Source organism: Amphiura filiformis, unplaced genomic scaffold (assembly GCF_039555335.1).
Source record: "Amphiura filiformis unplaced genomic scaffold, Afil_fr2py scaffold_70, whole genome shotgun sequence".
In the NCBI taxonomy this organism is placed as follows: Eukaryota; Metazoa; Echinodermata; class Ophiuroidea; order Amphilepidida; family Amphiuridae; genus Amphiura; species Amphiura filiformis.
The window spans coordinates 3,172-275,239 of record NW_027305534.1 but is presented as its reverse complement, the minus strand read 5'-3'; the positions used below and the strand labels follow the sequence as shown (position 1 = coordinate 275,239).

The 272,068-nt window shown below is 36.8% G+C and overlaps 10 protein-coding genes and 2 long non-coding RNA genes across 12 annotated transcripts in view; 4 read left to right on the top strand and 8 right to left on the bottom strand.

Moving 5' to 3' along the window:
- Positions 1-7,140: 7,140 nt before the first annotated feature.
- Positions 7,141-9,606, bottom strand: LOC140144657 (tyrosine-protein kinase receptor Tie-1-like). Its single transcript, XM_072166468.1, has 4 exons — positions 9,499-9,606; positions 9,143-9,239; positions 8,154-8,253; positions 7,141-7,248 (listed from the first exon to the last, which is right to left on the bottom strand). The coding sequence occupies exons 1-4, from the start codon at positions 9,587-9,589 to the stop codon at positions 7,171-7,173; spliced, it is 366 nt and encodes a 121-aa protein (XP_072022569.1). The 5' UTR covers positions 9,590-9,606; the 3' UTR covers positions 7,141-7,170.
- A 657-nt stretch (positions 9,607-10,263) lies between these two features.
- LOC140144658 (uncharacterized) lies at positions 10,264-14,147 on the bottom strand. Its single transcript, XR_011857919.1, has 3 exons — positions 14,032-14,147; positions 11,722-11,909; positions 10,264-10,334 (listed from the first exon to the last, which is right to left on the bottom strand). It is a non-coding gene; the product is annotated as an uncharacterized lncRNA (long non-coding RNA).
- Positions 14,148-53,794: 39,647 nt separating this feature from the next.
- LOC140144656 (uncharacterized) lies at positions 53,795-84,839 on the bottom strand. Its single transcript, XM_072166467.1, has 2 exons — positions 84,598-84,839; positions 53,795-57,014 (listed from the first exon to the last, which is right to left on the bottom strand). The coding sequence occupies exons 1-2, from the start codon at positions 84,822-84,824 to the stop codon at positions 56,450-56,452; spliced, it is 792 nt and encodes a 263-aa protein (XP_072022568.1). The 5' UTR covers positions 84,825-84,839; the 3' UTR covers positions 53,795-56,449.
- On the top strand, positions 62,606-64,975 carry LOC140144647 (uncharacterized). The gene has a single exon (XM_072166458.1). The coding sequence runs from the start codon at positions 62,646-62,648 to the stop codon at positions 63,693-63,695; it is 1,050 nt and encodes a 349-aa protein (XP_072022559.1). The 5' UTR covers positions 62,606-62,645; the 3' UTR covers positions 63,696-64,975.
- On the bottom strand, positions 68,811-78,536 carry LOC140144648 (uncharacterized). Its single transcript, XM_072166459.1, has 3 exons — positions 78,043-78,536; positions 70,662-70,723; positions 68,811-70,331 (listed from the first exon to the last, which is right to left on the bottom strand). The coding sequence occupies exons 1-3, from the start codon at positions 78,523-78,525 to the stop codon at positions 68,990-68,992; spliced, it is 1,887 nt and encodes a 628-aa protein (XP_072022560.1). The 5' UTR covers positions 78,526-78,536; the 3' UTR covers positions 68,811-68,989.
- LOC140144659 (uncharacterized) lies at positions 79,485-80,999 on the bottom strand. The gene is made up of 3 exons (XR_011857920.1): positions 80,788-80,999; positions 80,203-80,290; positions 79,485-79,623 (listed from the first exon to the last, which is right to left on the bottom strand). It is a non-coding gene; the product is annotated as an uncharacterized lncRNA (long non-coding RNA).
- Positions 84,840-85,195: 356 nt separating the features above from the next.
- LOC140144655 (uncharacterized) lies at positions 85,196-98,392 on the bottom strand. The gene is made up of 6 exons (XM_072166466.1): positions 98,130-98,392; positions 89,085-90,313; positions 88,454-88,573; positions 87,836-87,973; positions 86,408-86,530; positions 85,196-85,335 (listed from the first exon to the last, which is right to left on the bottom strand). The coding sequence occupies exons 2-6, from the start codon at positions 89,542-89,544 to the stop codon at positions 85,211-85,213; spliced, it is 966 nt and encodes a 321-aa protein (XP_072022567.1). The 5' UTR covers positions 89,545-90,313; positions 98,130-98,392; the 3' UTR covers positions 85,196-85,210.
- A 13,955-nt stretch (positions 98,393-112,347) lies between these two features.
- Positions 112,348-143,148, bottom strand: LOC140144662 (beta-secretase 1-like). The gene is made up of 12 exons (XM_072166471.1): positions 143,065-143,148; positions 138,141-138,526; positions 135,367-135,455; positions 134,060-134,276; positions 132,236-132,382; positions 129,758-129,892; positions 126,764-126,877; positions 125,555-125,704; positions 116,798-116,867; positions 115,296-115,388; positions 114,130-114,183; positions 112,348-113,795 (listed from the first exon to the last, which is right to left on the bottom strand). Exons 2-12 carry the CDS (start codon positions 138,414-138,416, stop codon positions 113,590-113,592), a joined length of 1,551 nt encoding a protein of 516 aa, XP_072022572.1. The 5' UTR covers positions 138,417-138,526; positions 143,065-143,148; the 3' UTR covers positions 112,348-113,589.
- Positions 143,149-151,119: 7,971 nt separating this feature from the next.
- Positions 151,120-225,527, top strand: LOC140144661 (fibroblast growth factor receptor 2-like). Its single transcript, XM_072166470.1, has 18 exons — positions 151,120-151,243; positions 185,878-186,061; positions 190,731-190,879; positions 195,517-195,783; positions 196,458-196,648; positions 206,067-206,160; positions 208,752-208,919; positions 210,968-211,093; positions 211,656-211,900; positions 212,958-213,050; positions 216,081-216,267; positions 216,776-216,889; positions 218,517-218,704; positions 221,806-221,928; positions 222,727-222,838; positions 224,153-224,249; positions 224,748-224,847; positions 225,313-225,527. The coding sequence occupies exons 1-18, from the start codon at positions 151,195-151,197 to the stop codon at positions 225,409-225,411; spliced, it is 2,586 nt and encodes an 861-aa protein (XP_072022571.1). The 5' UTR covers positions 151,120-151,194; the 3' UTR covers positions 225,412-225,527.
- Positions 169,011-170,813, top strand: LOC140144646 (uncharacterized). The gene is given in 2 exon segments (XM_072166457.1): positions 169,011-169,411; positions 169,414-170,813. Coding segments are annotated over 2 exon segments (1,659 nt in total). The 5' UTR covers positions 169,011-169,152.
- A 14,183-nt stretch (positions 225,528-239,710) lies between the features above and the next one.
- LOC140144660 (brain-specific homeobox protein homolog) lies at positions 239,711-250,829 on the top strand. The gene is made up of 3 exons (XM_072166469.1): positions 239,711-240,425; positions 247,118-247,317; positions 250,431-250,829. The coding sequence occupies exons 1-3, from the start codon at positions 240,089-240,091 to the stop codon at positions 250,590-250,592; spliced, it is 699 nt and encodes a 232-aa protein (XP_072022570.1). The 5' UTR covers positions 239,711-240,088; the 3' UTR covers positions 250,593-250,829.
- Positions 250,830-271,026: 20,197 nt separating this feature from the next.
- LOC140144650 (arylsulfatase-like) overlaps positions 271,027-272,068 on the bottom strand; it is a gene marked incomplete at its 5' end in the record, with an annotated part of 1,578 nt that continues 536 nt past the window's right edge. The window contains one exon of the mRNA XM_072166460.1: positions 271,027-271,670. Coding sequence (XP_072022561.1) covers positions 271,027-271,670 — 644 coding nt within the window. The remainder of the gene's footprint in view (positions 271,671-272,068) is intronic.

Sequence of the window (272,068 nt, the reverse complement as noted above, 5' to 3'; positions counted from 1 at the left end):
GTGTCTAAAAGTGGAGGACAAATCATTAAAATTGTCATTTTTTTTTTGTTGTTGAAATTTTGAAATGAAAGATTTGGCACAAAATGAGGAAAACATCGACGTTGATCAAGTTGAGGCCCCATTCAAATGTAGCTATTTTTCTTCTTCAGTAGAAAAATTACAGATTCATGTAAATGTCTCATTTTGTCTTCAATACACGGCGTTCGGCTTAACCACTAGCAGGCTATGTTAGCATATATAACACTTATAAAGGTCCCCAAATCCGAATTTTGATGATCGATCCTCCAAATAAGCAAATCTCTGAATATGCCTTTAAAGTTTCTATTATTAGTATAGATAACTGACTCATAGCATTGAACTTGTTGCTCTTTTGTTACCAAACTGTCATTGTTGTCATAAGCAATAGAGAACCAATCAACCGGAATTTAACCCTCCATTCAAATTGGCTCCAAATTTGGACAAAAAAGATATAAAAAATGTCACAATTCTTAAATTTGATCAAGATTTTTTAAATCAGCATTTAAATCAGGTTGCAATGAGTACTAACGGGCTTAGTATTGAAACAGGGGTTCTTGAGAGTTATATTACGGTTAATTAAAGGGGATTTTTGAAGAAGATTTAAAATACCTGATATTTGGTGCACGGTGACAAATGTAGTCTGCACGCAAGGGTATAAGGAAAAACGTCAGGCAGTTTAAGGTAGGGCTATAATAAAAGAGGTTCGGAGTTCAATTATAACCTGTGAATCGGTAGCCCAACCCAATTGGGCGGCTTTTAATAACCGTTCGACGTCCCACGACTTGCAAATGGCCATGTATCGTCAACCGGGATCGTCATTTGGTGACTTTTAACCTTTACCTACTTCTTGGACAACTTCCGAACTGAAAAACGCTGAATGCTGACCTTATTCGGTGAATTTTGGTACCAAAACAATTATAGGCCGAGGTTTTTGAAAACGATGTGTTTGCATATAATTCACATAATCTGAATCATCGGTTCTGAAATATTTTATATAAAGGAGGGGTGGTATGGGGTGGTGGCAATTTACACCTTTCCATAGTTATAGCAACACCGCACCCTTCCCACCCCCTCCTCCCGGCTCTCCGGCTCCGGAGCAACTGTCAAAAAATCAAAATATGGAATCGATATACATACACCCTTTGTAATCAATTTTGATATTAAGTTTGATTTTGGGCGGAATTTTAGCGATTTGTGCGAAATTTCAAGTGTCGCGCCGCAAAACACACTGAAAATATCTGGCAACCCCAAACACTGTCTGGTGTTAAATATCATGTCAAACATTAATAAAGAATATAATCATTGGACTCTGAACTTGATACTTTATGAACCGGGAAGTCATATGTAAAATAACACAACTATGTAAGCCTATTGTACATTTTATCATGATTATTGATAAGATATTCGAGGGTGGCTCATTCCATTTAGTTGTGTCAATATCATAATTGTGTATTTAAACTAAAAATACAAAAACAACATTTTATTTCCTTCTATTTTGCGTGGGAAATGGGCCTGTGATTATTAGGGGATTTACCGTTTAATGTTACAACATGATGTTTACGTGTAAAACTATATCATGCATATGGCAGGATCAAAGGATATATTGTTCATTTGACATCCGTTTAAACAGCGATAGAAACTTTTATTCAAACTAAATTTACTAAAAATTTCAAGTTTAGGCCAATATACAATGATCTTATACATGTATTTCCGAACGTAAACCATATACAGAGAAGCAAGACAAAAGGGAACACGATCTTAAATAATAACACAGCAACGTATAATAGAAAGATTGATACTGGTTTCAATGATAAATAAAGCCGTTTTATATCCTTTTATGTCGTATATGAAACTTGTGACAATAATATTGATAAAATTGGATCATATCTCATGAAAACCAGGACATTAAAAGTAATGGTTTAGGTTAGATTGTACGACACTATACCCTAGATTAATATATACGTGACAAAATGTGGAACACTGTTTCCTTATTGTATCCCGGGGGAGGGACACCCAGCATAATAGGCAAACACTGCACACAACAGAACAACACTTAATATACACTTGAACAGTTTAATGGCTAAAGGTTTGTACAATGAAGGTATAGGGGTGTTAATTTATCAAATTAAACCTAAAATACGTAAGGTGTTTACGTTTTTAACATAACACATATAGTGTTAAAAAGCACACTTTTTTAAACACTATCTTGTGTTCATCTTTAACATTTTTAACCCTTTTACGTGTTTAAGTGTTTATAAATTAACACCCCTATAATACCTTCACAGTTGTTGCAGTGGGAGTGTACTCGAATAGCAAAATAAAACCGGGTTTAAAACTAAGGGCTCGGCCGACGAGTGGTCATTCGGTGAAACATTTGGGACTATCATTCTTTGGTGAAACATTGGGACTATTCTATTAAAGGGCTATATGAAAATGAAGACAAGCACCCGGGATAGACAACAACAAAAGTATAGTAGGCCTAAGCAACCTATCAAGGTGTTCAACCATAAAGTGAAAATATAAAGATAATTATATTAGGGCAATTTATAATGATTTGGCGTATTTGGAAAAAATATTGTTAACCATTTGGTTCAAAATTGCTCTATTTAGTGATAGGCTGATAGCATGTCAAATAATAAGTGACTATGACTTTACATGCAAATGCTACGACGGGGTGTGGGTGTGTGTGTGTGTGTGGGTGTGGGGGGTGGCAATGTGGCGACACATCCATCGTCATTCACTTCAGCTCCCATTTGCAATACACATGCAACCCCCGGGTATTGTCGTTCCACTTGATTTGTATCATAATAATAACTCCTTTATGTCACAAGAGGGCGACATTGCCATATCAGAGCAGAAACGAGTTTGTACAACACTTTTTAAACACGTTAGAATTTTAGCCAAATTGTTATTATTTATCTATGTACCTCTTCGTATTTTGAAACCTATTCTCTTACACATCAGAAATCTAAAATAATATCAACACCGTCCTTTTGGTTTATCATGTTTGCATTTGTGCGCATCCTAAACACTTGGGCCTACACCCCATCCTAAACACAATGCATGTTTAGCGTGTGTTTACATTATTATGTTTAGATATCAAACACCAACCTGCTATAAGGATAAGACTACAGGTTGATGTTTATTATCTAAACATGGCGGTTAGCATTTAGAGTGTCACATAAGATATATAAAGCAGTGCTGCGAAGCAAATGAATGGTCTTACCCAGGGGCTGTGCAATAATTACGAGCCCATTGATTCCCCCCCTTTCGGAATGCCCAAAAAGATTTGTCGGCCTTTTGCACATCCGAATTTTTGGTTCCCAACTTGTAAAGCTTAAAACGATCTAGGTATTGCTGTGCCGGAATCACGGGATGCCGAAATCCCGGGCCATTTAGGCAGAGCTTGAGCGTGCCGAAATCCCGGGATTTAGGCACGCGAGTCTTGGTGAAAATAAACAGAAACAACGTGGTTTTCTTTTTGACCTTTTTTTTTTTTGGGGGGCTAACTGAATAAATGAATATATGAATACAAAAGCCACCTAAGTCCATACTTTGGCCAAATTGAGTTAAGCATGGGAAATTGTTGCTATACATAGGCCTGTCATATGTATGAAAGAACAACTCAAATTCATTCTCTGTGTCTATTAAGCATGTGAAAAATAGCATGTATGAAAGAATCACCCAATTCCATGATTTGAGTCTTGTAACACATTGATTGAAATCCATTATGTATAAAAGTCCACTTGTAACATTGCTAGAGAGTGACTTTTGAACAAAAAATGGGTTTAATAAAGGAAAGTGTGTGGTTTATATTACATGGCAGAATGCATATCAACATTATACATACCTGTGTGCTTTATTTTGTATTATCTTACTAGTGGTAATCTCATTCTAACATTGTTGTCTTTGTATATGATTCAAAAAACCACCTTAGTCCAAAATTTAAAATGAACCCCACGAAGTCCCTGAAATGCTAATCGTCATACCTAATACAGGTTAATCCACTCATTTGCACGTAAAAGTTACCATATTGACCAGGTAAATCTAACTGAAGGAATTAAAATGATACACAGGTTTTTCTCTCAAAATCACTTCCTATGGACTATATTCATGTATTCAAATATTCAGCAATTTTGTTTTATTGGTTTTTGAAAACTATCTATGACACAAAACATTATTGCCCCTCAATTTTATCCTCCCATGGGATCATTATCATAGTGCACAGCACGACACCCCTAATTCTGAAATTATACATGACACCAAAAATTTCATTTATTCATCTGATGATCCATTTTACACCATCATTGGTGTCAGATGACACCAACATATTTATTTTTTCAGGATAGGTAGGCCTATAGGCCCTACGGAGAAAGCCAGAATCCGGTTCACATCTCCGCACAAAGAAATTTTGAAGAACCCCTTGAGAATTCAACATATTATGTAATTTTTGTGTGGGGCGGGCAGGATTTGCAGAAGCACATCGGTCAACTATAGGAGAGCTAACGATTCGCCCATACCTGTTTTTGACCGAGAAAAGACACCAACGGTAATACTTTTTTAGAGGGCAGAATTTTACGACTGAATGAAAAATACTGTCATAGGGTGCTGGACAAGATGATTAAATTGTGACGATGTAGCATAATTATTGTGAAAGAAAATTGTACATATTCTTTGGCATGAAACGTTTGTTACGGTTCAATGGTGTAGTGTGGTTGTTTTGAAGTTGGGACTAGAAATTGTCCCTGATCCTACAGACCGGCATGGTTGTTTAATATCACAAATCGGACACATAAACAAGAAAAATACCACACTTCCTATTTTATTAGCAGTTTGTGCGCTTTAGATACATGCATGTCTTACTACTACTTTTTCCTACAAAAGTCTAATTTAACAAGTCTAGTCAAATCTTTTTCCAAGTGAGAATACTGAGGTAAATAATCGCAGTCAACAGATCTATTTACATGTGTGAGTGGACCTTCCTGAGATTATGGCGAGTGAAAGAGTGAAAAAGAGCCAGAAAAAGAAGAAGATGGACCGACAGAGCACAGCAAAGAGGTTTACAGAGAGGGTCGAGAGTTGTCGAGCATGCGATAGAGGGGGGGGGCGGAGGACATGAGAGCTAGAGAGAGAGGGGGAGGAGAGAAAGGGAAATACAAAAAAAACACAGAAGGAGAAATCGAGAATGATGTTTCTACAGACTGTAATAATAAAAATTAAGCAATTGCAATTTCACTTCTCAGAAAAAAAATGGAAGAGATCTTGGCAACAATGTTATATGCAAAGTAACATCTTGGCTAACAGAAAAACTTTACTTTGTTTCTTTACCAGTGCGGGCTAAAACGCTATGTTCAATTAACTAAATCGTCCAAAAAAGGAGTTGGGCCACTTTTGACATTTTCTTGCATATCAAGCTTGCATTGCGTAAAATCGACTTTCAAGATTAGCAATTGCAGTTTTGATTTTCAGAAAAAAATATAAAGAGTCATGACGTAAAATGTGATATGCAGTAAAATCAGTAATATCTTGGCTAGCAGAAAAACTTTACTTAGTGTCTTTAGTTCAGGTTCAAACGCTATGCCCTGCAATTTTACTTAATAGCCCGAGTTGGGCCACTTGTTGCCAATTTCGAATATCAAGTTTGTTCCGCATGAAATGAACTGTTATGCTTATCGTCAAAGATTTCGGCACAGACAGTGGCATAACTAGGGTTGATAGCGGCCGGGGCAAGAAACAAAATTGGTTCCCCTACCCCCCCCCCCCCTCCGCCACCCGCCACCCGAGAATATCTTAGACACGGGGGTGTGGGAATTGCATCGGCATATTTTTTAAGTGAGGCCGATTTGGCACCCCCTAGTGGTAGCGCCTGTGGCACGTTGCCCCCCCAGTTACGCCACTGGGTACAAAAGCAAAGGTTTTCCATGTTGTTGTTTTTTCACATTAATAAATAAATAGTATGATATTTATTTCAAAATCATAAATTAAAGTACCACTTCAAATGCCCCCCCCCCCCATTGTTTAAAATTACCAATTATCAGAGCACCGACTAGAAATAGTTCATGATTGAACTTAATAAAGTGGGCCAAGCTGTTTTGTGATTACTTTATTTATACATTTGGTCATTTCTTCGCTTATTGACCAACAATTATATTGAAAGTAAAATTCAATCTCTCTCTCTCTCTCTCTCTCTCTGTGTCAGGTGGCGCTGTGTAGCGCTGCTGTGGTCTTCACAAGAGTACGCCATCTCACTCGATCTGATGCCAAGTGCGTTGCACCTTGCATTCCTTGGTTAGAAACCAGCTTCACGTCATTAGTCCAAGATGTTGGTGGACGTCCTCTTCCTCGTTTGCCTTCCATAGCCCCTTGCAAAATCTGTTTTTGTACACCTCCATGTTTCCTGACAATATGGCCAAAGTACTTCAGCTTTACCAAAGTACTTCAGCAAAATTCAATACAATTGATAAATGACATGTTTGCCTAATACTATATTTTCTACAATTATATATATATATATATATATACAATAAGTTGATTTGCGTTGACAAGTGACAGAATTGCCGTGAATATATTTCAATTACACAACCGGTATCGGTCTAGCCCTTCTTCAGGTGAAAAAAGCAATCCTGCATTGCTTTTTTCACCTGAAGAAGGGCTAGGCCCGATACCGGTTGTGTAATTGAAATATATTCACGGCAATTCTGTCACTTGTCAACGCAAATCAACTTATTGTAATTTTAATTGCCGACGCAGTCTTAAACTTTATATATATATATATATATATTTGTTACAACCTGTATTACATATTACTTTAATGCAGTTAAGACTATAGAATGCTACGATTTAATTTTAATTTTGATTGATAGTTGCACTGAAAACCAAATCCGAGTCACAGTGACTCATAAACACGAGTCCAGCCCTATGTCTAAAATGACCCAGTTAAGTGAGTCAGTAAAATGTTTTATTGGCTCAATCAACTGGGTCATTTTAGACATGGAGTTAGTGGGTGCGTCAAGCTATGTCTAAATTGACCCAGTTAGATGAGTCAATAAAACCTCGAGTCAGTGTAACTAACAAAGATTATCATGATTATATCTATAATATATAATTAAGGTAAGACGTTTGTGGCCGTTTAGCCCGTTCCAGTCGACTCTTCTACACCTTTTCGTTCGGAGCTGGTAAAGATACGTCCTCGTACAACTTGGTCTCAAAGTTTGCAAATGACAGGTAGCCCTGGGAAAATAAGTCATTGTACAGAATAGGAATTATGGTTTATATATTATTTTGAAATTTGAAAGTACCTGTATACAACAAATCTTTACTCTTTGTACAGGGTGTCCTATAAAAAGCGATTTACATAAACGAATGTTGTGATATTATAAAAAGTGTTTGTACCAATCATTCAGTGCTAACATAATTATGTAAAAGCCACATCTTTGAGCTATTGAGCTCATTTGATAATGTAAATAAGGTTGTTGGGTACATTTTCTGGTAAAATTCACAGATATTCCCAAAATTCGCTACTGGTTGCTATGCAAATCATGCCATGAACGTGGTATGTTCATGCCATGAACATGGCAAGAAATGCTGATTCTTTTATTCTACTATCAAGGATTCATGGGTGGTTAATTTTGAACCCATTAAAATTGTAATTGACACCCTTGAATAAAGAATTAATGGGCATGGAAGTAGAGAAAATTTGACATTGACCATGATTCATGCCATGAGTTACCCAAGAATAAGGAATTTATGGGCATGGAAGTAGAGAGAATTTGACATTGACCGCGATTCATGCCCATGAGTTACCCATGAACATGCCCAGAACATGTCAAGGCTCTGACTAAACGCATGACAAAAAAAAACATGCAGTGGCATGAATATTCATGTATGAGCATGAACAACCCATCGAAAATTCCCAAATTCGCGAAAATTCATGCCCGTTGCTAACGAAAATAGGGCATGTTCTTGGCATGTTCATGGCAATATCCTGGCATGTTCAAGGGCATGACTCATGCCTAAATTATTGCGCCACGTATAATGCATAACTCAAAGGAGAGTTTTTGAAGCCTTTCTCAAAAATATGGCAACTAAGCATAAATATTGCATGCACATTCACTGTATATTTTGTTACTTCTTACATTTTCTCCTTTTAAAACTTCCTCGAGAAGTTTCATCAGCTGTTCAAATGATGGTCGTTTAGAGGGCTCCTTTTCCCAGCATACTAACATGATGTTGTATCTGGAGCACAAAGATAAGAGATTTCCATGAGAAGGGGGTTAGACTTTTCTTAAATAAAAACCTCAGCCACTAGGCCTATCTAAGTAAAAAACTCTTTTACACTTGCACAACATTACTATAATTAAATGGGTACAGGGCGCTAGTCCGACACGCCGCTAGTCCGAATCTGACATGCACTGCACCAGTCCGACACGTCGCTACTCCGGACTGAGCGGTGCACCCCAATTATATAGCGGCGATGTAGGTGTCCTGCAAAAATCGGGTTCCAACTAATCATTCATTTCGGTATACATTAAGCCACTGTTAGCCACATTTCGAACTTGAATAATTATGTGATCCCCTTGTAGACCCGATGTTATTATTATTGTTTAAAGTTTCTTTCGTCATGTCCTACTCTTTCTACATGTTCTAGGTCAATTTGTGGAATAAAAAATCTGTCACATTCAAACAAATAACCCAATTTTATCTACCTGTAAAGTGTGCTGAGGCTTGCGGATCAATGTCTTGTGCCTGTGCGTAGCGCACTATAAATCACTGCGTGTATTGTTTGACATTTTAAAAGTTAGGGCAATTATTTTATAAATTAGTTAGCATGGTTAGAGGTGACGTGATATTATATATGAATTGGTAATTGTGAACGCAATTATAGAACCAGCAAATGCGTTATCTATATCTATATACCCAACGGAAGAGGGTCGGGATACAAGTGGGCATTATGATACCCTATTTGCGGCACATCGCTTTGAGAGAACAAAATTACCGAGCTTGTAGCAGTAAGGCAAAAAAACAAAGAATATAATGCTATAGTAGATATTAATGTGTTATGCCTGTTCAATTTTTTTCTTTGTATAATATTGTTACTTTTACAGGCAAAAGGTAAAATACGTACAATTGTTCACTGCAGTGTTTAGGCTGCGGCATTCTCTGTCCATTCTTCAGAAGTTTGCGAATGGCATCGCCTTTCAACTTTGGATATGGTCTTGATCCTTGAGAAGTAAGGGATAAACGGTTTTGTGACATGCAGTTATGGGAATAACGTACACGATCATTCTCTGAAAGTTACACCATAAACCTGACCCTTTTTAAGTTTAAAAGACGTTACATGGAACCTGTAGAATTTGTGTCGAAAGAAAGCATTAATACTCTCCCTCCCTCTCTCTTTACCAGTATTTTGTTAGTGGTAAGTCAATTCGTCAAAAAGTTCATTTAAAACAATTACTTTTCAATAATACAAAAGTTCTTTACCAAGAGTAACAATCTCCCACAGCAATACACCAAAAGACCACACGTCACTTTCTGTAGTGTGCTCATCACCAAGGATGGACTCAATTGCCATCCAACGTAATGGAAGACGACACTAGAATAATTTAATGAGAGAAAGAAATTTAACCAAATTTAATCAAACTATTGACCATCATAGCCAGCACAAAATTTGCTGATAAGCGGTTGTCTTTCAGTTGATCATTTCTGTTCAATCACACACTCGTTCACCCGCTGTCATCAAAACTCGATTAAACCACAGATTCGACCATCTAATTGCTTTTAATTTTCATCATGTTACCATCCCCGACCTACCAATTACCACATATTTATTTCATACGTGTGATACAGTGCAAATTGGTCAGATGATTAGACTTCCCTAAAACGTTGACCTACCAACAAATTAAACTTTTTTCAACAGTCAACCCAAACAATACCTTATTTTCAACTGCATCATTAGAATTTCATTAGAATTTGAGTGTGTTTTTAGGAATTATTTTGAATGTTAAAACATTGAAAAAAAGGTTGTGCAATTTGCATCATTTCAGCTATTCGCTGTAGTTGTGATTATGCCTTTTGGCATATTTGACACGACTGTCTCTTTTGACATAGGGTTGTGTCTTGTTTCACTTTTAAGAAATTGGGTAGTTTAATTTAAAACCAAAGTTAGGAAGCTTTATGTACCAAATAAGATTCACCTCATTTTGCCGATGAAACACTTCACCATTCTTGATGTCTTCCGCCAAACCAAAGTCGGATACTTTGCATTCAAATGTCTCGTTCAAAAGAACATTACGAGCTGCCAGATCTCGGTGAATGCACTGATCAATAAAAACAAAATAATACACATATACAGCCTGTCTCAAAAACAATTGTGCAAGTGAAAAGCGCCCTCTATGGCAATTAGAGAATACCGTTGTGACATAATGCTTACATCAACGTCCCGGGCGCAGTCTTAGCTCTCAAATGCCGTTTGTTCTGTTCAATTTGCTTGTTCCAATTTTGAGATATGTTTAATTAACAACGAAAGGGTAAAATCACAATTGTGCCACTTTTACTAGGGAAGAGAGATGTACATGTAAATCAATGATAGCTGATGTTGATGCGTCTATTTCACTCCTCCTTTCGGGGCGCATGCATTAGAAGCATCAACATCAGCACGCGTTCATTATTTTGTCTAATATCTCTCCCAACAAGTAATACGCGTTCATTAACCTATAGCATGTATAAGTGCGCACTATTTGTTTGTCTTCTTAAGTCACTAAGAGAACAGCATTTACCATGCTAAAATCATGATAAAATCATTGACATGCACATGTATTTAATTTTTACAGCAGAATGTGAAATATTTATTTATCTTTTAATCTCTTTTAAGTGGAAAAAGAGAATCATCATTCCTGCATCATGATAAAACAGTCAAACAAATTTTGTATTGTGTTATTGATGCATTCTTTTGATTTCACGAAGGAACTCTTGATAAACTTGATGCTGTTACATGTAAAGCCCTGTTCCCTAGTAAAAGTGGCACAATTGTGATTTTATCCTTTCGTCTTTAACTAAACATATCTCGAGATTAAAACAAGCAAATTGAACAGAACAAACAGCATTTCAGAGCTACGACTACGCCCTTGACGTTGATGTAAGCATTATGTCACAACGGTATTTTCTAATTGCCAGAGAGGGCGCTTTTCACTTGCACAATTTTTTTTGAGACAGGCTGTATTATACGTTGTCAGTTTTAAAGTAATCAATCATGATCTTATTCCCATCCCGCCTTTTCTCTTTTTTGTTTAACAACATCATATCAATATGTCCAGTTGGCTAAATGGGCTCTTCCAGTTGAAATCCACAATACCAATGTAGAAACTTTTAGAAATATCTTCAACAGGGAGAGTACTTTGTTTTTCAGATGTATTTGGTCAAGGTTAATCATTTTGAAAACCATGCTTTCTGTGTAATATGGCTGTACTTACAACTGAAGTGAGTATTTCAAATAGAAGTTACCCAACTGTCTATTCTATTGGAAAATCATACTTCCTCTGTGGAAGACTTTACCTAAATCTTTCACAGGCGTAGTGTGGATTTTAAATGGAACAGCACAATGGTGCATGAAGGTACGAGTTCGAAAGCCCGCAGTGTCAAATTCTGTTCTGGTAAAAAAAATGAACCAACTTTAAAATTTTGAAATTCATTTTAAGCAGCATTCACCTTTTGCCGTGCTAGAAAAGCCATCCCATTGGCGACCTGGTGCGCAAATCCCATCAGTTGTGTTGGTGTAAAGCATTTACTACCAGCGAAGAGGTTGCCATAGGTGCCATCTCCAATAGTTCTACTTTCACGGAGCAGAGTCTTGAGGTTGTCATTTTTCATATATTCTAGTATCATGTATTGCGGATCTAAAATGCAACATATATCTTGGTAAATTGTAGCACCATTTTTTTTATAAAATGCTAGAGTGAACAATAGCCCATGATGAGTGACGCAGATCCAGAACTTATATAGGCACCTAAGGCACTATAAAATACAACCACATGGGCCAATCAGTAGTTCACAGCAGCTTAGGAACAACAAGAGTGAAGGGGAAGTAAAGCATGAGGCGTGTGAAATAAGATGCTTATGCAGTGTATAATATGTACTTTGCTCTGAAGGATGGTGCGCCGTTGTCAGATATATCTCAGACTACTCCATCTGGTAGGCTATTCCACACGTGAACTGCAGTGTGGATGAAGGTCCTGCCAGCAGACATGGTTCTAGAAACTAGTACTGTGAGAGCATGGCAAGGCAGGGACAAGATAGAACGGGTAGCTCTCCTGACTACAAATGGATTTGGATACAGTGCATTCAGCTCTGGTGGGCAAAAACTGTTGTGCATTTTGTAGAGGACTGTGGCTGCAGTCACTTGACGTCTTTGATGGAGAGATGTGATGTTCAGCTCTGTACTTGCTTCCTGTCCGCTCACGCCTATGATTCGAAGGGCCTTCCTCGGGATAGAGTCTAGTAATGCTAGAGTTTTGGCGCCAGTTTGGTGGTACCAAACAGAAGATCTAGCTTGGTTGGATTCCTCTTTATTGATAATGTCATTGCCTTACATTTCGATTGCTCGAATGTCACCCTCCGTCTGTTCTGCCCAGAAGTCTCCGTTCAGGCTAGCAGTAACAGCTTCAAGGTTGTCTCTAGATGTAATCTCACAAATCAAGGTGGAATCATCTGCGTAGAGGTAAAGTTGGTTTTCACATTCATCACCCAGGTCATCAATGAAGACAGAGAACAAGTGGGCTCAATATTGAGCCCTAGGGAACTGATGCATTGATGGAGGAAGTACTTGATGACTGGCCAGATTTGACCACTTTGATGGAACGATCTGTCAGGTAGCTCCTAATCCAGGTGATTAGCTTGGTTGATACTCATTTTGCCGTAAGTTTCGAGGGTAAAATATGTGTGTGGTGTTGAAAACACCACACACATTGTTGTTTGCTAGACCCATCATGGGCAGTTAGTGAATACTCAAAGAGTCTATCGAGCTCAAAGAGTCTATCGAGCAGTAATAGTAAAGAGACAAAAAAATGTAATATTGAAAATATTAGACATTGTGAGTGCTGTATAAGCGTATCTGTTACTGAATTGTTTCCGGCTCCCGAACTTCATTACACTAAGATCAAGATTTTTTCACACGAAATATGCTGATTTAAGGGGGTACTACATCCCTGGCCAATTTTGTGCCTATTTTTGCATTTTTTTCAAAAATTATAGCGCATTGGTAACAAGTAAGATATGTTTATTATAGGGCAAGGACTACAACTACTGCACTGAAAATTCAGCAACTCAAGGCAAGTAGTTATTGATTTATTGATCAAATATTGGTTTTCCTCATTTTTGACTGTAACTCCACAACTGTTGTCTGTGCTGAAATAAAATTTCCAGTGCAGTAGTTGTAGTCCTTGCCCTATAATATACATATATCTTACTTGTCACTAATGTGCTATGATTTTGAGAAAAATTCAAAAATAGGCATTAAATTGGACAGGGTGTAAAATTTCTGCTTAACTATTTCGAATGCTGATTAGTGTTTAGACAAGCGTCTGTCTACATTGTTAAACAACGAGACTTTTATCAAAATTGAGGGTGGCATTTTTTTGTAAAATTTCACAATGCCGCTTTAAAAGTACATATCGCCGGAATGTGTTCTTCAAGCTATATAATAACAATCACAAAGTCACGGTGAAACCCTGAAAACAAAATTGACAAATTAACGGTTAGAGGACACTCTATTAGATTTCCATGATGGGGGAGTAGAGGTTTTTAGAAAAAAACTTCGCCCACTTATTTTTGAGACCACAAAATCTCAATGGTGCGCCTCTTAAATAATAAACAGATAACCAAATGAACGCAGAAGTAACTAAACTGATATCTTAAAAAAATGGAGAAGAAATGGTGTAAGAAAAAAGTAGAAATATTGAATGAAAGAAAAGAACGAAAGAAAGCAAAAAGAAGAGGCAAAATAAGATACGATATCCATACCTTCATCCATGCAACCACCAAGCAGTTGGATAACATTTCGGTTCTTTTGATTCACAAGTGCTGGCATAAGTGATTTCATCAGATTGAATTCTTTCATTAACTGCTGCTTTGCTTCATCATTGGCAATGTCTTAAAAATGTAATAAAATGTAATGTTATTAATCAACAAGACTTCGTCACTGTGATAAACAAACATTTCAGTAATCAGGCCATCTTAAGACAGGTAACTGACTTTCTTAGCTTTCGTGGGAACCAGCCATAGACAACAGCATATATTATATAGAAAGGTAGCCAAATACAAATAATGTAAAATAATCAAATACTCACCTTTTAGCGTCTTAACAGCAACCTTTGTCTCCCTTTCTCCCGACACTATTCCCGTAGCCATACCTAATAGTACTATGCCGAATTCTCCATGGCCAAGTTCATTTTGAATGAGCAAATTTTCTCGCGGAAATATGAATTCATTTGATAAAAACATGGTATATCGCTCCTCTACCGGTTCATGCAAATATGTCTCTGAAAATAAAAGAAGAGAAATCGAATTTCACGGTTCTCGGGCTGTGCGGTTTTTGGCGTTGGTGTTTTCGATGTTTTCACAGAATATTGAATGTCTCCTACTCGGACATTATTATCACAAAAAAAGCAAGGCTGACATTTAAATCTGCCTTTTCAAAGGAAAACAGTTTCCCATTTACTGATCCTAAATCAGTAATGACCTCAATGTCCCTCTGCTCGAAGATTATTATTACCAGTTTTGGTTGGAATAAGTACGTTAGAAGCAGAGATATGACAATTTTAGGGTTACACATACTACTTACACGTGCCCCCCCCCACACACACACACATACCCCCTTCCAGCTATGGTGATGTTTTACAATGAAGTCATTGACCTTTCAGTGTTGGTAGGCCCTACTGTACTTCATTCAAACAAGAAAAAATATATATCACGTAAATGTGATGACCATCGACATTAGAGACGCGCAATGTATTGAAGTAGAAAAAAGAGCGCATAGGGCGACATACAGACAGGAGGGGCCATATTCCAAGTGAGGGGGGGACATAGTACAGATAGAGAAAAGATTGACCAGGAGAAGCAATTATCTATTTCTTAAATATTAAATTTAAAACCGATAATGACTATATAATAAGATCTGTCTAAATGTAGCGGAACATCGTGAGCGGATTTAATAAAACTGCTCGAGACTTTCCTGCTGGATGCTAAATCTCTCTACTTGACCTACCTTCATATCCAGCATTGTCTGTAGGCCTACCAATATGTTGTCTGGTGTCCTTCGATGACGCTCTGTCGGTACCTATAAGGTGAAGTCTTTCACAAAACAGGAAAGAAATTTACAAACAGTTATTGTTTATTGTTTTTGAAAAATATTATTCTATTTGTTATTGTATGATACAAGTTATTACAATATTAAATATACTTAACAAAAAACTCAAGTAACTCACTTTGTTGATCCAGTATCCGATTTATGACCTGTAAAATGATAGGAAATTATAATTAATATTGACCACAACAACAACAACAACAACAACAACAACAACAACAACAACAGCAACAACAACAACAACAACAACAACAACAAAGAGTTGTGATAATAGCCGTGGAGTATCAACAACATCATACTCTTCCTTAGTGAAATGTTGCGGAGATATGTGTGATCGATATGGCGGGACTGGCTGGACGTTTATGTTTTGTTAAAAAAAACATTTGAAGAAGCGATTTCACTTTCTTAACATAATCAAACTGTATCATAGATGTATTCAATCCTATTTTTCACATTTTATTCCTACCTATAACTCTGCCACTGTGTGGTTTGCGTAAGATCACGAGCGCCACAATTACACAAAGAAGTATAACAATAACTGCACCCATTGTACTACCAATTATAACTCCGAGGTTACTTGGTTTTGGAAAGTCCGTTGATGACAAATCGGCTAGAATGGAAGAAAATGTACATCTAAAAGTATAGTCCATAAACATAGTAACAAACTGATGATGAAGATAATGATGATGATGATGATGATGATGATGATGATCAATGATGATGATGATGATGATGATGATGATGATGATGATGATGATGATGATGGGTCACAATAATAGATTGTTTAAGTGTGTGAGTATAATATGAATCGTTTTTCTTGTTTGTCTTCTGTCTTTTTGTATGTTTGTATGTGAGTGAGAGTGATCGTTGTCTTCATCCATTGTCTCGTCTTTGTCTCGTCTGTCTCTCTTTGTACCTGTTGCTCAAAAAGAATTGTTTGATTATATGTAATTGTTCATGATTGTTGGGAACTGATGGCTCATGATGTATGTCTTTTTTCCTTCCATCAGTTCCAAGCACAGGGAATAAAAAACAATTGGGTCACAATTGACCCCAATGTGATATTAAGCAACAAAATTGTACAAACAATTATAATAATGTGCGTGATTGATCGTAATAAAGCATTTTAGGATAAAGAACACAATACCTCTTGTTGTTCCTTCTACAGGTGTGCCTTTCCCGATGGTATGTCCAATCCTGTTGCCACTGGAAACATAGACCAAATAAGTGGTTGCTGGAGCCAATCCTCCCAATTTCTTGCTGTATGTTTTTTGACCATCAATTTCCGTTATATTGAATGAGTCTATCAGATCATCAGTTCCCAGTTTTTGATATTGAATCAAGAACCATTGTTCGACACCGCCGTTATAACCTGCCTCCCATTGAACCCAAAGAGAAGACGTTGATACATTGTCGGCTGTAACTACTACATTGTCCGGGAATTCGGGTGCGGCTGTGTGGAGAACATATTACATGAATTTTACAACACTAGCTTTGAGTGTGCACCAACTGTTTAGTGGTCAACCCGCAGACATCGACAAACTCGGTTTATCATAAAGATTTTTGTTATTCCATTCATAGTACGCCGTTAATGCGTTAAATTTTGAAAACAAATGAATATCTCTAAAAAATGTGGGTAATCTACCGAATAGTGATAATGTTTTCCCAACTTAAGGAATCACTACTTTGAAATATTTCAAAAATATCTCATTTCTGCCCTATTGTTATGAATTGTAGTTTCAATACATACTATTTCCAGCAAGATGGATTGTGTGCTCACTCCATCCTATCAAGTTGCTTGCATTACATCTATATTCTCCGTAATCCGTCGTCAAAATGTTCGAGATGCTCAACACGCTTTTCTTCATGGTTCCATTCACCTCTCCGCTCCCAAGAATCATTTCGTCTATGGTCGTCCTGTTATTTTTGAACACCATTTTACCAGTGTTTGAGTACCACGTTATAGTTTGCCCTGGGTTGCCTGTTGTTATACATGTGAACACTGCAGTCTGGCCTTCATCAGCAGACACTCTATCATCTTCCGAATTGATAACTTCTGGGATAACTTTGGTAAGCAAAAAAAACACACATTTGTTTTCAAATATTATGTCAATATGATATCGTTGTAATCAACGCATACTGACGAATCCTATATGTGACCTGCCACCACGAAATGAGAGAAAAGTCGCAAGTTGTTGTTGTTCACTCTCTCGCTACTGCATTGGTGTTCACGCACCTGTTCAACAGATGCGCGGCAAACAAAGAACGTCAACTCAGTCAGATCTGATGTCTCGAAACTACCAACTCAATGAGTATAAAGTCGTGGCGACTTTACGCTCATTTCGAAGTGGCAGGTCATATATAACTGTAAATCTCGCCTGTTTCAACGACAGAGCTCACTGGTTGAAGTATATTATAGCACAGTCCCTAGAAAGAATATAGACCTAGCACGGAGCTAGTGCTAGTTTGAAGGTGAAAACCTACCAAAGGGTACACTGTTTTCCGCTGCGTTCAAAAATTTCAAACATCACAACAAATCGTATCCAAATTTGATCAACAAACGGCTTTTAACTATGAATTTTTGAAACTGTGTTTATTCAAATATTTAGATTATAATCTGTATTATATCGATAATGTTTTAATTAAATCTAAAAGAGAAAAAAAAGTGAATGCATTTCAGGCTCCAAGTCGTACTGAATTCATTATTACAATTCAATATAATTATGCCCTCTATCTTCTTATAATTATGTACACAACCATATTCTTAAGGCCAGTTATTGGGTGGCCCATAGCAGAGTTACTGCAGGGCTACTTCAAGCTGGGTGGCCCTGCAGTAACATCAGAGATACTCCACAGCTACTCCACCATTAGCTACTGCATAGTGGATTTGTACTTCAGGTTGGAGTAGCCCGTACTAAGTCTGCTATGGACCACCCAATAACTGGCCATACGAATATTGTTGTGTAGTTATAGCGCTTGATACTTACAGTAAACCACCAAGTCTAGCTTGCCTGACTTCATTGGTGGGAGAACCGTATTATCAGCCTCGCATTGGTAAGACCCCGCCTGGTATTTCTGGACATTTACCAGTAAAAGTGTCTTTTCTACCCCCGGTATTAAAAGGTCATCTTTGTACCATAAAAACCCTGATGGAATTGGATTGCCGTCTGCAGAACACGTAAGAGTCACATCGGCTCCCTCTGTTATGGCGCCTTCGATGGATTTGGTTATTACTACATTCTCTGGAGGATCTGTTGAGACAACACAAATGATCTCGTAGCGTAGCCTACGCTCATCTTCAAAACTAAATAAAGTTTCTACTACTTTTTATGGACACCTATCTTTTCGCTATGCTACTTTTGAACTCTTGAACAATTTTAATATTCTTTGAAAACATGTCTTTATTCTGGTGTTCTATAATTATTGATTTCTTATGTTTATCACACATTTGAAAGACAAAAGGGGGTGGATCACCCACTAATGCATGGCGGATAATCAAGTTCGTGTCACTGCATTTACCAAAGATAGACGCACTCTACTTCAGGTTTGTGCACTAACACCTCGACCTCCGAGACCTACTGCTCAAACCTATTATGATAGTCACATGCGATTATTTTGACAAATTAATTACAATGAACTGCTCTCTAATTTTCCTTGCCATAGTCATTGTGTTTTTGCAAACAATTTCCCAGCCGGCGCCAGTAGTAGGTTTATACTTGTGTGAGATGATACAGTACACGGTTGTTTGATGTAATGTATAACTGTCTCATTTTAAGTCAAGTTGAACAATAATGGCGCTGTTTATCTTAAATCTTGTATGCATCTTTACAAGGAGTAAACACTTGTATAATGGTATTAGAACATCAGAAAAATACTATACAAATGGCATCATGATATTTAAGGAATAGGTCATATTATTTGGCTAATTTAAATCTATATATATATAAATAGCGCCCTGAATCTGCACACAAATGTGCAGTTTACATAAAATCTATCTGAAAAATAGTTTTAAAATATTGTGTGTATAAGTGTGATAGCTGTTGGTATTGTCATTGAATCGAACTTTATAATAATGTTTTTTGTTAGAAAAATTAATAAATGAGCACATCAAACAACCGTGGATAGACATTAATAATAGCCACATTACCTTTTGTTACGAAGGATGCATTTTAGGAGAAAATATGACAAAAGAGGCAAGGATCTGGAGTTACAAAATTTAATATCGCATTATGCAAATTTCATTTTATTCTTTAGTCAGACAATATTGAAATACATTTTACTTACAATAAATTGTTAGCGTGACAGGATCAGATACTCCTTCAGGTGGAATAGCATTACTGGCCTTGCATTTGTACGGTCCAGTTTCATATCTTTTAACATTCGTTAATTCAAGTGTTGCGCCTGGATTCACAATGACTTCTTCTGGTTCACCTTTGACCCATGTGTATAAATGAGGCAAAGGATTACCGCCTCCTGAGCATGAGAGTATCACAGTTCCATTTTCTGTTATTGGTCCTGGAGGATTGGTTGCTACTAAGATATTCTCAGGTGAATCTGTTAATAAGAATAGTTGTGGTGGAGTTATTTGTAGTTTATTTGCCCAAAATAAATTTATCATTGGGAATTTAATTTTTTTTCTTCCTCTCTATATCTATCTGCGGCCCACCCTCTCCCTCCCTCTTTCACACTCTGTCTCTTTCTCCCTCTCACCCTCGTGTGTCTCTGTCCGTCTGTCTCCGTCTCTTTCATATTAAAAACGTGTTCAAAAATCCCACGCGAAAAAACAGACATAGAAAAAACACCACTTGGTCGCTAGGGTCTTCATGCTCGTTGATTCACAAAGAGAGGATTGTTTTTTACCTATGCAATTAGTAAGAAATGGTTGCCAACTTTTCTTTCAACTCTCATAAATAGGCCTACTTACATTTGACGTTGTCACTTCATTCTTGTATTGTATCGAGTCTTGTGACACATTGCATTTGATCGTGTTTCCATTGACTGACCAATTCCTTAGATACTTACATTTGACATTAATAACCGCTGACGTTGTAACTTCATTCTTGTATTGTATCGAGTCTTGTGACACATTGCATTTGATCGTGTTTCCATTGACTGACCAATTCCTTAGATACTTACATTTAACATTAATAACCGCTGACGTTGTAACTTCATTCTTGTATTGTATCGAGTCTTGTGACACATTACATTTGATCGTGTTTACATTGACTGACCAATTCCTTAGATACTTACATTTGACATTAATAACCGCTGACGTTGTCACTTCATTCTTGTATTGTATCGAGTCTTGTGACACATTGCATTTGATCGTGTTTCCATTGACTGACCAATTCCTTAGATACTTACATTTGACATTAATAACCGCTGACGTTGTAACTTCATTCTTGTATTGTATCGAGTCTTGTGACACATTGCATTTCATCGTGTTTTAATTGACTGACCAATTCCTTAGATACTTACATTTGACATTAATAGCCGCTGACGTTGTCACGTCATTCTTGTATTGTATCGAGTCTTGTGACACATTACATTTGATCGTGTTTCCATTGACTGACCAATTCCTTAGATACTTACATTTAACATTAATAGCCGCTGACGTTGTCACGTCATTCTTGTATTGTATCGAGTCTTGTGACACATTGCATTTGATCGTGTTTCCATTGACTGACCAATTCCTTAGATACTTACATTTAACATTAATAACTGCTGACGTAGTCACTTCATTCTTGTATTGTATCGAGTCTTGTGACACATTGCATTTGATCGTGTTTCCATTGTCTGACCAATTCCTTAGATACTTACATTTAACATTAATAACTGCTGACGTAGTCACTTCATTCTTGTATTGTATCGAGTCTTGTGACACATTGCAATTGATCGTGTTTCCATTGACTGACCAATTCCTTAGATACTTACATTTAACATTAATAGCCGCTGACGTTGTCACTTCATTCTTGTATTGTATCGAGTCTTGTGACACATTGCAATTGATCGTGTTTCCATTGACTGACCAATTCCTTGGATACTTACATTTGACATTAATAGCCGCTGACGTTGTCACGTCATTCTTGTATTGTATTGAGTCTTGTGACACATTACATTTGATCGTGTTTACATTGACTGACCAATTCCTTAGATACTTACATTTGACATTAATAACCGCTGACGTTGTCACTTCATTCTTGTATTGTATCGAGTCTTGTGACACATTGCATTTGATCGTGTTTTAATTGACTGACCAATTCCTTAGATACTTACATTTGACATTAATAGCCGCTGACGTTGTCACGTCATTCTTGTATTGTATCGAGTCTTGTGACACATTACATTTGATCGTGTTTCCATTGACTGACCAATTCCTTAGATACTTACATTTAACATTAATAGCCGCTGACGTTGTCACGTCATTCTTGTATTGTATCGAGTCTTGTGACACATTGCATTTGATCGTGTTTCCATTGACTGACCAATTCCTTAGATACTTACATTTAACATTAATAACTGCTGACGTAGTCACTTCATTCTTGTATTGTATCGAGTCTTGTGACACATTGCATTTGATCGTGTTTCCATTGACTGACCAATTCCTTAGATACTTACATTTAACATTAATAGCCGCTGACGTTGTCACTTCATTCTTGTATTGTATCGAGTCTTGTGACACATTGCAATTGATCGTGTTTCCATTGACTGACCAATTCCTTGGATACTTACATTTGACATTAATAGCCGCTGACGTTGTCACGTCATTCTTGTATTGTATCGAGTCTTGTGACACATTACATTTGATCGTGTTTCCATTGACTGACCAATTCCTCAGATACTTACATTTGACATTAATAACCGCTGACGTTGTAACTTCATTCTTGTATTGTATCGAGTCTTGTGACACATTACATTTGATCGTGTTTCCATTGACTGACTAATTCCTTAGATACTTACATTTGACATTAATAACCGCTGACGTTGTCACTTCATTCTTGTATTGTATCGAGTCTTGTGACACATTGCATTTGATCGTGTTTCCATTGACTGACCAATTCCTTAGATACTTACATTTGACATCAATAACCGCTGACGTTGTCACTTCATTCTTGTATTGTATCGAGTCTTGTGACACATTGCAATTGATCGTGTTTCCATTGACTGACCAATTCCTTAGATACTTACATTTAACATTAATAGCCGCTGACGTTGTCATGTCATTCTTGTATTGTATCGAGTCTTGTGACACATTGCATTTGATCGTGTTTCCATTGACTGACCAATTCCTTAGATACTTACATTTGACATTAATAACTGCTGACGTTGTCACTTCATTCTTGTATTGTATCGAGTCTTGTGACACATTGCAATTGATCGTGTTTCCATTGACTGACCAATTCCTTAGATACTTACATTTAACATTAATAACTGCTGACGTAGTCACTTCATTCTTGTATTGTATCGAGTCTTGTGACACATTACATTTGATCGTGTTTCCATTGACTGACCAATTCCTTAGATACTTACATTTAACATTAATAACTGCTGACGTAGTCACTTCATTCTTGTATTGTATCGAGTCTTGTGACACATTACATTTGATCGTGTTTCCATTGACTGACCAATTCCTTAGATACTTACATTTGACATTAATAGCCGCTGACGTTGTCACGTCATTCTTGTATTGTATTGAGTCTTGTGACACATTACATTTGATCATGTTTCCATTGACTGACCAATTCCTTAGATACTTACATTTAACATTAATAGCCGCTGACGTTGTCACTTCATTCTTGTATTGTATCAAGTCTTGTGACACATTACATTTGATCGTGTTTCCATTGACTGACCAATTCCTTAGATACTTACATTTGACATTAATAACCGCTGACGTTGTCACTTCATTCTTGTATTGTATCGAGTCTTGTGACACATTGCAATTGATCGTGTTTCCATTGACTGACCAATTCCTTAGATATTTACATTTAACATTAATAACTGCTGACGTTGTCACTTCATTCTTGTATTGTATCGAGTCTTGTGACACATTGCATTTGATCGTGTTTCCATTGACTGACCAATTCCTTAGATACTTACATTTAACATTAATAACTGCTGACGTACATGTAGTCACTTCATTCTTGTATTGTATCGAGTCTTGTGACACATTACATTTGATCGTGTTTCCATTGACTGACCAATTCCTTAGATACTTACATTTAACATTAATAGCCGCTGACGTTGTCACGTCATTCTTGTATTGTATCGAGTCTTGTGACACATTACATTTGATCGTGTTTCCATTGACTGACCAATTCCTTGGATACTTACATTTGACATTAATAACTGCTGACGTTGTCACTTCATTCTTGTATTGTATCGAGTCTTGTGACACATTGCAATTGATCGTGTTTCCATTGACTGACCAATTCCTTAGATACTTACATTTGACATTAATAACCGCTGACGTTGTCACTTCATTCTTGTATTGTACCGAGTCTTGTGACACATTACATTTGATCGTGTTTCCATTGACTGACCAATTCCTTAGATACTTACATTTAACATTAATAACCGCTGACGTTGTCACTTCATTCTTGTATTGTACCGAGTCTTGTGACACATTGCATTTGATCGTGTTTCCATTGACTGACCAATTCCTTAGATACTTACATTTTACATTAATAACCGCTGACGTTGTCACTTCATTCTTGTATTATATCGAGTCTTGTGACACATTACATTTGATCGTGTTTCCATTGACTGACCAATTCCTCAGATACTTACATTTGACATTAATAACCGCTGACGTTGTCACTTCATTCTTGTATTGTATCGAGTCTTGTGACACATTGCATATGATCGTGTTTCCATTGTCTGACCAATTCCTTAGATACTTACATTTGACATTAATAACCGCTGACGTAGTCACTTCATTCTTGTATTGTATCGAGTCTTGTGATACATTGCATTTGATCGTGTTTCCATTGACTGACCAATTCCTTAGATACTTACATTTGACATTAATAACCGCTTACGTAGTCACTTCATTCTTGTATTATATCGAGTCTTGTGACACATTGCATTTGATCGTGTTTCCATTGACTGACCAATTCCTTAGATACTTACATTTGACATTATAGGGGTATTACACCTCGATAATTTGTGTCTATTTTTGCATTTTCTCAAAACTAATAACACAGTGGTAACAAAAGTTATGTATATTATAGGGCAAGGAATCAATTATTACACTGGAATTTCAGTGACCCAAGGCAAGCGGTTTGTTATTTATGATAAGAAATAAGGTACCGCTATGACGTACCTCGTTTCCTATCATATATACTAAACCGCTTGTCTTGAGTCACTGAAATTTCAGTGTAGTAATTGGATTCCTTGCCCCAATAATATACATAACTTTTATTACCAGTGTGTTATTATTTTTTGAGAAAAATGCAAAAATAGTCACAAATTTACCACAGGGGTGTAGTACCCCCTTAATAACCGCTGACATTGTCACTTCATTCTTGTATTGTATCGAGTCTTGTGACACATTGCATTTCATCGTGTTTTAATTGACTGACCAATTCCTTAGATACTTACATTTGACATTAATAACTGCTGACGTTGTCACTTCATTCTTGTATTGTATCGAGTCTTGTGACACATTACATTTGATCGTGTTTCCATTGACTGACCAATTCCTTAGATACTTACATTTGACATTAATAACCGCTGACGTTCCCACTTCATTCTTGTATTGTATCGAGTCTTGTGACACATTACATTTGATCGTGTTTCCATTGACTGACCAATTCCTTAGATACTTACATTTGACATTAATAACCGCTGACGTTCCCACTTCATTCTTGTATTGTATCGAGTCTTGTGACACATTACATTTGATCGTGTTTCCATTGACTGACCAATTCCTTAGATACTTACATTTGACATTAATAACTGCTGACGTAGTCACTTCATTCTTGTATTGTACCGAGTCTTGTGACACATTACATTTGATCGTGTTTCCATTGACTGACCAATTCCTTAGATACTTACATTTGACATTAATAACCGCTGACGTTGTCACTTCATTCTTGTATTGTATCGAGTCTTGTGACACATTGCAATTGATCGTGTTTCCATTGACTGACCAATTCCTTAGATATTTACATTTAACATTAATAACTGCTGACGTTGTCACTTCATTCTTGTATTGTATCGAGTCTTGTGACACATTGCATTTGATCGTGTTTCCATTGACTGACCAATTCCTTAGATACTTACATTTAACATTAATAACTGCTGACGTACATGTAGTCACTTCATTCTTGTATTGTATCGAGTCTTGTGACACATTACATTTGATCGTGTTTCCATTGACTGACCAATTCCTTAGATACTTACATTTAACATTAATAGCCGCTGACGTTGTCACGTCATTCTTGTATTGTATCGAGTCTTGTGACACATTACATTTGATCGTGTTTCCATTGACTGACCAATTCCTTGGATACTTACATTTGACATTAATAACTGCTGACGTTGTCACTTCATTCTTGTATTGTATCGAGTCTTGTGACACATTGCAATTGATCGTGTTTCCATTGACTGACCAATTCCTTAGATACTTACATTTGACATTAATAACCGCTGACGTTGTCACTTCATTCTTGTATTGTACCGAGTCTTGTGACACATTACATTTGATCGTGTTTCCATTGACTGACCAATTCCTTAGATACTTACATTTAACATTAATAACCGCTGACGTTGTCACTTCATTCTTGTATTGTACCGAGTCTTGTGACACATTGCATTTGATCGTGTTTCCATTGACTGACCAATTCCTTAGATACTTACATTTTACATTAATAACCGCTGACGTTGTCACTTCATTCTTGTATTATATCGAGTCTTGTGACACATTACATTTGATCGTGTTTCCATTGACTGACCAATTCCTCAGATACTTACATTTGACATTAATAACCGCTGACGTTGTCACTTCATTCTTGTATTGTATCGAGTCTTGTGACACATTGCATATGATCGTGTTTCCATTGTCTGACCAATTCCTTAGATACTTACATTTGACATTAATAACCGCTGACGTAGTCACTTCATTCTTGTATTGTATCGAGTCTTGTGATACATTGCATTTGATCGTGTTTCCATTGACTGACCAATTCCTTAGATACTTACATTTGACATTAATAACCGCTGACGTAGTCACTTCATTCTTGTATTATATCGAGTCTTGTGACACATTGCATTTGATCGTGTTTCCATTGACTGACCAATTCCTTAGATACTTACATTTGACATTATAGGTACTACACCTCGATAATTTTGTGTCTATTTTGCATTTTCTCAAAACTAATAACACAGTGGTAACAAAGTTATGTATATTATAGAAAGGAATCAATTACTACACTGGAATTTCAGTGACCCAAGGCAAGCGGTTTGTTATTTATGATAAGAAATAAGGTACCGCTATGACGTACCTCGTTTCCTATCATATATACTAAACCGCTTGTCTTGAGTAACTGAAATAACAGTGTAGTAACAGGATTCCTTGCCCAATAATATACATAACTTTTTATTACCAGTGTGTTATTAGTCTTTTTGAGAAAATGCAAAATAGTCACAATTTACCACAGGGTGTAGTACCCCTTAATAACCGCTGACATTGTCACTTCATTCTTGTATTGTATCGAGTCTTGTGACACATTGCATTTCATCGTGTTTTAATTGACTGACCAATTCCTTAGATACTTACATTTGACATTAATAACTGCTGACGTTGTCACTTCATTCTTGTATTGTATCGAGTCTTGTGACACATTACATTTGATCGTGTTTCCATTGACTGACCAATTCCTTAGATACTTACATTTGACATTAATAACCGCTGACGTTCCCACTTCATTCTTGTATTGTATCGAGTCTTGTGACACATTACATTTGATCGTGTTTCCATTGACTGACCAATTCCTTAGATACTTACATTTGACATTAATAACCGCTGACGTTCCCACTTCATTCTTGTATTGTATCGAGTCTTGTGACACATTACATTTGATCGTGTTTCCATTGACTGACCAATTCCTTAGATACTTACATTTGACATTAATAACCGCTGACGTTGTCACTTCATTCTTGTATTGTACCGAGTCTTGTGACACATTACATTTGATCGTGTTTCCATTGACTGACCAATTCCTTAGATACTTACATTTGACATTAATAACTGCTGACGTTGTCACTTCATTCTTGTATTACATTTATCGAGTCTTGTGACTTAGATATTACATTTGATCGTGTTTCACCATTCTTGTATTGATCGAGTCCAATTACATTTGATCGTGTTTCCAATGATGACCAATTCCTTAGATACTTACATTTTACATTAATTACCGCTGACGTTGTCACTTCATTCTTGTATTGTATCGAGTCTTGTGACACATTGCATTTGATCGTGTTTCCATTGACTGACTAATTCCTTAGATACTTACATTTTACATTAATAACCGCTGACGATGTCACTTAATTCTTGTATTGTATCGAGTCTTGTGACACATTACATTTGATCGTGTTTCCATTGACTGACCAATTCCTTAGATACTTACATTTTACATTATTAACCGCTGACGTTGTCACTTCATTCTTGTATTGTATCGAGTCTTGTGACACATTACATTTGATCGTGTTTCCATTGACTGACCAATTCCTTAGATACTTACATTTTACATTAATAACCGCTGACGTTGTCACTTCATTCTTGTATTGTATCGAGTCTTGTGACACATTGCATTTGATCGTGTTTCCGTTGTCTCTTCGATTAGGAAGAAAGTTGATAGAGCTTGTCATGGTGAAACGGTTGTTGCCATTATCGTCGTTATCAGTTGAATCTTGTGTAATATTTGCATCCTCATTAAACCAATGGAGATGACCTTCTGGATAGGCATTAGTAGCGATGCATGTCAAGATGGATATTTGGTTCTCAGTCATGTCGTCTGTGTTGCCAGAAATCGTTACTTGATCAGGTGGACCTATATTATGAAAGTGAAAGTATTTGAAAATAAAATAATTGGGACACCATACATTCTTGTAGTATGTACGATGTGAAGTGCACAAGATTACCACGACATTGTTGTGACTTACCATAGACATTCAAGAAAAGATTTGTCGAAACAGAAGGTGGCGCACTAACGACATTTATAGAAGCAGTGCATTCTACTTTCATCCTATGATGAGTGACAGATGGAGCTTTCAGCGTTAATGTGTTTGTGGTGTCAATCAAACCATCCCCAGGCATCATTGTCGATGATATTCCTTCTTCAAAATCAGATCCTGGTGGCAAATTGTTAACGCTCCAAATGATCTGCGCAGCAGGTCTAGTACCTCGAGAAACACAGGTTAAAATGTGCCTAGTTCCTTCGTCAACTCGAATCAAACTTCCGGTTGTATATTCTCCATTTCTATCAGACAGTGCAAGGCTGCTGCTGAGCGGCGGAACTAATGTAAATGACACATTAAACGTTTTATTTTTATTCAAGCATCCATCCAAAACAATAGCTATTTATATTCAAATTATATGATTATTGAAATTTATTCAAATGTATGCAAATTTAGACTTAATATGCAAATTAGTTTTTTTTTTCTAAACACACTCAGTCCGACTTAATTTGAATAATTGTGCATATTTAATTACAATAACGTCAGCAGGCGAAACGAAATTTCCCAGTAACGTCAAACAATAATCATATAAAAGCCAAATATCCTCATAACGTTAAAGCCATGTACGACCCTATGATATGTAATTGGTAACTTTATTTCAATTCTGATTTTTTCCATATTTGTAATGCTAACACATGTCCCAACTTACACCGAAATGGAATAGCCACATTCATTGTGTCTATAGGATAACAACTAGAGCAATTTCCGACATAATGTCATAATTCGTCACCCATATAGGACTCCATGTTAAACGGCCAATATAGCCAGTGGGGTTTCTTTCACTTCACGTCGTCATTTCTTCTTAATAGAGAGAATCTCTTCCTAACAGTTAGCCTATCATAAATATTATATCAGCACTATATTACCAAACGTACCTTGCACAAATAACTGCACTGCTTTTGAGACAATAATCGGTTGAGCTGGAGGAGATGCAGTAGCAGTACAACGAAGCATTTGGTTGTGATCATTGGATTGCGATATGAGTGATAATGAGCTGCTACTGTTATATAAATCACCATCTGGAATATCAATCTGTGGCGCATCAGGAAGGCGACTAGATCCTCCAAGAGTCCAACTTATCGTAGCTGCTGGCTTCACACCATTTATGACACATGAGAAAGTTGTGGTGCTTCCTTGTGGAATGTGTACTATGGTATTATTGTCGTAGATATCAGATCCACTTGATATTTCCACTCCTGAAGGTGAAACTGTAAAGAAAATATATTTATCAAAAAGTTTGTCTAGTCCCCAGAGTGGCTTCCCATGTTAAAATAGATGATTTTAACATCTTTCCTTTCCAAAAATCGATCAGGCTAAAACAGAACGACCAATAACAACAGTGTGAATCAATATCTGTGCAAATATGGTCAATCCAAATACGGCAGCCAGCGCGCGCGCAGTTTGTTCGACGCACAATACGGCGCTCGCGGAGGTTATTAATATTTACTTTGGAACAATTACGCATTTTGCGGTGAATTGTGAGATATTAATGACCTCGATTTGCGTTCGCGTTTTCACAAATAACTAAATGTAATTGGATCGCACGCATCGCGTTTATGAATGAGGTTATGAATAATCATTAAAGTCCCTCAGTACACAAATGTTGTTGTTCCAAAACAAAATATTGTCTCATGGGTGGGGGAAAGGTCATTAACATTTACATAGGGTCAAATTTCAAACTTCATTAAATTGTGTCGAAAACATTACTAATGTATTTCTCCGGTCATATGGATTCAGAAAATGTACATAGTTTTACTACCAATCTAGGATGTACCGTTCGTGAGTTATTTCCAAAACGGTCAAAAGGGTCAAACTTCCTCCGATTTGGACGAAAATTGTGTCAAAATCTTTGTTTTGATAATTGATCTTAAATAATACTATTACAATAGCAATATTTAGGATGTTTCATTGCCTAGATTTTGCATCAAAATAGGTCAATGACCATAGAAACTCATTGACCTTGGCATGTCATTTTTGCAAAATTACAATAAAGGAACACTTCAGCAGGTATAATACAACATGAAACACTGATAAAATGTCATCATAGGTATGATACAAGTTTATGAATGTATTAATTTCTGCGCATCGGTTATTTGGAGGGCATAGTAAAAAATCTAAACATTTTGCCTTTTGGGATATTCCGAATATTCATTCTGAATATTCATTCATAACCGTCACTTTAATCTCTTCACCTTACAAAATAACAGAACACTTTACACAAAATTTTGCTCAAAAATTTATAAAAATAGATGATTATTACATCTTTCCAAAAATCGATCAGGCTAAAACATGGCGACCAATAACAAAAGTGCGTATCACTATCTGTGCAAATATGGTAGCGCGCAATCCAAATACGACAGCCAGCGCTCGCGCAGTTTGTTCGACGCACAACAACACGCAAATGCCGGTCAATTGTGTGCGACATTGGAACAATTACGCATTTTGCGGTCAATTGTGAGATATTAATGACCTCGATTTGCGTTCGCGTTTTCACAAATAACTAAATGTAATTAGATCGCACACCTCGCGTTTATTAATGAGGTTATGAATGTATACCAAAGGCCTCTACAGGCACTATTCCGTTACCCTTTCAGTTGCATATTATAGTATGACTGCTACACAGATTTACCTGTGACTTCAATACTGGTAGAATTGCCTAAGTCATCCTTATCTTGTATTCTAACTTCACACCAGTATCTTCCATCATGCCCGGTGACAACAGGATTAATTGTCAACACCGTCTCTCCTTGATTAGTCCTGTCGGAACTCATATGGTACGTCCCATCGTCATATCCAGGCGAATATCTCACCATACCATCTGAGGACCTCCAATCTGCAATTCTCTCATGAGCAAAAGGATCACCAGTATCCCATAACACTTGGCGTAAATTGTCTCCTGGATCTAGCGAGTAGGTGCATGTTAATGCTACAGTGGTGCCGGATGGAGGAGCTGGATTGTCTGCAATGACGGACACTGCAGTGACTGACCCAACAGTTCCTAAGTGAAAAAATTGTGAACTTAATTAAAGAGTTTAACTTCAACACACGGTTGCTTGATAGCATGTAAAACTACGTCGTTTTTAAGAAAAAGGGGTATAATGCATTAAAACATCAGAAAAAGAGTACCAAATTAATAGCAACGAAATTTTCAAAAAACTTTTAAAGGGCTTGAAATAAGTTATATTATTTGGCTAAATTAAGTTTAAAATATATGTAAATAGCGCCCTCAATTTGCACACATATATAAAGTTTTTAGAATAAAAAATACCACACAAAAGCAGAAAAGGATGAATAAGTTGGAAAAGAAACGGAAATCGATGTTTAAATGAGCTGGAAATATATGTACCAATTAGTGTGATAGTTGATGGTATTGTCAGGTCTAGAATTGAACATTACATAATGTTTTGGTGAATAAATGATCACATCAAACAACCGTGAACAGTACATTATTTGTTTTGGTCACCTGGAAATTTTCTCGCGCTAATTATGATAATAGCCCAAAGAAGGCATTAAGACAAACACATGCATAATAGATGGAGGCAAACGTATCAAAAATTACCAAAATGAATGAAGTTATATGGTATTACACCCCTGATAAATTTTGTGATTAATTTGGCATTTTTCTCAAAAATAATAACTACACACTGGTAACAAAGTTATGTATATTATAGGACAAGGAATCCAATTAATTCAAGACAAGCGGTTAATGAGGTACATTCTAGCGGTACATCTTTTCTTATCATAAATAACGTACCGCATGTCTTGAGTCACTGATATTCCAGTGTAGTAACTGGATTCCTTGCCCCTATAATATATATAACTTTTGTTGCCAGTGTGTTATTATTTTTTGAGAAAAATGCAAATATAGTCACAAATTTATCAAGGGGTGTAGTACCACCTTTATGACACATAAATCTTTCATCTGGTAAACTTTATGGAATGAAGTATCAAATGGATGCCGTGAGGATTGATGAAATGGATATGTCAAGATCATTAAAAAGAGAGTCACTTTGTTGAGTTACTGACTATGAATTATTCATTCTGAGCTTAAGAGGCACAGACTAATTCAAAACGGCAAAGGTAATTCTAATATAAAAAAACCAATGACGTCTAGGTTTTTACAAAGTATCGTCAACCTAAAGACCCTGTTCCAATTTGGCTTCTCTTAGATTCTACAAATATCAGTCTGAACATTACGCATTAATTTCATTGACGCTTATTATACCAACGAAAGACAAATGGAATCTTGGAAATTAATTTTGGAACAAGAAATGCTTTTCTGACAATACCTTACGAGCCACTGGTCCTATTCTTTGGAATGACTTTGGATCAAAACATAAAACAAGAAAAACACATTTTCTATTGCTCCTTCAGACCCATAATCATAATATTGTCGGTGTAAACAAATATTATAAGAACATAATTGCTTGCTTACTCACCACACAAGTAATACACTGATAAGAAAATGCATGCGGAAATTATCTGCGTAGTCAAGTGATGACCCATTTTCAGCCAATCTGCAAATTTCAAATTGAAAACAAGATTACTCCAAAATGACCCTTTTGAATTTCCTGGGAAGTTCAAAAGGCTTACGATTGTGTTTCGCGAATTGGGCTCAGGTGTGTAACTACCTCTGACTATGGGCTTTCAGTACAGTATAGTGAAAAACAATTATTGGTTATCTTTCGGGGTAAAAAGGAATTGATGTATTTTAACTGTAACATATTTTGTGCGCAGTAATTTGGTATAAATTACCGCTAATCCCATGGATAGTTTCGGTTATGATAATACAACCACATTAGCGTGTAGTACAAAGTTTAGTTGATAAACTCGGTCAGATTAGCTATTCCATTTAAAATCCACACTTCCCCTGCAGAAAATTTTGAAAATATAAGCGAGTGGGTCGTGAATTTCAAATGGAATAAACACATCACACAACACTCTCTGAGAAATATTCGAAATTAATCTTCCACAGAGGGAGGGTGAATTTCAACTAGGGTTGGTTAGGTGCTTATTCCATTTGTAATTCGTACTCCCACTGTGGAAGATATTTCTGAAATCTTCCACAGGGGGAGTGCGGATTTTATCTGGAATAGCACAAATGCATTTGTCAAGATAACTGCACTTGCCTATTACAAAATGGAAAAATGGATGTGTCACAACTCTAATGTTATCTTTACTACGAGGGTCATTCAAAACGTTCTACCTCCACCATCACATCTCTGTTATCTTACAAGCCAGGATATTGAAATTACCCATGATTATACTCTAAAATCTAGGCTACAAAATAAAAGTTATTTGATGAAAAGTATAAAAACAAAAAATAGCACTGCCAACATCAAAACTATAGACATAAACTTCAATATCAAAATGATCAATGTATGGAAATGGTCCAGATGCGGCGGAAACGGGGTAATTCCTTCCTAGATTTGCCATGGGGGAACTTTCCCTCCCTAAGAATCATAATAGAAAAGGAATAATCTTCCTTTGTTTAACGTCAACAAGACGGTAAAAGTGTACAATTGTACACGCTTTGCCCGCACTTGTCCCATCAAATTCATCATATTGGGGTGAAACAGTCTGAAATTAGATTTGTACCGCCAAAGATTTGATATATTCCTGGTTTATTAGAAAAGAATTATGTACGTACGTGTATCGCAGTAGTCAAGTGTATTCCACGGTTTGACAGACCTTGCTTCATGCAAAAAGAACACACCTGATAGAATGAGTATTTTGTCCAGAAATAAGCCTTTTATGCAATAGGTTCGAATAAATTATGTTACAGTCGTTTTTATACCAATACTTCCTGTTATGTATGTATCGACGCAAATTACGTTTACGAGAGCTATCTCGCTACATAAACAGCATACTCGCAGGTCAACCAAGAGTATAAATACGAGACTTAGTTTTGGTTTTGTCGAAGACGTATAATTGTTTGTTTAAATGATTGTTCCGTGCGGAGGGTTTTGGTGGGACCACGCCCCGGGACCAGACTTAGGGAAACTGCTTATGCAGGGCTAAAAAAAGCCTATAAACAGTAGCGTAGGGATACAGGGGGCCAGATGGGCATAAATATTTTGATAAATGAGACTGACTGGCCGGGTGTGGCCGCTACCTGTTTTGATCTGTACGACTTTTTTCAGGCCATGCACAAGCCCATAATTATTAAAATACATCCTGCTGTCAGTTCTCTGTCGTATACTTCTCTGCCCACCTGCCTCCGTGGCCTAATGGTAAAGACATCAATTCATAAAAAAAGTAACGGATATCTGGTTCGATTCCCATTGAAGCCGTGGAAACTATTTCATATTTATAATGCATGATTGCATTCCGAAATGACTCACTTGTCGGAAAAGGCCAATGTCCTGCGGTTTTGATGTTCTCAGCGGAGTACGTTGATAAAAAGGTGTATCTCCCTCTGAAGTTCTGTAACCCGCATTCCATTGGTTCTTTTTCCTTGGTTTGATCCCATATGGACATACACAAATTAACATTCAGAGTATACTGCATATTTGTTGATGTGGTATTTCACAACATATAAATACTTAAGGGATCTAGATTGAGCGTTTATTGCGTTTCGACAGTAGTTTTTTGTGGGACATGAGAGCACCTCAGACCTATCGAATTGCATTCTGAATACGAAGCATGTCTTTCTGATATCAAATAATTTTCATTTTTGAAAATCACAATATAATACAAATTTTATGACAAATTATAAAAATTTGATATTTTTCAAATTTTTGATATATAACAGTCCTCGAAGTAAATTATATAAATCTAATGATATATTCTTAAAGTGTATGTAGTTTGTAGGAAAAGCCGACAGTCAATTGAAAATTTTGACATTTCATATTGAAGATATGGATTTTTTTCCCAAAAAGACCTAATTTTTTTGGTGTTTTGGAAAAAAAAATCCATATCTTCAATACGAAAGGTCAAAATTTTCAATTGATCGTCGGCTTTTCATCCCACCTACATCTTTTAAGTATAAATCATCAGATTTATAAAGTTTACTTGAGTACTGTTAAATATCAAAAATATCAATTTTAATGATTTGCCATAAAATGTGTATTAAATTGCGAATTTCAAAAATCAAAATTATTTGATATCAGAAAGACATTCTCCGTATTCAGAATGCAATTCGATATGTCTGATGTGCTCTAATGTCCCAAAATAAATACTGTCCAAACGTTCATACCCCAGCCCTTAAGGTGAATAATGAGGGCATTCACTTGCAGTCCTTTGTTCTCTCTTTTTCTATACAGGATAAATGGCTTGAAAATCCTGCCCACATCGTCTGGCCATTTTCGTGGATATCGGAGCACTTTAATTTTCTATCCCCCGTGTGGCAAAACAAAACAAATCAGATTACCCAGGACCAGATCAATATATATTTCGCATTAATTCTGACTAATTAGTTGTTAGTTTATTAATAAAATCATTGAAGCAGCGTCGATGGTCAATCCAGAGATTGAACAAATTTGTTTTTGGTGCCTAACAAGTTGGTTTGGTTTAGACCTGGGGGATACAAAGGCGATGGTGCTAGCTACCAGGCTAGTAGCGTTGTCATCCATGAGATGGAAGTCGTATCTCCTGTACATAATGCATCCTCTGACAATAACAAGGTCCGTCATTTCCTCCTCACTTACGCATCCTCACACCATGACACTATAGTTCTATAGAGTCGTCTTCAAGGTCTCAAATGCTCCTGCACACAATTGTGACCAAAAAAATGGAACATCATTACGGAGGAGATTTGTCAGAGGTCTGCGTAATTTATTATAATCGCTCATGTACTACTTTAATAGCCTTCAAAACCTAGGAATGATCTTACTTCAGATAAAGACAAGGAACTGGATACTTTTGGACTACTCGGTGTTCTCAGAATCAGTCATTTAAAATGTGGCATAAGTAACGCACCTGTTCTTGAGTAAAGTACACTTTTTAGTCATGGAGCTACCTCAAACTTCTGAAACGATTTTTTCAAAATAATGATCTATTGTTTATGTTCTTTCAAAGAAATTGGAAAATACTATGACATCATCAAGATATCAATACAAATTTAAATAAAAACTTCCTCCATGAGTCCTTGAAAAGTTGCGGGAGCATTTGTTAATCCCATAGACATAACACTAAACTCATACAAACCCTTTTGTGGAATGAAAGCATTGTTGGTTTACCGCTCATGAAGTCCCACGGATGCGGTGATGAAATTTTAAAAAGTAAATCACTATTTTGTTGAGAGAACTGTTTAAAACATTCACTTGACAAATTCTTTAGTTTTGTGCTTTTTTTTAGCTTTAATCCAGGAATCCTTTTACCAAGGTGAGATTGCTGAAAGTGTTAGATTATCAAATATTTTTTGTGTGTCGATAATTGTTTGTAGATTCTGTAAATTTGGAGCTTTTTAAGACGAATATAATTTTATATAAATACTATACTATACTATTACCTGAGTTTCTGATTGTGATATCTTACATGTTATCATATCAGCTTTTGTGAAACGTTCCCTTTATTGTCCCTAAAATGTGTGTATGGGCTTGTATAACCTTTGTATTTGTTTATTATTTGTAGTGTAGCATTGTCAATAAATAAATAAATGAATGATTGATTAATCGGCAAAAGTCCACAATCCTAGTTTGTTGAGTGTAAAGCATAACGCTGATCATCAAGGTTTAACATTTGCAATGCGGTGCAGAATTCCATTTCACATGGTACGGGCTGCCATTTTTGAGATATAGCCATGGAGCAACACTTGCATACCATCGTGACGTTTTCACCAGTACTGGTAGTTGCATGTTTGTGGTTGTCGTGTTTACAAGGTGAGTTTCATGAGTTCGTCAATTTTAATGCACTTGGTGTTGTTACTTTTTAAAACAGCGTGAATTAACTACAAAAAATGTTTTCTTCTAGAAGCACAAAAACACTGAGGTTTTGTTGCCCAACGGCATGACAAATATTCCAAACGAAGCGGAATTATGTGAACTACGTGAAAATGAAGTCAAAAAAGTTCATGATTAGGTAAATCGGATGGGAGGTAGACGAATGTCGCCTAAGGTTTTCAATTTGGAAAAATTGAACAAAAAGTTAGTGTCATTTAAATGATCAAAAACAACAAAAATAAAGCAAACTTGGTCTCGTTTTTTGTCACAAAATTAAATGTACATGCCTCCTTAGCAATTTGGAAGCAATTTTGAAATGTTTTTCAGAAAACAGATGACAGTATATACCTATCCTTTCAGGTCAGTCAGTGCTGAGCGTGTTTTTGTCTAAATTATTGTACACGGATTGCGAGCGAGAAACCATGAGATTCTTCGAGATCCTCATTTCACAACTAGCCGATTCAGCTCATTAGCGACCGTGCTCACGACTGACTGATGAGACCTTAATTTTAATTCGTTTACGAGACCTTTAATTGGACGCCCAACATATCGATTTGAATAGCCCTTCATCCCGCGAGGATGCTAGCTTGTCGAAAATACTTCTTGCGTGTAGTGTGTAACAAATTAGGTGTGGAGCATATATGATACAAGAAAAATTAACATAGTCACGTGTGTGCAGATAGATGCCCGTAAGTGCTAGTATGAATAATCATTTAATATTTTAAATAACATTCTGAACCAAGCACATGCACCTCAAATCCACCCTTCTACCTCTTTTCAAGCGAACATAGTCTAGATGCCCCGTAAACGTTATTATAGATGCAAGCGTCACGATTTAAGGGGATAAACGCACTATTGGCATATATTAACTTACACCCCCCCCCCCAACCCAACCCAACCCTGGCAAAATATTCTGGCTACGCTTCCGTGTATAACATTTTGTTGTTTCCCACATAAATTATTTGTTAAAACAGTGGAAAGTGCGGTAACACGTTTTCATATACCTGAATGGATGCAACATGGAGCAAAAGCATTCATGAAATGTAGTTTTGATGACAATATAAATGATCTCCTAAACTTTTACTGGTGTGCAAGTGACGTTGATGCTGATGAATACAAAGATGAAGACAAACTACTTTCGTATAGACCTGGGTCTGATACATGGGATGACCATACATCAGGAAGAATGGTTGCAGCATTGGACAGACATAGTGGAGATAGTATTTTAACCATCCTGTCCGTAGACTACCAAAACGACGTGAAGAAATATTGGTGTGTCATTTTAACATACGATCAAGAATACATAAAACAGGATGTTGCAAATGTCAGTGGTAAGTATATCGGATCGATCAGACGCGTGCACGGTGACTGGTGCATTCATAATCGACATAAATATTTTGGTTTGTTTGTTTGTATGAGAGTATGAGACATAAGCGATGATGATGGAGATGATTTGATTATAAATAAGTTTCTTGTCCCCGTAAAGCAAAACACATACACCTCACCTAGCCCCTTTCTCCCCTCACCTATATTACCTCCTCTTTCTTCTCCTCCTCTCCCCAGTGTCACCTCTCCCACTGCACTGCCAGCAAACACAAAACTTTTTCGACATCATTCGCAAAAGGTTAAAAAGGTTGCCAGAAATCCTTTAAATGTCGTGTTATATAAAGGGTATATTAAGGGTATAAAACGTTTTCATAACAATAAAAAACATCTGACATCCATATTCTAAACATAACGTTTCTAAATACATTCTTGCCTTCACTTTTGTGATGTGCCCTGAATAATTTAATTTGATTATTTATCTTTGTTTACAAAGTTACATGAGTGATGACATTTTGGGGGAATTCCCCTCTCAAATTGAGCAAAACAAGTTGAATCATATCTAATTTGCAATATTTGGAAATCCCCCTGAGGATGAAAAGTAAAGATGATGTCACGGGATCCCCCCTCAGGAAGTGATGTCAGGGATTCCCCTCAGGAAGTGATGTAATGAGAAAGGCTATAATTAAGGCTTGGGAATTTCCACATTTGGCTATTAATATTTGGGATTTCCCCTTGCTTGATATATAAGAAAATGTAAACACAATTATTGTCACAGTTGATAGTGTTGATCTGGGCTAGCTAGCTAATATGCTTACAGTCCAATTCCTTCAAAGAAAGGAAATTGCAAACCAGAAGTATTTTATGTAGTCAAAGCACTACTATTTGCCAGTGTTGTCGGAGAAGATCTAGAATACGTCAATGAACGTAATTCTTCCAAGAAAGGAATATATATTCTTCTGTCGACTTGCTGAAGTCTGGTGTTTTGATTCAACGCAACTGTCAAAATAAGTGGGGACAACTGCATCGCAGTCCTGCTTCCTGCAGATATTGTGTGAAAGGTGGAAATAGCACCAAGTTTGGAGAAAGCAGTGCAAGGAGTTTAATATTGGAGAACGGCGCAAGGAGTAAAGTGATTTGGAGAACTGCGCAAAGAGTTACGAATGTGTTTGGAGAACGACGCAAGGAGTTTAGTACTTGGGAGAAAGTAACACCATTTTCGTATGAGGATTTTATACACAAGGATTTATCAATGCAAGTGTTCAAAGGACTTCGCTGATTTTCGCAGGACAAGTGAATAAGGATATATTACATCAGTCGTCCAGAACATTGCAAGAACTTTATGATCGCCAAGAAGAAGAATGCTGGCTAAGTACAAAATAGATAAATAGTGATTATATTTGATTATTGTGTATGTGCATTTGTTGTCATATATTGTACCAATAATAACGTGCTTTCAATTAAAGACTTAGATTTTGTTAGCATAATCAAACAGTGTATTTGTGTTGTGCATTCGTGTGAGTTCGGGTAAAAGGTGATTTTGGCCTTGAGTCAAGTACGACTCGTAACAAATCGGGGGCTCGTCCGGGATTACAAGCCAGATACCATGGCCCATGTGAGGTAGAGTCAAAAGTGGGTGAAGTAGATTATATTATCAAGACTCCTGGTAGACGCAAGAGCAGGCAGTTATGCCACATAAATATGCTCAAAGAGTATGTTGAAAGAAGTGACAGTGGCATTCCAAAACCTGTGTGTACAGTAAAACATACTGATAATGTAGACAAACATGCCGATGTAGACAAAATCGCCAATGTAGACAAGAGTAAAGATGACAATTCTGATGTCACACTTGACCAGGATAAAGAGCTGGAGCACAAAGAGTATAACGTAAAATTGAACAATTCTGATGTGCTCACTAATTTGGACTCAAAGTTAGGTCATCTTTCTCAAGATCAACAAAGTCAAATTGCAAATTTGATTCACAAATTTGACAATATATTTCCTGATACGCAAGTAGAACAAATGCTGCATTTCATGATGTAGATGTTGGTGATACAAAACCAATCAAGCAGCATCCTTACAGAGTCAATCCATTGAAAATGGAACATCTCAAAAATGAGATCAATTATATGCTAGACAATGATATCATAGAACCAAGTAGTAGTGAGTGGAGTTCACCATGCATTCTTGTTCCCAAGCCTGATGGTTCATACAGATTAGTCGCAGACATGAGAGCTGCAAATGTTCATTCAAAGACAGACTCGTACCCAATTCCAAGAATTGATGATTGCATTGACAAAATTGGGAATGCAAAATTTGTTAGCAAATTTGATCTATTGAAAGGGTACTGGCAGGTTCCACTCACAGACCGTGCCAAAGAGATTTCTGCTTTTTGTACACCATTTGGTCTTTACCAATACAAAGTTATGCCATTCGGGTTGAAAAACGCACCAGCGACATTTCAGAGAATGGTGAACCAAATTGTGGCAGACATAGAGGGATGTGAAGCGTATGTAGATGATTTGATTGTTTACAGTCAAACTTGGGAACAACACATGGAACAACTCCATCAATTGTTTAAGAAGCTGTCTGAAGTACAATTGACAGTCAATCTGGTAAAAAGTGAGTTTTGCCATGCCACAGTCACATACTTGGGATATGTTGTAGGTCAAGGTCAGGTGAAACCTATCAAAGCCAAAGTTGAAGCAATTGAGCAATACCCCACACCTGTAAACAAGAAGGCACTCATGAGATTTCTAGGAATGGTTGGCTATTATAGAAAGTTCTGTCCAAACTTTTCAGAAATAGCAAGTCCTTTGACTGATTTGTTGAAGAAAGATGCAAAATTCATTTGGTCAGAACAGTGTGAAAATGCTTTTCACAAAGTCAAATCAATACTCATGAGTTCACCAGTACTTACTGCACCTGATTTTCAGAAGCAGTTCAAGTTGACTGTTGATGCCAGTGACATAGGCTGTGGAGGTGTTGTGATGCAAGAGGGTGAAGATGAAATAGATCACCCCATATGTTACTTTTCAAGGAAATTCAACAAGCACCAGAGAAATTACTCCACAATTGAGAAGGAGTGTCTAGCATTGCTATTAGCATTGCTACATTTTGATGTGTATTTGGGTACCACAGTATACCCTGTGCTTGTTTTCACAGATCACAATCCCTCACCTTCATCAACAGGATGAAGAACAAAAACCAAAGACTGGTGAGGTGGAGTTTGACCTTGCAAGAGTACAATCTGGACATCAAACATATTAAGGGAAAAGACAATGTAATGGCTGATGCCTTGTCCAGAATTGCATAAAGACTGATGAACAAAAATTCCTTTAAAAAGGAACTTGTGTGACAAGTAGTCACTGTGTATGTTGAGTTAAGCACTCAAAGTTAATATTATTTTGAAGTTGATGTAAAAGAAGAAAACATTTAAGAAAGTTTTCATTACATTCGAACTTTCTTCTTTTAAGGGGAGGTGTGATGTGCCCTGAATAATTTAATTTGATTATTTATCTTTGTTTACAAAGTTACATGAGTGATGACATTTTGGGGGATTCCCTCTCAAATTGAGCAAAACAAGTTGAATCATATCTAATTTGGAATATTTGGAAATCCCCTGAGGATGAAAAGTAAAGATGATGTCACGGGATTCCCCTCAGGAAGTGATGTCAGGGATTCCCTCAGGAAGTGATGTAATGAGAAAGGCTATAATTAAGGCTTGGGAATTTCCACATTTGGCTATTAATATTTGGGATTTCCCTTGCTTGATATATAAGAAAATGTAAACACAATTATTGTCACAGTTGATAGTGTTGATCTGGGCTAGCTAGCTAATATGCTTACAGTCCAATTCCTTCAAAGAAAGGAAATTGCAAACCAGAAGTATTTTATGTAGTCAAAGCACTACTATTTGCCAGTGTTGTCGGAGAAGATCTAGAATACGTCAATGAACGTAATTCTTCCAAGAAAGGAATATATATTCTTCTGTCGACTTGCTGAAGTCTGGTGTTTTGATTCAACGCAACTGTCAAAATAAGTGGGGACAACTGCATCGCAGTCCTGCTTCCTGAAGATATTGTGTGAAAGGTGGAAATAGCACCAAGTTTGGAGAAAGCAGTGCAAGGAGTTTAATATTGGAGAACGGCGCAATGAGTAAAGTGATTTGGAGAACTGCGCAAAGAGTTACGAATGTGTTTGGAGAACGACGCAAGGAGTTTAGTACTTGGGAGAAAGTAACACCATTTTCGTATGAGGATTTTATACACAAGGATTTATCAATGCAAGTGTTCAAAGGACTTCGCTGATTTTCGCAGGACAAGTGAATAAGGATATATTACATCAGTCGTCCAGAACATTGCAAGAACTTTATGATCGCCAAGAAGAAGAATGCTGGCTAAGTACAAAATAGATAAATAGTGATTATATTTGATTATTGTGTATGTGCATTTGTTGTCATATATTGTACCAATAATAACGTGCTTTCAATTAAAGACTTAGATTTTGTTAGCATAATCAAACAGTGTATTTGTGTTGTGCATTCGTGTGAGTTCGGGTAAAAGGTGATTTTGGCCTTGAGTCAAGTACGACTCGTAACACTTTCTAAACACTGTTTTTGCAGTAAGTGTAGAGACTAAACACATAACAGCACTGGGCAGCCATTCGATGATGTCAATGCCATTATGCGTTACGTAATTTATACGTCCAGTCAGGTGTATTTCACACCTGCCACACACAAGTCACCCAATTTTGAAAACTGGACGTTGAATGTACACTCGCATGAATATTGATTGGAAACATTTTCCAATATGTCAGCGCTCAAATCGGACACAATAGAACAATAAACCATTCAGTGCCCTGATTTGAACATCTAAACCACGCTTTCAAATGTAGATCGACTTGATCGATTTCTCTGCTCGTGAATATTGCGCTGTGAAATTTAAGCACTTATTTTGTATACTTTAATCAAAGTAACTTCAAACCAACAGATTAAGTGGTGACACGATTAATTTAACAAACTGAAATGAAAACCAAAATTGCTTTCTACAAGTCTTTAGTTTCTAACAAAGGGTACAGATAAAGGTATCGGTAATAACGTCAGTCAAGAGCTTATAAGTAAGATAATAGGAAACCACGTGACCAAAACCAATCCTAAAAAGACGGAGGGAGGGTGTCAGCTATAAATTAAACTAGTTACGTTTATAGAACGTCATCGATATCTTGCTCCTTTATAATCCAATGGATAATCTAATTGTACATTTATTTGTTGTTTACTTTATTTACAGTATGCCCAGCAGTAAGTATGACATACAGGATGCAGGATGGGGACCGCACCCCAGTCAATAATAACAATTCTATTGCTGTTGATTTTGGAGTCGAATATACATATGAATGTAATGCTAATGGATCCAGACCAGAATCAGAATTTGAGTGGACAGTTGGAAATATTACACAAAGCGACAATGTGAACCATTCTTCAGAGGCGAATGCAGATCCACTGCTTTCCAATTTTAAAAGTGAATTTCAGTTTGCAGCAGAAAAAGATACCATATTATGTTGTGACACTTCAGTACAACTTTGTGATACATCTGGTTTAACAATTTGTATACAGTTGATCAAAAAAGGTATGTTTTTAGATTGCTTTTATTTATAATTTCTGAAGACTACCTTTCTTTTCTCATGTATAGAAGAATTGTGACAAGTGAATGTTTTTCAGGACTGCCACAATTTTTAGCCACAATCTCAATGGAGTATAGAGTACATTGATTCCGGCGGGGTGGGTGACGAAGTGTTGTGGCTTCATTGGCATTATTTTAACTCCTTCTCACACAATGATGCGACCCCCATTTTCTGTCAGATATTTGAACAAATTTCTAATAATCTCTCGCCGTTTTTTTCCCTCTAAGATTCACACAATTTCATTATTTTTCTTGATTCAAAGCTGCATGAAAATTTTGAATCGAAAATTGGTAAACTTTTACGGAAAGACCCCCTTGATCCCTTTTTAGTGAAATCTTTCCAGTCTCGCAGAAAGCCCATTGATCCCTTTGGTGTCAAATCTCTCTCTGAAAGACCCCTACTTTTGAACTGGTGTCGGCACATGCCGGTCACTTATCCTCACTTCCAAAGTCGGGTGCCTCCCATCCTGGGACATTAACACTTTGTGTGCGCAAATAGATTCATCAGGATTGTCCAAATACAATTATATAAAATGTTCTTAAACAAATCCAAGAAAAGGTGATGTTGACATACCTCAATGACGTTTAATTATTTGATATCAGAAGGACATTCTTCGTATTCAGAATGCAACTCAATATGTCTGATGTGCTCTAATGTCCCACAATAAATACTGTCCAAACGTTCATACCCCTTCTCTTAAGTTTTCAAAATTACTGAAAAGCTAAATTTTACCAAAAGTGCATATACGACTTTCTGGCATTCTCATGCCGATATGATTTTTATGTTTAATGAAATAACATGAAAAAGCACACACTAATATTATGTTGTATAGTTCATCTGGATTGTCAATGCAATAACTGTTTGATAGAATCCATACTGATCCGTTTTTGGTGACATACCTTATAACAGATTCATGCTGCTAAGCAGCACTTCATCAGATATCTACGAAAAAAGCTTATTCCTAAAATTTCAGTTGATTATGATTTTGCGTTTGCAAGTTATGCAATGATGATTGTACTGCTCCATAGACAATGTGTTGTAATTTCGTTTTGGTGTATCAGAACGCAATTCAAATCTCACGATATCTTTGCTAAATGAATTAAAGGGCATTTCGTGAACCACAGCCTCATCCCCCACTTTTTTTTATATTATTATTGATTTTTTTTTGGGCATCGATGGGACACCGTAGGATTGCGCGATGACGTTCAATAAATGCTCAATACACTCGCAGAGCGATATCAGAAAGATTGCGATTTCCAAACGTAGACATCGGACGTACGTTGATCTATTCAAAACCACTCTCCTGTATCGAAGCGAGGTCACGTATAATTCGCGCACATACTGCCGGGCAATGACGTCACATGTCAAGTGGTCTATACCCGATCAATGTTGGAGTGCCTATAGACCACTTGGCATCTGACGTCATTGCCCGGCAGTATGCGCGCGCATTATGGCAATTTCAATTGTTATTTGCCCTGCAGTATGCGTACGCATCATAGTCTGCTAAGGGCACGTGCATTTTAAATCGCCCGCCACTTTTTATATAGTACAGGAAAGCCATTGAACAGTGTAGCGGCTCGTTCGAGCATATCGATAGACGAGTCTCTCGCCTTTGTTGATAAACAGTGATGTCAAGTGGTCTATAACCTATAATGTTTAAAATTCAATATGGCTACCGAACTGTCATGTGGTCCAGTGGATTAGTGCGCTGGACTTCTGTATTCTGTATGTAGCAGCGGCGTGGGTTTGAGGCCCACCTGTGCCGAACTGAAATTCCATTTTTTTTTAAAATTTAATATTAGGGAAATGAGACTGGGCGAATTTATGTATGACGTAGAGAGGATTAAGATCCCTTTATTGATCCCTGACCCCACCGACTACCCCGGGCTGATTTCATGCAAAACAAATCACCAGATGGCTGATTATAGGATATAGCGCCACAACACGAGCGTTGGTAAAGTATGTGGCCTCACTGCAATACATAGCTACGTAAAAACGTACGTGTTAACGTACGTAAAAATGTACGTCCTACGTCTACGTTTGGAAAATCGCAATCTCTCCATCATGTGAGTAAATATGCTAGGCGTGCGGGTATTGGACAGACTGAGATAATAACAAACTGCAAAATAAATATATATATAAATAATATAATGATATTAAGAACTCGGCCTCGGACATTGAGGACTCGGACTCGGACTACCGGTGGCGTAGTGTCATAGAGGCGTGGGGGTGCCCCCAATCGATCTGAAATTTCAAAAAATTCCTTCGTAAAATTGCCGAAAAACGATTTGTGCCCCAATCAGACCCGGTGCCTCCCCAGTCATTTTCGGTGCCCCCCCTCCATGTGATGACCCACGCTACGCCACTGCGGACATCAAAGACTCGGATGCCAAAGACTCGGATGTCATAGACTCGGACTCTGACATCAAAGACTCGGACAGTAGGGTCTCAGATAAGGTGGGCTCGACTACAGCACTGCCTGATAGACAACACCAGAAATCACGCGATTGTCCAATCAGATTATGTGTCAATCCTAATGAATAAGATTTTTTATTTGCTTGAATCAATCTACCAACATCATGAAGATGACATGCTTCCTGTATGGGCAAGATTTACTTTCATCATAATAAAGAATCATTGTAATTATATTAGTATAATGTATAACAAATTTGTTGCCTTATTCCTGCAAAAGTAAAGTGATTTGTTTAGTTTTTTCTTCCAGCGGAATCAAGCGGTTCATTGAGTACTGGACAGATTGCGGGTATTATAGTAGGGTGTGTGCTGGGTTTAATAGTGGTTGTTGTTGTTGTTGGTGTTGGTGTTGGTGTCAACCATTACAAGAAGAGTCATAGAGAAAGAGGTAATTGCTAATATGCTACTGTGGCTATCAGAGTCAACATTTAATAAAATTACCTAAAGACAACAAGTGCCCCTCAATCAGACCCAGCGCCCCCGTAATCAGCCCCTTGTACGCCCATCGAACGACTCGCCATTTCCATGCTATGGGTCTAATTAGTAATTACCCATGGTTTCCAATGAGTGGATTACAACCCAATTCGGGGCCACAGGCCCTCAATCAGTCCTGATACCCACAGATGACCCAAGCTTAAAGCCCCTGACATGCTATGAGTGATGAGTCTTTAACCCAGGATTTTCTTTTCTTTTCTTTTCTTTTCTTTTCTTTTCTTTTCTTTTCTTTTCTTTTCTTTTTTTTTCTTTTCTTTTCTTTTCTTTTCTTTTCTTTTCTTTTCTTTTCTTTTCTTTTCTTTTCTTTTCTTTTCTTTTCTTTTCTTTTCTTTTCTTTTCTTTTCTTTTCTTTTCTTTTCTTTTCTTTTCTTTTCTTTTCTTTTCTTTTCTTTTCTTTTCTTTTTTCTTTTCTTTTCTTTTCTTTTCTTTCTTTTCTTTTCTTTTCTTTTCTTTTCTTTTCTTTTCTTTTCTTTTCTTTTCTTTTCTTTTCTTTTCTTTTCTTTTCTTTTCTTTTCTTTTCTTTTCTTTTCTTTTCTTTCGAACCCGCTAACAACTTACTACTTGTTTTAACGTGATCAAATATTTTGCCTTGCAGGTAAAAATGAGTATGAGAATAGGGTTTACTTCTCGAACGAAGACAAAGGTAATTCAGTATTTTATTATAGAATTCTAGTGAAGTCTGTGGGAACCCTGGTGAAATAATTTCAACCATCCATGATTAGTTGAATTTGCTCAGCAGCATTTGGTCTCCTTTTTTCAATGTCTGTGCATTTTTCCTCCCTTTCTTTGTGATTCAGGAAGACCAGGTGCACCTCAAGATGTAACACGGGAGCGTATAAGTGAAACTAAAGTCAGGCTACGTTGGAAACCTGCACCAATGGCATCTCAATACCTGATATTCAATCAAGAACCTGGAGACGATACAGCGCCGCTTTTTTCCACTTGTGAAGTTACATGTGAAACTGGAGGGCGTGATGGAGATGACTTCTATGTGTGCTCTCTTAATAATGAGAGAGGACGAAGTAGCGCTGTAAAAGCTTTCACGTACCGTAGGGGCCTACCTTTAGAAGCAGAGAAATAAACATTTTAACATAGACATCAATCTTCATTGCACCAATCTTCATTTTGACTCGCTCCTGAGCTGTTCGATTCCATGTAACACTACTATATCATTCTCTGATGTCATCCATCTACCTACTGATTTGATTGCCTATTCCTATAGTTGTGATTCCATCGATATGTATCATCAGAGATTTTATATATTTCCTTCTGTTTTGTCTTTTCCCACCCAAAGCAAGTTTCAAAGCCTTTTAGGTCGTTTATGTCCTCCGAAAGAAAATGCATGTCTTATGGCCCGAGCTCATAAGTCGTGTGTCAACCATTATGTAAGGTTTCGTATTAAATTTTGCCGGGTCTTATATGAAAATTTTAAATCCTATTACAACCAAACCTGGGTCATAGCTGCATTATGAATACCTTCATGACGTCAAAGTTCGTCGGTCGCAACACATAGTGGCGTACGTGAAGGACAAAATACGTTTCCGATCAAAATATTTTTGAAGGATATACTATACTACTAGTAACGGATTCGATACTCTGCCATTGTTATCTCTCAGTGGCCCGATTCCATTTGTAGTTGAAGTTTAAGGTTCAAGCTATTAAACTGTAATCATTAATAGTTAAAAAGGAATAACTATTATAGGATATTAGCTAGCTCTAAAACTATACGCCACTATGTGAAACGGAAAATTTTGAAAATCACTCTACGCCACTATGTGTTGCGACCGACGAGTTTATTTTATATCAACTTGTAAATAGGCTGAAAATGAAAAAAAATCTAAAATCTCTCAGACATTATTACTATGCGTGGTTTTTACCCATTTTCAGCATGCTCAGACGACCTATACCAAGGGAGTGACACTAAATTCACGGTTGTTCTATTAGCAACGCAAAATCTATGAAAAATTCAGCTGTTTTACTAACTAGAAAGTGAGGCCAGTTATCGATCCGTTATAGCTCGTTATGAATAATTCATGTTCGACCCCTTGAATCATGTTAATTGAGTTTGGCAAATAACAACGTTGTTAGTTTTGCGAACTTTGCCTGTTCAATGAGAGTATAGCGCGCCCCCAATACATCTGGGCACAAACCAGGCGAAAACGATCCAGTTTAATGAAATGGCGGACGGGTATTCCCATCAGGCACCAGTGATATGTTTTTTCAAAGAAAGTCTACTAATTTGATATGAAATGACATTTTGCAATAGCAAAATCAAAATTAGGACTTGCTGTCAATAATATGAAGGAAATATGTGACAGAGGCAAGGTGTGAAATACAAGTAGTATTTAAGTTATAATAACCTTTGATACCCGACCTGACCTTCCACCATGGCGCCTTATTCGTCTTATGTATTTCTATTATGCTCTCAAGTAAAATAAAATACCAATCTGCACTGAGCAGACAATGTTACTTGGCTCCCAGCATGAATTATTGATTTTATACGGAGGTAAAGAAAGGCACAGTGTATGTGCATGATGTGCAAGCATACTCCAAATATTTACGGTAAATCTGAATAGTGGTCACATGTTGTCATATCATGTGTTCGGGAAATCACGTGGCAGAAAGAAAAAAACAAGTCCGAAAACCGCCTTAACTACGGTAAGATTCAACTTTTCAGGGCTCCCCTAATTTCAATAACGCGAATACAAAAACACTCTCATTCATTTTGTCCTTATGCTTAGGCTTGGTGGGGGCGCCAATAACATTTTCGGGGGCAAAAGCGAACAAAATCCCCCTGTTGATTTAGCCCTTATTCCCGCTAATAGCGTAATTATACTACCAAAATAGCGCTGCCCATTGCTTTTGAGAACCGCCTTGTTACAAACCGAGACATTTTAAGGGTGAATGATACGTACGAGGATGTTTAGAAAGTAAAAACAAATCCGAAACCGCCCTTACTACGGTAACACTCAACTTTTCGGGGCAACCTTGCTTGCCTAGCCGGTACGATATGACCCTTTCCAATAATTGCACAAATAGCACAAATAGCGATCATTGGAGACAACTCAGATATGAAAAAAAACCTTAAGTTAATAATTGCATAAATTGCACAAATAGCTGACGGCTAGAAGGGACTTGGGGATGAATGTCATAATTGCTTATATAGCCGGTACGTTAAAGCCCCTACCACCAATTGCACAAATAGCGCTTACTGGAGGCAACTCAGATATGAAAAAAATATTCTAAGTTGATAATTGCATATATTGCACAAATTGCAAGTACTTCTAGCTATTTGTGCAATTTATAAGTCTGGCAAAATGTAAAATTTCCCTATACCTTAAGAATGGGAAATCTACCAAAACAACCTTTCTCGATGTGTTTTGACGATGCAATGGAAGCCTACATAACGTGTTTGCCTAATGATGAGATTTTAAGAATTATTTAAGTTTCGAAATCTATAGGAACAGAAAGTGTATGGTGTATACATTCCAGGAAAATGTTTATAATCTGTTTCTCCCAGCATTCTATATTTCCCTAAAATTATCACATTTTGTCTCCAAAATCCCATGTAAACGTTAAATATTGGAACAGGCTGTCTTGATGATTTTTCGGCATTTTAAGGGCAACATGAGTAAATATTAAAAAACCAAACACCGCGTCCTCGGTGCTACTCCCATGTAATCGAAAGTCGTAAAAGATAATCCGATAACAATAATCATCAATTGTCGTTTCTAGTCCCTGGCTGAACTATGGGTTCACCTATTAATTTTTAATAATTCTTTTACCCCATAGCATTAAGAAACTAGAATTTCGATAAGTAAAATAGCTGGATGAGGTATGCAGCTCGTTGGGGTGGTTACGATAAGGATAATGAACTGAGTGCAATGCATTCGTCAAGATAATCGCACGCGCCGTGGAGTTATTGCATTTAGCTCGAGAGCCGATAGCCTCAAGAGCTAAATGCAATAACTCCATGGCAAGTGCAATTATCTTGACGAATGCATTTGCACGAGTACATTATCCGTCATACACTTTGAGTGTAGGCCTATTAAAACAATAGGCAATATTAATTGCTGCATTCATTATATTAGTTTTAATATTAGGGAAAATATCTTACATTTTAAAAACACCGTCAGGACATTGACCAGCTACGTAGCATTTAACTGGTAAAGAAAATCAATCCCTGTATAAGTTAGCTATCAATGGTATCGATTGCGCCATACGTCATACTTTAGTAACTTATTCACGCATGGTTTGTAACCAATTGACTTTATGTTGTGATCATTTAATATCGTGGTTTCGAACACAGAGAGCACTGAACCAGTTCACCTGGAAACGATCGATTTAGATGTCCGACTAGTACTCAGTACGGTGAATATCAACTGGACTTTATAGCTCTATAATTTGAACTTTAAAATCTACTTATATTAAAACACACGACATTGGGATTTAACAATTTGTTCAGTATTATCATAGGCCTTCAAACACATGTGTTTGAAGGCCTATGGTATTTTAAAACATGATCATGATATTATGCGCTAGTGTGTGTTCCCGGGCCCGGCTATGTTATTTTAGATATAGGCCTACATGTATTTCATTTGTAAAATGCTGAATATTTTGCAATGGTGTCATCTTGTATAATTATGATCCACCTGTTTTTGGCCCTTTTTAATTAATAGAAGCTCGATTATTCTCATTTGATGTTTGATTTATTTGAGGTCATTAATCATAATTTATGACAATGATCTTTGCACGAGCGATTGCCGAATAGGGTGCAACTCTACTAGTCTTATTACAAGACTGCCCTACCCCAACCCTAAACCCTAACCCTAAACTCCGTAAACGAGGACTGGACTCAAGTCTAGCGAGTTGCACCCTATTCGGTAATTGTACCCACCGTTTGTAACTATACCATTTTAACACCACAGAATGTATATTCGTACTTTTTTGATGGTATATCGAACAGACAATTATATAGTTATGTGACCTCTGTGTCGAAAGCGTCACCTAACTCTACTATATGGTTATGTGAAAGTAGTATTTCTAGTATTTGAGCGTGCACGTATTATCTAGAATCTATTGTTTAGCGTGCAGGTTTTAGATAATGCATTGTTTAGCGTGCAGGTTTATATAATTTGGGCTGTGAAGGGTAGTTCGCGAAAATAATGCACGGGAGAAGAATACATAACGATGAATAGAAACGGGCACTAGAAGTGTATGGGGCGTTAAAACCACTAACCGCGAAAATGAGGATATCGAACTAGTTTCCCCCGCAGGGCTCCAAAGAACCACTAACCGCAAAATATGGATATCCAACTAGTTTGTCTCGCATGGCTACAAAGAATCACTAACCGCTAAATATAGTTTACCCCGCAGGGCTTGAAAGAACCACTAACCGCGAAATATGAATATCCAACTAGTTTGCCTCGCATGGCTACAAAGAATCACTAACCGCTCTCCCCGTGGTTCATCTGATAATGGCGTGGCAGATGATCCATGATAAAAGACCTCGTTTACAGGCGGTTCCGATCAATGTAACGCCCGATTGTCGGCTACACTTCCTGTCCTGTAAAAATACCCCGACCAGCTATCTACGGCGACCCCCTTCGTTTACCTGATCACTTGTGCCTGGCCGAAGTTTAATTAGCGTTATCGCATAGATTTCAGCTGTTAATACCTAGATATGCCCGAAAAAAATATATGGATATCCAACTAAAAAAAAAAAAGGCGTCAATATCTACCAAAAATGTTCCAAAACGTAAAAAACAGGACAAAGTTTAAAAAATCTTTCCTGTGTGGGTTTTCACCCTTTTTAAAACTTGGTCCCATTTATCTCACTAACTGCGAAATGAGGAAATCGAACTAGTTTGCCCCGCATGGCTTCAAAGAACCACTAACCGTGAAATATGGATATCCAACTAGTTTGCCCCGCAGATATGTTGTATTCGAAAATTTTACGGGCGTATTACCGTTGCAACAGTCATGGACGTAAGGCTAATTTTCTATAGTGTCTGCAGCATTAATTATACTGATTTACCGTAGCATCCATAAAATCGAACAAAGCCCAGAATAAAGCTGCTTTTAGAACTAATTAGGGCCACTGGGCAATTTGCTGTTGCATAAGACGTCGCGTAACGCAGTCGGGGTTGAACGCTGCACAGCGACCCTCGGGGTTTTCAAGGTCAGGTGATCAGCCCACACAAATGGGCTTTGTTCAACGTTCAACGTCTTCTGTGAAAATATTTATAGGCCTAATTATAGTTGGTCTCAAATAAATAAGCACGCGATAACAAACCTTGTATTTAAACAAATTTCGTGAATTTTATTGAATACAAGAACTCAAATAAAGTTTTTTTGTTACCAAGATAAATATAAAATATGACAAAATACCATATTTACAAAAAGTATGCAGACAAATCAATCTATACAATGCAAAATTATATTAGAAAAATACCTTATACGTATTTTATGAAAGACACAATAGAGGTTGCATAATTTGATCAAATTGTTAACAGTGGAAGTGTGCGTAAGTTTAACAGCGGTAACGTCATGAACGTGAGGGAGCATGGGGGATCCCCGTTTCCCCTAATCATTACCAAAAGAAATCGATAAATCAACATTTTAGGCACTAATTGTCAAATCTTTAGATGTTCGCATGCTCCTCCCGCGATTTCAGAGGCAAAGCGCGTTGAGTTCAATCAGGAGCATTGCTGCTCAAACGTATAATGCTGGTTATTGTCATACCTGATCGGCAGTAAAAACTGCCGATCAGCTTGCAGAAAATTTCAAGCAGCACAGGATTGGATTTTTGGTCAATGATCAAAGAGCGGCAATACTGGCTTTCAGAGTCATGCTGCTGCCGCTTGGTGACTGTCGTAGCTCAATCAAATCAAGCGCACAATGAAGTGTTGCATCGCTCAGCGGCAAGTAACCAGCATTAGACATGTTAGAATATAGAGTTTCTTTTTATAGTGACCTGTAGAATTGAAAGCAGATGAACTGTGGCTCATAATAAAGTGAGCTCAAAAAGAAAGTTATAATTTTTCACTTGGGTCATATCTTGAAAATCTGTCCATCAAAATAAACCAAAATTACACACAGGATTACTTCAATACTCTACTCTATTATTAGACATGTCAATATCCAATATTACCTTTCCATACTTACTGACACAACTGGAAATGCACTGACATGGAACCGCTTGCTGTATCACATGTCACAGCCTGGATATTTCGGCACCATAGAGTTTATGGCTCGTGAAGTAGTCAAAACAAATGAAGGTATTCGTGAGAGCGTGTTGGGGCGCACAGGTGCACATGTGTCCATGTTCGTCTTTGTCGGGTTGTGTTTATATTCGTGGGGTACGAGTGCTATTTTTGTGACCCAATCCTGAGACAAGAAATACTACGTTAAAAATACAATTGCTTTACATCAAATGAGATGTGACATGTGGTCCAGGAATATGTTCCGTTTCAGTGTATTTTGCTGTTGTGTCAGTCGGGCAACTGCTTGGTTACTGACATGTGTTTTGTCATTTTGACGGACAGGATTTTATTTTATGATACGACCTTGTGAAAATTTCTTTTTGAGCCCAGTTTATATATAGGTTATATAAAATAATTTCTACAACGTAATTTGCATCTTTACTCCAAAATGTTGTTGGAATTTAGAATACCCTACCATTTATACCGTTTACTGAATACTGTACATGAATGTATGCATCATTCTATGAAAGACCGGCGTTGAAAACCTAGCTACAGTGGCAGAAATATTGTATAACATAGTCTGTAAAATTATTGTTACTGTTATAATGTCGATTATATTTTTTGAAAGCAATCTTTGCATACCCGACAAAATGAAATATGTTATTGAGCAGCCTAAATTGCCACTAGCCAATCTCACATGTATACTGCGCACAAAAAGTAAGCATATCCGTATTTTCTAGCAATATCTTAAAGACACTAAACATAATATTACCAAATACATATATAGATGGGGAATTTTGTTCTGCATATTTTGATACCTCATTCGGCAAGACTTTATTTCCCGAACTTATACAAATTTGAAGGAAAAATAGAGCATTTCAAAAGTTTTACAAACATTAGACGTTTCTCTCGTAACTTGCCAATTATGAGCACAGCTAGTGACTGGTGATATGTCACGGTGTAATGAACCCGTTACAAAAGTAAGCGGTAATTGCCCAGAATGAAGAAATATCAAAATTTGCCGCTTTTGGAATGCTCTTTTTTATTTTGCCTGACGATGTATTACAATACGCAGAATAAATTTCTCCCTTCTATTGATTAGGCCTCAATTAAGTTGGGTTTAGTCCAGTGGTTTAGAGTCTTAAAGATTTTTGTGCGCAGTATTTTTTTTTTGTAATGTTTCCAGCCTGACAGCACTCGTTATCAGCCAGTGGATTAGCCACTGTGGCTGTTAGTTGCTGTCGGACTGATGATTAAGTACAACCCTGCAAACAAACTAAACACCACATAAAAAGAAAGTCCACACTAGGGCCTAGATATAGTCTTAGTGGTCGTAATTCTTAACGTGATTGACTCGATGACTGCGGACATTGAAAATGTGCAAAGAATTTTGACTGCTGCAAATGATACCAGATCTTAACGAGTTGTGAAAATGTGTGCGATTTGAAAGGTTGCATTTTTTAATGCTTCAACAAGTCCACGTTTTGAGATATTTTCTCAAAATATTAAGAGCTATATCTCAAGAACAGCTGAACCAGTACTTGGATTGTTTGTACTCATTTTGTTGCATTTTCATGCTGATTTCAAAGATGGTCATAATAAATATTCAATTCTGAATTTTTTGAATTTTACAAGAAAATTTGAAACTTGTCGCCTGCAGTCGACACCCGTGTGGGGAGGGTTAATCGTTATAAGAATTATGATCCCTAGGCCTAAAATTAGTGTGGACTTTCTCTTTACGAGGTGTTTTTATATAATAGCTAACTCCCTGCACGTCATGTCTTCTCATCATCGTTATTAAATGCCGCATTATCATTCCCACCCTGTTGTTGCGTTTCGTTTTGACGTTGACTGCGTCGTCTTTCACTCCGGTCTGGATTTTGTTGTTGGTTTTCGTTTTGTTGTCGATTTCTTTCTTTTTGTTGCTGCTGGTCTCCATTTGCACGTTCACTACGTCTTCTTTCACTTGTTTGCCTCTGTTGTGGCTGGTCATCACTCTGTCGTCGGCTACGTCTTCTTTCGTTTGTTTCTCCCTGTGCCTCTTCGCTTTGCCGTCGGCTGCGTCTTTCGTTCGTCTCTCCCTGTGCCTCTTCGCTTCGTCGTCGGCTACGTCTTCTTTCGGTCGTCTCTCCCTGTCCCTCTTCATTTTGCCGTCGACTGCGTCTTCTTTCGCTTGTTTCTTCTTGTCGCTGTTGATCTTCGAGTCTTCGATCATTGCCATCTCCCTGCTGTTCTTCCCCTTCATTTTGTTGTTGATTTCGACGTCTCATTGAATCATTATTCCTGAATTCCTCTATATGATGATTTCTTTGTCGATTACGTCGTCTTCTCATTGAACATCTGTTAGATTAGGAAATAAAATGAAAAAATATCGAATGTAATAAGAGGTCCCTAGATTGAGCCTTGGGGAATACCCTAACCATAATTCAGTAATTATTATCCAATGACGTCATCTTCTCATTGAACATTCGTTAGATTATATAATAAAATAGAAAATCAAATGTAATAAAGAGAAGAGGTAACACGCGGCGGTAAAACAGCGTGTCTTATGGTTAATTTTGCACCTTCCAAATTTTATTTATTTATTCATTATTTATTTACTAAAACTTCTCTTGCCTGGGTTACAAAACTCAGTGTAAACACTGTTTTTCAGTTTGGCCCAGGGTCAAACTTAAAACATCAAAAAGTAACCAATACATATTAAAATACATTACATTAAGTATATATCGCACAATTTAACAAAATTAGGAATTACAATAAAAACTAGACCAGCTAGGTATAAAATTTGCATACAAACAACAATATAAAAACAGTGATATTGCACTATTCAGCATCGAAGTGGTTACGTAATTCTCTTGGTTACCGGATCACGCTATTTTGATATGCCTTCAAGTGCCATATACTTTGTGTGGTGATTGTTTCGATCGTGGTTCATAACTCAAGCGCGTGATCCCGTTGACATAGTAACATTACGTAACTTCGATACTGAATAGGACATCATAAGGTGAAATTTACTAGCAAGCATTATTTAAAATAACCGACTGTAGCTGGCAACGGAATTTTGACTCTGGTAGGAAATGGTTAAAGGACAGTGCACCTCTGGAGGAAAATTTCCTTTTGGCAGAGGCACTTCGGTTATTTGGAGGGATAACCTTGGGCTGCGGATCTAGTGGAGTAGCCATGACTGTTACTGACTGTGGACAAGATGTTACACAAAGGCAGTGGGAGGATGTTGCTAAGGCTCTTATAGACCATGATGTTAAATGTACAAACCGTCTCAAAAGTTAGGTCTTAGTAATAGTCAACAATGCCTAGAAAAGTTGCTTTTTGCCGTGTAAAAGTACTATAATTTTTCCATTTTCTGCGATTCATTTTCTCCGATCGGCACCGGATGAATCTACCTCCCTTTTACGCGCTACTAACCTATGAATGTTCGTGGTGAGTTTGATTGACAGGTCACGTCAGACGCAAACTAGTCTTTTTAATTCTGTCTTTGATTATAACATATTCGAAGTACCTAAAATGTGTGGATCAAAGGGCAAGAGAGGTGATACAATTGACATTAAAATAGTCTTATTCTGTATAACTATATATGGTATTCCCCAGGTTCAAAGCAGGGATCTCTAATCTTATTTACATGTTTCAAAATTAATTTACCTATATATCTCTGGTAATAAATGTCACATTACTGATATTAGACAAAGACACCCAACGATGACCCCACTTACCACTATGACCCCTGCCGTATCATTCATTAATACATCTATTTATCTATCTTCTGAGCAGCTCCAGAAGCTTTGTTCTTTGTAACTATATTATGGGATTCCCCCAGGTTCAATTCAGGGACCTCTTAATCGTATTATGTTTCAAATGTGATTTACCTTTCTCTGGTAATAAAAGCCCATTTAGACCAGGTTAAAACTGAGCTAAGTACCACTTGGAGAACAAGAAACTCTCATATGGTTTATCTGGACCAGTTTTGCATGGGGAACAAGAATTTGTTGGGTAAAAAGCCTGTAACCTGAGAACTTTTCCGTGAGGGCGCTTTTTTCAAAATGGCCGCCAAAATCCAATATATTTGGTTAAATTAGTCACTTTAGGCCATATTTAACCAGATTTTGGATTTGTATTGATAGCTATAATGTACTACTAAATAAGTCAGGTTATTAATATGAAGGTAACAGGAGGTCACAGCCGAGGGCGCTTTTTTAAAATGGCCGCCAAAATCAATGAAAAGCATACATATTGTTAAATTAGTCACTTAAGTTGTATACTTCATCAGATTTTGGATGTTGTTATTGATAGCGGTAAGGCATTACTAGGTCAGGTTATTAAAACGAAGGTAATAGGATGTCACAGGCGAGGGTGCTTTATTCAAAATGGCTGACAAAATTGAAGGAAAGTATGATCTCAACAAAAAAGCGTCAGGAAATGTTACTTAAGTAGAAGTACTTTTTGAACTTATAATGAAGTACTTCAGGGTGGTAACGGTAGATTCTGATTTAAAATGGCGGCGATGATGACTACCAGAATTGCCTTTATGTATTAAAGAAGACCCTAAAAGCAACTTGTAAACTAGAATGATGCAAAAGTGTTGTTCCGTTTGTGCATGGTTTCACTGAATCTGATTCTCAGGATCACTCAAATCGTTATTTTCTGAAAAATCTTCATAGTCATTCTCTATATGAAGCGCCAGTGCCTGCTTACATGGTGGTAGTAAGGATATATCTGCAATACTTTTCTGTTCTTCTTCTTTTCTTCTTCCACGGTAAGTGTAACATCAAATGCATGATGACAGGTTGCGCATGTACAAAGGATCAGGAACGCAACTTCAAAAACAGCAGTGCAAAATATGTACAGTGCGACGTGCGATAAAAAGCAGCTCTCGGTGGAGGAATATTAGTGCTGCAGATCCCCCAATGCAGACTTGACAGCATTGAGGGACGGCGAGATGGCTGGATCTGTCTGAAGAAGGTTCCAGTCCTTGGCTGTTCTCTGGAAGAAAGAGTGCATGTAGACCTGAGTGTTGCAGTGCTGAAGCTGGAATTTGGAATCATGGCCTCTGGTGTTTGTCACAGATTTGGTAAGGTACTGAATAGCCACAAGGTTATATCTGACGCGATACATCATCATCAGTACCCGGCTCTGTTGCCGTCTGGCTTGTAGAGATTGCCACTGGAGGTATTGTAAAATAGCAGACACGTTGCTCCTCCTGTCATAGTCACTGGTGACATAGAGAGCACACCTGCGCTGGACTTGATCAAGTCTCTTTATGTTCTTTTTGGGTATGGGGATCCCAGACAGGTGCTGCATATTCAACTATATACCTGACATAAGTGGTGTATGACTCTTTGATCTTGCGTGTGCAGTGACTGAAATTACGAATGAGAAATGCACGTACGGATGGAGTTGGCTTTCTTAATGATGCATGTGGGTGTGGGTGTTGAAACCGAGGTTGGAGTCAATGTGGACACCCAGATACCTGGTAGAATCAACTTCCTCAAGTGTGTGGCCATGAATAGAGTATGAGCTCTGGAGGGCATTTCTCCTATTTGTGATATGGATGGCTTGACATTTTGATGGATGGAATTTCATCATCCACTGTTGCTCCCACTCCTGCAGATTATCCAAGTCTTTTACTTGCAGCTGCAGACTGTCCTCACGTGATGTAATTCTTTTATACAAGATGCAGTCATCTGCAAAGAGTCGAACCGAGGAGTTCTTGATGCAAGCTAGTAGGTCATTAATAAATATGACAAACAACAACGGCCCCGGCTGCCTTGGGGTACACCAGAAGTCACTTCCACTTCAGTGCTGAACTGGCCATCAACCACTACTTGTTGGGTTCTATTTGTGAGAAAGTCCAAAATCCACTCCAATGTTGTTATTCTGATACCATAATGCTCTGCTTTCATCAGCAAACGATGATGGGACACCTTATCAAATGCTTTTTCAAAATCAAGCAAGATGAGGTCTGTCTGCCCTCTTTCGCCCAAGCTTCTGGCAAGATCATCAATGGTGACAATTAGTTGCGTAAGATAAAAAGATTGCAGATATATCCCCCAATACTACCACCATGTAAGCAGGCGCTGGCGCTTCATATCCTTAGCGCAAATTCCATTGCAAGCGAGTGGAGAGCAGCAGATGTCACTGTATACGATGGTGGAAACATTGTTGACAATGGGTGGAACGAAAACATGGAACCTAAATAGGTAGCTCTTGGCCAGAGCCCTCGGTGTACCCTTTAAGAAGATCCAGTGATCCACGAGTAAAATAAGCAAGTGAAGAAAATGTATAGTAAAACATGATATCACTACCAGTACTAAGCATGCTAAGGCAAAACTACATTTAGTCACCAACACATCTGTGCTCAGAAGTAACAGACCACTGCACTATCCCTTGCCGAAGGCAAGGCACGCGAGCGAAGCGAGCCAGTGGCTCACCAACATCACAACAGGGCCACACTGCAGGAAAGACCACTGATGACCCCACCCCACTAACCGCGAAAGTCCACTAACCGACGCGCATGCCTTGTTTGGCTGAAATAATGAAACCCCATATACCCACCATCATTGAACATGAGCGCATGGAGGAGATGAAGAAGAAGAACAAAGTGGTAAGTAAACGTGATAATATAAACGATTACATAGGGCAGGTAATTATTGTGCTTAGTTTTGCTTCAAATTCTTGTCAACTGGTATTTTTTTGTTTTGTTTCATTTGACATGCATAGGTCGTCACATACTAACCCAGTATTCACATGCAAAGAGACAAAATATAAATAGGCCTAATCGGCGCGTCATGATAACGGGACAGATACAATGCATGCATGCAAAGAATCTGAATCATAAGCTGCCGATTGTTCTCGCCAACAATGTTTCAAATAGTAAATTATTCATTGATAATTCTGGACATTATATATATAGTATTTCTCAAGCCATTTGTTGTATGATTACCTTTCATATCTTGCTGCAGGTTAACCTTGGCGTGTTGATGAAGAACGAAAGCACCACAGAAGGAATGAAAGACATAACTGCCACCGAGCACACTTTTGTTCCAGGCCACAGCCTAGATGACCACAGCCTAGATGACCTCAGCCTAGCTGACCTCATTAGATTATTGGCGTTCGGGGATCAGAAGACTGTAGAGCGGATGGACAAGGCTCTTGAAGATGTCAGGAATTCGAAGACCCCCAGCAAACGGCAGGAAGGGCTCATGCCAGTGTTTGGAGACTTCCATCTCCTTGGAAATTATTATCAGGCAAGACGCAGACTTTACTTGAATCGACTTAAAATTATATAGTGATTTATCATGTTTTTAGCTAAGTACATAATTGCTTACGAAGTTCAAATTACAAAGAAATGATTATTACTTGGGTGCCAACTCTCATATTTTGTAAGCAAGTGAGTGACATGTTGAGTAAAAAAATGGCAGCACCAGGGTTTTTTTCGGGGGGGGGGGTTCTGAGGGGGCAAAAAGTGCATATTTGTGTTATTTTGGTTAAAAGTGGGAGGATCTGAGGCAAGAAACTATTTCAGGGGTGTCAATGTCCTCCCTGGGCACCCCTCCCCCTGTAGTGCCGCCACTGCAAATAAGTGTTTTATATTGGTGATAATAACTTCTGGGTAACCAACTAAATTGATCCTCTACAGGGGATCTTAGCAGGTGTCAAAGGTTAATTGGGGTAAAATTTCCAAATTGCGTGATTCTTTTTTTAATCCCCAATAAAGTACCGTAATCCTCTGGACATTCAGAAAAAGGATATAGTAGTTTGACCTACCTGTGACGTACGGTTCTTGAGTATTAGCAAAAAGGTCAAATGTCAAATTGACCTCCACATGGATCAACATCGTAACATGCTCCGATTCACTAAAGATTTTAGGACTAAAATATATTTTCTCTCTTTGTATGTTTGTTACAGGCAATTTGGAAGAAGTGCTATACCAAGAGCTCTGTAGGAGATGTCAGGACAATGTCCTCCGCTAAAACCCTTCTTCAAACTAAGAACGTGCCAGACATAAATCCTCTTCAAGACATGAATGCTAGTAAAGCATTCCTGGACAAATACACTGACGCATTGGTTTTAACAGCAGCATCGTCATTCTTTGGCATGGATAAGGTTACCGACCAACCAACGAAGAATTGTTACAATCCCTCTATCCATGCTAATCACCTTCAATACACACAAAGCGTTCTTGGTGAGTTTGTGGATAAATACGCTCTACCTTCAGAAGAGGATATGACATCAGCGGCTGTCATCAAATGTCCTATGTGCAAGAAGCAGATGAAGGAGATGGAACCTCTTCGGAAGCATATCAAAGAGAAACATCAACGCGATCCATCCATCAAAGATTCACATGATGCTGTGTACGCTTATAGTTGTGCAACACTTAGTATGTGCATGCTGGCCAAGGAATTTGATGATGGCAGACAACTCGGAGACGGGCCAAGACTGCTCCGAACTTTGAAGTACATGCTTCTGTATTTCCGGTCAACAGGGAAGACTAAATATTCACTGCAAGTTCTACGGCATTTGGCACAGATAAAGTGCTTCCTCACACCGCAAGAAGCAGAACATGCTACCTGGGATCGGTTTGTGAATTGCAAGGGAAGAATAGATTCAAACAAGGAGATGGACAGAACAATAGAGCATGAGAACAGAATCTTCAAGACTCAAGCAAGGCATTTGCATGGGCAAGTGCAGCAGCGGACTGTTGACCGAATAAGTAAATCTTGTCAGCACATTGACAAGGTACTGATCATGCAGGACAAAGCAACCAAACGTAGGTCATCATCGGGAAAGCGAAGACAGCCTGATCAGGATGAAGACGTTGTCCAGTTGGTTGACCACATGAAGCAGGAAAGAATTTTTGAAGTCAACAGTCAAGGTCGTTTCCACCAAGCTTTTCCTGGTTTCACTAGAGGTTATGTCATAAGCGTAGACCATCGCAACTTGCACAACTGGATGACTTCGTCGCTTGGAGAACTTTCCAGGAAGCACAAATTCTTACCACCGAGATAGGGTGACCGTAATTTCTCAAATATGAATAACTATATTGTATATAGTAGAGTATGAGCTATGATGCCAAATATCACGAACTGTTTCAGCACTTAAGGAGTGCTACCGATTCCACATTTCAACATCGCGCGATGAAATTTAGATGTACTATACAACGATGTATAGCGGTATCACGGCCGCGATGTGGAGTCTGCATCGGGCATAAAGGTCATTCTGACGATCTTGATTTTACAGCAGCCAATCACAAGCGTCCACGGGCCAGAGAGAGTGAAAAAGTTGAACGAAAATCAACTTTTATCGCCGATGAAAATTAAACCACGCGATTATAATTTTCAACGCCGTTCGTAAAAGCATATACGGTAGCTCAAATTTCATCACGACTGCGATTCTGAATCGGCCTTCATTCCTTACATATTCATAGTTATTCATGTTAATTCAAAGGTCTACATCTGACGTCTCTGAGAACAGCTTTTCAATTCATGAGAATATTTGAAAATAATGTTGATGAAGTAAATAAACGATTGACATGCCCAACTTCCGTTGAATTTCTTCTTTTTCTTTTTTTTTTTTTTTGTGTGTAAGAACATCGTAAAGGAGAAAACTATTTTGCAGATAATAAAGTTCAAATGAACATACGCCAACTCATATGTAAAGATGAACAATATTATGTTGAAATATACGTTCATGATATCCCACTGATATGACGGATATCAGATTTGTAAATTAACCAAGTTATTTGCACAGAAACCAGAACACGCATGTTGTAACCTTATGTGCATTGCAAATTCAAACGAACATTACACCAATGAACTGCGTATTTATATCGGATATGAAGATGACGTATGTATAATCTGACGTTTGGACATCACCTTCCTATTTTTAAGAACACACCTCAGCAAACACACAAGTTTGACAAGAAAGGTTTAAATGTCCGGTTATATACAGGGTATGTGACAACGTTTTATCGTGGTTTTATTAATATTCACAAACATTTTGATGCAAAACATTACAAGCGAATGTTACGTACGTATGTTGACAAAATATTTTGCACAGATCTTTGCCCGAATTATTTAACAATAATGTTTTTAAAATATATTCATGATCTTTATACATCTGCAGGGTGTATCAAATTGATTGGTACCCACCAGCTTTGTTGTCTACTGAAGTGCATGCTTATTTCAAATTCACAATCGGATCCTCTTGAAACGAGTTACAAATTATTGTTTAATGAGCTTTTATAACATAAATCTACAAAAAAAAGGCGGATGTTATACTGCATTCTGATTTCCATTCGTATCCATGCTCACTGGATATTGATGGGTACCAATCATTTTGATACACCCTGTATACCGGTACCTCGGCATTTAAATGTTATAAACATGTGTTGAATAAGCATTTTAAGCTCATTGTGTTGGCTAAGACTGTACTATACATGTATATAGGCATGATTATTTGTTAAGAAGTTCAAAAGAACATGCCTTAAACATATTTTTAAAAGTTTTTCACAGATAACGTACACGCGTATAAGTATATACTACTTACATTGTATCATGTGGTCTAACTAATCAAGAATACCTTGTATTTGGAGCAAATTTGACCAGGATCTAATCAAATCAATATACATTTAAATAACATGTAGGCCTATTATGATTAACAATTGGTTGGTTTTTTTAGCGGGTTCGCCGCCGACAAGTTTAGACCAGTCAAGCTTTCGTCAGGAGTAGCTGACTTCTTCGGGACAAATAAGTATACCTTTTCTGTTGACAAGGGGCACTCTTATTAGTGAACGGCTCTTTTCAGAGCCACCAAACCTTCAAATTTAGCAGATAGGCCAGATCTGCTTGTTCTCTATTGGCAAGGGGTAGTCTTCAGTGAACGGCTCAGCAGGCGAGTATAAAGTTAAGGCACGTTTATGTACATAACATGTATAAATTACGAACATGTAGGAATAGGAAACTTTAAAAACATGTATGACAGAGGATTATTGTTATATAAAGTAGCCTAGATATTTTATAAACAGTCAGTCTACATTATAATATAACATTTAACATTTAACACGGTGATCTGAAATTCAAGGAAGGAACGAAATCAAAAGTTGCACGGTGAATGGACTCATGCTTGTCAATGGCAATTATTTGCTTGATAAAACCAGTACCTTTTTACTTACTAATTTCGTCCAATTATTATCGGGTTTGACTTCATCAGATCTGAAGACTGGAAAAGAGACTACAAAATAAAGTCCTTTTGATCTGATCATATATATCCTATAAAGCAGTATACAGACTTTTCATTGTACGTACAATATTGTATGTACGTTATTTAATCTATTGCCATTCAATTTCCAGTAATGTTTAAGTTCTAACGAATATTTGATGACGTAAACTCGATAATATATTTCTGCTAGATATTGTATGTAACATATTATCGATTTTTCGTCATCAAACATTCGTTAGAACTGAAACATTACTGGAAATAGAATGGCAATAGATTAAATAACGTATACAATGTGTACATACAATATACTCGGAGTCTGTATACGACTTAACAATGCCAAACAATGGTTGACATGGTTTGACCCTACTAATAAGTGCTTTGTTGTACTTTTAAGATATCATACTAATAAAAATTTGTGTTGGTTAGTAACTTTGTTAAACATGTAAAAAGGTGAAGTCATCCTTTGACTTCACAAAAAGAATTACAATACTATACCACCTTATATACAAATAAAATATACTGCGCCAATAAAGTATCAAAAAGTATTACGCTCAACTATATATTTTCAGTGTTTATATTAAGGTTATTAATTATTTTAAACTGTTGTGATTTGGTAGTTCACAGCATCTTGCGAATGGTAGTGAGCTTTGGCAAAACTGCATTGCTCAATTCATAGCGAGCGTGTAGAAGAATTAAAATATCACAGATATACTTTTATAGGTGCTGCGGTTCTTGAGTTACATTGTAAAGAGGGCTGAAACAACAACACTTTTGTAAAACGTACATAACCCATTAACAACAATAAATTAAGCAAGTTTGCAAAGTATACGATTTGTAGAATGAACTTTTAAAAAACATCAAGGTGTTATTTTTTAATAATATATTGTTCTAGATAATGAAAATCGATTTTTAGGTTGCTTCGACCAACAATACCTCGTCTATACCCTTAAGGGATCTAAAATGAGCGTTTATTGCGTTTCGACAGTATTTTTTGTGGGACATTAGAGCACCTCAGACCTATCGAATTGCATTCTGAATACGAAGCATGTCTTTCTGATATCAAATAATTTTCATTTTTGAAAATCACAATATAATACAAATTTTATGACAAATTATAAAAATTTGATATTTTTCAAATTTTTGATATATAACAGTCCTCGAAGTAAATTATCTAAATCTAATGATATATTTTAAAGTGTATGTAGCAGGGAGGAAAAGCCGACGGTCAATTGAAAATTTTGACCTTTCATATTGAAGATATGGATTTTTTCCCAAAAGACCTTTTTATTTTGGTGTTTTGGGAAAAAAATCCATATCTTCAATATGAAAGGTCAAATTTTCAATTGATCGTCGGCTTTTCATCCCACCTACATACACTTCAAATATAAATCATCAGATTTATAAAGTTTACTTGAGTACTGTTAAATATCAAAAATATCAATTTTGATGATTTGCCATAAAATGTGTATTACTCTCTAAATTCCTAAGATTTAAAAATAAGTCTAAGAGACTTGTTAGAATGACAAAACCTTTCAGAGACTTAAAATTCAAATCTTTATTAGAGTAAAATTTAAATCCATTAGATTTGAATTTTAAGTCTTTTCAAGGTTTTGTCCTTCTAATAAGTCCCTGGAATTTAGAGAGTACATTGCGAATTTCAAAAAATCCAAATTATTTGATATCAGAAGGACATTCTTCGTATTCAGAATGCAATTCGATATTTCTGATGTGCTCTAATGTCCCACAAAAAATACTGTCCAAAGGTTCATACCCCAGCCCTTAAGTATAGGCTAATTGGAAATTCCATCATCCAGAAAACAAGCTGGGGACAGAGCTTTTTCCATTGCTGCTGCTCAATCTTGGAATAGGCTTCCTGCCACAATCAGAAATGCTCAAAACATAAAACAGTTTCAAAACAGCTCTGAAATCTCATCTTTATACGCAGTAACTTTTTGTTTGTTTTCCGTAAACTCTTTGTACTTCTCATGATACATGTATGTCACCATTGTTTTATTTAATTATTGCTTTGAAACTTTCTGTAAAAGGCGCAAACGTTGTAGTATTGTACTATATACATGTAGGCTATACCTCGCAAAAATTAACGCAGCCGCATACATGGCATATAATGATATAAAGCTTCAGTATCTACAAGATTTTGACATAAAAGGAAGGAAGGTGTATTTACCATGTTTACTCACATTCTCATCAGTACCCTATTTGACAAAATGTCGTTAAACATTAAACATTATAATAGCACAGTACATAGTCATAGTGCTTTTAAAGAAAAATACCCGATTTTAAAAGTTTGCAAGCATTAGCACGTATAAAAAGCATCTCATTATCTTCGCACTTCACTGATTTAAAAAAATACAAATAGCTGCAATTTTTAAATTCGGGTATGTTTCTTTCAAACCACTGATGTGCTGTTAATACTGAACGAAATTGAACGAATGGGGTATCAAATCCCGGTATCAAATGCGCATAAATTGTGCAGCACAGGATAAAATACAAAACTTGATGTGTTATGTGAATGTAGTTTGGAGATAAATTATGATATAGACTTCGTCAAGCAAACATTATTTTATACTTTGATCAGCTCGTAATCAACGACAGCGGGCTTTATAACATCGCGGATTAATATCAAAATATTTTATTTTGAGAATTTTCTTGTGACATCTCGCCAGAACCACCACGAATTAAAAATCCAAGTCCTATACTTTCTTTAACACAGAGACTTTAGATCACACAGGTCAATAGCACTCTTAACGTGGGTCTATACTTTTCGGCGAAGTGGTAAAAGCCTAACATTAATACGAGCTGATCAAACTAATATAGGCCTAACTAATCATGCCAATGATGATTTACATTAGGGCCAATAATATGCGGTTATTCGTTTTATGTTCAAACGAACATGGATACAATGTACAATATTTTATGAAAAACTGAATACCACATGTATGATTATGATACCACTGACTTTGTTTGAAAGTAAGATAACACATTTGAAATCAATTAAATATTGAGATCTTTAGAACGTACTTGTGATGGCCTGCATCAATTCTTTAAGTTTTTCATTAAGTCATTTATGTGTCGTCTAAATCCTCACTTGACGACGATATCAACCTTCGCTCATAATCCGAATCAGAATCATCATATTCACGTTCATAGTTTTCCTCTATCGCCTCTTCCTCTACACCACTATTATCGCTATCAGCATTGGATTCGGATATCTCCCCGTCTATATCTGCTTGCTGATCCTCTCTCAACTGATCTACAGCAGGGCAATGTTGAACAACATTTTGTACTAACGTCCATACCTTCAGTGCATGGTCTTCGTCATAAAATGGATATCTTTTATTAAACTGTTCCAAAGTAAGTTCGTAGTGGCAATCGCGTACAATATCATTCACAAAGGCTATGGGTATTCCTGATGCTATATCACTTCCAGCGAGGTACCGCGTTTGGTTGGAATCAAGAAAACGGTCCCGATATTCAAGAACAGACGCGCGTAGATCTTCTCGTTGGTCTTCACTTACCAGACGTTCAGGAGGAGCGTGATAAGCAGTCCCCTTTTCTCCTAAGTGCTTCACCAGATCTGTTTCCTCTTGACTAACTGCAGGACATGTTGGTATCGTGCATGTGCAACTTGTGGCACATATGTCGCAGCATTGATGTTTGTTCCCTTCATCTGGACATTTTGCTGCACCAAATGAGTCCAACAGTTTCTGACGTCTACATACTTCCTTGTTTGCAACATATTGCTTCATGGACTCTTCGGTCTTAGTTCCTCGAAACATCCCTGGAAATGACAACAAAATGGCCACAGACTGCGTTCCGTCTCTCCCGCATCTGCCACTTTCCTGCATGTAGTCATCAACTGCCGAAGAAGGCCCTACGTGTATTATCGAGTTTACTCCTCTCACGTTTACCCCCATGCCAAAAGCTATTGTGGCGAATAGTATACGTATTGTTCCTTCTGGCTTCTCGAAGTCTTCGACAATAAGTCTCTGAACATCCGGGTCAGTGCTGCCATGGTACATAGCAAAATGTTGACATTGCCTGCCCAACGATGCATAAAATATCGCGTACAAATTAGTGCATTGATCATGCGACCGGCAATACACGATTGTGCGTGGCGTTTCTTGTTTCTTAGATTTGAGGCTGTCAATTAACCAATCAAACGTGTCGGGACCAGGTCTATTCGGTATGTTGACCACACAGTATTTAATATTTGGTCTGTCTGGTGATTCTTTGATTTTATAGACGTTCGCCAATGCCAGGCTCTTCAGCACGATTCCCTTTACTTTATCAGTTGCGGTGGCTGTCAGTGCTATAACCGGAACATGACTTGGTATAAATGCGCGTAGTTCGGCAAGCGCAGAATACTGTTCCCGAAAGGCTCGCGTCTTGTCGTCAGTGTGTCCCCTGCAAAAAGGGAAATGAAGAAAATACAAAAAATTAAGGGTAAAACAAATCAAATATTTTGAAATGCATTTTCATCGTGTTTGGTATACCAATAGGGGTGGTTTTGAAGTTGTTTCAGGTATAAACCTGGTGTCCCAAAAAAGGTTACATGTATAGATTTGTGAAAATAATCTAAAATATAAATATCCTTTTCATGACATAACCTATGTACGTACCCATGTGAATGTCAAGTTCATAACCTACATACTTAGCCCGCATTCCAGGCATTCCTGACCAAGCTCTTTACGTGACATAATGCAACATGAGGTTCATTATGACCGTTGCAGTCACCATGCATTTGGCGGGGCACTTGAGTAGGCCCAGCCATAGCATGGTAGATGCAGCATATTATTCTGATAAACAAAGAATAACACTTGTTCAGTTTTATTTCAAGTTTTCAGTCAGAAATGTAAAAACAAACAGCAGCGATTTCAAGTCAACAAAATTTAAGCAATGTCTATGCAAAAGATTGTTATTCATTTCACTTCATTTCAGTTGATGACAGGAAATGAAGCGTGCAGAACTGCTTTCACCAAAAACGAGTTCTTTTCTAAAGACAATCTTCCTTCAATTTTTACCACCAAGAATCCAGAAGCTCTAAAACTGATTTATTTTCAGCGTACTTCAATAAGTTCAAAAATTAAAAACAAGAGAAACATAAAAATTAATAAAGAAAAAATCTTAAAATAAAGGTGTGATTGTGTTAAACTTTCGTTGTGCGATATTTTGATGGTTAGCCACTCTTGACACCCCTGTCATCTTGCGCTTATAAGTTAAGTTGCTTTTAAGGGATGGGGTATGAACGTTTGGACAGTATTAATTGTGCACATCAGACATATCGAACTGCATTCTTAAGGGATCTAAAATGAGCGTTTATTGCGTTTCGACAGTATTTTTGTGGGACATGAGAGCACCTCGGACCTATCGAATTGCATTCTGAATACGAAGCATGTCTTTCTGATATCAAATAATTTTCATTTTTGAAAATCACAATATAATACAAATTTTATGACAAATTATACAAATTTGATATTTTTCAAATTTTTGATATATAACAGTCCTCGAAGTAAATTATATAAATCTAATGATATATTCTTAAAGTGTATGTAGCAGGGAGGAAAAGCCGACGGTCAATTGAAAAATTTGACCTTTCATATTGAAGATATGGATTTTTTTCCCAAAAAGACCTAATTTTTTTTTTTTTTTTTTTTTTTTTTTTGGGAAAAAAATCCATATCTTCAATACGAAAGGTCAAAATTTTCATTGATCGTCGGCTTTTCATCCCACCTACATACACTTTAAGTATAAATCATCAGATATATAAAGTTTACTTCAAGTACTGTTAAATATCAAAAATATCAATTTTTAATGATTTGCCATAAAATGTGTATTAAATTGCGAATTTCAAAAAATCAAAATTATTTGATATCAGAATGACATTCTTCGTATTCAGAATGCAATTCGATATGTCTGATGTGCTCTGATGTCCCAAAATAAATACTGTCCAAACGTTCATACCCCAGCCCTTAAGAAGGACATTCTTCGTATTCAAAATGCAATTCGATATGTCTGATGTGCTCTAATGTCCCACAATAAATACTGTCCAAACGTTCATACCCCACCCCTTAAGATACGGAATTGAAACTTAGCAAACATTTACAAGGATGAATAATACCTGAAAAAATGACATTGTTTTGTTGTGCCATCACGAAATGCGATTCATTTTCTACGTGTAACATTTTTTATGGGACACCTTATTTTAATGACCCCTTATCACCGGCGTGTGCAGGGTCTTTTCCGGGGGGCTCCAGGGCGATTTCGAGAGTTATGCGGGGAGCTTGATGGCTAAAATCGCCAGAAAAACTTTGATTTTTAACAAAGTGCGGGGGCTTCAGCCCACAAAGCTCATGGACACGCCGAAATTGTCGAAGTAGGCCTATCATAAATAAAATAATGCTTTACGTCCAAGCTCACATCGGGCGCCCATTCCTTTTTTCAAGGAATTGTTATTCAACATCAGATGAAAAAGCAAATTGAACGTATTATAGTCCTGTAATGCACTTTAGGATAATATTATAATACTGACCCAGTGACCATGCAGTATGGTTTTAATATACTTGCCTTATAATTCGGCTACATATGTGATGCGATCAAGCCAAATCAGTCGGAACTCGGCAATAATAATTTTTCAGTTTCCTATAGTAAAAAGCATTTACAAAGCTAGAATTTGCAGAAAACCCCATTGAAATTGAACAACCAGTTCCAACGATATGCGCAATTAATTAAAGAGTTTCCAAAACAGGATGAAACAAAAGGAAAAGTTTTTTTTATATCTCTAAATCAATATTTCCGAGTTCCGACTGATTGCTTGATCGCATCACATATAATAATCAAGCAAAATCAGTCGGGACTCGGAAATATTGATTTAGAGATATTTTGGGATATAACCAAACAGGAAATAATTCATATTGATGAATTTATGAGTATTCTCACAACAAAAAAGTTCACTTACGTGAGCTTTCGGCTTGCGGTCGCTAAAGCCTTTTTCAAACTGACGTTATTGATCTTGATGAGTGTCACAATTCCTTTTGTTTCCTCTTGTTTTGTATTTGTAAACTCTTTAATTGCTCATATCTTTGGAACTGGTTGTTTAATTTCAATGGGGTTTGCTGCAAAATGCAGCTTTGTAAATGTTTTTACTATCCTGTGAGAAACTAAAAAATTTATATCTCCGAGTTCCGACTGATTTTGCTTGATCGCATCACATAATATATAATTATTATTTCAAGCCGTAAAACATTTTGGCGTACAATAGGCTTACCTGCATGCATTAGGCCTACATAATTTTCAGAAACCCTGTGATTGTATTCGGAGGTTTAAATAATAATGCAATAAATAAGTTACTAGTTTCGCGCCGCAAAAACTCAATCGGAGTTTTTGAGCACGTTACAGAAGCTCCCGATTTCTGATGTTTTTTTGCGCAAAATATTTAATTCTTTTATGAAAAATATTTATACGCTTGGGCTAATTGTATCATAAAACCCCCATTTTTTATGCCAAAAACGTGTTTTAAACCCAGGATTTTAAAAATACTAATACTAATACAAAACATTTATATAGCGCAATATATCACAAGAATGATCCCAAAGCGCTTATACAAAGACAAACAATATAAAGATTTAACTTCAATCATCCTCGAGTATGATTCCTGAAGGGTCACTGGTTAAACTTGTGTAACTTGTTAAATATTTACCATTTCAAATAGCCATTACATATGCTTTTTGGACAAAACGGGTTAAAACCGACGCTGGAGGGGGGTAGGCCTACTTAATTGACATTTCTTGCCTTTTTGAATATCCTGCAAGTACTGATAATTTTGAAGTTATAAAATTCACTTGTAAAAGACGTTCAAAGAACGTTTTTTTTAGGCCTACTCTGAACATCAATTTGCGTTCATTACCATCAAAATGACGAACAATGGCAATTGTCGGCTATCATGCTTGTGTTTGAACTCGACATCCTGTCTCAAGTATCAAAAGAAAAAAAAACACCCAAAATTATTTCAAAATTTAGTGAAAAAGATAACAAAACTTTTTAAGACCTAAAACAATGTTTTTGCTTCTTCAAGGGTTCATACCACTAAATCCGCCTGTAAAGCAGTTTCGGCAAAAGTTTATCACGCCTATTTTATAGTCGTAACTTTGCATCACAATGGTGCAAAATCGGTAGGCCTTCAATATTAACGATTTTAGTGCTGAAAATCGTAGTTTAGGGCCCACTAGAACTTGTGAATGTGATCTCTGCAAAATAGTGCAAATTTGAAAAGAAAACGTGACAATTTATGTTTACGATTGTTTGCTCATGAACACACGAGTTCAAAACGCAATTTGCAGTCGGATGTAGACTTAAAGTGTCATGCAGAATTTCAGGCCCGTACGCAGGATTTCATTTGGGGGGGGTGCTGATTTTGAAAAAGTGGACCTTTTTCCAAGGGGGGGCAATTTTGTTAAAAGTGGACAAAATTTGAACCTTTCTGGTCCAAAAAAGTGTAAAACACCTGATTTTTTGGCTCGCTACGCTCGCAAATTCTGAAATTTTGGGACCTTTTGTATACTTTTCCAAATTTGCGTCCTTTTGTATACTTTTCCAAATTTGCGTACGGGCCTGCATAATTTTGTTCTGATAGATGGGGGGGATAGATGATATCAAATAGGCCCTATATATTGGGCTATTCCAGAAAATAGGTGCACACCCCCTATAGAGGAGTACATTTTCAATCAAAGAAATGTCCGGATTTCCAAGTCTGCTTTCTGAAAACGACTGGAATTCCAGTTGCCAATGTTACTGGAAAAAGCTTGGAAATCCAATCAAATGAAGGAAAATCACGGAAATGTTGACAATTAGCTCTCAAAATGAGGATTTCTGATTTTGAACTATTTTTCTGCCGGATTTTTTTGCCTTTGGGCACTTTAAAAGTCTGGATTTCCAACAGTCACGACTGGACAAAAAGTCCGGATATCCGAACTCCTCTATAGGGGGTGTGCATCTATTTTCTGGAATAGCCCATTACATTATTATGTTTATGAATCCAATTGTGTGAAAATAATGGATCCAAAACAACGATACAATAATTGGATGCTTTACGCCAAATATTTATTGGTCTCGCCTAGAATTTTGAAATTGTACTCGACTACGTCTCGTCCAATATTTTAAAAACTCATAGCTCGAGCCACCCCACCAACCGGCACCCCATAATGGGCCTTAGTTTCAGGACGACAAACGTTTTAGCCGATTTAGCACCCCAAAAGAGACCATTTTTGACATAAAAACCTGTTTTAGACTTTTTTGAAAAAATGCTTCCTCCACCCTAAAAAAGTGGTTTTAAATGTTCAGTTTCCTATACTTTTGTACATGAGAGACATTCTTCAAAGTTTTTTTATTGCCTTATAACATGGCCTACATGACCGAAATTGACATACATAAGGCGAAATATAAAAACAATAAAACAATTTCCCCCCCCCTTTCGGGTATGTGGGAGGGGCCCACATGGGGCGGGGGGTAGGGGAGAGCGGGGAGTGTTCGCCCTATTTTTTTCTGACCAGCCTAGCGATGTCAATTTTAAGGTTAGGGATGACCTAATTAGCCCATGTGAAAGCCCTATGTCTTGGCTATATACGGCCACAATCCCAGAACCATAGGCCTTACAATAGCAACAGGATAGAGCAAACAAAAAAGTTTTGCAAAGTGGCGAACTTGCCCCATATTGGGGCAGGTTCGCCCATATGGTGGGGTAAGTTCACCCTAGTCACAAAAAAAGGTTTAAACATTGCATAACAATAACAAATTCAATGCAAACATTTAGTAAGAGTATACAGGGCATTCATTCTCTTCTGAGGAGTCACTAAATTTGTTGCAGGGGTTGTGTCAGGGTAAAATGTAGGGGTCCAAAGTGAGCTTAAACGTATTGTGTTTACAACTTCGGGGAGATATGGATTAGGATATAAACGGTGGTATGAGTAAAACTGATACCACATAACTTTAAAATACATGATTTTCAGTAGTTTTACCTTGTTTAATGGTATAATTTTCAAAATGATGCATAATACGCTGATGGGGCAGGTCCGCCCTCCAGTTTGGGGTAAGTCCGCCCGGGGAAGATACAGGGCGAACATGCCCCATCCTCAAAAGGGCGAACGTGCCCCTTGTGCACATTTTTGTATTTTCTTCAGGGTATGCAAAATACAAATCGAATAAAGAGTTTATAACTGCATTAAATCTTTGACAAATCCCATATGTTCCCAATATAGGTTTCCATTAAAACCATCTGTATTTATGTATCAATGAAAATACAACATTATTAATGCAAGAAAAAATTACGTTTTGGTGTAATTTTTTTGTTTTGGCTGCAATTCAATGAACACGTCCCTATATGTCGCGTAGCTAATATGAGAAGTTTATAATGACCTATGTCACCTAATTTTGCCATCACCAAATTCCCCGATAGCCGTAGAGCTGAGAAACAAGGGGTGGGCGAACCTGCCCCTAGGGCGAACACTCCCCGCTCTCCCCTACTAATGTGCATGAAGAATACATTGTATGATAAGAGTAATTTGTAAAATTCGGTATGTTAAATATACAGAGTGATGTCACTACAAATTGGGACTAAAATGGTAGGCCTATCCCAAGGGAAAAACAAAGGCCTACATACACTCACAAGTCCACCCCGACAGCCACATACAGCCAAAGGATACAGCTAAGGTTAATATCAAACCTTTTGCTTCCATTTAGTCTTAAACAACATGACTTGATATTAGAGTATACATACGACATCAGTACAGCATCATCTCAAACGTCATCGTTCATTAATATACATTACATACTTCTTTACTTGGAAAACATTCATTGAGGAAAAGGGATGCGTTATTGAACGCAAAACCCGACACAATCAGTAATACCAGTAGTAGCGTGCTCGTCCGATAATGGACTAAAATTCATCAATTTTGGGCATGAAAAGGTGTTCTCAATAATATAAAAATTTGACAACATGCATGTTAAATGAGTACCATTTATCTAGCCGAGTCGTATAGTCAGGGTTCTAAGGAATTTTCATTTTAAAATTGGAGATTTCCTCAGATCCGGATACTTTCCGAGATTAAACAAAAATTAGGTCTTTTTGAGAAAAAAATCCATATCTTCAATATGAAATTATAAGGTCAAAATTGTCAATTGATCGTCGGCTTTTCCTTCCAGCTACATACAATGTACACTTTAAGAATATCTCATTCGATTTATAAAATTTACTTCGAGGACCGTTATATATCAAAAATGTGATAATTTGTCATAAAATTAGTATTATATCGTGAATTTCAAACAAAATGAAAAATTATTTGATATCAGAAAGACATTCTTCGTATTCGGAATGCAATTCGATATGTCTGATGTGCTCTCATGTCCCACAAAAAATACTGTCGAAACGCTCATTTCAGATCCCTTGAGCAAAGATATCGTGAAATTTGAATTTGGTATTGGGTATACCAGGACGAAATTACAACACATTGTCTTATCTATTATATTGTCTATGGAACAATACACACATTCATCATGATCATGCATAACTCCAAAACGAAAAATTTTGGGAATAAGCTTTTTTTTCGTGGATATCTACTGAAATATGTCTTCAAAAGAGGATGCTATGATAACGAAATACTCCTTTAAAGCCTAAATGTACGATTTCCGTCAAATTTTGATTTTGTTATTCTTTATTCATCATGTTGAAATAATATTAGTAATAACTGACGAGATGGATTGCTGTCCATTTTAGGTTGAAATAAAAAGCTAAAGTGAAAGAAATCCGTGAGGATTATCATAATTTTTAAATAATGATATTTGTTGAAATTTGCCGACAATTGGCCGATTCCATTTATGTGCAAGCTGGGACATGTGTAAACATTGCAAATATGCAAAAAAAATCAGGTTTGAAAAAAATTATCCAATTTCATAATATAAGATCGTACATTTATGGCTCTTAAGCTGCAATAGTCGCCATTTTGTTACATAAAGTTTCGCATCGGTTATCATGTTTCGAAGAAATTACAAGAGGTATTATAATTATACATTTGTACAACATAAAATCTTATAAAATGTATTACATACCATTTAGCTATGCAGTGACACTCATCCACAAAAGACCACAAATAGAAGATCGAACTTCACGACTTGCTAGTAGTTCCTTTGCAGGCTTACTTGTCAATGTCTCTGGACTGGCAAAAACGAGTGAATAGTGTCCTTTCTTGATAAGAGACGAACATTTACTCCATTCCGATGGTTCGTTAACACTGTGAAGATGTGTTGAGGGTATTCCAATATTGTTCAGATATTTAACCTGGTCTTGAATTAATGCAACAATCGGGGATACTACAAAACCAACAGATCTCGACGTTGATGATTCACTTAAAAAATCTAGACACAGAGGTGCACCGTGAAAAATCGTAGATTTACCATAGCCTGTTGGTAAATTTATAAACAAATCCCGTCCTTTTAAGAATTGCGTAAGAGCTTCTACTTGCTGAGGTTTAGGCGTAAGTTTTAATTTTTCAGATGCATGGGATATACTCTTCGAAATATCAGCACTAGACAGCGAGGAATTATATGCCATGTTCACGTTGGTGTTCCATTCCGAAGTAAACAAAATATAGTATGAAACTAAATAAAAATACGAACTATTCATGACTATTGTCATAAACATTGACCGTCGCCATAACTACACTGAGAAAACAGTTTACACAACCTGTGTAAAATATTACACAATATCGATGTAAAAATAGAACACCATAACTATTAGGTAAAAGTTTACATAACACTTGTTATGTAAAATTATACCAATTATTTATGTAAAATTTTACATAATTAATAAGTATTTAATTTACATAGCTTTTGTGTAAATTATTTACACAATTCCGATGTAAAAATAGAACACCATAACTATTATGTAAAAGTTTACATAATCCTTGTTATGTAAAATTGTACCAATTATTTATGTAAATTTTACATAATGAATAAGTATTCAATTTACATAGCTTTTAAGTAAATTATTTACATAATTTGATGTAAAAATAGAACACCATAACTATTATGTAAAATTATTTACAAAGAAATTATGTAAAATAATTTTAATTAAATTCTTTGTAAATGAGGCTTAAAAAAGAAGAACATTGACACAACATATTAAACACACTTGCCAGAACCAATGTGTAAACAAAAACTCATTCAAGGTTTTATTTCACTTCTCACTACTCGTAGACAGCATTCTCCAGGAATTGCCAGGCACCAGAGCGTTCATTAAAAGAAATAATGTTCATGTGTGTTTTGATTTAGTATTAGATAATGACTGTCTTAGGCTAATTTTATCAGTTGTTCAATGTTGGTGCACAGTGAATCAAAGGTCAGATAGTGCTATGCATGGCATACGGAAGTCATGAAGCAAATTGCTTCTCACTACTCCTTTGAACTCACAGACAACATTCTCCAAGAATTGTCAGGCACCAGAGCATTTAGGCTGGTAATGTATGCCAAAGACATACTCTAGTTTCAAGCAGATGTCAACAGCCATTAAGAGTGAATTTTGAGGCAAAATTGTCTTTTCCACAATTGTGAAAACCTGCTGGGGGTTTGCTATGGAACCACCGAGAACAAGAACGTACGGTTGAGATCCACCTTGGGTGTTGGCAACACAATGCTCCAAATCCGTGATTTCCTGTAAAATGAAAAAGAAAAGAAAAACAAATTATTGTTTTTGTGGAAGCAATATTTATAACCATTGTCATAATTTATTAGCATAGTGATTCAATATTGGAGCAGTGGAAATTGGGTGTCTCACACTACAGATCATAGCTTCAAGGAACTGCCAGTTAGGATGGTGATTTTTGTCAAATGCATGCAGTATCAACCAGATAGGAAAACAATATTTTACGAGCCTCACATAAACCACGTTTTAAAGGAATTTTTACAAACAAGTTCGTAGCCTTTCTAATTAAAATAATTTAAACAGTCCATATAGTTCCTGTATATAAGTTAATATAATGTGTATTTTAATCGGCACTATAACGTAATGCCAATAACTCGATTTCAGCCATTGTGGTCCAGCTTTTGCATCTCAGCTTTAAGAGTACAATAAAAATAACTAGTCTGGGAAATAAAGGAATTTTTTGGATTGACAGATATCTCTGAATGTCCCTTTAAATAATTTAAACTGATTGTTTAACGAAACCAAATAATTATATTTTTCCCATAATTTCAAACATTGATCATGGAATTGCAAAACTTCCCAACTTACCTCTGACTGATGATGCTTCATGAATTTACATCGTGGCCCAAGTTTTGGAAACAACTGATTAATGGTAGCACCATGTCTATTTCCTCATCTGCAAAATAATGACATCAAAGTTAGTCTGATCAGTTCCAAATAACGGAAATACAAATTTGTTAAAATAAGAGAATTTTAGAGTTTTTATCAAAAAAATGGATTGGCAGCCCCCCCCGACTATGCATCTGCTCATCGTACCCATCCTCCTCCCCCTCCTTGCTCTCTCAGCCACTGATGATATGATGTGACGTCTTTGTTTACAAAAAATAAATGTCCTCCATATGAGGCCCCCAAGAGCACTGATCTTCCCATGGCGTCATGTGATTTATGTATAATTATGTGGAATCATATGAACTGTGGACTCGATCAACTTCGTATAGTTCGTGTGTCGTGTGTGATGCATCGATAAGCTTACATGTGTACATGGGGTGCGTGTGCAGACATACAACGGCAACGCATACACCCGGCACCAAAAATTGAAATATCGCTCTGCATTTAAAATGAACATGACAAAACGCAAGATACAAACAAAAATGCTGCTATAGGCCTACTCACCTTCAAACTTCTCAATATATTGGGACAGCCTCCATCGCTCGAGAATGTCTTCCACCGTGTCATCCGCCATCGTTTCGTTTTGCGCTGGGTTGCCACGAAAAACTACACAGTAACTATGCAAAGCACATGAACCGAGTTTACATAACTTTTCGGTATTTTTATTTTTACTTCAAAAATTGTAATTTTGAACATAACAATGTGTAAAAAACGCTGAACGTTTGCAAAATGTGAAGATTACATAACAAACGTGTAGTTTAAAATTTACACAGAAGTTATGTTCACTTTTTTTACCTAATATTATGTTATTTTTACCAAACAAGAGAATACATATTTTTTTTTTACATATTGTTTTTTCTGTGTACGCGTCCATGGTTACGGGTTGATAACCTGGTTTCTTTTCATTTTTTCCCCTTTTATCGATTGATTGGTCACTGGTCAAGATAACCCATTGACCAGTATCGATTGGTTCGTGCAGCTGAAGTTGAAAATGCTTTCATGCATTCATGGTTAATAATGAATGGAGATTTAACGAAGAACTGCTTCCAAGTTCATTGTTAATGTTCAATAGATTTTCTCTTTACTTCTTTTAAAACTTAACATAGATCTGCATTGTCATTGGTTTATGTCTTGGTGTTCCAAAACCTACTACTAGGCCCAATTATAAACAATTCATCATGATTTGGAAAATGAAAGTGAACATCATGCTTAGTGATATATCCTACCCATCATCACCGTGCCATGGATAATAATTAATAATATTAAAATAATGATACATGGATGGGTATCAACACAACACTTTTTAATTCTCTAAATAATAATAATAATAATACTGGAAAGAGTATTAAATAAAATAAGGCTTTTACAATTAAAAAAAGAAAGAAAGAAAGAAGAAAGATCATAACAATATTAAATCGGGACAATATGATAATAATAATGGAAAGAGTAATATTAAACCAAAGATACTCAATTGATTTAATAAACTAAGTTACTAATAACACTAAAAATACAAGATATTAAATAACAATAATATTTAATAAAATGTCGAAGAACGCGATTGGTATATTCTTTTTCAACTTTCCTGGTATAAACATATGCCTAGACCCTCCCTCGGGTCCGTGGAGAACGACTGGTAATGTAGATTACATAGCATTAAAAATCAACCCAATACACGGACCCTCCCAGTCTGTAGGCAATTTGACTTCCAGCTCCCACAAACTGCTGGAAGTTCACTTTACGGATTTGGAGTCACGCAATCTTTCTATATACCACGTCCATGTTTTCACTACATTAACGTTTGTGTAAGCGACTAAACAACGATATTGTATCCGACCAATCAACGCAGCTTGGCAGCGCGGGGATATTTGAAAAGGCTTCCCGAGCTAAATAATGTGCAAACATTTGCAAACCGCACGCGATAATGTACGCAATATGGACAATAGGCCTAAGTCCGAGTCGAGTGGCTGCCTTTTATTATTGCGCGTACCATGGGTCTATCAGACGCATGCCACTTGAGCTCAATACCTCTCAGTTGTTGACAAGTGTCCCATCCGATCTTGCGTCACATCCCGCGGCATAGCTTTGTGCTACCATATTTGAATTGAAACTGGGGCGGGGCTTTCGTAATTGACATCGGAATCACCGTGCTTCGTTGAACGAATATTTGGAAGTGAGATCTCTAACAGATTGGACCAGTCTCGGAATCAGCGCTCAATGGACTTTCGCGTTCACTTATAATACGAGTATATTTCTATATTGCTGCATGGTTGACTGTGGTGGGTGTAATTAGTGGCGTCGATTTGTGGATGAAGAGGAATGGGTTTTTGGCATTGAAGAAAATAAGGGGGGGAGTTGGCATTTTTTCATAGGGCATTACGTAATTATTTATTGTTACATTATCCAGAGATGGAACCGAACCGAGACTGGGGGCCAGTCTAACATATGCCTTGTATAAAACATCTCAGATCTTGCTCGACCTACATCAAAATCCTGAGACTGCTGAATCAAGATCCAAAACATTTCCTACCCGTACTACAAAGTAATTTTATGATTGTAAAAATTATTCACATATTATTACATTGACTTCAGCATGGTAGCGAGTGAACATGAAATTTATTAACCAACGTAATTACGCTACTTGAAACCAGATCTAGCCAGACACCTGCACAGTTTTATCCTGACCACTAATTAGATGTGTCACCACTATTCTGTGAGTGACATCGTGTAACTTTTTGTCCGTGACCCTGGCCAACTTCGCTTCTGATTGGCTAAGGGGCTCTATTGCAAGCATGTGATTGACAGTAATTTGACTCAGCCGTGGTGAAGAATCTGTCATCAGCAACAGGTGTCTGTGTGTTGGCGAACCAGACCAATTATTTTGATATCCTCATCTAACAGTGCAGATTTCTATTTCCATAGTGGATGCCCTGTTGACCTGTTGTATTTTCGGTATGAGACTAAAATTTACCCCGTGCATGGACGCGGGGTAAACTTGCAAAATATACAAAGCCGACCTGCCGGTCTTTACTAGTGTGTGGTCAGAGGGGATATGGCATGGTTTTTCAGTTTTTCTTCTATTGGGTGGAAAATAGGTCGGCTTTGGAGCAAAGCTACTAAATAGGTTGAAACGATAATACCTGAGGACGTCCAAGTATTATTGGTAGAGAATAACTGTGAATTTTTTTTTAGAAAATGGCGATTTGAGTGATCCTGAGGATTAAAACAAAGAGAAATATATCATTGAAACCATGCACAAATGGACAATCTATAACACTGTATTAAACAAGTTGCTTTTGGAGTCTTCTTTAATACATAACGGCAATTCTGGTAGTCGTCATTGCCGCCATTTTAAATCAGAATCTACTTTTACCACCCTGAAGTACTTCATTATAAGTTCAAAAAGTCAAAGACAACTATTACTTTTTTTTACTTAAGTAACATTTCCTGACGCTTTTTCGTTGATATCATACTTTCCTTCAATTTTGTCGGCCATTTTGAAAACAAAAGCACCCTCGCCTGTGACATCCTATTACCTTATTATTAATAATCTGACCTAGTAATGCCTTACCGCTATCAATAACAACATCCAAAATCTGATGAAGTATACCACTTAAGTGACTAATTTAACAATATATAATGCTTTTCATTGATTTTGGCGGCCATTTTGAAAAAAGCAGCCTCGGCTGTGACATCCTGTTACCTTCATATTAATAACCTGACTTAGTAGTACATTATTGCTATCAATAAAAATCCAAAATCTGGTTAAATATGCCCCTGAAGTGACTAATTTAACCATATATATGTTTTTCATCAATTTTGGCGGCCATTTTGAAAAAAGCGAACTCTGCTGTGACCTCCTGTTACTTTCATATTAATAACCTGACTTAGTAGTACATTATTGCTATTAATAAAAATCCAAAATCTGGTTAAATATGCTCCAAAGCGACTAATTTAACCATATATATATATTGGATTTTGGCGGCCATTTTGAAAAAAGCGCCCTCACGGAAAAATTCTCAGGTTACAGGCTTTTTACCCAACAAATTCTTGTTCCCCATGCAAAACTGGTCCAGATAAACCATATGAGAATTTCTTGTTCTCCAAGTGGTACTTAGCTCAGTTTTAACCTGGTCTAATTTGATGATGACGTCTATTAGACAAAGACACCCAACAATAACCCCAGATACTACGATGACTCCTGCCATATCATTCTGAGCAGCTCCAGCAGCTTTATTCTTTGTAACTTCATTATGGGATCCCCCAGGTTCAATTCAGGGGCCTCTAATCTGATTACATGTTTCAAATATAATTTACCTTTCTCTGGTAATAAAAGCCACATTGATGATGACGGCTATTAAACACAGACATCCAACAATAACCCCAGCTACCACGATGACTCCTGCCATATCATTCTGAGCAGCTCCAGCAGCTTTATTCTTTGTAACTACATTATGGGATTCTCCCAGGTTCAATTCAGGGACCTCTAATCTGATTACATGTTTCAAATATAATTTACCTTTCTCTGGTAATAAAAGCCACATTGATGATGACGGCTATTAAACACAGACATCCAACAATAACCCCAGCTACCACTATGACTCCTGCCGTATGATTCTGAGCAGCCCCAGAAGCTTTATTCTTTGTAACTATATTATGGAATTCCCCCAGGTTCAATTCAGGGACCTCTTAATCGTATTACATGTTTCAAATATAATTTACCTATCTCTGGTAATAAATGCCACATTACGGCTATTACACAAAGACGCCCAACAATAACCTCACCTACCACTATGACACCTGCCGTATCATTTATTAATTTATCTATCTTCTAAGCAGCTCCATAAGTTTTATTCTTTGTAACTTCATTATGGGATTCCCCAAGTTCAATTCAGGGACCTCTAATCTGATTACATGTTTCAAATATAATTTACCTTTCTCTGGTAATAAAAGCCACATTGATGATGACGGCTATTAAACACAGACATCCAACAATAACCCCAGCTACCACGATGACTCCTGCAGTGCCGTTCTGAGAAATTCCAGGTCGCACATCTAATAATGATTGAAAACAATTTGAAATTTATTTTTAAGAATATGAATTCCCCAGCAAACACAAAAAGGTTTTTAAAACGTTATACACGTGTATAATCACTATATAATTTGTACTAATTTGCATGTTTTTATATGTAGTTTCTCCTATCTACAACTTACTCTCTGAATGTGCATCGAGTGGAAAGAGTGGGGGAAAAGAGTGAGAGAGTGAAATAGAGGACAATCTTTTTTTAAGTGGAAATTTTTCACTCTAAAAGGATTGAAAAAAGTAATCTGTATACTCCCAAAATAGTGAATATTGCTTAAAGAAAATGTACTTTCTTTCATTTTAGAGTGTTTTCCACTAAAAAACAGGTTGTCATTCGTTCAACTCCTTGAAAGCGTGGAAATTCACTTTTACATTTTAGAGATACCATTGTGGTTCAGGGTTGTTGTGTTGTGAGCAACAGGTGAGACAACACATGGGTTGAAACAGAAACAAAATGCTCAACCTTTTGATGAAAAAACAACACTCTAAATAATGAATAGTTTGTACTACCTAGAAGAACTGATTGTTACCTTCTATATTAGAATTGACATAACAATTTGCAATTACTTGAAAAAGCACCCAAATCACACAAGTTGGGTATTGTTTGAAAAGAAAATGTATACAATACACCCAAAATCACACAACTTGGGATGTTTTTTAGAAAGTTCATGACTGTGCAATAGGGAAATTAATGCTATATATCTCAAGACCCACTGAACTAATACAAGGCTTGTTTGTACTCATTTTAATGTATTGTCCATCATCCAACATAGGCCAACATCTCGCCGTGATTTAATAGTGTATTTACTATGCAAATAACCACTTTCCTTGCTCTACAGTGTAAATGGAAACTAACCCTTTGTTATGCTAAATAGCTTTCCTAATTTTACGTGCTGAAGGCCACACTTGCCATACCTCAGTAAACATCAAAAGAGGAACTAGATGTTTTCCGTGTGTGGTTCCATATCCGGTCATGAAAATGTACAATTATACATTATTTTTTTGAATTTTAGAGAATATTTTGACCATCGTCTGCTCACTTACTCATTTCACACAATGTGCCGGTATATCCCGCGTCACATTGACAGGTGTACTTTCCCATAGCGTCCGTACATGTGCCGTAATCACCGCATGGTAACTCCAAATCATCACATTCGTTCACCACATCTATGGAGTTAGAAAATTAATTGAAAAAAAATCACTTTGTAGGAATGCTGACATTTGTATAGACCACTTGGCATGTGACGTAATTGCCCGGCAGTATGCGCGCGAATTATGGCAATTTCCATTGTTCTTTGCCCTGCAGTGTGCGTACGCATCGTAGTTTGCTAAGGGCACGTGCATTTTAAATCGCCCGCCACATTTCATATAGTACAAGAAAGCCATTGAACAGTGTAGCGGCTCATTCGGGCATATCGATAGACGAGTCCCTCGCTTTTGTTGATAAACAGTGATGTCAAGTGGTCTATACAGAAAGAAAGAAAGATAAAAAAAAGCGCAGTGATTTATAGTGCGCTACGCACAGGCACAACGCCTAGACGTTGATCCACAAGCCTCAGCACACTTTACAGGTTGTCGCTGACCACTACGGCCCCACATCATTCCATAAACCATTTAACAACTATTCAGGGACTTTGCGGCTTCAAGAGCGCACACCCTAGACATTCCACAAATAGCAATCGCAACCAGGATCAGCTCCCCGAGTTTCGTACGGGTTACAACGAGACAATTACCAGTAAGTTCCTTGTCCAAGGGAATTTCAAGCTAACTCAATTTTTCCACGAGAGCGTAATAGGCACCGCCAGGGTTCGAACCCGCAACCTCTCGCACCATAGTCGAACGCCTTATCGATTGAGCTAACTTGACTGCCTAAACACTTCATTTGAGCAGCAGCATCATGGGTAGCATATTAGGCAGGGTATATATCGAGTGCCCCCTCCCAGACGAAGGCTGTTGACCAACTCGTCTACTAGACAGAAACCGGGGGCAGAAATCGACCAGAATTGCCCTGTGAATAGTCTATTTAGACCTCTAAATACCTTGATCATGTTGATTATGGGCTAAAATAGTAAACTACAATTGAAAATTAACACTGTGAATACAAAATTTTAACTTGAATACGTGAATACAAAACCCACCCAAGTCCATGGAAAGTGATTTTGAGAAACTAAACATGATATTTTTTTGGTGTATATCTTATACATTTAGGTGGGTTTTTTGGGGTGTATTCCTCTTCCTATGAAATACCTAATACATTTATTGACACATTTGTTTGTGCATTCTATACATTTGGGTGTATGTCTGACACATTTGGTGCTTTTGTTAGACATTTCGGTATATTACATATTTGGGTGCATTCCTGGTATATTTGGGCGTGTTTCCGAGACATTTTGGTGTATTCCATATACATTTGTGTATATTCCTAATACATTAAGGTGTATTTCTGATACATTAGTGTGTATTCCTACTAACCTTCTGTGCAGTCTTTGCCTCCCCATCCATATTGACAGAGACACACGTGATCATCATCACTTTGTTCATCTTCATCTATTGCGTAACATCGCCCTTCATTTTGACACACAACATTGTGGCATACGTGAGGTGCTATAGCTGTGAAGTATATGAAATTAAATTGCAAATTTAGTATAATGAGATTATGTTATATCGAGGGCTTAAAGCCAGAACTGTCTATGTCCACTTTCAGCCAAAATTAGTGCATTTAGGTATGTGTAAAACCAACATATGTGATTTGCATAAAGAATAGATTCCTATTTAAAAGGGTATTTCGTGATCTACAGCATCATCCCCTCAATTTTCACAAAAAGAAAAAGTTGAGATTTTTATACCACTGGAAACCTCTGGCTACATAATGTTTATGTATATAGGGGCTACACAAAAAATCTTGCAGATTAATTCAATTAGCAAAAATATCGTGAAATTTGAATGACTGATGCCTGTTATATATTCCGTCACGAAAACCACTCGGCATGCACCCGTGCCTCGGCAGTAGGTCAACAGGTTGATGGTTCAATTGGGATGCCGAGGGTACTGCTTGCAGGACTAAAATAGCCTCACCCCTTTACATCTTACCTCGATGACAGTTCCTGCCTTCCCATCCCGGCCGACAAAGACAAAGAAAGTCATATCGAGACTGACGGTTGAAACACGTGGCGCCATTCAAACACGGATTGCTGGAGCATGCGTCTCCCTCTGTGGATATGTAACAGATTAAAGTGTAAGAAAATGTTATTCAACAACTATATAGATTTTAGCTATCCATTTTAGATTGTAGCGCTTTTAACAATCTATCCATTGGGTCTAAGGAATTGGAACTGTTGCGATTTGATAGGTAAATGAAAGAACACACTTATATTGTCCATATACTAGCTTCATTTCAATGAGCAATGACCAATTCTCTTTAAATTGCAAATCTTGTGCAAAAAGTTACCAATTTCACCTGTTTTGTCATACGGTTGTAAATTAACAATGAACAATGACTTTGCTTAAAGAGCGCTTACAAATTGACATGACAGCATTTCTATGATGCTTTGTGTCGAGTCACGCCATGTTTTTCTTATGGCATTTGGGTCACGGGAAAAAACTTTGGACAAAAAGTTTGAGAAGCCCTGGAATAAAACTTGTTAACATGAAATGCTGAGACAGAATAATCAGCCTGTCCCATACTTATCATCATACCATATATGGCCAATCCTTTGCTTACCTTTCTGATAGGCAACTGGTAACGCATACGACACATAACTCCTGCCGTTAACAAGAACAAAGAAGCGGGCGCTTATCGACTGATTCACGGACACTTGATACGTCCCTGGTTCGGATACCCACTTCTGATATACACACATCTGATCACGTGTATACTGCCTATCCCATACTACTAGAGTATCATTCCCAATTTCATCCTGAGTGTTAGTAAGCATCAAGTTTGATCCGTCGCTGCATCTGGAAGTGATGCTGACGTAATTTTGATTGTCGCTCTGAGGCACGAAGAAATCCACGTTACCATGGTACATTTGTATGGATGGTATCAGAGACATTGACGGCCCTGTCACTGAGTTGGGGCTTGTAGTATATTGCATGACTAGTACTGGTTCATTGGCGATTATTAGAGTTGTATTAAAGCCCAATTCTTCATATTCGTAATATTCCTTCGATTGTAAGACCATGGAATGGCTTGAAGACCCTAAAATGTCTACGGTAGTGTTGGGGGTTGTCGCAATGACACGAATAACATAGCTGGATCCTACACGAGACTCGTCAAGAGGCGGTGCCACAATATATTGTCGCCCAAGAGTTGTAACATCCGGGATTTGTTCTATTAAATATTGGCAATCCCCTTTACCAAAAGGCACTGTGGCGCACGCCACTCCTGTAAACACTGCTATAGGTTGATCGCTTGTAACAAAGGAACCTGTTAGATCGCCTCCTTCTTGAATTTGATACGCTTCATTTTTGGCAAGTTGTATATATTTGTTATGGTGCTTGTGGTGTGCACTCTTACTGTGGTAGAGTCTACAGTTGCGATTACTGCAAGCTGTGACAATTGTTTCTTACTATCTGCGTTACCACTGTCTGGTATATAACTCCCTATATAATAATTCTTCCCTAAATTATGTACAGGAATTGCTGTAAAACCATCTCCTAGACTATTCCCCGTCTTTGTAACACCATACACAGACACTGGGGATTCGGCTTCTACAGAGACTACTGTTAATTGCTTCCCATCTCCAATAAAGTTAACATTATTTGGGAGTCGCAGGGGTATAAGGGTGTTGGATTTGACCGTAAACCTCTCCATGAACGACAAACTAGATATATTGACATTCACCCAAACTGGGAATGTAGACTGAGTTGTGACATAGATGTGTGCTTCATCTCCGCCTTCCAGGAATCCCAGGACAAACCGTCTTCCAAGTGTTACGTAATCAGAAGTATCTGTTATTAAAAAAGTAAAAAGACGTACAATTAGCAGAATTACGCTATAAATCCCTTAAACACTTTGTATATAAGTATAATGTGTGCTTCATCTCCTCCTAAGAGCCCCAGGACAAAACGTCTTCCAAGTGTTACGTAATCAGAAGTATCTGTGATTAAAAAAGTAAAAAGGCGTATACAATAATTCACTAAGTAAAATTACGCTATAGATCCCTTACTAACACCGTTACATTTGACTGACACTGATCCAAACTGTAAATAATGACTGTGTTTTGATGTACGAGGGGCAGTCAGTATGTTTTAAGAGTTGACTCGTGACGTCATTTGTGGATCGTTTTCATGGCATTTCTCAATGATTACATAAACACTGTACCTTTGTCTTTCAAACAACACATGTAAAAATTATATCACACACATGATTACGTAACAGCATTAGCATAAAATCAATGGTCTAGAGTCACCTGGTGAAATTGAGTCGTTTTTGTTAAGGGAAATAAGAGGCCGAAATGAGGTATTGTTGTATTTTCTATATTTTCTCGGGAATTAAAGAATGCAGAATGCTGCCGTTTGGAACAGTAATAGAACACAAACTACCAGTTCATTAAACCATGTTTGTTGGGCTGGAAAGGTTTTAGTTTATTTAAAATGCGTGGTCAAATATGTCTTATTTTTGACAAAGACAAGGCTTTTCTTTCTTTAAAAATCTTGATATTGCCAAAAATAGCAAACGTGGAAATTTAATTTTTTTTACCAGTTCTGTTGACTAATCTCTAAACATTTAAACGGGAGTCTCCCTAGAAAATATTTGAATCCGTGATTAAAATATAACTGTTATTCTACCATTGTTACATTTATACAAAAAGTAGTGGTACAAAGAGAGAGACCATCGTTTTAATGAGAAATTAATTTTTTAAACTTTTCTATTCATTTCAGGTTGAGATCATCGATAAAAATTCATATGAATATTTAAATTACAATTTTCATAGCATTTTGTAATATTTTAGGCCCTATTTACATGGAATTTTGCAATTTTCGTGCATTTCCACCATGTTGTATCGGTCATCCCACCTACGCATGCGCAGATTGTTGTTTGATTTGCACCAGTTATCATCGCACTGAGTACCAGCTCTCACACGTGACCAGTCATTATATTTTAGTATGTTTAATTTTGGAGATAATTGATGTCATTTGTAATAACTGCTTTTTCATTTTCGCCATTTTTGCAGAATAATTTCGCTTCCATTCAAGCCCTAAAGTTGTTGAAGTTTCCAGACGTCCCATTTCCACCAAAGTTTAATGACAAGTCTCATATTTTACCAAATGCAAACTGAGGACCTACTGTTTATTCCTGCCCAAAACTAGCCATGTGCACCTTGTACTTTTGCTGTTCTCGGACATTGTAAACACGTGTATTTTCTGTAATTTAAAAGGCCCGCCTTTTTGCGTGATTTGGCAGTGTCCCTAGACTATTGATTTTATGCTAATGCTGTTACGTAATAATGTGTATGATATAATTTTTACATGTGTTGTATGAAAGACAAAGGTACAGTATTTATGTAATCATTGAGAAATGCCATGAAAACAATCCATAAATGACGTCACGAGACAACTCTTAAAACATACTGACTGCATATATAGATTTGTGCTTCACTTCTTCTTTCTAGAAATCTATAATAAAACGACTTCCAAGCGTTATCAAAGTATCTGTGATTAACAAAGTACAAAGACGAACAACTATAGTAAAATGACGCTAATGTGTCCATCTCTTATAAAGGCAATGCTAAAATCATACTTCATTAATACAGAAAATTTAAGTCCCTTCCATCAATGTACATGTACTCGGAAGAATAATCAGCACATCTGTACTAATAAAAGACCATGTTATTATAAGCAATTTTCTAACAGTGGTTTAAAATTAGTTTATAGTGATTTATTTTATACCGATGGAATTATCATCCCTTTTGGTATTTGGTGTCAGGGATTCCACGCAAGTTCTTGATGCAGTGGAGAAGTTTGGTTGCAACCAGTAGCGTAGCCAGCGGGGTGGCAAGGGGGCAGAGTGCCCCCCTGACAAAAAATGAAAGAAAAAAGTGCCCCTCTGACAAAAAATGAAAGAGAAAATCAAAAGCCCCTTTTCCACGAAAATTCACCCCGATCATGGGCCAAAATAGTGTAAAATACACTTTTTTTTTTCGTCTGTGCCCCAAAAAAATTATTTTGCCCCCTCTGAGCAAGAAAGCTGGCTACGCCCCTGGGTTGCGCAGTTCCATTTTTCTTGGAAACAAATTTTAAAGCAGGTTTGTGAACAATTCTAAATGTGTTATGTGGTGTCAACGTAAAATGATGTTAGAAAGTACTATGTTGTTTTTCAATTTGTAAGGTTGTCAGCCTTGTAGTTTCGTCAACCTCGTACGTCACGTGTCACGTGTCCTATACCACCTGCTTTGGGGGGAATAGCGTTAGTGCACGGTCACCCACTGCGGTTATAAATACGATATAAATAAATAATAAATAAAAAAAAAAAAAAAAAAGAAGGAATTGCATATTGCTCTAATAATACTCTTAAATTTAAACAGTTGCCAATGTATTTCCATGATACAGACGTTTGACCTGACCTTGACTGTACTATCGGACCTCAACGTCAATGTCATCAATTCCCAAAGAGAGTTTGCTGAACCAATCACATTAAGTTCATGTTCAACATTCTTGTTAACAATAGTTACAAATCTCTTTATCCGTTTTGTCGCTTTCTTTTAACAATTTCCTATACCCATAGACTATATCTCTAAATGTAAAAGGGTAAACTCCCGGGGGGGTTCTTCCTGGTTGAAGGTATACGGGGATGTGCCACGGTTTTGGGGTACCTTTTCAGCGATTTTGGTATATCGATGGGTGGGTTTTCAGTGGATACCAATGCGCCCAATTGGGCGCATTTGGGCAAAAATGCCATTAAAGCGCCCAATTATGGCAAATTTGGGTGCTTTTTGGGTGCTTTTTCTTGAATATTTGTATACTGATGGGTAACAAAAACAGCAAAAAGTAGGTATAGAGAAAGTCAGCATCCGAAAGTCTGCGTGAAAAACTCACTCCCCAAAAGAGTGATTCACTTATAAGGACCCCTTAAAAAGAATGAAATGTGTTTCTTAACTTTAAAACCACTCTAAAAAGAGTGAAAACCACTCTAAAAGAGTGAATTTAAACTCTTTCAAGGAGTTAAACGAAGAACAACTCTAAAAATGTGTTGTCCTCCATTTCACTCTTTTTTGAGTGGTTTTATAAGTGAATCACTCTTTTACATTTAGAGAGAGACTGTGCACAGCACAGTCTATGAACCGATTTCATAAATATTTTAAGGGATGGGGTATGAACGTTTCGACAGTATTTATTGTGGGACATTAGAGCACATCAGACATATCGAATTGAATACTGAATACGAAGAATGTCCTTCTGATATCAAATAATTTTGATTTTTTGAAATTCGCAATGTAATACACATTTTATGGCAAATGATTAAAAATTTATATTTTTGATATTTAACAGTACTCGAAGTAAACTTTATTGTCCCAAAACACCAACAAAAAGTTTTGTTGGGATGAAAAGCCGACTTCAATATGAAAGGTCAAACTTTTCAATTGATCATCGGCTTTTCCTCCCAGCAGCTACATACACTTTAAGAATATATCATTAGATTTATAAAATTTACTTCGAGGACTGTTATATCAAAATATCAAATTTGAATAATATGTCATAAAATTTGTATTATATTGTGAATTTAAAAAAATGAAAATTATTTGATATCAGAAAGACATTCTACGTATTCATAATGCAATTCGATATGTCTGATGTGCTCTCATGTCTCACAAAAATACTGTCGAAACGCTCAAAAAGATCAGTGGAGCGAGCTGCAACGCGACACTCGTCAAACTTGCATGGCGGTGAACGTTTGAGGGGGTGCCCCCTTATCAGTAGTTAAGAGGGTTTTTTTACGAAGCCATTTACCATTATTACACAATTTGGTTATAATAGAAATAATAGGATTACATGTATTGATATAAACTAGGTCCTATTTTCGCTACTTTTTTTACGCACCCCTGCAACCGTAGCCTACAACGGCACGGGGTCCCCCGGCGGGGTCCAGAAACAAAAGCCAGGACGGGCAGGGAAGAAAATCGCTTGAAGATACTGGATTTTAGCTTTCCTGAATTTCTAAGGAGCTGGGAGGGCCGAGGGCTCTCTTTGCACAAAAAAAAAATCCACTTTCTTCACTTTTTCTCTCCCTTCTCTTTCCCACCTCCATCCATTTTTTTTACCGCATTTGGGTGTTTTATTTGAGAATAAAAAAAACCCCATATTTTTGAGCAAAAAATGATGACCAAATTTCTTAAAAGATTTTTTCACGTATATGTTGTTCACAAGCAACAAGAAATCAACTAATATCCTAAGAAAATCAGTCTACCTAAACCTTCTAATTTTCACATCTAACCTACTATACTGTATACTCGACACTGATTAGAATTGCTGCTACCCCTGATTCTTAAAAATAAACACATTTCGCAATTACGTATAGGGCCTATTCAGACCACAAACTTGTTTTGGCTATATATAGATGGTAGGCCTGTGCAATTCATGCAGACACAACTTGTAAAAGTGTTATACTTTTGTATTTCGTATTTTCATAGTTCATCCATGCAAGTTTACTATCGGTCAATTGCATATCAATGACACTCACTTTGAATTAGCCTAAGTACCTTCCAAACTTTAATTTATCCACGCTGTATTGCAAAAAATAATTTCATATTTTTACCTTTTGACCTTGACAATGGGGTGGCATTCAGTAATTTCAAGCCTTCAGCGATTGTCCATTTCGGTATAGTATCCCAGAATTCTTTACAAAGTAACAAAATCTACGTCATCGTCAATGTGTCATCAATGCGCACGGTCTACTGGTACGGTCGAACGCACGCAATGATGATGTGATGGCGTACTTTGGGTGTGTTTGCAAAGGATTCTAGGACGTTACTGAAATTGCCCCCAAATTGCATATTCATATTTCTCCCTCCCTCTCGTGACTGGGGAAACAAGGTGCTTCTTTTCCTATCATATTTGGCTCACGGCTTTAATCTCATTCCTGCACTTCCTATACAAGTTCTAGTTACAAATATCTTATGATAACACTGGTTCTTGATAGGCCTCATCATACTAGTATGGCAAATAGTGTTGACAAAAACTAGACAAAAATCCTGCTATGGCTAAACACTTGTACATTGTACAAATATTTGTCCCCAGAACTAGAAAAAAATATTTATCCCAGAAAAAATATTTATCCCAGAAAAATATTTATCCCAGAAAAAATATTCCCCCCCCCCAAAAAAAAATTCTCCCAGAAAAGTATTTATCCCAGAAAAAATATTTATCCCAGAACAAACATTTATCCCAGAAATTTTTTTTTCCAAATACAAGTTTATCCATAAATAGTTTAAAGCCTATAGTCATATAAATTTGGCAATTGTTGTAGGCCTATATTGTTTGTATTTTGGTAATTCAAATAAATATTAATAATAATACACGGGGCCTACTGCAAACTGGAGTGGATGTGGCATGGGTGTTTTGTGTTAAATATGATTACAAATATCAAATTCCCATCAGAATATTATTACCTAATATTTTAACAATATGCCTATTGTGTAGTCCTTTGTTACCATGGTTACTCGATATAACAATTCAATTTACATATCTGAATTGTATAATAAAAGTAGGTACGTGATTAGGCGTTGAAACAAGTTATGTAAATCATAATCACGATTTCATGACATAATATGTTTGAGGAAAATTGCCAAATCACGTACCCAAACAATTTTTGCAGAGTTCATGTTCACCCAAATATCGACAAAATGACATTTCGGATGTTGATGTTACCTACCACTGAATTACAGACACAACAACAAAATATATGTCATTAAACGGAATTAAAATACATTTAAAATACTTGTCATTCAACCAGCTTAAAAACCGGGTTAAAATACCTGTCATTAAACCGGGTACCGGTACCTGGTTATTAAATTGCATGCACTATTATAGGCATACTCTTCTTGAAATTTCAAGATATGAGTATAAATTTCATTCAGAATTCATTCATTCACTCACTCACTCACTCCCTCACCCACTCACCCACCCACCCACCCACCCATCCCCCACTCACTCACTCCCTCACCCACTCACTCAATCCCCACTCACTCACTCACTCCCTCGCCCACTCACTCAATCCCATCCCCACTCACTCACTCACTCAGGCGCACCCCCACTCACTCCCTCACCTACTCACTCAATCCCCACTCACTCACTCACTCCCTCGCCCACTCACTCACTCACTCACTCACTCACTCACTCACTCACTCACTCACGCACTCACTCAATCCCCCACTCACTCACTCCCTCACCCACTCACTCAATCCCCCCACTCACTCACTCACTCCCTCACCACTCACTCACTCACTCACTCACTCACTCCACTCACTCACTCACTCACTCACTCACTCACTCACCACTCACCACACACTCACTCAATCCCCCACTCACTCCTCCCCCCCCCACTCACTCACTCACTCACTACCCCACTTACTCACTCACTCCCTCACCCACTCACTCAACTCAATCCCCCACTCACTCCCTCACCCACTCACTCAATCCCCCACTCACTCACTCACTCACTCACGCACTCACTCACTCCCACCACTCACTCACTCACTCCCTCACCCACTCACTCAACTCAATCCCCCACTCACTCACTCACTACCCCACTTACTCACTCACTCCCTCACCCACTCACTCAACTCAATCCCCCACTCACTCACTCACTCACTCACTCACTCACTCACTCACTCCTCACTACCCCACTTACTCACTCACTCCCTCACTCACTCACTCAACTCAATCCCCCACTCATTAACTCACTCACTCCCCCCCCCCCCCCCACTCACTCACCCACTCACCCCCTCACTCACTGTAGTAATTTTGTTTGTTGTTATTTATTTGTGCTTACTTGTTTATTGTAATGTGTGTGTTTGGTTTATTTGTTGGTTTTTTATAAGGCTTTTCATAAGTGAACACATTTGCAGAAGTTCAATTTGCAAAAAAGGAGCAGATATAAATAGACTTATGACGATTTATATTATAAGAAGATTGTTGCGCCTGTAATTATTAAAATTGCTGCCTACATGACCTAGTAGTAAAGTAGTATCCGGAAGTAGTATATGCCCTTTTTATCCGATGATCTATCAATCTCAATAATAATATATTTTTTTAAAGATATATGCATTTAAAAAAAGATAAACGCTCTTTCGGAACATAATTTAACACACTGGATTTATATATATAGCATAATAGGCCTCATATATTTCTCGTAAATTACCTTTTTGTTTTACGTGTTTTATTTCAATAACAACACGAATTACCACAACATTTGTATCGCAAACACACCTACCTGACGAATATATCATGTCTCATCTATATAATTATTGTGTCAAATTGAAATAAGCTTATGCATAATATTCAATTAGGCCTACATATCGGATATGTTGGCACCACATCGGATATGTTGGCACCACATTTGTAAAATAATAAAATACATGAACAAAACCAGAATTTAGTAGGCCTAGAATTTATAATTATTTTAACAAATACCATAGGGCCTACACCTTACGCGATTTTCCCTCATATTTTTACCACATCATCGTGATATATAGTGGATCACACGTATAGTGAAATATGAGGCGTTTTAATCATAGCATGCATTAATTTGAATCACACGATTGCTTACCTGTGGCTGCATATGCAGGAAGTAATAGTATTGTTATCACACAGATCGCCAACAAATTAAATAAAACCTGTAGCCCCATGTTACCGCTTACACCTGCTTTATTCAATTCATGATACAGATATATCCATTTTCAAAAAACGAAAATTCCATTTTATCTGACAGAACAAGCTGCAGAAGTAGCGTTTATTTTGGTAGCCATTTTTCCATGTTTTCTGAATCGTGCAACACATGTACATACGTATTAGCAAATGGCATGAATAGTATGGGAGGAATGAACAATGGCAGGTCCACGCCCGACTACACAATTACAGTATACGAATAATAAAATGTCGATTGTATTGTATACCAACAATTCTATTATTTGCCTGGAAAGCTGTGACCCGACGAATTACCACTGAACCAGTCGTTATCAAAACATTTCAATTTTATTTCAAAGTGGTTTTGAACTTTGTGTTTTTATTTAGTCTTTGAATTTAATATAGTAAGCCATTTTACAATAACCGGAATTGATTCCAAATTTGAACAACATTTTTACTTGTATGCAGTTTCTCCCCGGGAGTTTCTCTTCTGTCTTAAATTCTTTCATTGTCAATAATTGCGAAAACCAAATTAGTAATAATATTTTTTTTTTAAATAAGAAAGAGAAATTAAATTACTAAGTAGTAATCAAGTAACTGAAGTAGTTCTAAAACAATAAAAATATAATAGCATTAATAATAATTAAAAAACAAATAAACAACAAATAGGTGTAAATAAATATAAACAATAAAGTTAAACAAATAAATAAACAAATATTTAATAAATAAATAAATAAATAAATAAATAAATAAATAAATAAATAAATAAATAAATAAATAAATAAATAAATAAATAAATAAATAAAATACATAAATAAATACATAAATAAAATAAAGAATGTTGTAAGCGGGCGAATGATTTCTGACGGCGATTTCATTTCTGTAGTTTTTTTTTAAATTTCATTTCTTCTTTTTAAAATTTTTTTTCCTGTAAAATGAGAAATATCGGATTTTTATTATTATTTGTTGGCATCAGCAACTGCATAATGGCCCTATCACAACATGACATTCATTCGATTCAGCGTATCTTTTTTACAGGTTGAGAAGCTTTGTGTCTCGGAGGTCGAGTGTTTCAGAATCAAGTTGAGCGGGAAAAAATCCAAATCGCATTGGATCCTTCATAACCTTTGAGATTTTGTTTTTAGCCTAATACATACATTTATATAGACTATTGTCATATTTGTCGGAAATTGTTCTGTGACCGGTATTCTGAGAATGAGTGAGTTGAATGACAGCAGACTTGGATCAGACTCATGGCACTTAGCTTGAACTTGTTTCCCGGAAATTTAGTGACCATTTTGTTACAATTGTTAAAAACGATGGACTTCATTGAAAGCTATTGAAACCTTCTTTTTAAATTTCATCAAACTAAAAAGGACACCCCCCCCCCTACTGGGCGCACAAGGGACCATTCAGTGATTTGCTCACTCGAAGGATCATACAAATGGCAAATTTAGTTGTTACCCCGGTTAAAGGCATAAGTGATCCCAGTGAAAATGTAAAAAAATAATAATAATAAATTGTTTATAAATTGTCAAAGTGAAGGATAAGTCATTAAAATTGTCAATTGGTGTTTATGAAATGAAAAATTAGCTTAAAAACGGAAAACGGCAGTATTGACGAAGTTGAAGCCCCATTAAAATACACGTATCTAATTTCTCTATGAAGTCCCGAAATTATCTTATTTCGTCTTAGGTGCGGAAAAAAAGGTTTGTTTGCCCTTTCAATGCTTAAAAAGGGGTCGGTTGGTCGGCTTTTTCAAGTTCTAGATTGCAATATAATAAATGCGGACTTCCGTGTTTTAAACTTTTTATCTGCTCACCCAATAGGGGGGATAGACCATACAGTAAAAACCATCTCACAAGTTATTTCTGGAATTTTTGTGTTGGCTGGAAAAAAACAAACACACCTTTTTATGGGGGGGGGGGCTTAAGTCGAAGCCACACTCTAAATTACAAGGATTTAAAAATCAATCCTTAAGGTTGTAATTAGGGACCAATCAATTATTATGACATTCATTACTTTAATTTCGTCGTCTACTATATTGCTTACAAAATCAAAATATTTAATATTTATAGCAATATTTCATTATTATTTACATTAAAAAGAAAGACAATGTTTCTAGTTACAAATCTTAATGCAATTATTTATGCATGCTAAAATTTAACAGATTTATGAATGCAATACAGGTAGAACACATAAAAAAATCCCAGTTTGAATGGTCATAACTCACTGAGTGCAATTAGGTAATAAAATGTATATGAACGATTGGAGAAATGTGTTATGCATGCACAGAATGATACCAAACTAAATACACCAAAGGCCTATACAGTAGTCCCAGCAAAAGTGTAAAAAATTTAAATTGTTTATTAATTGCCTAAAACAGAAGGATAAATCATTAAAAGTGTCATTAGGTATTTTTGAAATGTAAAAATTTGGCCAAAAAAAACTGTGGTATATTGATAAAGTTGAAGCCCCATTCAAATACATGCAGGCCTTGAAATAAGAAACAAAATCCAAGGGTCTTCCGGACTCTTTTCTTTGAAATTCCAAGGGTGGGTCCTCACCAATTTTAAAGGGTCCGACCCGGACCCTTGCCTTTGAAATTTAAAAACCCGGGTTGAACACTTGATGGGAAACTAAAATGAAAGTGTGCACAGGGAGCTGGATATATTATATCATGTACGTGAACCAAGTTTTCCAGTGGAACAACAAAACTAGGATTTTCTACTCTTTACTTGGTTCAAATTTTACGGGTCACGCGGACCCGTACCGTAGGAAATTTGCGGGTCCGCACCTACTTTCACGGGTATTTGACCCATGGACGCGCCTTATTTCAAACGCTGAATACATGTAGATAATTTCTTTACTTTTTTAAGTAGAGAAATTACAGATTGTTTTATTTTGCCTTTAATACATGGCTTTCAGCTTAACCACTAGCAGGCTATGTTAGCACATCTATGACACTAACGATGGTGTTAAAATATGAATTTTGATGATTTTTACGATCATTCGGGGGAACAAATCACTGAATAGGCCTTTAATGATAGAATAAAATTGATTGTAATTCGAAATAGTTGCAGCTTCATTTTAATACATTGAATGGGTAGGGTGTCAACAATTACCAAGTTGAAAAAGACCACAAACAATATTGATTCTTATCAATCAATGACAGCCACTGAATGCCACTCACTGCATAATCATGTAATTACTAATTTTTCAATCATTCTATTATGTTTTTACACAAGTGTAGTGTAGGCAGCTAACAAAACTCTCCAAACATTCATATTGCATGGAATTGTTTTAGTGCTCAAAGTTATAACCATTCTTTGGAGGCATTTATTTCAATATTACAAGTATATAGAAACATATTGGGGTTTAGGAATTGTGTTCTGTGGATGAAAGGGCCTAGATTTCGTCTTGGTCTCGTTGAAATCTAGGCCCTGGATGAGCATGTTGAGATCCCAATGGTGGTGTGGGCTTTTGGATCTTTGACAAATTAAGACAATAAAGATCTCAAATAACATGGCAACAAGATGTCCCTTGGGTGAAGGAGGGTGTCTAGCTACAGTACTACCAAACACCCATGTCACACATGACAACGAGTTGTCCCTTTGGGAGGAGGGTATCTGGCTACAGTACTACCACACACCCATGCCACACCCCCAACAACACCTATAGTGTTATCAGTATCAAATAGCGCAAGAACGTTTCTACTTCTCTACATGCAAAGGTAAATCATGTTTAAGCACACAACTTTTGGAGGAAATATCTACATTGTTATAAATATTATCATATAATTTTCAACAGACAGTGCTGTTATTTTTACCACATGCACAATAAACAGGAAGGGCACCACAAAAATGCTGTAAGTAATAGATTCCACAGAGGTAGAGTTTCTTTCCAAATTTTGGTTATTGTCCAATGGCTAGTTTGTGTGAAAACCTGTTTGAAGTTTTCTTGTCGAGTTGTATATCTAATAACATTGTATCATTGGAATAGTTACAGGATTTGAGGATCTTAATTCTTGCTTTCAATTGACTTCTAAATTCCAAGGAAAATCCTTGAAACACATTACTCCCTATTCCAGAAAAATACAGAACTATTTTTTTGTGCTTGATTATTACAGAATACGAAAAAGGTCGAAAAACGCCCTAAAAATGCATGTTTAGGCCTTTATTTCGAAAAATTGACCAAATATTACAATATTACTTTCATTGCCAGTTAGGACTAACTAAAGGATTAGGATTCAGCTATGTTTCATTTGGCAAAACAGGACAATATTTTTTTATTCTATTACCCCCACGACCCATTAGTCAAAATCGCGCACTGTGATTTGTTGAAATGCGTCACGTGACAGACCATTAATTAGCGATAAAGTGACCAGGGCAACAAACTTTATGTTCTTCTATCATCACAGCGCACAGCACACATGCTTATGTAGGGGAGAATGGAATGCCAGGTGTGTGTTATGTGCATACCTGCTTATAGGGGAGAATGGAATGTTAGGTTGTGTTATTGGAATGTGCATACGCTTTGCTACGCGTAGGCGCTCCACCTTGAGGTCCGGGCTTGAGGTAAACAACTTGAAATATTTGGGCAAAAAATGCGATATTTTCTCTTTAAATCACACTATTTTGTGGTAATAGAATAGAAATAAAGGGTGCAGCATTATCCTTTACACGCAAATAATGTGTCCTCGGCAGTAAAACGTATAAATAATGGGTTCGGCTACGCCTCACCCATTATTTACGTTTTTACTGCCTCGGACACATTATTTTTGTGTAAAGGATCATGCATTACCCTTTATTTCTTAAATAAAAAAAAATAGTTCTGTATTTTTCTGGAGTGTGTAGTAGGTAACCGTTCACCATAAATGGGCTGTCTGGCATTGTCACTTTTTGAGATATTGGATAGCAACTTTTCCACTAAATATGCTTTACAAAGATATATTACATGGGCCCTGTTGCTTGTTTGCAAGGTACATGATAGTGTAATTGGTGGGTCTTATAACATCGCAGATTAATTAATATCAATATATTTTATTTCAAAAAATGTCTTGTGGCACCTCGCCAAATATATCATAATTAAAGTCCTATACATTGTCTATTTTATTTAACATGCACAATATATACCAGATAGGTAAACTATATCACTCTTAACGTGTGTCTAACTTTTCAGCATAGTGGTAAAAGCCTAACAATTCCGGCCGATTACGAGCTGATCAAACTATAGTAAAAATTAGTAAAAGAGTGATTTGTTTTCTATTGTGTTTGATGAGAGGTTCAATTGACCATATCTCAAAACATGCTCTGGTGACATTACAGTCCATTCATGGTCGATAGTCACATATTTTATATATACAGGGTGATTTAAAATGAACTGTACCCAACTTAACCCATTTTTTATATATTTTCGCGGAGATTGTACATATCAAAAAACTATCATAGAAAGCAGTGATAAGTGTTCTGTAGGCCTAGTAGAAAATTTGAATTTTGATAATAAGTGGTTTTAGTCAGAAGATATTGCATTTTCAATTTATCATCGCATTTTTAGACCAACACATGGAACTAAGTTTATCCATGTTCTCTACCGCAGTAACAAAATAAGTGAATTTTTCACCAATAATAGGAAACATAGGCCTACTATCCTGTTACAGCTTACAAACACAAATTATTTAAATGTCGGTAAGTATTTTATTTTTAATTTGGGTACAGTTCATTTTAAATCACCCTGTACTTGACCAGATGTATTAACAATATAAAAACAAACACATGTTTTATATTTAGCCAGCAAATTTTACACTATACAAAATAAATAAACAAGTTCCTAATTATAAATACCAATTATACCACGATTTTCCATAAGAATGGAAAAATACTGGCATAATGGGTGGAGGCTATTGGCTCAGCGTCCTCAAACATTACATTGGCAATTCATATTTATCATATTTCTTCGAATAGTCACCCCTCCCCCAAACTAGCATTTTCCAAAAAGGGGGGGGGGGCATTTATTAGAGGTCATTTTTAGGACAATAATTCCTGATAAAATCATTAGGAAAGCTTAAAACTCATGCTGGAATGACGAACTATGAACATAGGAACGACGGCACCCGGGTTTACAACCAAATTTTCGCCAATTAGCGACACCATTAGCGACCATGTGTGCACCTTGGTAAGTTTAGGCCTGCTACACAAAATAGCATGGAAATATCGACATTTTTTCAACATCTTGGTTGAAAAAAGTGGTGGAGTGTTAAATTGAAGGGGGGGGGGGGCAACTATTCGAGGAAATATGGTAAGCTGAAAACACAAAACCACTTCATAAAGAAGTTAAATATCACAGAGAATTCATGCAACAGCAATTTTAAATTTCAGTATCTTATAATTCTATAAGGCACAGTATATTCTTTGAACAAATTATTTACATATATAAATACAACATGCTTAAATTATGCACAAGTCAGTTGCACTTCATATCATACAGTTATAAAGTTAATAATAAATGTCTCAGAAAAGCACCCAAATGTATTAGGAATACACCCAAATATATTAGGAATATCAGAAAAGTATATCAGGAATACAACCAAATGTCTTAGAAATACATCCAAATGTCTTTGGAGTTAAGATTATGTATTTAATCCACAGAATTAGAGAAGGAGAACCGGGACTCCCTATACCGCCACCTATAATCGCGCCGTCAGCTATGGGGAGAAAATTGGGGTATTCGGGTCCTTGCCGACGTGTGCTGGAGACTAACGAAAACAATTCTGCGTCTCATCTGAAGCGTCTTGGTACTCGCGTGCAGGTCTCATCAAGTGCGTCTCTCAAATGCGCCCATCATCCATGTCGCGCTTGCATGACAACGAATGCCTCGAGTGCATTCCGAGGGAAACCGAATACCCCCAATTTTTGCTCCATGTCTGTATCAAGATGGCGGTCGAGTCCTGGTTCTCTGGTTTTAATTCTGTGATTTAATCAGATTTAAGATGTATTAGGAACACATCCAAAATGTATTAGGAATACATCCAAATGTATGAGGAATACACCCAAATGTATGAGGAATGCACCTAAATGTATTAAGAATGCACCCAAATGTATTAAGAATGCACCCAAATGTATTAAGAATGCACCTAAATGAATTAATAATGCACCCAAATGTATTAAGTATATCAGGAATATAACCAAATGTCTTAAATACATCCAAATGTTTTTAGAGTTAAGATTATGTATTTAATCAGATTTAAGATGCAATCTCTTGATAAGATTAGGAATATCCATCTTGCTGAATTTATGTATAAAGTGACAAACAATATACTTCCTGAAAAATATATGCAAGTTATTTACGGAAAGGGAATATAAATACGACCTCAGGCGCAATCCAAGAAATGCTAATATACCTTTTCCTTCAAATAACTATAAGAAGCGCAGTCTTTCTTACAGAGGTGCTACTATGTGGAATAATTTATCATCTCCATCACAGTCCTCTGTAAGTCTTGCTTCCTTCAAAAGACTGTTATTCAGTGATTATGATTTAAATTTTACCTAGTTATTTTGCATTATTTAGTTTTTTCCTACTGCTTATATATATGTTTTTAATTTCATATTGTATCTTTGTTTATATTTGTTGTAAAACACTGCCCAATGGGAAGATCAGCTCAAGGGCTGATCTGGGCCTTTCCGCGCCTAAATAAAATTTGAATTGAACTTGAACAAGCAGTGTCTTGTTTTGTGGTGAATGGTACAGGTGTAATCCTGGTATGAACCTAAATTGTATCTTTGTGTTTTAATGACATGTCTACCATACCTACATGTGCCATAATGTAAATATTCACTCATTTGGAAGACATTAGGACACAAGTAACTTTTTCACCCCCATCTTATAAAAACTGTATCAGCCACGTTCACTGTCTAGCCTCCTAAAAATCCCTTAAACATAGTTTGAAAATCCCTAGGTAGTCTTGAAATGTACACAGGGATAACTTATATAGGGATGGGTGATAAATACAAATATAATGGGCTATTCCAGATGAAATCCATACACCCCCTATGGAAGACATGACCTTCATCTCTCACACAGGAGGTGTAGATTTCAAATGGAGTCACCCATTTAGGTAAATACATTTGAAATTTGCACTCCTTGTGTGGAAGATTAAGGTCATGCATTCCATAGGGGGTATATGGATTTCAAATGGAATAGTCCATTGTCATACCCCTCACAAATCTATGGGGAAGAAAAAGATATTTCTGATACATGGGAGTATTACTGAATACATTTTGGTGTATGTCTGCACATTTGGGTGTACTTTCCTAATATATTTAGGTGTATTCCTAATACATTTGGGTGCATTCCTAATACATAAATGTATTCCTAATGAATTTGGGTGATTTAGGTGTATTTCTAATATAGTTGGGTGACTTCAGATGTATTTCTTATACATTTGGGTGTATTCCTTAGACATTTAGGTGTATTCCTAATACATTTAGGTGCATTCATAAGGCCAAGTAAAATAAATATCATGTATATCGTCCCCGCCCTCACCGATTTTTGGAGATTTTCAAATATTTTTGTTATTTTTCTTATTTGCTTCCTTACTTTGTTTCTAAAATTGTTGTGATGAAAAGACATGTTTAGAAGTTCTTGGTTAACATTTATAAACACATTGCAAACACTTTCTTCAAGCTAGGGTTAGGGCTTTGGGGAAATAATAAAAATATTAGGGGGCCTCCCCGATTTTATGATGTGTTGACAAATACTTAGAATTGCAATTTTACACAACAATGAACATAAAAAATAACATAATAACAAATAATAAGGACCTCCCTCGCCGATTTTTGAAAAAGTTCGGACGATATACATGTTATTTTTTTTACTTGGCCTAATACATTTGGGTGATTTAGGTGTATTTCTAATATAGTTGGGTGACTTCAGATGTATTTCTTATACATTTGGGAGTATTCCTAATACATTTAAGTGTATTCCTAATGAATTTAGGTGTATTCATAATACATTTGGGTGGTTTAGGTGTATTTCTAATATAGTTGGGTGACTTCAGATGTATTTCTTATACATTTGGATGTATTCCTTAGACATTTAGGTGTATTCCTAATACATTTAGGTGTATTCCTAATATATTTAGGTGTATTCCTAATACATTTAGGTGTATTCCTAATATATTTAGGTGTATTCCTAATACATTTAGGTGTATTCCTAATACATTTAGGTGTATTCCTAATACATTTACATGTTGGTGTCACATGGCTTACATCACAGTTTGACAGTCTCTGACAGTAACAAGCATCTTTCACCAGTCCATCGCATAGTGGACAAGGAATAGTGCTAAATTCCAATAGCTTTTACTTCTAGGTGTATTCCTAATACATTTGGGTGTATTCCTAATACATTGGTGTATTCCAAAATTTATTTGGGTGTATTCCTAATACATTTGGGTGTATCCCTAATACATTCAGGTGTATTCCTAATACATTTGGGTGTATTCAATTTATCCCAGCATGATACAAAAAATACCAACCTTTAAAGCAGTATGGTGGGATTTTTACACATTTTAATCACGTAATATAAATATTTGAGCATAACGTAAATAAAATCAATATTTTGAAGTTAAAAGGTGATTGTGTCTACCAATTCTGATCTATTTATTTTTACAAATTTCTTGGGTTCATTTTGGTTGAATTTGAATACAATGGAACATGATTTAAATTAATAGGTGCAGGGATGAAATCAAAACTTGACCGCCTGTTCCATCCGGTTGGAGCCAGTTTCTATTGTTCTAAACAATAGAATGTGATGTAACCGTTGGTCGAGTTTTGATGTCATCCCTTCAGTTTATTCCAAATAGGGTATATGAATGATGGGTAATATGTACACCATCCTGGACTAGGTAAGTTCAGTTATTCCAATAGGGTGTATGGATGACTGGTCTGCAACTGACAAGTGTATTCATTTAGTTTTGCACAACTTGTGGCCTTTTACATCGGCCTATTATGTACACAATCATGACAGAATTGCAAGAGTACATATCGCATTAGACCTAATTAGCGCCGCTCACTAATTACACTAATTAGTGACCCATTTGTTCTTTTCTAACTTGCATATATTTACACCTGCTGTAACACATTGTGAATCCGATCTTGGCATCGAGTTTCAATGGCTCTGGCATTTCACCGGCCGACCGGCGTGTCCAGGATCTTTTCCTGCGGGGGTTTAGAGGGGATTTCAGAGTTATGCGGGGGGCTTAATGGATAAAATTGCCAAAAAACGGCTGATTTGACATGATTTTTAACAAAATGCGGGGGGACTTTAGCACCCAAAGCCCCCCTGGACATGCCACTGCATTTTGTTAGACAATTTGGTATACTACAGCCACTCTCAAGGACATTAAATATAACCAGCTGGGACCACTAAATGAGTGGGAGGCTATTGGGAGGAAATTGTATGTTATACTCTTACTGTTTCCTACTGTTACTGCTACTGTGATTCACATCATCCAAGATCATTGGGCTATTCCAGTTGAAATCCATACACCCCCTGTGGAAGACATTATCTTAACCCTAACATGCCTGAGTACTACAAAATACTACTTGATATATGCGCTGTTCGTGCGTGCATCCCACGTGGTGTGATGACGCAATCGCCTTAAGTGATATATAGGCACGGTTTCGCTGGCCAGAGAAGCCCAAGACCTGAGGCAAGGTGTCGGCGACCCGGTGCTTGGCATGCGAGGGGTCTCAGGTTCGAATCCCACCCAGAGCAAACAACTTCTTTCCTTCTTTTCTCTCTTTATTCTTTCTTTCCCTTCCCATCACCAAAAAGCCCCTGGCGGGTTAAGGTTAATCTCCCACACAGGGGTGAATTTCAAATGGGATTACCTGAATGGATAGCTGCATAAGAAAGCCATATTCCCTGTATGGGAGATTAAGGTCATGCATTTCAACTGATATTATAAGTTATCCCCAGTTTGTTCATGCAATATGAAAAATATCACTGGTTTGAGGTCGTATCCCCGAGTGTGATACGGTCTCAAACCAGTGATATTTTTCATATTGCATGAACAAACAGGGGTAACAAATTTATCATTCAGAAGACATGAATTTAATATAAACAAATAAATATATAAATAACACCACAATCCCAAACTCTTCCATGCATGCTTTAAAGTTTTCAGTCTTGCGACTACCGTCAGACACACTGACCCCCAAGACATGTAATACAGCGCCCTTGCAAACGCGTGGCGACGCACATGAGGTAGTGCGTAATTACCGTCTCTACCACATACGCAATCAGAACGGTTACAATACTCCGCGAGTATGCAGACCTGCTGACTGCCGGTGCTGATTAATAGCTGATTAATATGGCTATATATTGTATGGTAATTTATGAAAAATGAAAGATACATAATTATATTATTTGGCTATTAAACCAATGAAATGTCGTTATTCATGTCTACTGAATGATAAAACCCATTGTTTTACATGATTACAAGAAAATATCCACATTGACATGACATAATATAGGATATATTGACTTTGTTAAGTGACTGGGCGCTAATTGAGTCAAACATGGTACATCAAACAAACAAAATAAATAATGCTATATAGAAAATAGAAAACATCCATGATTTGTCTTTACAAAGAGAACAGAATATCTGTGTAACATGTAAGTTGTCTAGGCTTACAAAAGTGTGTAAAATTGGACAAAAACATCATCACATGAGTTGAAAATCAAAGTGAAAAAATCTCATGTCCGGTGAAATATCATGATCAATAAGCTATAATCTACCTTCACAAGGAATTGGCAAGATTGTCATTAAGTGACATTATTAAAAATACAAACTCAGCATGTATTGTATCTACTAATATGTATATATGCAAATCTTGTAACCGGCCTTGCCGTTTGAGGCCAGCGATCGCTCTCCCAAACCCAATTTCTAGTGAGCGGTTTTTCACTCGCCATAGACACTGAATATCGCTAGCTGCGAATCACCCAAATTTGAACTACATTCAAATGTCAGCACTTTCAATGTAGGCCTATTCGATTTATCATATTTGGCCTTAGTCCCTGAAAACGAAAGAGAGGGTTTCAGCAGTGCCTTAAGTTTCTCATATTTGGTATGAATAGTCTTTTAGACCAAGAGTGATTCGACCACTGCATACTAGAGAGTGATTTAGCTATGAGAGTGATTCGACCACTCACCTATAGCATCATGCTAGGGAGTGATTGACCACGCGCCTTTCAAATCTAGATGGCAAGGCCTGTTGTAAGTTGCATTCAAAGCTAGGACTTGTATTCCAGACATCCTAGCCAAATATATTCAAATATACAAAATATATAAACAAGGTGAAACTATTGACTTCACCTAACCCCTGGGCACTATACCCACCAAATAACAGGCCTCTAAGAACTATTTTGATTGGTTACAAGGAGGGCTATATTATGTATTGAGCCAATCAGAGACATCGTAAGAATAGTCAGTACAGCTTTTTGATAAGAGATCTAAAATCTCTATTTCGATTGGTTCCTCAGATCATTCTATCGTCATGAGTTTGGCAGAATTCTGCTGAATTCATATTCGGCTTTTAGTAAATTCATGTACAGCATGATTTATTTTTGAATTAGTGAACAAGGGAACAACGCTTTAGCTCCAGAGGGCAGCATATCATTTTTTTAAAGTGATAATCGTTGACCATACTGCGCTGCACCACTACCTACCCCTGTATGCCGCCTTCTTTCGCTTACTTATCAAGCAGAATGTTCAACGGTAAAAAATTAATATGCTGCCATATAGAGCTAAAGCGCTTGATTCCTTGTTCTCTAATTCAAAATAATTGATGCGTAACATAAATCTATCAAAAAGACAAATCCAGATTCAGCCGTCTGCTGAATTCAGAACAATATCATTAACCATTAGAAGCACTGTTAGAAAGGTGGAGTCAGTGGAGTGACGTGTCCATGGGCTAAAACACAGAAATTTACTATTCTTCCCATGTCTCCAGATTGGCTCAATACATAAAATAGCCCTCCTTGTGACCAATCAAATAAAAATAAGACTATGTAAATACAAGAGATGATACCGTTCAATAAATTGCACTTAAGTAATGTACAACTTTGTATCTTACAGAAATTTACAGCAAAATAACCTATTTAAACATGACAAGACAAATGACCAGTCATAATAATTGATAAGCTGACTGTATCTAATACACAAACTGTATACAAATATGTACATGCTTTCAAAAAAGAGTTACCACAAGAATCTAATTCCAAGGATTCTGGAGTAGGGAGAAGCCACTTGTTTGTGCAAGTGAAGTCATACATACATACTCACTGCACAATGTGGTATGTCTAGTGTGAGATTGCCTTGTGTACCTGACACTGACATTTAGTGAAAAAGCTGAAAATGCTCAAAAAAATGTGAACAACGGTGTGAAATTGGGGTAAAATAAAGTAGCTCAAATTGGGCTGAAAATGAAAGAAAAAAGTATAAATTTGAGCACAAAAAAAATATCAGGTCTGAAAGTTTGTTCACAATATCCGTCATATCGTTATGAATTTGGCAGACGGCCGAATCCGGATTCGGCTTTTGGTAAATTAATTTTACGCATGCATAACATTTGAATTAGAGAACAAGGGATCAATGATGTACATAATAGAGGGCAGCATATCAATTTGTTAACGGAGATCAGATGATAACAGCATAATAAGTAATCAAAAGAGGGCGACATACAGGGTTAGCTAACGGTGTATCGCAGTGCGGTCAACGACGATAACCGTTAAAAAATTGATATGCTGCCCTCTATAGGTAAAGCATAGATCCCTTGTTCTCTAATTCAAAAATAATGCATGCGTAAAATGAATTGACCAAAAGCCGAATCTGGATTCGGCCGTCTGCCGAATTCATAACGAAATATAAGTTGTTGCAAAATGAATAACCCAATTAACTCCTCATAGGTCACCATCCAGCACAAATGGGATATATAATGTTGGAAATATCTCATTTTGTTTTTGTGTCCTATCCATATATTGACATAAAATAAGCTTTAAAATGATATATTGCATACCATATACATGTATGCTAAGAGGAATAGTGAGTAGGCTCAAAATGCTGTATTTTCTGAGTATCATATTTTGGCCAACATAAAACATGAGATTTGCCAACTTTACACTCCATTTTGATGGTGGATAGCCACATTTTATGAACAAAATTTTATTTTATTTAACTTGTAAAAAACCAATTTCAATCACAATTCACAACTTACATTTGCCGATTCAAAATATCAAATAGGCAAAATCGGACTCACTGCTAACAACCAAATACGGTAGTTGTGATGGCATGAATTGTTCTTCAATGGACGTTATTGCACTGAGTAACCCGTCCCTGCATCACATGTCCATGCAGAGGTCATTGTATCTCTATGGATACCCGGCATCTTACTCATTTGATTAGGACCACAGAGATTAGACCCAAGGAGGAGGGACTCAAAAATTTGTCATACAGGTTTGTCACTCATAGAGACCAAAATAATGTACCTCCAACATTTACAGGCAAAAACCTGAGACAAAAAACAATTTACACTTGAGTATTACCAAGGTTTATGAGCACAATTGGCACAGAATTCATGCACGTTAATCCAAAGTTGGCAGGCAAATGGTAAAATAATGCAAAGGTTCGCTGTAAGTGTCATATGACACACAAACATGGTGGAGTTGGTTCTCTTTGGGTTTAATCTCTTTGACTGCATGGGATGCACACATTATGAAAATCAACCACCTACACAGCAAATCCCCACCAGTACTGAACAAGACCAAAAGGCCATAATATGAAGAGCTTGTTTCCAAACCATGTTAATTCCACAAACACATGTTTGTGATTTACCTGTGCGATATTGCAATGGGTTGTGATGCTATAGGTTTAGTAATTTCAGTTGGATGCACCGTTACAAAGCAAACAGTGGATGGATGCACAGTAACAATAATGTGTGAGTCCTTTGGTTCCCAAATGAGAACAATAGTCTGCATATTGTTAATCAGCATTGTTGTGGTAAATAATGGCTTAAATTAAACCTGGAACCAGCAAACAGTTTCTCATGAATCGGATTCATTTTGTCAATGGCAACAGTTACCCATTTGCCAATGTACATACAGAAATTAAACCTGGGAAGCAGCACACAGTTTCTCATATCCGATTCATTTTGTCAATGTCCTCAGGTGCTTCAGGCATGGTGTCTCTCAACAGTTACCCATTTGCCAATGTACATACAGAAATTAAACCTGGAACCAGCACACAGATTCTCATGAATCAGATTCATTTTGTCTTAGCAACCCATTGTCGTCAAGTGCATCCGGCTTCCCTCGACACTTTTCCATCATGAATCCGATTCAGTTTGTCTTAGCAACCCATTGTCATCAGGTGCATCCGGCTTCCCTCGACACTTTTCCATTTGCCAATGTACATAGAGAAATATCATGGGAACCACCAAACATAGTACACATATAGCGGCCATGATGTAAGCTATTATCAGGAGGATTTGGTTGTCAGGAGACATCACGTTGTAGGCACACCCTGTGCTATCTGTAAAGATATGATGTTGGCATGTGGTATTAGAACTAAAGCTCTCATTAAAGATCTTGTATACTTAGGGATTCAATCATGTTTCACAGTGTGTCTGTGTCGTAAACAGTGAAGAACAACGGTGAAGCATGATTGAATACCTTCAATAACACAAACAAACTAAAGATCATCTACCGTATTTTGTCAAATAGTCGCCCCCCCCCCCCTCAAATAAATGCCCCCCACTACTTTTTTCAACCAAGATGTTTCAAAAATGCCGATATTTCCATGCTATCTTGTGTAGTAAGCTTACCAAGTTGCACACATGCAACGTAAGAAGGAAACCAGTACTTACTTATGCGTAGAGGACCAACTATGTTAGGTGCCATTACTGGAATTTCTGTTTGATCTGTGAAAAAAAAAGTGTAGTGCTATGAAACAAATATTGAATGGCATGCTTATAAAGTGCATTCCGTCAAATGACCCCAATGTGCTGAACGTCTTACACTACATCTTAAACTTATACTTCTTGTATTCTAGGTCCCCACAAGTATGTCTTTCATCAGGCATTACTGTCTAACTTCTCTCCTAGCAAACCACTCTCCTTTACAGCTTGGCCACTCTCCTTAAATATGTCAGGGGAGCGGTTTGCATATAGCTCTCCTAATACCATCAAGGGGAGCTGTTGACAGCTCACCTTGAAAAATCTACAACACAAGGCCTACATACGCTACAATGGGCTATTCCAGCTGAAATCCATACTACCCCTGTGAAAGATTTTGGAAATATCTTCCACAGGGGGAGTATGTTTTACAAATGTAATTGGTCAGAGTTAATCATTTTAAAACCCATACTCCCCCTGTAAGCAATTATTGAAAGCAATAAAATCGGCAAGTGAACAGAGGGGACTGATCTTGAACACAAAGAAGACGAAAGTCATGATTGTAGACGCAGGACGAAATGACACAGATGCAAACCTTTCCTTAGAGGGTGATTTCGCCGAATCCTGAGGATTCCATGGACAGCGAGGAAAACAAATGAGTGGGTTCTCCAAGAGCTTGGTGTTCAGAAGACCTTGCGAGCAGATATCATACTTTGGCCACATCACCAGACATCACTGCCTTCAGAAAACAATTGTCCAAGGAATGGTTGAGGGCAAACGCAAGAGAGGCAGACCTGCAGCGAGCTGGCTTGACGACATCAAAATTATCACAGGCCTGAGCATCACTGAGGCTACCAGGGCTGCCGCTGACCACATTCGATGGCATCCTCTCATACGAACCACACCTGCATATGTGTATGCAATGTGACCTTAGAGAGAGAGAGAGAGAGAGAGAGAGAGAGACCCCCCCTGTATTATGGCTTTACCTATATCTTCCACAACTGGAGTGAGTTTTTAAATGGAAGTTACCCAATTGTCTATTCTATTCAAACCCCACACTCCCTCTGTGGAATACTTAAGCTAAATCTTCCACAGGGGTGGTGTGGATTTTAAATGGACTAGCCCAATTGACATCTTACCTGCACATGTAGACATAGCAAATCCTACAGATTTATTGTTGCGATCAAACACCACATAGAAACCTTCCATTACTACAGCACCAATAACTGCACCTGAAATGTGTTCAAGAAAAAAGATGTGTCAAATGGATTATTCCAGTTGAAATCCATATATCCCCTATGTAATGTAATTATGAACATAATATGTCACACACAGGGGGTATATATTTCATATGAAGTCACCCATTCAGGTAACCCAATTTGAAATTCACACTTCCTATTCAGGGGGGCACTTACATAAATGGTCTGTACGCATGCGTGACCAAAAAAACATGGAAAAGGGGGGTGTTTTTAGGCAAGGCAAGTTACACGAGTTACACATTTTGGGTCTAAAAAACACTGATTTTTCGAGAATAAGGGTAGTTTTCTGAAACTGAAGAACTTGTTTAGGGTACCTTTTCCAATTTTTGGTAAATTACCAGTCCAAAAATGGTACATGTTTTCATTTTTACTACCCAAAAAACTCATTAGGAGGTAAATTTTATATTAAATTACGTTATTAAGGGCCTAAATTTGCTTTTAGGATAAAACTCATTTAGGGGGTGTTTAAAGAAAATTTGGTCACATATGCATACACTACCATACTTGAGTGCCCCCTGGGCTTCCTATGTGGAAGGTTAAGGTCATGTCTTCCATATAGGAGTGTATGGATTTCAACTGGAATATAATTACCGGTAATAGGTTAATAAATGCGTATCACTTGTTGGGAGTGACATTGTACAAAATAATGCACACATACTGAGATGTACATATTTATTTTTTCATTTTTTTTTTATTGCGGTCTGGCATGTTCGATGAACCATATCTCCATTTCTTCCTGGTGACTTTGTGAGAACGGGTGTCAAATACAATTGAGTAAATTTGGTCAAAAAGAAATAAACTAAATTCAGATTAAAAATGAAATTCTTCATCTCGTCTCCTTACCTGACTTAGATGATGATATTCCATATTTATACCAATGTTGGTCATCTAACAGCATTTCTGATTGGTTGATAACTTGAAATGCTCATTTCAATTGCCAATTATGACTAGGCTTTAAACTATTTTGATGATCTTATTAAAGACCTATTCAGTGATCCCAGCGCAAGAGTAAAAAAATTACAATTGTTTATATTGCTTAAAAGTGAAGGATAAGTCATTCAAATTGTCATTTGGTATTTTTGAAATGCCAAATTTGGCAAAAAACAAAGAAAACAGCAGTACTGATGAAGTTGAAGCCCCATTCAAATACATGTCTAATTCAAATACTGTCAGTATCTAAATTACAGATTTGTGTAAAATTGTCTTATTTTGTCTTAAATACACGGCTTTCGGCTGAACCATTCGCAGGCTTTTTTTACGATCGTCCGGATGAGCATATCACTGAATGGGCCTTTAATACCCTCTTTGATTGGTTAAAAATTGGACACAATATTCATTTTGACCAATCGGCAGGTAGTTTTCATGGGGTTATCTTGCCTTACCTGATTTAGATGATGAGATGCCATATTTGTAGCAATGTTCACTGTCAGGTTCAACAATACTTAGGTATTGCTAGAAAAAAATAATACAAAAAGTAGAGCAGAGTTAACATTTTTAAATCCTATACAGCACTGCAATTCATACTGCCACCCAGCTGTGTAAATTTGATTTGTCCCCAGAGTGGTTGGTGCCCATAAATTGTTACCATAAGTGTTAAATTTTACCTGCTTTGTGTGGCATTGTCACAGTCAAATCATTGTTTCATCAGACTAGAAAGACTTAAAAATCGCAATAAAAAATTGTCCTGTCTAGTTGTACGGCACCTGAGCATACCAGACAAATATTATGCACACTGGGGAAGAGGTAATTGGGAACATTTGCAAGTGGAGCACACAAAAAAGTGTCAATTTTATACTCAGGCATGAGAATGATCATCCAGGAAATAACCTGAAAAGTTTGAAACAGCCTGAAAAGTGTGTGAAATGAGGCTAAAAAGACCAAAAACAGGCTGAAATTAAAAGAAAGTGTGGAAATTTGGACCACAAAAAAGCTGGAAATCCTTGGCCCAAAACATTTTTTTGGGGGGGGGGGGACTAAAAAGGAAGAAAGCCAGGTATTGCTTCCCCCTTTCTATTAGGATTATAGGACATCTCCCCATGAAAAAAATTAAAAGGGAATCCCCCCACTACAGAGTATATGTGCCCATCCACCACAAACTGGTCGTAATTAAAGTCGGCATTTTCCATTTTGAGATACAATCAAAAACAGTATATGGATTTCTATGTAAAATATAGTTAGAATTTGACCTTTGATGAACCACAACTTCACTTCCAGATGTCAGATGAAGCTGGTTGAGGTGTCATTTTAAAGCTGCAATAAACAGAAAATGATCTAGACTACCACTTCGTGGTGGATGGTCACATATGACATCAAGTGTTTATTGTTAGAAATAGTCACAGATCACCAATGGGGAGATTTTCAATCATTTCCCTCATTAGAAGTCAATATTTGTATAATATTTGATACCAGAAGTCATCATAGATTGTAAATATGATTACAATTCTATTAATAATTAGTCTGTTGGTGTCAACGAGATTGGACTCAAAGAGTAGCAACTAATTATGTAGACCAAAATCATGGACCTCTGGCATTATCTACAAAAACCTGATATTGAATGATAAGTTGCATCTTCAAGCTTGAACGTTACAAAGGTTTGTGCACGTCGCATTGGGCTATTCCATTTTAAATCCACACTACCCCTGTGGAATATTTTAGAAATATCTTCCACAGGGGAGTATGAATTTCAAATGGAATCAGCACACTGACCGACTCTTTTTGAAACTATGTGGAAGATTCAGGTTGAAGCTTTCTGAAGAGGGTGTATGAAATTCAAATGGAGCTGCCTAATGTGCTCATTCCATTTGAAATTCATACTCCCCCTGTAGTCTAGAGTGTAGAAGATATTTCAAAATGCTTCCACAGGGGTAGTGTGGATTTTAAATGGAAGAGCCCATTGCTTGCACAGCACATACAAGCATGTACTTGATTCAATGTTTACTAGGCGCATGGAGATAAACTCCACAGGTACGCTATTTGCCCTCCAGGAGTGATAGGCTAACAAACATGGCAGAGTTGATACTCTTTAGGTTTAATATCTTTGGTTGTGGTCAAGAAGTTTTTAAATTAGAGAAAAAAAATCCATTTACTTATTTTACAAAATCGTACAGCAAATTGCCTATTTTTCTTTTTCTTTCCTTTTTTTAATGCAAATTGGCTCAACAACTTGATTTTGTTTGTTTATTTCACAAACATTAGCATATAGAAAAACTTTTAAGTATTATGTGCTGTAATTCTATATAGAATTACGGCATTAACAAGTTATTAGTGGGCCTGTAGCGTACACCCTGATAATAAGATAACACATAAGCCAAGTGCTAGAGCAACATGGCAGAAGCCCTGGCAACAACTATAGACAGACATTTTCTAGAGTGTTCAATATGTTCTGAGCCTTTCAATGATCCACGGATGTTGCCATGTCAGCATTCTTTCTGTTGTGGATGTTTAGAAAAGTGGGCTAAATCATGCAGTAATGATAATAGCATTGTGAGTTGTCCTCTCTGCAAAATGATCTACTGGGTTCCAGAAGATGAAGGAATACAAGGATTACCTGTTCATTTTCTTGTGACTAATTTGAAAGAAACTGTAGATAAAGCTATACAGGTATTTATTGTCTTATCTATTTGTAGGGCTATAATTTGGTTCACCTCAAGTTTGGTAGTGATGTCAATGCTACTTCGCTATTGCGCTGCAAGCATGCCAACAAACCGCACATATGCGTGTGTGTGTGTGTGTACACTTAGGGCGTTTAACTTAATGCGCACGATTTAATACTGCGGCGAGCGAAATACGCACTGACGTCACAACCAAACTTCAGATGAACCAAATTATAGTCAAACATTTTGGGGGCATTTAGTGTTGGTCAATCAAGACTGGTTCATGACAAATGCAATTTATAGCATGTTTATGGGCTTTGCCCTTTTGTAAGGCAAATGCAATTTATAGCATGTTTATGGGCTTTGCCCTTTTGTAAGGCAAATGCAATTTATAGCATGTTTATGGGCTTTGCCCTTTTGTAAGGCAAATGCAATTTATAGCATGTTTATGGGCTTTGCCCTTTTGTGAGGCAAATGCAATTTATAGCATGTTTATGGGCTTTGCCCTTTTGTAAGGCAAATGCAATTTATAGCATGTTTATGGGCTTTGCCCTTTTGTAAGGCAAATGCAATTTATAGCATGTTTATGGGCTTTGCCCTTTTGTAAGGCAAATGCAATGTATAGCATGTTTATGGGCTTTGCCCTTTTGTAAGGCAAATGCAATTTATAGCATGTTTATGGGCTTTGCCCTTTTGTAAGGCAAATGCAATTTATAGCATGTTTATGGGCTTTGCCCTTTTGTAAGGCAAATGCAATTTATAGCATGTTTATGGGCTTTGCCCTTTTAAAGGCAAATGCAATTTATAGCATGTTTATGGGCTTTGCCCTTTTGTAAAGGCAAATGCAATTTATAGCATGTTTATGGGCTTTGCACTTTTGTAAGGCAAATGCAATTTATAGCATGTTTATGGGCTTTGCCCTTTTGTAAGGCAAATGCAATTTATAGCATGTTTATGGGCTTTGCACTTTTGTAAGGCAAATGCAATTTATAGCATGTTTATGGGCTTTGCCCTTTTGTACGGCAAATGCAATTTATAGCATGTTTATGGGCTTTGCCCTTTTGTAAGGCAAATGCAATTTATAGCATGTTTATGGGCTTTGCCCTTTTGTAAGGCAAATGCAATTTATAGCATGTTTATGGGCTTTGCCCTTTTGTAAGGCAAATGCAATTTATAGCATGTTTATGGGCTTTGCACTTTTGTAAGGCTACTGCTGTAAAACCTGACCCTGTACCATCAAAATGCTTGTAACTTTTCTCAACATGATTGCAGGGCAACATATAATGAGGTGTCAAATTTACAATATAAAATATTTTGCTACGTCCAGCAAGTTTATTGATTTCCTCAATACCCTTTTGGTTTTTTAAATCATCACAACTTTTTCAAAGGTACCGTAAATATAGTTTTTTTTAGCAGTGTATAATAAACTGTAAAGATTCACCTTATGGTACACATGAGCTCCTTTGCAAGCTTAGGGTAAATTTCACATACACATAGAGAGCTGGCTCCTCTGAAAATCCAAACAATAATTAAGGGTTTAAACTAATGGGATGTTTACAGCAGGGCACTTAGCAAGTCAAGTTAGCTCAATCAATAAGGCATTCAACTATGGTGCATGAGGTTGCAGGTTCGAACGTCATCACTATCATCATCATTTTCCACCTGTTCCCTCTGCTTATTTTTCTTTCTATTTATTCAACAGAATAAATCCAGCACTGACTATTGTGAAAATCATGAGGGCAAGAAATGTGAGTACTTCTGTGAGAATTGTGGCTGTGCTGCCTGCTCAGATTGCGGTATCCTTGATCCTGCTCATAAAGGCCATTCATTCATCCAACTGAAGGAAGCATCGAAACGATTGCGCGGTTCCTTGGAAAACCTCACCAGAATAGTTGGAGATGCAGAGGAGAAGTACACAGCTACAATCCAACAAACGCAGCAGGTAAAGCAGAATCTTGATCAAGATACACATGCAAAGATACGGGCCATTGATGAAGCAAGGGATGAATTTATACAGCAAGTGGACAGTCTAATTAGAGCCTACAAGCAAGATGCCCACAGGAAAAAAGAGGAAAATGCAAGAGCAGTTGCACAGATTCAGGACACACTTGAGGTTGATTTAGCCAGATTAAGAAGTTCAAATGAACAAGCAAGCAATGTCTTGAAGTCCAGAACTGATTCTGATGTCATCTCCGTCTACGCATCACTCTCATCATCACTCCAGCAATTTGCTGCATCGCAACCCACTCCAGTAGATAGCAAACTTGGTCAGATCAAACTAGAGCCACCTCAAATGACCTCTGTGGATTTGCCTTCTTTGGAACAGTTGCTATGTGATAAATTGCACATCAATATTGCACCTACCCAACATATTCAAGTAAGCAATAAAACCACCAATCCATTGGAAAAAACAGCCCCAGCAGGGTTACCATCAGCAGTTGCTATCCCTGATACACCATCAAAACGACGTTCCAGGGTTCCAAGTTTCCGATCTGTGCCAAGTTCCCAGCCCATCCCTGCTAAAACTAAAACGTGGAATGCACGCAGAAAAATCAAAACTACCCAACATGTCAAGAATCCAATGGGTATCGCCATTCATCCTAATGGGGATATTATTTTAACCAGTGAAAGCACCCCTGTGACAGTGTTGTCTAGGAATGGTGATTTCAAACATGTCCTCAAAGGCTCTCCTTCTAATATCCATGACATTGCCATTACTCCCAGCAACCAATACATCATACCTGGCAAGCCCGGTAACAATGGATTTCAAATATATAACAGTGATGGCGTCCTAGTCAGTAATAATCCCACATTTGATATCAACAACAATCAACCATCCAGACCTAGCTCAGTTGCTGTAGATTCAACTGGTAGAATCATAGTAGGATTAGGTTGGGATGGTCGCAAGACTGTGTCCATTCATCAGCCTGATGGGACTCTGATATCCAAGTTTGAGATAACATCACCTCCCAGCAAGATAACCTGTACACCAGATGATAAACTTATCATATCGTGTAAAGATGATATATTACGAGTAATGGATCAATCAGGACACAATGCTGGCATTATTCAGTCTCCTCCTGGTGTTCAATCATGGAAGCCTGGGTATGTGTGCTGCAGTAAACAAGGAGGCTCCCGGGAGCTGTTTGTTGCTAACCAGGGAAACCCTAAAGCTGTGTATAGATATGTGTGTACAGATGGGGTATACAAGTATCTAGACTGCATCACTGAGATGAAAAACAGACCAAGGGGTATTGCATTGTCTGCAGATGAACAAGTATTGTTTGTTGTTGATAATACAAGAAGTCGTGTCAAAATATTTCGATAAAAGCAAATAAAAATGTACAATATAGACTGCTTGTATTTGGGCCTACACTAATTTAGAGGTACAGTGTAATAATTTATACCGATCAGAGAACAATAATCAGCAAAGAAAAACATTTAACTGGCAAAGCCATCTAACCTGATAAAACAATAGTTTCCAGTCAGACTATATCACTTAAAACAATACAGACCCCTCAAAAAAAAGGAGTCCCCACAGTAGAGTAGGGCTGATGATACCTCAAAAAACAGTGGCATGATCAACGGGAATTATATAAATAAACATAATTTTTCACCAGGTTTACTGTCGCAAATAATAAAGGAGACAAGCAGAAAAAGTGATCCCGTCCGGGAATCGAACCCAGGACCTCAGATTTACAAGACCTGTGCCTTGTAAACCTGAGGCCCTGGAACGCCAGGTTTACAAGACCTGTGTATTATAAACCTTAGGTCCTGGGTTTGATTCCCGGGCAGGATCACCTTTTCTGCTTATCTCCTTTATTATTTGGAACAGTGAACCTGGTGAAAAGTTATCTTTGTGTAATAAAATTGATTTGAAATGTACAATGAAATAGTAATGATCAAGAAATTAACGACTGAATGAAATTGGGTGCAGTTGCAATGTTAAATAATGTGTCAAACATACCCTTTTATGGGTATCAACACTACCATGTGTGTTTACCGCCTCGACCAACCTGCCCTGTGCCACTCCACTGAAGAGGAGGCACCCAGACTGTGGTAATTTGTGGTATTTATTGGAGTTGGGGTTAATATTGTTTTCAAATGATGGCCTCTACAACAAGTGGGGACCTTCTTTTTGAAGTGTATATTAAGATGTTACATTTAATTTGAGGCAAAACTCCAAAGGTTTATTTACAATGATATTCATCAGATATTGTTTTAAGTGATATAGTCTGATAGCATGATAATGATAACCTTTTGACATCATCAAGAATTTATTTGTTTTTTGCAAAGTGCATGTGTCACTTTGTAATATTATTCTGCTGCGCTAGATAAAACATAGCTCATCCCTATTCCAGTTGAAATCCATACACCCCCTATGGAAGACATGACAGGTATCTTCCTCACAGGGAGTGTAAATTTCAAATGGGGTTACCTGGCTCTATTTGTGACCCCCTGTGTAGGAGATTAAGGTCCTGTCTTCCATATAGGGGTGTATGGATTTCAACTGGAATAGTCCAATCTTTCAGTTCACTAACTGGGAATTCTGGATTCCATCAATGTGTAGAAATTTTAGGGAATTTGAATGATTTTTCTGTAAATATCTACCCCATTTTGCCACTTTTTGGACAATTTTCTAAAACATGGACCAATCTATGTGTAAGGATTTTATACCATGGCCCTATATCTATGGTTTCTGTGCAAAGCCTACATCCAAATTTAGGAATTTGATGGTGATTTGTGCAACACATTGGGCTATTCCATTTGAAATACATACGACCCTATGGAAGACATAACCTTAATCTTCCATACAGGGAGTGTAGATTATAAATGGAGTCACACATTCAGGTACCCCATTCAAAATTCACACCCTCTGTGTGGGAGATTAAGGTCGTGTCTTCCATAGGGGTGTATGGATTTCAACTGGAATACCCATTCAGGTATAAATTTTACTCACCGATGTAGTTATTGAAATTTTGATTTCGACGAATCACGCCTAAGTGCGAAATGAATTCGGCAGAGAGACGAATCGTATACTTAACTGTACAAATCATGTTGATCTATATTATTGTATAGTGGGAAACTCTGAATTTTCTATATTAAAATGTCCTATTTGATACCAACGTATAGCTGTAGGTTTCTTCTATCCAGTGATAGCAAAATAAGTACAAACATTCCCCACATGATATTGCTGTGGTTTAATAATGTGAGTGCGCGCCCGTGAAATTGGAAAATCCCGGAAAATCATACGCAAAATATAGGTCAATATTGTTATTTTTGCTTTAAAATCCTTGAGTTTTTGCTAAATATTACAGGGATGATTATTTATAACTTATATATAAAGCAAGTTAAGTCTACATAGCCTTAGGACAACCAGTAATTTCTACACAAAAGCCCCAAATCAAGAATGCATGCTATGGTTTACACATAGTTGAATGCGTATTCGACCTCTCTCTGTGCAGTAGTAGAGACATTTTGGATACAGCATAAAGCCGAATAGCTGTTAAAACGTGTTTTGAGGGATATATCGATTATTTCAGAACATGCAAGTATTGCCAATAATTCGTGTACATAACTTCTATAATATACATTTCAAATGAGTGCTCACAAATGTTCTAAATTTTTAGAAGGACCAATGGAATGGTACCAAGATTTTCAAATGCCGTTTACTCAGACAGCAATTTTGCGTATTCGGCACTCTGCCGTGTTCATAACGATATGATAAATTCATTATTAGGTTCAGCATCAGTATCGTACAGGAAATTATTGTGTTCTCAGTGTCATACTGGGTTCAGCCTGTCTTCACCCTGTATGACACTTCGCACACACTAATTTCCCGTACCATACCTTCGCTTCACCTAATAACTAATAATATTTTATAGGCAGTGGCAAGATCTGTATATTAACTTATTTATTAATATGTTTTTTGGAAGCAGACTTCACTTAAATGGTGCACTTACTTTAAGGGAAACCATAAACTTCAAACAAGTTTTGCACTAAAACATGATTTAAGTGTTCATAACAAATGCAGCCACAGGTCGCCAAGGGTTCACCTTTCCATCAAGAGCAGTCAATATTTGCATAATATTTGATACCAGAAGTGATCATAGATATGATTCTATGTTATTAATTTGAATTAGAGAAACAAATTAATTAGTATAATGTACAAAACAGTTACTATATATAACCATAGGTCTAGTGCATTGTTTTATCTTGAACATTAAATGTGTTAAAACTTTCCTTTGATGAAACAATTAATTTGATGAGCCAACGTTGCGACTGAACCTTTAGTCTTCACCTAGGATTGTGGCGCTAATTACCTTGAGTACCGGACACTTCCAGTATTGATGACGATGACGATCGGCGAGGAATGTCCTCTATGATTCTGTCCAGAGTGGGGTGAAAGAGCCAATCTGGGTGAGGGCGGAGCAACCATCCCTCAACCGTGGAGGCGGAGTCCGGGCCAAACTTTGACACATCAAAAATAGGTATGTCTGATTTAAATTAAATCTTAAATGATCACAGCATTTTATGTAAGCTTACCTTCGGTGATACCACTAATTTGAAAGCCTGCTCTTCATCCATGCCTTGTAATGTAATGCTGATGGTAGGAAACCAATCCCAGGGTTCAATGGGGCCATCTCTACATATCAACTGATCACCAGACCAGAATTCAGGGGGAATGGTTTTGTTCTGTCAAGTAAAGATAACAATACCTCTTAAGATATAGTATACATTTTTAAACACTACATGCATGATATACTGTTTTTCTTCTAGTGCAGGCATTGACATCAATGGACAATTCCAGTTAACATCCATATACCCTGGTAGGAAACATGAAATTTATGCGCATGGGGGGTGCAGATTGTAAATGGATTCACCACTCAGGTATATATACAACCCATTTGAAATTTACACTCCCTATGTGGAAGATTAAGGTAATGTCTTCCACAGGAGGTATATGGATTTCAACTGGAATAGCCCTTTGCTTTCGCCTGCCATGAAATTTGCACCATCAGTTACAGTACATGTTTGTTCCAAAAATGTCAAAACTGCATTAATTTTATGAGTTTCTTGGTTTCTGATTGGGCAAGCAATTTCTTAACCGGGAAGCTTCTGGGAGTCGCATATTAGTTGTACCACTGTCTTCTATCATCTTATCAAAGTTATACTGTAAATGCAATCAATAGGGGGCCTAGTATGGATCCCAGAGGTACCCCAATATTTCACTGAAGCAATTTCTTACCTTCATGATGGTCTATTCTTTGGTTCATCTCAAGTTTGGAAGTACCATCAATGCTTTTTCACGGTTGCGTTTTAAGCATGCCGGGTGCGTGTATGCGATTAAATTTACATGCTTGATTCAATACTGCAACCAGTGAAATACGCACCAACTAACCAAACTTGAGGCAAACCAATGTCCTATTACCTTTGTGTTGAGTTTGCTGAACACTGCTTATGATAATCTCAGATTGTATGTGTTACTGTCTACAATTGTCTTGTCATATTTATACTGAAATCCAATCAATAGGGGGTCCAGTATGGAACCCTGAGGTACCCCAGCAATTTTTTTACCTTGTTATCTTTGCATTGAGTTTGCAGAAAATTCTTCTCGTAGCCTCAGGTTGGTTGTACCACTGTCTACTATTGTCTTGTTAAAGTAATACCAAAATCCAATCAATAGGGGGCCCAGTATGGAACCCCGAGGAACCCCAGTATATTTGATGTATATTTGATGAAGCAATTCCTTACCTTGAGGATGGGTTTAAGTACTTGAGTTATCTTTGCATTGAGTTTACTGAACACTGCTTCTGGTAGCCTCAGGTTGGTTGTACCACTGTCTACTATTGTCTTGTCAAAATTATACTGAAATCCAATCAATAGGGGACCCAGTATGGAACCCTGAGGTACCCCAACAATTTCTTACCTTGAGGATGGGTTTTAGTACTTGAGTTATCTTTGCATTGAGTTTGCTGAACAATGCTTCTGGTAGCCTCAGGTTGGTTGTACCACTGTCTACTATTGTCTTGTCAAAGTTATACTGAAATCCAATCAATAGGGGGCCCAGTATGGAACCCTGAGGTACCCCAACAATTCCTTACCTTGAGGATGGGTTTAAGTACTTGAGTTATCTTTGCGTTGAGTTTGCTGAACACTGCTTCTGGTAGCCTCAGGTTGGTTGTACCACTGTCTACTATTGTCTTGTCAAAGTTATACTGAAATCCAATCAATAGGGGGCCCAGTATGGAACCCTGAGGTACCCAACAATTCCTTACCTTGAGGATGGGTTTAAGTACTTGGGTTATCTTTGTGTTGAGTTTGCTGAACACTGCTTCTGGTAGCCTCAGGTTGGTTTTACCACTGTCTACTATTGTCTTGTCAAAATTATACTGAAATCCAACCAATAGGGGGCCCAGTATGGAACCCTGAGGAACCCCAGCAATTTCTTACCTTGAGGATGGGTTTAAGTACTTGAGTTATCTTTGCGTTGAGTTTGCTGAACACTGGTTCTGGTAGCCTCAGGTTAGTTGTGCCACTGTCTACTACATGTATTGTCTTGTCAAAGTTATACTGAAATCCAATCAATAGGGGGCCCAGTATGGAACCCTGAGGTACCCCAACAATTCCTTACCTTGAGGATGGGTTTAAGTACTTGGGTTATCTTTGCGTTGAGTTTGCTGAACACTGCTTCTGGTAGCCTCAGGTTGGTTTTACCACTGTCTACTATTGTCTTGTCAAAATTATACTGAAATCCAATCAATAGGGGGCCCAGTATGGAACCCTGAGGTACCCCAGCAATATCTTACCTTGAGGATGGGTTTAAGTACTTGAGTTATCTTTGCGTTGAGTTTGCTGAACACTGCTTCTGGTAGCCTCAGGTTAGTTGTACCACTGTCTACTATTGTCTTGTCAAAGTTATACTGAAATCCAATCAATAAGGGGCCCAGTATGGAACCCTGAGGTACCCCAGCAATTTCTTACCTTGAGGATGGGTTTAAGTACCGTACTTGAGTTATCTTTGCGTTGAGTTTGCTGAACACTGCTTCTGGTAGCCTCAGGTTGGTTGTACCACTGTCTACTATTGTCTTGTCATAGTTATATTGAAATCCAATCAATAAGGGGCCCAGTATGGAACCCTGAGGTACCCCAACAATTTCTTACCTTGAGGATGGGTTTCAGTACTTGAGTTATCTTTGCGTTGAGTTTGCTGAACACTGCTTCTGGTAGCCTCAGGTTGGTTGTACACTGTCTACAATTGTCTTGTCAAAGTTATACTGAAATCCAATCAATAGGAGGCCCAGTATGGAACCCTGAGGTACCCAGCAATTTCTTACCTTGAGGATGGGTTTTAGTACTTGAGTTATCTTTGTGTTGAGTTTGCTGAACACTGCTTCTGGTAGCCTCAGGTTGGTTGTACCACTGTCTACTATTGTCTTGTCAAAGTTATACTGAAATCCAATCAATAGGGGGCCAGTATGGAACCCTGAGGTACCCCAGCAATTTCTTACCTTGAGGATGGGTTTTAGTACTTGAGTTATCTTTGCATTGAGTTTGCTGAACACTGCTTCTGGTAGCCTCAGGTTGGTTGTGCCACTGTCTACTATTGTTTTGTCAAAGTTATACTGAAATCCAATCAATAGGGGGCCCAGTATGGAACCCTGAGGTACCCCAACAATTTCTTACCTTGAGGATGGGTTTAAGTACTTGAGTTATCTTTGCATTGAGTTTGCTGAACACTGCTTCTGGTAGCCTCAGGTTGGTTGTGCCACTGTCTACTATTGTCTTGTCATAGTTATACTGAAATCCAATCAATAGGGGGCCCAGTATGGAACCCTGAGGTACCCCAACAATTCCTTACCTTGAGGATGGGTTTAAGTACTTGAGTTATCTTTGCGTTGAGTTTGCTGAACACTGGTTCTGGTAGCCTCAGGTTGGTTGTGCCACTGTCTACTATTGTTTTGTCAAAGTTATACTGAAATCCAATCAATAGGGGGCCCAGTATGGAACCCTGAGGTACCCCAACAATTCCTTACCTTGAGGATGGGTTTAAGTACTTGGGTTATCTTTGCGTTGAGTTTGCTGAACACTGCTTCTGGAAGCCTCAGGTTGGTTGTACCACTGTCTACTATTGTCTTGTCATAGTTATACTGAAATCCAATCAATAGGGGGCCCAGTATGGAACCCTGAGGAACCCCAACAATTCCTTACCTTGAGGATGGGTTTTAGTACTTGGGTTATCTTTGCGTTGAGTTTGCTGAACACTGCTTCTGGAAGCCTCAGGTTGGTTGTACCACTGTCTACTATTGTTTTGTCAAAGTTATACTGAAATGTAATTACGTATATATGGTAAGTACATTGTTACCTTTAAAAATGAAATGTATTATGATGCTTTCACCCCCATGGGCACTACTGCATTCTTACACTGCCTCTGATTGGTTAATTTCATGATATACCCATAGAGCTTTTAGACCTCTTAGCAATATCTGCATGTTCCATAATTTTAACCCCATGTGGGTCTTGCTGCCCTTCTTACAGTGCCTCTGATTGATTAATTTCATGATATACTTATCCACCTTGTTGGATAATTCCCTACCTCCATGGCCAGTGATTCTTTGTTAACCTCCATATCAACAACAACTACCTCATCAAACGTTTTCTCTGTGGCTAGTGGTGTGTACCACATAGTGCCATTATATAAGGTATAATCCACACCACCTACAGTTATTGATTACAAAAATTCCCTACCTCCTTACAATCCATGGCTAGTGATTCATTGTTGACCTCCATATCAACAACAACTACCTCATAAAAGCGTTCTTTGGTGAGTGGTGTGTACCACATGGTGCCATTATATAGGGTATCATCAACTCCACCAACAGTCTGCAAAAAAGTGTAAGTAGTTTTCAAATTGTTAACCCTCTCCACACGGGTGTCAAATTTTCAAATTTTCTTTCAAAATACAAAAAAAATGTAGAATTTTACATTTTCATGACCATATTTGGAATCAGCATGAAAAATGCTTTAAAATGAGTAAAAAGAAACGTAGTCTTTGTTCAGTAGTTCTACTTTCACGAGTATTTGATGCTGGGATGCGCCTTATTTCAAACGCTGTTTACAAGCCTATTTCGCCGTAGAAGTGATGATGTAACAGGATTAACTACCATAGCAATAGGTTTAAACAATTTTTGAAAATATCGCCCTGCACTACAAGCAGGTTGCACTCATCGCCACCTGTGTATGTCTGCAATTAGAATTACGATACAGGTCTTTGTCCCTGTTCTTTGACATCTATGGTTCAATGCATATAGGTACCGTGTGAACACTGTAGTGCAGGGCGATATATTCAAAAATTGTATTCATCTATTGCTATGGTAGTTAATCCTGTTACATCATCACTTCTATAGCAAATATTAATTTCAAAAACATGTCATACAGCTCAACTTACCGTACTTTGCCTACATTCGACCTTGAATGATTTTTGAGTTGACACATTCATGAAAATAACTATAGATACTTGACAAGACCATTAGTAGCCCAGTTCTGAACCTTTTCATTGATCATTCATAACAATAGGTATCTGATGGATCAGTGAAGATAAGAAGGGATTATAATATATCCGTAACCTTGATATTATAGTACATCTCGAGGAAAAAGTGCAATGGACATGTTTTCATTTTATATTCTTCTATAGCAAATATTAATTTCAAAAACATGTCATACAGCTCAACTTACCGTACTTTGCCTACATTCGACCTTGAATGATTTTTGAGTTGACACATTCATGAAAATAACTATAGATACTTGACAAGACCATTAGTAGCCCAGTTCTGAACCTTTTCATTGATCATTCATAACAATAGGTATCTGATGGATCAGTGAAGATAAGAAGGGATTATAATATATCCGTAACCTTGATATTATAGTACATCTCGAGGAAAAAGTGCAATGGACATGTTTTCATTTTATGAAAATTGAGTATTTAACCCAAAAATGAAAATGGAACAATTTATTGAAATCTGTTTTAACAGATTTTTTGATATCTTTTTTGCACTGTATTATACCTAAATTTTTAAATTTGTTAAATATTCAAAGAAAATATAGGTCATCCAAAAATTGTGATTTTTACACATTTTGGGGCAAAAAGGAAAAATAAGCAAAAATATCAAAATCTGTCTTACAGTTTCATTCATCAAGTCATAACAAACGGCCTACATGCTTAATTTCTAATAAAATATAAATTGTGAAAAATATAGGTATTTATTGATTTTCATGTTTTTTCTTGCAAATATGCTAATAATATGCAAATTATGAAATTGCAAAATAAAGTTTCTACATAGCATACATCTTTCAAGTATGATGTTCAAAATGACAGACATCAAAAAGAGATTCGATGAAATGTAAAGGTGTAGTAACAATTTTGGAATGGACTGTCTGGTTAGGAAAAGTATGGTAAGTTGAGCTGTATGGTGATTAATTCCGGATTTTGTGAAAGTGGGCCACATATCATCATCTGCATCACATACTGCATTAACTCAAAAGGTTGCCTTGTGTGATTTTTATTATCATTGTAATTATTATTTTATATTTCAGCATGTTTCTTTCTATTATTAATGGACAGGAGATTGTAATGTTGTGATAAAAACCTCATATTGAATATGTAAAGTTAATTTTACCCTGTATCTGATCACATTAGATGACAATACTAAAAAGATCACAAAAGGCAGCCTTTTGAGATACAACCATAGGTGATGTAAACGACAATTTGATATATGTGTGATGTGCCATTGTCAAAAGGAGACACTTTTGGGCAGGATCATAAATGCAGAAATAAAATAGCCAAAAATCTGAGCGGGTGATTTTTTCACAATTTGGGTTTGTTGCAAATTTGTGATGTTATTAATGTTTAAAATATTGTCTCATAGTTTCAGACCAGAATATAACTTGCATCTGGCATTTTTTGAGGTTGAGGTAATTCCTACTCTCAACATTGTCAATAATATTTTGAAAGGCCAATATCTCACTTTCCAATTTTATAATACCATAACTTTATAACTCAATATCTTCACTTAGTAATGTCCGATTTCATCGGGGAAAACGGTGTTGTGGAGCAAAATATCTCTATATTTAAGATATGTGAAAACCTCAAAATTGATATCCTGCCCAAAGGTGTCTCCTTTTGACATGGCACATCACATATAACAACAAGTGACTACAATTACATACCATTGTCCCAGCCACTTCAGCTTCTGTTGCACCTGCCGATGACGGCTGTTTATTTAGGTTTGGTCCACAGAGTTGTATAGCAAAGATGTTTTCTACATGCCCCTGCCTCACTAGTGTGGTAAAGAATGGCTCAACTGTGTTATCAGGCTGTAAAGATAAGAAAATAATATAGTTTCATATATGCTGGTGTACTGTACCTCAGGGTTCCAATCTAGGGCCCTATTGAATATAATAGGTTCAGTCCAGAGAGTTGTATAGCAAATGTTTCCATGTGTCCCTCTCTCACTAGTTGGTAAAGAATGGCTCAAGTTCTGTGTTATCAGGCTGTAAAGATAAGTAAATTAAAAAATTAAAATTTTTTCATATATGCTGGGGTACCCCAGGATTCCAATCTAAAGCCATATTGAATATTGGGTTTAGTCCACAGAGTTGTATAGCAAGATGTTTTCTAAATTATAAATTATTCTGGGACACCCTGTATTATGGATTTGGTACACAGTTCTGGAAAGAACATTATTACTATCATCCGTAAACAAGTTCATCAGGATTGTCAGTAGATATCATATATAAAATTTCATGTAAACAAATCCAATTGATTATTTGGTAAAATGATGTTAAACATACCTAACAATGACGTTTCGTGCTACATCGTAGCACTTTCTCAAATCGACTGACCAATTCTCCCAGTCCTCCTCGTCTGCTTCCTGTCGGAGCGTGACGTTGGTGGCGCTGTTTTAGGTGGTTTTAGGACCACCTAAAACAGCGCGGTTTGTGGTTCTTTGTAGCCCTGCGGGGCAATCTAGTTGGATATCCCTATTAAGCGGCGGTTGTCGGCGATCTTTAGTGGGTTGTGATTTTAATTTCCCTTATCAAGCCCTGCCCTCTATCGGGACCCGGGAGCTAATTTATAGTTTAAGCTTGTTGGATATCCATATTTCATGGTGTGTGATTCTTTATAGCAAATCAAATCAAATCAAATCAAATCAAAGCCCTGCAGGGCAATCTAGTATATATCCAAATTTCGCGGTTTGTGGTTCTTTATAGCCCTGTGGGGAAATCTAGTTGGATAACAATATTCAGCGGCAGTTGCTGGCGATCTTTCGCTGTTTGTGATTTTAATTTGTGACAATTTATAATATTTATTCCAAATATAATTTCAGTCTGAGCTGTGAACAGAGCCACTGATAAATGTGTTTTAAATGACGAGGATATCATGATAGTCAGGCATGGTGAAAGCATCTGGATGGTGATCGTAGGCCCTAGGCCTAGGCCTAAATGTGAATAAAAAATCAAACGTGTTTGTTTGATGAAAAAATATATAATATCACAATAGCAATGGATGTTCGAAATGGTGTTATTCTTGATTTATGACAAAAAATTGGTTAATAAAACATTAAATTCATTATTTAATTCTCATTTTGGTCTCGCCAATTTGAGCCACTTATAAAGTAGGCTTGAGTGAGTTATTGCTACAATGGTGGCCACAACAACTACATCTGGACCAAGGACAATGCTGCTCTTAATATCTATCTACGCTATCCAGATTTTCTCCTGCTTCTAAAATCGGGCCTCTTCCCATATCCCTGTCCCGTCATATTCGGTTGACATCTCTTCGACTGAGCACTATGTGGCTTGGTCTGGATTCGGCCGAATATTATAAATAAATAAATAAATAAATAAGTAACTGGCAATATCAGCATAGCCTAATCCCAAGCCTTGCCATGCCAACACCAGCCATTAATAAAGAAGGCTTCTGAGTGGATAATTGCTGCAATGGTGAACATAATTGGACTAATCGCAATGCTGCTCTTATCTATTACTTACCCTTGCAATATCAGCATAGCCTAATCCCAATATGCCTTGCCAATTAGAGCCATTAATAAAGAAGGCTTCTGAGTGGGTGATTGCTGCAATGTTGGACATAACTGCCACATCTGGACCAGTCACAATGCTTGTCATATCCTGGCACAGATTGCCATCCCATTCACCTTGTGTATAGGGGACTTTCACTTTCTTCTTCAAGTCTTTGTAAGTAGTTGATCTGTGAGAGGGAGAAAATGTAGTACAGAAATACACCCAAATGACTCAGAAATACGTCTACATGTATATTAGGCCCTTCGCACTTGATTATTAGTTTCCTCTTTACCGCCTGCGTCCAAAATTGAAAATCTCAAAATAATGAATTATCTTATTTTTATTTCTAATTTTCTCCTTTAAAGTAACTTTCAACTACTTCTACTTGCCATTTTCTGACTTTAATAACATCAACAATAATGTGAAATGAACAAAGAGTACAACTCCCCCTTCACTTATTTATAAAATCAAATATTGTTGTGAAATAATAAAATGCCGGCTCTAGTCAAAACGAGTCAACAGTTGCTTGTAATAGTTCAAACGAAATAAAGAAAATAAAAAATAATTAATAATTAATAATTAAAAGTCACCTCGTCCCTTTTTCAAAATCTCTAACAGGAAAGTAATGACCAAGTGCGAAGGGCCTTATCAGGAATACACCCAAATGTGTCATCAGGATTACACCCAAGTGTATTAGGAATGCACCTAAATGTTTCAGAAATACACCCAAATGTCTCAGAAATACACACAAATGTATTAGGAATACACCACAATATCACAAAAATGGCCATTCTGAGATGTCTAGTAAAAACTGTTGGAGTGCTAGTGGCACCGAGATAGCGGTTCACTTCCTTTCTGAAGCTGGCCTCAAGTTTGTAGCTGGAATGTGTTTTGTGATTATTTTTGGTGTGATGGAAATGTTGACATTTTTGAAATTCTACCTAGTTTTAGGCGATCAACTAAACAATGCAAATTGAAAGAAAAGTCACATTGTGATGTTCCATTTGAAATCCATATACACCCTTATGAAAGGCTTTGTACCTTAATAACCCACATAGAGAGTATGAATTTCAAATGGGGTGGGGGCTACCTGAATGGGCAACTCCTTTTGAAGTCTACTCCACCTTGATGTCTTCAAAGTTCCATAGGGGATATAGATTTTATGGAATCGCCTATTGTGATAGGAAGGTATCAAAATGTGCAGATAGATTCATTTGTTATTAAAGTTGGTAAATTTTAAAAGAACCTTGATAGATGAGCATGAACTCTATACTTACTCGTTAGTTTTGAAAAATGTTTTGATAAATTCATGTGGAGCTGCTGCTACTGCAAAATTAGCACTGCCAGTGTCCACTAGTACATGAAACTGAAAGATAAAATAAAACACAACAAAAATATTGGAGGTCACTGAATTGAGTCTTGGAAGACATGCAATATTGTCGACATGTTGTTGACATCAGAAAAAGTTGCCAATGTCAACATAAAATTGGATTACAACATTTATCAACATTACATGGTACAAAATAGTGGTTAAATTAACTAAAATCTTAAAATAACCATGATATCTTTATACGTTAAGTAAGTAGCTGAACACTAGTTTGTACTTCAGCTCTTATATCAAAGATATTTGCGTAATGTTTATTGTGGTATTTACTGCGGTATAAATTATTGTTTATTCAAAGTTCATTGACATTCTCGACCAATCACAAGTCATGGGCATACTTTGATGTTGATATGTTGTCAACAAAAACATTTCAATGACAGCACACTACCTGCATATGAAAAGAGAAAATAAACACAAAATCAGCACTGCCAGTATCTGCCAGATAGAGATTTTCTTTATAAAATAAAATAAAATACAAATTGTAGTTTTTACATGTATTTTTAAAATAAATTGGGTTGGTGTTCTTTGGTGTTTTTAATCATGCTTAATCATAAAAGTGTATGTTAATCCAGACATACATTATATACAAATGTATGAACATTGTTGAGGAGTCTCAGGTTCACACCCTGTACAATAGAGTGTTGCAAACACTGAACTAGCAATTAGGAGTGAATTATCACACTGAAGGCACATTGCTTTTAAAATTAGGCCACACTGTTAAAATGTATTGTAATAATTTATCATTGTATGCAACATTTGATAAAATGTACTAATCCAGATTCCAGAAAAATACTCACTTAAATAAAAAAAAATATTATACAGTTTTGGCAAATAAAACATACACATGTAGTTAAATCCTATTCCTTTAATTTGAAGTATCTGCAATTTTTTGAAACAGGGGCCCCAAATATGGCTTTCTTTCTTTTCTTTTTTTTGGGGGGCAGATTTTTTTGGGTGTTTTTTGTATGTTGTAACAATCAAGGACAACAACTTGTACAAAGGTTATGATTTCTACTGTTTTGAAATCACAGAGTCCCTTTTTGGCAAAACACCAAACCCCATTTTCAAAAAATGTCATTTTGAGAAATTTAGCTTTAAAGTTCAAATTCTTTGTATTTTTAAAATTATTCACTTGTAAGTAAAACATAAATATGTGGGATATTTTTGTATTCTTCTTAAAATTGAGTTTAGGGTCACATGATTATTTCACAGTGTTTTGCCAAAAATTCAATTTTGTATACTTTCTGGCAAAACATTGTAATTAGCTGATACAACATCTGGCTTTAATCTATACATTTAAATCTTCACCTATTTTCCATTAAATGTCAAAATAAATGTCACATTATCATAATCAATTAAGGGCTTATGTATCTCACAGGCAGCTGCTCCAAAAAAACTAGTTAACAGTTTTGTGGCAAAACATTGTATCTCTCCAAGTTACAATGTTTTGCAAAAATAAGTAAGTGAAATTATCAAAACAAATGTGCACTACGTAACTGGACATAAAGTGTTCTGCCAACAAAATTAATCATAATGCAAAACCACTTTCAGTTATAGTCTGTATACCTTCCTCAAGTCAGTAATAATACTGTTTTGATTGTAAAAAACGTAATGATATATATGAAGTATATAAAAGTATATACATTTTCAGAAAGGAATTGATGCAAAGAATCCAACTAGCATGACAGATTCATGCAAAAATTTACTGTTTTAAAGAAATCTCAAAATCTGGTTTTACTTTACTGACTCAAGGAAGGTATGCGGACTATAATAGTGGGTTAATCTTTAAAACAAACGAACTTTGGAAACGTTCCTTCAATTTTCAAAAATATTAAAATTAACACTTTCATTGTCAATCAGTACTAACTTAAAAGGATTATGGGCCATGTTTAAATTGACGAAACAGTATTATTTTTAATCCAAAAAAAAAAGCACTGTATGTTTCTGGAATCGGGATTACCGGTAGTGAGAACTTGATGTGTGACAGGTTTTATGTTTTATCCATTTTGTGTATCATGTGACCATATCTAGTCCAATCAGGCTAAAGTCTGCAATAATGAAACTGAGATAGGCAAAATGTGATGAGAAAACAATAAAAAACATAAGAAAATGGATTCAACATCAGTAAGTCTAGGTACTGAGCAAGTAGTAACTCAAATTTGCAAAATTTCCAACTTTAGCCCGAGTGGATCAGATTAGGTCACATGTAGGTGGTGTGTGGGCAGGATATGTGAACCAATATTGCACATCCTCCCCAAATGTGGTATCTGTGTGTATTAGTGACAGTATGTCCACAGAGGCAAACATTTTAGAATCGGCTTCCTCCTGTGGTCATAATAATGGGCACCCATAAACCTGTTGTATTGTCATATAAAAACAGTTCTGTGTTGCACCTTATTCTTCACATCTCTTAAATTCAAATGTAATATTTTTTGTCTTAATTTTTTTTTAAATAGTCTAAATATTGGGAATAAAACATGAAAAGATCGACCAATGGACTACAAGTATATTTTCAAGTTATATTCCAGTTGAAATCTATACAATATACCCCCCCTTGAGCATGAGTATCCATGAGATACATAGAATGCCGTAACTGTACAGACTGTAGCTTGCAGTGAAATAGAGCTCTTACAATTTCAATAAGGATATGTTTTTTTTTTTACTTACATTCTGCTTGGGTGTCCCTATGCTCATTTCTATGTAGTATCCCTGTCCAGCTCTCCCTCTCAGATTATTCCTAGCATACTTCCACCTCACATCGCCATTATCTGATGCTCCTACACTCCTCCTCCTCCGCACCTGAACAGCACCATCTATACTACTACTAGCTTGTGCTGAAGTCCTTAGTTTTAAGGAGTATATTTTAGTTTGATGACTCAAGTCAAATTGCACAAGGGTTAAAGTGGAAAATAATGTTAGGATGGATCTCTTTCCCACCCACATGGTGTTTGATGGTCCTTTATGACCTAAGTATGATGAGTTGATGTATTAGTGACTTGTGTCATTGTGGAAGAGTCTGTTGGTCATTGCTGATGGCTACATCACCATGGCATCTAAAATATCAACAATAAATAAATACAAACACAAAATTAATTTAAAGAAAAAATTACAGTTTTATTTATTTATTTTTGTAAAAATGGTATCTAGATAAGCAATAGGGGAGAGCCTTTTGCAGACCTACAAATTCTAATACATGTATGCATGAAAAGAACTTTGTCAAAAAGTAGCAAGACTTCAAAACAATGTCACATAAAAACCATGTAGCACCCATCCAAATAAAATAAACACTTAATGGTGCAAAGTTAAGAAAAGCTCCTTAAATTTCAGTGCCTGTATTTGGTGTACATCTCACGATTTGAACAGAGTAAAAAACGACCATTACTTTATAGTTGCGAGAGAGACTGGCTTTACCACGCTGCAATACTACGTACATTGCATGCGTGAGCCTATACACATAATACAGTCCTATGACTGCATATAAGTATTTTTTATTTTGACTGATCAGATGGACATCATGATAGATGATATGAATGATGGAGTAACTTTTGATCAAAAAGTCTATCCTCAATCCAGGCCACTGATAACCGACGATGGATATCAGGATAGAACGTGGAGCTATCTCAAAATGATCCAGAATGAAAAGTGAAGCATGACACTAGCTCGAGATACTCTGGCTAAAATACAGGTTTACATTTACTATCTTACATTATCTTGCTGTATTTCAGCTAGAGCTCCAAACGACAAGCTTCCGGGTTTTTTGTAGAACAATACTGTTACGTAAGATGAAGAAGAAACCCGCCTCGGAGCCCGCCCTACTCATTATTTCATTGTACTTATTGCAATTTGCCTCCACACATTACGTAATCAACACAAAGCTTTTGTGAGGATTAGTGAGTGGATAAGAAATTGACAGTGGAGGATACGAAGGACACGCGGCACACGCCGATTGTTAGTTGTCAATCATGAATTGCCGCAACGTATTAATATTTTACTGCATGGCATTCCGCAAACACCAAGACAAATTATGCCGTATTTTCCAAAGATCATCTCATATGAAGTAAGCTGAATGCGATCTGTACTTTTGTAACATTCCGATCGCTTTTGATCACCTATTATCGGCGAATTTGCTTGAAAACACGTGAGTTCATGTCGTGTAAACATAATTAGCGTCGACACAAATGAAATTACGATGCAATACAATGCAATTTGAATGCGCAGCAGATCTATAGAAATAACGTTGCCCGGTTTTATGCAGAATTAGACCCTGTCTGCATGACACCATGTAAAGCAATGGAAATTCGGAAGTAAACAATGCCGATCACGACGGGTAGAGCGCCAGAAAAAGTGGCTCAAATGACACATCAGCGAATTGTTAACATGGTTAAAACATCTTAAAAATTAACAAACTTTGCTCTGAAGACAGATGTAAAAGTCATCACAAAAATTTCGGTAATTAAGTTTTTAAGGGGTACTACACCCTGTGGTAATTTGTGACTATTTTTCATTTTTCTCAAAAATAATAACACACTGGTAACAAAAGTTATGTATATTATTGGGGCAAGGAATCAATTACTACACTGAAATTTCAGTGACTCAAGACAAGCGGTTCAGTATATATGATAGGAAACGAGGTACATCTTAGTGGTACCTTATTTCTTATCATAAATAACAAACCGCTTGTCTTGGGTCACTGAAATTCCAGTGTAGTAATTGGATTCCTTGCCCCTATAATTATAACTTTTGCTACCACTGTGTCATTAGTTTTGAGAAAAATGCAAAAATAGACACAAATTTATCGAAGGGTGTAGTCCCCCCTTAAAAACATTAAACTTCACAAAGAATTGTTTTTTGAAAATTGGTGACGATTGAGTGACTGAAGTACGGTAGTTATGTGCCTGTCATTTCCAACCCCCTCCCCCGGACCCTGGCAATAACGGGGTCACTCTTAGCCAAGGATGTAACAGCTCATTGGGTCCCCGCACTGCTGGGATATAGCCGGGACTTATACGGGGATGATACGGGGATCTACCCAGGACATAATAAAAGAATACTCTCAACTGTGCAGGTCGTAAAGCGGGGGAAACACTGATCTGTTGTGATCCATTTACCAGGGGAACACATACAAAACTGTGTAGGGAATTTCAACAGACATAAATTATCTATCGTATTCAAATATGGTAGCTTGTTGTCCAAATAAGGCAAGTTGTAATAAACAGCGCCGCTCATTATGACATCATTGATCACATGCTGTTTCAGGAAGATCTGAGCGCTGGGCGAATCAATCGATATCCCGATTGGCAAACATTGACTTCCCATTGCAAACCAATGACTATACCCTTCCGGTGTCGTCTTATCGTGTATGTGATCCCAGCAGCCAGCACTATACATGTATGTTTTGATCAAGATACTTTTTTACCCCGGCGAATTTGGACAAATATTACCAAACTTACAGCAGTTTTTTCATCGCTGTTTCGAGTCAGTTTTGCAGCTCGGAACTCCGGATTGCAAAATTTAAGTAAATTAAATGGTCGATTTTGGATTGCTTCCTATCATATAAGTCTAGCACAGGTTTTTTTCAGCAATCGGGTACGTTTTTTAAAAGTATGAAGTTGAGAGTCGTATTTTACTTTTGGTGCGGAATTCAGCTAGTACAAGCACTAGTACCAGGAAGTGATTAAGCACGATCAATATGCATGGATCAAATGGTTGTTGTGGACGATAATTCAATGGTAAAACGTATGGTATGCGCCATTCTGCATGTTGGCGAAGCTCATTAGCTATGCAAATTTCAATGTGCGCATGCCCAGACTGCCGATCGAAATTATGTACATTCAGTGTCAATGAAATGGAACAGTTTTGTTAGTGGGGCAGCCAGGTTCTTTGATTATCATTTGAATCTCAGAATTCAATTCATACACGTTTTGTGATCTTTCTGGTGGTTGATCTGGGGTTAGGGGGCAGGGACTTGCCCAGGAATCAGATGTACAAGAAAATATTGCCCCGCCCCACCGGGACTGTTACACGTTTCGTCATGTTCGTTTGTAACAGTTTTCCAAAATTACGTCCCCGCTATCCCCGGGTACTGGGGGGGGGGGGGCAAGAACTGCAACTGACAGCCGCATTATAGTTTATACACACACTACATGCTATCTTCTATCCACACAGTAACTATTGTGTCGTCTTGGATATAATATTGAAGACTTAATAAAAAGACTAGTTAAACGTCTGACGTCAGGGCAATGGCGCGGTGTGATTGGTTGCTGACCTGCGCAGTACGGCATTTTTGGTCTGGTTGACAGGACGTCAGACGCAACGTAGTCTTTTTAATTTGGTGTTCAGTTAGGCCAAATAAAAAAATAAACATGTTTCACGTCCCCTCCCGCTTCCTTTTTTGAGGTTTTCTCAAATAAATTTTTATTTTTGAAATTCAGTTATAACTTTTCAAAAAATATGTCTCACGGTTGGGATACTTTCTATAGCCTTGTTAAGATACAAGAAACATTTTAGGAAGGTTTTGTGATCATTAGAGGGGGTGTAACTCGCAGAACAACAAATAAAAAGGGCCTCCTCCTTTTCCAGGCATTATTGTATACGCACTGGATTGTACGCTAAAACAGCTCAAGTATGGGTATTTACACCAATTTTGCGATAAAAAATAGAAAATAAAAAGCCCCCTCTTCCTCCTTTTTTTTGATACTTGGACGTGAAACATGTTTTATTTTTTTTTTTAGCCTTATAGTAGATAGATTTCTCGTAGTACGAGGAACCCATACCGTAGTAGCTCTGCACAACGGTATGGGATGAAGTGTACCCGGTATACAAAAAGCTAGTGCAACGTTGAACTAAAAAATACAAGGCTCCTGTAGCTTAAATAGTTGTATGTTTGTCATAATATTAATTACACAGCTTCTTGTACCTCTTGTCTAAACTGTCACGCTTGTAATTGTAATTAATACCCCATTATTTATCCAGATTAGAATAAATAAAAATACATTAACACATGAATGATGATCCTCATCAGCGCACCAAAACTGAGATGGCACTTCAGTGCAAACTTAGATAGGGCAGCACCAATACGAAAATGTCATACCGATAAATGATGTGTCTGTTTTGCCCGTTATTTAAGTTTGTGTTGCGAACTAAAGTTGTTTTCTTTAAACTTCCGTGGTCGTGCCTGTGCGTATCGCGTACACGAGCGTAAACACAAAAGCAATAAACAATCACGCTGATTGGCTGATCAATGCACTTGACAACAAGCCGGCTGACCCATATGATTGGTCTTCGGCGCGGCGCGTAGTAGGCGACCTTGTCACTTCTACGCGATCGCAATTCACCAGCGCGTACCCGGACCACGGAAGTTTAAAGAAAACAACTTTACTCAACTAGATTTCTCGATCAAAAGTAACTTCAGTAAGCTTAAATTTGACGCCATCATGGCCATTGATGATTGATCATGCCAAAAAACATACGCTATTAAGCTTTGATTAATTGGCATAGAACTGACATTACGCTGTAATATATAGTACATACTCACTACGACAATCACCTTTGTTAAAAATGGCAAACAACATTTTAATTAACCGTTCCTTACCGTCCTCAAAAACATTGAAAACAGCAGCAGCAAAGTGTACACATTCTACACAACAACATCAGTGTCGTGATTGATTCATCACCTGTGTCTGAGTCTGTCTCATAAACTTCCGGGTTAAGGATAAGGGCGCAAACCACTAAATAAATTAATTAGTTCATGTTTAAAATAAAAATTCCTTTAAAAGGAATAGGGTGGGCAAATGAAAAATTGTCAAGAGAAATGAAAGAATGAGTAAGTCAAGTTCACAATAAATAAAAATTCCTTTAAAAGGAATAGGGCGAGCAAATGAATTGTCAAGATAAAGGTGTAGTTCCATATTGATAAGTCCAAGTAAAATAAAAAACATGTTTTACGTCCAGGTTTTTGAAAAAAAGGAGTAGGAGGGCCTTTTTATTTTGTATCGCAGAATCGATGTAAATACCCATATTTAGAGCTATTTTAGCGTGCACAATAATGCCTGCAAAAAGGAGGAGGCCTCTTTTTATTTGTTGTTCTGAGGGTAGGCCCCTCTAATGATCTCGAAACCTTCCAAATTGTTTCTTGTATATTGAGAAGGCTATAAAAAGCATCTCAACTCCCTAGACATATTTTTTAAAAAGTTATAGGGCCTAACTGAATTGCAAAATATAAAAATATAATTGAAGAAACCTCCAAAAAGGAGGGAGGGGACGTGAAACATGTTTATTTTTGTATTTGGCCTAATGCAGTATTACTTCGATTATCACTTGTCATCATTAGCAGAGGAGTGAAATTTTGATTGAAAGAATTAAACTAAGGGACGCACCTTTGGATACTGAGAGGGGGGTAGGAAGTTGGGGTCGGGGAAAGTTTTTTATTTTTTATAGTTGGTGGAGAAAGTTGTTTTTTTTGCTCATGAAGTGGGTGAAGTTTTTTTTTTTTTGAAAAACTTCCTACCCCACCCTGAGAATCTAATGGTGCATCCCTAAGAAGGTTTGTGTTTGAAGTTATATAAATAACGAACTAAGAGCAATCGAATTAGGACAACAAAATAAAAAATTAAAACCCACACCATAGGACTGTACGGTAAAACATGTACCAACAGGCTACTTTTAAGACTCACCCACCTTTGTAGGACTACACAACAAAATAGCCCTCCACCATAGGACTTTGCGGTAAAATATTTAGAGGAGTATGCCAATTAAGGCCAAGTAAAAAAAAAATGTATATGTCCGGACTTTTTCAAAAATTGGTGACGTAGGTCCTTATTATTTGTTATCGTGTTATTGTTTTACCATTCATTTCTGTGTAAAATTGCAATGGCAAATGTTTGTCAACACATCATAAAATCGGGGAGGCCCCCAGATATTTTTGTTATTTCCCCAAAGCCCTACCCCTAGCTTGAAGAAAGTGTTTGCAATGTGTTTATAAATGAAAACTAAGAACTTCTAAACTTGTCATTTCATCACAACAATTTTATAAACAAAGTAAGGAAGCAAATAGGAAAAATAACTAAAATATTTGAAAATCTCCACAAATCGGAGAGGGCGGGGACGATATACACGTTATTTATTTTACTTGGCCTAAACAATGAATCACCACTCATGACTCGAGGTCAAAACCATTATGTAAATAAGATAATGTTTGCATGCGATGTCAAACAAGGAAATGTTGACATAAATTAATTGACTGTTTGGTTTTCACGATGCTATTAATTTAGCCCAAAGATTAGGAAAACTAGCAAAACTGGTGAACTGGTACTGTTCAAATAAAAACATCTGCAAATCTTGCTGCAATTTCCAAATAGTATTTCTATTAATTATTTTTGTTATTTTTTTAAATACAAACACATTACTGCCTATGACGACTTTATCGTATTACTTACATATCAAAATCAAGTAATAATTACAAAACTCGCCGTAAACTATCACCTCTGTGGGTGTTTGGGATATAACCAGCACGAATATTTTCTCAACACTGCGGCATGTGAAAAAGTAGGTCAATAGTCAGAGAATACAGGGTGGGCCGCACCCACCCAAAAATATATTGCTATAAGAATCCCTTTAAAAAGAAATGTTCTGGCACAAAGGAGGAATTACAAAAAAATGGACCGTTCACAAACACTTGTTAGGGGTGGGGGGGCTGATGCAAAATGGGGCCCGGGAAATTTGAGTTGATAGGCTATGCTTTTCTATGGGGTTGACCTAGACTGCGGAACTCAGTCCTCAATGATAGTCAGTCATTTATCTTTTGGTCGTTATATGACTATCATTTGAGGGACTGAGTTGTTATAATATATCTTCCGAGGTGCAATTTCAGACAATAGCTGGGGATTAGTGGGGCAGAGGTTATCTATTGAATCCTTTCATGACCACTGAAGCATAGTCAAGTCTGCCAAGGACACTCGGGCCGAGTGTCCTTGGCAGACTTGACTATGCTCGGCACAAATTGAAAGACCATATGAACTCTCGACAAAAGAATGCATGCATGTCAGGTCATCGACACCAATTTGGTGTTTGTTATGACACCAATTTGGTGTTTGTTATGCACCTCGAAATATGTACCTTAAAGTCTGTGTCTAGGGTTGACCCATAATTTTCATGTCCAAAAAAGGGGGGCTGACATTTTGAGATCTTAAAAGGTGGGGGGGGGCAAAAATTTCCACGATGAAATTTTTTTGCATCAGGCTCCCCCCTAACAAGTGTTTGTGAACGGTCCCTAAGTAAGCCGTATATTTCTTTTTTGGGGCGCCCGCTACGGCGGCGTCCCCCATTATTGGGGCGCCCGCTACGGCGGCGTCCCCATTATTGGGGCGGGCGCCCGCTACGGCGGCGTCCCCATTATTTGGCTTGACTTTGCAAAAAGCTTCTAATTTCAGTCTTGCTAGATTTACTTCGTAACTATTTTGCTTAAAATTATGCCCAGCTTAGAAATAAAACCACAATATGCTTGGATTTTATTTTATTATTGTTTTCTGATGTGCACGGGATAAAATGTTGTGCGTATATTCTTTGTTTAAAATACAAAATTAATGGACTTATAAAACACCAAATACATCGTGACCTTTGTATGGTCAGGTATGGTTTAAACTGCAGTTTACCGCCTCTTAGAACCCGATAGACGGTGACATTTGACCATTCTAATTATGTATGTTTTGAACATGTTTGCACATGAACTAGTTGTTTACAGTGTGAAGAATCTACAACATGCTCATCTATCAGGGCACAGTTCTTTAACCCCAATACATTTGTGCATTCATTGAATGACCTTAAAAATTGGCTACAATAACTCATACTCTGCAACTTAAGGTCAAATTTTGCACTATGATTGTTCAATTGAGGTTATTGATAATATGCCACTGGAATGAGGCCATTGTGGTCCATAGTGACCTTTGCACACCTAATCCTTCAACCAAACAAAACAACCACTGCCCAATCACGAAATCACTAATTGCTTTATAAAAATATGTGCTTCACTGCTAACTGATTGTGACCAATATTAGAACACAGCTCAGTATGTTTGTGGTGACTATCTCTGATAAAAAAACATTAATTAACGAATTTCTGCTCAGCAGAGAAAGGAATAAATTCGAAAGACATGATTGTGTTGAAGGTCAGAAGTGTATTTGCAACCCGAGTTGCCAACCCCGCGATATGGTAGCCCAATTAGGCGACTTTTAACTCGTGGTTCACCGTTGTTGGGCAGTTTAAAGCAATAATGTACGATTTAGGCGTACATCATTTTGTTAGTGTTTACCCATAATGCTGAATGAAATAATATTTATTGTAATATGCCTAACTGCTGGGAAGGGTTCCTAGCAAGGTAAAGTGAAAGAAACCCCAATGGCTATTTAAAATAGAGTTCTATGGCCGATTTAAAGTCATAATTATGACGTAATTTTGTTATTTATTAATTACTATTTTTAGCAGAATTAATAACATAAAAATGGGCTGTGCCCGTCTCATGAAGAATAACGATCGATCTTACCCTTGATTTAACAGGCCTGTCAATTTCTTGGAATTGTTTGATATGAAAGGAGGGTATGCTTTTTTGTATTAGTTTTAAGTATTTCCTAGCCTCTCTTAGCCACAGGGTTGGCTACAAAAGACACAAAGTATACCTTAGGATAAACTGGCATGAGTGCGCTGACCCCATGTTTTCAACATTTCAGGATTGTTTGTGGACGGAGGTCGGGTGAAAAACGAAATTACGTTTACATGACTCGGGGGGGGAGCTTACTTATTTGTATCTTCTATACTATCCATCATATAGGCCTACCCTAGGCCCTGCATAACAAAATTCAACAATATTCAATATCCAAAGCAATATCCTCACTACAATAGGCCCCCAAAACAGTACTCCCACCCCACATAATCGCAAATTGACACGAAAGCTTCATTCCATGAAGCATTTCTCTCGTATTTGATCACCATATCCCGTCCAGCTCACATTGGGCGCCCCATTCCTTTTTTAAAGGAATTTTTATATATAAATATAAATGTGACCAAATCTGGTCCAATCAGGCAATAATGAAACTGAGATAGGCCTAGGCCTGTAGGCAAAAAGTGAGGAGAAAAAGCACTAAAAAACATAAAAAGGATTTGCCCTTTTATACATCATTGCACCAAGATAAGGTTGCGTCACAAACTTGTTCCACGCATGTGCGATTCCGCAGTGCGAATTATCTTCATCCAGATGAAGCAGCACTTTACCGGAAGAAGAAGAAGCAAAATGGAATTTAGCATAGGCCTATGATTTCCAATCCAAGACAAATTTTACCCCTAAACAGGATATCCCCCCGGGATTACACTCAGCGCTCGAAATAAGGCGCGTCCTTGCGTCAAATACCCGTGAAAGTAGGCGCGGACCCGTCAATTTCCTACGGTACGGGTCCGCGTGACCCGTAAAAGTTGAATCAAAGCAAAGAGCAGAAAATCATAGTTTTGTTGTTCCACTGGATATATCTGGTTCACATAATAGGTCCTGGTTCACGTACTAGCTCCCTGGGTACACGTTCATTTTTTCCAACCCGGGGTTTCAATTGTCTACAATCTACATACCGTGATCGCCGTAGCTAATTCTCTCTATTAAAATTTCAAAAGCATGGGTCCTCGGTCGGACCCTTGAAAATTGGTGAGGACCCTTGAAATTTCAAAGACAAGAGTCCAGAGGACCCTTTGATTTTTCTTCTTATTTAGAGGCCTGATTACACTTGAAAAATAGCCCTATAAGCAGAATCTGAAACGTACGCCCTTACAGACTTTTGAAAGAAATTAAACCCTTGTTGTACGGTATGGGCGGAAATGCCTCCATGGGAAATCATTTTATAACCATTCCTTTTTAGTGTCAGCTTTATATTTGTCTCAATATTTGGGTGCAATACACCGCTATAATACTACATGTAGGTGATGCTCCCAGCAGCATTGCCTTAATCTGTTGTAGCCCTATGTGATTTCATGTAAGACAAATAGCCCGGGCAAATGGGCTATTCCAGAAAATAGATGCACACCCCCTATAGAGGAGTTCGGATATCCGGACTTTTTGTCCAGTCGTGACTGTTGGAAATCCAGACTTTTAAAGAGCCCAAAGGCAAAAAAATCCGGCAGAACAATAGTTCAAAATCAGAAATCCTCAATTTGAGAGCTCATTTTTAACATTTCCGTGATTTTTCCTTCATTTGATTGGATTTCCAAGCTTTTTCTAGTAACATTGGCAACTGGAATTCCAGTTTAGAAAGCAGACTTGGAAATCCGGACATTTCTTTGATTGAAAATTTTCTCCTCTATAGGGGGTGTGCACCTATTTTTTGGAATAGCCCAATAGGCGCTAGATACTGATGGGCGTATTATATGAATCACCGTTCAGGACCCACTTAACACTATCATATGGGCCTGTGATATTAACATGACTAACATGATCAATCTACTCAACCTATTTATGCATTCATAGAATGCCATTTGTATGGATTGGGTATGTAAAAACTCATCCTTTATATCTTGGGGTCAAGTTTGGGTCTGTGATTAATGAATCGAAGTTACTGAACTATGTCTCTGGCTATTGGAGGAAGCATTGTGATCGCTATAGTGTTTTACGCCGGGTTGCCAAACATCTGCAGCCCAAATTACGGAAATGGCTTTTTTGTCTTGTTAGAACAACCAAGATGAAATAAGAACACATAGCTTATAAAGTGGCCATATACATGTATATAGTGCCGTCACTTATCTTAAGTTGTACTTATAACAAGTCAAAAAAGCTCAACAAGTTGGGATAGTTTAGTATTAATGACAACAATTTTGCTGGGATAATGTGACATGCTGTTAATTTTTTCTGATTTTGCCAATAAGGGCTGGGGTATGAACGTTTGGACAGTATTTATTGTGGGACATTAGAGCACAGCAGACATATCGAATTGCATTCTGAATACGAAGAATAATTTTTTGAAATTCGCAATGTAATACACATTTTATGGCAAATGATTAAATTGATATTTTTGATATTTAACAGTACTCGAAGTAAACTTTATAATCTGATGATTTATATTTAAAGTGTTTGTAGGTGGGATGAAAAGCAGACGATCAATTGAAACTTTTGACCTTTCGTATTGAAGATATGGATTTTTTTCCCAAAACACCAAAAAAATTAGGTCTTTTGGGAAAAAATCCATATCTTCAATATGAAAGGTCAAAATTTCAATTGATCGTCGGCTTTTCCTCCCAGCTACATACACTTTAAGAATATACATATATCATTAGATTTATAAAATTTACTTCGAGGACTGTTATTATATGAAAAATGTGAAAAATATCAAATTTTTATAATTTGTCATAAAATTTGTATTATAGGTCTATCCTGAATTTCAAAAGATGAACATTATTTGATATCAGAAAGACATTATTCGTATTCAGAATGCAATTCGATATGTCTGATGTGCTCTCATGTCCCACAAAAAATACTGTCGAAATGTTCAAAACGCTCATTCCAGATCCCTTAAAGAATTTAAATTATATTATCATTGTTTCAACAATTCGTTTGGTGCCTTGAAAAGAGCCGTTCACTGAAGACTGCCCCTTTAGTGTCTACAGAACAAGGCTCAACAAGCAGACCTCGCCTATCTGCTAAATTTAAAGGTTTGGTGGCCCTAAAAAGAGCCGTTTACTGAAGACTGCCCCTTGTTAACAGAAAACAAGCAAACCTCGCCTATCTGCTTAATTTAAAGGTTTGGTGGCTCTGAAAAGAGCCGTTTTCCGAAGACTGGCTTATCAACATTAAAAAACAATCAGACGACGACGATTAATATAAACCATATTCCGCATTTATTTCATGTGTCACAGACTCACAGTGCCCCTCCCTCACAAAAAAAAAAAAAACTGGGAAGACGAGCAAAAATAGGGAAGGGGAAAAGGTGGGTGGGAGGAGAGAAAAAGAGGGAATTTGTACTCAGAAACACTGCTTTTTATATGCCCAAAACCAGGAGCTTCCGGGCATAACTTTTGATCAGAAATTGGGAAATTTTTCAATTTTGCCCCACCCCAACTCCATCAGATAAGATCAGGTCTGGTTAGTGATGTGTCATCTCCTTCAAAACCTTTCTCCCAACCACCGAGCACTCTCCCAACTCTTGAGTCAATAGCATTAGGCCTACTTAAAACTATATTAATTTTGTTGACAATCAGAAAATTTGAGGTTTACCTCCTCAAAACTCTATAAAGTAAACTCAACAAATATTCAGTTCTTTGAGCATGTTTGAGTGTATTTTTGGAGGGCATGCAACTATCGCAAATCGCGAAGTCAATCAAAAATCGCAAAGTCAATCTTGAAAGCAGCCAATATTTTTCCATAACCATTGATTTTTATGAGTAAGGAAAAGTCGGGAGGGACTCGTTTAAAACTCGCCCAATTGGGCGCCAAATTGTGGGTATGATAACACTGAATTAACTTCAAAGTACTCGATAGGGGCAGGAAGTACTAGTTAGACTACAATCTCTACCACAAAGACACCATCAACACTATTAATTACACCTGTGTGTGACTTGAACTAAAAGGAAAAGTGGATGAGTAAGAGATTTTTCAGATCTATTTGGCAGTCAAGTAGTCAGTTTTAGAGTATTAGTTTATTTTAACACAGAACAAAATGTTTGGAACTTAATACGGATATATCACCTACCTGCAGCCATGGAATTTTATATATTTTCTCTCATTTTATTTGGAATTTTCTATAAAGGTAAGTAAAATGTCAAGTTTTGTTAAAGAAGTTTGAATAAATCCAATTGTAAGATAAGAAAAAAATACTACAGTGGCTTCTCGTTCTCTGGTTTGACCTACCCAAGTATCGCATCGAAGTGTGATTGCAAAAGCTTGCGTATAATTTATTAAGTATTTCAAATTGAAGCGGATATATCTGTGCTTGCTTGTTTGTTTATTTGTTTGTTTGTTTGTTTGTTTGTTTGTTTGTTTGTTTGGGTCCTGACGGGACCAGACTCGGGCAAATGCCAACTGACCCAAGCGTAAAAATTATGTATACAGAATTAATGAACGAAAAGATTGAGTATTTATACAGGGCTGTGCAAAAACTATGAGCCCTTACGATGGTAAAAAATTGGTGGGGGTCAAGAACATTTTGGCCAGATTCACGGGCCGCCTTTTAAATAAAACGCGCTAATAGATTTAGGAAAACAGTATAGGGATACGGAAACGCTTAAATTTACCAATTTTCCTGCCCATAAATTTAGCATACAAAGGGGGAGGGGAAAAGTTTTTTTGGCAGGCCGAGGGACAAGCAATAGACCGGCCGGGATGAGGGAAAGCATTTTTGCACGCCGTTTGAAAATCCACTGGCTGATAATTGCATACTCCCTTATGACTCTTTAAATAATGGACATCTCACTCTTTTGGAGTGACATTTACTCTTTTAGAAAGAATTTTGTAGTAGGCCTATATATGCCCCGGGATATAGGCCCGTTTATGTACTCACTCCAGTGGCGTAGCGTCATAGGGGCACGGGTGGGACACGTGCCCCCAATCGATCTGAAATTTTAAAAAATCCCATAGGAAAATGGCCGAAAAACGGCTTGTGCCCCCCCCCCCCCCCAATCAGACCCGGTCCCCCCAATCGGATGACCCACGCTACGCCACTGACTCACTCTAGGGCCTATCACTATAAAACATGCTGGCCTGTATTGAGAGAAACAGGAATAATTCTCAAAGGTGCACCTAAACTATAGCCTATACTTAATATGTGCTTTGTGTTAAGTCTAAATATATACATCAAAGAACATCATAATACTAGTACTAGATTGGCCCGGGGTATTTTTTTTACGAAAACCAACCTAATCACGACATTCGACAAATTCGGTTCGAATAATCATGATAATCATGCCGTATCATTCGTCATTTATGAACGGTATCAAGTTCTCAACACGCTTTCTTTGGATCAAATTTAATCTGGGACGGACTTAATCATCTTCTAGCAAAATAACATGTCAAAAACTTGTTGTCAAATGTCAACCTTTATCAGAATATAATCTGTTAAAACACATTGTCATAACTGTAAGGGAAGTATACTGAAGATCTAATCAGGGATATGGTACGATAGCCCAATGCTATAATTAAATATCTTACTTTTAAGAATGACTTTCCTTTATCCCATCATTATAGACGATCAAAACACTTTCAACTGCAATCGGTGGTCCCGGGTTCAACATCTCAAAAAAAAGTAACTAATCCCCGGGAACTAACCCCCTTAAACAATGGTCATTATTTAAAAAGGGACTATTGTATTACAAATCCGTAAAATGCGTTGGAAGCAGAATTTATTTCTGCGCATTTTGACACCTCATTTGATACGATAGCCCAGAAAACAATCAATTTAATGTAGTGAGGTCCAGATTTGAAAGTTGCACGTACATACAAATTTGTACAATACAAAAACACTCAGATAACATTACACAGATTTCTTTGCATTACACTGAATGCAAAATCAATAGAATTTACTGCAACTTTCAAGTCTTGGGCTACATTGATTTAAATGTACGATGTGACGTACGTCAATATTTAGTCAAATTTATTTTTAGACATGAGGTGTCAAAATGTGCAGAAATAAATTCTGCTTCCACAACGCATTTTACAGATTTGTATTATAATCACCCGTTTTTGAATAATGGTCATTATTTAAGGGGGGTTAGGTAGGCCTACTTTTTTTTAGATGTTTATAATTGCACTACGGTCACCCCCACCCCACCCACCCCCCCTCTCCCCCCGATGATGGCCGCCAAAATATTTGAGATTTTTATGCCTTTGTTGTACTTTAACGTCGTTTCTTTGTTGATTTTTATATTAAATTAAAGAAGATATTTTCTGGAACAAAATACGGTAGGTCGATCTATTTGGGAACGGGTTTCGGATTTTTATTTTCTGGAACGACTTAATGTAGCGGCTTATACAAATGATTGGTTAGGTTACTTTTATATACGTGCTACATAAAATAACATATACTGTGATCGCTATCGAACATAAAATAATCCTCTAATTAAATGCCATTTCGAGATCCACAGCCTCACCCCCCCCCTAAAAAAAAGGTTGAGATTTTTATACCATTTTATTTTTTATTCTTGCAAAAAACCACACTTACCTATGGAGCAGTGCAATACACATAATCAGGCATAACTCGCAAACGCAGAATCGGAATCAATTGAATTTTGGGAATAAGCTATTTTCATGGATATGATGATATCTAGGGCCTACTGACAATGTCATAAAAAGATGATGCTAGGATAATTAAGTACTCCTTTAACTGTAAACTGCAGACGACAAGTTTCATTCAGTCTTTTTATATTCAAAAATGTCAGAATGGTATTGTATATGACCATATTTGGAGTCAGCATGAACAATGCATTAAAATGAGTACAAACAAGCCTAGTATTGGTTCAGTGGTTCTTGAGCTATAGGCTAGCTCTCGATATTTTGAGAGCTCTTGTTGAAGCTGCCTAGATATCCAGCACGCAGAGCATGATAAAAAAAATCCTTTAAAAACGGAATGAGACGACCAATAGGAGCTTTGATGTGATGTGTTGAAATGTAACCGTTTGGGTAGAATTATCTTCTTTATAACAAGCGGATTGGTTTGAAATAGAAGGAATAGGCCTAAAGCTCAATTTACCATTTCGGTTACTATTGTTAGGCAATGCTATATCATGGGGGTGTTCAGTGGATCTAGAGCAGTCATGAGGGGGCCAATTTGAGAAAAGTTATATTGTTACAAAATGTGTCAAAATGAAGGCCCAATTGAAGCCATTAGTGGACCATTATTCACTATTTTTATTAAGTTATTAAGCATTAAGTGTACGGCTGTCCAATAAGAAGAAGTGAGAACGGCTCAAATAAGAGTGGGTCGACATGTGAACATTCATAATGATCGCGTCAGACATGCTAAATGAAACACTACTCTATGAACCATATTCACTCTCACCCCAACGACATAGCTCAATGACCCACATTGGTCAAGCAAACCTTATATTTTGACCTCAAGTTGTGGAACACGAGTCTTTGTACCCAACACTTCCAAAGGTCATTTTTGAGTGTATAGAAGCATTGGGATTAACGAACTGTGCCGTAGAGATGAGGTGCGTTCAATTAAATACTACCAGGAAATTAAATTACGGACTTGCTAATTAATGTTAATCTATCAACTGTTAGGCCTATGTTTATAAAAGTAGGCAGATGAATGCAGACAACATGTGTGCATTAATTATAAAGTCAGTCCTAAATTTTATTTCGGAATACGGCTTTATCATTTCATTTCCCGAGCATACTAATGTGATATTCAGTCCTAGTATGCCTATTCTAGTTCGCAACGACATACTCGTGCGATACTCGCTTTTCTTGTTCATTCGCATGTCAAGTAGACTGCTTTTTATTCATACCATTCCATGTATAAAACACTTTCCTGATAAAACACAACACATCCCTAATTACTGCTCCCGTTACTGCCAGAGAAAAGTTTTTTTTTAAAAATTTTTTATTGGATAGCTATAGCTGGATCAGAACAGGATTGGTGACCTTTCCATGTTCAGAGGGATTAGAGGCATGATAAATTAAAATGGTCTACCAAAGTAGACTAGCGTACAAGGTGATTCAACAAGAAGTAAACTTTTGTATGAAATCTATTATGAATCTGCTATACATGAAAATATCATCGAAAAGAGCAGATTCTGAACGTCTAAAATAAAAAAAAGAGAATTATTTGTAATTGCTGGCACTAAACCTGAGTTATAGACCTATACTCATTCGAATAAAACCAAACATTTTTGTCAGGCCCGTGATGATTTATTTCGGGGTGGGAGCTGATTTTTAAGTGGACTTGGGGCGTTTTTTTTAAGTGGACTTTTTTTTTCAAAATTTAGAAATAATTATTTTGACCAAAAAGGCATAAAAAAACGTTATGGGTCAAAGAGGGGCCTTTTTTGGCCTTTGGCGTCCGCTCCCCTTCCCCCACCTATAGTTACAGGCTTGATATTTGTAGCTGCATGCACACGGTTTCACGTAGTGTATTGATTGGTAGAGCGCTAATGCAACTTGAAATCTACGGATGTGCTGCAGTTTGTATGGATACCTCCTCGTATAACCATGATAATTATTATACAGTTATAACTCGTGCAATTCATATCACGGTAAAAATTGTGTTTTGGCAAAAGACACTTTATGTGTCATCAATTGGGAGACATGTATCTATTTAGACACTAAGTCATGTCTCTGTACAAGATATGTTCAAATGTAACGACTCTTTGCAAAACACTTACTCACAAGTCATGTTTTTATACAAGACACTTCGGGTTTCTAAGACGCGTCTTTTGTCATCAATTGGGAGACATGCCTGGCTGGAACGTGTCCTTGTGACTTAGATTATGTTTTTATTGGTTCTATTTTCTGTTATTCCTATTGTTCAAGACACGTCTATTGCCAAGATATGTCTTACATAGTAACATATGACGCCAAGACACCATTTTTAAACGTTTGGTAAATGAAACCGTGTGCAGTTACAGAAATGGTTGAATGAGTATTAGTATAACTCGGGTTTGGTACAAGCATATACACAAATTCTTTTTATAATCCACAGAATCCGCTCTTTTTAATTATATTTTCATTTACAGCGAATTCCTTCTGGATTTCGTACCAAAGTGCCACACACTTGAGTACAATTCTTTTTCAATAAGCTTGCGGGAACAAGTTGCACACATAAAATAAGTATAGGAAAGGTAGCACAAACTGCCAAATCCTGCAGCTATACGGAGCGTGTCCCATATCCCTGGTTTGATAACAAAGTACAACTGTGTTCAAGAGCCGACACCCTTTGAGCTAGTTGCTATCTGGTTTCTCATGAACAAGGAAGAGACACATTTCTTTGTTTTCAAATCATATGAAGCGACATTCATAGATCCGTTAATCCCATATAGGCCTACACTATTCCGCACACGTGTTTTAGCACGTTTAGACTAATTAGTTTGGCCACTAACCCATCATGACAATGAATGAGGTATGCACCGATGGCCGCCCCTTCCCCATATAAGATGTTTTGTTGACAAAATGTTGGTTACAAGAAGGTGCAAGGATCAAGCAGGCGGACTACTCTCTAACTTTCTAAGTATAATTCTTTTTGAATAAGCTTGCAGGAAGTTGCACACATAAAATAAGCAGCTACGGAGCGTGTCCCATATATCCCTGGTTTGATTTACATAACAAAGCACATGCAACTGTGTTCTAGAGCCGACACCCTTTGAGCTAGTTGCTATCTGGTTTCTCATGAACAAAGGAAGAGACACATTTCTTTGTTTTCAAATCTTATGAAGCGACATTCATAGATCCGTTAATCCCATATAGGCCTACACTATTCCGCACACGTGTTTTAGCACGTTTAGACTAATTAGTTTGGCCACTAACCCATCATGACAATGATTGAGGTATGCACCGATGGCCGCCCTTCGGGGGCTCACTCCCATTGTGGCCTGTACACCATCCGCGATAATCAAGTTTTGAAAAGCACCCTAAACAAGGATTTAACCCTTGGCTAAAACGACACCCTAAACAGGGATTTCATTCCTAACATCAAATTTCATACCCTAAATTTCATTTCCGCGTATTTAGAAATTGCAATTTTGCTACCCTTTTTTTCCAATTTTTCATGTTTTTGACACCCTAAACGCGATACGCGCGTATCGTGCCTACCCACGAAAAACGACCCTTTTACGCGTTTTCATTATCGCGGATGGTGTACAGACCACAATGGGAGTGACCCCCCCGGGGGCCGCCCCCTTCCCAGATGTTTTGTTGACAAACTGTTGGTTGCAAAAGGGTGCAAGCAGGCGGACTTTAAACCTTAATCTATTAGATTGCGATGAGGGACAAATCTAAGTGTAGTCAAAAAGTCTTAAATCTAACCCAGTGGGAGCTAGTGGGCACAGGTTAGGATTTCGACGTCGAATCAACGTTGATACAACGTCGAAGTTTCAACCTAACCTGATTTCAACCTGATTTCAACCTGATTTCAACTAACCTCTAGGTTGAAATCAGGTTGAACTCCATCAAGTTGAACTCCATCAAGTTGAAATCCTAGTGCAAATACAACGTGATTTCAACCTGATTTCAACGTCGAAATTGATTTCGACGTCGAAATTTCAACGTGATTTCAACGTCAGGTGTGCCCACTGGGTAATAGATTAAAATTGAACTAATCTGAATTAGATTAACATTTTTTAATCTTATAGATTGAAATTCAATTACAAATTAAAAAACAAAACAACATCCTTGCAGTGGAGTCGTTGTCGAGCTCTATCGGTTTTAGAACAGCATAATTTCCAGGGGAAAATAATGTTGCTTTGGCAACGCATAACACTTATAATTGTTTCTGAATATTTCATGCTTACGTGTTAATCCAATCTGCGAATCCAATCGTCAAAAATGGCGATATCGTATCCATTTTATATTGGGTGCATGGAAAAATGTAGGTCGGCTTTGGAGCATCATTGCACCAACGTATTCTAGAATACTAGAGTGGCAATGGTCCTTTAGGGTACAAACGTTGACAGACATCAATATTATCATAACCTGATTAGACTGAATGCACGCAGAATTTGTTTGAAAATAAACAGCTATAAATAATAGTAAATGACATACATGTTACTTTACAAGTGCATGAACAGTCAGAAATTAATTGAAGAATTTTCTTAGACGAATACAAGAGTTTTTTTTTCTTCGTTGTTCGTTATTCCATTGAATGTATTATTTTTAAAGGGCAAAATCTAAAAACATTGTCTGAATTTTTGCCCTAAACATTTACTTTGTGTAAAAGTAAAAGTGGGGGCATGATTTAGGGATTCCCCACCCCCTGGAGGTGATGAGCATGCTACTATCAAACTGATAAACTATTTATAACCCACTCATGCTGATGACTAAAGCGGGGGTTTAGAAAACGCTCTTCATAATGGCGTAAGTACAATTTATTTTAACACCAATACATCAGCATATCCGGAATATCCCTATTCAATCCAACCGTAACCGTAGGAATCATTCTCATTCAACTTGAAAGGCTATCTTCTTGGACATTCCTTTGCTCGCCTTTTTCCTTTTTCAAAGGAATGTTTATTTAGTTAAAATGGCACTGGGACAAGCACTCCGACATACACGATCATAAAGCCTAAAACATTGTTTGGTTCATAAAAAAGATTGTAGTAGAAGGTCGAGATTATTTTTTGAAGGGGTCAATCTTACCTGTTTGCAAATACTAAAAGATAATTATACGAATAGGATATCATGGGACGTCAAATGCAGATTTTCTTATTTTCAACTTCTTTTTCACCTTTTCAACTTCAAACGGCTTTGTTCCATTTTAGAGCATTTACTTTACAAATAATAAGTATCAAATTTAGATATGCGCTCCGAGTCGGCAGTATATTTTGGGTAGGTCGGGATAATTTTATACCAAACGAACACTTTTTAAGCCTACGTTAATACGTTTTCTGCGTAAAAGCATAATAAATTTGACTTTGTATCAATAATAATTTACCTCTAGGCAACGCCGCAGACTATTACCTATTTCCGTTGCAATCTAGAGCCTATTGTATCATACATATCACAGCTATCTCCAGCTATCACGGGGAAGACATCAATTATATTTAGGCTTAGATGTACACATGTCAAGCTGGAAAAACATGTTTGTTTTAGTTTGAAATGTAATCGGGAGGTGGGACTTCGAAACAAATTGTACGGGGATGTACTTTTTATACCTATTTTTTGCTGTTTCCACCAGTATACCTTTGTTTCCAATGGACATTTTATTGTGAAATAGCATTGTACAAGGAATACATTAAACAAATTCCACATAGCCCCCGAATGAAAAGTATGTTCTTTGTAATCACTCAAAAAGCACTTTGTGTGAATTTTACATCCGAACTACACTCTAAATTTTGCAACGGTTAATGTAGTTGTTAATGGTTGAACCGTTTGTTGCATTCTCTTGATGCTACGTACTTTGAATAAACATGTGTACATTATGATATAAATACCATTAAATGGCCACATGTGTCAAAATTAGTCTTTTGGTAAAGGGCTCGTAATAATTGTTAGAAGACAGTTTCTTTGCTCTTTATACAAATTACACCATGTATTTTACACTAACATATATATATCGCGTAGTTGTCCCGAAAGTATGAGTTTGTATTTTCGGGACAATTATGTGTTAGTGTAATATAAATAGCCAAGAAATTACTTTTCTAATTACGAGCCCTTTTCCAAAAGACAATAGACACCTATGGCTGTTTTATTGGATTTATATTTTCATATGCACTGCATGTATACAGGTTTATTCGAAGTACGTAGCATCATGTAAAGTCTATGGGGGTGACGATTAGAAATGGACGGCAATATTGAAAAACCCTCATTTTGGGCCATTTTAGACGCTAAAATGCCCATAAAAATAATAGCACTTAGTTGATAGTAGTTCGGATGTAAAATTCACACACAATGCTACCTGAGTGAGTACACTTCATTCGGGGGCTATCAGCTATAGCAAAAACAAAAAATGTCCTATACCTTAATGGTTATGGAACAAAGGTGAGCATGCCAATTTGTAACAAAAGGTACCAAATATGTCCAAATTGGGTACTTTGATGGGTATATTTGCCAAGAATGAGCGCAATTGGGCGCATTGGTATTCCCATCGATACCAAACATTGATGTAAAGGTAAACTTGGCACTTCTCGTACACCTTCAACCAAAGAGAAGCCCAAATATGTTTCAATTGTGTCACAGTATAGCTCCAAAATCGTTCAAGAAATAAAGACGCGGTGATCCATTATAGTTCAAGAGATTTCAGTTCATATTTAGGCACTACAATCGTGCAAATCGTGTTAAAGTTGCCGTATTTGACAGATAGTACTTAGTACTAGAGATTATTGATCTATACAATTATAGGAAAATAAGGTTGGCACACATTTCCTGTCTTTTGGTTTAATGTTGGACCAAGCCATGTTGTCAACCCTACAACATTGAAAGATGGGGAGTGGGAAAGGGTGAGATATAGAGGGGAGTCTGTACTTCACATATATTGCATGCATGTTTCACTCGCCTCTCCAATTTTGATAGGGCACGCATTTCCATTGTTTAGTGCAAGTGTGCCAACTATTTTTTTTCCTGGATTGTAGGCTATGGAGCCATTTCAACAACACCCCTCATTTAGTGGAAAAAGGTCATTGAACTTTGCACAGATGGTCAAGTTTAAATGTAAATTTTCATGATCATATTTGGAATCAATATGAAAGATGCATTAAAATGAGTACAAACAAGCCTAGTATTGGTTCAGTAGTTCTAAAGATAGCTCTTGAAATTTTGAGAAAATATTTCAAAACTTCAACTTTTTTGCGTTGAAGCGCATGGCTAGCATGCAGAGCAGCGTGTCAGAAAGTATGATGTCAATACAGTTAAACTTTGTGAGAGTTGTTCAATCTGCTGCGCTTGGTATCAGAGGATGATTTAAGGAAGCCCCATCATGCACTGCAAAAGTGTTATCACTAGAGTTTCAACTGCCACTTTACTTTTCAAATCCCATTGAATTCTGTGCAAAAGATGTTGTTTAAGAATTGTGCGTGTGTCATTATTACTTGGTCGATTTCAGAACAAAAGTGATGTATGCATGAAGGATAATTCACACCTTTTGTAGGTAACATAAAATGTGAAATCGACTAGCATTTTGAATGTGTTTTTATTGTAAATATATCAGTCAAAATTCAAATTTAACCATGCACGTCTATGCAGTGTGCGAGCAGTGGTGTCATGTTCACTCACACAGCTGTGCTAACCGCAGGTCAACACAGTGGCGTGTTGGGTAGTGCCTAAATCATCCTCTGGCTTGGTATGTTGTACGTTCTCTCACAACGTCCATTCTTAGAACACTCTTATATGAGAAACCAATAAAATCACTTTTCACTTCCAAGATTTGTACAAGTACGGGAAATCCTGGATATTCCATTGTTGTAATCCCTATGGGCATTAGTATAAAGTATTATTGATACGCATCTGTTGTAATGACAGAATGGTGCATATGATAACACTGCAATGCCAGCCAATACTTAGTCATATCGAAGTTCATTAACACCACAGAACAAAAATACTTTATTCCGCATTCCTTAAGGGGGTATTACACTCATTGCAATTGTTTTGCGTTTTGTTTTTCATTTTATGAAGAAATGAGGAAAAAAATAGTTGACTTGAAGTTGTTTTGCGCCATTTTTACGCCAAATCCTGCATTTTACAAGGAATTACCTAAGGCTTAGAATAGATCCATCTCGTTGTTGCCACATTGGTTGTTGCTATGTGCCTTATACTAATACTGTAGGCGATAAGAAAAACTAATTCATGTTTAAGACGTTCACCGTTTCCCTTAAAGGCCCATTAAGTGATTTTCTCATCCGGAGGATCATAAAAATCATCAAAATACAAATGTTGGTACCTTTGTCATTGTCATAGTTCTGCTAACATAGCCTGCTAGTAGTTCGGCCGAAAACCACGTATGAAAGACAAAATAAGACATTTTACACGAATCTTCCATTTATATACTGACAGCATATAAATTAGCTACATGTATTGGGCGTCAACAACATTGTCAATACTGCTGTTTTCTTTGTTTTTTGTCAAATTTTTCATTTCAAAAATACCAAATGACATTTTGAATGACTTATCCTTAACCTTTAAGCAATTTCTAATCAAATGTATTTACGATTACCGCTACGTACGAATATCATTATAATTTCTTCTCTTTTTTTACATTTGCGCTGGGATCAATGAATGGGTCTTTAAAAGACAGCGGCAGTCGACTCATTTCCACCCAGCCGTGCAAATTGCAATGCGTAGTTGAAAGTTTCTGGAATTCCAAGGTCTCTTATCAAATATTTCCGTCTCTCATGTTATTCTCATATTGATTTCGAACTTATAAAGTGAATTATATGATACATCTATGCAAATGGTCATAAGATTCAATAATCATGAACATGAAAATTCCAAGTTTTGAGATATTATCTCAAAATATCAAGAACTATCCCAAAACTACTGATCCAACACTGCTTGTATAAACTGTAAATCCAAGTGTTTAGGCCTTCTGTAACACTTTTTAAACACTGCAAGGTGTTTATTTTTTCATTTACACAGTAAAGGTATAGGACACCTAAACACCAAAGTAAACACATAAACACGAAGAGTAAACATGTTTATATATTCTCATATGTTTACTTTTAATGTAGTTAAGATCAATGATATAATAACAGTTTAGGGAATGTTTCCCCTCCTAAGAAAAGTCATGCACATGGGGCGAAAATGACACCCCTTGAACAAGCCTTGTTATCTCCTTTATAGAACCCATCTCAATCCTCTTGTTTGTCTGCTTTATTTGTCTTAATATTTGAGTGCAAACACCGCTAGGTCATGCTCCCCTTATTAAAAGACACATGAAATGAATCAAAATTACTAAAAGGTAAAGGAGACGATCCTGTATGTGATCGGAGTGCCCATCTCTCTTTCATTGGCGATTGGGCCAGACTCCTCCATGTGATGTTGCTATAAGGGGATCGCTACACCTCCTCTACAGCGAGTGCCGGTACCCATTCAAACACCTGGGTGGAGAGGAGTAATCGAGATAAAGTGCCTTACTCAAGGGCACAACACGATGGCGTCGCCAGGGCTCGAACCCGCAACCTTCCGATTATGAGTCAGTGCCCGTTCCGCTAGGCCACCGTGCTCCCACCTAAAAAACACGTTTTCACTTTGTATACAGGTATAGGAAAGAATGTTGACCTGTTGTATAAATTACAAGGGCCTTTCTTACAACGTACATGGTTGGTTAATTACGTGACATGTTAATTATGAGTGACCAATTAAAGTAACACTTCTAAATATGTACAATTAATCCTCATCAACCATGTCAACCTTAAGTTACCATTATTGATCTTACCATGTTGCTGATTGGCTCAATAAATCAAAATAGTCTACTTGTAACCAATCAGCAGGCAGTACTCATGGGTTTATCACATTGACTCAGCATACAGAAATAGCAGTGCACCTATTAATGGCCACACCTTGTCAGTCGTATCCGTTAGTTGACCTACAATAGTGGGGTTAATATTATCCCCAGACACTGAAATGACGAAAACACTTACGCCAAAATTTGGGCCTCTGGTCAGCCATTCAGAAAGAACGCATAATTTATTCAAGCAATGTTTTTAGAAAATTCCCTGGAATCAGCCAAATAATAATGATTTCTGGACAACTTTTTCGAACGGAGTAAATACCCGACCGAGCCTCCCAACAATTACTGGGAAGCTTGTTGCGCCTATAACCCAAGAGTTCCCCTTAACACACTGGGAACTATTTTGCTAGGCACTCATCTAGCGATCAACTCCTTATCGAGGAGGAAAAGCTCCATATACCAATGGACAAATATTTCGCTAGGCAATCCTCTACACGATATCTCCTCGGAGGAGGAAATAAAAAGCTCCATAATACCAATGGAGAGAATCTAAAATGCCGCGGACTTACATGAATTCGCTAGGCAGTCATCTAGCGCGTCAAAAGAAATTAAATGGCTGATACCTTTCTCATTTTCCTATTATATTCATATTCAGATTACATAGTGGACATCGGTAAATATACCCATGCCAAATACCCAGTAGGTAGATACCTCCGGATATTGGAACTACTAAATCGAATTTATTAATGTAGTACATGTATAATTCTGTACATTAAATCGATCATTTTAGAAAAATGATCCAAAAACTGCCACAAGGACTACTTGTTAACATCCGTACCCTGTACCATGGAATAAGCTATTTCTGATCCCCTCAGTTCCTTTGCTAGTAAATTCATTCATTCATATTTCATTTTCATCAATCATGAACATCAATATACAAGTGATACTAATAGCTCAAAAAAAGTAATAAAATTAAATGTAAACAAGAGTGATTGGTATATAAATAAATCTCAATACATTTAGGCAGTAACAATTAAATCAATATAATTAAATTAGAATAACATTACTATGTATGATTGACCAAAATGCACTTTAAATGCATAATGATATTACGAGCGTGCTTGTAGTGGTTTTATCACGGAAATACCACACTGCACTGGCAAATGATCTTGAAGTACTTCTACGGTGATAAGCGCCTAACTGATAAGCTGGCTCTCTACAAACACGCTCAGTGAATAATACATACATACATAATAAATACCGCAAGATCCACGTTTGCGATTATTTGAAGAGCCTCTGAATTTTACGGTCGAGGCCTCTTCACCACAGTGGACCATTAACCCGATTTTTTGTTTGAACATGTTGAAGGAGTTAATTGCAAAACCCATTATTTTTCGCTGCCAACGCCAAGCAAACACAGTGCCATGCTCTGCACATTTATGAATTCGAATACATAACTAGGATATCATGTCTAATACAAAAGGCAGCCTTTAACAGAAATTAACGCGATAACCAGTCGGCTGCGCAACCTCATAAAAACTTGAACCCAATATTTCATTTTTATTTATACTTTGATGAACAAGAAAAATCTGAGGGCATAGTACTTGGCCCCTGTCTAGCTATCCCATGCCAACCTGGTGTTAATTCCTTCCTTCCTGCTATAAATAAAATTACTCGACCTAAGACTGAAGGGCATTACCACCTAAGACTGAAAGTGGTACCAATTGTATCGATTTTGTTAATTCTTCTGAAGACACACTAGAGTGAACACACCTATACAAATAGAATTTCAGAAAATACAACTGCGCAACAGAATAGAATGTGTTGCTGAGATAGAAATTGAACCTAAAGTGATCTACCCACGCACACTCTCACACCCGTATACAATAGTCATACTCCTATGTAACTCAAAAACCTCAATGTAATTAGAATATTATTCAAATTCAAAGAACTCTCAATCGAATATATTTTCCTTTCTCTTTCGTATTTCATCTCATTCCTCATTACCTTTTAATTTGAAGACCGACACTTTATATGTACTTGTCTCACTACTGCGAGACTCAAATTTTATGACACACTATCAAACTCTTGAAATCAATTTTAAACAGATATCAATTATGACATATGGGGAGTGGTGGGTGGGATAAAAAATTTCTGCATCCGTTCTTGCTGAAAAACTGACAGAGAATGGCCTTAGCCAACAAAATGGCCACCGACGGCTCCAAGCAAGGCTGCCCGTGATTGGCCCGCCTGATACCAAACAAGGCACCCAATTGGCTTCCCATGGAAACATCGCGTGACATCACGAGGGCGATTCCATTTCAGCAGCAGGGATAATTTTTTGTTTCATTTGATATGTACAAATTAAACTGCATTATACGGAAATTTTTAATATAACGCGTCTTCTAAAATGTTCCTTCCATTATTTTGCGATGGGATTGCACATTGTGTGTTGGGTATAGTAGGATATTATACAGTCAAAATTTAAATTATATTTTAATTTCAACCGCGGTGAAGTTATAGCAAGAACAGAGTCAACAGCGGTTTGAATATAAAAATAATATCACACCTGGACTTTTTCAATAATTTTTTGAAAGGTAGGGGCGGGCCTATATTATTGACAGCTTCAATTTTAGACCATTTGTTTCGAAGAAACTGTTTACTTTTTCATTCAATTTTGCCATGTTTTGTTTTTCTCTTTCAAATTGACCGAAAAGATAGATATGGTCAATCTAAATAAGATATAAGGAACCTGTCACGGTTCTTTCAAGAAACACTGGCTCTGAACAGAACGACCCCAGCAAAAGGTTAATCAACCTTTTTAAAGAACATAATATTATTCTCTTCGTTTAGAAAACCAATTTCTTTTGAGTTGTTTCGTGGGGTCTTTTAAAACCAATATTATGCAAAGTATAAACGTGATCGCAATGTAGAATAGCAGTGCAACAAAATAACACGGAGCTAAATATATACCAAAAAGTAATTACCCCCTTTAATGAATGACTATTATTCCAAAACGGTTAATTGTATGCCAAATGAGGGATATGCAGAATTTGTTTCTGCACATTATGACATCCCATTTGTTGCAATGGTCCCAAAATTGATATCGCAGCGTACATTTAAATGAACGTAACCCAAGATTTGAAAGTTACAGTAAAATCCTATTGCTTTGTCATTGGGCTATTCCAGAAAATAAATGCATACCCCCTACATAAGAGTTCGGATTTCCGGACTCGTGAATGTTGGAAATCCAGACTTTTAAAGTGTCAAAATGCGAAAAAATCCAGCATAAAAAATTGTTCCACATCAGAAATCCTCAATTTCCGTGATTTTTCCTTCATTTAATTGGATTTCTAGGCTTTTTCAAGTGACATTTGCAACTGGAATTCCAGTCGTTTTTAGAAAGCAGACCTGGATATCCAGACATTTCTTTGATTGAAAAGTTACTCCTCTATAGGGGGTGTGCACTTATTTTCTGGAATAGCCTATTCAGTGTCCATGCATGGCAGGAAATGTTTTAAGCTCTTATTGGATTTAGTAGTTTTTGTTTCGTGAATTTGGAGGAGGTCAAAACATGTGATAATCACTAAAAAAAAATCAGTGGTCATTATTTACTTAATCCCATATTAATGCATGACAAGTTCAATGTTTTTGGGACCAAACCGATCACAAGCATGACAAGAAGCGGAAGACCAAGGGTTACATCTGTTGAATCTAACTTTACCACTGAAAGGACATCTGAATAGTCTGATTCAAATAGATTTCAACTTGATTAATTCATAATCCATTGCAATCAATATGAGTGATGACGGTTGTTCCGGTTAAACCGGATAGTTTGGACCATATAAGTTCCGACAAGCACTGATTTTGGCAAGTGAACGTGTTTAATATCATAATGAATAGGTTAGAGAGTGCATATTCATAGTAGCCTGTATAACATGTAGGCATATCCCCTTTCCCTTTGGTATTGGGATGGCGGGATGGTTCGTTTTCATACTGCAGTTACTGTCCGTTTTCCTATACACAATACACAGTGCTCTCACCATTGACGTGTGACCTCTACAAATAGTGTATGTTAGAAGTATAGGCAATTGTATGAAAAATAACCGGCCGATATTTAAAGTATTCTCTGAAATTCAAGAAAATATTGTTTTTGTAACATATCCTAAATTTTTAGCTAATTTAGGTGTTTGGAAATATTCGCACTTTTGTGTTTTAGGAAGGATATGTAAACGGCAGATAACACCAAAAAATATGAAGAAATTATTTCCATACCGTGTTAAGTCAACAACCATTATGTTTCTCATTTTCAAGAATGCTGGTTAACAATAAGCAGACTATTGTCTCATTTCGTGAACAAAGACCAACTTAGTATTGTTAACTTGCGTTTGCTTTATAATCGGTTACCCAACTGAAACTATAATACCAGTTCATTGCAATACCGCACAGGTAAAACAGAAACATGTGTAATGTGGATTTAACCCGAGAAGATCTGATTTAATCAGTTGAGCTGTTTTCAATGAGTGTTATCATGGTTTAATAGCTTTTAATGGGGTTTAAGTCATGCAAAGGTCGTGATGAATTCTACTGTAGACATGACTGCATCATGTATGTTATTGATCACAAGAAAATGCAATAACTCCACGGCGCGTGAGATTATCTTGACTAATGCATTGCACTCAGTTCATTTATATCCTTATCATAATAGGTCTATAGTTACTTCTACTGTAGACTTATGAAATGTTTGGGTGATATTCTCACATGCTGGAAACGAATTCGAATTCACGCCGCACGTCTTCACGCGGGTGTCGACTGCAGACGACATGTTTCAAAAAAAAAATTTTAATTTAAAAATTTCAGAAATGTAAATTTTCATGACCATATTTGGAATCAGCATGAACAATGCATTAAAATGAGTACAAACAAGCCTAGTATTGGTTAAGTAATTCTTAAGATTGCTCTTGATATTTTGAGAAAATATTTCAAAACTTGAACTTTTTCCGTTGAAGCGCATGGCTAGCATGCAGAGCATTAAGTATACTTCTACTGTCTTGTCATGCTTTTGTTGTAAACATGTAAATAGCCTTGTCTTGACACCTTGAAATCCTGTCATTCACTTGATGCAGTCACACAATGCAAAAAGTTCACAATTAAAAAATTGCACCAGGTGAAACAAATGATATTGTGCAATTGTTTCATTTAGTGTGAAATAGTCAGGATTTAGATCATAGATTGTAATTCATTAATGCAAGTAAAATGTTGATTAGCAATCAATCAATCAATCTTTTATTTTTCATCAACCTCATAAAGCATACAATGTTACAGCAGAGGTAAATTAAATTATTGCACATTAACAAGTATTGATGAAGGCAGGTACATCACAAGGCAGAGGTCTGAAAACGATGTACCACCTTATACATATAATTATAATAGTACATTAAATAATCAGGGTTCCAGCCATGGAGACATATGTGCAGGTTGTTAGTTCCCAAGTTAACAATTCTGCCAATTCTTCCCACAGGACACATGACAACTTACCCCGTGAGGAACGCCAGGCACTCAAGTCTCTCAGAACCAGGACTGACATCATCATCAAGCCTGCTGATAAAGGATCTGCTGTGGTTGTCATGGATCGCCAAAAGTACATCGATGAGACCATGAAGCACCTCAACAATCGTACTAACTATGCTCTTGTTGATTCTGATCCTACTGACTCTTTCTCTCAACAGATACAGACCACCCTGGATGACATGCATGCTCGTGATGAATTAACCGACAAAGCCCATGCATTTCTGTCTCCTACAGATTCCAAAGCTGCTCGATTTTATCTCCTCCCCAAGATCCACAAGCCCGGGAATCCTGGTCGACCCATTGTATCCGGTAATGGTTCCCCACTGAGAACATATCTCTCTACGTTGACCACTTCATTAAACCCCTTGTTTCACAGACTCCGTCATACATACACGATACCCCGGACTTTCTCAGGAAGCTTGAAGCCATCACGGACCAGATCCCCAGCACTGCCATCATTGGCACTTGTGATGTGTCATCCCTGTATACTAGTATCCCATTCAGTGAAGGAATTGCAGCTACCTGTGAAGCGCTGTCTACAAGTGACCACACCAGTCCCCCCATTGATGATCTGAAGACTCTCATGAATCATGTACTAACTAAGAACAATTTCACCTTCATGGGAGAACACTATTTACAGGTATTTGGGACATCGATGGGGACCCGCATGGCACCGTCGTTCGCCTGCCTCTTCATGTCTAGGCTTGAAGAGCAGATGTTGGATGCTGCCCCTTGTCGTCCATGGATTTGGTGGAGGTACATTGACGATGTGTTTTTCATCTGGACCAGAGAAGAAGACAGCCTTCACACTTTCCTTGACCATGTCAATTCCTTCCACAGAACTATTAAATTCACATCTGAACTTTCTCACCACCAGGTCAACTTCTTGGATGTCACCATCAGAAAGGAAAATGACTCCCTTGTCACAGATCTCTACACCAAGCCCACAGACAGTCACCAGTATCTACACTCTTCCAGTTGCCATCCCCAACATTGTAAAAGTGGTATAGCATACAGCCAAGCTCTCCGCCTCCGCCGCATTTGTACTAATGATTCTGACTTTTCACAGCATGCTAGGGACCTCAAGAGGAACCTTACAACTAGGGGACACAGCGCACACAAAGTGCAGCAGGCCATCAACAAGGTCAAATCTCTTCCCAGGTCAGATGTACTGAAGCAGAAGCCCAGAAGCCAAGACACCAATACCAGAGTCCCTCTTGTGGTCACTTTTCATCCTAACCTCCCTCGTCTCCGCAGCATCACTAATGACAATCACCATATACTTCAAACCTCAGATCGGCTACAACGAGCGGTTCCCGATAACCCCATTCTGGCCTACAGACGTCCCCGCAATCTTAGAGATCTTCTTGTGAAAGCTGAAGTCCCCCCTCTTTCTGATACTATTCCTTCCACACAACAGGGTACTGTCACATGTGATTCCAGGTGTGTTGTTTGCAAGGACCATATCCAAGAAGGGGATTCTGTCACCAGTAATTCCAACAATTCCTCCCACAGGATCAGGGGCAACATCACCTGCACCACATCTAATGTAGTGTATCTCATTTCTTGCAGAGTTTGTGGTATACAGTATGTGGGAGAAACCAAGAATGCACTTAAGAAGCGGTTTTATGGACACCGGTCCACAGTCAACACCAAGAAGCTTGACACCCTGGTGGTGATCACTTTAACCTCCCCAACCACTCTATCTCCGACATGATCCTTCAGGGATTGAGTCTTTAGGTAACCGTCCTGACACCGTCCGTGCCAGCAGGGAGAAATTCTGGATGAAGCGCCTACGTACCATCCAGCCACATGGTCTCAACATCCAAGAGGGAAACGATTAACTTGGTTTTCATCATCATAATATTCCAACCACCTCCCCCCCCATTTTTTTTTTTCTTCCTATTTTGTTATTTATATTTTCCATCCACTTTCTTATTTTAGTTTTTATTTCCCTTTTACTTCCATCATCATGTATTATGTTTTTGTAGTTCTTATTTTTACCACACATTTTCATTTTTCTATTCAGCCCATTGTCTTCATTCATTTCCTTATCCCTCTCACCTCCATTCATGACATCCCACTTCCTGCCCCAATTCCCAGGAACCACTTATGTCTTCTATTGTCTTCCTAATTTCCTTTTCCTTTATGTCCATGTCACTATATATATATGCATGTTTGTGTGTTGTCTTGTCACTTTGCCTTTGATAAAGATCCTGCTAGGATCGAAAGCTCAGGCCCCTAAACTTTGAAATTTTAAATAATCAAAACATTAATTATACACACAAACATAAAAAAATACAAAGAACCCATCTTAAGTTATAAAAATACAAATTAAAGCAAACAAATAATTAAGCAGTGCTTGTGTGATAATACATTATGGTGAATTGAATACAGAGTCGGCAAAAACAAGAAATTATGAGATTATGAGAGGTATTAATTAGATTTTAAATACCTTATAAGGCTATTTTTGAATTCATTTACCCGTTTAGCTTCTTTAATTTCACTTGGCAAATTCTTTCAAGAATTTTGGAAAAACAAGGCAACACAGATACTGGTCTATAATTACCAAATGATTGTGGAGAGTCTTTCTTGTATAGGCACGACCTTTGCCTATGACTATTCCTTCTGTGAGCGACTTGTTAAATATGATTTTCAATGGATATACAATTTCATTGGCAACCAATTTTACCACATCAGACTTTATTTGATCATAACCTGGACTTTTTCTATTACCCAAATTATTAATAATCTTCAGGATTTCATTTTCGTCAGTCGGTTGGAAAAAACAAGTAGAGTTGCAACTGTTAATTAGGTAATCATCAAAATATTTACCTTGATGTTTTATAGAAGCAGCTAGTGTGGGACCAATGCTTGCAAAAACTCATTGAATTTATTTGCTACTTTAGGGGGTCAGTATAAGTTTCGTTGTTGCTTACAAACTTTGTCTTTTTCGGACATCTGAGCACCGAATTCCAAATTTTCCATGTATTTCGGATATTAAACCTTTCTTCAGTTGAGAACTGAAATAATTTTGATTTGCCCTCCTTAATAAGGAGTTTAACATGTTACAAGACATCTTATATTTATGTACATTTGCATCAGTAGGTTTTTGGATTTGTTTTTTGAACAGCTTGTTCTTTCTACGAATACATTACAGCAGAGAATATGTTATCCAAGGTGCCCTAGGCATCCTATTTTTAGTACGAGATTTCTTAACTACTTTTTTTAGGAATACATTCATCAAATACCTCTTTAAACTTATCAATAAACATGTTGTATGATACATTGGCATCATGATTTTCACACACATCGGCCCAGTCAACCATGCGAAGGTTATCTTTAAGTGTATCAATGTTTTGAACACTCATATCCCTAATTTCTATGACAACATCATTGGTATATATCGTTATGAATTCGGCAGAGTGACGAATCGAGCATTTTGAGCAAAATGAGTTACTGTATGCTTGTGATTATGTATCAAGCGATCTTTCATTTCCATCAAAAATTAATGATAAATCTTACTTCCCGACGTAGATATTGAAATTGTGATTTGGACGAATCGCGCCTAAGTGCGATTAATGAATTTGACCAAAGACGAATCGTATACTTAGCTGTACAAAACAGGCTGATAAATTGTATAGTAAAGCTAGAAACTCAGAATTTTTTATGTTACATGTCATATACTGTTATTTTTGATACCAATGGGTAGCTATAGGTATCTTCTATCCGGTGATAGCAAAATAAGTACAAACATTCCCACACGATATCGCTATGGCGTAATTATGTCAGAGCGTTGTCGCAAAATTGGGAAATCACAGAAAATTATACACAAAATATAGGCCAATATTGTTATATCTACTCTAAATTTCTTGATTTCAACTGGAGTTTTCACTAAATATTACGGGGATGACTAATTATAACTTATATACCAAGTTTAGGAGCTATAGCTTTAGAACAACCAGCAATTTTAACATAAAATCCCCAAATCATGGATGAGTGCTATAGTTTACACGTAGTTGAATGCGGATTCGTCCCCGTATACAACTCTTTGCGCAGCGGTTGACACTTTTTGGATTTAGCATAAAGCCGAATAGCTGTAAATACCTGTTTTGAGGGAAATATCGATTGTTACAGAACTTGCGAATATTGCAAATAATTAGGGTACATTCACTTCTATAATATACATTTCAAATGAGTGCTCACGAATGTTCTCATATTTTTGAAGGGCCGATGGAATGGTTCCAATATTTTCAAACGCCGTTTACTCAGAACAGCGATTTTGCGGATTCGTCACTCTGCCGTATTCATAACGATATCTTTACCATAAACACTTTGTAGAGTGGCAAGCAGAGTGTAATTTACCAATATGGATGTCTAACGCAATACTGTTGGTAATCAGATTCATCACATTAAATTACGTGTGGACAAAGTGATTTTTGACCCTCTGACGTAAGCCTTTTTGTTACCTCAGCTTCTTTTTCTCTGACTTTTTCACCACTTATTCTTAGAAAGATAAACATTTAGAATAATGTAACACTTTTGAGAATAGCTGCTCTAAACTCCGAGATATTAACCTTTCAAATTGGGTAAAGTTCTTTTTGGAACCCTGTATATAATTTTGTGACGCCTTGTAGGTCTATAGAACATAGAATTACACAGAAATGATGATTGTACCTAAATCTATCACTGAGTTTATTGCAAGAGTTATCAAGTCTTAAAACTATGCAACAATGTGGTATGTGATCTTTCGGGGTGATCTTGCAAATATTCTAAAAACAATTTCAATTCTAACTGATCTAATATTATAGCACATACCCTAAATTCTATAGGGTCTGTGATTATAATAACAGACAAGTGCAAGTACTAATGTCTAGCGACCAAATCTTTGGGACAAAGGTTTGAAAGTTCTTTTGGCATGCCTGATATATATTGAACAAATTCACTGGGCGGCTCTCTTCAAAATATAAGTGTTGGGCATTTGTTAGGGTCAATTAAGGCAGCTGTGTACTCTCAGACATGCATGTAGTAAAAGTGCCATAACTTTGTAATTATTCACGCAAGACATATAAAAGTATACATTTTTATAAAGGCAATACATCAATGAATCTTAATATAAATACAGATTTGGTGTAAAACAACAATTATGAAGAAAATCACAAAAAGTGAGTTTTTGGCAATTTTTGTTCGGTACATCATAATAAAAAAAACACTCCTTCCAAAAATTTTCGTTTTGTTTTTTTCTTAATCTTGAGACACCATTCCAAAAACGTTTTTTTTTTTTTTTTTGATATTGGCCTTATTTTTGAGATATTGACCATATAAGGCATCAAAATGAACTTTTTAAAATTCACAAACGCCTATTTGCACAAAATGATGCCTAAAATCGGAAATAGACCAAAATATAAAAAATGAGAAAACCGTTTCTTAAGTCGATCATGCTTTTATGATGAGCATAATTCCTTACCTATAGATGCTGTATTTATTGAGTTATCGTGTACCTAAATCGTCATTTTACCGAGAAAATGAACATTGAAATAAAGGCCGTTGAAGTTTAAAGTGGTCACATTTAGCACTTTGATCGAAACTCACAGGAGAATGCGGCAGTTCTCGTTTTTCTACCTTACATTACGTGAACATCGGGTAAATACACAGCCCCTTGAGAAGTTTGGGCGAAATCTATTCATATCTTGATGTTTAAATCGGGGGAAAGAACTTGAAAAAATTCACATTTTATCAGCTAAAACGGAGCCATTTGACCGCTAGGTTTTTATGAAATCAGTGCTTCCGTGGTGCTTCCATAAGATGCGCCGCGCATGCAGATACGCGTTGCGTATGCGTAGCGTATCTGTGCGTTAACAAATTACGCGTCTACAAAACGCGATGCGTTGTTGCGCGCGTATACCCCGATGGTACAACAAAGATTTTCTTTCCTTTTAAATTGCGGAAACGAGTGAAACAGTGAAATAAAATCCATAAAATAGAGCAGTTGGAGTTAACAAATCTGGATTTTCTTTCCTTGTATTTATAAAAAACATAACAAAGTAAATATATTTCAAAAAGCTCAATTTCGCGAAAGAAACAATGTCTAGAGTACACAGCCGCGTTTTAACAGGGGGTCAGAATTATAAAATAGCCCATGTATTTTGAACAAATACACCAAATTACTCGTCTGGTCATAAGGAATCCATAAATGTATAGTTTGCCCTATCTGCGACCTTTAGTCACGACGCTATGGGCAGAAATATGACAGAGGTCAGGGCACTTTCCACTGGGTGCAATTGTACTAATTCGGTTTTTATTATACTGATGTTGAATCCTGAGGTCTCTTGAATACTTGGTTGCAAAGTTATAATCTTTTATGTCCATTTTCTTTATGTTTTTATTGCTTTCTCTTCACTTTTTGCTTGTAACATAAAACCCATCCCAAAAAGAAAGTATCCAGTTTTATTTTGGTCCATAAGTCAAAGATGGGGTCTTAAATCAAGGTCCTATCAAAAGTATGTTACAGATAAATTTATTCCGCACAGTTTGATACCTCATTTGTCCAAATCGATGATGACACAGTGACCTTTTGAATGCACTAACCCATACCCAGGATTTTGAAGTTGCAGTTCCTGCTTCTCAAGATTCTCAAGTTCATAAACTGATAAAGGTATAACAGAGACGGACTAAGAGTGGAAAAGGAATTACTGCAACTTGTAAAATTGAAGCCGAATAAATTTATATGTAACATACTTTTGGTAGGATCTTGATTTAACACCCCTTATGGACCGAAATTAAACTGGATACTTTCTTTTGTGATGGGTTTACCTCAGTTCCATTATTGCTGACTTTAGCCTGATTGGATCAGATCTGGTCTCATTTAATTCGTCGAGACCTTAACTTCAACATGTTAATATTTAATATGATTGTGTATTATTTTCTTGTGTCAATGATCAATTTGAGTACAAAATATTTCAATTTTGTGATGTATATTCTTGGTAATTTGTCTTCCACATTGTTGCTGCAATAGAATGATAAAGTAAAGTTGATCTCAACTTTGACTTCTAATGACGATATATACCTTATGTAATGGTTTCTATGGCAACGGCATGATGCGGGATTAAAATTTAACCATCGCTATTAACAACATTCATTGTAGTTATTTTTAGAATTCTTAAAATACCTAGGAACAGGTGTTACAAATATTCTACAGGTTGACTCAATGAATGCTTTGCTTTCTTGTCAATACTTTTTGGTTTCCATTAGGGGCATATGTGACGCGATCAGTTAAAGATTTGTTTTGTGTGTAAATTTTGAAGAGAAAATTTAACAAACCAACTATACATAAAGTCTGTATCTATAATTGAATAAAAAAAATTGACTTGTTGTAAGACTGATTTAAGATCGATTGATTGATCGATTGATTGATTGATTGCTTGATTGCTTGCAAGATTGATTGATGAATTTTAAGGTTGGGGCTTATAACTAAGTTACTGGGTTTTCGGACCAATGACCCTTCATACTGCAGTTACTGTTCATTTTCCTATGATACACAATACACAGAGCTCTCACCATTGACGCGTGACCTCTACAAACAGTGTATGTTATAGGTATGGGCAATTGCCTAGTTAACGTCACTGTGTGAAAAATAACCGTCCAATATGTCTTATACTCTCTGAAATTCTAGAAACTGATATAGTTTTGTAATATGTCCTAAATTTTTAGGTTATTTAGATCTTTGGAAATATTCGCACTTTGGTGATTTAGTAAGGAAGGGCACGCATGGCCTGCAAAATTCCATGTGTAAATCGAATACAACTTTAGTGACTATCACTCATTTGTGGACCGCTCTCTTCCGAAGGGTATAAAAAGCTAAACCACTTGACGGATATTTTTTGTACTTGATGTCAATCAAGAACAATGTATATATTACATGTAGGCTTAAAACTGAGTAGGTGAGGCATCTGCAAATGTTCGTACCTACTGATATGTAAGTGACAAATAACAGCAAAAATAACTCCCATATCTGTCCATAACTTTGGTCAGTGGAGCGAGCCAGGGGATTTGTGATTATTGATTGGCAAGTGCCATATTTGGGCATAAGTACAGTCCACCATTCAATGTGGAGGATGGGCTAGACTTTATCGATTGATTTTGCTGGAGTAATTTCCTGTTAACCAGGTTTAAGTACTACAAAGGTCGAATCATGTTTGCTGTGCAGAATAACTGCACTATGTTTGACTATGGACCTGTAACCCATGATTTTTAGATGCATTGCATTTCCGTGATTTCACTTCAGTAAGCCTATACATTTACCCACATGCAGTGAGTTATCCTAGATATAACAGATAAAGGACTTATGTTATCTTCATGGACCATGTGTAGGCTGACGTTTACTATTTGGCACAGAATCATTATATGTTTTATCAGTAAAGCTTTCATAATACAGGGTGAGTCAAAAAAAGAGCAATAGGGCAAATAACCCAACTGTATTCTATAAACCAGGTTGAACTTTTAGGTTTTAAAGCGCAATATAAATGATAAACCTTGTGTGAAAAAATGAAGTAATTAGCATTTACCGTTCTGTTCTTATGACACATTTTACAGCGATACCCCAGGAGCGATACCCAATTGTATAATGTCTGTCCGCGAGACATCTAAATTTTGAATGTCAGCACACTCTATAAGCCTATGTATAAGGTTGATTTGGAACAACTGCCATGTTCTTAACCTCATTGGCACGGAAGTAGAATGGAAGCTAATGGAGCAACCAAAGTTTTATAGCCCCTGGTCTTGTTAAGTAGAAGAGACATAGCTTGTTTTTTTTTCACATTTACCTAATTTACTTCAAAGCTGTTCATTAAAAGAAACATACACATTTTGACATTTGTGTTCGATTTTTTCCAATGTCGAAAGGAAATGCGTGCAAATTGAAGTGGAGTTAATTACAAAATATCCAGTAAGTTGGACATATTGAGAATAAGGAAAACTGGGGTTTGAGTCGGGTGAAGTATAAAGGACTTTTAAGTGTGGTAGAAAGTTTGTTTGACCGAAAAAAGGAATTGAAAGAACGCAAAAATCAACCTTGATTTAAGGTAAAGTCAGATTCAGCTCTGCATGGGGTCTTCATTACGAATTATGTGCTCTCATTCAAAATGCATTGTGTCTCGTGAACAAAAAATTAAAATCATCTCTGTTATCTTACGAGCCAGGACATTGAAATTATTCATGATTATACTTTAAAATCTAAGCTACAAAATAAAAGTAATTATTTTGATGAAAATGTGATTAATTTTAGTTATTTAGATGTTGGTTAAAGCGAATACAGATTTGGTACGTCGGAAACGGTTAAAACTGAAGTCAAAAGTTCAGTAAGCATTGTAAGTTTGGATAATCTGAATAAAAACGTTTTGAAGATGCGGTTGTCCAACTGCTTACTTAAGATAATTAGTTTGTTCCTATTTGAGCTGCCTGAAATGTCTTGGGACCTCAAAAGAAAAGAAAACATGTTTTATATGAGAAGAAAACATCGAAGGGCTCAACAGACACACAAATGTTAGAAAAAAATTGGCAAATTTCGACTAGACCATGTTTAAGGCTAATTCGTAAAAATGTATGCTTTTATATGTCTTGCTGCCTTAAGGTGGTACGAAAGGCAAAATCAAGTTGCTCTGATTGAGATTAAAATAGACTTGTTGCAGAGAGATATGCAAAATAATCTTAATTCCAAAATTTCAGCCAAATCGGACAAACGGTTTTTGAAATATTGCTGTTGAAAGATTCTTTGTATTCTATTGTTTTTGCCAATATATTGATGAAGTTAATGAGGAAAATTGGCAAAATGTGCTCATTAATATTAATTTTGCCAATATTTTCCCAATATTTTATGAATAAACCTTCATACTACTTTTACCTTTAAATTTTGACCTGAAACTTTGCCAAGTGTCTCTATGACCTAAACATTTAACATGTGATTTTCCCGCCCATCTAATTTGCATATTTGCATAATTAATTAGCTTTAAGTATAATGCTAATTAATTATGCAAATATGCAAATTAGATGGGCAGGAAAATCACATGTTAATGTTTTAGGCCATAGAAACACATTGGCAAAGTTTCATGTCAAAATCATATAAAATAAAAGTAGTATGAAGGTTTATTCATAAGATATTGGTATAATATTGGCAAACATGAATATTCATGAGCACATTATGCCAATTTTCCTCATTAACTTCATCAATATATTGGCAAAAACAATAGAATACAAAGAAACTAAAACATGTATATCTTGACAACCGTATGTCCGATTTCCTTCAAACAAAAACTATTTTGCTCAGTGTATTTAGCTTAACTTATTCAATCTATTCAAATGGTTCTAAATTCAGTTTCTGTTTTCCAGAAACATCGTTTCGAACCCCCTTAAGGGACCTGGAATGAGCGTTTTGAGCGTTTCGACAGTATTTTTTGTGGGACATGAGCGCATATCAGACATATCGAATTGCATTTTGAATACGAAGAATGTCTTTCTGATATCAAATAATTTTCATTTTTTTGAAATTCACGATTTAGTACAAATTTTATGACAAATTATTAAAATTTGATATTTTTCACATTTTTGATATATAACAGTCCTCGAAGTAAATTTTATAAATTTAATGATATATTTTTAAAGTGTTTGTAGCTGTGAGGAAAAGACGACGATCAATTGAAAATTGTGACCTTTCATAATTGAAGATATGGATTTTTTTTGGTGTTTTGGAAAAAAATTTCTTATCTTCAATACGAAAGGTCAAAATTTTCAATTGATCGTCGGCTTTTCAGCCCACCTACATACACTTTAAGTTTAAATCATCAGATTTATAAAGTTTACTTCGAGTACTGTTAAATATCAAAAATATCATTTTTTAATGATTTGCCATAAAATGCGTATTACATTGCGAATTCAAAAAATCAAAAATTATTTGATATCAGAATGACATTCTTCGTATTCAGAATGCAATTCGATATGTCTTATGTGCTCTAATGTCCCACAATAAATACTGTCCAAACGTTCATACCCACCCCTTAAGCTAAGCAATGGATGCATCTTGAGGTGGAGATAAGACGCACACACTTACAAAATACAAAAACAGATTTTAACTTACGAACTAATTAATGCGACTTGAACCAACAATTGCTCACTCGATCGAAGTCAACAACATATGGAAGAGGGCCAATATGACGGCGTCTCCTAAGTAAAACTGTACTATTTGCAACATGAGATATTGATTAAATTATTTTTAACTCAAATAAAGCAATTTAATCATTTTCAGAAATAAGTCTCCAATGATTTTTACATAGATGTGGGCAACCAATTTAATCAATATTAGCCTTTCTTTTCCGAGGTACCAAATCTGTATTCGCTTTAACCAATACATCTTAACAACCAAAAATCACACCTTCATTAAATAACCTTTATTTTGTAGCCAAAACTAAAGAGTATAATCATGGGTATAATTTCAATTTCCTGGCACTTAAGATAACGGGGATGTGATGATGGAGGTAGAACATTTTGAATGACCCTCGAATAAAGGTAACACGTTTTAATAAGATTCAGCAAACTGTGTTGAAGACTTAATACAAAACATTCTGACATAATAGTGTTATTAAAGAGTTTAAAAATATTTTGCAAAACTGTTTCCCAAAAATATATTACAATAACATGTTGACAACATGTTTCAAATGTAGCTGTAGAGGTTTTTTTTTCATAAAAACGTTTAAAAAAATGTTTTCATGACCTTTTATAACCCAATATTTAAACATTATTAAAACTTTGGAACAAAACCAAAACATGTTATAACAAACTAATGTGTTTTCTGAGCCCTGGATCACAGCTGAAATTCTTGAGAGTATTCGGGAACGGGATAGTTGGTTGCGTAGATCACGGAGAGACAAACATGACCCTGAACACTACAATATGTACCGTATGTTGCGTAATAAATTACACAATGACATCAAAAATGCAAAACGAAATTATATTGTTGATAAACTTGAGGAAAACAAGGATAATCCAAAGCAATTGTGGAAACAACTTAAAACCCTTGGGTATCAGAAAAGTACTAAGGAATCTAACGGTATTGTTTTAGATGTTGAGGGTGAAAAGCTTTTTGACAAAAGGGATGTTGCGGATCATTTCAATCATTTTTTTACTGAAATTGCTTCAAATCTGGTTGGTAAACTTCCCAAGCAATCTACTTTTGATTATAGTGTTGATACAGACACATTTAAAGATTTTTATAAGAATGTTCCAGCTGACTCCTTTGAACTTCAAGAGGTTTGCGAGGGGTTTATTTTTGAGGAATTAAACAGTCTTAATACAAGCAAGAGCACTGGACTTGACAACCTTCCAGCCCGTTTTATCAAAGATGCGGCAGAGGCTATTAAAGAGCCAATCACTTTCATTATCAACCTTTCTCTTCGGTCCGGCATTGTTCCAACTCAAATGAAATTGGCAAAAGTCATCCCTCTCTACAAAAAGAAGAGTAGGCTGGATGCAGGTAATTATAGACCTGTTAGCATTCTCCCAGTTGTCTCCATAATTTTAGAAAAGGCTGTCTTTTTCCAATTGAACAAATTCCTGGTTGAAAATAAACTTCTTTATGAATTCCAATCTGGCTTCAGAGGATCATACTCAACTGACACTTGCCTCATTCACCTTCAAGATCATATCAGAAAGAAAACTGCTGCTGGCTTCTATACTGTGATGGTTTTATTAGATATCCAGAAGGCATTTGACAATGTTGACCATAACATCTTGTGTAACAAACTGTCTGCCATGGGTGTTAAGTCCACAGCCTGGTTTGAATCATATCTTTGTGATCGTAAACAAATTGTTCAAATTAATGGGGTTGAGTCTGATCCTCTTGTCATAACATGCGGAGTTCCCCAAGGCAGTATTTTAGGTCCTCTTTTATTCCTATGCTATGTTAATGACATGTCCACTTCTATTAATTGTATTATGTTGCAGTATGCTGATGATAGTGCTTCAAATGATATATTCCGACAAAGATCCAGAGAGAATCAGTCATGTTCTTCGTGATAACTTGGAGAGCTGCAATAAATGGCTTATAGAAAATAATCGCTCTCTGCACACAGGCAAAACTGAACTGATTCTCTTTGGATCGAAGCGTAAGGTCAATAATGTTTCTGATTTTTCTATCATTCTTAACAATGGTCAAATAATTAAGTCTAAGCATACTGTTGTTTATCTTGGTCTAGAACTTAATCAGTTGTGAAACAAGTTAATTCTCGTTTGAAATTCCTCTACAGACAAGCAAATTTTTTAATCAAAAAGTGAAGAAAATGGTCTGCTCAGCTTTTGTTTTGTGCCTGTTTGATTATTCTATTTCCTCCTGGTATTGTGCCATTTCTAAATATCATTCGATCAGATTGCAGCGAGCTCAGAACAAAGTTATCAGATTTATTCTGGGCAAAGATCACATGTATCATATTAACAAAGCTGACTTTCAGGATTTAGGCATTTCAAATATCAGGACAAGGGCTGAGCAGCTCCGTTTGAACCATGTTTTTAATATTTTTAATGTTTGCCCAAGCTATATGAAAGAAAACTTTGTCAAATTATCTCATCTTCATCGTTATAACACTAGGGGTAACAATTTTAACTTCCAAGTTCCAAAAATCAAAACAGCAGATTCTGCTTCCTTTTTTACAATGCAATCCATGATTGGAACAAACTTCCTGAAAATGTCAAATTGTGCAATATAAAATCAAGGTTTACAAAAGATGCTAAAATTATCCTCTTAGACCACATGGTTATATAGTTTTAAATATTGTAATTTAGGTGTTTCATGTTTTAAATAGTTGTATTATATATATATTTTCATTGTTAGTTATAAGGACCCCTTTGGAAATAAGTCGCTGACTTTAAGGGATATCCTTGGCATATTATCGTGTCAATTTTTATGTTTTAATTTGTATTTTATAATAATTATGTTTTTGTATATATGTTCTGTGCAATATGTTATATTTGACTCTTACGATGATATGCTTAATAAACTCAAATCAAATCAAATACTTGGAAGAGATATGTGCACGGTGCATGCTATGGTGTAATCCAAACATAAATACATAGGCAATCTTTAATGATCATAATAGTTAACGTAATTCAATTACTTTTATTTTGAACTTTGCCAGCATAATGAAATTACGCATGTTTCTACAATACGACATATCATCACATGTTATTTATTTATTTAATTGGTCTGACATCATTTCTTTAACTGTTACGCAATTTAGGTCTATTAATATATAAATTGAGACTAGTGGGCTAATCCAGTTGAAATCCATACACCCCCTATCACATGACCTTAATCGTCCACACAGGGAGTGTGAGATTCAAATAGGATTCTCTGAGTGGGTAACTCAATTTGAAATCTACACCCCAATGTGGAAGATTAAGGTAAAGTCTTCCATAAGGGGTGTATGAATTTGAACTGGAAAACACCATGAAGCTGGTTTCATACTACCCTGCCGCTTGCCGCTGAGCGGTGTGGCGCACGCGCATTGCAGACAAACGGACACAATCAAGGCTTGTCATTGGTGGAAATGCCCTGCCGCTTGCCGCAGCGGCAAGCGGCAGGAAAGTATGCTGGCGGCATAAGGGTAATTTATGCATCCATCCAGGGTTTTCTAATGTTTAGCGTTGCAATCTGCTATTTATGTAATTGGAAGCCTGCTTAGCCTACGTGCGTCACTATAAACTGGTTCTCGCACTTGTGCGTAGCCTATAGCCAAAAACAATGAATATACTGCCTGTCACTGAGAACAGCACCGTCGGAAAGTTTCATTTAGGGTACCCGAAAAAGTTCCATTCCACAGACGTCTCGCTCGGTCATGTTCAGTGATTGGAACTCTTGATAAAGATCATTTGAGTGATCCTCTATCAAACTTTTACAACCTAGACGTGGTTAATACCATACCTCATTTTGTAATTGTCCAAATTGCAGGCCAACTGAACTTAAACTGCATTTCCCCCCTCTGATTTACCCCCCTTTCTTTTTGGATTTGGTTTGAGGTCTTAGACATGTTAGAGGTGCATAGCACCCGATCGCTCCAGCCATTCACCGGACTTTAGAAAAAATATGTTCCTTTTATGATATTATGTAAATATTTATATATCTGTGTGCACTATAATATTTTTGTAATTCTGTGTCGTTCAACGTGGGTGAATATACTTGCCCTGCATGTACATTGCATAGCTGAATACGGGTTTCAGGGGTAACATCTTGATAACCTTAATTGTTTATCACCGGTTTTACTTAGGTTATTATAAACAATAACACAAGTGTGTGGAAGTCAACGTATATGTGACCGTACACCACGAATGAGCCGTAAATGTCCTCAATTGTATTCTGAGTTGCAGTGTAAAATGGGCATGAAGGTCATATTCATAGGTATTTCAATTTGGTGCTACGTGTATCTCATTAAATGAGGTACACGTAGCACCAAATTGAGGTACCTATGAATACGACCTTCATGCCCATTTTACACTGTAACTCAGAATACAATTGAGGACATTTACGGCTCATTCGTGGTGTACGGTCACATATTACAGTATTTTAGAACAAAGACTTAAATCTGCCCTAAACGATAATTATGGTAATAATGGTATTATTTTAACGATTAATGCAATGAATCACTATTTTGCGTGCCGGACAAAGACTTCAACAGCTTTCAACATAAAAAGTCCAAGTTTTGGAGATCTCAAAAACCACTAAACCAATACTGGACTGTACAGATTTTAATGCATTTTTCATGCTTATTATCAGGAAAATTGTACAATTTATGAGTTTATTTTTTAAATTAAATTTGTCGTCTGCAGTCGTATGGAGAGAGAGTTAATTAATATAAAGTTAATTATATTTCTAAATTTAAGCTTACAGTTGCTATTAGTGTGCAATTGCTATTTATAAACGCATCATTCCGTGATTGAATGATCGACGCCTTTGTGTGTAGGGCAACCAATGGAACAACCTGCAACTTTTGAATTTGCATCTTTTGGGATTTTGGATCAATTCTTGACAATCCTAATTTTTATACATTTTTTCCGCCGCCATGTTTCCTGTCTTTGTGTGCAACATTGATGTCATGATATTGGCTGTAAAATGATCAAAAGGATACTGTAAAAATAGCAATTTCTAACTGTTACTGTTTACAAATGTCATTGGAAATTATTTGAATTTAATACTTGTAATATTATTGATTTTTATAGTATTTTTTGATATTATTATTATTATTATTATTATTATTATTATTATTATTATCATTATTATCATTATTAACGGCATTTATAAAGCGCCATTACTAAAGGACAAAGCGACATTTTGCGTTCGCGAGTTATGCATGATTATGTGTATTACACTGCTCCATAGACAATGGCCAATGCGTTGTAATTTCGTTCTGGTGCACCAGAACGAAATTCAAATTTCACGATATCTTTGCTAAACGAATTAATCTGCAAGAAATATTTTGTACATAAACATTATGTAGCCAGAGGTTTCCAGTGATATAAAAATCTCAACTTTTTTGAGAAAAGTGGGGGATGAGGCTGTGGATCACGAAATGCCCTTTTAAGAAATACAAAAATATTTTTTAAACAATCAAAACCTTAAAAATACACACATAGCATACTACGGATAGCCTACATGTAATACTTTGAGATTCTTTTTATTATCTTTATGTAATCCGGGATAAAATAACCAAATCTTTAACAACTTGTCTATTTTTTTCTTTTATTAGATTGCGAAGCAGTAAAACCAATTGTTATTACAGACGTAATACCAGCAACAACAATTAAAATTGGCGGGAAAGTAAGTCTGACTTGTCGTGTAGCTGGACCCACACCACAGGCTGTTAACTGGTATCACGAAGATATACAAATTACTCCAGGTTATTTCCTAGTCTCCAGGAACATGAGAGAAAGGTGAGTACTTATTTTAAGGAGAATTGGCGGGAAATATTTCAAAATTGGCGGGAAAATATGTCCGACTTGTCGTGTAGGTCTATCGGAGGGGGCATACACCGATAGAACTTTGTTTCGTTTAATTTTGGTATTCTTTACTCCAGAAGTTGAAATAATAACAACAACAACAACAACAACAACATCATCATCATCAACAACATCATCATCAACAACAACAACAACAACAACAACAACAACAACAACAACAACAATAATAATAATAATAATAAAAATCATAATAATAATAATAATAATAATAATAAGAAGAAGAATGGCAGTATGTAGAATGTAAGGGACGGTTTTGTGCATTTTTAGGCAAAATAACAAGGTCAATTGAAAGAAAAACTCACTGTGAATTGTATTCTGCATGCTGTGTGAAGAGTTTTTAAGCTCAAAACTACAATTTTTTTCGTCAGTGTGATGAAACGACGCAACGACATCTGACATTATTAGTTGGGTCACACAATTTATAGGTTCCCAGCAAACACAAGAACGTTTTTAAAACGTTTTAAATAAGTTATATTTTGGGTTTGGTCTAGGTAAAAACGTTTTAATAACATTAAAATGTCGGGTTATAGAAAGGTCATGAAATCGTTTTAAAACGTTTTGTATGAAAACACACTACAACAATGTTTTCGAAATGTCATTGTAAACTATTTTTGCAAACATTTTTGGCCAAATATTTTGTCAACACTTAAATAACATTATGTTAAAATATTTGCACCCAGCAAACACAGAAATGTTCTTAAAATGTTTTTTACAAAACGTGTTAATAACATTTAAATGTCGGGTTATATAAAGGTCGTGAAAACATTTTAAAAACGTTATTGTAAATATTTTGGGCAAACATTTTTGCAAAATATTTTTCAACCCCAAAATAACATTCTGTTCAGAATGATTTGTACAAAGTTTTCAAAAATGTTTTTGGAATGTTATTAAAACGTTTTTATAGCCTTTATTATAACCCGACATTTAAATGTTTTCTGTAAAACATTTGTGTTTGCTGTGCAGTAAATTACCAACAAATGTTATTTAATGTTTTATACCATTTAATAATGTACCCTTTATATAACCCGACATTTCAACGTTTTTTTACAACCTTTTATAACCTTTTGCGAATGATGTCGAAAACGTTTTGTGTTTGCTGGGTTACCAGTATCTTTTATAATTTTTTAAATTTCATTAAAAATTAGAATTAGAATCTTTGACCTCGCCTTTCATGTATTTTTAAAATGGTTATCATGTGAGGTGCTTCAAGTCCATGTGTGAATAACACAATCCGGTATTACACGGTAGTATAAGATGTGTGACCTAATCTGAACATGGCTTTATGACGAGGCATTCTTAATATAATCACTAAAAGCTGTCAAGTTGAAACATTTAAGTCAACTGATTTTATTGGGCTTCCCAACAAGAACGGACATACCCCGGGGGACATACTAGTAAAATCATATCATTAAAACAATTTAGTGTAGGCCTATGTTAGCAAATTGGTGTTCAGGCTCTCATCAAAATATGATATTGGGCCTATTAGTTAGTATTTATTGTCACTTGTGCTGTTGACGCAACTACAAATAAATACATGTTGTATCAAAATTAGAGAATAAAGGTATAGTTTTTAGCCGCTGGAGTGCATCTATCGTTTCATATAACACGGGCGACATCATTATTTTAAGTAAAACAACAAGGAGAAGCCGAGTTGTTTTACGCCAATACAATACCTTTATTCTCATTCTTAAACACTTCAATTCAAATGAAAATATCATACAAATTTTAATCAAATTAAATCCTACATTTTGCAAGGAATTACCCAGGGCTTAAAATCGATCAGTCCCGTTGTTGCTGTGCGCTTCCGATTGGTCCAAATAGCGAGTACGCGTATCGCGTCAACGCACACGCGCTAACCCGTGTGATATCGTGTCATATCACACGGGTAAAGCTGGGTAAGAAGCAATAAGATATACAGAATAAAATATACAGTTTGAAAAATGGCACTTAAAAAAAATGAAGTATTTGGTCAAAATAATGCAGAACTGTGAAATCACTGGCGTATGACCATGGACTCGGTGGCCATTTTTGTGAGGCGTGTAAAATTGCAGTTGCGCGAAGACAATAATATTTAAATCAAAGCAACGTGAAAATCACATATATCATATCACCACGTTCTTAACACTAATTCACAGTCTTAGTTTTCCACATGCCACAGGGCATGGCCACCATTCCTCTATATGCAGATATCAGCTCTCCAAAACATCACCATGTCATTTACACCATGTTTTATACATTAGAGAGGTCTTGCCTGTGGATATCAACTTGTGCAAGAATGTGTCTCTGGAGTTCATCATGGTCTGCAGGAGGACTTTTTAAAACCTTTGATTTCAGATAGCCCCATGAGAAGAAATCCAGAGGTGTAAGATTAGGAGCTATTAGGAGCCATTCTACTTGGTACCTCACACTAGGATCTACAACATAATGCTCAACCCCAATACATTTCTACATTCATTGAATGACCTTTGAAAATTTGGGTACAAAAACTCATACTCTGCAATTTGAGGTCAAATATTGCACTCTTATTGTTTAATTGAGGTTATTGAACTATGTCATTGGGATGAGGCCATTGTAGTCCATAGTGTTAAAACAATCACCTGATTGCCAAACAAATCTGCAAGGCGTTCTGTCTATTACTGTAAAGAAAGTGGTGACATTGCGATTTTCATGTTATTATAATTGACTTTGCGCAACTGTATTTTTACACGGCTCACAAAACTGGTCACCGAGTCCGTATAAATGGTCACACGCCTGTGATTTTACAGTTGTGGGAGGTCACGATGTCGAGTACGCTATCAAGTAAATTGACCAAATACTTCATATTTATTAAAGACATAACATTTGCTGAGGAGGACGCCCTCACTGAATTTTTAAAATTCATTTTTACACGATTATATTGTACTTTATTAAACCAATATACCCTGCAAAAATCAAGACTCTAGGTGCTGTAGTTTTGTCAAAATCCGAGATTTTGAATAAAACGATGGAACCGGCGTTTTATTATTACGATGGAATTATTAGTCGAACGCATACACGATGTTCATAACACATAGTACGTACACGGCGTGCGGGACAGTGATCTACACAACAAAGGGTCGTACCATAACATGACCGAAGGAGTGGTATACGTATTGCCGACATATGAGCTGGTAGTAAATTCCAATTATCTTTTCTTTGCCGTGGTTGTTCGGCTCAAAAATAAAAGGGGATATATCTGACAGTAAAAACTAACATTTTATGGCAAAGAAATGCTAATCTATTTTGTATGAAAATGTTATAATACGGCTTTAATCTAGTGCCATTTTTCAAACTGTATACTTAATTTTGAAACCATACACCTGTACACTGAAAGCCAAATTGGAGTAAGGCTGACTCTAAGAGCAGAGTCCAGGCACTCTGCGACTCTATGTCTAAAATGACTCCATATTGGGAATCATCTGACTGCCTTGAAGAGTCATAGATTTCTTGACTCCGCAGAAGATTCACTGTTGATGACTCTACACAGGAGCATTTGACTCCCAATATGGAGTCATTTTAGACAGAGTCGCAGAGTGGCTGGACTCTGCTTCTAGAGTAACCATTTATAGAGTCACCCTGACTCAATTACAGGGTCACTCCGACAGTTCGGAAATAGCACAAAATAATGATACACATAGATGTACATCAAGATACAGTGCTAGTTTACTCCACTTAAAGAGTCACTAAAGAGTCTTGACTCTAGTCTGGCTATCAGTGTAACTCATTCCATAAACACTGCACCGGGCATTATTTGAGAATTCTGGTTATTGTACTAAGCAGGTTTTTTGTTATAATTCCCTCACTTCCCAGCAAACACAAAACGTTTTCGACATCATTCGCAAAAGGTTATAAAAGGTTGTCAGAAAACGTTTAAATATCGGGTTATATAAATGGTATAAAAACGTTTTAATAACATTCCAAAAACATTCTTGAAAACTTGATACAAAACATTCTAAACAGAATGTTATTTGGGGGTTGAAAAAATATTTTGCGAAAAATGTTTGCCCAAAATATTTTCAATAACGTTTTTAAAACGTTTTCATGACCTTTATATAAACCGACATTTAAATGTTATTAAAAAAAAAAAAAAAAACATTTTAAGAACATTTCTGTGTTTGCTGGGTTCAAATATTTTAACATAATGTTATTTAAGTATTAACACAATATTTGGCAAAGATGTTTGCAAAAATAGTTTACAATAACATTTTTTGAAAACATTTCAAAATATTGTTGTAGTGTGTTTTCATACAATACGTTTTAAAACGATTTCATGACCTTTATATAGCCCGACATTTTAATGTTATTAAAACGTTTTTACCTAAACCCAAACCCAAAGTATAACTTATTTAAAACGTTTTAAAAACGTTTTTGTGTTTGTTGAGAGTTTACTCCACTTAAAGAGTCACTAAAAAGTCTTGACTCTAGTCTGGCTATCAGTGTAACTCATAATATCCATAAACACTGCACCGGGCATTATTTGAGAATTCTGGTTATTGTACTAAGCAGGTTTTTTGTTATAATTCCATCAATTCATCACAAACCTTTTCTTTATATTTTCATTCAGATATTTACTTGATAGCAGTGTACCTGGAGTTTATAAAATCAACATAATTAACGCCCGACATGAAGATTCGGGCTTATGGAGATGTGTAGTACAAGTCCCCAATGCAGTACCACCTATTCACGAAAGACGGGTAACTATTAGCGTTGGAGGTAAGATTTGATAACTCATTCTCTAAACACTGCCCTGGGCATTAATCGACTCAAAGTTTGAGGACTATGGTTTACCATCGATGTGTGTTGCAAGCAACAAATGCATGTACGCATATTCATAAAAAGAACAACTACCAGCGTTGGAGTAAGATAACACATTCCCTAAACACACCCCGGGTTTTAACTCCCTTGTTTATAGCGACGTATAACCGTGCACCAAACGTCAAAAATCTGCCATTGTTGTCCCAATTCCCAGGCAACTTGGCCCACCAACATGTATACACTACAGTTACGTATAGTTTTTTAGAGATTTATTATGTTTAATACATGTTCCCGGGTGAAAACATCATGAAAGGTTGCGAAAGATTTGTTTTGGCCCCTTAACATGTATAAAACATTCCCAAACTATACGAAACTATACGCAACTTTAGTGTATACATGTTGAGGGGCTAAGTGGACTTACGGTCTTCTTGCGCTCAGGTCTTCAATTATAAAATGAGGCCTATATCGCTTGCTGATATTTTTGCTTAAGATTGCTGAGGGGTTTGTGGCCAAATGGATTGTGCATGATATTGAACTAAATATAGATATTAATCAATTTGGGAATGTCAGTGGTGTATCAACATCTCATTACCAATCAATCTCATGCACACACTTTTCCAAGGTTCAGACAAGCACAACAATGTAGGAACGGTGGTCTTCATGGACTTCTCCAAGGCATTTGACCTGGATAATTACAACATAGCTGTTGAAAAGTCGATTGTTTTTGGGCTCGGGGCTATCGTTCCTTGGAATTGCAGATTCCTCAATAATCGCAGTCAATGTGTAAGATATAACCAAACCATGTCTGATTATGCCCCTTTGTGCGTTGGTGTTCCTCAAGGTACCAAACAAGGTCCCGTCATTTTCCAGGCTGTCATCAAACGACGTGGCTCTTGGTTGCAGTTCTCACTACTGGAATTATGTCGACGATCTCATATTCGTTGAGAACCGTGCGTGTGGTGAGAAAGGCAACATTGAGTCTGATCTTGACGCCTTCCTTTTACACCTCTCTGCTGTATTCTTTGGAAAGTTGCCTTTTTCATATCTGTGTCTTTAATGTGTATTTTGTTTCTTTTATAATTGTTTCATTTCTTGTCTAATACAATTCGGCCGTTTGGCCGAAATATACAGGTTAATAAAATCATATCATATCATATCATATCATATCATATCATATCATATCATATAATATCATATCATATCGAGGGCATAGAGCCAGAACCACCTATGTCCATTTGTTTTCTCAATTACATGTTACTCATTTCGGTAGCCAATGGACGGTTAATTCTGCCCTCCATAAGAAAACGTAAGTGACTTTGGGGTATATGCATGGTCACTTGTGTCTAACTAACTGTTCAAGTAAACCATGCACAGTGTCATCGACCCTATATCTTCATGGCAGAAATCGCCATGGTAGGTTGAATCCACAGCCACGATTGGCCATTTGGTTCAGACCTTTGAAGCTCTTTGAGACGAATAATTAGTCGAGGGACATGACTAAGGCTACTCACAATAGCCGGGTAATTGATCTTGGTTGTGCGTGAATAAGCTTGTATACCCCATTGAGGTCAATGGTCATCGACTTTTATACTGCCTAGTAGTGAGTACAGCTGTACTACACGATGTAGTGATTGTAGTCCATACAGGACCAACGCAATATAAAATTATAGTTTTGGTCCGATTTTGAGTTCAAAGCGCACGGCCAATTTTCAAAGCGCATTCTAGCGACCATCATATCTGTTCAACACGTATTTTCAAGTGTATGAGACCACATCTGGTTTCTTGAGAAAAATTCATTTACGGGAGATATTCATCATTTTCTAACCCGGTATCCGAAGATTTTCGTCTGATATCAAAATCGTGCATAGCAATTCACGTGTATCGATCCCGTGTATTCATTTTAGTGTCTCTGCTGCACCAAATAATTATTAGCCAGGCGGTGTCGGTGTGCCATGCATATACCCCAAAGTCACTTGCATTAATGGAGGGCATATTAACCGTCCATTTGTTGCCGAAATGAGTAACATGTAATTGAGAAAACAAATGTACATAGGTGGTTCTGGCTCTAAGCCCTCGATATCATATCATATCATATCATATCATATCATATCATATCATATCATATCATATCATATATCATATCATATCATATCATATCATATCATATCCTAAATGCTAAGAGATCTAAAAGCTCTATTTTGAAAGTTCATTTAGACCTTTACCATGTATAATATTTGTTATTAATGATAAGGGGTCATGTTGAATATGTCCAATTTTGAGTAGGCTTTATCACCCATTAAGGGATCTAGAATGAGCGTTTATTGCGTTTCGACAGTATTATTTGAGGAACATGAGAGCACCTCAGACCTATCGAATTGCATTGTGAATACGAAGCATGTCTTTCTGATATCAAATAATTTTCATTTTTTTAAATCACAATATAATACAAATTTTATGACAAATTATAAAAATTTGATATTTTTCAAATTTTGATATATAACAGTCCTCGAAGTAAATTATATAAATCTAATGATATATTCTTAAAGTCTATGTAGCTGGGAGGAAAAGCCGACGGTCAATTGAAAATTTTGACCTTTCATATTGAAGATATGGATATTTTTCCCAAAAAGACCTAATTTTTTTTGGTGTTTTGGGAAAAAAATTCCATATATTCAATACGAAAGGTCCAAATTTTCAATTGATCGTCGGCTTTTCATCCCACCTACATACACTTTAAGTATAAATCATCAGATTTATAAAGTTTACTTCGAGTATTTTAAATATCAAAATATCCATTTTAATGATTTGCCATAAAATGTTTTTTAAATTTCGATTTTCAAAAAATCAAAATTATTTCATATCAGAATGACATTCTTCGTATTCAGAATGCAATTCGATATGTCTGATGTTCTAATGTCCCAAAATAAATACTGTCCAAACGTTCATACCCCAGCCCTTAAGAGATAGCAAGATTTTATAACCAAGTACAAAGTTCAATTGGGTAACTATTGATTATTAAGAAGGGAAGTCCCGCTGGTGAAATCACAAACATTTCTTCCTTATTGAACCCTTTATTTTCAAAGTCCTTGTTCAGGTAATCAAAATAGCACGCCATAGAGAGGCCCTGGATTATATATGAAAATTGAATTTAAAAAGGTACGTTAATTTTTAACATGAGATTTAGTATAGCCATGTTTTAAGTAATCGAAATAGCGCACCATAAAGAGGCTCTATTGTTCCGCATTTGTCATATTTATTGCTTTTTTTTATGAATTGTCTCTTTTTTTCATACATTTTTGGTACTTTTAATCATACATACCATCAACGCATTTCTATTGTTCTGATTATGACCTCGCATATCATATCAATAATCATATCATTTTATTTTTTGTTTCATTTTGGAGATGATTTTTGTTTCTACCTTGTGCATGTTGTGTGCTCTTCTCTTACGATTTTCACACCATTTTTGTTTGTCATTAAGGCTTATTTTTGATGAATTTGAAAAGCTACCCCTTTCCTTATCAGTAAATTGATACATTTTTCATTATTTTATCATTATCAAGTGAATATACTCAGATTACCTGATCATACCAAAATTATGTACTTACTTATACTTCTTTTTATTACACGTTCGTTAACTGCAATTCAAAATTCTCGCCAATGTGTCAGTGTAAATATAGCAATGCCTTTATGCAAATGAGATTACGGAATTCAAGGTAGTACTACCCTACGTGGCGCGCTTTAAAAGACAACACACATAAATAAACCTGACCTACTGTATTGTTTGTGAGTTGACTCTTATGGACTCAGATGCCACTTTTAAAAACGGTCTCTCTTTTACATAATGAACCATTGTCTCTGAACGCAATGATGTGTGACGCTATAATTTGGTCCATATGTTTAAAACAAAATAAGGCTATACACAAAACTGTATATACTTTAACATTTTGTAAAACATTTATAACTTGTGGACCGTATAAGTTGTTATGCCTCATTTCCACTTTGAAATAACACCACAAGACTTTTTGGTGCCAACCACAGAAGGTAACTGCACTAAGTAGTAACGTTTGAAATAGTCATTAATATGGAAAGGAGACCTTGTTAATTGATTGATTTCCATAGCATCTGTAAGCAAGGATTGGCATCAAACCATCTTTATATAACAGCTCAAGCTCCAGCAGTTATGACCTTGAGCGGAAAGGCTGCATATTCAGCATCACTGTAACGAGTTTGAATAGCTATTTGACTACTCTCTAAGCCAATGTACTGGAAAACTGTGCAATGTGTCCCATATCATATTTTATATCATGATTAACCAATCGTGGGCACTGTAAGAAAGCTTCATTGCGTCTCGAGTGCAACGTAACGGGTCCAACCAGACACGGACTTTCTTATAGTACCCATGATTGGTCAATCACATGATATGATTATTATTAACAATGAAAATAGAGCTTTTAGATCTCGATCTTAGCAATTTCATCCGAACATGTAAATATATCCATTACCATCGCATGAACACACAGATCATTTGTACCCACAAAATGGCGAAAGGCTGACGGCCTCTATAATAGCAAAATCAATTATTTATTTCTCAGTTCCAGATATAGTAAGCCTTACACCCCCATTAGAAGTAAATATAGACCAACTCGTACGTCTTGAGTGTAACGTTACCGGTGAACCAGAACCGGTCATCACGTGGCGAAGAATCGAACCTGTAACTACATTACCATCGGGCCAATTATTACAACTTGGTTACGTAACGCAGTTCCAAGTAAGAGGAACCAAAGATGGCGGCCTCTATGAGTGTCAGGCTACTAACCTATTGGGTACACATAAGAGGAGAGTTCCTGTGAACATAAAACGTACGTAAAAGCCCCAGGTTCGAATTCTATACGTACATATAAAGTTGCCCAAAATAATTTTAGCCGCAAGTTTGAGCTGCAGCCCAGCAGCCACCATGGTTTTGTATTCGCTGGCGTAGTGCACGTTACAATATGACCGTTGCTAGGTCAACTGACTCACTCTTTCTTTGTTACTGATCGAAATGATTACAACAGAAAGCCTGTGTCATATCATAATTCGGAACCTGGGCTTGAACCGGTAACCAATGGATACTTACGTGCACTACGTCAGTGAATTGGAAATGCGATTGAGCAAGTTTCTATGACGTCAAGTTACGAAGTAAATTTCTCTAGCGATGTAGTTTGTCTTTACGGGCTTACGCATGTGTCAAAATGGCTGCAGAGATAGCAGCACTGTTACAATTGCATCGGTGTTTCTATAATTATGTATATAACCGCCATTTAATATCATGCTATCACGTTTGAAAATTTGTTCAACACTTAATGGGCCATGCATGCGGAATTATCGGACAGAACAATTTTGATTGGTTGCAAAGAGGGCTATATCACATATTAAATCAATCAGAGATATGGTTAGAATACTACTTAAAATTGCCAAAAGATCTAAAAGCTCTATTTTAATTGGTTACTGATATGACTATATCATGCAATTGACCAATCATGGTTCTTTACAGATCCACCAGCAATAGATGGACTCGAAACCGCCATCGTCCGTGGATGGCTCAATATACCAGCCAATATCACGTGTAAATTCTCAGGTTATCCCGTCCCGCGTGTCACATGGTTCCACAACGGTGTTCAGATATCGAATGGAATCAATGGAAGAAGGATGATTGTGACAACCGATACAAGATCGATCATAATGGTAAGTCAGCATGCATCATCATCTTAACATTCAACATCTCTTCATTCTCCTCTTCCTTCTTCACCTTCTCTCCTTACCTTTCGTTTTGTTTTTCTTTTCTTCAAGTTTGGAATCGATGACCGTTTGGACACTTGACCCCAACACTTCGTAGACTCTTGGTAACTGGTATCGGCCCCCGTCACGATTAAGTGAAGGTTGGTTGACTCTGATGTAAATGGCCTCCTTAACACCCTTTTCGAAATACTTTGGTTCCCGGTCGAGTATCTTGACTTACTCCAAATCAACTTACCAGTTACCAAGAGTCTACGACCAAGTGTTGGTGTCAAGTGTCCAAACGGTCATTGATCTCAAACTTGGGTTGCCAGTCTCCCGATGAAGGTCGAAGTTAAGACCACAAATTTGAGGTGTATCTAATCTTGTGTTGAACTCAAAAGTATAAAATTATAAATTATGATTCGCTTCAAGTTTGCTTGAAGTTTTAGTAACACAGCATTACTCCAACAGTAGGCAATGATATGCCACTGCCCTTCAGGTATACTATGCATAAAGGACTAGTATGTCGTTAAATGTGTGTGAATTCTTTTGTAATGTCAGGATATTTTCAATGCACTCAGAGCTATACTATGCATAAAGGACTAGTATGTCGTTAAATGTGTGTGAATTCTTTTGTAATGTCAGGATATTTTCAATGCACTCAGAGCTATACTATGCATAAAGGACTAGTATGTCGTTAAATGTGTGTGAATTCTTTTGTAATGTCAGGATATTTTCAATGCACTCAGAGCTATACTATGCATAAAGGACTAGTATGTCGTTAAATGTGTGTGAATTCTTTTGTAATGTCAGGATATTTTCAATGCACTCAGAGCTATACTATGCATAAAGGACTAGTATGTCGTTAAATGTGTGTGAATTCTTTTGTAATGTCAGGATATTTTCAATGCACTCAGAGCTATACTATGCATAAAGGACTAGTATGTCGTTAAATGTGTGTGAATTCTTTTGTAATGTCAGGATATTTTCAATGAACTCAGAGCTATACTATGCATAAAGGACTAGTATGTCGTTAAATGTGTGTGAATTCTTTTGTAATGTCAGGATATTTTCAATGAACTCAGAGCTATACTATGCATAAAGGACTAGTATGTCGTTAAATGTGTGTGAATTCTTTTGTAATGTCAGGATATTTTCAATGCACTCAGAGCTATACTATGCATAAAGGACTAGTATGTCGTTAAATGTCTGTGAATTCTTTTGTAATGTCAGGATATTTTCAATGAACTCAGAGCTATAATATGCATAAAGGACTAGTATGTCGTTAAATGTGTGTGAATTCTTTTGTAATGTCAGGATATTTTCAATGCACTCAGAGCTATACTATGCATAAAGGACTAGTATGTCGTTAAATGTCTGTGAATTCTTTTGTAATGTCAGGATATTTTCAATGCACTCAGAGCTATACTATGCATAAAGGACTAGTATGTCGTTAAATGTGTGTGAATTCTTTTGTAATGTCAGGATATTTTCAATGAACTCAGAGCTATACTATGCATAAAGGACTAGTATGTCGTTAAATGTGCGTGAATTCTTTTGTAATGTCAGGATATTTTCAATGCACTCAGAGCTATACTATGCATAAAGGACTAGTATGTCGTTAAATGTGTGTGAATTCTTTCGTAATGTCAGGATATTTTCAATGCACTCAGAGCTATACTATGCATAAAGGACTAGTATGTCGTTAAATGTGTGTAAATTCTTTTGTAATGTCAGGATATTTTCAATGCACTCAGAGCTATACTATGCATAAAGGACTAGTATGTCGTTAAATGTGTGTAAATTCTTTTGTAATGTCAGGATATTTTCAATGCACTCAGAGCTATACTATGCATAAAGGACTAGTATGTCGTTAAATGTGTGTAAATTCTTTTGTAATGTCAGGATATTTTCAATGCACTCAGAGCTAATGTTTGGAGTGAGTGTTTTACAAATTGTTGACAAGATTAGTAAATCGATATTAGGAAGAGTGAATGTTACCGTGATCAGATGATTTACTCAAGTGTAAGGCCAAGTAAAAATAAAAACATGTTTCTCGTCCGGATTTTTAAAAATTAGGAGGACGAGGGGCTTTTTATTTTCTATTTTTTATTGGAAAACGACGCTAAATAGGCCTACCTGTATTTGGCACCATATTTTGGGTATTCGACATACAGATTGATATCTGAGAAAAAGGAGGAGGCCCTTTTTATTTTATTGTTTTGAGAGGTAGACGCCACCAGTGATCACAAAACTCTTCTGAAATGATGTATTAAGCATTTACAAAGCCGCAAAATAAGTTTCAACTTCTGAAACATCTTTTTCAACAAGTTATAACTGAAAGTTTACAAAATAAAAAGAAATTTGAAAAATCTTCAAAAAATGAGGAGGGCGCGGACGAGAAACATGTATTTGTTTTACTCGGCCTAATCCAAATGCTATTCTGAATAGGATGATAGGAGACACAAAAGCGTTGATCAGATTATCCATATTGCAAAAACATTCAATGGAATTACAAATCACAAAAACCAGACGAAAACAAAACAATAACTAAATAAAAAACTTGATTCGAACTAAATTAATCAAACATTTGAGCCACGGCAATAAGGCTATGTCGTGAGGCAAGAAGTTGCTGAAGTCATGCTCGGTGAAAGCTAACTTAATCCGGGCGCCATTCTTCGACAAAATTATAACATTATCGAGTTTGAGCAAATAAAATACCGCTAAAAGCATACAAACAAGTACTGTTGTAAAACTAATCTATTGTATTGGCATATCTACGGCTGCCTCGCCTAATTCAGCTTTCATCAAAAACAATCTATATGCTTGTAGACGAGGTTTTACGGTATACATTTCTACAGTCCATGGTGCCATCACCTTCAAAGATTTATATAACGACATTGCTGTCGGACAATTGAAGAGCCTGGTCTATCTTTTACGCCGTCATATTTAAGAGTGTCATACTGTAATTTATGTCAATTCGTCACACGTTATTGCTTGCAGCTATTTGTGTTCAAAGTTATGATAATTTAAACTTTCTTGGCGTTTCTTTTTTGATGTGCTTCGTATGCTATACTTCTGAACCCAAATTTGTAGGGAAACAACCGACTGTAGTGGGGACCCGCAGACTGCATTTGTTCAACAGCCGCTCCCACTCTTAATCCTAAAATAGAAACCTAAGTACATGCGATCATTTGTTACATTCCGTTTTCAATGTGTCACGACCAGGTCCCAATAATAATAGCACATTCTAACCAGGTCTCTATAATAATAGCACACTCGTGTTGTATAGTAAAGGGACACAGCAGGAAATCATTTGTTCCCGTAATGCATTGCGAGAGTTTGACTTTGATATTCTTTGCTTTTTTAGGCGGTTCATAGATTGATAACGCATAGATTGGAATATTCCATGCCTGTGCTCCCAAAGCGTACTTGAACTCAGCTGACGCTGGTACAGAGTCAGACCTGGCGACATCGCACATCTCACGCGTTTATTTTGTGTACGCTCGCGCTTTTTGCGCTATTTTTGAGTTCGCACACGCAAACCTGACTTAGTGTCGACCCCCATAGGCAACATGCCCACATTCCGCGGTATAAGCTGGTCATTGTTTACAGGACATCAACAGGGGCAGTTGTGTTATCTCAAACCTGCATATCATTAAATTTATAACCGTCCGATAAAAGAGGCAAAAGTAGTAACTTTTTGCACATGATTTGTAAAAAGAATTGGCCATTGCACATTGAAATGAAGCTAGTATATGGACAATATGAGTGTGCACTTTCATTTAATGACATAAGATTTGAAAATACTGTAAGGAACACTCGCGTTTAAAAAAAAACATATATCTTGGTCAAAAATTGTGCTTTTTCACATTGGCATTGCTATAAACATTGAATTGCGTCATCTATTAACGGAATGAAAAAAAAGTGTTTTTAGCGGGAAGTGATAACTTTCGTTTGATATAAAAACTTTTCTGATTGGATGAAGGGAGCATTCGGGGTTTTGAAGAAAAAAAAAAAAAAAAAAAAAAAAAACCCAATCACAGATGCCGTATTTTCCACTAGTCACCAGATAGATCTCACACAGCTCTTATGATGTTATGCACTCAACCTAGACTGTGCTTGGAAAAATGTGCACTCGGGTGTATCGAGGTGGGTAGAAACTGTGCGTAGATGCATTGATAGTCAAATTCATTATTGTCTCAATATATTCTGTGTTGGCCATTTGTGTGCTAGCCATAGGCTTCAACATAAAAATCAAAGTTGTGTGATATTTTTTTCAAAATATTGAGAGATATTTCAAAAATCACCGAACAAATACGGGCATGTTTGTACTCATTTTAATACATTTTTATGCTGATTCCAAATATGGCCATGGAAATGTACAATTCTGAAATTATTAAATTTTTAAAGTAATTTTGTACCTTGTTGTCTGCAGTCACACCCGTGAGGATAGGGTTATATGACGCTACGCATGCTGGGAAGGCATGTTTGGCGTACTATGGTAAAGGGAACCCCAAGCACGTAGTTCTGTGCCTAAAGTTAGACGGAACACACTCATCTTGGTGAGTGCTGCTTCCTGTTCGACACAATAAAATAATACCCTAACGTCATTTAACCTAGTCACACCGCAATATTAAGTCCAGTTTTAGTATGGCTTACCCAAATCTGGATCTAATGTGACATACGTAATGAGCCTCGCGTCAAGGGAGCATGCGTATTGCCCTAATGACTGCGTCTGCGCTTTAGCTCAGTTGAGGTGGGTTAGTGGTAAACTTGCAAATTTAAAGATGGCCACCAAAATTCGGGCCAAAAACAGGTATAATAGTTTCTAAATATAAGATCTATGTATTTGGTCTCTTACCATGCTTACACATTATCGCTAGTACGCTGCTATAATTTTAGGATAGAACCGTGGTTATTTGCTGAATTTTGGTCGTATAAAAACATAGTGTAGGCAATTACTTTCACCTGTTGCTAATGTTGCATGTGACTCATAAATGAAAGAAGCAACATAATAAATCTAAATCAATCTGGATTGCGTACAGCTTTAGGACAGGCTTCTATATCATAACTAAATTCTCTGACTACCGGGCGTACTTTGATCCATCACTTAATAATAGTCTACTCTGTACACTAGTCTCACTCTAATTACGGTGTTATAAATACTAATGACCTTGTTATAGTGTTATCATATTCTCTCAGACTTAGTGTGCTTTAAGTATTATGTCTATTTTAATCACAAAAAAATCTTAGAATATATTCGATATTCAGCCCGCAAGTCACGGTACTATAATGATTTCTTAGTAAGGGTTTGTAAAGCGGGAAAACGGCTGACGTGTTTTGTTACGGGAGTGGGTACATTTAAAAACAATGCCCCTCTTAATTACGCCCCGTTATTGTAGATAATTAATGATCTTGTGAGAGACATATTGCCGACGTACATGTCTGACCTTAAGGAAAGGGGGAAATAAATGAATTGATGCGGATTCTATGAACCGTATCTTCTACGCACGCAGCTATGGAGGGTAACTGGTGTATTACAGGGATGGCTATAATATTATACTTACCATACTTACGGTCTTTCATTTATATCATGACATTCCCTGAGTACACTAATGTGATATTCTGTCCGCACCAAATAGTCGTGCGATAGATTCTTTTCATGCTCATTCATCTGTGTTTTGACGGCCTTGAGCACGTGAAATGGGGAAATAACATCTGGGACGTAACCAGACCCAGTAAACAAATGTAGCACAACCCCCTGGAAAGTACTTCGTGTGTTGGAAATTTACTGGGTCTAGTATTCCATAACGATAAAAACAAATGCTTCTGTTTGGCTCATGAATACCGATCGTGATGCAAGAAAAAGTAATTTTTGAGTTTCGTTTTCGCTACTGTTTCTGTACCGAATTAAACAGGTCTGTGTACAGAGCGTATTCGCTTGCACCTCAGCCGTCATTTGGCCGATTGCGATGATTTAAAATCGGAGTTCAAGCTTACGTTGTTGATAATCTACATTTCAAGACATTTTTTATCGTAATTAGATTACTGTTTATCTTAATGTAATACCCCCCAATGTGTTGTTTACAGCACTGCTCAGCATCAGTGCAGTCACCGGAGAAGACCAGTTACTTAATCCAATTAAAATAGCCTTAACAACAGCGGATTAAAGCCTTCGCAACTGGCAGACTGTCATGACGTGTTTTTAAAGACATTTCTTGTTTCTTAACTTGATGATTTACCAATCATAACTTCCCATTAAGTATAAATTGCGTAATCATGACACCTGCTGTATGTGTTGCGTGATTAATTCAACCTGGACTTAAGTTTAAGTTGATAGACATATGTATTTATAAGGTGCTACTTATAGTAAGGTAATAAATAATTCAAATTTTACGATTTCGCACTTGAACAACATTATTGAATTGGTCACTTTTACATCAACCCGTGAGTAACAAAACCAACATGATAACTATCAAACATGATCAAATAGATTTAAGATTTAGTTAAATGGGATATTCCAGTTGAAATCCGTACATATATACATGACCTTAATCTTCCACACAGGGCGTGTGCATTTAAAATGGGGTTACCTGAATGTGTGATTCCATTTGAAATCTACGCCCCCTGTGTGGGAGGTATTTTAAGGGCATTAATTTTAACTGGAATAGCCCAATTTTGTCATGTGTGAATTTTGTCGTCGTCCTCGAGCAAATTAGAGAAATAGACGACTATTAAGCGTCGGCTGCTTAAAACTTAACACAAGCGGCGCGTATTACGCATTAAAAGACTAGTCACGACTTAAGCTGAATTTATACTCCAACGCTGAGCGAAGAGTGATTGGTATTTTGACCAATGAGTTTGTCCGTTTTTCCCAACGCAACAAAAAGCGCGCTTCCTTGTTGGGTAAAATCCAATCGCTAAATTCAGCTTAACCAGGCTAATGGCCAAGGCCATATATGCTATTTATAAATTAATATAAGTAAATAATAAATCGAGAAAGGAAATCGTCTGAGAAAGACCGATAAATACAACGATTTTAATTATCACTGATCATACGGTTTAAACTCAGGCCATGTCAGACCCGATTTTGTATTATCCCTTCATTGTCCACGGATTGAAATCCAAGGGGATTGGGATGAGCACATGAATAAATGAAAATGAAAAATAAATTAAAATGAGTAGAAATAAGGCCAGTATTGGTTCAGTGGGATCCTGAGATTACTCTTGATATTATGAGATAATATTGGAATTAAACCATGAGTCACAGAGTCAGTTTTCAAAAACAAATGGTTTGCATTTCACATATTTTATCATGTTTTATATAAATCAAAATGACACTAATTATATAATGACATTGACAACTTTGTTGTATACAATCCTTGATATTATGACATTACATTTGACAATTTAAAGCTGTTGTCTGCATGCATCCGTTCTTATTATAATCCGGAAATATGTAATAAATAATCTGTCAATAGACTGCTCGTATTTGATGATTGTATTTGTGATATAATTAATCCCCACGTCTACAGGTTAAACTTGATTAAAGGCCCATTCAGTGATTTGCTCATCCGGACGATCGTAAAAATAATAAAAATTTGGTACCTTTGTCATTGTCATAGATGTGCTAACATAGCCTGCGAGTAATTCCGCCGACGCCGTGTATTTAAGACAATATAAGACATTTTACACGAATCTGTAATTTAGATACTGACAGTATCTAAATTAGCTACATGTATTCGAATGGGTCTTCAACTTCGTCAGTACTGCTGTTTTCTTCGGTTTTGCAAAATTTGTCATTAAAAAAAATACCAAATGACAATTTGAATGACTTATCCTTCACTTTTATGCAATTTATAAACAAATTTAAATTTTTTACACTTTTTCCCAGCGCTGGGATCACTGAATGGGTCTTTAAGCTACCATTTGCTGATGAGGACGCCCTCAATATTTCTCAAAATTGTGTTTTAACACGATTGTTATGTACTTTAGTAAACTAACATACCCTGCAAAAATCAAGACGGTGCTGTAGTTGTCAAAATTCGAGATTTTGAACCGTCTTGTAACCCTATTGGTTTTGGATATGGATTGTCTTTAAAATTACATAATAATATCAAATATCGCCCCCTTTATGCTGCTTTGTGAAAAACGAGAGCATTTTCGGCGTAAATGTGAATAAATAGCCAAATTTGCAATCCAATACCTTGGTATACGTGAATTGCATTCTGGGTAGGCAAGCAACAACAACCATTTCCGTTCGTATGACGAATTTAATGCTGACATGCTGTACAATCAATGCCCGGCCCGTATTGAACGAAAAATATTTGTTTTTTTCGTACCGTTTCAGAAAAAAGGAAACAAAATATATTTCCCTTGCAATATGTACATTTCAAATGAATATAAAAAGTTTGGGTTAAAATGGAGAGGGAAAAAAACATTCCGACACCGGATTTTGAACCGATTACCTCTCGGGTTGAAACATGAAGCGCGCGCTAACCGACTGAGCTAATCGGCCCGCTGCCTCCATCGTGGAAATTTTATAATTAAATACGGCACACCGTCTAGACGCGTCTCCTCAGCAGTTAGTGTGGTTCGCTTTTTCACAGAATGTGTATGACGCGAAACCAAAGTAGCTGTTGAGGCGACTGATATTACGAGCTATTTCGTTCATAATTCCCGGCCCAGAAATCAAAGTATTTACCATTGTTTACAAACTGGTATACCTGTAAAAGCCGCTGTGTTTCATGATTTCTCCGGAAATACATCGACTTGGAGCGTCAAATTTCAGGATAGTAATGAGAAAAATAGTATCTATTATGTGATACTAAAACCTCATCAACAATGAAAAAAATCGGGGGATGATGCTGTCGATCGGGTTACGGACCTTTAATCGAAAGCGTACACGATGTACATAACAGAGTACGTACATGGCGTGCGGGCAGTCGTGACATATCAAAAGAGCCGACATGAGTGATGCACGTTCGTCTGTTTGGGCCCAAATTAAAAGAGGACATATCTGACAGACAGTACAAACTAATTTATCATACCAATTCTATTTCTTATAGAAATGTTATAATATGGCTTTAATAATACAATAGGAATTTAGAATATCACATTGCTTTCTCTTTATCCACGTTATAGTAGTAATGATGATAACAATAATAATAAAACATAGTGATTTATAGTGTGCTACGCGCAGCAATAGCCCCACAAGCCTCAGCACAGCTTACATGAATTTGGTGACCACTGCGGTATAAGACATCATTATAAACCATGTGCAAGATCCAGAAAAAAAAGCGCATACCCTATTAGACCTATATAACACAATAAACCCTCTCATCCAGGAATAATGGGTCAACTCTTTTCTTTTTCTCGACAGTTAAATCCTGTCACTACTGACTTTGGCACTTATTTATGTCTAGTTGAAAATAGTGTTGGGCGACAACGGCAAACTATAAAATTCCAACCTGCAGGTAAGTTCCCATTGTTGTCTTGTTTTGGGTGTATTCCTAATACATTTGGGCGTATTCCTAATACATTTGGGCGTATTCCTAATACATGTGGGTATATTCCTAATACATTAGGGTGTATTCCTAATACAATAGGGCGTATTCTTAATACATCTGGGTGTATTCTTAATACATCTGGGTGTATTCTTAATACATCTGGGTGTATTCCTAATACATTGGGATGTATTCCTAATGCAGTTGGGGATATTTCTAATGCATTTGGGTATATTCCTAATACATTTGGGTGTAAGTAATATAACAACTCACCCGACTGGGAAGTCATTGGCCGTGTGCCCAGTATGTAAAGCAGATCAACACTCTATCGAGTAAAACTCCAATCATGAAAGTCGACCCCGTTAAGGCCCTGAGTCCCGGTGCCTGCTCGTCGGCAACAGAGTGGCAGGGGTGCTAAGAATCCGCCGGATGTTTGGTTGCCATCTCCACAGGTACTGCCAGAGGAACAAGAGAACCAGGATCAGCGTAAGTAGCCGGAAGTCGACAAAATGCCAAAATGTGACAAAAGCCACAGTCAAGCAGGCCTCAAATACAAGGAGCTGCACTGTGACAAATAAGCCAAAAGTGACAAAACTGGCAACTCTAACAAAGACTGCTGTAGAGGAACCTACAAAGAAAGAGCTCCAGTGGTATTAATATAGGAACCTGGAATGTCAGGACGCTTAGGACATTGGGAAATCCTCCTGGATGAGGTTAGAAGATTTGGTCTTGACATCCTTGGCCTTTGCGAAACACACCTGACAGAATCCGAGACACTCATCAACAAAGATGAATACACCATCTTTCTAACAGGTAGGAAAGATGGCAGAGGAAGAGAAGGCGTTGGGTGTATTCCTAATACATTTGGATGTATTCCTAATGTAGTTGGGTGTATTTCCAATGCATTCGGGTATATTCCTAATACATTTGGGTGTATTCCTAATACATTTGGATGTATTCCTAATGCAGTTGGGTGTGTTTCTAATGCATTTGGGTATATTCCTAATACATTTGGGTGTATTCCTAATACATTTGGGCGTATTCCTAATACATTTGGGCGTATTCCTAATACATTTGGATGTATTCCTAATACATTTGGGTATATTCCTAATACATATGGGTGTATTTCTAATACATATGGGTGAATTCCTAATATATTTGGGTGTATTCTTAATACATTTGGATGTATTCATAATACATTTGGATGTATTCATGATACATTTGGATGTATTCATAATACATTTGGGTGTATTCCTATATATTTGGGTGTATTTTTAAAACATTTGGGTGTATTCCTAATACATTTGGGTGTATTTTTAATACATTTGGGTGTATTCCTAAAATAAAATTAAACGAACGAAGACGGGAAACAGTTGTACATTAGCAGTACATTAGCAGTACATTTTCGGTACTAAGCGTACCTTCTTCAGGCTTTATTATAATACTTAAAACATTTGGGCGTATTTCTATACATGTGGGTGTATTCTTAATACATTTGGGTGTATTCCTAATACATTTGGGTGTATTCCTAATACATTTGGGTGTATTCCTAATACATTTGGGTGTATTCCTAATACATTTGGGTGTATTCCTAATACATTTGGGTGTATTCCTAATACATTTGGGTGTATTCCTAATACATTTGGGTGTATTCCTAATACATTTGGATGTATTCCTGAAACATTTCTGGGTATTTCTATACGTTTGTATGTATTCTTAATACATTTGGGTGTATTCCTAATACATTTGGGTGTATTCCTAATACATTTGGATGTATTCCTGATACATTTCTGGGTATTTCTATACGTTTGTATGTATTCCTAATACATTTGGGTGTATTCCTAATACATTTGGGTGTATTCCTAATACAGTTGGGTGTATTCCTAATACATTTGGATGTATTCCTGATACATTTCTGGGTATTTCTATACATTTGTATGTATTCCTAATACATGTGTGTATTCCATATACGTGTGGGGGTGTGTGTATTTCTAATACATTTGAGTATATTTCCAATGCATTTGGGTATATTCCTAATATATTTGGATGTATTCCTAATACATGTATTCCTGCCACATTTTATGTATTCCTGTTACATTGCGGGGTATTTCTAATACGTTTGGATGCATTCCTAATACATTTGGGTGTATTTCTAATACGTTTGGATGCATTCCTAATACATTTGAGTGTATTTCTAATACGTTTGGATGCATTCCTAATACATTTGGGTGTATTCCTAATACATTTGGGTGTATTCCTAATACATTTGGGTGTATTCCTAATACATTTGATATATTCCTAATACATTTGGATTTTTTCCTGAATACATGTATTCCTGACACATTTTATGTATTCCTAATACATTTGGGTGTATTTCTAATACATTTGAATGTATTTCTAATACATTTGAATGTATTTCTAATACATTTGGGTGTATTCCTAATACATTTGGGTGTATTCCTAATACATTTGAGTGTATCCCTAATACATTGGGTGTATTCGCATTCGCAATACACTTGTGTGTATTCGTATATACAGTTGGGTGTATTTTATTGTTTCAGTGCCTCCGTTACCACCAGTCAATATCCGCGTTGGTTCCGTCTCACATAATACCGCCGTGTTATTCTTCGACGCTCCTCTCTTCAATGGAGGTTTGCCGATTACCATGTACAGAGTCGTCTACCAGAAGGTTGGACAAAGAACCAGTTTATCCAAAAGATTTTTTGTTGGTAAGACTCATTAGGCCAAGGAAAATAAAAAACATGTTTCACGTCCGGGTTTTTGAAAAAAAGGAGGAAGAGGGGCTTTTTTATTTATTTTTTTTAAATCGCAAAATAGGTGTAAATACCCATAATTAGAGCTGTTTTAGCGTATGCAATAATGCCTGGAAAAAGGAGGAGGCCTCTTTTTATTTGTTGTTCTGAGAGATAGACCCCCTCTACCAATCACAAAAACCTTCTAAAAGTGTTCCTTGTATATTAGCAAGTCTCTAGAAAGTATCTCTACTTCCTACACATATTTTTTGAAAAGTATAACTGAATTTCAAAAAATAAAAATAAAATTGAAGAAACCTCGAAAAAGGAAGCGGGAGGGGACGTGAAACATGTTTATTTTTTATTTGGCCTTATTCAAATTTGTCATTGCGGGCAAGCAAGCTTGATCACACTTAGCAATTTCGACCGCGTGCATCGTTTTACTGGTTTCAATCTTTGCCAATTTAGAGTGTTGTGAAGCAACTTTGGTATCAATTTGGAGCTAACAAGATTTTGCACATGACTTTTTATCAATCAAATTGCCATAACAAGATCATGTTTTGGTGTAGGACGGGTTACATAACTGTAGACTTTGTTTATATGAGGTGTTATTTGATTATTAGCTATTTGATTTGTACACATCATAGTGCTTCCAAAACCGAACAATATGTTTATATGAGGTGTTATTTGATTATTATAAAGCGAGTGATGAGCTGTGTGATTTGTACATCAACGTGCTCCCAAAACCGAACAATCAGCAGTGAAGTTTTGCGAAGGACCGGTGCCATTTATGATTTCACACCACCAAATAGTATTATACGGTCGTGCGCCCTGAATGCATTTCTCAGAAAAAAACATGGATGGCCTAAAGTAAGCATTTAAATGAGCAGAAATTTGCATAACTTTGGCTAAATTTGGATGTGTCATGATTTGTAATATCAAATCCTGCAAGTGTACCACAGATGGGAGAGATCGAGTATTTGTTAATGATTTTAAGCAGTCTTTTCTGTACAGAAACACTGGCATGATTTTGCAGGTACATTAGGTTATTCCCTGACATCATAGACTTCGAGGGCCAGTCGTAAAAAATAATGATGGTCAACCTATATTTTTCCCCAATCAGAGGGATCAGGCTTGGGCTAATTTCAACCATACCATCATAGCTGTGTCGCTCTTACATACATACATACATACAATAGGCTTTTATATAGCGCCATTTCAAATGATCACAGCGCTCAAAAACATAGCAAGATAAATATACAACAAAAACATGATAGAATATAAGGAAAAAGTTCACAAGAACCAATAACAAGCAATTATGTTTCTGAAAACAGAAATGTTTTCAACCCTTTTTTGAACACTGGCAAAGAGTTGGAGGAGCGGACTGAAACAGGTAACTGGTTCCACAACTTGGGAGCTATGAAAGCAAAAGCCTTATCAGCGGCTGACTTAAATGAACGGTAGTGGAGCTTGGCCACATGCAGGCGTGTGGCATCAGTGGCAGATCGAAGTCCTTGTCTTCCAGGGATGTATAATGTCAAGGAGGATGCCAAATAATCTGGCCCCAAGCCAGCAAGGCACTTGTAAACATACAACATGGCTTTGTAGTAGATTCTCTCCCTCACGGGCAGCCAGTGAAGTAAAACGACGTTTTCTTGAGGCGAATTTAGTACATATCTCTATGAGGATATATTTGGTGTTGCGATATCTTATATTATATAATGACTTCGACTTCGAGCTACATGTTAATCGACCTTACACTATGGACAGCCTCAACCCAATAGCACAGTTTAATCACCGCAATTAAACACTCACAGTGCAAAATGTGACCTCAAATTGCAGAGTATGAGTTTTTATACGCAAATTTTCTAAGGTCATTCAATGAATATACAATAATGTATTGGGGTTAAAGAACTGTGCCCTGATAGATGAACATGTTGTGGATCCTAGTGTCATTAAATTATTAAAGCCAAGGCATGCCGAATCAATTGATTATCTTTGTTATTATTTTGATAATTATCCAGGTCAAAATACTATTCTTACCAACCTGTTGCCTTTCACGTCATACTACGTCAAGATTGCGGCAGGCAATGTAGTGGGATATGGAAACTATTCTGCAGAGCAAATCATAACAACGACAGGAGTTCACGGTAATAATAACATTCAGTTTGATTGAATAACATTTTATTTTTTTTACATTGTTATACTTTTCGGCAGTTCGGCACTGCACTGATCATACGCTGGCGAAGTTACGTAATAATCGGATTAACTACCATAGCAATAGGTGAAAACAATTTTTGAATATACCGCGCTGCACTGATACTTTCACGCGGTACCTCTGCATTGAACCATATCATGCTGATCACTTGCACCTGTAAGATTAGTATCTTTGAAAAGACCAGCATTGTGTTCAATCTATGATAGCTTATGATTACAGACATACACAGGTGATTAGTTCAACCTGTTTGTAGTGCAGCGCGATATGTTCAAAATTGTTTTCACCTATTGCTATGGTAGTTAATCCGATTTATTACGTAACTTCGCCAGCGTATTGCTGTTGATCTCATGAACTTCACCGCATTCTGTTAACATTGTTTTGATCATTATACCTTGATCTATATAAGGTCAATAGACCTCAATATGATACTTGACCTATTTTGTTGTGTTACCTAGGTAACCCTCATAATAATCCACATATTAATGTTTATTTAGTTCCTCCAGGAGAACCCACCGGTCCACACAATCCTAACTTCATCCCGACCACAATGATGGGTGGAACATCACAACTGCTACCTACCAAAGATGCTGATATCAAGAAACCAAAGTCTGGAAGCAATGCATCTATGGCAATAGCAATAGTTGTAGGGAGCCTGGTGGCGCTGTTTATTGGTGGAATATTGATACTAATTGTGTCGTCATTACCTGCGTTTAAGTGGAGAAGAAAGCGACATTCTGAGGTAAACTGATTTGAAAAAAAAAAAAAATCTAAGTTATTTACGTAAATTTGGTACACTCACCGGAGCGCTTTCACCGGGTCAACCGGCGTCTCCAGCGGACGTATTTGCTCTGAAGATGTGTTGTTGCTAGTGATGTTTTTTTTTCTTTTTTTATAAATTTTTGATTTTTTTCTCATTATTTGCTAATTGGCCACGCCCTTCTCATTAATATTCAGATATGCTAATAAGCAACGCCCGCCTAATGCGAGTGCAAATCGGAAGTGACCTCGTGACTTTTGACCTCGTGTGACATTTGACCTTGTGTGACCTTTGACCTCGTCACCTGGAAGATGTCATAGAAAGCTCCCTTACTACTTTGCTGGGTATTTACTATTTAGTAGTGAATGATTAATATGATCTTTACCAGCTCTTCATGGGTCTTTACTGAATGTAGAACACCGATGGCGATATTTAGCATAAGAGTAGATACTTGTACACTGTCATTAACATTAGAAACATTTATAGCAGAAAGTAAAAAAAAATATTTAAAAAATGTCATCATGGAATGAAAGGAATAACTAATATTTATTTTGGCTAAATTAAATCTAAAATAAACATCAATAGCGCCCTCAATTTTCACATATATATGCTTATACAGTTTATAGAATAAGAATTACCACCAAAAACAGATGTAGATGTAGATGTAGATGTAGAACAGAAACAAATATGAATTAAAAAATGACTGTAGGATTCAACATAAAATGTTTAGCGAAATGTTCTCAAAATAATTAACAAGGACTATCTCAAGAACCACTGAACCAATAGCTGACTTGACTCATTTCAATACATTTTCATGCTGATTCCAAATATGGTCATGCAAATGCCCAATTCTGAAGTTTTAAATATATCTGCAGTCGATATTGGGTGAGAGACGTTGACGCAATCTCTTAATAACACCTTATACCTTTACGTTTTAGCAATATGACGAGGTTTTTAACATCAACATGAGCATACAAGACTTTGATACCGAGTATCCACGAGATCGCCTTAAATTTCAATTTCTTTCTATCAATTACAGAAACAGCGACTTTGCCAGCGGCGTAGTTTTGTACTAAGTGATGCGTCTTTCCTGTCAGTAAGAACAGACCTTACATTTAGACCAATGAGTGTGGTAAGTAGCCCTAACCTTAACCCTAACCCGAGTGATGTGTCAGTTAGAACAGACCTTACATTTAGACCAATGAGTGTGGTAAGTAGCCCTAACCTTAACCCTAACCCGAGTGATGCGTCAGTAAGTACAGACCTTACATTTAGACCAATGAGTGTGGTAAGTAACCCTAACCCTAACCCTAACCCGTGTGATGCGTCAGTAAGAACAGACCTTACATTTAGACCAATGAGTGTGGTAAGTAGCCCTAACCTTAACCCTAACCTGAGTGATGCGTCAGTAAGAACAGACCTTACATTTAGACCAATTTAGGGTGTGCGGGTGTGAGTATGAGATGAAAAATCAAGTGTATTTTCTTTTTTTCCCTTCAGGTTTGGTATATTGTATTTTTTTTTCCATTTTGTGTATCTGTGTTTATATATTTAGGCCCTTCTTTTAAGTGTTTCAGGGGGCACAACATTTTACAGGCTTCTGCTTCTAGTTGTGTCTCCTCCATCGTGTTTTATCGTGTTTTGTTATTTGTATGTTTTAATTTTGATGGAAATAAATTTGACTGATTGATTGATTGATTGATTGATTGATTGAGTGTGATACGTAACCCTAACCGTAACCCTAACCCGAGTGATGCGTCAGTAAGAACATACCTTACATTTAAACCAATGAGTGAGTAAGTAGCCTAACCGTAACCCTAACCCTGAGTGATGCGTCAGTAAGAACATACCTTACATTTAAACCAATGAGTGTAGTAAGTAGCCCTAACCGTAACCCTAACCCGAGTGATGCGTCAGTAAGAACATACCTTACATTTAAACCAATGAGTGTAGTAAGTAGCCCTAACCGTAACCCTAACCCGAGTGATGCGTCAGTAAGAACATACCTTACATTTAAACCAATGAGTGTAGTAAGTAGCCTAACCGTAACCCTAACCCGAGTGATGCGTCAGTAAGAACAGACCTTACATTTAAACCAATGAGTGTAGTAAGTAGCCCTAACCGTAACCCTAACCCGAGTGATGCGTCAGTAAGAACAGACCTTACATTTAAACCAATGAGTGTAGTAAGTAGCCCTAACCGTAACCCTAACCCGAGTGATGCGTCAGTAAGAACAGACCTTACATTTAGACCAATGAGTGTAGTAAGTAGCCATAACCGTAACCCTAACCCGAGTGATGCGTCAGTAAGAACAGACCTTACATTTAGACCAATGAGTGCGGTAAGTAGCTCTAATCGTAACCCTAACCCGAGTGATGTGTCAGTAAGAACAGACCTTACATTTAGACCAGTGAGTGTGGTAAGTAACCCTAACCGTAACCCTAACCCGAGTGATGCGTCAGTAAGAACAGACCTTACATTTAGACCAATGAGTGTGGTAAGTAGCCCTAACCTTAACCCTAACCCGAGTGATGCGTCAGTAAGTACAGACCTTACATTTAGACCAATGAGTGCGGTAAGTAACCCTAACCCTAACCCTAACCCGTGTGATGCGTCAGTAAGAACAGACCTTACATTTAGACCAATGAGTGTGGTAAGTAGCCCTAACCTTAACCCTAACCTGAGTGATGCGTCAGTAAGAACAGACCTTACATTTAGACCAATTTAGGGTGTGCGGGTGTGAGTATGAGATGAAAAATCAAGTGTATTTTCTTTTTTTTTCCCTTCAGGTTTGGTATATTGTATTTTTTTTTCATTTTGTGTATCTGTGTTTATATATTTAGGCCCTTCTTTTAAGTGTTTCAGGGGGCACAACATCTTACTCGTTTATTTTTTGTTTTTGTTTGTGTCTCCTCCATCGTGTTTTATCATGTATGTTTTAATTTTGATGGAAATAAATTTGATTGATTGATTGATTGAGTGTGATACGTAGCCGTAACCGTAACCATAACCCGAGTGATGGTGATGCATAAGTAAGAACAGACCTTACATTTAGACTAATGAGTGTGGTAAGTAACCCTAACCGTAACCCTAACCCGAGTGATGCTTATAAGTAAGAACAGACCTTACATTTAGACCAATGAGTGTGGTAAGTAACCCTAACCGTAACCCTAACCCGAGTGATGCATAAGTAAGGACAGACCTTACATTTAGACTAATGAGTGTGGTAACTGTAGCCATAATCCGAAAGTAGCTCTAACCCTTTTTAAAAATGAAATAGCCCAATTTGCCAAGTTAAATCAATTAAAATTCTGTGAGCTTTGAGCTATCTAAAAACCATGGAGACACTTTTGGGCAGGATCGTAAATGGAAAAATAACAAACAATCTGTACGGGGGTGATTATTTCACAATTGTGACCGTACACCACGAATGAGCCGTAAATGTCCTCAATTGTGTTCTGAGTTACAGTGTAAGGTGGGCATGAGGGTCGTATTCATAGGTGCCTCAATTTGGTGCTACGTGTACCTCATTTAATGAGATACACGTAGCACCAAATTGAAATACCTTCATGCCCATTTTGCACTGTAACTCAGAATACTGTTGAGGACATTTACGGCTCATTCGTGGTGTACGGTCACAATTATGGTTTCTTGCAAATTTGTGATGTAAATAATGTTTAAAATGCTGTCTGATAGTTTCAGACCGAAATATAACTGACATATTATTTTTTAGACATTTTTAAAGGCCGATATCTCAATTTCCAATTTTATAATACCATAAACTTACAAACTCAATATCTTCGGTTATGAATGTCCGATTTCATTTGGGAAAACGGCGTTGCGTAGCAAAATATCTCTATATTTAAGATAATTATGCAAAACACTCAAAATTGATAACCTGCCTCCAAAGTGGCTCTTTTTTGATACACCACGTCACAAATACATTTTTAAAGACAATTTGGACATTGTCTGCAGTCGATACCTGACGAGGAAAACGTTGGCGTTATAAATCGCTATGTTTATATTCCTTATGTTTCAGCAACATGACGAGTTGGGTAACATCAGCATATTTAGCGTACAAGAATTCGATAACGAGTTTCCATCCCGGTTTCCATATATATATATCTGTATATCTATATATCTTATACCTTTTATATTTCAGCAATATGACGAGTTGGGGAACATCAGCATACTAAGTGTACAGGAATTCGATAACGAGTTTCCACGAGATCGGCTTAAAGTTGGTGAGGTCATCGGGACTGGTTCATTCGGACAAGTGTTGAAAGCTGACGCTATTGGAATCATAAAGGACGGCCTTACAACTGTTGTAGCATTAAAAACATTAAAAGGTTTGTGCAATATAATATGTTGATCAATAAGTAGATCAGGAGAGGGGAGTGCCAAATATAGAACGCGCATGTAGCCTTCCGAGTTCTGAGTGGTACAATAAATCAGCTACTACTACTACTACTACTACTACTACTACTGCTACTGCTACTGCTACTGCTACTGCTACTACTACTACTACTACTACTACTACTACTACTACTACTACTACTACTACTACTACTACTACTACTACTACTACTACTACTACTACTACTACTACTATTACTACTATTACTACTATTACTACTATTACTACTACTACTACTACTACTACTACTACTACTACTACAACTACTACTACTACTACTACTACTACTACTACTACTACTACTACTACTACTACTACTACTACTACTACTTAAAAAACTTAACAAAAGTCTTGACTTAGCCATTTCCGATCAAAACTAAGCCTGGATTGAATTGACAATTTGATATTCATAAAATTGACTACACATTTGTACATTACAGAGAATGCCACTGAAACAGATCGACAGGATTTTGTGAAAGAACTTGGAGTAATGAAACAGTTAAAACCTCATCCTAATATAGTCACCTTGTTTGGTTGCTGCACAGGGACAGATGGTAAGTAATATAATGTCTGCACAAAAAGTAACGCAGCTGTTAAAAATACGCCTATAGCGTCAGAACTAATAACCGTGTTCACAATATTTCAACATAGAAAGACGGACGATTTATTTACGCGCATTTTGATACCCCCATTTGTCCAATTTCGTTCAATATTAACAACACAGCAGTGTTTTTAAAGAAAAATACCCGAATTTAAAAGATGCAGCTATTTGTATTGATTTGAAGTCAGTGCGAAGATAAATGGAGGGTTTTACGTGCCACAATATAATGCTTACGTAATAACCATTGATCGCTGTAAACTGCAACTTTTAAATCCGGGTATTTTTTTTTAAAGCACTATTGCGGTGTTAATATTAAACGAAATTTGACAAATGGGGTATCAAAATGCGCGTAAATAAATTATCATTCTCTCTATGTAGAAATATTGCGGAAACAATTATTAGTTCTGCCATAGGCGTATTTATAACAGCTGCGTTACTTTCTGTGCAGACTTTCCAATGATAGACACCATCATGCTTTAAAACGCTTAAAAATAAGAGTTCGAATGTTTTATGATAAAAATATGACAAAAGTAAAATTAGAGTTTTCATGACTTCATTAAAAATACCGGTAAGCTGCAAAGTCTGTTTACCCTATTAGTGTCTAATGTTTCAGCCCAACACTATCAAGATTTTGAATCCTTAGACTTGTGCCAAGTTTATCCCTAACAGTACCAGGTACTACAAAATACTACTTGATATATGCGCTGTTCGTGCGTGCATCCCACTTGGTGTGATGACGCAATCGCCCTAAGTGATAGGCACGGTTTCGCTGGCCAGCGACGCCCAACCCGTGGCAAAGTGTCGCCGACCCTATTGCTTAGCATGCAAGAGGCAATTTCTCTCTTTGTTTTGCTCTTTATTCCTTCCTTATTTCCCTTCCCGTTGCCAAAAGGCCCTTAGGCCGTTATGGCTAAGACAAGATGATATTTTTTTTAAAAAAAAAAAAAAAAATAGTTCTGTATTTTTCTGGAATAAGGAGTAATGTTTTATATGCAACGTATGTGAAACGGGATATTCTGAGGCCACCATAAATCTTCAATATCGATTATTGGTGTAATACAAATATTTTATCTGAATGAAGCCATACTATAAATAGCCCCTATGTAACCCATGGGGTGCCTTCGTCGTATGCAGTAGCCGAGCAAAGAAAAAACGCTTTGCACTGACAAACATTAGCATCGATCATCTCCCTCTGTAGTTAGAATGATGTCAATACTACAAAGGGACGCGTACGGTTTATGGTTGTCAACTATTCGACAGTATGTAGTATTAAATCACGACGATATCTATAGGCGTCAACATAAAAGGCCAAAGTTTTGAAACATTTTCTTAATATATCAACATATATCTTATGAACCAACAAAACAATATTGATATAAAATTGGATCGATTACACATTTGGATTCAACAAAACCAATAATGGGCATTGTTGTACTCAATTTAATATATTTTTCACGCTGATTCTAAATATGGTTTTTAAAATGTGCAATTCTGATTTTTTTTAATCTTTAAAGAAAATTTAAACTTCAGTCGACATCCGCGTGGAAAGTGTTTTATGTTGTATCTGTGATTCTTTACAGGGCCGTCATACATTGTGATGGAGTATCTTCCAAATGGCAACCTTCTGATGCATCTCAGAAACAGCAGACAAAGAGTCGAACAACTCGATGTTCATAGAGCTAGTATAAGAACGACATTGTCACCGACAGACCTTATAAGATATGCATACGAGATCGCTAATGGCATGGCATATCTCGCCAGTATGATGGTAAGTTGTCAATGCACATAGAGCTAAATGTAGTATAAGAACTATATATATAGGCCTACGTTGTCACCGACAGACCTAACAAGATATGCATACGAGCTAATGGTATACAAATATATACTGCCTTTATTCGAAGTTCTGGTTAAAACTATGGGCCTCGAGTTGAGATCAATAGTACTATTGATCTCAACGAGGGACCATAGTTTTAACCAGAACTTCGAATAAAGGCAGTATATATTTGTTTTATATACTTCATTAATATATTCTTTGTTCATTGGTTGAAAGAAAATTATTTGAAGTTTTGACTCTCCAGCTTCTATCCTGAGGTGAGATCAATAGTACTACTATGGGCCGAGGTGAGATCAATAGTACTATTGATCTCAACGAGGGCCCATAGTTTTAACCAGAACCTCTCATGGCAGTATATATTTGTTTTATATACTACATTAATATGTTCTTTGTTCATTGATTGGTTGAAAGAAAATTATTTGAAGTTTTGACTCTCCAGCTTCTATCCTGAGGTGAGATCAATAGTACTATTTTCTGAGGGGCGCAGCCCCGAAGGAAAATAGTATTAATTGATCTCAACGAGGGACCATAGTTTTAACTAGAACTTCGAATAAAGACAGTATATATTTGTTTATATACTTCATTAAAATATTCTTTGTTTATTGATTGGTTAAAAGAAAATTATTTGAAGTTTTGACTCTCCAGCTTCTATCCTGAGTGAACAGCACGACCAATTTAAGCACAACCTATATTTTGCCCTTCAAAAAAATCGAATATGCTAAAAATCGAGCTAACCAATTACAGCAGCGCGAAATCACGCTATGGCAGTTTCGCGTGCGTGAACTGTTCCGTCGCATCGAATGCGAGCACGCGGAAGGCATGGTCAAGAGTAGGCCTACTATTTACGGCTTGGAGGTACTATTTACGGCTCATCCGGGACATTGCAAATACTATTTACGGCTTAGAGGTACTATTTACGGATAGGAGTACTGATGGTAGAACTATTTTTGGTCATGTGATCCACTTTTAACCAATCAATAAACAAGAATATATTAATGAAGTATATAATATGGCATATCTCGCCAGTATGATGGTAAGTTGTCAATGCACATAGAGTTAGTATAAGAACTACGTTATCACCGACAGACCTTATAAGATATGCATACGAGATCGCTAATGGTATGGCATATCTCGCTAGTATGATGGTGAGTTGTCAATGCTCATAGAGCTAGTATAAGAACTACGTTGTCACCGACAGACCTTATACGATATGCATACGAGATCGCTAATGGTATGACATATCTCGTTAGTATGATGGTGAGTTGTCAATGCTCATAGAGCTAGTATAAGAACTACGTTGTCACCGACTGACCTTATACGATATGCATACGAGATCGCTAATGGTATGACATATCTCGCTAGTATGATGGCAAGTTGTCAATGCTCATAGAGCTAGTATAAGAACTACGTTATCACTGACAGACCTTATAAGATATGCATACGAGATCGCTAATGGTATGACATATCTCGCTAGTATGATGGTATACTAATATTAACTGTCTATGAGTGTGATGGTCGAAATATAATCACAAGGTGAAAGATGAATTGTTCCGTTCCACGAGCCGGAACGGCGAGTGGAACGGAACACACACCCCGAGGATCGTACGTATTACTACCGCGGGAGTAACACGCACAGCGCTAGTAGTAAATTCCAATTTTCTATGCTTTACCTCACTTGTTTGGCTTAAAATTAAAAAGAGACATATCTGACAGTAAAAGCTAACATTTTGTGGAAAATAAGTACTAATCTTCTTTTACAGAAATGTTATAATATGGCTTTAAAATGCATTAAAATTAAATAACAGAAAAACAATGAGGTAAATAAGGCACTACGTGTTATTTGATCCCATACCACTATCGGTCCGATTAGGTACTGGTGATTCTAATTGTCATAACCTGGTGATATACCGTAAAACCCCGTCTACAAGCATATAGAGTGCTTCTGATGAAAGCTACATTAATCCAATTAAGTATGCTTGTAGACGGGGTTTTACGGTAGGCTTAATAAATTACACCAACCATAATAATTAACATTTGTATAGTTAATAGTCGATTTTCATTTAAATAAAAAACGAAATCACTATCACGGTTGTTTGATGGAATCAGATTATTATTTTTTTTAAACAAAACATCATGTACAAGCAACATTTAGGCTTAAACAGCTAAATGTGATATCATACTAATATATACAGATGCTTTTGAGTCATTCTAAACTTTAATTTCCCATCTTTTACAAAATGATTCACTTTTATAGCATTTTTATAAAATGTATCTATTAATACAAATAATTCCTTTTATTGTTTATAAAATTTCTTGTTTCACCTATTCCAGCTGTTTTAATGGCAGTATTAATCACCTACCCCTTGCAAATAAAGAAATATGATTTAGGATAGCGCTATCTACAGTTTGAATTTAGTTAACAATGAAGCCAATTATATACATGAAACAACCGTGCTATGCAATTGTTCAGTGTATGATAAAAAGAGCCATCGGTACTAACGGGGCACCGATAGTGCTACGGTACCAAATTATATGTCGTGCCTAAGGACAGAGGGTCTTGCTCGCCGAACCCATGAAGTTGTCTTGCCCAGGTTCTTGTTGTCGGTTCGTTATAAATCAAACACTGAATTGCTATGAAATAAAACGCTGAACGAAAACCAGGACTAAATATTTCTAAATCGGCCAAGAAAACTATTTTGCGTGTAGATAGACGAAGTTTAACATATGTACTTAAACAGGAAGCCCCACTTGGCCAGTTCGCCACAGAAGAACTGACTTACATATGTTTATTTAATGACAGACATAACATAATTTACATGGATAAATTTCAACCTTGACTAATTCCCTAAGCAACTTGAACCAAAAGTGGGGCTTCCGCTTTAAACGCATTAAATTTCCCAGTTTACCCCATTTTTTGTATTTAAAGCTAAATTAGAGGAACGTAAGCACATCCTGATAGGTTTCGTCAGTATTGCCATAGCAACATAATCATGAATTTCAAAATGTGTAATTTTTTAAACTTTTTATTTTTCTAGTGCATCCATCGAGATTTAGCTGCCAGAAACATCCTATTATCACGAGATGGCGTGTGTAAGCTGTCAGATTTTGGTTTAGCTAGAGATGTTGTGGACAGCGGTGTATACCAAAGGAAAACACAGGTAGGAGAGTCATAGACATGCCCTTGTCTGCTAATTAACCCCAACCCTAACCCGACCTCAGAACCCAAACCTAAACCCATAACCCTAACCGTAACCCAAACATCTTATTATCACGTGATGGCGTGTGTAAGCTGTCAGATTTTGGTTTAGCTAGAGATGTTGTAGACAGCGGTGTATACCAAAGGAAAACACAGGTATGAGAGTCATATCATAATGCATGCCCTTGTCTGCTAATGAAATCCTTTTCAATTATAATATATTTTGTATGTCTCTACATAACTAAAAACATTCGATTTAAATTAATTGAGTTATGATGAAAGTAACACAATTCAGCACCGGATTTTGCTCCATGCATGGCGACCACCGGTACAATTTCACCATACATGCTGGCCACATGACTATTTATTATTACCGCATACTGACTAACACAAAATTACTATAAACCATCACTAAATAATCTGTGACGTGCCTTGTGGAATTCGCCGAACGCGTACATAAATCGGTTCTGTATACACTCGAAGCGCTTCAGCGACGCCCTCTATTAATTATTATAAATAAGATAACCGGTTAATAGTTATAGGGGATTCGTCAGTATGCGGTGATGATCACAACAATTAACCGGTTTTAACCATATTAACCCTGGTTTAAGCTATGTTAACCATGGTTAAGCCATTCTAAATCTGGTTTATGCCATTTTAACCCTGGTTAGTCATGTTGATCATGAGGGTATACTTTATTTCATTTGTTATTTCATATATCTAGATTCATGTACACCTTAAATGTTTCCTTCCTTTTTAGGGTCGTGTACCTATTCGTTGGATGGCATTGGAGTCGTTAATAGACAACGTGTACACTATACAAAGTGATGTCTGGTCATTCGGTGTGTTGCTCTGGGAGGTTGTCACAATAGGTATACCGTAGGCATGACTCTCAAAACCAGAGGATGAATTAAGGACTTCCCATCATGCACTGTAAAAGTGTTATCGCCAGAGTTTCAACTGTCACTTTACTTTTCAAATCCCATTGAACATTGTGCAAAAGATGTTGTTTTAGAATTGTGTGTTCGTCATTATTGCTTGGTCGATTTTAGATTTAAAGTGATGTGTGTAGAAAAGGTAATTTACACCTTCTGTAGATAACATAAAATGTGAAATTGACTGGCATAAAACTGGTGTTTTTATTGTTTACATAACTGACCAAAATTCAAATTTAACCACACACTTTCATGCAGCAGCCGAGCAGTGGTATCGTGTTTCCTCACACTGCTATAATTGGTACATGGTTAACCCAGTGGGGTGTTGGGTAGTACTTAAATCATCCTCTGTCTCAAAACAGTAGTTAATAGCTGTTTGATGGGAATTCATACTATCAAATCCATTTCTTGATGCCATACCGTGTTACAGTTTCATGCTGCGTTCATCAGACTGGCAACCTTGCTTCTTCTTCAAGGATAAGAAGCAGTGTTGCCAGTCTGCGTAGCAGCATGAAATTGTAACAATCCAGATGAACCTAATACAGCTGGTTAATAGCTGTTTAAAATGTTTCGTAACAAACTCTGGGTTGACATTTTTACACTTGGTTCTCTGGATTGATAGGATGAACAAATTTTAATTTTAACTAAAATAATCAACACACATGAATGTTTAGAAAAACAAAACAAAACAACAACAACCAAAAAAAAATCAAACAAAAAATTTAAATATATAAGAATAAGGTTAGTTTTGAGTGATGTTCGTCACATTCATAGCGGAAGGTATCTGAAACACATTCTATAGAAACGTGACGTAATTCCACTCTCCCTTCCCATCATTTCAACTTTCCCTGCTATTATAAAGTCCATACTTCAGTACTCGTCGAATGTCTGATTAAACACAGATAAACAGTGGTACAGTATCCTAAGTAAAAGTTAAAGGTAAAGGAGACGATTCTGTTTAAACAGTGATCTCTCATTGGCGATTGGGTCAGACTCCTCCATGTAATATTGCTGTAGGGGGATCGCTACACCTCCTCTACAGCGAATCTGTTACCTTCCCAGCATTTAAAAATGTCGGTACCCATTTAAAACACCTGGGTGGAGAGGAGTAATCGAGATGAAGTGCCTTACTCAAGGGCACAACACGATGGCGTCACCGGGGCTCGAACCCGCAACCTTCCGATTATGAGTCAGTGCCAGTTCCGCTAGACCAAATATCCTAATATCCTAATTTGTATATTGTTTTTCTAGGTTCCTACCCATACCCAGGAATGTCATCAAAGAAATTAATCCGAGACCTGCAGAGAGATTACCGTATGCCAAAACCAGATCACTGCAGGGAGGAAGTGTAAGTAGTAATACTCTACTCATGGGCGTCCACTCTACACGACAAACCCAATTTTCTTTAAATAATAAATCAACGAATTTTGTATTACCATATTTGGAATCAACATGACAAATGCATTACAATGAGTACAAACAAGCCCAGTATTGGTTCTGTAATTTTTGAGGTACAGTTTCCTACACTGATTCGAAGACATGCCACAAATTGAGATATAATGCGGTGTTAGACATAATCCTTAAACACGGCAAAAGTTCTAAGTCAGCAAAAACATAACTTTTCCAACATTAATTTGGAACCTTACTAACATTACGTTTCATGCCGTCGTACCCACCTCTACTTTAATGAGATAACTCTTGATACTTTGAAAAAAAAATCAACACTTGGACTTATAATATTGAATTAATCACGCTATTAACACATAGGTATGGTTACTTTTTATGTTGAAGCCTATGGCCAGTACACAGAGCATTAATGATTTTATTCGCGTGTGTTTTTATACAGCTATACTATCATGACTGATTGTTGGAAATCTGATCCAAGAACAAGACCAAACTTCGACCAATTACGTAATGCTCTAGAATCCATACTTATCGAATCAAGAGTAAGTATTAATGGGGTAAAGTATTCGTAGGATAACCACTAGGAGACAAAAATCATTTAGCCGTATTTGCCCTGCGAGGCGTTTCTAAAATTGGGCATATTTATAGAATCAAGAGTAAGTAATACTGGGGGTAAGGTAGGGTGGTATATTCGTAGAATAAACACTAGGAGACAAAAGTTATTTGGCTTATATGCCCTGCGGGGCTTTTCTTAAATTGGACATACTTATAGAATCAAGAGTAAGTAAGAATGGGGGTAAGGTAGGGTGGTATATTCGTAGAATAAACACTAGGAGACAAAAGTCATTAGGCTTATATGCCCTGCGGGGCTTTTCTGAAATTGGACATACTTATAGAATCAAGAGTAAGTAATAATGGGGGCAAGGTATGAATGCAAATTACTTTGTAGCATCATATCAATATTGTGATTATTAACAACGAAATTTCTGTATTGTTATTTGTTTCAGAATTATCTCATTCTTGACTTCGATGAGTGTCTGTACGACTATGCCTATGGCGGCAGCTCTGAAAATACGAGCAGTTTGGAATTTTCAAACTCGCACTAACAGGGATTCTCAATCAAGTTAGCTCGCGGTTCACAGCGGCAGAATACAAAGATGTGAAGGGGTGAAGGCCCAATGCACCTTGCTTTGCTATGTTTATTGTAGATTTCAGAGCTTCTCAACTTCAAGTACCACCTACCAGTAGTCCATGTCCTCAAGCTGGATCTGGCTCACGGGCAGCCTATTGAGAACTCTTGCACTGGGAATATGATCACAAAATGGTCAACTCTCTGAAAGCATAGTGCAATAAACAAAATTTACTGCTGACTAAGAAGTTGCTGACTAAGAATTTTTGTCCCAAGCTATTCTTCTGCCAGATGAGGTTGTTTGTAATATGGCCATCAATCATAGAAATAAGGGATCCATAGTCTCCAAATTAAACTAAATCACCAATCTTTCATTTTCCAGCTAATCACTTTTTTTATGGTTTACATGGATAGTGGTAGACACTTATTGTCCTTATTTATTGTTTTGACTTTTCAATTAATGTATATTACTGACTATACGGTGTATTGTTGGTCGAACCAGCAGAAAAAAGTAGTTCACAGCATCTTGCGAATGTTAGTGAGGTTTAGCAAAAATTGCATTGCAATTCATAGCGAGCGTGTAGAAGAATTCAAATATCACAGATATACTTTTGTAGGTCCTGTGGTTCTTGAGTTATGTTGTAACGAGGGCTGAAACAACAACACTTTTGTAAAACGTACATGACTCATTAACAAATTAAGCAAGTATTCAAAGTATATGATTTGTAGAATGAACTTTTGCAAAACATCAAAGTGTTATTTTTCAATAATATATTGATTCAGATAATGAAAATGCTTCGACCAACAATACCCCGTATACCCTTAAATAGGCAGAAAGAAAAGATACGCAAGTATGAAAGAGATTATACCCAAAGAGTACCGACTCAAAATTACGTCGTTTGTATTAAACCCTAAATGTATGGCATATCTTCCATTTTGGGTTGTCGCTCATGGCGGAGTTAGTACTCTTTGGTTTTACCTCATTGGTCAGTATAGTGAAGTGAAATTAGATGAAGCAAGTAGTATTCTATAATTTGTTCTTCATAATTGACTTAGCTGTATATATAGATATATATTATTGTAAATAAATTATTAGTTATGTAATGATATCAATATTGTATAGAAACAAAAAAAGACCAAATGTGTAAATAGCTAATGAATATATAATATTAACATTTATATAAATATAGATATATAGATGTATTAAACAGATACTGATTACCCAAAGTGATGACGTCATGTCGACATTGCTTCACGTATTGTTTAATCAGCTCGTAATCGGCGGGCCTTATAACATCGCGGATTAATATCAAAATAGTTTTATTTTGAGAACTGTCTCGTGACAACTCGCCAGAAGTATCACAAATTATTTAAGACCTATATTGTATATATCTTATTTAAAACACACAATATAGACCAGGCAGGTCAACTATTTTCTTTTCGGCGTAGTGATCAAAACATAACAATTTCCGCCGATTACGAGCTGATCAAACTATAACAAAGATAGTTTTTATGCAAATTATCAAGTTATCAAATTACCGCATCTGTCATTTGAAACTTGTTCCGAATCGAATTATGTCTGTACATGAGTAGGCACTGAATCCCATTATGTATTACAACTATACTTTTGAATTATAAATTTAGAACAACAATCTAGGTCTGTTGACAGAAACGTGTTTCAAGATTCATTACAAGGTGTCCCATAAAAAGATTACAATAGAAAAGGAACCACATTTTGCGATGGTACATATTAAATTCGATTTATCACACAATTCCATTAATTTTATTGCTTTATTTTACACATTAACCTCAGGACATATGTGGTGAATTTCATGTACCATAAACCATTGTAAAAAGAATAATAATGAAAAGGAAAAAAAATGAAAAAGTAAAAAGAAAAAGCTCTCACAGATATCAAATGAATTGACAAGGAGTAAAATTCATTATTTTCAGATTTGGTAATGCTCTGCCAGATCCGGTACAGTTGCATGTCGGGAAATGGACTATTAAAGGTTTTGGAAATGTTACCCACAGAGGAGTAAGAATTTTAAATAACTCTACTTGAAACTTACCTCCCTCTGTGAAAGATTCAGGTTGAATCTTTATGTAAGAGTGTACCGTATGGAATTATAATAGGTGAAGCTGCATCCATAAACCGTCGGTCGCAACACATAGAGGCGTAGAGTGATTTTTACAAATTTTCCGTTTCACATAATGACGTTTAATATTAGAGCTAGCTATATTATATAACAGATATTTCTTTTTAACTTTTAAAAAAGATACAGTTTAATAGTTTGAACCTTGAATCTTAAAAGGGCCACTGAGATATAACAGTAGAGGAGTCGAGTATCGACTCCGTTGTAGATAAAAACCAATTTCACGCATTCCTACTCCTCAATGGCAGCCATAGCCGCGACGCGTCGCGACGGGGACCCAGCTATCTCACCTAAATTATGAAATGATGCGGCCTTGAGGGGTATTTTAAACTGCATTCTATCACCCGTGTTTATGACAGTTTACAACACAAAAGAATCTAACATCGAATTTTAAGCGGGTTTAATCCACCCAATTGGGTACTCACAACACCTGTTTGGTGCATGCGGGGAACCAAATATGGCCGACCAAATCCTGACCATGACTTGGCTCGTTGGATTCGTCTATAAGTAACATATCCTTCAAACACATTTCTGGGAAACGTATTTTGTTCTTCACGTACGTGTCTATATGTTGCGACCGACGAAAAGTAGAAGATATTTCCAAAACCTTCCACAGTGGAAATCTGGACTTTAAATAACTATTAAGTAACTAATAGGTTCCATATTGTCTGCCCCGTATTGGATACCAATCATTATCTAATGCTGGCTTAGACTGCTGCCCTCAGTCGTCAACCGTCTGGATTGACGACTGAGAAAACTACGTGGAAAAAAAGTGACGGATTTTGCAACAGGATTCCTGTGGCATAGAGCGTGCGCAGTTGTGTCCAAATTGACCTTTTGACCAAGTTTGTTGTTTTTAGAAGTTCAGAGCGCGATCTTGTCACAGCGGCGCGGTACAGCGACGCGGTACACGGGCGCCGCTAGTCAGTCGCGCTACGGCGCATAACCAAAGTGTGCATTGAATAGTTTTCAGAAGTCCGTCATGATTTGGGCTGTAAGATAATCAGTCGTCACTACGAAGCATGACAGTACATGCGAAGTGTAGACGGCTGATTGGAATTAGTCTAATGTTGGCTATTGTCAAATCAATCATTATATACATTTCAACCGTATTGTTTAAAAAAGATAGTAACGGCATTATATTGCTGTCATATATCAAACACTAGTGCCCATTTTTTGCAAAATAAATTTTCTTAATATGTCGTTCTTAAGTCCGGTAAAGGGTATCTTGGATTCTTTATTTTGTCTTAAATTGTGTGTTTTAATCTCATTACTGTACTGTAGGCCTGATTATCAGCCTCTAAGAACTAAACATCTCAAAAAAGGTAATTACTGCCCTTTAAATAATGGCCATTATTAAAAAACGGGCTCTTGTAAAATGCGTTGGAAGCAGAATTTATTTCTGCGCATTTTGACACCTCATTTGATGCGATAGCCCAGAGAACAATAAAACACCGGTCAATTTAATGTAGTGAGGTCCAGATTTGAAAGTTGCACTTACAACAATACAAAAACACTCAGATATCATTACACAGATTTCCTTCCATTATACATGTTATACTGAATACAAATCAGTAGAATTTACTGGAACTTTCAAATCTTGGGTTACATTGATTTAAATGTACGCTTTGACGTCAATATTTAGTCAATTGCTACAAATTAGGTGTCAAAATGCGCAAAAATACATTCTGCTTCTAACAAATTTTAAAGATTTGTAATACAATAGCCCGTTCTTGAATAATGACCATCATTTAAAGGGGGTAATTGCTTTTTTCAGATGTTTATTTTGATTGCTTACAAAGAGGCATGCGCAGCTAGCGTAGCCTATCTCAAGAAATGATACACTCCAGCGAGAAACCTACTCATGATTGTGCAGGGGTGGACTGGCCACTGTGGCGTTGTGGCCAAACAAAAGAGTGAAAAAAAAAGAGAGAATAAGAAGAAAAAAACCTGGGGTTATGGCTGTAGCAAGTGGGGCACGAGTCAGTAGTAATACATTTTAAAGTTTGTAATAGCGAATAAAATTTGGTTCGCGCACCCCCTCACCCCAAACACACTTTTTAGATTCTTCAGTGAACTTGAGACACAGATTAGACGCTATGCTATAATTGTTAGCAAAAGGGATAGTCTCTTTATACTTGTCACTGTCGCCTGTACAAACACCAGTCCGCTCCTGTGTTTGTTCCCAAAAAGATTAAATGTAGAAATTATCAGATAATTTTGGGCAGGACATGATGCAGTCATGTCTACAGTAGAATTCATCTCGACCTTTGCAGGACTTAAACCCCATTAAAAGTTATTAAACCAAGATAACACTCATTGAAACAGCTCAACTGATTAAATCGGATCTTCTCTGGTTGTGCACATGTGTCTGTTTTATATGTGCGGTATCGCTATGAGGTGCTATAATACCGCTTCAGTTGGGTAACTGATTATAAAGGAAACACAAGGAAACAATGGTATGTGGACCTTTGTTCACGAAATGAGACAATGGCCTGCTTTTTGTTAACCAGCATTCTTGAAAATGAGCAACATAATGATTGTTGACTTAACACGGTTTGGAAATAATTTCTTCATATTTTTGGTATTATCTGTCGTTTACATATCCTTCCTAAAACACAAAAGTGCGACTATTTCCAAACACCTAAATTAGCTAAAAATTTAGAACATGTTACAAAACTATATTTTCTAGAATTTCATAGAATAGTTTAAATGTAGCTTGTACCGTTTTTTTTTGTGGCATCCTTCAGAACGGAGCGGTCCGTTACCAATATAGCTCAATATTTTCGATCAAATCTCCATTCAATTAACACGGGGAGTTGGCTAGCTATGAGCTAGCTATGCTTTGCCCTCACTCATATTCTACGAAAGTGCGACTATTTCTGAACATCTAACCTAGCTGTAATTTTAGGTCATGTTAGAGAAATATATTTGCTAGAAGTTTGGAGAATAGTTTAAATATTGGCCGGTTATTTTTCACACAGTGATGTTAACTAGGCAAATGCAATATACTTCTAACAAGGTCAAAGATGCTAGGAAGCTTCGCATGAATCTGCAACCAGATAAAGCTGCTGGTCCTGACGAAATCCCTGCAAGAGTACTAAAGCAGTGCAGTGCAGAACTTGCAAGACCACTCAGGCTGCTGTTTGAGCTTTGCTTCTCCAAAGGAGTTTTCCCAAGCCAATGGAAGATTGCATCTGTCATGCCTTTTCACAAGAGAGATTCGAAGTCTAGTCCATCTATATATGTACCGCCCCATCTCTTTGCTCTGCATCATCAGCAAGGTCATGGAGGCTGTTGTACAGAACCAGCTTCAGATGTACCTCCTTGAAATCTGACTGATTTCAGATAGACAGTTTGGATTTAGGCCACACCATAGCACAGCTGATATCCTCACCATTCTGACTCAAGGGTGGTCCAACTCCCTGGCCAGAGGCAACGAAGTGCACCTGATTGCCCTGGACATCATTTGACAAGGTCTGGCATAGTGGCCCTTGCGCGTAGCTCATGGCAAAATGAGTATCCGGCAAGCTGCTCACCTGGATTAAGAGCTAGCTACATAGCTGACAGATCGTTCCATCAAAGTTGTTCTATCTGGCCAGTCATCAATGCATCAGTTTCCCCAGGTCAATATTGGGCCCACTTTTATCAGGGGCGCAGCAAGAGCCTCGTGGGCCCGTGGACAAGAAACAGTTCGGGGCCCCTTTTAGCAAGGCCAGATTTACATTTGGGCTAGATGGCCAAATTGCCCTGTGCACGTTTTTCCTAGCCCGAAAATAGCATGTTTTGGACCAAAATATGGTAATTGCAAAATTTTTGCGCGCTTCGCGTATATCATACTAGCCCTTCACATAGCAAAATTCACCTTCATTTTGGGCTAAAATGGTCTAAAATTAAGAATTTATTTTGCGCGCACATGTCCTATTCAGATCAGAACAAAATATGTTTATCTCCCTCTAATATGCAATGCCTCTGCCACCACTGTCGATCTTATAGTAGGCCCCCAATACGCGTCTCTGTCTTGGATGAGTGCCAGCCCCACCACTCTAGGATTATTAGACTCCATCCAGAGGAAGGCCCTTCGAATCATAGCTGTGAGCGAAGAGGAAGCTATCAGAGAGCTGAACATCACACATCTCCATCAAAGACGTAAAGTTGCTGCAGCAACAGTCCTCTACAAAATGCCCACCAGATCTGACGGCACTGCTACCCAAGCCATTTGTAGTCAGGAGAGCTACCCGCTCCAGCTTATCCATGCCTTGCCATGCTCTCACAGTACCAGTTTCTAGAACCATATCTACTGGCAGGACCTTCATCTACACTGAGTTCGCGTTTGGAAGGCCAGATGGAGTAGTCGGAGACAATGGCGCACCATCCTTCAAGAGCAGGGTGCATATGCATCTCATTTTATGTGTCTGATGCTTAAGGGCAGTGTAATGGGAGCGAACATGGACCTTTTAGAATATCATTATTTCTTAATTGTATGTCAAAAGTATATAAAACTATACATTTTTGGAAAGGAAATGAGTCAAGGAATCCCATGGTGACGTCAGATTTGTTCAAAAATCTCGAGTTTTTGAAAAAATCATCAAAATTCACTTTTTTACTCCAATTTTTTTGTGACAACTTAGAAAAAAATCCGTTCGGAGTAAAAAAAATTCAGTTAGCTTTTCATAAAGAAGAGACATGAACTTAGGGAAGGTTTTTTTATTTTTTTGAAATTCGTCTCTTTTTTCGAAATATAGAAAAAAAAAACATGTGAAAAAAGCAATTTTGTCACTCTATTAAGCTAAAAATTGCACAGAATGGTGTATATTTTTGTTTAAAACAAATATTTTGAAAAAATGAGAAAACCTTCCCTAGGCTTTGATGTACTCTAAACGGTAGTGCAAAAGTTTACCTTTTGCTTGCATATTTTTCGAGTTATCTTGTCACAAAAATCGTGCAATATTGTCAAAAGTGAACTCTGAGAAATCGACGTTTTAGTAAAAAATGTCAAAATTATGCACAAAACGTCCTTATATTTGAAAACGGTAAGACTTTCACGCTTGTAAAAGCTGTATCTGGTGCATGGTCTAAATATGCATCTTTTTGCACCAATAAATCTATATGTCTGCTGTCAGTGCGCCAAAATTCAAAATAATTAAAAAATCTAAGTGGCATTTTTACTGCAAATTTTTGTTTTGTTTACACCACATTTGCTGGCGTGAACAACAAACCGAATGCGCCTAGACTGCGTTGGACATACGCGCAGAGTTGCGCCGCGTCACGCAACGCGAATCGCGCGCGTAATCACAATATTTCGCATTCGCGCATTTCTGACTCATTATTTCCCGCCAATTTACTAAGCTGTCTTGAGCCATGTGACTTTTTAGAGTTGAAAAGAGTGAAACAAATCAAGCAAAAATACGAGTAAATATTAGCAAGTTGTATTTTATCAGTTTCAAGTGAAAGAATACATCTTAGTGTTGATAAATATCATGAAATCTCAAATTCGGGCGTAAACGAATGTGTCTTACTCTGGCCTTAAGTTACTGTACCCCTTCACTCTTGTTGTTTCCTAAGCTGCTGTGAACCACTGATTGGCCCATGTGGTTGTCTTTTATAGTGCCTGGTACCAATATAAGTTCTTGACTTGTGTCACTCCTCATGGGCTATTGTTCACTCTGCCATTTTATAAAAAAAAAGGGGGGCACAAGGTCACACTGTATACACGTATGCAGGTGTGGTTCCTATGAGTATTAGTATGCCATCGAATGCTGTCAGTGGCAGCCCTAATAGCAGTGGCGTACTGTGGCCGCCCCAACCCCGTGGGCTGCAGAAGAAACAATGTTGCCGCCCCTTCCTTAACAGCCCGAAAAGATTGACCCAATTTTTTTTCACGGTCGTTTGAAAAAAAAAAAAAAAAAGGATTTTAGGCGCTAGCGCCCTAAAAGCAACTTTTTTTTCAAATTTTTTTATGCATTTTCAATTTTTGGCGCCCTTTTTTCTTTGCTAATTCGTTTTGCCGCCCCTTCGTTTTTGCCGCCCCTGTTTTTGCCGCCCCTTCTTCTTCCGCCGCCCCTTCGTTTTTGCCGCCCCTACTTTGACCCCGGGGGCTGGCGCCCCAAAGCCCCCCAAAAAAAAAAAAATACGCGCATGAATAGCCTCTGTGGTGCTCAGGCTTGTGACTATCTTGATGTCGTCAAGCCAGCTCGCTGCAGGTCGGCCTCTCTTGCGTTTTCCCTCAACCATTCCTTGGACAATAATTATAGTTTTCTGAAGGCAGTGATGTCTGGTGATTTGGCCAAAGTATGATAATTTTTAGGAATGATATCAGCTCGCAAGGTCTTCTGAACTCCAAGCTCTTGAAGAATCCAATCATTTGTTTTCCTCTTAGTCCACGGAATCCTCAGGATTCGTTGATAGCACAACAGCTCAAAAGAATCCAGTCTTTTCCTGACTGATAATTTCATCGTCCAGGATTCAGATCCGTATGATTCATGGTTGTCTAATGAACTCACGCTGTTTATTTATGTACAGTAAGTTTATAACACATGGCCGCAGGGGGTCATTCAAACTTTCTGAGTACGTACCACTTATAACTTAACTGATACATTACATTAAGTGCATTTCAGTTCTGATCAACAATCAACAATAATTGTATTTAGGTTCAGTCATAGATTTAAAATCTATGGTTCAGTACATATCACCTCGAACTTATGGGATCTGGAATGAGCGTTTCGACAGTATTATTTTGTGGGACATGAGAGCACATCAGACATATCGTATTGCATTTTTTGTAAATTCACGATATAATACAAATTTTATGACAAATTATTACAATTTGATATTTTTCACATTTTTGATATATAACAGTCCTCGAAGTAAATCTTATAAATCTAGGCCTAATGATATATTCTTAAAGTGTGTGTAGCTGGAAGGAAAAGCCGACTATTAATTGAAAATGTTGACCTTTCATATTGAAGATATGGATTTTTTTCCCCAAAAGACCTATTTTTTTGGTGTTTTGGGGGAAAAAACCATATCTTCAATACGAAAGGTCAAAATTTTCAATTGATCGTCGGCTTTTCTTCCCAACTACATACACTTTAAGTATAAATCGTCAGATTTATAAAGTTTATGTCGAGTACTGTAAATATCAAAATATCAATTTTTAATCATTTGCCATAAAATGTGTATTACATTGCGAATTTCAAAAAATCTGAATTATTTGGTATCAGAAGGACATTCTTAGTATTCATAATGCAATTCGATATGTCTGATGTGCTCTAATGTCCCACAATAAATACTGTCCAAACGTTGTTCATACCCCATCCCTTAAGAAATCAATCTCATAATATCATAACAATGTTCCGAAATTCGGAAATTTCGGAAACTCAAATTCAGTCTCATTAATTTTGCCATTCACTGCATTTTGACCACCATAATGAAGACTTATCGGGAGCTCTATTGTTCAGAAACGAAAACGCAAGGGATTGTGTGAGTTGATCTGTTCCTTGAATTCATTGTTAAGTTTGAAGTACCAATCACAGTGACGTACCGTGGCCGCTCCTACCCCCCCGAGGGGGGGCTGAAGAAAATTCAATTTTCCGCCCCTTTTTTTCTGTCTTTTGAAAAAGTGAAGAGCACAAAAAAAAAGATTAAATAGGCGCTAGCGCCCTAAAGGCAACAACATTTGGTGTAGAGTACAATTTTTTCACAATTTTTTTATACTATTTCCAATTTTTTACGCCCTTTTTAATTTACTAATTTTTGTTTGCCGCCCCTTCGTTTTGGCTGCCCCTGCTTTTACCCCGGGGTTCTCGCGCCCCAAACCCCCCCCATACGCGCATGAATCAGTTTATTTCAACAGATATAGATGCCTGTTGTTAATAAAGGCTGGATAAGACAAGATTATGGAACACCCACAGTGTGTGGAAGACCTGTGTTTTAGTGGTCTAGCTCCCCATTCGACAAATAATATGCATTTAAAATAGATTTGAGTCTGGCAATTTTACCTGAAGCAATTATCAGATTACCAATTCCAATGAAAGAAATCCAATTAGTTTCACCTCAACGCACTTCTTTGGTGTTGCATATTACCAAGTTTTAAGGTGTATTTGGGACGAAAATAATTTCCCGTTTCATCTCTATATAATCATATGACCGATTTTTGCGCGATTGCACGAACAAGTATACGTAATTCTTGGCAACACTGATTACTAGTGATTAATGTATATTTCTACGCTGGGCTATTTTCACGAGCCACTCCCGCCTAGGCGGAAGTACATAATACACCCAACGCAAGTCAATTGAAGCCGTACAAGTTATCACGAATTTACGACCGTAAAATTTAGACACTTCTTTTGTCTAGATAAGCACCAACCTTCTCATCTCATAATTATTTGCATGTCAAAAATTAACATAACTCCCGAAACCGAAAACAAAAATTATCTTCGTTCAACTTTTCTGTAGGCAACAAAAGACTAGAATAAAAGGATTGTTCACACGTACCATGCTAACACTTCAAAATAACAATGAGATCCGAAACCGAAAACTGAAACCGAAACGGAAACAGAAAAGATAAAACGACGGATAATATACAAACTTCTTTATTGTCTGCGTCAACAATAGAATATTGATTCTGTTAAATGGAAATGAATACATCTCTACAGCTGAGTTTGTACTACATCACTGAGTCGGTTTCTAGCCAATCAGATAGGATTCCTTTTATTGCGTTCGGAAAAGCGAGCTATCTATCTTATTGATGAAATACCAATCGCCCGTCGCTTACCAACGTAGTATACATGGTATAGGCCCATAGTTCAGTATATTTTGTAAAGTGGCACTTGATGGTGTTCACGTGATTCATTGCTTTGATAATTATTTACCTGCTGTGGACGCACCCCCACACACTTTTCAAATAGAATCGATGCCCCTGCTGGCGGCACACGTGACGGACATTTGTTTGACGTTGGATTATTACCGGCCTCAACGCATAGAGAAACGAGACGTTCTGTTGTAAAATTAAAATCATGTCAACGAAATATTGCATATCGTATACGTTTGAAAATTTACTGAGCAATTGTTACATATTCATTTATAATCCTCGTTTATTAATTCTAGGCCTAATGTTGTACTGTACAGTACAGATAACATTCAATTCAATTTATAAAAAGTGGCAAAAAAAGTTTTTCATACATCTGTATTTAGCGAAGCAGATCAGATTGCCAAAACCAAAATAAACGGTATTTGAAAGCTAGGCATGCTCCCTTGACGTTGATATAAGCGTCATGTCAGTATTTTCTAATGCCAAAGATGGCGCTTTCAACCTGTACAAGTTTTTGAGACAGGCTGTATACACGCATGATTCAATTCTCTAGTCATTTTGCCTGAGTCAATGGACCAAGTGTCAAAAGATGGTTTGTTACTTCATATAGAAGTCCCAGATATGATAATGAGGATTATAAATACAATGTCACGTTCTATAACACACACGTAACACTGGTACTCAACAACGGAATGAATCTATATTCCCTCATTAGCATATTTGGGACTTCTATATATGAAGAGCTTATTTCCCAACCGTGTTAAGTCCACAAACCCATGTATCTGATTTCCCTATGCGATATTGCAAAGCTATAGGTATTAAGTTTCAGTTGGATGCACCATTACAAAGTAAACACATAGTAATAATACTGCGTGGGCCTTTGTTTCCCAAATGAGAACAATAGTCTGCATATTGTTATGCAGAATTGTCATGGCAAATAATAGCTTGTAGAGGATACAACTCACTGTTGCTAATGTTAAACTTGTCAAAGTAATTGTGATTGTATCACATAAGTAAATGAGACACATGGGGCTGTGGACTTAACACGGGTTGGAAATAAGCTCTTCATATGAAGCACCTACCAAAAGATGGACTGTAAGAACATTGATGCCTGGAGACGATGAATGCTAAGGAAAGGATCATCATGATCATGAAACGAATTGGAGCGATGAACTCACGAACTCTCTCCTACTTACTTCGGCCCCTGGACTTCGGCATAACTGCAAGAAGACAAGGTGACCGCTTAGAAGAGGTCATTATGCAGGCCAAAATAGAGGGCTCATGTAGACGAGCAGGATCGCATACATAATAATATTTCTCTTCAATATTATTATCTAATCTAGTTTGATTTCATTGACAGTTGGACAATAAAATCACCTTTGATCATGTTGATGTTCGTGTACAGTCCACAGAGGCAGATTTTGTATCCATTCTTGTATCTAGGGTCTTTGATATTGATTAATCAAATTGATCGTGTATAGAACGCATAAGATGGATGTAACAATGTATAATGAAACTCTTGGTTGGACAACTTCAACCAGTGGTTTACAACATTGCTGCCGAAATGGCATAATAGGGTGCTACTGATAAAAACTAAATTAATCCAGGCGCCGTTATGGAATTAGAACAAATAAATTACAGACCCAAGCACATACAAACTAAGTATTATTGTAAGACCAATCTATTGAATTGGCATATTTACGCATGTATCGTATTAATTTAACTTTCATCAAAAACACTATTATATGCTTATAGACGAGGTTTTACGGTACTATAATTGAAGACCGAATTAAAAAGACTTGTTTGCGTCTGACGTCAGTGCAAAGGCGCGACGTTATTGGTTGCTGCGGACATGCGCAGTACGGCATTTTTGGTCTGGTTGTCACGTCATACGCAAACTAGTCCTTTGACAAGCCTTATAAATCGGAGATGTGGAGAACAATTTTAAGACCGTTAATAAAAATACAATAAGAATGGAATGGGCATGAAGATCGATCCTTGGGGAACCCACATTTTTAGAGAAGTGGAAAAAGTCTGCGGATTAATGACCATAGTATTTTCTGTCGCAAAATTTAGGGTTCCTTGGTAAAATTACCAGCAGAAGTGGGCAACAGGGGTGAGCAATGGATTTACCATGACTGCTACCCACCTCGTTGAAAATAAATACAGAATATAACCGGACGTCCCTTTTAAAGGAAATTTTGTTTCTGCATTGTTTATGTTATTCAGTTTTTCCTGGAAATGGCATAACATATCATTTATTCAGTACATCTATATTTTATTTGACAATGTTATCATAATATAGATATTATGATCTCTACCATACCTTTACTTGTTTTTTAATTATCGAAGGCTTTCGTGATCGTATAAAATTGGTCTAAATAAATTCTTTGACCCCTATTGTGACCTGTGTTATAAAAAAGACAACAAAAGTAGTCCCGAATAGGTCTTTAATGCTCTGCGTGCTAGCCATGCGCTTCAATGGAAAAAGTTCAAGTTTTGAAATATTTTTTCAAAATATCAAGAGCTATCTTAAGAACTACTGAATCAATACTAGGCTTGTTTGTACTCATTTTAATGCATTTTTCATGCTGATTCCAAATATGGTCATGAAAATTTACATTTCTGAAATTTTTGAAATTTAAAAAAAAAATTTAACTTGTCGTCTGCAGTCGAAACCCGCGTGAAGAGAGTTAACTATTAATATAACCTTCTTTCAATACGATGGGCTACCTCAAAGATATAAAGATATTCAGTTGTTCTCGGGAGAATTTCTGCTAAAAAATAAAGAAGAAGAAAAAAAAATAACATGAAAAGAGAATGTTTTTAGTTTTTGTGTTGTTGGTTCTCATTTTCTCGTATTCTTGTTTTCAAAACCGTTTCAATTGATTACGTAATATTATGTTGAAATCATTTATCTTGATGCTTATACGTGTTACTTCGCGGAGGGATACTCTTTAAACCTAGAAAGTGAAACTACATTGAATTGTAAATAAGACCATCCATAAAATAGTCATTTCTCTGATCATATCTCTGATCATCTCTGATGATGATCGTAAAAAACACGAAATTATTCATATGTAGTAGTTAAAAAGCAACAAAAAGTAATTCAAGTTTCTAAATACAGATATATTTATATTCGTTTAGACTATATAAAAATAAACCTGAAATAAACTAAAAAATATTTACAATGGCGAATTGACACATTGTATATATTTCATAGATTGGTAAATCGGTTCATTTACATACCGATCTCGCGGTTTTGCACGAGTCAATCAAAAATGTCCATTAAATTTGATGAAATTAGAGGTACACACGTGAGTTTATCAGCTGGTGTCAGCGAATTTTGGAAGTTGGGGAAAAGAAGATTTCAAAATTGTCATAAATTGAAGGAATATTATTTGTGGAGTAGGTGAACTAGAGCGATTTAATTCGCATTATAGGTGCAAGTCGGATCCAATTAGGCCGTCTGGATCGGGACACGCGCGAGAGAGAGTTTACGAGCCACAATTGATGATGAAGTTTATTTGATCAATTCTTCAAGTGCTCTCTATCGACTCAACATCACTTCTTAACCAATGTTTCCAATGGATATTTAGGAGAAACTAAAGGAGATTTAAGAAGACTTTCCAACTTTTCTCAACTTTATTCAGTCTGAAGAGGCACTGTTGTTGTGTCCATTTACAATGGCGAACTTATCTCCAACAAACTTTAATCGGACCAATCTTGGACAGCACAGTTTACAACGACCAACTCCTTTTTCAATAGAAGACATTCTTCACTCTAAATCAAGCAATAAGACGTCAACAAATTCAGAAGCAGCACATCATAGACATTATTCTTCGGGATTACAAGGAGAATCAACGTTTGTAGAAAATTCATATTCGTTCACATCTTTCCCGGATATATCCGCGGTAACACGGCGGACATCTTCCGAGTTGTGCGCATGTTCTCCCGTTTCTTGCTACTGTAAATCTCGGGCACATGAACACCTACCACAGCCCTATTTTGTTCCAACTCCGGGTAAGTGCTTCGCTGTACTTTTCAAAATTATGGAAAAATGATTTGTGTTAAAGCGATCTAAGTTTAGTTTTGTATTGCATTAATGCACCTGTTATTTAAGTTAAATAATTTTGATTCTCTTATATGCAGCAGAAAATATTATTATGAATGATGATGATTTGTAATCTATAATGTTAATATGATTGACATAGGCCTAGGCCTATAAAATGGAAATCATGCTTTTTCAATGCAAAATCAGATCCCCTTAAAACCACACGAATTGAATAATCAAGACGTTTTACGACAATAATCTTCAAATTTGGTGGATCTTACTCTGTAAATGTACACCGAATGGAATGAGTGGAAAAAAAGAGTGAGAGAGTGAAATGGTGGACAATTCCTTTTTAAGTGGAACAATTTCACTCCAAAAGGATTGAAAAAGTTATCTGTATATTCTCAAAAGAGTGAATATTGCCAAACGAAAATGTACTTTCTTTAATTTTGGAGTGTTTTCCACTCGAAAACAGGTTGTCCTTCGTTCAACTAACTGAACGAGTTGAAATTCATTCTTTTACATAAAGAGGGTATGAATGATAGGCCTAATGATTTGCTATCTTTGTTATGATTGGCATCAAATGGAAATCATGCGTTTTCAATGCAACATCACACGAATTGAATAATCATGACGTTTAAATTTTACAACAGTAATCTTCAAATTTGGTAGATCTTACTCTCTAAATGTACACCGAGTGGAAAGAGTGAGAGAGTAAAATGGAGGGCAACCTCTTTTTGAGTGTAAAAAATTCACTCTAAAAGGATTGAAAAAAGTAGTCTGTATACTCTCAAAAAAGTGGGTATTGCCTAAAGAAATGTAGGCCTACTTTTATTCTGGAGTGAAAAAAACGGGTTGTCCTTCGTTCAACTAATTGAACGAGTGGAAATTTACTCTTTTACATTTAGAGAGTATGAATGATAATGATTTGCTATCTTTGTTATGATTGATATAGGCCTATAAAATGGAAATCATGCTTTTTCCCAATGCATGTAATAATGCAACATCTGATCCTCTTAAAGAAGCCACAAGAATGTAATAATTATGACGTCTTACAACATTAATCTTCAACTTGAATTTGGTGGATTTTACTCTGTAAATGTACACCGAGTGGAAAGAGTGGAAAAAAAGAGTGAGAGAGTGAATTGGTGGATAACCCCATTTTGAGTGGACATTTTCACTGTATATTAAAAGGATTGAAAAGAGTAGTATGTATTCTCTCAAAAGCGTGAATATTGCCTAAAGAAAATGTACTTTCTTTCATTTTGGACTGTTTTCCACTCAAAAACCGATTGTCCTTCGGTCAAATAATTGAAAGAGTGGAAATTCACTCCTTTTATATTTAAAGAGTATGAATGATAATAATTTGCTATCTTTGTTATAATTGACATAGGCCTATAAAATTGAAATCATGCTTTTTCCCATGAATGCATGTAATAATGCAACATCTGATCCTCTTAAAACCACAAGAATGTAATAATTATGACGTCTTACAACATTATTCTTCATGTGAATCTTATGTTGCATTTTAATCATGTTGATTTGACTGATCACCTGAAACTGGGGAGTAATATCATTTTGCTACAACAACAAAAATAACATTGCTAAACAATACGAAAACAGGATCACCGTGACTCAAAGACGAATCCTATATATTATGAAATAATGTTAAACGTAGGCCTACTGACATCAAATTCTATTACAGCATATTCATGATATAAAACCTAAAATATTTACCAATCATGACAATGATGACAATATTACATGTATAACAGCCTGTATTTCAGTAATGGGCAATTCCAGAAAATAGATGCTGCACATAATTATATAGACATGATAGAGGACTTCCATTACCTGACCCTTTTTCAATCTAAAAACTCTTGATTGTTGGAAATCCCTTTTTTAAAGGCGAAAATATATCCCCTAGAGGAGTTTGGATTTCCTGACCTTTTTTTCAGTCGAGATTGTTGGAAATCCCGACTTTTTAAGTGTTCAAAGGCGAAAAAATTCAGCAGAAAAATAGTTAAAAATCTTAAAACCTCAAGAGAACTCAATTTGGACATTTCTTTCTCTAATTTGTCATTCATTAAAATTGCATTTCCAAGTTTTGATCACATTGGCAACTGGTGTTTCAGTCGGTTTCAGAAAGCAAACGTGAAAATCCATACATTTCTTTTATTAAAGTCACGCCTCTGGTATAAAGTGTGTGTACTTATTTTCTGGAATTGCCCAATTTTGCAATCCTCATCGTGATATGCAAATACAAGCTGCATCAATACCAAACACCTGCTAATAATTCCTTCCAAATGCAACATTAGATCTTCTTGAAATGATCAGAATTTATAGTTACTTTAATAACCATATTATCTACTATCATCATCTACTAATTTAGGTGCGATGATCTTACCAAATGCTTACCAGCCTGGTCTATAATCACGGGAAACTATTGGTAAACGATTATTTTGATACAATCTGTATATAGAACTTCATAACCACAAATTCAAACGCTTCATGTTGGCCCAAAATATTTTTAGAAAAATTATTTTAATATTCTCAATTCTCGTTGACAAAGGTCTAACTATCTGGACCTCAACGAAGACTCAGAAGATACTTATAAGTTATATTATCATCTGAGTGTCCCAGGTTAATTGAAATTAACAACAACAACAAAAGAAAGAAAAAACAACACAAAAAACAACAACAACAACAAACGAAAATTTCATTTGATTGATAAGATAGACGTGTCATATCCGTGTGTGTCTTCTCGATAGACATGACGTGCTGAAATACATGTCTCAATTGAACATATGTTGTGTCTTAGAGACTTTTTTTAGAGTGTCCTCACGTCTTGAGCTAAGACATACTCTCTAAATGTTTAAAATTAAGTATAGTGTCTATATGTATTCACAGAATTGGGGTCATAGGTCATTAAAGGGTCTTGTGCTAAGACATACTCTCTAACTTTCTAAAATTAAGAGTATAGTGTCTATATGATGTTCCAAAATTGGGGTTAAAGGTCTTTAAGGGGTCTTGAGCTAAGACATACTCTCTAAATGTATAAAATTATAAGAATAGTGTCTATAGGGTGTTCACAGAATTGGGGACATAGGTCATTAAGGGGTCTTGTGCTAAGACATACTCTCTAAATTTCAAAAATTAAGAATAGTTTCTATAAGATGTTCACAGAATTGGGGTCAGAGATCATTAAGGGGTCTTGAGCTAAGACATACTCTCTAAATTTCTAAAATTATAAGAATAATGTCTATAGGGTGTTCACAGAATTGGGGTCATAGGTCATTAAGGAGTCTTGAGCTGAGACATACTCTCTAAATTTCTAAAATTAAGAATAGTGCCTAGGGTGTTCACAGAATTGGGGTCATGGGTCATTTAGGGGTCTTATGCTAAGACATGCTCTCTAAATTACTAAAATTATAAGAATAGTGTCTATAGGGTGTTCACAGAATTGGGGTCATAGGTCATTTAGGGGTCTTATGCTAAGGCATACTCTCTAAATTACTAAAATTAAGAATAGGAGACGAATCTGACTTACGAATGAAATATTCAATATAATACTATAGAATTTAATCAAATTCATTTTAAATGTTTTAATCCAATTTTGGATTTGTCCCTGATTGCAATCGCTTATAGCATTAGACTGATATTTAATCTAAGGAATTTAGAGAGTATGTTCCTAGCTTTTTGTTGTTTTCAATACACTGTTGTCTTGTCTGTCAAGACACCATTTCTCAGTTTTCCTTTTGTAGTAGTCCTTGTCCCTTAATAAATGTTCACAAAACATTCTTTGGTAACTTTAAAACTTAAAATGTTATAGCAAAGAGGTGACAAAATATTGGTTCCACAGGAGACAAAAAAATGAACAAATCTCTGATTTTGTAACAAATGGTCTCAGATTGCTCCGCTTGCAAAAACATTCTATTCAAAATTAAGAATAGTTTGCCATATCTCAGGTGCTTTGTGCTCAGGTGCCTGGTAAACATGGCAATTACCCAAATTTTCGTCCCCATTTTTCAATTTTTGGCCCATTTTTATAGTCATTGTCATTTTGAGGACACTTTATTCTTGGATATGCTTTAAGTTTGTCCATGAATTCTGTACTAGCTTCGTTATCCCCGGGTTCGTATGAGCTTGTATGCATGTACAAATTAATACTGTTTCCTTATTTTACACGGGAACTATAAAGCCGTTGCACCGAGCGGTCAATTATCCCGTCTGCTGCAGCGGTTGAAGTGCTATTGTCATCCACGTCCGCTATATTTCACTATTTACCGTTACTCGGTAATCCGGTCCCGTTATATACCGTTATAATTCGGTTTCCTTCATTTCCCTGGCTTTTACTGTTTATGCCAAAATCCTGGTTTAGTTATAAGTCGTTATAGGCCTATCTCTTTTTTCAATTTCTTCCTTTCTTTCCAGTCCATACCAGTGGAGGCGGACTATTTGGGGGGGGGGCGACTGTGGTGGAATGTCAAATCCAGAGATGAGCGTGCCCCGCCCCGGCTTCCACTACTTCTTTTCCCCCAAGTTCAACCTTTCCCTTTAACACCAATTCTTTGTAATACATAGCAACAACCAAAAACAATATTATTATAGGCGTACAGTTAATGAATTCAATATATAGTTACAAGATGAAAATTTCCATTTTTTTAATGTTGAAAAAGTTGTGTTTATTGAAAAGCCTATAGGTATCACTTCCAATAGCTATGTTCAATTTCCGATGAGCAAGAATTTATACTTTTGGAAGTTAATTGTTATAAATTGGTCGACCCGGGGAAATAACACAGTTACATTTAGCATGTTTAGTAGATGTGCCAGTCTTGTCAATATCGCTGGAAACTGACGTATATAAGTTAAGGCAATTTAGATTTCTGGTTCGTATCTCATTCATTTTTTTCAGAGAAACGATAATATTCAGTTGTTAGTGATAATTACATTTTGGGAATAAGCTTTTTTCGTGGATATCTATACTGAAAAACGTCAAAAAGAGGATGCTAAGATTACGAACTCCTCTTTTAAATTAAGTTGTTAAGTTATGTATAATATAGGCTTTAATCATGTTAATGTATACACCAGCAAACACAACAATTTTGGGTTTTGGTTTAGATAAAAACGTTTTAATAATAATCGGTTATATAAAGGTCATGGAAACGTTTTAAAACGTTTTGCATGAAAACACACTATAACAATATTTTTAAAATGTTTTCAAAATGTTATTATAAAATATTTTTGCAAACTTTTTTTGCCAAATATTAATTGTCAAGAATATTTGCAGTATAGGTTATCAACAAATGTTTTTGAATGTTATGAAAACGTTTCATACTTTACATAACCTTTATACCCGACATTTAAACGTTTTCTGGCAACCTTTCTAACCTTTCGCGAATGATGTCGAAAACGTTTTGTGTTTGCTGGGTAGGTCTTCTTTATCATATTTATTAAACCACTTTCATATCGTCGTATTGATAGAATTTGTCCATATGATTCATATGGACAAGTTCTATCAATACGATAATGATGCTCTTTTGCATGTTTGAAGCCCATCATCGCGTCTGGGTTCAATATTATGTCCAGTTATCCATTCACTGGTATGGATCATATTATGTTTAATCAATCGTGAAGTAATGTGATAATTCTGCTTATCTCTTATTGATAGACTTGGCCGCTCAATTTACTAACGGTCAGTATACGGTCTTATATATCGCTTTACGGATCAGTAGATTTAACCAATTTGGCTGACCAATTTGGGTGTCTGGGGGTTTAGGATGGTATGTTTTCGGACGTGCGACAGTTGTGCATTGATCCTATAATCCAAAATATCTGGATCAGGATTGATTTGGTCATTTGTTACCATGGTTACACTAGGCTTGGGCACAACTGAATGACCACATTAAACGCAATCAAATGAAAGAGGCAAGCAATATGTCGCATATAAATGTTAGTATCTATTTAAGTAGGCCTACGTACGTAGCCCTATTAATACATACACCCTGTTCATGTTGTAAATCCAAGCAATATATTTGCATTTAAATGACAATGTATAATATGTTGAGCTCAATGTCCGTTGCGACTATTACTCCGGAATAAAGACATTTTAAACCTGCTTTGAAACAGAGCCAACATTATAAAAATACCATGAAAGTCACGGACCATCATTTCAAAAATTTACGGCTTTTTCAACTGTTTTCAAACTTGAAAATTTACATAGTAATAGTGCCAAAATGGTCCACCAAATCGCTTCAATTAGGTCTTCATTTTGCAACAATGTCTTACTTCTCAGGGGGGTATTTTTTACATTTTATTATTTTCTTCTAAAATTGCCCCCGCCCCTCCTGACTGCTCTAGATCCGCCACTGCTCCAAAAACACACACGTTGTTTAAAATGTCTTCAAAAATAATATTATAAAAATACCCCTTGGGCAATGTTTTGGACCCCGTCAGAGGAAAAATTCACAATTGAAAGGGTCCAAAAATGCTTAAAGAAAACCCTGCATGAAATATTTTCAAATTATGATCAAAAGTTATGAATGATTTTTGTTATAATTCACATCCATTTATGTTATTTTGTCTCCTCAGCTAGTTTTTGCATTCCATCTTTTACTACTGTTATAATTCACATCTCTTTATTATTTGTTTTTCTCATCAGCTGGTTTTTGCATCCCATCTCTGCTCCCAGCCTCTTCTGAATCATCCAGCTATAGACATAATAGTAGACGACGCAAAGCTCGAACCGTTTTCTCCGATTCACAACTCACCGGTTTAGAAGCTAGGTTCGAATCCCAGAAATATCTATCAACTCCGGAGAGAATTGATCTAGCCGCTGCCCTTGGGTTAACAGAGTCACAGGTAGGTTATTATAATCATGTGCTTGGACAGTAAAAATAGTGTTTAGACTTAAATAAACACTTTTCTGAACACTAAATTGTACCACGTTTCTAAACACGTTTAATTTCTAAACATCATTGTGACATTCCAAGACTTCGTGAGTTTAGTTTCTAAATACAAGCCACCAAAATAATTCTTAAACAGGTTTAATATTTACATTAGTTTTTGCTGAAGTTTTGGTGTTGTTTGTAACCTAAACACCAATGTTAAATTCCTATTTTTCTGGTATAGCTCATGGATAATGTTCAAACATTTCGGAAATCTGCAGCATGACTGTTTTTAAAGATGTTTCAGATACAAGTTGTTTCTTCAAAGTGACGTGATCATAACACGTTTGTTACTAACGCATCTATTTAATATATCAAATTCCAAAAGAGATATTTGTTTGAAAATCTTTAACAGCTGCACGTGTTTGTCTGTATATCTGTCGACATCTTGTTTAGATATTTAGTTGAAATGTCCTACCTATTGGTTCCGGGTCAAAGATAAAACAGCGCATATATATACAATGAGCGACGTTAAACATCTCCATGCTGGTGTCATCCGCAGACCATATATTTTCCATTTTCTTTTCAAATTCGACAATATTTCAGAATTATACATTTTTATGACCATAGGCCTATTTAGCATCAGCATGAAAAACGAATTAAAATGAGTACAAACAAGCCTAGTATTGGTTCAGTGGTTCTTGAGACAGCTCGGATATTTTGAGAAAATATCTCATAACTTAAATTTTTATTAAGTTGAAGGCTATGACTAGCATGCAAAGCAATAAACATGAGACTTCGTGTTAACTTCCTCGTTAAAGGGTTTCAGATATGGACCGTTTACTATCAGATGTTCAAATGCTGCTCGGTTGGTAAATTCAATTGAAAGCATTTAGCCATTTTAATCTTGGTCAATACACAGATATGGCGGTAATTTGGTTCCCTGTAGGCCTAAAGAGGTAATAGATCTATTTAAAAAAAAAAGAAAACCGTGAAATCTGTTTTGTTTTTTGGAATTGTTTTTTTACCCGAGAAAAATAATTGGTTATGATGAGAAAGCGATGGTTAGCATTTTGCTTACTGGTCGATTAGTCCGAAAACCCAATAACTTAGTTATAAACCCTAATCCTAACCCTAACCCTAGGATCATTTATTTCTACGATTATAACATTTTTTGAATCGATTCGATGTAAAATGGCCACCCATTATGGTATGGGACACAAACATTGAGAGAACGTGTCAGTTGTCAAAAATATTTGTCTTGCACTTGATAGAGTCTGTCATATCAGGCAATGGGAAAATGCTTTAACTTGACAGCAAAATGCTTGGTTTTGAATCGGCCCAATCCAGGGGGAGAGGGCCACTTCGTCACATGCCTCTCAATAGATTCCCATTTTTCTGCCACCTAATAACATCCAAGCCTTATCTTACACCAATGCTGTTACAAGGCATATAGCTTAACCCAATAAACAATTTTTTTAAATGTGACTGTGCCCCCCCCCCCTCACTTCAGCATAACACCTTGTAATCCACCATTCCGTTTTAAAGAGAATTTTTATTGACTTTGGCTGGCCATACATGCAGGGCTGATATACATGTATTAATTGGAATTGAATTCTATTTCACTGTCTCCTACCCGTATTTTATAGGAGTCCACACCAAGTGACCCCGTTTTAGTTTATTTTAAACGGTCCACGCTGAATGACCTCCAATAGAGAAAAATTCCGTTCTCCCTCTTCTGGAATCAACTTTCTTATTGAACAAGACCAAATTTTCGCCTCCATTTGTTATTTTTCCCCATTTTGAGCCTTTAATGACACTTTATACTCTTTCCCGTCCCCATTTTATCCTTGCAAAAGTTTTGTGGAGGCGATTTCCCCCACCCTCACAACGACTCACTGGCTATACGCGACTGATTATAATATATAAACTGTGTTTTGCAATTAAACGAATTGGCGTTAATTTTTGAAACTCATACTCCCCTTTACAGCCTGTCTCAAAAAAAATTGTGCAAGTGAAAAGCGCACTCTTTGGCAATTAGAAAATACAGTTGTGACACGGTGCTTACATTAACGTCAAGAGTGCAGTCGAAGCTCTGAAATGCTGTTTGTTTTGATCAATTTGCTTGTTTTAATCTCGAGATATATTTAGTTAACAACGAAAGGGTAAAATCACAATTGTGCCACTTTTACTAGGGAATAGGGCTGTACATGTAAATCAATGATATCTGATGTAGATGCGTCTAATGTACCTCTCCCCTTCGGGACTCGTGCATTAGACGCATCAACATCAGATATCATTTTATTTTGTCTAATTTCTCTTCCAACAAGTAATACGCTTTCATTAACCTATAAGTGTGCAAAATGTGTTTGTCTTTTAACATGTCTTGAGTAACAAAGAGAACAGTATTTACGATGATAAAATCATTGACTTGCACATTATAATTAATTGTACAACAGAATGTGAAATATTTATTTATCTTTTAATCTGTTTTAAGTGGAAAAAGAGAATCATTATACCTGTATCATGATAAAACAGTAAAAATAATTTTGTATTGTTGTGTAATTGATGCATTCTTTTGATTTCACGAAGGAACTCTTGAGAAACTTGATGCTATTGATTTACATGTACAGCCCTCCAAGTAAAAGTGGCACAATTGTGATTTTAACCTTTCGTGGTTAACTAAACATAACTCGAGATTAAAACAAGCAAATTGAACACGACAAACGGCATTTGAGAGCTAAGACTACGCCTTTTACGTTGAAGTAAGCACTATGTCACAACAGTATTTTCTAATTGCCAAAGAGGGCGCTGTTTACTTGCACAATTTTTTTTTTTTGAGATAGGCTATATAGGCCTATATATTGTAGGTCTATATCTTTCACAAACATGACAAATGTATGAGTATTTCAAATGGAAATTGTATATTCTATTTGAAACCCATACCCCCTCTGTAGAAGACTTGAGCTAGATCTCCAGTGGGGGGGGGGTATTTTTATCGGAACATCCCAATATTCCAGAAAAGATTAGCAATGATTTTATAAACATTTAAAATGTTAAATGCATTTTATTTTTAATTCATTGCAGGTCAAAACGTGGTTTCAAAATCGCCGGATGAAGCAAAAGAAAGTGACGAAAAAAACAAAAGACAAACAGAAAAACGCAAAGAAAGGAAACAAGGATGCAGACGATATCGAAGATGAGGACGACGAGATGGAGGAGGAGATATGTGTTGATGACGTACATTGACTTGATTGGGCATATTATATTGGTTTGGAAATGGACTTTGCTATGGAATTTGTGCTGTGGACACATCCGTCGAGCATGAAAAATGCAATTATTTTTTTATGAAATTGTATATATCTAGGCATTTACAGCAATAGACAATCATCGTGTATAGACCGCTGACAGGTTTGCGCCGTAAGCATTGATTTGGACATGTTACAATAACGGTTTGGAAATGGACTTTGCTATTGCAGTTGTGCTGTGGACACATCCGTCGAGCATGAAAGATATATTTTTTATGACATTGTTTATGCATAACAGGAATAAGCAATCATCTTGTAGAGGCTGCTCACAGGTTTGCGCCCGCATTGATTTGGACATGTTATTATATTGGTTTGGAAATGGACTTTGCTATGGAATTTGTGCTGTGGACACGTCCGTCGAGCATAAAGATATATTTTATGACATTGTATGCTAAATCTTGTAGAAACTGCTGACAGGTTTGCGCCCACAAGCATTGATTTGGACATGTCATAATAATGGTCTGGAATTGGACCTTGCTATTGCAATCATGCTGTGGACACATCCGTCGAGCATGAAAGATATATTTTTATGACATTGTATGCATAACAGCAATAAACAATCATCTTGTAGAAACTGCTGACAGGTTTGCGCCCACAAGCATTGATTTGGACATGTCATAATAATGGTCTGGAATTGGACCATGCTATTGCAATCATGCTATGGACACATCCGTCGAGCATGAAAGATACATTTTTATAATATTGTATAAACAGCAATAAACAATCATCTTGTAAGGACTGCTGACAGGTTTGCGCCCACAAACATGACAAACTAGTGTTTTAATTTGGGACCATGATTGTGAAGGCGGACAGTTACATGAAGAGCTTTGCAAAATACATTTTGCAGACGCAAATGAAGCCTGGCTTTGAATATCTACCGTATATATATACCGAATATGCTGATGGACGCTCTATAAACTTTTAACTCAATTTTGCGTGACTGGAACAGTATTGCTCGCATCGTTCATAAAACAAGACATTTTGGTCTCTATTATGTAGTTTTATTCGGAATAACGAACAATTTTACAGGCGTTAGGCATAACTGACAAAGTATCGAGTTTAAATACCATTTCGGGATCGTTACTCGTAAAATACCGAATTCTAAACGTCTGGCATGAAGATCTATCATGATTAGGCTATTCAATTTGAAATTCACACTCCCCCATGGAAGAGTTTGGACATATGTTCCACCGGGGGAGTATGAATTTTTAATGGAATTAGCATATTAGGTAGCTCCCTTTGAATTTCATACACCCTCTTGAGAAAGATTGAACCTGAATCTTTCACAGAGGGAGGGTGAGTTTCAAATAGACCTGCCTAATGTGATAATTCCATTTAAAATTCATACTCCCTCTGGGGAACATATTTCCAAAATCTACCACAGGGGTAGTGTGGATTTCAAATGGAATAGCCCATTATGTCACATACAGATATCAACACCAAAAATAAGTTTTACCGACTGATGGAATTGGCTATTCCAGAAAATAAACCCACTCTCTCTCTCTAAAGGTAACCAACTGGAATTCCAGTTGCAAATGTTACTGACAAAACAAACAAACTTGGAAATGCATTAAAATGAACGAAAAATCACAGAATCCAAAATGAGCCCCTCAATTTTAGGATTTTTGATTTTGAGTTTCTGCTGGATTTTGTTCGCATTTGAACAAAAGTCTGGATTTCTAACAATCATGACTAGCCAAAATGCCCGGATGTCTGAACTCTTCTATGGAGGTATATAGTGGATATTATATTTTCTGGAGTAGCCCAATGCATGGTTGACATATTTTGAAAGTGATTATTGCTCTTTACTGGAGAGAAATGCTCAATTATTGCCTTACTATAGATCATCAGTGATCATGTAAATAATTATTGTTAAACCATGATTGTTACCGAAAAGGGGGTAAATTTGACAAGTTGTTTCACCTATTATACAATGTTATACATGCACATTCACAAAAAATGACTGAAATTATTGGCAATCTATTTTTAATGTATGCCTTATCTTGCCAACATTCTTAGTATAATTTTCTGTTGCTTACACTTTAATCCCGGACTTGAAGAAATAGTTTATGCGAAAAAATATAATTTGGAACAGTGTACTTGTTGAGTTTAAAATATTCCACAAACTCGCATTAAAATGGTTCTTGGCTCTAGAAAAGTTAACATAAGAGAAAACAGTTCTTGAAAATGCAAAGAATCCTCAAAATCGTGAAAATGGTTCTTTCTGGCCTTCTTTATTATATCCCTTTCCTGGTCATATGATGGTTCTTTCTGACCCTTACAGCCAACCCTTTATTCATTATAAGAACTATTTTAAGGTTCCATATACAAGACAACTGAAGAACTTTTTAGGTTCTTTAGGCGTACTCTCAAAAATGGTTCTAATATCTGCCCTTTATATGGAACGCTCAACGATTCTGTAAAGAACCAAAAAGGTTCTATAAAGGCAACAAATGGTTCATCAAAGGGTTGCATTTGAACAACCAAATTAAAATGTAGCAGAAATTGAACATTATCATGGCTTTAATATTCGACTTTCACATTTGAAATTTGTATGGTTTATATAAAGAGGCATATAATTATCAGTGATTATGATATACCCAGCAAACACAAAACGTTTTCGACATAATTCGCAAAAGGTTATAAAAGGTTGTCAGAAAACGTTTAAATGTCGGGTTATATAAAGGGTATAGGCCTATTAAGAGTATAAAACGTTTTCATAACCTTAAAAAACATTTTTGATAATCTACTGCTCAGCAAACAAAAATGTTTTACAGAAAACGTTTAAATGTCGGGTTATATAAAGGGTATAAAAACGTTTTAATAACATTCCAAAAACATTCTTGAAAACTTGATACAAACAATTCTAAACAGAATGTTATTTTGGGGTTAAAAAATATTTTGCGAAAAATGTTTGCCCAAAATAATTTCAATAACGTTTTAATAACGTTTTCATGACCTTTATATAACCCGACATTTAAATGTTATTAAAAGGTTTTGAAAAAAACATTTTAAGAACATTTCTGTGTTTCCTGGGTTCGAATATTTTAACATAATGTTATTTAAGTATTGACACAATATTTGGCAAAATGTTTGCAAAAATAGTTTACAATAACATTTTTGAAAACATTTAAAAATATTGTTGTAGTGTGTTTTCATACAAAACGTTTTAAAACGTTATCATGACCTTTATATAACCCGACATTTTAATGTTATTAAAACGTTTTTACATAAACCAAAAGCCACAATATAACTTATTTAAAACGTTTTTAAAACGTTTTTGTGTTTGCTGGGTACTAAAGTAGTTCTAATATATAATCTAAATTAGCATAGTAAATCACTGATTTCATCAAGCCAGGATATGAACCCAAAGATGAGCATGCAGTGGCGGAACTAGGAGGAGCAAGATGGACATTTTCCCCTCACATTTTTCTCCTCCCCCCCCCAATTTCCCCAGTAAAAACCCATAATTACGAAAATGCCCACCTTTGGAGACAAGCGCAAAATGGTTGATTTCTCCCCAATTCATTTACCCCCCGAAAAGATTCCTGGTGCCGCCACTGTGGGCAGGCAATCAAGATCTTGATAAAATGAGAACAAAGCGAGCCAACAGTATTTGGTTCAGGATAATTCTGGATAACTCATTCGATGCAAGATCGAAGTAAATAAATTATGATTTCTCGTTTTATGCTTTTTGTCTTTTTTCTCCTTCTTTTTTACCAGGACAACTCATTATTGTAAATATAGACGCATGTTTATTATGTACATTTACATAGCAAATAAAATAAAACTTTGAATGTTATTTTTGCTTCTCTATACGTGTTCTTAATTGTTAAAGCTATAGATGTATCACAGGCAGTCGAATCCCAGGTTAAAACTCGAGAATGCGCCGCGCTGAGATCGCAAGTACTTCTCATATAGCGCCATCGTGTACGGGTATAATAGGTCTACTATCTTTCATGTTTGATATTCGTTGATGGTGCACTCAGAAAATACATTAATGCAGTATTTATTGGCCGTAATTGGCAGTTTAGGGTCCGAATTGTTTGTCATATAAAACCAAGTCAAATAAGGAATAGTTATCACCATCTGCGATGATTTCGTTACCTCAGAAACATCGCAATATAGTGCGAATATTTCCAAACACCTAGGCCTAAATTAGCTAAAAATTTAGGACATATTACAAAACTATATTTTCTAGAATTTCAGAAGAGTACTTTAAATATTGGCCGGTTATTTTTCACACAGCGACGTTAACTAGGCAATTGCCTAAACTTCTAACATACACTATTTGTAGAGGTTACGCGTCAATGGTGAGAGCACTGTGTATTGTGTAGGCCTATAGGAAAACGGACAGTAACTGCAGTATGTACGGTGTATGTTATTCATGCTTTGAGAAAACTTTGATCTGATTTCTGCAATTGGAAGCTTCCCAGCTTTGATTCTTCATGTAGTGATTCTTCACTATACTAGTGCGCATTGTGTTGCGCTTGAATGTTTCTTTCAAACTTAAAATGAAGTAAGTTGACGCATGCGTTATGTTTCGCTCATTTCTTCGAAATCAGTCAACTGATTCAAATACAATTAGCATATTAGATGCATAATTAGATGGGCTACACGCTGGTTTTTACATTTTTGGATTCTGATTATTATTTCTCGACTTATGTCCAAATTCATTCATCCGGTGATTTTTTTTATGGGACACCCTGTGTTCGGTTACAAATCTGCACGTTTATTTCATAAAACAAAGTACTTAGTTTCAAATTAAACGTATGCGAAATGAGAATCAGCTCGGGTCATTTATGTGTTCATCCAGTGTTTATTTTTATGTATTATATTTTTAATGATGTGTTTAAAGGAGGATTTAGTGATCCTAGCATCCTCTTTTAATGACATTTTTCAGTAGATATCCACGAAAAAAGCGTATTCCCAAATTTTCAGTTGATTCCGATTTTGCGTTTGCGTGTTATGCATGATTATGTGTATTATTACACTGCTCCATAGACAATGTGTTGTAATTTCGTTCTGGTATACCAGAACGAAATTCAAATATGGCAATATTTTTGCTAAACGAATTAATCTGCATGACATTTTTGGTACATAAACATTATGTGCCAGAGGTTTCCATGGGTTAAAAATGTCAACTTTTTTTGAGAAAAATGGGGGGGGATAAGGTTGTGGATCACGAAATGCCCTTTTAATTTAGTGCTCAATGAGATTAGAGTGCTCAGAAGAGATGGGGGGGGGGGGGTGAACCAAAAAAAAAAAAACAACACGAAAAACAACAACAAAAAACAAACAAACTACATAGTAATATATTTTAGAAATGATGGGTCTATACCGACGTTAGGAAGTTTACAGTGTCTATACCGACGTTAGGAAGTTTGTGTCTATACCGACGTTAGGAAGTTTATAAAGGCATATCGGTAAAAAGGGTGTTATTGGGATTGAAATTTTGAAAAGAAAGTAGTCATTGGGTAAAATATTTCAAAAACAAATGGAGCAATTGCTATTTTTTTTCCAAATTTGCACAATTTCAAATACAAATTAAATTTATGAAATAATTGAATTCGAAAGTTTCCGCATTTTTATGGCATTTTGAATGATGATAAAATTCTAGAAAAAAGGGTCATTGGGTAGCTGAAATTGAAAATAGGGATCATCGAGTATAACTTTCAAAAAATGGGGACGTCTGAAAAAAAGAGGGCATAATGACAGGTCCATACCGTGACATCTAAATGTTGAGTGCTCCCGGGACAGGGAGTGTGAATTTCAAATGGGATCCCATGCATGCAGTGGTGTACCGTGGGCGTGGCCGATTCTCCCCGGGCTGCAGAAAAAGGTACATTTTGCCGCCCCCTTGGTTTGAAAAAGTGAAGAGGAAAAAAATATATAGGCGCTAGCGACCTAAGCACAACATTTTCATTAATAGTAACATTTTTGTTTCTAAATTTTCAACAATTTTCCATAATTCTTCCGCCTTTTTTTTTCTTTTGATAATTCTTTTTGCCGCCCCTTCTTCCACCGCCCCTTCTTTTTTGCCGCCCCTGCTTTTACTTCGGGGGGGCGACGATGGCATGGGTTACTTCATTTATAATCTACACCCCCTGTGTGGGAGATTAAGGTCAAGTTTTCCATACGGGGTATACGGATTTCAACTAGAATAGCCATTTCAGAGGAGGAAATGGTCGTCAGATCACAGAGAAAAACCATGCAAAGAGCGATAATCTAATTTGAGCTCAAAGAGCATTTAAATTTGAATGCATTAATTAGAGTTTTTGGAACGGCTGTAATTTGATGTAGCTAATGTGCGGTCAGTGTTGTTAATTAATATCCTTAATTAGATAATGCGTCAGGCATTGATTCTGAACATTATATTAACAGGTATAGATTGCGTGATCTATACTACAAATATTTAAATTGGGCTATTCCAGAAAATAGATGCACACCCCCTATAGAGGAGTTCGGATTTCCGGACTTTTTGTCCAGTCGTGACTGTTGGAAATCCAGACTTTTAAAGTGTCCAAAGGTAAAAAAATCCGGCAGAACAATAGTTCAAAATCAGAAATCCTCAATTTGAGAGCTCATTTGTAACATTTGTGTGATTTTTCCTTCATTTGATTGGATTTCCAAGCTTTTTCCAGTAACATTGGCAACTGGAATTCCAGTCGTTTTCAGAAAGCAGACTTGGCAATCCGGACATTTCTTTGATTGAAAATTTACTCCTCTATAGGGGGTGTGCACCTATTTTTTGGAATGGCCCAATACTCAATGTCGATTGTGTGATCTAGGAAATTCATGTAGGCCTATTAAACACAGGAGAAGGGAGAATAATAATAATAATATAAAAAAACGGGAGATGCAAAACGAACTCTCCAAATGTAAGAGTGAATTTCCACTCTTTCACGGAGTTGCACGTTAGTGAGTGGAAACCGTTCTAAAATGAGAAAAAGTACATTTTCTTTAGGCAATATTCACTCTTTTGAGAGTATACAGACTAATTTTTTTCAATCCTTATAGTGAAATTTTCCCACTCAAATAGGGATTGTCTTCCATTTCACTCTTTTTTTCTTCCACTCGGTGTACATTTAACTCTCTTCACGCGGGTGTCGACTGCAGACGACAAGTATAAAAAAAAATAAATATTCAAAAATTTCAGAAATGTAAATTTTCATGACAATATCTGAAATCAGCATGAAAAAATGCATTAAAATGAGTACAAACAAGCCTAGTATTGATTTGAGAAAATATTTCAAAATTTGAATTTTTTCCATTGAAGCGCATGGCTAGCACGCAGAGCATTAATAATGAAAAAAGTTCATAGACCCCCTTTCAAATTGCAGAGACGTCACACAGCCATCTTTATTTTGGAACCAATCATTGCAATGTGGTCTTTTCAACTTTATGGGAAGCTCTACCTTCATTACTGTAATTCTATGAAAAAAAAAAAGAATTAAATCGCATTTGACGTAACTTTTTTCCGAACCCATTTACTTCAATAAATTTATATGAATTGTTGTCCACGGGGCAATAGTAATATAGGCCTAGACCATTTGAGTGCACACACAAATTGGGCTATTCTATTTAAAATCCACACTACCGCTGTGGAAGATTTTGGAAATATCTATCACATACAGGGGAGTAGGCCTATGGTTTTCAAATGTAATTAACACATTAGCAGCTCCATTTGAAACCCACCCTCCCTCTGTGAAAGATTCAGGTTGAATCTTTCCAGAGGGTGTATGAAATTCAAATGGAGTTGTCTAATGTGCTCAATCCATTTGAAATTCATACTCCCCCTGTGACCGATATTTCCAAAATCTTCCACATGGGGAGTGTGGATTTAAACTGGAATAGCCCAATTGTCCTCAGTTTCTACGTGTTCGGGCGGGGTTGGGGGTGAAATGGCGGTCACACATCGGTTGATTCATTAATTCAAATGTGCTAATCCCAACTGATCTGATTTGCATTACTTTATATTAAGATGAGATCGGTTTGATATTAATGTAATTTCCTGACGGATTCTCGTCGAGGTTGAACAGCAGATGACACTAGTCCAGAAAAATACAGCACTAATTCTTTTGGATTGCAAATTAATATAATCCTGTTTTGCCGAATGAAACGTCATAGCAAAATCCGAATCCTTTAGTTCAAAAGGCAGTTCCGTAGTTGCGGACGTACATTCAGAAGACGTTGAGGACCTAGGACTGTATTGAGACGTTTGGATTGTGAAGCGTAAAACCTGAGAATTTAATGCCAGTCCCATTCTCAGTTGGCATGAAAGGTCACACAAATGTGTTTCAGTTACAATTGGTCTGTAGGCCTATAATTATTCAGATCTTTGATGGAAACTGATAAAGTTTTGTCTGCAAGAGGGAGAAAGCTAAAGAAAACCAGAAAAAAAAAATGAGAGTCTATCTTTTGGTCAAAATGTCTCAATGTTCTCCGTTGCAGACGTAAACTTTTTCATTGCGGACGTACGAATTGAAATATTTCAATTTGTATGTCCGCAATGATGAAATGACCGTAATACTGAACAGGGATGTAAAGTCAAGACACTTCACGCAGAGAAAGTCAAGTATCAACTTTCAAAATATGCAAACTTTATTTGTTTGAAAGTAAAAAAAAAAGACTTTATACAAGGTGGTTAAAGATGGCAGTGTTGGGAGTGAACGTCCGCAACAGAGGTAAATTTTCACATTTGTACAGGGTAAAAAAGTTAACTTAGGGAGCGATCGTTATTTATGGCAGGGGGGGGGGGGAATGGGTAAATTTAGGGGGGACACGGACATTTTTTGTGGTCTTTAGGGGGGAACCTGAAATTTTTAGTTGAACCAGGAGGGGGTATTGTTAGTTTTAAATGGAGACAATTGGGAAAACAAGGGGGAACGCGAAAATTTTGAGCGGACGCGAGGGGGGAACGCGAAATTTTTTGTCGATATTTTTGCCAAAACACCCATTCCCCCCGCCCTAAATAACAATCAGTCCCTTAATTGCTCTGATTTACTTGAAACTGGAAGCAAATTGTTCATATATTCATGGGAATTCAGAAAAAGAATAGCTTGTCCTATCTGCCATGTCAAATTACTGAGATATGAGATAAAAATGAGTTTCGAATTTTGACTAATTGGTTGACATAATTACGGAACTGCCCATAACTGGCAAATTTTATTCAATTTTTGGAAAAAAAAACACCCATGACGGTAAATGTTTGGAAATAAGGGCCAAAAACAAGCGTTTTTTATGGCATTTTTCGTATAAGCTGCGGCGATCAAGACAAACTTGTACAAAGACTTATTGCAAGTTAAGAATTCTAGTTTTCGGAAACAAAATTTTTGAATCTTTTCCATAACGAATTATTAAAAATAACATAAAAACATATAATACTATAAGCTAACTCTTAGCCTCTATACTCTAGTTTTTGAATGCTTACACTGCATGCAAAAACAGTATCTAGAGATTAAACGCTTTTTTGTCCTCTTCGATTTGTAAACACGTTTAAATCTGAACACCAAATCAATTTTCAAAAAATGTGCTTAATATCTAAACGCAGGGCAAGATGGTGTCTAGAATAGCGTTTTATCTCTATACACCTATCCGATTTCGCCATTACTGCGGTGTCCCCGATGTAAAACTGCGGTGTCCTGAGGTCGGGGGTTCAATCCATTATTTATCGTGTGCTATACAGAATTGTACCCCGAAATTGTACACAACAGTGATATTCATACACAATCATGAGTATTGAATTACGAACTAAATCTCCCGCTCTGGTACATCTGTGTTGCCGTCAATAGAGGGCCAAATACAGTAAACGCTTCTCGGATTGGTGTATAGACACTGTTTTTGTAGTGAATAATCCCGGTGAATAATACCCCTACTCATAGCGCAGACTAAACGAGGAGACGAAAAAGCATAGTGTGTGAAGTGTGTTAAACTGTACACACTCTACATACAAAACGAGGAGTTTTCACAGGAATCTGAGGAGGTGTGTGAGGAGAACTTAGCACAAATGCAATTATGGAACTCCTCGAATTGGAGACAAAAATGCCAGAAAAAGACGTCATAACCGGGGTCATAACCCCCTATAGGGTTCTCCACTTTGAGATGAAGCTCCTGGAATTACTGCTTTTCGGGTCTAACCTCCTCGAATTCCCGTGTTTGTAAGCACTCAACTCCTGGTTTTGCACGCGATGCAAACGCTTGTGCCAAGTTCTGGAATTTTATGACGTAAGAAAATATGCATGTTTTTAGCCCGTTTACTCTCAAATTGCAAAAATACTAAAAATATTAAATGATTAGGATTAACACACGTTTCATTTGACAAAACATGATATTTTTTAATTTCAAAAAATTAGTGCTGATGGAATAAGTTGTAGTTCCATCACAAGTAAAATGACGTACCATAATGCTTACGAGGTTAAGTTGTCCGTTTGTGTGTTTGTTTGTTTGTTTGTGTAAATGGTCGCTCCTTGCGTAGACACACTCGGGTTCTGATGGGATAAGGCTCAAACAAAATGTTCATGCCAGGCTTGATAAAAAAAAAGGATTCCCCCATTTAAACTCCCATCCACTAAACGATCCCTTATCTCAGAAGTATGGGTTTGCCGACATATTGTTGGTTTATAGGAACGGGTCATAATCAAGCAAAATCAGTCGGAAGTCGGATATGTTGATTTTGAGATATAGCCAAACAAAGGAAGTTTTTCCTTTTGTTTTCTATCTGCTCATATCCAATGAGGATTTCATCAAAATGTAGCTTTGTAGATGTTGTTTACAATCCAAGAAACTGAAAATTCAATATGTCTGACTTCACAACTGATTTTGCTTGATTATACCACATTATGACCGACGGAAATCAATCAAACAATTACTTTTTTTCTTTCGGTTTTCGATTTGAATAATCAAGGAAGATGAAATAAGAGCAATCGGACAAACGGCTGAAAGATCTTACACTCAGTTGAATATAATGAGCTTTGATATGTTAAAGCAGATAACGACCAAAGTTTCTAATTTTAAACCAAGGTTGTTAACATATGATGCAATGTAGCAGAAAAAAGCAGTAAAGGGTACTAGACCGGTAAACATGTTTAGATGTAAAGCGAATATCTTCCCAGAATAATTTTGACGAACCAGTTTGAATATGTACGAGACGTGCCACCCTAAAAGATAATGAGTCTTGTTTTTCTCCGACTATGATTGAGGGTAAGCCTACATCGGGCCTTGCGAGGGAGGGGAGGGAGGTGGGGGGGAGGGGCACAAGCAGTTTCTCGGCAATTTTCTTTTCACTCTAGGCTCTGGGGTGAGTTCGTCCACGGAACTCTTCTACGGAGTTACCTTACATTTTCATGTTATAAAATAAGTCAAGACATTCAGAAAACGCTTAGGGTGAGAAATTCACATCTAGTTAATTTTCAAAATGGCGTCCAAAATGGCCGCCATATTGGGTTTTTTATTTAAATAAACTGTAACAAGATAATGATCTAATGATAAACAATTATCAATGGAACGAATGTTCCTAATCATAAGAATTAATATGTGCCCAATTTGTATCATTTGCATGTTTTTAATTTCAGATGGCGTCAAAATGGCCACCAGAATATGCTATTGCCATTGAAATACACTATAGCAACATAAAAATAGTATAACAAGCAAATAATGGAATGAATGTTCCTTAGCAACACAAATAAATATGCATATCTTTTCAATTCAAGATGGCGTCCAAAATTGCCGTCAGAATAGGTCCGTCTTTACATGTTTAACAGATAAGCACGGGGAGAGCGGATTTGATTTTATCACTATTCTAAACACCACTTTTGTAAAATACTGGTCAATGTAGGCCGTCAATATTGGATCCACAACCTATATACAACCTAAATGATTTTTTATTTAAACCGAGAAAATATTTTACAAAATGTAAAATATAATACTGGAACAATAAGTGGTCATTTATTGGCGAGTATACGCCGCAGAAGTGACGTAGTTAATCGGATTAACTGCCATAGCAATAGATGAATACAATTTTGACTATACCGCCCTGCACTACAACGTTCACGCGGTTCCGATGCATTGAACCATAGATGTCAAAGAAAGGCTGATCACTCGCACCTGTAATATAAGTAGGGATAACCATCAAAATTTCATGTTGACCCTATTGCTACAAAAGATTGTTTTCTGAGTAGAACTAATCAACAGAAGTATTTTGGTGGTTAAATGGTCAAAATCGGTCAAAAACTTTTCGAATTATGAATTATCAAAGTTTCCCATTCTGACCGGTCATTGGAACGAAATAAAATGACAAGGTCCAAAAATAGCAGTTGGGAGCAAAATTGGCATAAGCATATATTTACCTTTATATATTTCTTTATTTTAACATATTTGCAAACATGAAACAAGCATATTGTGAAAGTATCAAAGGGTTTCTTATGAAATGGCACTTAACTAGTCACTGGCATAACTTATTTTTTCAAACCAAGGCATTGAAATCATGCATTTAGAGGACATTTGCCAAAAATCATCCAAGATAGCCGATATGGCACAAAATCAAAATTGCACTAAGTGGGTGAACTTTTTTTTCACAACCAAGAATTTCAATGTTATTGGGTTTAATATGACCAATTAGTAGGTGTATGTAAACAAAATCTTAAGTTTTGAAGGTCATTGACTCATTCACAACAATAGAGATTATCCTCATCATGCTCATGTGTATTCCTGTAGTATTCCTCATTCAAACCAAAGTAGCACTCAATACATTATGAGTATCTTTGTTCAAACCAATTCAATGCTTGACCTCGGAGTTACCTGCATGACTATCGCGGGCTATTTTGAAACAGTTATGGTTGCACATTCAGGTACTTCTTTTGAAAGTCCTAAACAAGGTATAGCCAGCAGCAAGTTGTAGATGTTATAGGCCTAAATATAAGAAAACGTTTAGGGTTAAGATCAGGTGAACAATACATCGAATGAGCACGAAACTTCACATTTATGTTCAGAAAGGTGTCTTCTTAACATGATTTGAAAGGAATATAAAAATTCCAAAGAGAAGCTGGTGATTTAATTTGTAACTCGAGATCTACTTGTTCAATTTTTTAACCTTTTTAAAGAGGGTATGATAGAGGTATTACTGGCAACTCTGCCAAATTACAGCTCAGTAGGCCACGTTTTTCACCTGATCTTACTGATTTGAATATTTTGTGCCATTCTTGAGCAGTGCTAAACTCAGCCACTGGCAATTAAGCGCACTGTGGCGATGGACCAATTTTGACTCGCACTTACAGAAAAACAAAATAAGTTATGTTGCTGTAATTTGCAAGATAGTTACAAAATATAATTGGCAGTAACTTCCACAAATTTTACAGAAAAATATTGAAAAATAAAAGAATAAGATCAATTTAGAAATGTATGTGCAAGCAGTGCACAGTTGAGCTCCCTGCATGTCTATGGGAGTGTTCTAATCAAGTTGATGGTTCATTGGTCATCCCTAATATAAGTATCTTTGAAAAGAGCGGTATTGTATTCAACATGGAGCTATTATAAGATGGAGAGGAAATAGATTACGTAACGCATTGAAACCTTGTGCCGATTTGAAATCTGACAAGCTATTCATCGAAAGGTACCTTTTGTTTGGGACAAAGGGCTTCCACCATTAAATCGGTAAGCTGACCCGACAGTGTATTAACGCTTTACCTAGCAGGCTACTGTCAATAAGTGATCAAATGCAAGTCGCGTGAAAGCGCTTAATGGAATGAAAAGTACCTATTGTTATACATAAACCCAAGGGTGTGATTGAGTAGCCGTAAGCACAAAAGGCACACATTAGCCGCTAATGCATAGTTCGTTGTCACCCCACTGACATTAGGTGCTTCATTTAAATAAATTGAATGCGCCTGCTGAATGATTACACATCATGGCTGCCATGTCTATAATGGTATTAAATAGCTACGTCCCGGGAGCTACGTATACATGTAACATATAATAAGTATACCGGTATAGGCCTATATAAAAGTTGTTTTACTAATTGAGATTTTATTTTATTTTATTTTAAGAAGGAGAATGTCATAATCAGTGGCGTACTGAAGGGGGGGGGGGGGGCAGCTCTTCTGTGAGAGGTCTTGGGAGGGGGTGAGGTTGAAGGAGGGATAGGAAGAATGAGCGGGGACTGGAGGAAGAGATAAAGAGGAAGAAATAAAGAGAAATAAATAAATAGACGTAAATAAATAGAAAGGTAAGGAAAATGATAGGAATGAGAGGGGACAAAACGTAAGAGGGGATGGAGAAGGGAAGGGAAATAAGAAGAGGGAGTGATACTTTAGCAAGTACAGAGAAAGGAAAAGACATGAATGACAAATAAATGTAGGCCTTATAATAATTATTATAGAAACTAAACACAGAACACACACACCCCCACCCCCACCCCCCACACACACATAGGCCTAACACTAACAGCACTTTAGGCAGCCATTCGATGATGCCAATTCCTTTATGCGTTACGTATTTAAAACGCCCAGTCAGACGTATTTTACACCTGCCAAGCACAAGTCATCCAATTTCGATAATTGGACGTTGAATGTACACTCTCATGAATATTGATTGGCATCATTTTCCAATATGTCAGCGCTCAAATCGGACACAATAGAACAATAGACCATTCAGTGCGTTGTATTCAATCTATGTTTGCTGATAAACACAGGGGATTAGTGCAATTTGTAGTGCAGGGCGGTCTATTCAAAAATTGTATTCATCTATTGCTAGGGTAGTTAATCCGATTATGACGTCACTTCTACGGCGTATACGACCGGCGCTATACAAGTTTTCATTTCATTCATTTTTTATTGTTTGGAATCAATATCAGTTAAATTAGAATATCTTTGTAGAAGCAAAAGTAATAGGCCCTATTGTCAATGAATGAGCCTCACCAACGGCAGAACACTCGAACTCGAAAGTCGTGAACGTGTTTTTTAATTCAAATATCTTTGTCAACCAACATACAAACTATGTATATTATCAACTTTAACAACAACGTAAATCGAAAATTCACGATTATATTAATTATCAAAGTGTATGAAAAAAAAAACCAGCGGCAGCAGCATGCATGCCCTCTGGTACTGGTAAAATTCATAAGGCCTAAAAAATGTTTGATTAGCGTAACCCGTTCTTTTTTTCTTCTTTTTTTTGTTGTTGCAAAAAATGAATAAATAAATAACAAATTGAATTGAAAAAAAAAGTAGCAAACGCAATTTACAGCTTTAAAAGTAAAAAAAAAAACAATATATATATACATATATTTGCGGGTATAGGCTATACATGCATGCGTACGAGAAACTACGCAAAATATGGGCGATATCTGATAATGAAACGCGATTCGCAAAACACATGTTGATGTAAAAAACACATATCGAGAAATGTAGAAGTCGTCTGTTCATCTATTATAAATCTAGTAAAATAAATATGTACACATCTGATGGAGCTGCTATGGGAAAAAAGAATCGAACCCAAAAAGAGTTATTGTTGAAAGGCAACAATATCGCGAAATCATTAAAATTGGTAAAGCTTTTTTTAAAACACGAAAACGTCAAGAAATGAGATACAAAGGGCATGAAAGGGATCGTTTCAACGTTCACGCACGCGCATGCATTCAATCAATCAATCAATCAATCAATCAATCAATCAATCAATCAATCAATCAATCAATCAATCAATCAATCAATCAATCAATCAATCAATCAATCAATCAATCAATCAACCAATCAGTCAATCAATCAATCAATCAATCACTTTGCTTTTGATAACAGAAACAAAGTGGTACATAATATTGTCTAATTCAAAACTTGTCAAAGGTAGATTTCAAAACTGGTAGACAACACTCACTTTTTGAACCGAATATTTCAGAGAAACCATTCTCCGTCATCAGCGGTGTGATGCTGTTGGTAGACTGACTGATGATTCTCCAGTGTTTCTAGATGTTGTTAACAATGTCCTTTTTGTCCTTTGTGATGGTGTTTCTAGAAGAGAATCATTCTAGAAAGGACTAAGGACAAAAAGGACATTGTCAACAACATCTAGAAACACTGGAGAATCATCAATCAGTCTACCAACAACATTACACCGCTGATGACGGAGAATGGTTTCTCTGAAATATTCGGTTCAACAAGTGAGTGTTGTTGACCAGTTTTAAAATATACCTTTGATGTCTATTCCTAACACGTATAAATCTCTTCATTATGAGATAAATGGTTGGAGAGATTCAGATTTGGTAGAAAGTATGTTTGTCCTTCTCTAATTTTGAGCACAAAAATATTCACCAATAATTTAGAGTTTCAGATTTATGGAAAAATGATAACATAGCAAGCTAAACATCTACCAACTACCAACGACGGATTGGCGGTGCTTGTGTTTATGCGCTGTCGTAGTGCACGTTATAGTCAAGCAGCAAACTAAATTCCGTGGCCTTTTTTTGAAGACAATGTGCCACCTATCCTAACATGTTGTTTGGGTCCCAAGTAACATATTTATACATGTTTACAAAAATCCAGATGCAGCAGATGGCGACCATCTTGTTTTTTCAAAATGGCGGCCATTTTTTCAATAATTTTCCAATATATTTCAAACTGACCCTTCCCATTGTGAATTTATTGATACAATAGCAATTGTTTTAGGCCTAGGATATTATTTATGACATGTATGCACTAATATGGACGATTTTGATATTCAAAATGGCCGCCAAAAATTCAAAATGGCCGCCAAATTCAACTTATTTCCTCTATACATACAATGAGCATTATAAAATATAAGTTTAAGCAAGTAACATGTAATTAATATACCAACAGATACACACACTCCATACTACACTGCAAATACACACCACACCACCCCACGCCCCCACATTCCAATGCTTACCTATAATTTAATATGAAGTCACTCTCTATCAGATAACATTTTATTTAAAATAGTTTCTGAATTTAAAATCTGTAACTTCCACCTTAAATGTCTTCATGCCTCCTCATCTGGATATGATAATAATAATTATGTTCCCGCTAAGTTTGATGTACCGGGGCCAGCCCATACTCATACCTGAACTCATACCTGAACTCATAACCCTGTAGGCCTACCCTGCTAAACGTACATCGTACTCTGATATCTATACCCAATAACATGTATCCCGTACTAGTACCCGAATGTCCCACCCTTATACCCTCCTCGGTTCACATAACTTGTATTCTTGGTACCCCTAACCCCATCCCTGGCCAGTAGCACTACCCATCACTGGGGCCCCTAGACCCATCCAAGGGACCCCTTAACACAACACCGGAACTCATAATCCACTGCCCAGTGGCCCATAACCTGATATGTTATGGCTAAATTTGATGTACTCGGACCAGCCCATAACCACACCCTTGGCACCCTAACCATATCCTTAATACCCTAAGTCTCTTACTCCAGTACCCTTACACAGTCCTCGGTACCCCTAACGCCATCCCTGGGACTCCTAACGCCAAACCTGGAAACCCGGAACTCCATCCTCAGTACCCCTAACCCTATTCCCGGGACACCTAACACCAACTATGGGACCTTTAACTCCATTCCTAGAACCTCTAGTCTAATCCCATCTTTGGTACCGGTAACCCCACATCCGGTACCCCTTACCTAATGCCCGGTTAGCCCCGGTACCCTTAACCCCTTTCCTGGTACCCATTACCGCAACGCGGGACCCCTAACTCCATCTCCATTACCCCTTACCTTATTCCCTGGGACCTCTAACACCAACTTTGGGACTTTTAAACTCCGTTCCTGGAACCTGGAACTCTCGCAAGACCCATACAGACCTGCCAACTGTCCCTCATTTTGAGGGACTGTCCCTCATTTGGGGTTTTCCAAAGTGAAAAAGAGGGACAGTCCTGTTTTCTGAAAATTTCAGTGTGGCAAATTTAAATGTACGAGCAGCAGAAAATGATGCAAATTTCACTTTAAAATTTTGCTGTAGCATTCTCTGCAAAACCTTCCCTGAATTCTGAAAGTATTGCACACCTCAAGTCTTTGAATTTGTCGGTACCTGGTTTGTGTACATGTACAAAGTTTTGGCCTTAATGTCTCTCTTTCTTACTGCGCTAGGTTGGGAGGTCTGCCCATAACACGTCACTGGGATCCTAATCCCACCTTTGGTACATGCAACCCCACAAGCTGTTTACCCTTAACCAATGCCCGGCACCCCTTACTCTGTTCTTGGTACCCATTTAATGGGCTACCCCAACCATGGGACCCCTAATTCTATCCCCATTACCCCTTACCCTATTCCCTGGAACCTCTAACACCAACTATGGGACTTTAACTCTATTCCTGGAACCCGTAACTCCGTCCCCGAGACCCATGACCCATCCCTGGGACCCTAATCCCATCTTTGGCTCCTGTAACCCCACATTTTCAATGCCTTACACCCCTTACCCTGTTCCTGGTACTCATATCCCTAACCCTTGGCCTCCATCCCCATTACCCTATTCCCGGGGACCTCTAACACAAACTATGTGACCTTTAACTCAATTCATGGAACACCAAACTCCGTCCCTGAGACCCGGCCATGAAACATCCCTGGGACCCTAATACCATCTTCGGAACCTGTTAGCCCACATCTGGTTCACCATACCCAATGCCCAGTACCCCTTACTCAGTTCCTGGTACACATTCTTCCAACCCTGGTACCCCTAACTCAATCCCCAGTCACCCATATCCTATCCCTTGGACCTCAAACACGCGTCACGATCATGCGACCTCTAACCCCATTCCTGGACCCATGACCGGTCATCTCTGAAACCCCTAGCCCCTTCACTGGGACCCATAACCCGTTACCCTGTCTTCAGTACCCCTAGCCCTTCCTCAGTGCACTTAACGCTGTCCCCGGTACCCATTATCCAAACCCTGGGACCCTTTACTCCATCCCAGTACCCCTCACCCTATCCAATATTTTTCAAATTGACCCTTCCCATTGTGAATTTATTGGTACAGTAGGAATTGTTTTAGGTGCCCTAACACCGACCATGGGACTCTCCCCATTCCTGGAACCCCTAACCTCATCCCCCTAACCCTGTCCTTGGTACCCCAAACCCCATTGCTGACACCCCTATGTCACCCCTGGAACCTAGCACCTTCACCTGGATCCATAAACTGTTGTCCCTGGGATCTTCGGTACTCTTTACTAGTACTCTTTTATACCCCATCCCTGGTATCCCTAACTCCATCCAGGAACCATTAAAAATTCCATCCCCCGGGACCCATAAACCATTTCTGGGACCACTCGGTACCTTATACCCTGTTCTCAATACCCCTCAATACCTCTCAATGTCTGGTCAATGCCATGTCCTGGGGGGTCTTCCTGTTTGAAGGTGTACGTGTACAGGAAGGTGCCACAGTTTTGGGGTACCTTTTTCAGCGATTTTGGTATATCGATGGGTGGGTTTTCAGTGTGGAGACCAGTGCAACCAACTGGGCACATTTGTTGTCCTTAAATGGTTCAAATTTTTTTGAAGAACCACGTACCCCCTGCTGCCATGTGCTTATATGGATGTAGTAATACAGCCTGTAGCCCAAACTAGCACCACCAACTGTTCTTGTATAAAGGATACCCGTATGAGCCATGAAAACGTTTTTGATACATTTTCTGTGGCACTTTAAAATAATATACGAACTATACGGGGGGGGTAAGGTGTGTGTGGGGGTGCATTAAGTATGGGATTTGTGTGTGTTATTATTTTAATATTCATGTCACGTGTCCAATCTCATATGTTACCAGATTGATGTAGGCTTATTGTATGTTTGAAGGAAATAAATTGATTTCGGTGGCCATTTTGAATTTTTGGCGGCCATTTTGAATTTGTAAATCATTAATATTGGTGCTACTGCATGCCAACATTACAAAACTACTATAACAAGCCTAAAACAATCACTACTGTGCCAATAAAATCACATTGGGAAGGGCAGTTTGACAAATATTGAAATATTTTGCCAAAATGGGCGCCATTTTGAAAAACAAGATGGCCGCCTTCTGCTGCATCTGGATTTTTGTAAACATGTATAAATATGTTACTTGGGACCCAAACAACATGCTAGGATATTTGGCACATTGTCTTCATCAAAAGGCCACGGGCCTTAAAAACTGGGTAGTTTGCTGCCCGACTATTAGTAACCATTGGTTACTGCTTAAAGCCTGAGCTCATACACCTGTTCCGAATTTTGATATGCCATAGGCTTTGTGTTGTGATCATTTCGATCAGTGGTTCGTAGCGAGGAAAGCGTGATCCAGTTGGCCTAGCAACGGTCATATTCTAACACGCACTACGACAGTGAATAGCAACCTGAATGTTGACCGACTGAGGGCGTCAGTCTAGACCTTATGGGTAATTACAGGAACATCCGTGATTGGACACATCACAGCATGGAATTGTACTGTTTGAAAATGAAGTAAAAAGGGCAGGTCCTTTTACTAGATTCATTTCGTGAGCTGTAAAAGCGCTTTCAACGTCCTGCAAAAGATCTTGATGCAGTGTAGCATTCAGGGGATATGCTTCGGCGGGATCAGTAGCTAGATTGTAGATCAGTGGTGGGTAATGCCATCGTACACGTGTTGATACGCAGCCGACACCCTGATGGTAGTAGGAGTAGGGGAAACCCGCTTCTCCACATCTGGCGGCATAATAATACTTATTTCTCATCGGCATGGTTCTGTAGTGCAGCTTGTAATTACCAAAACGCATAGCGAATAGTCTGGCGTTGCAGTAGAAGAATAGTGGCTGGTGGTTGCTTGAATTTGAGTTCACTTCGTCAGAAGAATCCGCTAACGATAATAGATGGCGAATATCTTGGCCATCAATTACGCGATCGTCTGGGATGGAGCCTTTAGCTATATCCACAAATGTTGGGAAGAAATCCATCTGACTTATTACTTGTGTATTTACAATTCCTGCAGGGATATGCTCCGGCCATCGTACAATACCTGGTACACGAAGCCCTCCTTCAAAAAAGTTGCCGTTTCCACCTATAAAGGATAAGTCACACCATTCAACGTTAGGTCTATAGATATTCATCTGAGTGGCCAATCAAAAATAGTTATGCTCCAGCCTGTTCATCCCTACCTGCCTACCACCACTTACCATGGTGCTGATTGGCTCAATAAATCACTAGTCCTCTTCTATAACCAATCAGCAGATAATACTCAGTGTGATTAAACCAAATCGTGCCATTATCTCCAGCTTCGTTACACATCATATTTTTATTAGGCCTACAGCGTGGAGTGGGATGGGTGTTCTGGTGTTGATTTCATTTTCAAATCTGTTTTATTGCATCTCGTAGTTAATTGTCATATTATATTCAATTATTTTGCTTATTAATGAACGCACCGCTGTTTTACATGCGAGTGCCGATGTTATGTTCAAA

Coding starts and splice junctions, on each gene's coding strand:
- LOC140144661 (XM_072166470.1), top strand. CDS start 151,195: ATGGAATTTTATATATTTTCTCTCATTTTATTTGGAATTTTCTATAAA. Junction 216,890..218,516: donor TTGCTGCACAGGGACAGATG/GTAAGTAATATA, acceptor GATTCTTTACAG/GGCCGTCATACATTGTGATG. Junction 224,250..224,747: donor GATCACTGCAGGGAGGAAGT/GTAAGTAGTAAT, acceptor GTTTTTATACAG/CTATACTATCATGACTGATT.
- LOC140144648 (XM_072166459.1), bottom strand. CDS start 78,525: ATGGCATATAATTCCTCGCTGTCTAGTGCTGATATTTCGAAGAGTATA. Junction 70,724..78,042: donor GTGGTCTTTTGTGGATGAGT/GTCACTGCATAG, acceptor TTTGTTTATCAG/AATAATATGCTGCATCTACC. Junction 70,332..70,661: donor AGTGCCCCGCCAAATGCATG/GTGACTGCAACG, acceptor CCCTTTTTGCAG/GGGACACACTGACGACAAGA.
- LOC140144662 (XM_072166471.1), bottom strand. CDS start 138,416: ATGTGGGTGGGAAAGAGATCCATCCTAACATTATTTTCCACTTTAACC. Junction 135,456..138,140: donor TAGGGACACCCAAGCAGAAT/GTAAGTAAAAAA, acceptor TTTATCTTTCAG/TTTCATGTACTAGTGGACAC. Junction 114,184..115,295: donor TGCTATGTCTACATGTGCAG/GTAAGATGTCAA, acceptor TTTTTTTCACAG/ATCAAACAGAAATTCCAGTA.
- LOC140144656 (XM_072166467.1), bottom strand. CDS start 84,824: ATGTGGCTTTTATTACCAGAGAAAGGTAAATTATATTTGAAACATGTA. Junction 57,015..84,597: donor GCTTTTATTACCAGAGAAAG/GTAAATTATATT, acceptor CTAATCTAACAG/ATGTTCAATGAGAAGACGAC.
- LOC140144647 (XM_072166458.1), top strand. CDS start 62,646: ATGTCCTCCGCTAAAACCCTTCTTCAAACTAAGAACGTGCCAGACATA.
- LOC140144660 (XM_072166469.1), top strand. CDS start 240,089: ATGGCGAACTTATCTCCAACAAACTTTAATCGGACCAATCTTGGACAG. Junction 240,426..247,117: donor CTATTTTGTTCCAACTCCGG/GTAAGTGCTTCG, acceptor TTTTCTCATCAG/CTGGTTTTTGCATCCCATCT. Junction 247,318..250,430: donor TTGGGTTAACAGAGTCACAG/GTAGGTTATTAT, acceptor AATTCATTGCAG/GTCAAAACGTGGTTTCAAAA.
- LOC140144655 (XM_072166466.1), bottom strand. CDS start 89,544: ATGGTCTTACAATCGAAGGAATATTACGAATATGAAGAATTGGGCTTT. Junction 88,574..89,084: donor ACCAGTTGCCTATCAGAAAG/GTAAGCAAAGGA, acceptor ACATATCCACAG/AGGGAGACGCATGCTCCAGC. Junction 87,974..88,453: donor AGGCAGGAACTGTCATCGAG/GTAAGATGTAAA, acceptor TATACTTCACAG/CTATAGCACCTCACGTATGC.
- LOC140144657 (XM_072166468.1), bottom strand. CDS start 9,589: ATGGCAATTGAGTCCATCCTTGGTGATGAGCACACTACAGAAAGTGAC. Junction 8,254..9,142: donor AAACACTGCAGTGAACAATT/GTACGTATTTTA, acceptor TTTGTGCTCCAG/ATACAACATCATGTTAGTAT. Junction 7,249..8,153: donor AAGTTTTAAAAGGAGAAAAT/GTAAGAAGTAAC, acceptor TTATTTTCCCAG/GGCTACCTGTCATTTGCAAA.